The following is a 263,958-nucleotide window of genomic DNA, read 5'->3' on the forward strand; positions in this document are numbered from 1 at the left end:
TCCCACCACCCAAACATGACTTGACAATGTTAAAATGGGTACACTATGGTGTGCATTGTAGGACAAAAGAGGTCATGTCATGGAAAACACAATACAAAAACCTCCCTTGCGAGAGAGGAGACCGAACAAGCACAGGTGGACCTTTGCTCGCTTACCCAGCCCTCCTCCAAATTTAGGCTTTCCCCCCCCCAAAAAAACCAGCAGAGAGTAAATGCCACGCTCCGAAAATAGCTTCCGCTGATCCTTGCAGACAGTTAACATTTCCACCTGGGCAAAAAACTATGAAACAAACACGATTTCCTCTCAGATAGATAATAGCCCCGTTGTTAACACGTTTGCTGTGTTGTTGGCGGTTGGAGGAGCACGGCGTCAGCTGCATTGTGTGAGTCATTTTTTTTAGAATCTGTCTCCGAGTCTTGAAGATGGTTAACATTTGTACCGGGGCAAATGGATTAATTAGCCAAAAAACGACTTCTCTCAGATAATAATATGGGTAATGAAGTGAAGGTCCCGTGGTGAAGTGTGAACCAGAAATCCAAAGGCCCAGAGCCAGACATGTTACCCAGGCTCGAAGAAAGCTAGCTCACATGCAGAGGCACACGTGTGTGCACACGTGCACTCCTGTGTGTGTATGTGTGTGTGTGTGTCTGTGTGCGCGTGCATGCGTATATAAATGTGTGTGTGTGAGTACTGTCTAAGGGGGGTTCAGTGGGGGATAATGTGGAATTAGCCTTGCTGCACAGCTCCTAATTGCCTCCTGTAGGATTACAGAGATAATAGCAGCAGCTGCAGCCCCGGCAGACATACAACACATCACATCTCCCTATAGGATCAACATCTGCACGGTGCACAGTCAGTCAGTCAGTCAGTCAGTCAGTCAGTCAGTCAGTCAGTCAGTGAGAGAGAGAGAGAGAGAGAGAGAGAGAGAGAGAGAGAGAGAGAGAGAGAGAGAGAGAGAGAGAGAGAGAGAGAGAGAGAGAGAGAGAGAGAGAGAGAGAGAGAGAGAGAGAAAGAAAGGTGGGGAGAAAGGGAGGGAAAGAGGGAGGGAAAGAGGGAGAGAGAGGGTGAAAGGGAGAGAGAGAGGTGAGAAACGGAGAGAGATGGAGAGAGAGAGAGAGAGAGGGAGAGAGAGAGAGAGAGGTGGGGAGAAAGGGAGGGAAAGAGGGAGGGAAAGAGGGAGAGAGAGGGTGAAAGGGAGAGAGAGAGGTGAGAAACGGAGAGAGATGGAGAGAGAGACGGGGAGATGGCGGGGGGGCAGAGGGGAGAGAGAGGAGGGAGAGAGAGAGAGAGAGGAGAGAGAGGGGACAGAGGTGGAGAGAAAGGGAGAGAGGGGTTGAAAGGGAGCGAGGGAGGGGGAGAGAGATGGAGATGTAGAGGGAGACAGAGGTTGACAGAGGGGAGAGAGATGGAGATGTAGAGGGAGACAGAGGGGGACAGAGGGGAGAGGGTTGGAGATGTAGAGGGAGACAGAGGGGGACAGAGGGGAGAGGGTTGGAGATGTAGAGGGAGACAGAGGGGAGAGGGTTGGGCAGAGACAGCAGACAGAGAAGAGGAGCACGACAACACTCATCTGACATGACAGTGTGTCTGTCCATCACCTTCCTGCTCTGACAGTATGGCCGCATCCCAAGTGCCACCCTATTCCCTATAGTGCACTACCTTTGACCAGAGGGCTCTGGAAAAGGAAAGGAAGGGGGGTAGTGCACTATAAAGGGAATCGGGTACCATTGAGACGCAGCATGTCCACACATCAGACATGGAAGTCATTGATAATCTCAATACCTTAGCTATAGTATAAACATTTCAACCCAAGATGACTTTCTGAGAAAAGTGTGAAATGTGAGAAAAGAGAAAAGAGATCTGTAAGAAAAAACATGAACCTATGAAAACTATTGACAAAAAAACTCTAGATTAGAAAAAACGCTCCTTAACGACACCTGGAGACAAGGAAACGCCACCGTGAACTTCTCCCTGTCAACAGACAGACGGGCGCTCAGCATCCAGAGAAGCATGTTTATATAATAACTGGGGAGAGGTACGTACTATGGGTGTTTTCTCCGTCTTCCACAAGAAAAACGTCTCAGGTGAAACACCGTCTTCAGCAAAAAAGAGACAAACAGACAAAAGAGAAGGAAAACGCAGACAGAGAAAGGAGAGGACTCACCACATTTTGCGAGGCATCTTTGCACGGTGCGAGTTACCCGACCTCCACTCCTCCTTTCAACCCTCTGTCTGTCCTCACTATCCCCTCACAAACACACACAAACACACACACACACACACACACGCAGCCCTGATTATGGCGCTATTAATGAGGTGGTGTGCTTTGGGTGCAATTGAATGCAGAGAGCTCTCTTTGTAGTGGCAGGGGAACGAGGAGGCGAGAAAGGAGGGAGAGAGGGGGGAGGGAGAGAGGGGGGAGGGAGTTGTTGACAGCCTCTCATAACCGCAGGAGCATCGCCCGCTTGGTCCATCAGCAAATCCACACTGACCTGCAAGTAAGCCAACACACACACACACACACACACACACACACACACACACACACACACACACACACACACACACACACACACACACACACACACACACACACACACACACACACACACACACACACACACACACACACACACACAGGGCTCTAATGAGAGCTGTGAGCGAGGGGGAAGGACGGCGAGCGCGACAGCCCTACAGCAGCCGGTGAACAACAGACACACACCTGCAGCCAGCTGCGTTGAAGTTCCCCCTCTCCCTCCACCACAGCCCCCTGTTCTCTCACCAACATGCCCGGGTACGTGACCTCGCTTGGGGGGCACACAGTGGGGAGCTCCAGGGAGCTACAGTGGCAGCAGGAACCTGGCCCTCCGCTGCTCCCTGCTCAGCCTTCGACAGACAGACACACACAGACACGCAACCCAGCAGCCCAACAACCCAGCCAGCCAGTTGACCAGCACTAGTCAGTACGGTTACAGCAGGAGCATGGCCCACACTCAGTCACGACTACCTCATTCATATTCAGGCCCACTCCAAACAGCATTATACAAACAGACAGGCAACAGGCCAACCTTATTTAACATATCCTGTGTGGGGCGGCATGTTAAAATACACCTTGTGTGCCTCCCGAATGGCACCCTATTCCCTACATAGTGCACTACTTATAGTGCACTACCAAAAGTAGTCCACTACGTAGGGAATACGGTGCCATTTGGGAGGCAGCCTTGATTTGGAGGGTCTCCAACGGATCACAGAGTAGGGTGCACTCCTCCTGATTCTACTCAACACCAAGGGGACAGAGATAGTGGAAAGGGTAGATGTATAACTGAGAGGATGAGAAGCGAAGGAAGCGAAAGAGAAGAGAAGAAGAAAAGATCATTGATGAGTGTGTGTATTTGTGCGTGGCAGTGAACTTGGTCATCCCATGGGTGGCTATGAATAGCTGTGGGGTTGTGAAGCAGAATCCGGATCAATGTGCATGTCCAACGGGAGATTAACACAGACTACTACATCTCTAGCTGTACCGCAAAATGCTCCTCTCATCGCTACGGCAACGTCTATTACAGGGGTGGGCAAAGTTTTTGGCTCGAGGGCCACATCGGGATTTCGGACAGGCTGTCATGTGCCTTTTACTGAGGAGCGGCTTCTATCTGGCCACTCTACCATAAAGGCCTGATTGGTGGAGTGCTGCAGAGATGGTTGTCGTTCTCCCATCGCCACAGAGGAACTCTGGAGTTCTGTCAGAGTGACCATTGGGTTCTTGGTCACCTCCCTGACCAAGGCCCTTCTCCCCCGATTGCTCAGTTTGGCCGGGCGGCCAGCTCCAGGTAGAGTATTGGTGGTTCCAAACTTCTTCCATTTAAGAATGATGGAGGCTACTGTGTTCTTGGGGACCGTCAATGCAGCAGACATTTTTTGCTACCCTTCCCCAGATCTGTGCCTCGACACAATCCTGTCTCTGAGCTCTAAGAACAATCCCTTCGACCTCATGGCTTGTTTTTTGCTCTGACATGCACTGTCAACTGTGGGACCTTATATAGACAGGTATGCCTCTCCAAATCATGTCCAATCAATTGAATTTACTACAGGTGGAGTCCAATTAAGTTGTAGAAACATCTCAAGGATGATCAATGGAAACAGGATGCACCTGAACTCAATTTCGGGGTCTCATAGAAAAGGGTCTGTATACTTATGTAAATAAGGTATTTCTGTTCTAAAAACCAGTTTTCGATTTGTCATTATGGGCTATTGTGTGTAGATTGATGAGAGAAAAAAATATTACATCAATTTTAGAATAAGGCTGTAACGTAACCAAAGCATGCTCAAGTCGATTTCCGCGCTTATAAACCCAGGGTCGTTACAATATTGTTACCTTTATTTAATCAGTCACCATTGAGACCAGTGTTTCTTTTACAAGGGAGCCCTGAAAATACAATTACATAAAATACAAGATATATATATATATTTCTTTTTTAAATTGTATTTATTATAATTATTCTTTTTTACTCAAACCTCCCGCAGTCTGGATTGAATGGGCTCGAGTTTCCCCACCCATGCCCTATTAGCAAGACTCCTTGAGGCGGTCTTCCTCCACTCAGGTAGACACAATCACGCAAACACCTACGCACACAGCGGCTCAGTTTGTGTGTGTCTGGCTGCCTGCCATGCTCATCATAACAGGAGAGGCAGTCAGCCAGCCAGTCAGCCCCATCCCCTCAGCTCTGAGGGGTCAATTCCAGTATGTGTAGCCAACCATGGAGGAGATTGGAAAGGCTAAGAGAGGAACTTCATACAATCCTGAACTCTAATGCTGGGAAAGCATGACAGTCACTAATCATGCATGGAGTGTGCCAGCGTTTCTCAGCCAACCCACACATTTTTAAGCAAGTATGTGCCATTTTGCCCAAGGCTCTCCTTCCCCCTTCTTACATTTGAGTCATTTAGCAGACGCTCTTATGGTAGTAAGTGCATACATTTTCATACTTTTTTCATACAGGCACCCCATGGGAATCGAAATCACGACCCTGGTGTTGCAAGCGCCATGCTCTACTGGTGTTGCAACACCAGGGTCGTGATTTCGATTCCCATGGGGTGCCTGTATGAAAAAAGTATGAAAATGTATGCACTTACTACCATAAGAGCGTCTGCTAAATGACTCAAATGTAAGAGGGGGGAAGGAGACCCTTGGGCTCTGGTGTTGCAAGCACCATGCTCTACTGGTGTTGCAAGCGCCACCCTCTACTGGTGTTGCAAGCATCATGCTCTACTGGTGTTGCAAGCACCATGCTCTACTGGTGTTGCAAGCACCATGCTCTACTGGTGTTGCAAGCACCACGCTCTACTGGTGTTGCAAGCGCCACCCTCTACTGGTGTTGCAAGCACCATGCTCTACTGGTGTTGCAAGCGCCACCCTCTACTGGTGTTGCAAGCACCACGCTCTACTGGTGTTGCAAGCACCATGCTCTACTGGTGTTGCAAGCACCATGCTCTACTGGTGTTGCAAGCACCATGCTCTACTGGTGTTGCAAGCGCCACCCTCTACTGGTGTTGCAAGCGCCACCCTCTACTGGTGTTGCAAGCATCATGCTCTACTGGTGTTGCAAGCGCCAAGCTATATTGGTGTTGCAAGCACCATGCTCTACTGGTGTTGCAAGCGCCATGCTCTACTGGTGTTGCAAGCACCACCCTCTACTGGTGTTGCAAGCACCATGCTCTACTGGTGTTGCAAGCGCCACCCTCTACTGGTGTTGCAAGCACCATGCTCTACTGGTGTTGCAAGCACCATGCTCTACTGGTGTTGCAAGCACCATGCTCTACTGGTGTTGCAAGCACCATGCTCTACTGGTGTTGCAAGTGCCATGCTCTACTGGTGTTGCAAGCGCCATGCTCTACTGGTGTTGCAAGCGCCATGCTCTACTGGTGTTGCAAGCACCATGCTCTACTGGTGTTGTAAGCGCCACACTCTACTGGTGTTGCAAGCACCACGCTCTACTGGTGTTGCAAGTGCCATGCTCTACTGGTGTTGCAAGCACCATGCTCTACTGGTGTTGCAAGCACCACCCTCTACTGGTGTTGCAAGCACCATGCTCTACTGGTGTTGCAAGCGCCACCCTCTACTGGTGTTGCAAGCACCATGCTCTACTGGTGTTGCAAGCGCCACCCTCTACTGGTGTTGCAAGTGCCATGCTCTACTGGTGTTGCAAGCGCCACACTCTACTGGTGTTGCAAGCACCATGCTCTACTGGTGTTGCAAGTGCCACGCTCTACTGGTGTTGCAAGCGCCATGCTCTACTGGTGTTGCAAGCACCATGCTCTACTGGTGTTGCAAGTGCCATGCTCTACTGGTGTTGCAAGTGCCATGCTCTACTGGTGTTGTAAGCGCCACACTCTACTGGTGTTGCAAGCACCACGCTCTACTGGTGTTGCAAGTGCCATGCTCTACTGGTGTTGCAAGCGCCACACTCTACTGGTGTTGCAAGCACCATGCTCTAATGGTGTTGCAAGTGCCACGCTCTACTGGTGTTGCAAGCACCATGCTCTACTGGTGTTGCAAGCACCATGCTCTACTGGTGTTGCAAGTGCCATGCTCTACTGGTGTTGCAAGTGCCATGCTCTACTGGTGTTGCAAGCGCCACACTCTACTGGTGTTGCAAGCACCATGCTCTAATGGTGTTGCAAGTGCCATGCTCTACTGGTGTTGCAAGCGCCACACTCTACTGGTGTTGCAAGCACCATGCTCTACTGGTGTTGCAAGTGCCATGCTCTACTGGTGTTGCAAGTGCCATGCTCTACTGGTGTTGCAAGCGCCACCCTCTACTGGTGTTGCAAGCACCATGCTCTACTGGTGTTGCAAGTGCCATGCTCTACTGGTGTTGCAAGCGCCACACTCTACTGGTGTTGCAAGCACCATGCTCTACTGGTGTTGCAAGTGCCATGCTCTACTGGTGTTGCAAGTGCCATGCTCTACTGGTGTTGCAAGCACCACCCTCTACTGGTGTTGCAAGCACCATGCTCTACTGGTGTTGCAAGTGCCATGCTCTACTGGTGTTGCAAGCACCATGCTCTAGCAACTGAGCCACACGGGACCTTCTTCTCCTTCTCCTCACACTCCCCATCTTCTCTTCCTCTCCCCGTTCCCTCCCCCTCTCCCCCACTGCTCTTCTCTCTCTCCCCCTCCTTTTAACTCTCTCTGTGAATGTGGATATTCTGCGACAGCCCCCGCATCACAGCGTGTGAACTCCCACAAGGCAGTCAGCGAAGGAGGAAAACAGTTGCAAAAAAGGAACAGTAGAATAGTACATGACTGTGGATAAATAAATGGTGTATAGTTCAGTGGATGCGGACCGGAGATGAAATCACAGAGGGGACGGGGCCTTCGGCTCCTCTCAACTCAGTTTCAATGGAACACTTACCGGCCTTTCAGAGCTGCGATTGTGGACTTGTCAATCCTAGAGAGAGAGAAAGAGGTTACTGGTCATGAAACAAAACATTATGTATATGTTATCACTTAATTATGTAGCGCTAGCAGGATGTTACATGGTTGGCCCTTCCAATGTAATGGTTTAAATAACTAGTGTTGTATCGAGACATTTTAGATGCACTGAGATGCATGGAGTTCAAACACAAACACATTTACAGGCCAGTCATCAAGAATGAACTCTGAGCGGATTTCAATGACAGACATACATAAACCATCGACAACATTTAAACCTACATTAGAAAGCTTTAAAAACAGCCATTCACCCCCTACTGCTCACACAGTGACTATGGCTCTAGTTGTTTGACCTTTTTAAGAGCAGTTGTTATCCTACTTCGTTCACTTCAGTCCCAGACTCCGCTGGTTAGAATAGAAATCCACAAAGAAAAGAGGAAGCAATAGACATTTCCACATGTTCTACAAGGAAACAGCAAAAAAAACAAATTAATTCATGATTTAAGGCTTTTAATGACGGTTAATGATTTAAAACCACTGCCTGTTACTTTGGTAATTCTAAAGGCTGAAAATCAGTCTGGTTTAACATTTTAAAAACAAATAAGATAAAACATATATTTGGTAGTGATGTTGGTGGGTGTTGTGTTTTGTCTGTGTGTGGTGAACCCTGCATAATGCCATCATAGACATGAGTGGACACCTCTCATAACCATGAATGACCTTCATGACAACTGGCCTGAAAATGTCAAGACACATGTAGTACAGTAGACCTATCCTCCCTAACTAAATCCATATGTCACTTAGCCTAGTAGTATCTATGACTGCATCCCAAAATCTACCCTTTTCCATACATTGTGCACTACTTTTTACCAGGGCCCTTTTGACCATAGCCCTTTGGGCCTTGGTCAAAAAGGTGCAGTATATGGGATTAAGGTGCCATTTGATGTCTATTCCAGCTTCCTTGTCAGCTCAGACATAAACAAATATGTTTTGAATGTTGTCCAGTGCTTTGAATATCATCATCACAATCTTTCTGGATGCTTCTATGAATGGCCTCTCTGTAATAATCATCATCCCTGGTCAACAACAACCATAAAGTGACCCCCCAGTCAGCCTCTCCACCCTCCTCTGCTGTCTCCACCCTGCCAGCCTGCCAGCCGTACCATGACTCTGAGGGACAATGGGCTGGAATATGGCCAAAGGCTTTATAGGGCTGGAATATGGCCTTGCCCTAGCCTGACCACAAAGCTGATGCATACACCAACTCAAGAACATTGTCTGATAGTAAGCCTGCACACACCCTGTGACTACATCTCTCCATCTATATGGAGTGTGTGTGTGTGTGTGTGTGTGTGTGTGTGTGTGTGTGTGTGTGTGTGTGTGTGTGTGTGTGTGTGTGTGTGTGTGTGTGTGTGTGTGTGTGTGTGTGTGTGTGTGTGTGTGTGTGTGTGTGTGTGTGTGTGTGTGTGTGTGTGTGCCTTTACTATAAATACACAGAGATGCAATGGAGAGTGGAGGCACTCCTCCATCAAAAACAACATTGTGTCTCAGCATCACAGGTGGCTTGGCTTATTAATGATCTACCACCTCTCCTTATGCTACCTCTTCTTCTCCTCCTCCCTCATTACTTTATATATCTCCTTCTCCATCTGTGGGCCTGACACCTCCCTCTCTCTTTCTCTCTCTCTCTCTCTCTCTCTCTAATGTCCGGCCTGACCTTCAGAAATACCACCTAAGCAGCAGACTGGCATAGCTGGCATACACCTGGCAGGCCACAGATAACGGTGTTCCCAGCTCTAGAGCAACAGTAGCTGTAGCTTAGCAAAAATCCTAACAGTGATTACTTCAGCGTGGACGCAGTAATTAATTTCAGCACCTTTTAACCTCTGCTGGTTGTACTATAGTGAACACCGTGCCTGTTTGGCAGCAGACAGCCTGTTTCAGCATGAGGAAGTGGTTTGTGTATTAACATATTGCCTCCATGGTGGGTTGACAGCATCGATGCAGTTAAACATTGAGTTGAGTTGAGTTGAGAGAGGGTAGTTCCCCAGCTATCTTCCTACACTGTCTCATGGTCTCTCTACAGCAGTGTTTCCCAACCCTGGTCCTCCAGTACCTCCCAACAGTACACATTTCCATTGTAGCCCTGGAAAAACACACCTCATTCAGCTCATTGAGGGATTGATGGTTCGTTGACAAGTTGAATCAGGTGTGATTATCCAGAGTTACAATAAACATGTATAATGTTGGGGGTACTGGAGGACCAGGGTTGGGAAACACTGCTGTACAGCAACAGTAACACACACATAAACACAAAATGTGGGTGTGTGTGTGTGTGCACCTGAACTGAAGTGTGTGAAGGTGTGATGACAAGCTCCATTCACCACACTTTGTCAACATTTCTTTCTTCTGACGCGATTGACGCCTGTTCAGTTCTCACAGAGAGCCACTGAAATATCCATACAACAGCTCTTGAACTCTCACACATGAACATCTCATATTGGCCATGCAAACTGAGATCATACATAAATTCATGAGCCGACATAAGTAGTGTAAGAAATGCACTTAAAAGGGTCAATCTGGTATTGGTACATATAAATGAATATAGCTGTTGATTCGTGAAGAATATAACTTATAAATGCCTCATGAGCTTAGTTCAACTGTCTTGCCCAAAATATGAGTTTGTTTTACTCCATAAACAATATAATTATAAACAAAAACTGTTTAGCTTAAAAACAGTCTTTTATTTGGATCTCATGGATGGTCCCATTCCTCAGCTGTTTACCAAACAAGTGGCAGGGTGTCTGCCTTGTTGTTGTTTGAATCCCAGATGACCTCTTTAGTAACCATGGAGGTGGAGGAGTCAACGTCACTGTCTGGACTGAACACACAATGTTCTCTTCTAGCCATACCTAACAATAATTCTAAACAGATAGATGTGTCATTCAACAAACTTAAAAGAAAAACACAAAAAGCTCTCACATTGTCTGCATTCCAGAGGTAAATATCTAGATTAAAAACACCACTAGAGAAACACAGAGTCCTACAGATGAGAGGACAATAACACAAGGCAACTAATTGACAACCATCTGTGATCCATCGCCCTGGTAGAGACCGCACAGAGACAGAACAGCAGCCTGTCAAACTGTTGCAGAAGTGTCGCACACACATGCACGCACACACACACACACACACACACACACACACACACACAGTGGAACAGATAAAGCCCTCCACCCATCCTTCCTTTCCAAACACATTCAGCTCTAGTCTGAACAGCGGCAGCCTGCTGAATTCACACCCACGTTCAGGCCACACCGCCAGCCACCAGCCACCAGCCCTACGAGAGTTAAGGTAACGTACCAGCCGAATCCCCCAAAGGATACACTCCTCTTTCTTCTCAGCATTCTGACAGGGGCACACGTCTCTGGGACTGACACTCTCACTTTCTTTTGTCTCACTACCTCTCTTTCGGTCTTTGAAGAAGTGTATGCAGTGCTGCTCTGTTTCCTCCTCCCTCACCTGTCCTGCCTCTGCACACAGTTTGGCACTTGAGCCCCTCTCAGCACACAACTCAGATCCACACACATGGGGAGGAGAGAGCCTGTGGCTGGGAGGGGCCAGACTCTCTCTCTCTCTCTCTCTCTCTCTCTCTCTCTCTCTCTCTCTCTCTCTCTCTCTCTCTCTCTCTCTCTCTCTCTCTCTCTCTCTCTCTCTCTCTCTCTCTCTCTCTCTCTCTCTCTCTCTCTCTCTCTCTCTCTCTCTCTCTCTCTCTCTCTCTCTCTCTCTCTCTCTCTCTCTCTCTCTATATATATATATATATATATATATATTACCCACACTGGACTCCACCCACACACTCACACATCCATACTGACTCCAAACTCTCTCACACTCACTGTGTATTTATTCGTTGTCTAACTAGTAGTCTTTTTTTTGTATCTTTAACTGCACTGTTGGAAAAAGACCCGTAAGTACGCATTTCATCATTAGTCTACACCTGTTGTCAACGAAGCTGTGAGAGAGAACTGAAATCTCCAACACACCTACATCCCACACCCTCCCCCACTCTCAACCTGCCCACAAGAAGGAAGGACATGTTGCCACAGCCAGTGTCACTTCCTCTGTCATGCACTTACCACAGCTGTATTCATGAGGGCACTACTTGATTTATGTATTTCCATCAATGTGGTCCTTGCCAATGCAATCACATACAATGATAGACAACGTGAATACGTAGCGTACAGCACATGTTCCGTACATTCAGATGTACAGTACATTCACTGTTTTAGACATGTCTGAATTATGGATGTACTGTCGATTTCCCTTGTGCCACTCCTGCCAGGAAAAAGCCTCATATGCTGTATATACACTGAGCAAAAATATAAACGCAACATGTAAAGTGTTGGTCCCATGTTTAATCTTCCAATAGGGCACCCTATTTTCTATATAGTGCACTACTGTATATAGGGAATAAGGTGCCATTTGGAACACAGCTGCAATGTGACTGTGAACAAAGGATGGCCCTTCCTGCTCTGCTACATTCTTAGGATTAAAATAAACAGCTATGACTATTACTAGTATTCTCTGTATTGAAATACAGGGTTTTTCCTATATTCGACACAAGAAACAGCCAGTAGCCTTATCCACACTGTCTAGTATCTGGAATCACCATAAACGCCAAGTCATTTTTTGTTGATCTCAAAGTCAATGAAAAGTCTTTATTACTTCAAATGTTTACGTGGTACTCACTCAAAACTAAACGAGAAGTCATATCAACTATGTTTTTTAAAATGTTACGACACAAACAATAACTTTTTAAGAAAGTACAACTTTATTACAGCAAGTTTAAACAACTTGAAGTTGAAACTACTGTTGACATAATAATTTGTTGTATTGTTGATTGAGCATTAACCTATTAAGTATTTCTACCTCAAAATGTGTCAGGACAACTAGGTACTCTTTTTTAGGTAATATCACATAAAAAAATTGGTTTAAGCAGAGGTTAGTCAAGTAATTGTTGACATTAATTAAAGTGCAACTAACTATCATATTTCCCAGCATGCTCTACTGCAGATAGATCTTTGTTTTTATTTTTAGACATTGAAGAGTGGCCTGGAGTATCTTTTTAACCCATAATAATCCCCCCCCCCCCACAAAAAAAGTGTATACAGTGCATTCGGAAAGTATTCAGACCCCTTGACTTTTTCCACATTTTGTTACGTTACAGCCTTTGGTTGTTGTTTGACATCTATACTATTCTAAACTGTATAGGAGTTGGTGAGGGATACAGCAGAGGTAGCCTGTACATAAGGGGGATATACTGTACATTGATTGATAGATTCATCTTATGCTACACAAAGACAAATAACATTCAACTAATTCAATCAGATTTTTTTGCACCTGTTACTGAAACAGTTATTCCAGTTTAAATGGTTTAGGTAGTCTCCTCACAAGTATCCTAACCCTGGCAGTCATTATAAATGCAGGTTGAGGCTGAATAAAAATAAATAAAAACTCTGGCTTTACCAGGTTTTCCAGAAATACCGGTTAGACGATTCCTGAAAACAGGAGGAAATAAGCAGGAAATCTTTCAACCAGGATTTTGGGAAAATCTGAGAATTTTGGGAAAGTTACTGGAGTTTTGCCAACCTACTTGCAGGCCTGATGTGGCCTGTAAAACTAGGCCTCAAAATAAGGCCTTATAAGATATGTAATTTATTGTCATATAAAGAGTTTACAAAAGAGTTACAAAATGTCTGTATTCTAAGTTCAATCAACTTTGTCACACCCTGATCTGTTTTACTTGTCTTTGTGCTTGTCTCCACCCCCCACCAGGTGTCTCCCATCTCCCCTCATTATCCCCTGTGTATTTATACCTTTGTTCTCTGTTTGTCTGTTGCCAGTTTGTTTTGTTCGTCAAGCGTACCAGCGGTTTTCCCCTTGCTCCTGTTTGTTTCTAGTTCCAGTTTTCCTGGTTTTGACCATTCTGCCTGCCCTGACACTGAGCCCGCCTGCCGTCCTGTACCTTGTCCCACCACACTGGATTATTGACCTCTGCCTGCTCTGACCCTGAGACTGCCTGCCATTCTGTACTTTTGGACTCTGATCTGGATTATTGACCTCTGCCTGCTCTGACCCTGAGACTGCCTGCCATTCTGTACTTTTGGACTCTGATCTGGATTACTGACCTCTGCCTGCCCTTGACCTGTCGTTTTGCCTGCCCCCTGTTCTAGTAATACACTTTTGTTACTTCGACACTGTCTGCATCTGGGTCTTCCCTAAAACGTGATAAACTTCATATAAAAAATGTCTTAACACATCTGTTTAGAGTTCAAACCACTAACTTTTGTATTTAATTAATAATGAGCTTAAAGTTCAATGTACTTACAACCTTTTTGATTTACGCAAACATTTCAAGCGGATACAACTCAAATCTGGACGCCCTATATGGTCACATTGACTCTATCGGTTTGAGTATTGACTACAAAATCACATCAAGTAACTGTACTCTGAAACAACCATTCCCTCAACGTCAACAAGACAAAGAAGCTGATCGTGTACTACAGGAAACAGAGGGCCGAGCACGCCCCTATCCACATCGACGGAGCTGTAGTGGAGCAGGTCGATAGCTTCATATTCCTCTGTGTCCACATCACTAAGGAATTGACATGGCTCACACATACCAACACAGTCATGAAGAAGGCACGACAATGCCTCTTCCCCCTTAGCAGGCTGAAATGATTTGGCATCAGCTCCTCAAAGTTCTACAGATGCACCATTGGCTGCATCACCGCTTGGTATGGCAACTGCTGGGCATCTGACCACAAGGCGCTACAGAGGGTAGTGCCTACAGCCCAGTACATCCCTGGGGCTGAGCTCCCTGCCATCCAGCACCTCTATACCAGGCGGTGTCAAAGAAAGGCCCTAAAAATTGTCAAAGACTCCAGCCACCCAAGTCATAGACGGTTCTCTTTGCTTCCGCATGGCAAGCGGTGCCTTAAGTAAGCATTTCACTGTTAGTCTATACCTGTTAGTCTATACCTATAACTGTGGCAAAACATGTGACAAATAACATTTAACTTGATTAATTTTGATATATTAAATAATTAAGTGAAATCAGTTTCCTCAAATGTTGAGGCTTACAGTGTAATGAAGCTTCAGAATGAGAGAACATCAATTCAATGAGATGAGCATCACTTGAACTCCAATGTGCAGCGCTCCCAGTGAAGCAGCACTCTGTCTGTCTGTGTTTTAGATGAGCCAGATTGGGTGCCCGGCGCCATTCACATTATGACATGAGTCACTATCTCCATCATGAAAACATCGCTCATTGAAACCCAATGCTCAAGTACATTGTTATTGTCTAGTGGATGGCCACTAGCTGTGCTCTATCTGCGTCTGTCTGCTTCTAGAGAAGAGACCCAACAATTGTGTCAAAATAAATTATGCAGATACACTCATCAAATCTGTTGTGTCACAACTATTGTGTCAAATGTGTTGTGTGTCAGTTGTACAATCCGAGGCCGGGTTTCAATCCGTAATGTAATTTCCGCTTGAGTCGACATATTATGCAGTGTTTACCGTGAGTGCCATCTCCGCAAATGCAGGAACATTGCCATAGGCGCATTATCGGTTGTACATTATAACAGGCCTTGCATTGAATCCCGGCCTTAGACACCTCAGTAAACCTTCACATTAAGGAGAACAGGCAAGCGCTGACCTGATGACACATATTAGTGTGTATACTTCAACACAGGCACAATGTACTGTTGTACTGTACAATACTGACAGGCAGCAGCTCTTAATCACAAGCTCCTCTACATAATAACTTCCCTACACACTTGAGCATATTTACAGAAGAATGGCCTTTTCAGTTCCTTGACACACATGCTTTAGATATATGATCAGAAAGCCCCTGAGGTTACAATTTAACCGGCAACACCATCAGTCCTTTCACTAAACTGACCCAATGTATGTTTTCTAACTGTAGATTTTGTTAGTGGCCTTATGTCCCAATGGGAATGAGGAAATATTTGGTGCTTTCTTTTCCCCCAGTGGAAATACATTATTTGATGTGAAAGAATAGGACAAGATGAATTGAATGACAGCGGCTGCATCCAAAATGGCACCCTATTCTCTTTATTGTGCTGGTCAAAACTAGTGCACTATGAAGGAAACAGGGTGCCATTTGGGACACACAGTATAAGCGGGTACAGTACACTACGTCGATGTTTATGTAATCCTCACACAGAAGGTACAAAGAGGCAGAAGTACATTTAAGTCCTGAATCATTCAGTTGCAGTAATGGATCAACATTAGAGTTCTTGATATCTCCCCAGTCTTAGCGATAGCCCCCTTTTTTTCAATTTTCGCCTAAAATGACATACCCAAATTTAACTGCCTGTAGCTTAGGCCCTGAAGCAAGGATATGCATATTCTTGGTACCATTTGAAAGGAAACACTTTGAAGTTTGTGGAAATGTGAATTGAATGTAGGAGAATATAACACAATAGATCTGGTGGAAGAAAATACAAAGAAAAAAAACAACCTTTAAAAAAAAAAAATGTAACCACCATCTTTGAAATGCAACAGAAAGGTCCCACATCTAGCCATCACTCCGATGGTGTCCACAAGATGGCAGCAGTGTATGTGTAACGTTTCAGATGGACAACTTGAAGTATGAGTGAACTACAAGACATTTAGTGTGAAGTCACCCAGGTACATTTGGGCAAATCGTGAAGGAGACATTTACATTCACATTACATTTTTCTGCAAGAATATCGTCAAATCTGTATACTTGGACTTTGATTTAGCTTTTCCAGTATTAGTAGCCATATTATAAGTTCAACATTTGCAAAACCCCCAGTTTTCATAACTTCATAACTTTCCATATTCTTAGAATTTTTGTCCAAAAGGAAAAGGCTTGCTGTCTCACAAGGTTAGCAGCTACATTTTGCGACAGATACTACCAGAAAGCCCAGCTCATTGGCTATCTAGCTAGCTTTGTTTGACAAAGTTACAGTCGATCAAGTGAAGACCGCCCGCTTCATCGGCGTGCCATGAAGGCGTCGCTCTCTGACCAAATTTGATGTCCTATAGGATATACTACACCCCTAATGATATAGTGAAGTCTGGTTACATTCTAGGATGTCTGAGGAATAAATACGAACGCTGGTTGAAACAACGTTTAGGGGTCGATTTTCACAGATTCCTTTCTTTGAAAATTGAACGAGTGGAAATACAAAATCGATCGTGCATGCTATATGGACCTTTTTACGATATGAAAAAGGATTTTATCTAACAAAACGACACTTCATGTTATCTATGGGACCCTTTGGTTGATAAATCAAAGCAATATTTCAGAATGTACGTACACACTTCATCTTCAGAGGTGAATTTATCAAACCTATCGCTGTGAAAAAAGTGTTTTGTCGTTAGGAGCTCTCCTCAAACAACAGCATGGCATTTTTTGGCAGTAATAGCTACTGTAAATTGGAAAGTGCAGTTATATTAACAAGAACTTAAGCTTTCATCCGATATAAGACACTTATATGTACCGACATTTGTTGTTTCTCTAAAATCTGTGATCGTGACACAAGGCGCTGCATGATTTACAACTGTCCTGTTGACGGGACGCCTATCCCTACGAAGATTATCTCCCCAGTGGTGTGTGTCCTCACACATTACTAAAGAATATAAAGACATGTAGTAACGGGATCGAATACAATGATCAAGACAATATGAAAGTGCTTTTGCACTCCATTGTTGTCTCATTATTTGAGCCTAGAGTTTTTCCCGAGCACATGACCTGACCAGAAACAAATACACTTTACAAATCCAAATAGCCAACGCCAGAATTCCCTGACACCTGACAGAGACAGCCATCAATAAACCTTCGTTCCAATGTCAATGCCATCAGACACTCAGCCTGATGCCTGCCTATTCTGTAGGAGTGAGTGACAGTGACAATGCTCAGTACTGATGTTTCGGACTGTCTGGTGTCTGCGTAAGCAGATTTATCAAGGCTCTTTCTATCAGTCCCTCAGTTTTACCCCACCTCCTGCCACTAGAGATTTAAGAGTCATGGGGAGAAAGCAATACAGAGCAGGGGGGAGAGAAGAGGGAGGATGAGAGAGAGAGAGAGAGAGAGAGAGAGAGAGAGAGAGAGAGAGAGAGAGAGAGAGAGAGAGAGAGAGAGAGAGAGAGAAATAGAGAGAGAGAAATAGAGAGAGAGAAATAGATAGAAAACCAATAGATTGAGAGATAGAGAGAGAGAAATAGATAGAAAACCAATAGATAGAGAGAGAATTAGACAAGGGCCAGGCGGAAACGTTGCAATGCACTCAAAGTGAATCATAAAGTAAAAAAAGGGAGTGGGTGAAGGGAGGAAGAGGGGGAGAGGGGGACAGACGGAGGAGTGCAGGAGATTAGACTTTAAATCAGGCAGATACAGTATGTTACATGAGAGAGCAGTGAAACACTCATTGACACACATGGGACAAACCGTTAAATATATAGTGAAACCAACTGTAACATGTTCATAATGACGTTGCACCTGGATATATCCACAACTAAACATTTCCAGACTCGAGCATTCAATAGTCATCATTCTATAAAACCACTTCGACTGTATGTATGGTTATGCCAATATGCTTGGAGATAAATGGACAGCCGTCTTGCAGAGCTGAATAGGGTGTTGTGTTGATGTCTGACAGATTGACGGCCTTGCCTTTTCTTTCTCTCTCCCCTCTCTCTTGTTTCTCGCTCTCTCTCTCTCATCCTCCTCCCTCCCTCCCTCCCCCTCTCTCACACACACACACACACACACACACACACACACACACACACACACACACACACACACACACACACACACACACACACACACACACACACACACACACACACACACTCCCTCCCTCTCTTTTTTTCATTATCTCTCCCTCTCTCTCTCTCTCTCTCTCCATCTCCTTCCCTCTCTCTCTCACTGACTAAATAGTGGAGGATGACTCCCAGTCACGGCCCAGATGCTGTGGCTCTTTATCTCCCCTGTCTGAGCTGCTGTCCTTATCTCCATCCATCTATCTCTAGTAACGCTACTCCCAATACTGGTCCCTCAATATTGGACCTTCAATACTGGACCCCCAATACTGGTCCCTCAATACTGGACCCTAAATACTGGACCCCCAATACTGGTCCCTCAATACTGGACCCTCAATTGTGGACCCTCAATACTGGTCCCTCAATACTAAATCCCCAATACTGGTCCCTCAATACTGGACCCTCAATACTGGACCCTCAATACTGGACCCTCAATACTGGACCCCCAATACTGGTCCCTCAATACTGGACCCTCAATACTGGACCCTCAATTATGGTCCCTCAATACTGGACCCTCAATACTGGACCCCCAATACTGGACCCTCAATACTGGACCCCCAATACTGGACCCTCAATACTGGACCCCCAATACTGGTCCCTCAATACTGGACCCTCAATACTGGACCCTCAATACTGGACCCTCAATACTGGACCCCCAATACTGGTCCCTCAATACTGGACCCTCAATACTGGACCCTCAATTATGGTCCCTCAATACTGGACCCCCAATACTGGACCCCCAATTCTGGTCCCTCAATACTGGTCCCTCAATACTGGACCCTCAATACTGGACCCCCAATACTGGTCCCCCCATCCCACCTCTCTTTTTTCCTGCCACCTCATCTCCCTTTTCACCACCTCATCCTCACCCTTTCATTGTCATCGCTCTTTTCCCTTTATTTCATGCTAATCTACATCTCTTTATTTTATACCCCCCCAACCTAATACTGCACCCTTAGAAAGAAGGGCTCACAACGAGTTATTTGTGGAGGGGATAGGATTTTACATGGAACCTTTTTAGTAGAACCTTTTTAGTTCTAGGTTGCACCTATTTTTCCTAAGAATGTTGTCCACCAACTTTCCTCTTTTCTCCCTCAATCTGGCCTCACCTCCCTTCTTATCTCCATCCATCTATCTCTAGTAACGCTACTCCCAATACTGGTCCCTCAATATTGGACCCTCAATACTGGACCCCCAATACTGGTCCCTCAATACTGGACCCTAAATACTGGACCCCCAATACTGGTCCCTCAATACTGGACCCTCAATACTGGACCCCCAATACTGGACCCTCAATACTGGACCCCCAATACTGGACCCTACTGGTGAAGGAGGGAGAAGAGGAGAAAAGAAGGAGCCATTCAGGGTGAAATTAAGATAAAGGACAGGGAGAGGTGAAAGGAAAGAGATAGAGTGAAAGAGAGACAGAGCGACAAGAGAGTCAGAGAGAGAGAGAGAGAGAGAGAGAGAGTCAGAGAGAGAGAGTCAGAGAGAGAGAATTGAACGAGGGAAAAGGGAAATGAGAGATCATGAGATTGAATGGAGGCCAATCAATTAGAGTGAATGACAAGGAGGGCGTGAGGTAGACAATGAAGCTAGCGGATGAAGAGAAGTTAGAGAGGTTAGAGAGGAAGAGAGACACAGAGAGAGAGAGAAAGAGAGAGAGATGACGATGACAGATGGAATGAATGAAAATAAGAGAAGTTTACACGTAGAAGAGAACGAGTGCACTCCAAATTGACCAATAGACACCCAGGTACAGTGGCTTGCGAAAGTATTCACCCCCCCATTTTGTTGCCTTGCAACCTGGAATTAAAATAGATTTTTGGGGGGTTTGTATCGTTTGATTTACACAACATGCCTACCACTTTGAAGATGCAAAATATTTTTTATTGTGAAACAAACAAGAAATAAGACAACAAAACTGCTAACTTGATTGTGCATAACTATTCACCCCCCCAAAGTCAATATTTTGTAGAGTCACCTTTTGCAGCAATTACAGCTGCAAGTCTCTTAGGGTATGTCTCTATAAGCTTGGCACATCTAGCCACTGGGATTGTTGTCCATTCTTCAAGGCAAAACTGCTCCAGCTACTCCAAGTTGGATGGGTTCCGCAGGTGTACAGCAATCTTTTACTCATATCACAAATTCTCAATTGGATTGAGGTCTGGGCAATTCCAAGACATTTAAATGTTTCCCCTTTAACCACTCGAGTGTTGCTTTAGCAGTATGCTTAAGGTCATTTTCCTGCTGGAAGGTGAACCTCCGTCCCAGTTTCAAATCTCTGGAAGACTGAAACAGGTTTCCCTCAAGAATTTCCCTGTATTTAGCGTCACCCAGTCCTGCCGATGAAAAACATCCCCACAGCATGATGCTGTCACCACCATGCTTCACTGTGGGGATGGTGTTCTCGGGGTGATGAGAGGTGTTGGGTTTGCGTCAGACATAGTGTTTTCCTTGATGGCCAAAAAGCTACATTTTAGTCTCATCTGACCAGAGTACCTTCTTCCATATGTTTGGGAAGTCTCTCACATGCCTTTTGGCAAACACCAAACGTGTTTGCTGAATTTTCTTCTTTAAGCAATGTTATTTTTCTGGCCCCTCTTCCGTAAAGCCCAGCTCTGTGGAGTGTAAGGCTTAAAGTGTTCCTTTGCAGCTCCTTCAGGGTTATCTGGGGTCTATTTGTTGCCTCTGATTAATGCCCACCTTGCCTGGTTCATTAGTTTTGGTGGGCGGTCCTCTCCTGGCAGGTTTGTTGTGGTGCCATATTCTTTCCATTTTTTAATAAGGGATTTAATGGTGCGCTGTGGGATGTTCAAAGTTTCTGATATTTTTTTATAACCGAACCTTGATCTATACTTCTCTACAACTTTGTCCGTGACCTGTTTGGAGAGCTCCTTAGTCTTCATGGTGCCGCTTGCTTGGTGGTGCCCCTTGCTTAGTGGTGTTGCAGACTCTGGGGCCTTTCAGAACAGGTGCATATATACTGAGATCATGTGACAGATAATGTGACACTTAGATTGCACACAGGTGGACTTTATTTGACTAATTATGTGACTTCTGAAGGTAATTGGTTGCAATAGATCTTATTTAGGGGGTTCATAGTAAAGGGGGTGAATACATACAGTTCAAGTCGGAAGTTTACATACACTTACGTTGAAGTCATTAAAACTCGTTTTTCAACCACTCCACAAATTTCTTGTTAACAAACTATAGTTTTGGCAAGTCGGTTAGGACATCTACTTTGTGCATGACACAAATAATTTTTCCAACAATTGTTTACAGACAGATTATTTCCCTTATAATTCACTGTATCAATATTCCAGTGGGTCAGAAGTTTACATACACTAAGTTGACTGTGCCTTTAAACAGCTTGGAAAAATCCATGTCATGGCTTTAGAAGCTTCTGATAGGCTAATTGACATCATTTGAGTCAATTGGAGGTGTACCTGTGGATGTATTTCAAGGCCTACCTTCAAACTCAGTGCCTCGTTGCTTGACATAATGGGAAAACCAAAAGAAATCAGGCCAGACCTCAGAAAAAATTGGGGACCTCCACATGTCTGGTTCATCCTTGGGAGCATTTTCCAAACGCCTGAAGGTACCACGTTCATCTGTACAAACCATCGTACGCAAGTATAAACACCATGGGACCACGCAGCAGTCATACCGCTCAGGAAGGAGAAGCATTCTGTCACCTAGAGATGAACGTACTTTGGTGAGAAAAGTGCAAATCAATCCCAGAACAACAGCAAAGGACCTTGTGAAGATGCTGGAGGAAACAGTACAAAAGTATCTATATCCACAGTAAAACAAGTCCTATATCGACATAACCTGAAAGGCCGCTCAGCAAGGAAGAAGCCACTGCTCCAAAACCGCCATAAAAAAGCCAGACTACGGTTTGCAACTGCACATGGGGACAAAGATTGTACTTTTTGGAGAAATGTCCTCTGGTCTGATGATACAAAAATAGAACTGTTTGGCCATAATGACCATCGTTATGTTTGGAGGGAAAAGGGGAAGGCTTGCAAGCCGAAGAACACCATCCCAACCGTGAAGCACGCGGGTGGCAGCATCATGTTGTGGGGGTGCCTTGCTGCAGGAGGGACTGGTGCACATCACAAAATAGATGGCATCATGAGGCAGGAAATTATGTGGATATATTGAAGCAACATCTCAAGACATCAGTCAGGGAGTTAAAGCTTGGTCGCAAATGGGTCTTCCAAATGGACAATGACCCCAAGCATACTTCCAAAGTTGTGGCAAAATGGCTTAAGGTCAGCAAAGTCAAGGTATTGGAGTGGCCATCACAAAGTCCTGACCTCAATCCTATAGAAAAGTTGTGGGCAGAACGGTAAAAGCGTGTGCGAGCAAGGAGGTCTACAAACCTGATTCAGTTACATCAGCTCTGTCAGGAGTAATGGGCCAAAATTCACCCAACTTATTGTGGGAAGCTTGTGGAAGGCTACCCGAAACGTTTGACCCAAGTTAAACAATTTAAAGGCAATGCTACCAAATACTAATTGAGTGTATGTAAACTTCTGACCCACTGGGAATGTGATGAAAGAAATAAAAGCTGAAATAAATCATTCTCTCTACTATTATTCTGACATTTCACTTTCTTAAAATAAAGTGGTGATCCTAACTGACCTAAGACAGGGAATTTTTACTAGGATTAAAATGTCAAGAATTGTGAAAAACTGATTTTAAATGTATTTGGCTAAGGTGTATGTAAACTTCCGACTTCAATTGTATGCACGGACCACTTTTCCGTTTTTTTTTTTTTAATAATTTTTTTAAACAAGCTATTTTTTAAATTTCACTACACCAATTTGGACTATTTTGTGTACGTCCATTACATGAAATCCAAATAAAAATAAATTTAAATTGCAGGTTGTAATGCAACAAAATAGGAAAAACGCCAAGGGGGATGAATACTTTTGCAAGGCACTGTATATATGAAAGAGGGAGAATGGCTTTATATATAGCCTTGTCCCAAATCTGTTTGTGCTACCTTGTCAACTCAAAGACCATAGGAGTTGGCAAGGCAGCACAGACAGATCTGAGACCAGGCTAGGCTGTAAAGGCCAACATCATGTTTCAAAGATTCATCTGCTGTCATTCATCTGCTCAGAAACAGCCAACACTTTACCAAACATCTAAATGAATCTGTGGAGCGTAGTCCTTATCTACGTCAGTGGAGGCTGGTGGGATGAGCTATAGGAGGACGGGCTATTTTCTAAAGGCTGAAATGGAATAGGTGGAACAGTATCAAACACATCAAACATATGGAAACCACATGTTTGACACCCATCCATTAATTCCAATCCAGCCATTACAATGAACACATCTTCCTATAGCTCCTGCCACCAGCCTCCACTGATCTACATATCACCTCCTGTAGCTGGAGCCCGGCTGGCAGAGATCTGAGAGGCAGCAGTACACCTGAGAAGATCCCATTATAGGTCTATTTCCAGCTGTCACTAAGAGGATGGCGAGAAAGAAACCAAGATGCGGCAGAACATTACAGCGGGAGATGTGCATCTATCACACACTTCCTCTCTTTAGCTGCATGACTGGGTGTATATATTAGACAGGGGGAGCTCAATCTGTTCCATCTTGCACTTGATGTTCCGGAATGTGGCTCGTGTTGTTCATTTCCATTTCCAGAGATGAAGCGGTGTAAATTGAACCGTCAATCAGCCACTTCATTCATATGGGCCGGCTTTCAGAAGATACCAACACTCTGAGTGTGTGATTCCATGCACGCACTTGTGTGTGTGTCTTGGTGAACACACTCCCTCAAAAGCTTCCATTGACACAGAGGGAATAATCTTTCAGACTGATGAACACACACACTCACATCTGCATAATGTAACATCCGCAAAATGCCTTTACCCACGCACTCACAAAAACAAACACACACACACACAGAAGTAAATACTTCTGCACAGGCAGCGCCTGAGATATGACTGGCAGCTAAGCAGACCCACATTCTATCTCTCTCTCTCTCACAGCAGCCAGGCTGCAGCTAGCGGTGCTCTCTCACTTCCAAACACACAGCAACAGTTTAACACGGTCTCTCACACGCACTCAAGCCACCTCCCACTGTCTTCTTGTCACAGCAGTCAATGAAAACAAAACAGGAATATAGTGTGTATGACACGACCTCTATAGTACGGTCCTCCTCAAGGTTCATGTCAAAGCCTACCTTGACTCGCCCACGGATCCCTTGCATGCTGTAGAGAACATGTCTTAGCGAGTGGCTGGTCCAACATTAGCGAGTGGAATGGCAGAGCATGAGAGAACAGGAAAGATTGACCGAGTGTGTGAGTGAGAGAGAGAGAGAGAGAGAGAGAGAGAGAGAGAGAGTGCGAGAGAGAGAGTGTGTGAGAGAGAGAGAGTGGGAGTGAGAGAGAGAGAGAGAGAGAGAGAGAGAGAGAGAGAGAGAGAGAGAGAGAGAGAGAGAGAGAGAGAGAGAGAGAGAGAGTGCAAATAGGGGGAGGGTGTAGTAAGAAAGTGGATTGGGGTAATGGAGAAGATGAGATTAGAGAGAACGAGATAGAGAGAGACACACACACACAAGAGGAGCATGTGTGTCAGAATGCAGGATGCGTGGGAAGATGTTGTTGCCATGGTGAGGGATACGCCTAAGCTCTTCCCTGGTTGGGTGATGACCTAGAGGAGAGAAGAAAGGAAGGGTTAAAGTCAATAGTGTGACACTGGTTGAGGTCAGACACTCACACACCCCCAGGCACGTATGCACGCACAGCCCACGCTCACAGCCAAATGAGACTACACAACAAAGGCGGGGGGGGGGGGGGGGGGGGGGGGGAGATGGGCAGCATTGATGTCAGTGACAACAACAACAACAAAAAACACACACTGTTATATCCACACCCTTCCACATACACACGCAAGCACATACACAGACACACACATCCAGGAACAAATATATACGCAAGTACATGAGCACACGTGCACTCAGGCACGTTTGGAGCACACACAAACGGGGGACCAATGAAAATCAGCTATTTCAAAAAAGCTACCTCCTGCCTGCCTCAGTACATGTATGCCCAAAGAGCAGACCAGCCACAGCAGTATCCCATCAATACTCAGAGTTCACACGTATCAGCCACTCTAAACTATTTGCTATTGATTTTCCCTGTGGCGTTCTAAGAGCTCTCTGGTAATAACAGAGCATGAACCCTGATAAAGTGTGTGTGTGTGTGTGTGTGTGTGTGTGTGTGTGTGTGTGTGTGTGTGTGTGTGTGTGTGTGTGTGTGTGTGTGTGTGTGTGTGTGTGTGTGTGTGTGTGTGTGTGTGTGTGTGTGTGTGTGTGTGTGTGTGTGTGTGTGACAGTGAGCGGAGCAAAGCCTACGGGACATGCTCAAATCAAATCTTCTCCCCAAACACACGTCTCACACCCACACAGTCAGTCCATTTGTCTGTTTGTTTAATGCTGTGTTTTTTCGGTTGGTCTTCCTTCCTCTCTAATCTCCAGGCAGTTTAGTGTTGGGGAGAGCCTTTGTGAGTTCTAATTGGTGCGGGTTCTGGGGTTGCCTTGGAAACCTTTTTGAGAGGGTTCTCCGGCGGCCCACCAAAGGTTTGGTTATTGTATAACACAACGCCCAAACAGAAGCAAACAACACAAACATCATGTACAACATTACGCTCACGGTTTCAAAGTGGAGAGACATTTCAATGAAGCAAGCTTTCAAACGGACGATCGAGAGCACCACTGCTTTGTCACAGCCATGATGATGTAACTAAGGGCCAGTAGTGTGCAACGGTTTTGGTTCGTGGTAGGTTTGGAATGCAACACGAGTCTATCCATCCAAATGAGAGATACTATGGTCGGTACAACAACCTCAACTACATGACTGGCTAGAGCTGATTTGAAATGACTACAATTCAAATGATGTGACTGGACTAATGATTTGTTGTTGAAAACTTTCCAGAATACTGAAGTATTATGCCATTGTCTATCAGCAATGAAGGAGCGAAACGATATACAGCACAGCTGCCTATAGGCTATATCATAAATGTAAGTACAAGTAAAATTACATTCATCAAGGTTGAACTCTGTGCTTTTAAGGTTATGTCAATTATTGTAGAATCATACAAGAGCTGCTGTGTGCACAGTCCTGGCTGTAATATAGAGAGGTCCATCCCATCCTGTTCTTTAACCTTTACAAAGGGTCATATTTTACTAGTGAAGATGAGAGGGAGATCAGAGATGGCTGTAAGACAGGAATACTGCTGTCTATAAAACAGGCACATTGAATTGGAAAGCGGGTAGAGGACATGAATTCACCAGAAAATATGATCACTCATTCTTGAAGAGACAATCAATCCCCTTCCGGATAAAGATCCCTGCTGCCTTAATTTGTTTCGTGTGTCAAGTTGTTTTAGTTTTTTTGTTGTTGAAAGAAATAGCGCCCCATGTGTGCACTGCCTCTAATACCGTATACCTCAGTTTGTAACAGGAACGGTATGAAGGTATGAAAATATGGATACCGTCCTACCCTAGAGTAGAGTCCTGTCCTTTTTTTAGTGACTGTGAGGGTAGAGTAGAGTCCTGTCCTTTTTTTAGTGACTGTGAGGGTAGAGTAGAGTCCTGTCCTTTCTCTGTGACTGTGAGGGTAGAGTAGAGCCCGACCCTTTCTCTGTGACTGTGAGGGTAGAGTAGAGCCCGACCCTTTCTCTGTGACTGTGAGGGTAGAGTAGAGCCCGACCCTTTCTCTGTGACTGTGAGGGTAGAGTAGAGCCCGACCCTTTCTCTGTGACTGTGAGAGTAGAGTAGAGTAGAGCCCCACCCTTTCTCTGTGACTGTGAGGGTAAAGTAGAGCCCTACCCTTTCTCTGTGACTGTGAGGGTAGAGTAGAGTGGAGCCCTGCCCTTTCTCTGTGACTGTGAGGGTAGAGTAGAGCCCGACCCTTTCTCTGTGACTGTGAGGGTAGAGTAGAGTGGAGCCCTGCCCTTTCTCTGTGACTGTGAGGGTAAAGTAGAGCCCTACCCTTTCTCTGTGACTGTGAGGGTAAAGTAGAGCCCGACCCTTTCTCTGTGACTGTGAGGGTAGAGTAGAGTGGAGCCCTGCCCTTTCTCTGTGACTGTGAGGGTAGAGTAGAGTGGAGCCCTGTCCTTTCTCTGTGACTGTGAGGGTAAAGTAGAGCCCTACCCTTTCTCTGTGACTGTGAGGGTAGAGTAGAGTGGAGCCCTGCCCTTTCTCTGTGACTGTGAGGGTAGAGTAGAGCCCGACCCTTTCTCTGTGACTGTGAGAGTAGAGTAGAGTAGAGCCCCACCCTTTCTCTGTGACTGTGAGGGTAAAGTAGAGCCCTACCCTTTCTCTGTGACTGTGAGGGTAAAGTAGAGCCCTACCCTTTCTCTGTGACTGTGAGAGTAGAGTAGAGTAGAGCCCCACCCTTTCTCTGTGACTGTGAGAGTAGAGTAGAGTAGAGCCCCACCCTTTCTCTGTGACTGTGAGAGTAGAGTAGAGTAGAGCCCCACCCTTTCTCTGTGACTGTGAGGGTAGAGTAGAGCTCTAGCCTGTATCCTGATCACTGACTTCAGCCAACAGTTGATTACTGAGGCTGAACTAGGAAATGAACCAGCCAGCCACACATTGATTCACCTATGGCATCTGTCTAAAATGTCAAATGTAAAAAATATAAAATGTAAACGTCTGAAGAATATAAATAAGAAAACTAATAGCATAATCAGCATTACCCTGGGCTGACACATGACACACTCAGCTGCATCCCAAATGGCACCCTATTCCCTATATAGTCCACTACTGTTGACCAGGACACAGAGGGCTCCGTTCGGAAGTAGTGCACTATAAAGGGAATAGGTTGCCATTTGGGACGCAGGCTCCCTCTCTATTTCTGTTGGGAGATATTCTGAGACGTACTGTCAGTTCACAGGCTCTCCATCTCACTGACATGTGCACTGCTCTGTCTGGGGTCAATCACCCTCATAACATAACCACGTTTACTAGACAAGTAAGCGCAAATGGGGGCATGGACATCAATACTGTCATAGTGTCATACATCAGTGGAATACTGAACAGCTCTCACACACACACACACACATACACACACACACACCAATAGTCTTGGGAATCCCTGCCCTATATTGTTAACATTGTGGGAGCCAAACCGTCTGCCTAGGGAGGCACCAATGCACGCACGCACGCACGCACGCACGCACGCACGCACGCACGCACGCACGCACGCACGCACGCACGCACGCACACACACACACACACACACACACACACACACACACACACACACACACACACACACACACACACACACACACACAGACACAGACACAGACAGGCACACACACATCTGCTTTCACACACGCAGGTACACACGTGTGTACACACTTAAAGGTCCCGAACAGTGAAAATAATTTTCATCAAATTGGATGATATCCCTGAATTCCATCCCTAAGCCCCCTACACTGAGTCTGAGTACTGCCAGCACGAAGGAACATTGTCCACAAAAGGTGTTGCGGTGTGTATAGTATTTGTAATTTACCCCTGAAAATCATATTTTGCCATTCCAGTGTGTGGGTTGTTGTCTTACAGTTGATATGGTGTGTGTCATTGGAGCTAAACACTTTCCCTCTAATTTTGTTTTTATCATCAAGCAGAGACATCTACTCTTTCTGCACAGCTTCCCAGGCAACCACCACAGCTTCCCAGGCAACCACCACAGCTTCCCAGGCAACCACCACAGCTTCCCAGGCAACCACCACAGCTTCCCAGGCAACCACCACAGCAGGAAAATCTGCTTTCCTAAAGGCAAAGAAAGGGGGGTAATGATGTGACGCCTGTAAAGACAGACCCAGCATACTGTAAGTCATAGATATGCATTTCAAATCTGCATCAATTGAGCATTTAAGGCACACAAACTTATCCAAATAAAGACAGAGAAAAGTTTAACAAAAAAAAAGCGCACAACCAAATACTTCATATTTCAAATTGAGCACTACAAAAATATCAGAGAACACATTGTAGAATGAGTAGATCGCTACATCAATGAATTGATAGCATCCCCAGTAAATAAAAGGTAATTTAATTCACTACCCACTTAAACATTTCCCTTTTCAAAAACACTACAGGCTGCGTAGAAAGGCTTCTGGATCTCCTCTTCAACGAGGTCACCCTTGATCCAGGACTGTATGTGGGGAAGCTGTGTGAGCTGTCCATCCCAGGACCCCTGTCTGCCCAGTGTGAGAGGACCCCTGTCTGCCCAGTGTGAGAGGACCCCTGTCTGCCCAGTGTGAGAGGACCCCTGTCTGCCCAGTGTGAGAGGACCCCTGTCTGCCCAGTGTGAGAGGACCCCTGTCTACCCAGTGTGAGAGGCCTGACAAGGAGGAGGCCATAGCTGGATTTGTCTCCCGCTTCAATCTTTGGGGATGACCAAAGTGGTTGACTGAAGCCTGCTTGATTGAAGCAGGTCCACCTCTTCTCCCGCTTCCCTCCTTATCAATCTCTGTAGTTGGTTGATTTTCCTAAAGCCTAACGCCTCAATCACACTGATAGCTTCATTGCGCACAATGGTACTCAGCATCATCTGGATATGTGTGCAACAAAAGTTCAACATTCACCTTCTGTACCATTTCTGTCAAGCCGTCTATGCAGACAGTTTGGAGCATAAGTTAGATAAATCCAACATATACATCACACCGAACGCACTGCAACTGCCTCTGCAACGCAGCGCTGCAAGGCAAACGCAGCCATTTCCATTAGAAATGAATGGACTTCTGGTGTGTCAAAACGCAATGACGCTGTCAGGTGATCAAGGCGCAAGTAATTAACTTCTACGGGATATGATATCACATTTCGTTACTTTGTATTGTTTTTTTCAAGCATTCGGACGGGAGATGCCCTACACTGTAGGGTGGCTGGATGCCTATATTAGGCTTATGACGCTGGTCATTTTATTTAAAATGTAAAATGATGTCTCACCATTATTTATCACCTTTATTTCTCATGAGTGTTCACGTTGATCAATATTTCGGCTATGGTGTAAATTATCAAATAAAAGTCTGATCAAAACATTCAATGCTGAACATATTGTAATTTATAATGCTAACGCAGAGGCACCAATACATTGTGCAGTACACTTATTGTATGCTCTTTTCATGTATACTGAACAAAAATATAAACGCAACATGCAACAATTTCTGCGATATTACTGAGTTACAGTTCATATGAACTGGCCTGTGGAATGTTGTCCCACTCCTCTTAATGGCTGTGCGAAGTTGCTGAATATTGGACGGGAACTGAAACACGCTGTCGAACACGTCGATCCAGAGCATCCCAAACATGCTCAATGGGTGACATGTCTGGTGAGTATGCAGGCCATGGAAGAACTGGGACAGCTTCCAGGAATTGTGTACAGATTCTTGTGAAATGGGGCCATGCATTATCATGCTGAAACATGAGGTAATGGTGGCGGAATAATGGCACGACAGTGGGCCTCAGGATCTCATCATGGTATCTCTGTGCATTCAAATTGCCATCGATAAAATGCAATTATGTCCATTGTCCGTAGCTTATGCCTGCCCATACCATAACCCCACCATGGGGCACTTTGTTCACAATGTTGACATCAGCAAATCGCCCACATGACGCCATACACTTGGTCTGCGGTTGTGAGGCCGGTTGGACGTACTGACAAATTCTCTAGAATTATCATTCATGGAGTCAGTATGCCAATTGTACGCTTCCTCAAAACTTGAGACATATGTGGCATTGTGTTGTGTGACAAAACTGCACATTTTAGAGTGACTTTTTAGTGTCCCCAGCACAAGGTGCACCTGTGTAATGATTGTGCTGTTTAATCAGCTTCTTGATATGCTACACCTGTCAGGTGGATGTATTATCTTGGCAAAGGAGAAATGCTCACTAACTGGGATGTAAACAAATTTGTTCACAAAGTTGGAGAGAAATAAGCTTTTTGTGCTTATGGAACATTTCTGGGATCTTTTATTTCGGCTCATGAAACATGGGACCAACACTTTACATGTTGCGTTTATATTTTTGTTCAGTGTAGTTACAAAACAATAGAAATTAAATTGTGTATTGCTGCTGTTTGTCTGATATCCAACACATGATCAGCTCTGTTGACCATGAGAGCCTTTTGCATGTGGTCAACTGTTTACCTTTTTACCTGGCAATGACCACAAGTTTCAAAGAGCTGTCAGTCAAGGCGAGCTTGTTATGTTTAAAAAAATAAAAATAAACACTTGTTATACAAAATCCAAACTGGTTCTCTAGAAAATTAGTAAGAATGTCTCACCGTATGTTCAAGAAAGGCCTTTTTCCCTTTATTCAGATTATAACCTCTCCCTTTATTCAGATTACAACCTCTCACTTTATTTAGATTACAACCTCTCCCTTTATTCAGATTACAATCTCTCCCTTTATTCAGATTACAACCTCTCCCTTTATTCAGATTACAACCTCTCACTTTATTCAGATTACAACCTCTCCCTTTATTCAGATTACAACCGCTCCCTTTATTCAGATTACAACCTCTCACTTTATTTAGATTACAACCTCTCCCTTTATTCAGATTACAATCTCTCCCTTTATTCAGATTACAACCTCTCCCTTTATTCAGATTACAACCTCTCACTTTATTTAGATTACAACCTCTCCCTTTATTCAGATTACAACCTCTCACTTTATTCAGATTACAACCTCTCACTTTGTTCAGATTACAACCTCTCACTTTGTTCAGATTACAACCTCTCACTTTATTCAGATTACAACCTCTCACTTTATTCAGATTACAACCTCTCACTTTATTCAGATTACAACCTCTCACTTTGTTCAGATTACAACCTCTCACTTTATTCAGATTATAATCTCTCCCTTCATTCAGATTACAACCTCTCACTTTATTCAGATTATAATCTCTCACTTTCAGTTATTTGAAAAGGAAATCATCTCCCAAATATCGTTATTTTTAAAACAAGACACAGAAAGTTGGTTGTAATTTCAATTTAATCCACGAGAAAAGACAGAACAAATAATACAACAAATATTGTGGTTAAACTCAAATATACTAATTGAGTTAAAAAAACATAAAAAAAAAAAAAAAAAGTATAATCTTCGTAAATTATATCATAAATACCACTGGTGGAGTCATGATGTCATACATGCAGCTAACTAAAATATATGGAAATGTCTACACTACCCAAAATTAGTGATGCAGACAATTACATTGATGGAAGCTACAATCTGCAATATTAAAGCTGATCTACCACATAAAAAAAAGGAAAATTAAAAGGAAAAAAAGTTAACAAAAAAATAAACAATAAACACTTGTTCTCAGTTGAGGCTGACGTTTATCTCAATGAAAAAACATATAAACAAAATAGAATGTCCAATCGATGATACAAATCCTGGATGTTATATTAGACAATCAGTGATGAACACAACATCCCCCCTCTTTTAAACTAGGCATGAAAGGAATTGATAAAGTCTTGAAGGTGAGCAGGTCGAGAGCGCACCCTTACAGGCCTGCAGAACGGGTGCTGCAGTGTCAGCATCAGGTGCTGTGGGGCTGGCACTTGTACTTCTAATGGTTAGAGCATTGGGCCAGTAAACAAAAGGTTGCTGGATCGAATCCCCGAGCTGACAAGGTCGTTCTGCCCCTGAGCAAGGCAGTTAGCCCACTGTTCCCCAGCGCCGAAGACGTGGATGTCAATTAAGGCAGCACCCCGCATCTCTCTGATTCAGAGGGGTTAAATGCAGAAGACACATTTCAGTTGAAGGCATTCAGTTGTACAACTGACTAGGTATCCCCCTTTCAGGTGAGGCCAAGGGAGTGTGTGCAACCGGTAGTGAACCACTCAAAGTGGCATCAATGGCAGAGTGAGGACATGCAGGAGGTGGCACCTTCCTCAGTCGGCTGGCATGCCAGCGAGAGCCGTCAACCAGTTGAAATGTTGCTGGGCCCAGCTGATGTTTTTACCGCTTTTTCTCCCCAATTTCGTGATATCCAATTGGTAGTTACAGTGTTGTCTCCTTGCTGCAACTCCCGTATGGACTCGGGAGAGGCAAAGGTCGAGAGCTGTGCGTCCTCCGAAACACGACCCCGCCAAGCCACACTGTTTCTTGACACAAGGCTTGCTTAACCCGGAAGCCAGCCGCACCAATGTGTCGGAGAAAACACTGTACACCTGGCGACCGTGTCAGCGTGCATTGTGCCCGGCCCTCCACAGGAGTCTCCAGAGCGGACAAGGACAACCCGGCTAGCCAAACCCTCCCCTAACTCGGACGACGTTGGGCCAATTGTGCGCCGCCTCATGGGTCTCCCGGTCATGGCTGGCTGCGACACAGCCTCGGATCGAACCAGGATCTGTAGTGACGCAGCTAGACCTCTGCGCCACTCGGGAGGCCCAGCTGGAAGCCGTGCTCTCTTTCTTTGGTTGTAGCGCTCCTGACTTTTACTCTGTTGGCTTTGCACTGCTGCATTGCCTGTCGAGGCTGTCGGGTTGCCAATAGAGACGGAGTCTGTGTAGGGGCAGCTCTAGTTCACGTACTAACATCAGCTTGGCAGGAGAGACTCTGGTGGTGGTGGTGAGCAGCTCTGTAGTGCAGCAGAGTTTGTAATAAGGATGCAGTGAAGGAGCTACCCTGAGCTAGGTGAGCTCTCAGTCCATTTTTCAGGGTTTGACTGAACCCCCCCACCCCCCCCCCCCACCCCCCCCGTTGGCATGGGCGTAGTAGTAGGCTGTTCTGATGTGCTTGATCCCCTTGCTTTGGATGTAAGAGCGTTCATTGCAGATGTCTAGTTGGATATGTTCCCACGGACGGGAGGGCCAGGCCAGTGACTGCACTGGTGGTGGCGGAGTTGGGCCTGTCTTTCCACCTACAAGACATGGAGCACCGTCACGTACTAGCCCTTCGATATCATGATCAATGACCGGCCACCACACCAGGTCCCGGCAGCGCTGCTTCAGCTTCACAATGCCAAGGTGGCCCTCATGAGCCAGGGCCAACACTCATCCTCTGAGGATGCTTGGTATGACAATGCCGTTTCCGCGAGCCAGCCATGTGTCATTCCAGCATGACAGCTCATGTTCGAACCTTGCATATGGTTGGAGTTCCGACGGGACCTGTGCCGGCCAGCCATTGGCTACGTATTCCCGCAAGGTCGTGAAGATGGGGTCGTTGGCTGATTCTTGGGTCAGCTCCTTGAGCGACACTGTGTCTTGGAGAGGTGAGTGTAGGAGCTGGATGAGGTCCTCCTCGGAGTCAACCTGGGCACAAGTGGAGTCTAGGGGAACTGAGCGCGAAAGGAGGTCGGCCACCACATTGTACCTGCCCGGCGTAAATTGCAGCTTAAAGTTATACTGCTGGAGGCCATCTACTCAGCGGTACATGCGGAGGGGCTTGGTACCCGGTGGTAGACCTCAAGGCTGTGAGGGCTTGGTGGTTGGTGCGTAGGGTGAAAGAACGTCCGCAGAGGTAAATGTTACACCGCTCGCAGACCCAGACGCATTCTAATGCCTCCCTCTCTCCAACGGAGTACTTCTGTCCGGTGGGGCTCAATGTGGGAGATGTGAAAGCCACTGGCTTCTCAACATCATCCTGAAGTTGAGAGAGGACCACTCCCGCTGCTGTGGCTGATGCGTCACAGGTGACCAGAGTTGGGCTGGTGAGGTTAAAGTTGGCCAGGACAGGTGAAGTGGTCAGCAGTTCTTTGAGAGAGTGGACAACCTGTGCATAGTTGGGTGTCCAGGCCCAGTACACCTCGTTCTTCAACAGCCAACGCAGAGTGGAGGTGATGGCCGAGTGCTGGGGCAGGAAGTGCACTGATAATCAGTTAGCATGTAGGGCCTGGCTATCCCTAAAAAGGGCCATGCATGCACAGTAAAACAACACAGCCTCGCATTTCAAATTATACCTGGTTTGGATGCACTTGAACATAAGTAGAAAAATTGTTAATTTCCATGTAATTGTGTTGTCATGTGTTGCTGCCTTGCTATGTTGTTGTCTTAGGTCTCTCTGTATGTTGTGTTGTCTCTCTTGTCTTGATGTGTGTTTTGTCCTATATTTATATATATATATATATATATTTTAATAGCCCCATATCCGCATTAGGCGGTCATTGTAAATAAGAATTTGTTCTTAACTGACTTGCCTATTTAAATAAAGGTTAAATAAAATAAATACAAATAAAGTGATGATGTAGGCTAGCACCGCAATGGCACCCCTAAATTAGGTTATTACCGTAATTCAGTCGCAACACGGTCACCAATGACGGGTTATTATAGGCCATTTGGTGGCGCGCCTCTCACAGCTGCGGAAAAATGGAGAGAGGGAGTCATTGAGTCGATGCTTTCGGTTTCTATTTATGATGAACAGACAAGTGAAACTCCGAGCATGTTCGTTCACAACCTGTCTTTCTCATAGCTCCGTGAAATAAGCGACATTAAGCGATATTAACGGGTCCAAATCGCGCAAAAAAGCTTCAAAATAAAAATCCTCCGTTTACTTGAACACAATGTCACAAATTGTAGTTAGTAGACTAACATTTTGCCTGTTTAGAGATGCGATCTGTTTTTCTGATCCTACCCTCCACTTTTCATGCTATTTAGGAAGTATTGAGGCTAATTGTTGAGTTCTAGTGGTTGTGTGTAAATAGGTACTCTGCCAAGGTGGGTAAATGAAATAAATGATGCAATCAGTGCATGTTCAAAAACGTAATTAGGGACATAAATCACATCTAATGAAATACATAAGTTGTAGGACTCACTCTGTGTGCAATACTAGTGTTATCATCTCTGTACCCCACACTTCTCTGCAAAGTCCCTCAGTCAAGCAGGGCATTTCAAACACAGATTCAATCACAAAGACTAGGGAGGTTTCCCAATATTTCGCAGGGAAGGGCTCCTATTGGTAATTTAAAATGTTAAAATGCAGACATTGAATATTCCTTTGAGCTTGGTGAAGTTATTAATTACATTTTGTATGGTGTATCAATACACCCAGTCACTACAAAGATACAGGAATCCTTCCTAACTCAGTTGCCAGATTGGAAGGGAAACGCTCAGGGAATTCACCATGAGGCCAGTGGTGACAAAAACAGATACAGAGTTTAATGGGTGTTATAGGAGAAAATTCAGGATGGATCAGCAACATTGTAGTTACTCCACAACACTAGTCTAATTGGCAGAGTGAAAGGAAGGAAGCCTGTACAGAATAAAACATATTCCAAAACATGCTTCCTGTTTTCAACAAGGCACTAAAGTAATCCTGCAAAAAATGGGGCAAAGCAATTCACTTTTTGTCCTGAATACAAAATGTTATGTTTGGGGCAAATCCAATGCAACACTACTGAGTAACTACCACTCTCCATATTTTCAAGCGTAGTGGTGGCTGCATCATGTTATGGGTAAGCTTGTAATCGTTAAGGACCGGGGAGTTTTTCAGGATAAAAAAAGAGACGGAATGGAGCTAAACACAGGCAAAATCCTAGAGGAAAACCTGGTTCAGTCTGCTATCACTAGACACTGGGAGATGAATTCACCTTTCAGCAGAACAATAACCTAAAACACAAGGCAAAATCTACACTGCAGTTGCTTACCAAGAAGACAGTGAATGTTCCTGAGTGGCCGAGTTACAGTTTTGACTTAAATCTGCTTGAAAATCTATGGCAAGACCTGAAAATGGTTGTCCAGCAATGATCAACAACCAATTTGACAGAGCTTGAATCATTTTTAAAAGAATAATGGGCAAATGTTGCACAATCCAGATGTGCAAAGCTCTTAGAGACTTACCCAGAAAGACTCACAGCTGTAATCACTGCCAAAGGTGATTCTAACATGTATTGACTCAGGGGGTTGAATACTTATCTAATCAAGAAATATTAATGTTTTATTTTTACAAATGTTATAATTTTTCTTCCACTTTGACATTGCAGAGTATTTTGTGCAGATCGTTGCTAAAAAATGGCAGATTCATTTTAATCCCACTTTCTAACACAACAAAATGTGGAGAAAGTCAAGGGGTGTGAATACTTTCTGAAAGCACTGTAAATGGATCCTATCCTCCCTCGCATAGGCTTCTTTCTGTCCCTAACACTAAAACTAAAACAACAATCATATTCAAACAAAACAGATTTTTAAACGAAATAAAAACGCGTAAATTGGATCTGAAGACTAACTGAAATGTAAACTGAATTCCAAATCAAAATCGTCAAAATAATAGAAAAAAAAACAAATCCAAAAACACAAAACTATAATAACGGACGGGCCTTGAGAGGAAAGACAGTGTAAGGAGTAGTGAATGTTGAAACAGCATGTTCCAGTATGTTTGTGAGCAGTGAATGTCAGTGGACATCGTGAGTATCTCTGTGCTGTGAATGTGTGTTTCAGACGATGGGCTCCAGCAGCTTGTCGCTAGGCACGTCCATCCAGGTCAATTCTATGGACGGCAAGCACGGGGTCAGAAAGTAATCCACCGTCAATTGACTGTTGGTACAGGATGGCCCTCTCACCTATAGTACCATCACAAGCAAAAACAAAACGATCATAAATCTCCTCAAAAGTAGAGATAAAGAATCACCTTAAGTGTGGTATGCAAGAGTCGACTGCAATAGACTTACTATATCATGTGTATAAATGACCTTTTTGAAGTGTGTGGCTGACTGCACTTTCCTGACAGGCTGCATGAGGGCATCTCGTACAATGATGCTAATGTCGGCCCCAGAGTAGCCTTCTGTCTTCTTGGCGAGCGTACGCAGTTCTGCATCACTCAGGCTGGGGGTGGTGTTGCCCAGGTGGAGCCGGAACATCTGACACCTAGCGGGCTCCTCTGGGAGAGAGATGTTCTGTAGATACGTTTCTCAAACCTGACGGTGACATAATGCACTGATGAGAATGGTTGATAATGGCTTTATTGTATCAGTTCGTTTTTGTTTTGTTTTTGCTTGAACAGTACAACACAAAACATTTCCCATTTAATATCTATTGTTCTACAAGCATTTCAAGAAAAATGTAGCAGTTAGTCCTGACAAACTTCAAATCTAACGGTCTGGTTAGTTTTATAAAGATGAATGACAAACCACACACAAACACACACACACACCCTGACCCCTGTGTTTAGTTCTGAGCTGCACGCCGTCGTGGCTGAAGAGGCGGACGGGTGTCGGCTGCGGTGGCCATCTGCACACAGGTAGCTCTGCCCCACACGGGAGACTTCACGTGGAGGGGGAAGGAGCAGCTCTCACTGCTCTGGTAGCAGACACTGAACACATCTAGAGAGAGAGAGGAAGGGGTTAACCCTCAACACTTCTCAGCCCAAAATGCTGCAGCACATAATTATCTGTAGTATGCATTATCCTGTTACTTTTCTTTAGCAAAGATAAAGGCTAACCTACCTTTGGCCAGTTTATCAAACTCCTTCATGGAAAGCCTGGTCTCTGTCTCAAACTTTTGACAGCACCATCAGGATCTTACAGCCTGCCAGACCACTAAGGACAGACTCTCCTGCCTGGGAGAGAGAGGAGGAGGGCGAGAGAGACAGACAGAGCGACTGAAGAGAGACCGAGAGAGAGAGGGGAGAGTGAGGCAGAGATGGGGGAGTGAGAGAGAGAGAGTGAGAGAGAGAGAGAAATCAATCATTTAGGCTCTTGAATCGCATCACGGTTAGATGTGCATCACGGTTAGATGAGGATAAAGCACCTAAACACTTATTGAGACAGGATTTTGAGTGAGCATGTTGTTTATCATTCCGACCATCTCCCAGAAGTAGATGGCCATCTCGCTGAGGTTCTGCAGCACAGCCCAGATGAACTGGGAGTCCCGGGGAAAGAGACAGCACTGCCTCCTGTACAGACACTCCCCTAGAAACAACTTATTCACCTGGGAGGCAGGGAAAGAGGGGGAAGAGGGAGAGAGAGTTGGATATACAGAGCACAGGAGGTTGGTGGCACCTTAGTTGGGGAGGACGGGCTCGTGGTAATGGCTGGAGCGGAATCAGCGGAATGGTATCAAACACATCAAACACATGGTTTCCAGGTGTTTGATGCCATTCCATTTGCTTCGTTCTAGCCATTATTATGAGCCGTTCTCCCCTCAGCAGCCTCCTGTGATAGAGAGGGGAAGAGGGAGAGAGTGAATACAGTTTGGTTAGCATAGCAGTCACAGTTACATTCTATGGCCAGTAATGCAGTGGTCTCACCATAGCAGCATTGTTAATTAGATTATATTATAACTATTTTGGTGGAGTTTACTCTCACCGGACTTTGTCATTGATAACAGATGCATTTGTAATGTACAACAGTGCTGTGAGGGGACACTCCTACAAACACTGGCTGCATCCTATTCCCTATATAGTATAGTATAGTGTTTTATTCTGAACTGGTTAGTGTGTGTGTGGTGTTTCTTGCCTTAATGACAACATGTCATGTGGATGTCATTGAAAAAGTATGTGTCCCACAATACAAAACATTATCTTATCTGTTGTAACAATGACATATCTGAACAAGACTATAAACTTGAAATATAATTCTACCATGGGTGTGTCCGTCTTTCTGTTTGATTGAGCAGTTGTGTTGTGTAATTTGTCATCCTCCGTATCTCCAGCAAAGAGGTCAATTCCTCATGCAGCTTTAGAATAGAATAGAATTTAATTGAATAAATATAATAATATACTCTATCCTATCATCATCATTTGTCTCCAACAAAGAGGTCGATTCCTCCAGCAGCTTTGATCTTCTCCTAGAAGGAATCACACTCCTCTATGAGGTTGGCAGCGTTATCATCCTGAATATGGGTGGATCCAGATTTGATGTCAATGTGCTTAAAGAAGTTATTCCAGATGAAGGAATGGTAGCTCTCTGGGTGATTCCTAGGAATACCTGCAAAGTTTGTTGAGAATGTACATTTTTGTCAGCGGTGATGGTAGATTTTGGCCGTAGATCTCTATGGTATTAACCTGGATGTTATTAGGAGAGGTTCAGAGGATACTAAAGTAACCCCCTTGTATGGTGACAACTTGTATAGTTTAAATGGTACAGTATAAATTAGATGTGAAGACCTTTAATGGAGAAAAAAAAATGCTACCAAGTGACAGTAGATTTCTGCTGAAAAATGTTTCTTATGTGGTCAATCTCTATGGTTTTAACCTGGATGTTATTAGGAGAGGTTCTGAGGATACTAAAACACCCCCTTTGTAATGGTGACAAAGGACTTTATTACAGGGAAACACTCCTCTGTTTCATCAGCTGTCTGGGTGGCTGGTCTCAGACAATTCCGCAGGTGAAGTAGCAGGATGTGGAGGTTCTGGGCTGGTGTGGTTATACGTGGTCTGCGGATGTGAGGCCGGTTGGACATACTGCCAAATTCTCTAAAATGACATTGGAGGTGGCTTATGGTAGAGAAATGAACATTCAATTCTCTGGCAACAGCTCTTGTGGACATTCCTGCAGTCAGCATGTCAATTGCACGCTCCTTCAAAACTTGAGACATCTGTGGCATTGTGTTATGTGACAAAACTTCACATTTTAGAGTGGCCTTTTATTGTCACCGGCACAAGGTGCACTTGTGTAATGATAATGCCGTTTAATCAGCTTCTTGATATGCCACACCTGTCAGGTGGATGGATTATCTTGGCAAATGAGAAATGCTAACTAACAGGGATGTAAACAAATTTGTGCACAAAATTAGAGTAATAATCTTTTCGTGCCTATTTGAACATTTCCGGGATATTTTATTTCAGTTCATGAAAGATGGGACCAACACTTAACATGTTGCGTTTATATTTTTGTTCAGTATATATACTGAAAAAAATCTATTTTCAATAAATTTATATTTACGTAACTTTAAACAATATTTGCTGTGTGATTTTAAATCTGAAAAACGTAATGTAACAGCCAAGTAACATTTCTTCAGGTTGACTTTTATTTAGAAAATTAGCCGAATGATCACATGACCTCAATGTCGCTAGGTTCACAATGCTATTTCCTACGTCTCCTGAGACGGGACGCACCAGTTGGGCGTAAAACAATTGGTTTTATACGCTTGGTCGGGCGTAGCTACTGGTTTTGGGATCAGAATTTACAGCTTTTCCGCGATGGCAGACAAGGAAGAGGACACAACCCGTGTCTGTGACCAGTGGTGAGATCATTAAAACATTTTAATATTTAAAACGTTCAAAAGAAAGCATCAAAGTAACAGTGGATATTCTTCAGCATGAATTGGTAGAATATATGCATCGTCTACTTATTTTATGGAATCCTTATGGAATCCTAGTCTAGAATCTTTGAAAGGGAAAGTGCAAGTTGTCGAAAATATAAATAATCAAGTAAAGTACAGATACCCCAAAAAACGACTTAAGTACTACTTTCAAGTATTTTTACTTAAGTACTTTAAACCACTGCCCACTCAGGTCAGTGGTCTTGTCGTGCGTCTAACACTTCTCCTGTGCTCGTGTTCAACTGTCAGTCACAAGGAGGTGGCTGTGTCCAACTTTGCCTTGCATGAGTCCCACTGCCAGCGGTTCCTATGCCTGTGTCCAGACTGTGATGAGCCGGTTCCCAGAGAGCTATTGGAGCAGCATCATCAGGAACAGCACACCCAGGTAAACCACTCTGCTGTAATGAAACCAGGATCACTTCCAAATACTTGAGTAGATGTTGATAGATAAAGGGCCCAATTGTTTATTTCCGATATATTGTCGTTTCGTCACTCCCACAGGTGAAATGCACCAAGTGCAACAAAAAGGTGGAGCGTTGCCAGCTACTGGACCATGAGGTGAGACTGCTCAACGGTCACCCGCATTGCCACACACACACACACACACCATGACGATGCCGTTTCAGTGAATGGATTGGAATGAGTTCCTCTGCATGATCGTCATAATCAAACTGTAATTGATACAGGTGTATAATAACGATTGTTATACAGAATGAATCACCCCCTCCCCCCTCTTTCAGTCGGACGAGTGTAAGGAAAGGCTGCACTGCTGTGAGTTCTGCCAGCTGGAGCTGCCGCTGTCGGCCTTGGCGGAGCACAGCGTGGCGTGTGGCAGTCGCACCGAGCGCTGCTCCGACTGCGGACGCTACGTCACTCTGAGGGACCAGCCGGAGCATGCCCAGATCTGCCCTGACCTCTATGTTCCCGATAACCCCTCCCCGCCATCCTCCAACAGTGAGGCTAACCCCCACACTTCAGTTTAAGTTGATATGCCATATGTAATATTCAACACATTGGAAAATGGAAATCATAATCACTATCCAGTCAGATGAGTTTGATATAATGGTGTTCAATGTTATGTTATATTCAAACTAATGTGGTGTTTTCTGTATGCAGGCAGGCGAACAGCAGTGGTTTGCAGGAGCTGTATGAGGTCTTTCCCATTGGAGGAGATGGCGGAACATCAGGTATGTTCTTATTCAACAGCATGAATAAAGTCATCATCATCAGATCATTCCTCCTTGTTTTGCCCACTTCCGGTACCTATATTAACCCTACTTCTGGACAAACAAGTATTCTCAATGCAGATTCTCCATGGAAAGAGCTTTGTGTTTAAATGACTTGTTCAAATCTCTTCCCCAACTGCTAGCTGGAGTGTGACCACACATCAGAGGAGGCTAAACAGGAGCAGCCCAGTCGTCGTTTGACCAATTCTATGAAGTCTGCATCGTTCTCAGCCCAAGGCAGGAGGCAAGAGGGGAGAGAGGGGGATGTTGACCAGATCAGCACCTGTCCCCACTGTCACCTGGCTCTCCCCGTAGTCACACTACGATGGCATGAGGTACAGCGCTGTCCCAAAAACACAGTAGCCTTCTGGGTAGGGTCAATTCCATTTCAATTCAGTCTCCAACCCTGGAATTGACCCAAACCCTGGTCCCCTTTTTAATCATTTGGAGTGATGAAAAAGAGACAAACTAACTGGATGTTTTGTTTCTTCTTTCAGGCTAAATGTCAAATCCATGTCAACTTGAAATGAGCAACGTGCTCAGAACTTCTGAAGGAATACTCCATGGTGAATTGGCGTAGTGGTTGACAAATTATTAATAACACAATGAACAAGGTTAGTCGGGATTTATTTGAGAAACTCGCAAGTTATTTTTTGCCGAAAATCTGTATTTCAGAGGCAGTTGAGTTATTTCTGGTGATTGGACGGTTTGGGTAATAGTAAGAGATTAGGACTTATTATATTAGTCAGGATTCTTCTCTACAAGAGGACAAGAGTCCTATGTTATGATTGTTGTATAATACATTGTTTACAACTGAAATGCAGTATGTTCTGAAAATGGGAATGTTTTCTCCATCATTGAACTCATCAAAAGTTTTACATTTTAATATTTGTTTACTAATGTACATAACTGATTTAAAATCAAACGTTTTGCTGTACGCACACTTAAGGTATATTATATTTTTGTTAATAATGGATCCAAATACTGTGAGCCGTCCAGTTTTATCTTCTCCTATTGTGATGTCACAAGGTGTCTCTTTGGTTTCATGGTGACAACAATAAAAACTGTGACGGTTCCAGAGCTTCAGTTTTGGTGTCTAGTCATTTCCAGGTGATAACTGGGACACATTGATGGCCACCCAACAGACATGTGTCAATGTGTCCTCTGCTTCTCTGTAGTCCAAGTTAACCCCAGAGTCACATAGAATACATTTCAGACTACAGGGAGAACTATTTCTTTACATTTGGTGGATGAATACTGAGAGACGTTAGTGGTTTGGCAAAACTTCTTCCTTGTAAATGAATTACCCCGAGGATCCAGAGGAACAGCTCTCGGAGGATGAAAACGAAGAAGAGGAGGGGGAGGATGAAGGAATAGAGATAATGGATGAGGAGGAGGAGGAAGAAGGTGAGGCGGAGGAAGATAAGGAGCGTAAACTGGGCTGGGCTAATCTCCCGGACGTGTGTCTGCGGCAGGTGTTCTGGTGGCTGCGTGACCGCGACCGTGTCAAGGCGGCCCTGGTGTGTCTCCACTGGCACCACGTCATGCGCTCGCCCTCTCTCTGGAGGGTTCGAACCTTCAACTTCTCCGGCCGCATCTCCAGGACCCGCCGCTCGGAGCTGGAGACGGCCGTGTGTTACGCCAAGACCTACGGCGCTTACCTGGAGGACCTGGAGATCCGCTTCTCCCAGCCCCTCAACTCTCTGGTGTCCCGGCGCTTCCAGCAGACGCTGAGGACCTTCCTCGCCGCGCTGCGTAAAACCAGAGGCGGACTCCGCCGCCTAACTGTCAACCACATGGAGCTGGACCGCGCCGCCTGGTGCCGCAGCGTGCGCAAGGCGCTGGTGCGCAGCCTCACCTTCTACCTGCGCCGCGAGAGCTCCCGCCTGGGCTACTTGAGCCTGCGAGGGGCCCGCCTCAACCTGCCCCAGGGCCTGGAGGTGCTGGAGGCCGTGGCTGCATCTCAGCAGCACATCCACCTGGGCCGCCGGCCCGGCATCACCCACCTCAACCTGGAGGACTTCTTCTCACAGCCGCTGGCCGTCTTCATCAGCCCTGCCTTCCCCCAGGTAATGAACCGCTTCCAGGGCCTCTGCACTCTTACCCTCAACTACAGCTGCCTGTCGGATGAGCTGCTGGCGGCCCTGTCCGCGGCGTGTAGGAGCCTGGGTGGGGGAGGGTCCCTGCAGACGTTCACCATACGATGCCATATCCACGAGCCCCACATCCAGGTGATCTGGGGGGATGCCTGGTCCCATCTGGCCCAGCGTTGTCCCGACCTCCGTGTGCATATCACAGTGGAGCGGATCCTCGACATGGACGAGCTGGGGAGGATTCTGCTCAGAGAGATCCCGCTGCGCTCGCTCAGTCTCACCAGTTGCTACTTCAGTGAACAAGACTGGAGTGCCAAGCCGGCCCTTACCAACCTAGTGCCCTGCTACAGGAGCTGTTTACAGGTGAGGATTGGTTTCTCTACCCGTCAATACACAGTAGCAGTCAGCTATGAAGCGATGATGGCACCACTTAGGCTACTGGTTGGTGTGGCGATAAAGTCTGCTCGGTATGTTCAGTGTATCAAGTGTTTTTTCATGTACCTGCATTTTCTTTTTATATCCATGCAGTTCAGACAGATTAAGCCTAGTCCTGGACTAAGAGAATCTCCATTGAGAATGTGTTTTAGTCCAGGACTAGGCTTAATCTGTCAGGGAAACCGACGGGAAACCGTCATGTCCAAGAGACATGACTCTTAAGGACTGCATTCAATCTGTATTGCAGAAGTATCGCGGAAAATGTAAATTTTAAAGCTAATGTTGCCGCGTTCGTGGAGACTGCATTCACAGTAAACGCTGCATACGTCAGCTCAATCGGAAACGCCCTTTACATTGTTACGCAGATCTTCCGCGATACGGAATGAATCCACAGAACGAATGGTCAATAGGAAGTCAGTGGCGCTCCTACTTTAACAAGAAACATGAATCCATCTTGAAGTGTCGTGAATCTCTCTCCACCCCATTCCGTGGTTTAGAAACTGACCCTGGACCTGAACAACAGCCACGAGTCTGTGGACGAGGAGCTGCTGGATGTGGTGCTGCTATGCAGCCAGCTGGTCTACATGAAGGTCTGGGCATTCCTGGACATCAGCTTCCTGGACCGGCTGCTGCAGAAACGCCTGGAAAATAAGATCATCCTAAGGACCATCAAGGTGAGCCAGAGCTCTGGGAGCTAGGCCAAGGGCGACCTGCGTACCAATCTATGTCCTGGCATTGAAGCGATTTACTAACACAAGCTCCACACACTAGCCTGCTGTGTTCTCCTGCCCAGTGAACAGGGATATTGCAGGCATTTTAAAGTTTGTTTGGGTCATAAATGAAACAGCCTTCAGCTGGGCAGTCATCTTTGTCAGTACTTAAAGGGGCAGGTCCCATTTTCCTTCCTCTACTACTGATAACACTTCATGTGCTGTACCTAGCTATAGCAACGTGCATTACTGTATTATGTGAGCAATATACTGTCTGGTTTATAAGCTGCTTGTGTTTGTGTCCCAGGTGCGGATCTACATCAACAAATATGAGACTCAGGACGAGGATGAGCAGCTGGAGGAGGTGTACTCTCGCTACAGACAACTCATCAACTCAGAGCTCCACTACTTCGCCATCTCCTACCCCATGCTCTGACTCCTGCCTGACAGACACGTGGGCCCATAAAGACAGCATTTTTTGTTATATTAGCACCAGTTAAAGGAAGAGGAGGAAGGAACTACAATTTGATACACAATCATGATGGGTCACACACACCGCCATCGCTGTAAATAAACACACGCTCCACAACTCTGATCCTGCTTTTCTTCAAACCCAAATATTGTATTAAAATTGCTGCAAACAATACAAGCACTCCAACTTTCCATCACAATGTATACCTCATATTTTATTTATCAGTAAAATGTAAAATGCTAGCCTGGGTATGTCAGCATAAGCTAAAGAGCCCCACTGTGGCCATGGTCTAGGCTTGTCCCAGATCTGTTGATGCAAGACAGCACAAACAGATCAGGGACCAGGCTTGTCATGGTGGGAGTGGTATTCAGAAGCTGTGGATGGAGATGGGCTGGCGGAGCTGGGTGCAGATGACCTCGTCGATGTAGAGGGAGTGGGACTTGACCTGGATCTCCTCTTCCAGGATCAGCTGGGAGCGGGTCAGGGCCAGCAGCTCCATCTCCGACTGGGCCTGGGCCTCTCGCAGTCTGGTTGACACAGGACAATGGGAGACTACTACAACTCATGGCAAATAGGCGAAACATTCAATATGTCATTCACATAATACATTCGGAAAAGTCTCTTAACCAGAGATACTGTAGCTGTATCTACTAAACAAAAAGACTTGAAATGAAAGCTGTGATATCCTGTTTGTATAACAAAACCATGAGTATAGGGAATCACTGATCACTGGGTTGTGTCAGGATAACTAATCTTATACTTCGTACAGAGCTAAAACATGACTGTAAAGTACTACAAAATAGCTTGACTTGTAGTTGAAGTGAAAATAGTGGCCAGAGATCCTAGATAGGTTAGAAGAGATAAGTAGGAAGAGTTAGGTACAGTAGACAGGAAAGTGGAGTGCATCGTCACCTCTTGATGTGTGCAGTGAGCTCCTGGACCTCGGAGAGCAGGCGGACCTGGGCCGGGTCATGGCAGAGCTCGATGCTGGGTCTCTGGCTGCGGGCGGACAGCCGCGTCTGGGCCACCTTCAGGGGACCTGCTTTGTCTTCGATGGCCACGCGCAGGGCCTCCAGGTTGCACTCCTGGCTGGCCACCTCTGACAGAACCTTTTAAGGGGGAAAGGAGGGGAATCATTCCAGTAACTAATCATGGGGGATATATTCCAGTAACGAATCATAGGGGAATCATTCCAGTAACTAATCATAGGGGGAATCATTCCAGTAACTAATCATAGGGGGAATCATTCCAGTAACTAATCATAGGGGGAATCATTCCAGTAACTAATCATAGGGGGAATCATTCCAGTAACTAATCATAGGGGGAATCATTCCAGTAACTAATCATAGGGGGAATCATTCCAGTAACTAATCATAGGGGGAATCATTCCAGTAACTAATCATAGGGGGAATCATTCCAGTAACTAATCATAGGGGAATCATTCCAGTAACTAATCATAGGGGGAATCATTCCAGTAACTAATCATAGGGGGAATCATTCCAGTAACTAATCATAGGGGGAATCATTCCAGTAACTAATCATAGGGGGAATCATTCCAGTAACTAATCATAGGGGGAATCATTCCAGTAACTAATCCCAGGGTGACATGTAACTGAGTGGTTAAGAGCGTTTGGCCAGTAAATCCTTGAGCTGACTAGGTGACAAAATCTGCCGACGTGCCCTTGAGGAAGACGTGTAACCCTAATTGCGCCTGTACGTCGTTCAGGATAAGACCGTCTGCTAAATGACTGTAATTTAAAATGTGGGGGAATTGCTTCAGTAACTAATCATAGGTGGGGAATGGCTTAGGTTAAGCATATAAAGTACGCTTTTTCACATTTCTGCTTACCTTTACCAAGTGGTCCTCTAGTTGTCCTTTGGCTGTCTTGGTCTCCTGGACCTGCAGCCGGAGGGCAGTGCCCGTAGCGTTGTGCTGCCTGCGCATGTCAGCAGCTGTCTGCTCCAGGAGGCTGTCCACCAGAGCCCTCAGCGACAGGGAGTTGTTCTTCTCACGCTCTGCTTTGAGGATGTTGATGTTGGAGAAGGTCTCCCACTCCTCTGGTGTCACAGTGGCACTAGGATTGGAGGGATTAAATGTTGTATGTTTTTTGTTCAGCGTGTCATGAAAGGACGGCAGGTTAACCAGGCTGTACCTCAACCGGCCGTGATTGGGAGTCCCATAGGGTGGCGCACAATTGGCCCAGCGTCGTTAGGGTTTGGCCGGGGTAGGCCGTCATTGTAAATAAGAATTTGTTCTTAACTGACTTGCCTAGTTAAATAAAAGTTAAATAAAAAATAAAAACCGGTAGAAAAGGTTTAGATAAGTAGGGTGGTTATAGGAGGTATTACACTGACCTCTGCTGGCTGAAGGGAATAATGCTTCTAATGTACCTACTGTATGCAGAATGCCCCAACTATCCATTACAAAGAACTGTGACAGGCCTTCTATTTCTATCTGTAGAATTAGAACTTTTGCTGCAGGTGAGACTGCATTCCTGGTGAAGAGAAGGGATGATATTTTGTTTCATTGTATTTCCTACTGCCCCACATTGCACAAACACAAAGCGTCATCGTTTTACCCTGGTACTGCGAGTGATGTCTGACTAGTCACGTTGTCAATATTCGGGGAGGCGCTTGTGAGGATGGAGCAGAAACCATCAATCTGCTCTGCTTGGAACTTGTCCCGTAGGTCCTTCTCTAGGTAGTACTTTGCAGAGCGGTTCAGTCTGGAGCCAGAACAGAAAAATAATGAGATAATGAGACTTGATCGTGTGTGTGTGTGTGACGAACCACTTCCTCCCCTCACCCACCTGATCTGTTCAATGGTCTGCTCCAGGGTGCGGTTCAGCAGTGATGCCACTCCCTCGATCACCTCCCTCTCCTTCATCAGTTCCCGCTCCACGTCGTCATGTACCAGGTCAATGGAAACACGCCTCTGCCTGAAACACACATGGAGACAGATGGTTACTTAAGGCAAAAATCAAAAGTAGGGTATAACGCGAACGTCTAGGGAAAGGGGGATACCTAGTCAGTTGTACAACTGAATGCATTGAACTGAAATGTGTCTTCCACATATAACCCAACCCCTCTGAATTAGAGGGGGACTGCCTTAATCAACATCCATGTCATAGGCGCCTGGGGAACAGTGGGTTAACTGCCTTGCTCAGGGGCAGAAAGACAGGTTTTTACCTTGTCAGCTCGGGGATTTGATCCAGCAACCTTTCGGTTACTGTCCCAACACTCCTACCCACCAAGCTACCGAAAGTTTGTGAATTCAAATCTCATCATGGATAACTTTAGCATTTGCGCTAATAATCAACTTTTCAACTACTTACAACTTGTTAGCTACTTTGCAACTACTTAGCATGTTAGCTAACCCTTTCCCTAACCATAACCTATCTCCTAAATTTAACCCCAACCCCTAGCCTAAACCTAAAGTTAGCCACCTAGGCAGAATTTGTAACATATCATACATTTAAAAAATGTGTAACACTGTACGTTTTGCAAATTCATAACATATTGTACATTTTACAAATTGGTAACATATAATATGAATTGTAATTCGTAACATATCAAACAAATGAATACATACCATATGAAACGTAACATATCATACTAAATGGAATCCCTAGAATTTACATACAGCATAATACGAAATGCTCTGATACCAGGTTGCACTACTACTGAAGGATCTCCTTCTTATCTGTTGGTCTTAGTCTGGTGACTCCTTCCCACCTAATTGTGTATCACTGCATTTTCCAACTGACTGATTGGGAGTTTACTCCTCACCGTTCAGTCAGGCACTGCAGGGCGACTCTGAGGGGCTCGGCACAGCTCTCCAAGGCTCTCTCCACGCGGCTTTTAAAGGATATCAGCACCTCAATCTCCTGGACAATCTCCTCCAACTTCTGGTCCAGCTCTGTCCTCCAGAACTTGATGTCATGGATTCTCTGATCTGAACACAGAGATAGGATGGTAAGAATGGTGTGTGGTTGGGTATTATCAGAGGTTGTCATGTAATGTATGTGTCGTTACAAAGTGGAACAGACAAACCATTCGTTTTTGCAGTGATGGATAAACTACTACTTTGACAGAAACAGATTCTGTTATCATCTCTTCTAATTGATGTCATCTTACCCAGTCTCTTGTTGGCATCCTGTTGCATGCGTTTGGCTGCCATGCCACTCTCCTCTATCAGCCTCTTACTCTCAGCCGTGAGTCGCTCAGAGCGCGAACGCTCAGCCTCCGCATTCCCATAATGTATTTGGTTTGCAAGCCTCCATTCTGGTGGCAGGAACTTGGGCGGAGGGTCCATCAACCTAGACATTTCTCCACTGCAATTATTTCAGTCTGGAAGCGGGAAAAAAACAATAAACTTTCCTTTCAATAAAGAAATAACATCACAAATGTCACACAATAAGTCCGATTAGTTTTACCAAAACTAGTAAATAGCCTAGCAAAGTACCAACTAAATAGCAATTAGCTACAGTAGCTAACTAGGATGGACATTTTTTGGGGGGGACTAGCTACAGTAATGTTAGCAAGCTAGCTAGCTAGCTAGTTGTCATAAACTTGAGCAAACTAGCTAACAAACATGGCATGCAAGATGTCAGTAAAATATAAGTAGTGAGCTAAATCTCTCTTCTTACTATACCTTTACTGTGCGGTGTGAAACACTGGTTCGTGTTAAAAGCTTGTCTGCAATGAATAAACTCAAGTACAGGTTGTAAACAAACGGTTGCTAGATCAACGCAAGACATCGTAATCTGGGCGGAGCTATCAACCGCGGGAAATTTTAAAGGCCAGCGGAGGGATCAGATTTGGATTCTAACAACAACATCTGTGTGAGGCAATTTGCTAGCTACGGTTAGCTATCTTAGCAACGATGTCATCCAGCAACAAAAACAAGGACAACTTCGTCGACAAGATAGGTGGAAGGCTGTGTTGCTCTAAAAATGATATGGAGATCAGTAAACTCAGAAAGGAGAACGCATATCTCAGGAAGTCATTGGATGAGCTGTGTCCTCAGAAAGGAGAACGATCAGATTCTGGAAATAACAAGCTTTTATTAGAGAAAATCCTGTCACTGGAGACTCTACGGGAGAAGAACGCTCAGCAGCTGCTGGCCAGAGACCAGGAAATCTGCTCTCTTTGGCAGCAGGCCCATGCGGCAGGGGGTGAGACAGCGGCCGGTCTGCAGGCCCAGATAGACCACTATGTCAGGGAGGCCGACCAGAGAAAAAAACTCTTCCAGTCACTCCAAGCCGAGACAGAGGACGTTAAGAACAAGCTGGTGTCCGTGTCTGCTAAGTGCCAGGAGCTGGATAGTAGACCTGGCGCTGATGGACAGGTACTCACCACCAGTACTGCGAAGAGCCACGAACACCTCAGAGATGCCCTGGAAAAGAACCAGCAGTGGTTGGCCTACGACCAGCAGAGAGAGGCGTACGTGAAGGTGGTGTTGGCCCGGGTGTTTGGGCTGGAACAGCAGCTGAACCAGGCCAAGCAGGCCCTCGCACAGCAGCATAAAGACACCCATTCAGAGGAGAGGTCAGTGCAGATACAGAAGCACTATGAGAAATTGTTACTGAAGAGCAAGAGGGAGCTGGAAACTCAGAGAGAGCAGGTCAATACAGCCCAGAGACAACTGTCTGAGCTGCAGTGTAGGTATGACGAGAAGCAGAGAGAGGTCGGAGAGGTGAGGCAGCAGTTCCAGGCGGAGAGGCTGAGTATCCGGCAGAGTGTCCAGAAGGAGAAGCGTCGCTCTGGGGACAGAGAGGGCCATCTGTGGGGTGACATGGAAGAGCTCCAGGTTAGACTAGAGGAAAAGGAGACCAGGTCTGCTGAGCTCCTGGTACAGGTGAATCTACTGCAGAAATCCCTACTGAGCCTGCACGAGGAGCAGAAACGCGTCACAATTCTGGAACAGCAGATCCAGGTGTCTGCCAAAGACCTGGAGGATGAGAAGCGAGACTGTCAGTATTTACAACAACAGCTCCACAAGGTGTTGAAGGAGTTACGCAAGGCAAAGGACCACGTCGCCAAACTCGAGTCAGAGAAGGGGCAGAGGGAGTTGTCCCGCCTGTACGAGGCCAGCGCTCACTGCAGACCCCCAGCACCCCTGAAGCCATCCAAAGAGAGCATCACCTCCCACTCTCAGGTCCCCAAGATGCTAGACGAGAGCTTCTTAGAGTGCCCCAGCTGCCGAGCCCAGTACCCCACCAGCCACCACCGAGAGCTGCTGGCCCACCTCGAGCACTGTCTGTAAACACTGTCTGGGCTGTACAGGGCTGGAAGCATAGAAGTAGGCCTAGATCTATCCAATCGATTTAGAATCTAGTCCTATTTTTATGGCTGGGAGTACCCACCCCAATAAGGACAAGTCTGGAATAGGCTAGGGGTGACATTTTACCATTCTAAAATGCACTAAACTTCCCTTTTCAAAATGTTATAGCTGGTGCAAACGCCAGCTGCAATGCCATGGTTACTTGGTGCACTGCGTCTGTGTGTTTAGAAGAGTCAAATGTGTTTCCTCTATGTCTACTGTGTGTACCTTGGTCCTGGATCGCTACTGGATCGGAGATCAAACTGGAAATAGCGCTTACTGTATACTGTAAGGAACGTTGCTTCAAGCCAATGAGTTGATCAATCAATTAATGTATTTTATAAAGCCCTTTATAACTGTTTAACTTTTTTACTCACTCAACCTTTGCATTTTTGGACATGTTTTTCTCTCTTTGACTAAAATGTAAATCAGTTGCCTGGTTTAAAATACTTTAGATCGTTTGATGTTCAGAGACTGTTGGGAATTGTTGTTCCTAATGTCCATTATTATTATCCTTGCATAAATCTTCTAAATACCCGTCAATTAAAATAAAGCTTTCTTGTTCTATAAATGTATAGTTCTTGTTTCCAACTAAGATGATAGTTTGTAAATTAAGCAAAATCGTATTACAATAGAATAAAAAGAGTAGGCTACATTGTATCAAAGGTCTAGAAATGACTTCTCTTCAAATGATTTCTATTCCAGACTAGTGATAAATGACAGGCATCATCATTTAGATTTTTTACTGTATTTAAGCCTACAGTATAACATTTGCATTCATTCATTTACCACTTGTTACAGAGAAAATAGAGCACTCCTAATTTTCAATATACTGTAAATACTGAATGAAGTGGCTTGAGTAATCTTTACAAGTCAATGTACAGGCGTTTAAAGACATTAATAAAGACATTTGAACAGGTCTCGCTTATGCTGAAATTGGTGGCAGAAAAGTACAAGACGTTCTACAGATGAGATGTTGATGCGTACAGTACAAGCAAGACAAGACCTGCATATGTTTTAAGAAGAAGAACACTAATTATTCATAATTTTCAAATGTAGCAATACATAATCAAATAGGAATATGACATAGTTTTGTACCAAAGTATCTGTTGAACAGTTATCTACAGGTTGTTAACATTGAGGCACTTGTTGATTCCACTTTCTCTTAAATAACTTTTCATCCCCAATCACACTTACTAGAACCAAACTGACTTTAATAATATACATAAACCAGTAACATTTACTCACCTCTATAAAAAGGGCATGGTCATGAATATGAACAAGATCAAATTGTGCAATATACAGTGAACACCATAAATCATTGGACAGTGTACTTTTTGGTTCTGTACTCTAGCACTTTCAGTTTGAAAGGATACCATGACAACGAGGCTGAAGTGCAGACTGTCAGCTTTCATTTGAGGGTATTTTCATACATATCGGATGAACCGTTAAGAAATTATAGAAGCTTTAATACAGTCCCCCCCCCCCCCCCCTTTTCAAAAAACATTGGACAGTTTAACATAATGTAGAATAAAGCAATCATTGTTAATATTTGGTCGCATATCCTTTGCGATACATCGACATCACCAGAGGCTGGGTATCTTCCCTGGTGATGCTCTGCCAGGCCTGTACTGCAGCCATCTTCAGTTCCTGCTTGTTTCGGGGACTTATTGCCTTCAGTCTCCTCTTCAGCATGTAAAATGCATGTTTAATTGGATTCAGATCCGGTGATTGACTCATCCAGTCAGGGATTTTCCACTTTTTGGCCATCAAAAACCCCTTCGTTGCTCTAGCAGTATGTTTAGGGTCATTGTCTTGTTGCATGATGAAGTGCCGTCCAATGAGTTTGGAGGCATTTGGTTTTATCTGAGCAGATAAAATATTTCTGTAGACTTCCGAATTCATTGTTCTACTTCTGTCTGCAGTCACATCATCGATGAAGACAAGTGAGCCTGTTCCACTGGCAGCCATACAGGCCCAAGCCATAACAACCCCTCCACCATGTTTCACAGATGAGGTGGTATGCTTTGGATCATGGGCATGTCTTTTTTTTCTCCACACTTTCCATCACTCTGGTACATAATCTTTGTCTCATCTGTCCACAATACTTTTTTCCAGAACTCTTGGGGCTCTTTTAGGTGCTTTTTAGCAAACTGTAATCTCACCTTTCTGTTCAGGCTTATCAGTGGTTTGCATCTTGTAGTGTACCCTCTGTAGTCCTGCTGGTGTAGTCTTCTACGTATGGTAGACTGACACATCTACACCTGCATCCAGGAGAGTGTTTTTGATCTGTTGGGCTGTTGTCAGGGGGGTTTTCTTCACCATAGAGAGTATTCTCCGGTCTTCCACTACAGTGGTCTTCCTCAGTCTACCGGGTCTTTTGACATAATTGAGTTCAACGGTTGTTTTTTTCTTGTTAATGATAAACCAAACTGTTGACTTGGGCATGCCCAGGTTTTTTTTTTTAAATTTAGCCCCTTTTCTCCCCAATTTTCGTGGTATCCAATCGCTAGTAATTACTATCTTGTCTCATCGCTACAACTCCCGTACGGGCTCGGGAGAGACGAAGGTCGAAAGCCATGCGTCCTCCGAAGCACAACCCAACCAAGCCGCACTGCTTCTTTAACACAGCGCGCCTCCAACCCGGAAGCCAGCCGCACCAATGTGTCGGAGGAAACACCGTGCACCTGGCCCCCTTGGTTAGCACGCACTGCGCCCGGCCCGCCACAGGAGTCGCTGGAGCGCGATGAGACAAGGATATCCCTACCGGCCAAACCCACCCTAACCCGGACGACGCTAGCCCAATTGTGCGTCGCCCCACGGACCTCCCGGTCGCGGCCGGCTGCGACAGAGCCTGGGCGCGAACCCAGAGACTCTGGTGGCGCAGTTAGCACTGCGATGCAGTGCCCTAGACCACTGCGCCACCGGGAGGCCCTTGCCCAGGGTTTTTGCAATGTTCCTGATTGATTGATTTTAATTTCTGAGCCTTATGACGGCCAGCTTCATTTGCATCGACACGGCTGTCTTCCTCATGTTGTCACACCCCAACAACAACCTCCAAAGGCAATAGCAAAGTCTAGAATCAATACTCTTCATCAACAGCTCTCTTGCATTCACTAACGACACAAATGAATACACCTGCCTAACGACACACATCTGTGAAGCCAATTCAACAAATACTTGTAGTACCTTAAAATGGGGGGACCATGTACAAAAGGTGCTGTCATTTCTAAACGGTTCATCCGATAGGTATGAAAATACCCTCAAATTAAAGCTGACAGTCTGCACTTCACCCTGATTGTCATTGTATCCTTTCAAACTCAAAGTGCTAGAGTACAGAACCAAAATAACAACAAATGAATTATGGCGCTCACTGTATTTCTCAAACATATCCTCTATTAGAAATTGCATTGAAATGGAATAGCATAGCACAAAGGGTTTTGTTAACAGACGACTAAGTTTGCAAGGGGAAAATAAAAATATATGAAGCATTATTTTTAAAATAATTATGAGATAATCATGCATTAATGATATCATTAGATGATTGGTCAAATGTTCAAGTGAAACAGCCACGACTTTGATGTCAATGATCAACTTTTGTACAAGCTACCTGGAACATCTGACAATGTCCAATGTGTTATGTATGAATCCAAAGAGACAAACACCAAAAACAAAAAAATACACTGAACAAAACTAACACTGAACCTTTCTTAAAGCGATACTGCCAATATCTCTCTGCGACTGATTTTAAAAGCGGGATAAACCTCTGAACAAACAGAAATAAACACACAGGTTACTGTTGCCACCACAACTGGCAGTGGCGAACAAGAAAGCTAAACAGTACGATTAATTCAATTCAAAGTGCACTGGCCTATCATTTTTAAGTAACATTCCATGATTCCAGCAGCACCGCAGCTTACAGACAGGCAACCAAAGGTCAAAAGGGCAGATGTGTAACAGCATAGACGGACAGACAGTGTTCGAGGGCATGTCTGGTCCACTCACAGGTCCTAACTGGCTGTGGCCTTGTCAAGGCCGTTGATGTTCTCCGGTGCTAGACCTTCCTCAACGGCCACTTTGGACTCTTGTACCTAAAACCAGACGGAGACATTTATAAATCCAAACTTCAATGGAGAATCTCCAATCTTTTTAGTCCAGGACATGGCTGAACCTGTATCCTGAAAACGGTCCCAAAATGTATGTGAATGTATAAGAGCATGTATGTGTATTCTCCATGTCTGGACTGTCCTTGGTGGCTTACAGTAAACCGGCACTTACCTTAAAGGGTGAGCTAATACCCACAATGCATTGGAGCGTACTGCAGTAGTAACAGAGCACACACTCCCCTCCCAGCACCGGAATCTCATCCTTGCTCACATAGACCTGGGTGTAAAATAGAAACATAGTCGAGCATCACCGTGTCATAAAACACAAAAGACACGCGCGGGCGTAGTCATATTACCTGGGTGAGCTCGTCATTAAACGAGACCTCGTCATCCTTCACCCAGGTGTAGGTAATGTAGTCCGAAACACTCCGGAACCCCACCTGTAACACACAAATACACATCGGTAAAAAGTGCACGCCGATGATACAGTACGACTATGATTGAAAAGAACATCAGAGGGTTAAGTAAACTCTGACCTTGTAGAGGCCTATCCAGTCCCAGGCGCTAGAAGGGAAGGGCTGGAGGGGGCTGTAGATCACCATGGCGTCAAAGTCGGCGCTCCATTCACCCTCGGCACACACGCGCACCAACGGCGTCTCGTACATCTTCCTCAACTACAGTGTGGGGATAGACAGGAGGGAACGGCAGAACAAACGGAGGGAAGAGGTAGTCAGGATTGGCTAGAGGATGAAGGAGTATAAAGCAGTATATTTGCATCACACGGTTTCACTATCAAGAGTCACATTGGAAAAGCAGTCCAGAGCCTCTATTCAAAAAGAGCCTCAGAGTAGGAGTGCTGATCTTGGGTCAGTAAGTGTTGCCTCTTAGATCATAATGAATAACATTATATGGACAGGAAGGAACTGGTTTTAGATCAGCACTGCTACTCTTAAGACTGTTCATACGGTCTCAGATGCGGGAATTGGAAATGCCGCTGTCTCAGCCACCTCCAAGGTAAAGATGCCGATGACGGGCTTGTGGTCGCTGACGCCGTACTCCATGTTGCTGGTGTACGAATCCTGCCTGAGTTTCAGAGGGAACTCTTCCTCCTCCTCCTGCTGCTTGGTGTTTTTCTCATCCAGACCAGAGTCCCTGTCCTCGTCCTTCTCCTCCTCTGGGGGTGGCTCTTTAGGCTTCACCCTCCACAGGATCCGGTCTGTCCAGGCCGGCTTACGCATCTTACCACTGGGCAGACAGACAGACGGGCGGACGAGAGAAGAGACAGGGATTTAAGTGAGAGAATTGGAAAGAGAGAAAGATTGTCAGAATGGGAGAGAAACAGGCAAACGGACAAGCGACGAGATTTAGTGAGAGACGATCAAGGAGGCAGATGTAGAGAAACAGAAAGTAAATCAGTAGATCACTTAGAATGCATGCTCAATACATTTATTCATTCTAGTAGTATGCTAGTGTGGACATCTGAACAAAGCCTGTGTATGAGAGAATGACATGAGAGAGCGTGTTAGAGATGGAGAGAGTATGACAAGTAATCTCATAAGCTAGCTGGATTTCTGTAGCGTTTTATCCATCTCAGTGTTACTTCCGTCTGCTCGACATGATGGATCAGATTCCACAGTGCTTGGTTTCCTTTCACATCCCTCATTAGTCGTCTCTCACAACTGTATTGGTTTGCCACCCCGTCTCACTGGGTGACTCATGCAGTGAGTGCCCTCTCAGTTGTACGGATTAGTGCACAGTGGTTGAGACCCTATGTCATGACGCTGACACACACAAACACCCGCGTACGCACCCACCCCCCACACAAACACATGCGCACACATGAATACATACAGCGACGGTGCATTCAGAAAGTATTCAGACCCTTATCACTTTTCACACATTTTCTTACGTTACAGCCTTATTCTAAATCGGATTAAATAATTTTAATTTGCTATGACACTCCAAATTGAGCTCAGGTGCATCCTGTTTCCATTGATCATCCTTGAGATGTTTCTACAACTTGATTACCTGTGGTAAATTCAATTGATTGGACATGATTTAAAAGGCACACACCTGTCTACATAAGGTCCCACAGTTGACAGTGCATGTCAGAGCAAAAACCAAGCTACGAGGTCGAAGGAATTTCCCGTAGAGCTCAGAGACAGGATTGTGTCAAGGCACAGATCTGTGGAAGGGTAGCAAAAAATGTCTGCTGCATTGAAAGTCCCCAAGAACACAGTGGCCTCCATCATTCTTAAATGGAAGAAGTTTGGAACCACCAAGACTCTACCTGGAGCTGGCCGCCTGGCCAAACTGAGCAATCGGGGGAAAGGGGCCTTGGTCAGGGAGGTGACCAAGAACCCGATGGTGACTCTGACAGAGTTCCTCTGTGGAGATGGGAGAACCTTCCAGAAGGAAACCCATCTCTGCAGCATTGCACCAATCAGGCCTTTATGGTAGAGTGGCCAGACAGAAGCCACTCCTCAGTAAAAGCCACATGACAGCCTGCTTGGAGTTTTCCAAAAGTCACCTAAGGACTCTCAGACCATGAGAAACAAGATTCTCTGGCCTGAATGCCAAGCGTCACGTCTGGAGGAAACCAGACACCGCTCATCACCTGGACAATACCATCCCTACAGTGAAGCATGGTGGCGGCAGCAGCATCATGCTGTGGGGATGTTTTTCAGCTGCAGGGACTGGGAGACTAGTCAGGATCGAAGGAAAGATGAACGGAACAAAGTACAGAGAGATCCTTGATGAAAACCTGCTCCAAAGCACTCAGGACCTCAGACTGCAGCGAAGGTTCACCTTCCAACAGGACAATGACCCTAAGCACACAGCCAAGACAACGCATGAGTGGCTTCGGGACAAGTCTCAATGTCCTTGAGTGGCCCAGCCAGAGCCCGGACTTGAACCCGATCGAAACATCTCTGGAGAGACCTGGAAATAGCTGTGCAGCGACGCTCCCCGTCCAACCTGACAGAGCTTGAGAGAATCTGCAGAGAAGACTGGGAGAAACTCCCCAAATACAGGTGTGCCAAGCTTGTAGCGTCATACCCAAGAAGACTCAAGACTGTAATCGCTGCCAAAGGTGCTTCAACAAAGTACTGAGTAAAGTGTCTGAATACTTATGTAAAATGTGATATTTCCGTTATTACATTTTTTTTATACATCTGCAACAAATTCTAAAAACCTGTTTTTGCTCCGTCATTATGCAGTATTGTCTGTAGATTTGGGGGGGGGGGGGGACGGACGTGTCATCAATTATAGAGTAAGGCTGTAACGTAATGTGGAAAGTGAATACTTTCCGAACACACTGTATATAGCGATTCATTAGAAGTCCATAGTGAACAATCCAAGCAGCAGGAAAGGAGGTTGTGCTGTATATAGCTAGTAACCATGCTTGTTAGAACCTGACAGCTGCTTACGCCCACACAGAGGCAATGGTACAGTCGGCTAGCAAAGCTCCTCTCTCTCTCTGTATGAGAGAGATGGTATTGTGGTGGTTAAATTAATTAGCCTTAACAAATCCAGAATACTGTGTCCTGCATGGCAGCCGTGGCGCTGATACGTTTCAGTGGCATTTTCAAACGGCTTCATATGAAGATAAAAGCGACTTTGATGTACAGCAGGTACTGTTAGAGGAAACGGTGTTAGCTGCAGACAACATAGCATTCACATCAGCAGAAAAGCACTATTTTTTTTGTGGGAGAGAGAGGCATTTAGACTTTCCATAGCATAAATCTATCCGTCACCGTCTTACAACCGTTCTAGTGGGCTTATTGTGCAGGAGCAGAATAGTGCTTAAGGTGGACTAGGGGGGGCATTAAGAGACGGGTGTTTTGAGCAGCTTACTGAAAACCAAACCATGTCCGGTAGGACCTGTGAAGTCAAAAGAGAGCAGAGGGTGTGCATTTGAATAATAGTGTGTTGCGGGGAGTCGGCTCAGTAAGAGCAGGCAGAAAAGACGACGCAAAAGAGGGAAATCTGAAAGAAAACGACGGTGAATGCTTTATGGAGGCAAAGAGTTACCTGCTGTCATAGCGGTCAGAGAACCTGTCGAATTTGTACGTCGGTTGAAAGTCCAGAGGTCCCTCGTCAAATTCCTGCAGGAAAGCCTCCTTCTTCTTCATCATGGTCAGCTGATACAACCACACGGAATGGCAAGACAAGCATTACATTTCACATCCTCAGGAGATACGACGGCAGTATCCCAAATTGCACCCATTCCCATAAGAGTGCACTTCATTCGGATCAGAGCCCGGTCAAAAGTAGTGCACTTATAAAGTGAACAAACAGGTTGCCGTCTGGGACACATCCTATGTCTTACATGCATGAAAACAAAGACAACCGTACACGTGTTAAATGAAAAGCCACTGTCCGTTTTCCACTCCAGTCAAATCTAGGTATAGTATTCTCCAAGACAGAGCAAAACAAATGCATCCCTCATGAGTCTGACCTGGTCTTTGCTCCACAGCAAGTTGAACTTGTGGCTGGTGATGCAGTTGCGCAAAAAATGCATGCCGTGATCTTGGATGCGGAAGTTCAAATCCCCAAACCAAAAGACCAGCCTGAGAGAGAGGGAATGAGAGAGAGGCCACTGTGAACGTTGAACACAGAGAGAGCACAGTAGTACTTAAAATCATATCACAAGCAGATGCCAAGCTCCTCCATTAATAAACACTGAGGCAGCAACAGTGTGAATACAGAAAAATGCCCACTCAATTGACAGCGTGCGTTTAATGTATACCGACTTGTGGTCGAGGATGTGCGGGGTCTTTTTGGGGCCGAAGGTCTGTGTGTCCAGGATGTACTCGAACTCGTCGACGCGCTGCGAGGCGTACTGCATGTGTGCTGCCAGGTGACAGTTGAGGAAGCAGAGCATGTGGCCGTAGAAAGACAGGCGGATGGACACCCCACCTTTATTCCCCTGTTGGGCGCAAGGTCAATCAATCAAACGTACGAATAACACCCTTTTTCTGCGAGGCTCACACACATAATGCCTTGTAATACACTTACAGTGCATTGTAACACTTGCTATAAGGTGCCATAATAAGTAATAACATCCACTGAGCCTGATCTTACCCAGTAGCCGAAGATGCCTGTGCGCGTGTAGGTGTCCTGGATGTCTCTAATGAATGGAACGTGGGCCAGTTTGGAGAAGAACAGCAGCAGGAGGCCCTGCATGCGGATGGAGGACACCTGCAAACACAACAAGACACCCTAAGACTGTGTCATCTAAACCTGGGCAAGTTTTCAGGGTCTTTATGTAACCGGGAAAAAGACAAATGGCAGACTCAAAAGGGTGGAAGTGGAGAGACACATAAGATGCAAATTATATCGCTTTGAAAGACAAAGAAAATAAACTGAGGACAAATTATGTTGAGAGCACATTTTTCTGTTACTTCAGACTAAGGCTGGTGGCATAAAACTAGTTCAAACCGGTCTATGGTGCTGGAGTGGTATTGTTAGTGTTATGAAGCCATATTGTCCTACTGTTGTACCTTCAGGTAGCCTCGTGGTGCCAGGCTGGACATGAAGAGATGGCTCCAGGAGTCCTCAACGGCCATGTCTATGATGAACTTGTGAGGAGCAGCGTACACCTCCTGGAGACTACAAAACACACACACACAGTTTATAACTATTGTTGCCAGTAACATTAGTATCATACAAATAAACCTACTGAAGCATTTTCTCCATGCCACTCTGAATAAACTTTGTAGACTTTACACAGGAAAAAACAGATGTTCCTGTCATGCCAGTGTACTGTCTGTCTCAATCAATGTCCAATCAGCATGCCGTAGCTCCGCAACCCACCCAATCACATAGAGGTCTGGGGTCTTTGGGGAGTTCAGGTGAAGCAAGGAGCTGATGTCATCTGGAGGATCAGCTGTAGCGACATTCCACGTGACCATGTGAAGCCTGGTGGGAGCGAGAGCGAGAAAGAGGGAGTGAGAGAGTAAAGAGGGGGCGATGGAAAGCAAGAGAGAGGTAGAGAAAGAGAGGAGAGAGAGAGCGAGCGGGAGAAAGAGAGAACAGCAGATCATGATTCACTTGCACAGCAGTTCTCCCAAACTCATTAGCGCAAAAGCCTGACAAATTGGACTGCAACTTTCAGAAGCTTATTTAGTTACACAACAACATAATGTTTAGCCAGTCTTGAATATAGAGTGGTGATTGATAAAGCCTATTCACATCTCTCTAAGCATAGTCTACATCAATTCAAAAACTGAAAGAAGAACACTTCTCAACAAAGAACTAAGCCCATCAATTTTCATGTCCTAAGCACAGAACTAAACAGAACACAGAACATTGACTTACGATCTCTATGGTCCTAACATCATTAGCCTTTCAGTTCTGTTAACAAAAGGACATTTTGGGTTATCAAATCAAAAGATAAGCATGCCAGAGATTACGATCCAGAACGGAAGAGACAGCACACACTGCCTGCTCTGAGCTCAAGAGGGTGATCAACCAAAGGTCCAAGGCCTAAAATAAAGACATGAAAATATCTCTATCAACTTAGACCCTCTGTATTCAGATAAAGACAGACAACATTGGAATAAAATGGAGAAGTCATTGCTGGGCATTTTAGTCAAGAAGAATCATTAGTATCCAATCTTACAGTACTTTGTATTCATCAACTAAACCCTAGCAATGAAGAACCATGTGCAATGCATTTTGATTTAAAACAACTCTGATGTTAAACAAACAGAGAAAGAGGAAGTCAAGTCGAAATAAGGCCAAAGAGTCAGAAAAGAGGAACTTGGCAAAGCCTATAAATGTCCACCTGAAGTTGTCTTTCTTGGTCCGGTTGGCCCTTTTACCACAGACGAGGAAGGCGTTGTCCAAGCTGCGTACCATCTGCTCTTGGAGCTGGGACGAGGGGTCCAGGTCATCCACGCAGGTCATGAGCTGGGCGAGGCGCTGGCGCAGCAGCAAGCGGCTGCCCGAGGACTGGGTGGCAGAGCTGGCTATGCTGTCCGAGCGGACGCGCCCTATGGGCGAACCGAACACCCGGCGGATCTCATCCATTGTGGGTGAGCTTCTGGAAGGAATCTCAGTGTCGGGAAGAGAGGAGGAAAATATGGAGGAGGTCACTGATGCGATGATGAGTTCAGAAAGGCAGGTGGTTCTTCCTTGTTCACAAGGGGAACGTTTCAGTGGAGATCAATAGTTTTTCCTTTAATGGAGATTTGGATACTTGAATATTTGTAGAGATCATAGGCAGCGTCTTCTATAGTGGTCCAACTGCAGGTTTATGTCCTTGGCAATTCTTTCTTGTTCCAAGATCCATCAATGGGAGAGCCTCATCATTGCACTTTCCCTTGGCATCCTGTGTGAGTCTGAATTCGATATGAAAGACCATACAGAAGTCCTGATGTCGCAAAAGCACATAAATGGCTACAGTATAACGGTTGGAAGAAAAGTAGGATAGACCAGTTAAGATATATTTGACGACTAATGTATACTTTTGGAGCAGCAATGATCCCTTTCATAAAATCCAGCCTCTGGAAGTGAATGAGGGACCTGAGAATATTTGTGGAGTGTCTGAAGTAGACTGAGAAGGATTATGGGTTAAGCAGGATCAAGAAGGGGCCACGTGAGACCCACTATGTGAAAACGACCCCTTAATGCTAGAAAATGCAACTTAGTCTGTAATCATTTGCTCAACACCAGTTCACAATGAGGAAACTTCTAGCAAGGCTTAGAAGAGAAACACAAAGTGCCAGTGGTGGTAGTAGACCTTGGGCCCAATCATCTGCTTAACTGAACTTTCCTTCGATTTGGAAAGAGTGGCATGGATTATTTCTCTAATATGTGTGGGAATGCAATGCATTGGGAAACCTAATCAGAATAATACTCCAATATTATGCTCTCAGCTTTGTATTGGGTGCTGGCACTGGTAGACAATGTGAGGTCGCACTGCGTTCTGTCTGGGGGAATACAGACCTAATAAGGAAATAGTATGCCTGTGTGCATGCACTCCAATTACATTTTTTAATAGCCTGCATAGATATGATGTAACCAACAATCCAACCATGTGCAGATCTTTGTCAGTTCAAATGCTATGCAGCCTGCACCACCACCACCGCATTGCTGAAAAGGATACTGGGTGGGTAGTGTCCATTGACCGTAAACAAATTAAATGTGCAGTGTCTCCTTATGCACAAAACATCTTCTCTAATAACAGTTGTTAGCTAGAGCTCCTATGACCACAAGGAGATATTCAAACCTGAAAGTGTCCTCGTTGCAGCAGTTCTTCTCCATGCTGACTGAGTTCTTGACTTGTGACTGGGTGTCTTCTTTGGTGCCATCATCATTCTCCATAATCTCACCAGCTGCAAAATCATGGAATCATGATAACGGTACAAACACTAACTTAAACGCATGATATGAACACACAGCAATATGTTGTTTGAATTTTTTTCTAAGTATTGAATGTCAAGACAGGAATGTTAGGAATGTTTTTACACATTAGATGAGAAGTTAGCTATGCCAGTAGTTAGTTAGCAATTAGCTTCGTTCCTTTAAATTAGCTAGCTAACGTTAGCTAGCTATTTGATGTGTTAATGATTACCACAGATTAAAATATAGTACAGATAAAACTAAATAGTACAATATAGTACACATAATAAATGTACAATGTTCTTACTACCTGGCAATGCCTGTTGTTTTGTTGTAGCCTACTCTATTTCGGATTACAGAAATTCTCCACGAAAAATGACAATTGGGTGTGAGATTACCCAAAACACTTTGTTTACGTTTTGCACATGCGCTTCCTCAAAGAAGATCGCCAATTGACCGCGCTTCTTCTTCTACGGTATTATGGCAGTCCACAAACAAGCATTAGAGGTGAATACCGCCACCTACTGTATGGTTGGTAAAAAATATAAAAAAACATAAATTATAGGCCGGTGAAAAAACCGACATCATACAAAATAAAATAAAAACATCCCACTCCTTCAATTACATTCATATTTGAGTCACATCCCTACACAGGCTCAGGGGCCTGTGAGGGCGGAACATCCTTTGACACCCAAAAAACATTCTGCTGCACTCACAATAATTCAAATTTTCTCTGATTTCATCTTTGTTTGTGCTGTGTAGTTTATGACCATTGCAATAAATGCTATGAAGCGAGCTTCTTCTATTCTGTGGACACACAGGAAATCTGAATAAGACCAGCTCTTGTGACTCTCACCAATGCCACCTCACCCTATGCATCCACGATACTCCTCGTGACTTCAAACGGATCCCCCAGGTAACATTGATCCAAAACTCCTACGATAAACAAATCTAGGGATATCTTTGTTTCCATCACAACTTTACTTATTTTCTTTCCTTTCTTTTTCACGACTGTAGCCCACTCCTTCTCACTCATCTTTACCTGACCCGCCATCAGTTTCGAATAGAGCATCCATCTCCGTCATCTTCCCTACAATATATATACTCAATGAGTGAAGATAAGTGAGGCAGGTCAGTGCGACCATTCTAGCCAATGAGAGAGCACAACAGGCACAATAAAGTTTTTCACTGTTGTTTTTTATTTCTTTACATAACTATTGTTCCCCTAATACCTATTTTTTACTTAAAAATTGCACTGTTGGTTCGGGCCTGTAAGTAAGCATTTCACTGTTGTATTCGGTGCACGTGACAAATAAACTGGATTTGATTTGAATGCCACATGCAACCACTTATCTCAGTCAATTTTAACAGCCTAAACATTGAAACTTCTATTCGTTCAAATAAGCCTCACGTAATTCAACACTCTCTCATAGACCTCCATCCAAAAAAAGAGATTAACTCAGACAGATTTAGGGCGGAGTAAATCCTCTCGCTTCGCCTCTTCCTCTGACTTCCTCAACTCGGTCAGTGCTCTCATTACTCTCTGTCACAAGTTACTATAAAATAAATCACTCCACTCTCCATCTTTCAATTTTAAAAAAACTACAAATTTGAATGTTATCAACATAGGTATATTTTCCCCCTTCAACCTTCTATAGTTGTCCTTGACTTACACAGGATGACAGGATTGAGCCTTCTCATCTGGCAGCCTGCTTCTGTTCAGTCAGTCTAACTGCGGTCTAAATGAATGTCTCTGCTTCTGTTCAGTCAGTCTAACTGCGGTCTAAATTAATGTCTCTACTTCTGTTCAGTCAGTCTAACTGCGGTCTAAATGAATGTCTCTGCTTCTGTTCAGTCAGTCTAACTGCGGTCTAAATGAATGTCTCTGCTTCTGTTCAGTCAGTCTAACTGCGGTCTAAATGAATGTCTCTGCTTCTGTTCAGTCAGTCTAACTGCGGTCTAAATGAATGTCTCTGCTTCTGTTCAGTCAGTCTAACTGCGGTCTAAATTAATGTCTCTGCTTCTGTTCAGTCAGTCTAACTGCAGTCTAAATGAATGTCTCTGCTTCTGTTCAGTCAGTCTAACTGCGGTCTAAATGAATGTCTCTGCTTCTGTTCAGTCAGTCTAACTGCGGTCTAAATGAATGTCTCTGCTTCTGTTCAGTCAGTCTAACTGCGGTCTAAATGAATGTCTCTGCTTCTGTTCAGTCAGTCTAACTGCAGTCTAAATTAATGTCTCTACTTCTGTTCAGTCAGTCTAACTGCAGTCTAAATTAATGTCTCTGCTTCTGTTCAGTCAGTCTAACTGCGGTCTAAATGAATGTCTCTGCTTCTGTTCAGTCAGTCTAACTGCAGTCTAAACTAGTGTCTGTAGATCTACATAAACCTTGTGGGAAAATAAGTGGGATAAAAATGTGTTAGGAAACTGCTGATGTAAGTTCCATTTTGAAAAACCATATGAACAATGAGTTAAGAGATTTACTTATCTTGATCTTTTAAACCATTTCTGTGAAATATGGTGAAATTCTTTGACTTAAAGGATGTGAAGAAAATCAAGCATGTCATAAAAAATGGGAACACAGCTCTTGCACCAATTAAATGAATACAAATCACAGAATGCAAAGAGTATAAATATATTGTTTTTAATATTGAATAATATAGGTCGTATAGAACAACTACATGTCGCTCAATCCGCTAAAGCACAAAAGTGTTACGCAATCCAACAGAGAAAATGACCTGTGAATAAATACAGAAAAATACAGTACAGGATATGTTTTTTAACTCAGATCTCTATTCAAAGAGAGACCAGGTACATTGTTCCATATTTCTTGCCCCAAAAAGCCCAAAGCCATAACACTACAACAGGATTTCAGCCTGCTGATGCAGGTTGTCCGGTTGGCCTCGGGTAAGAAACATTTACTGTAACCAAGAGGGGAATACAGAGACGAGAGACAACGTGTTTTGAAAGATAGGAGGAGTAACCAACAAATTCAGCTTTGTCCACAAAACACATGGAGGACTTAAGACAATAGAAAATACTATCATTACAACTAAAACAAAATTCCCATAAAAAAAAAACTTGACAAATGACCTAATTAGTTAGGAATGTGATGGCCCTCTGGGGTTGCTGGGGCCTGTGGACCTCTGGGCTGCTGGGGCCACTCCATGGCTTTCCTGGACAGTATAGGAGGACCTTAGAGGACTGGGACAGAGATGAAGAGAGCCTTGGGTCAAGTCTGCATACAGCCATATAATTCCAAAGGACTGGGGCAGGGCAGAGATGCTGGTGTCTCAGTAACAGATCTGAAAAAGTGGAAGGAGAGAAAGATTTGTCAGACTTGATTATAGTCTTCTATCAAATGCAAATCTGTAAGATGGACACGTCTTGTTTCCTTGCGCACAATTATAAGAGGACATATTGCTTGAGGGTATAGAGCAGGGATCATTGACTAGATTCAGGCGCGGGCCAATTTTTTTCTTGAGCGGGTGGGTCAGGGGGCAGAAAGAAAAAATAACTGTGTCACAAGCCTGCCGAGAGGCGCCAGCGGTCTAAGGCACTGCAGTGCTTGAAGCGTCACTACAGATCCGGGTTTGATCCCGGGCTGTGTCGCAGCCAGCCAGGACCGGGAGACCCATGAGGCGACGCACAATTGGCCTAGCGTCGTCCGGGTAAGGGGAGGGTTAGGCCGGCCGGGATTTCCTTTTCCCATCGCACTCTAGCTACTCCTGTGGCGGGCCGGGCGCATGCACGCTGACACGGTCGCCAGTTGTACTCCCGTTTCCTCCGACACATTTGTGCGGCCGGCTTCCGGGTTAAGCAAGCAGTGTTTCAAGAAGCAGTGCTGCTTGGCAGGGTCGTGTTTCGGAGGATGCATGGCTCTCGACCTTTGCCTCTTCAGAGTCCATATGGGAGTTACAGTGATGGGACAGGACTGTAACTACCAATTGGATATCATGAAACTGGGGAGAAAAAGGGGTAAAAAGTAACAACAAAAAAAACAACTGCACCGCAAGAAACGCAAAAATAATATATTTGACTAAAACATAATCATTTCAAACCTTGCATACATTTGTATACAATCACAGAAAGTATACCTCTCTATTATGTGTGGGAATACTTTGGAACACATTTCCAAAATTAAAATCACTTGGAGCTGATTTGCTGTTGTTTTTACAGTCTTTTATGTAGAACAATAAAATAAAACATAAAACATTTGAAAACTTTTTTTCTTGCTCAGAAAACTTGGGGGGGCCAAATAAAATCAAACGCGGGCCAAATTTGGGGAACCCTGATATAGAGTATGAGATGGGAGCGATTAGCTGAGTCATGTGGGGTAAGGTGCAGGCTCCTCGTTTCATGGGTCTTGTTCAATAGGTACCAAGCGGAAGAAAATGAACTTATACAGGGAGGGACTACATGGACTTGTCCAATAAGAAACGCTCATTATTGTTTAGGTTGCAAATGGCTTTAAAGCGACCCTGAACACGGCCACTGATGAGCAGACAGAGCGGTACTCACGGGTGACAGCTGCACAGCCTCAGTCCTCTGAAGCAGAACTCCCTTTGACTGGATCCTTCACCCTCATCTGAAAGACACACGAACACACACACAAAGACACAAACACGTCAATAAGTAGGATATCTAGGACAACAACAAAGCATTTAGCAAATTTCCGTAAGCTAATGACAAAACTGATAAGACAGTAGTACATCTCATTTGGAGTTAATTAATGCCAAAGACCAAACAAATGTACAGCACATTACCTCATCCAGCTCTTTTTGGGTCTCCTCTTCGATACGTCGAATATCCGCCATTGTCAGTCCGATCCATTTATCAATCAAACAGAACAGCTGTCTGTGAAACTTTGTAAACAATCGCTTCTCTTGCTGGAAATGAAAGAGGGGAAGACATTTTTAAAAATAATTACAAGGAACAAATACTATTAATATCAGCATTTCTGATGTGCAACTTAGAGTAACATTTCTATGGCAAATCACTGTCTGGCCACTAGAGGACAGAAAACACTTTGTCTTTACTGTAAACTAGTCTTTAGTCACACCCATAGAGACCGCACAGCTTCGGATATCTTACTTCTCAGCCAAACGCGTCTACTAGTTTCTTCTTCACGGTTTCAGGGCAGAGTCATTTTTTGCATGTACAGTGGGTGATATGAAGGCACCATAACAGAATATGATGCAAATACTGGAATAATTGACAAGTCTTTTTCTCTTACTGCACCTTCTGAATGAAGTTCTCAATTTTGTTCTGGACCCCCCACCATTTGAAGTTGACTGTGACTAACTTATAGGCACACATGTGAGGAGAGTTTGTGTTGCTGGGAAGCTCTTTCTGCAGAGGTAAAGACAAAGTTATTACACCCTCAGGCAGAGGCAGAATAGTTCATAACACACATAACAATGGAGCTTCAGAACCAGAATGGATAAAGCCAGAGCCATACAGTATATTAAGAGTGCCACGGACAGATTTTAGAACAGACGCCATGTTGGCGCCTTTATTTTCGAAATTTGGGTGATATAACAATACGAGAGCACCTCCGACAATTCCCTATGAAATGACCCGCTGTAAACAAACAAAACAGATCAGGGAATTTTACTGACGTTTTTTACAGATTAGCATTCGGGACAATGTGTATCCAAGTTGGTACTGTGTTGTGGAGTCAACAAATTGTATATCTGCTTTCACTGGACATCTTCATAGGTTTGGAAAACTATCAGAAATAAACAGCACAATGCGGAAGCATCAATTAACACTTAGCAACTACTTTGGAGGTGAAATTGGCTCTCTCGGAATGACAAACACCGCACTGGCCCAACTCGCTAAATATACTGTATGACTCTTGATACAGCTCCTTGTGAAATTAGCTGATGTGAAAAATATGACAACAATGTTGCAATATTGGTTTGGGTAGTACCTTCCAGTTAGGCCCCAGGGGGCCCCTGCCTGTTTTCTCTGACTTGAATATGGCAGGATCTTCTTCTGTCTTATAGTCCTGTGTGGAGCAGAGTGAGCAGATGCGTAAGATGCAAAGATGACAGTGTTTTATTTAATTCTGTTCAGGTAACTGGGTCATATTCATTAGGGCACACCGTTGCAAAACGTAGTAGAACATTTTGTAAATAAAATCAATTGTTAAGCCTTATTACTACAACAACAAAAATTGTGGCAAAGTTCAAACTTGCCACAAAATGTTGCCAGAAGTTTGCAAATGTTTGCCACTAGTGCGGAATCAGCGGGAAACCTTTGTCAACAATAATATTTATTGCAAATAGTGGCAAACAGTTCGCCAGAGGTTTTTTCTGGCAAACAATTAGCTCAAGATTGTATTTGAATCTGTGGCAAACCCATAGACATTAAGAGAAAACCTGTGGCAACAATTTCTGTTAAACATTGAGTTCCAAGACCAGTAACCGTTGATGACGACCAGTCAGAGGGAGAAGACATTTTTTGGGGGAAAATGGATACCAAGCTATCTAGCTACCTACCAAAGTTGTCTGGTGAGTGTCTTAACTTATTAAACTTGCTAATAAACTCTTAAATAGTTTAAACTAATTGATGCCTGGTAAGCAATGTCATGTTTTATGGGATAGAGTGAAACACATTTTGTTGCTAGCTAGCTAGATCAGATTCAATCTGTCAGCATCACTGACTGGCTGGCTAGCGATCAATTTTTCACAATTGATGTGATAGCTAGCTAACTTACATTTTTAGGTGAATACGTTTCTGTCTTTTTTAGCTAATACCAATAATATGCATGTCAACATGCTAGTTTCACTGTTCAGTAGCATGTTAGCTACCACAACAGCTAAGGTAGCAACATGAGCTGACTTGACATCAAAGCAAAACTTCACTTTTAGAGATGGATTACTTTAATCTGCTTGAAAATCTATGGCAAGACCTGAAAATGGTTGTCCAGCAATGATAAACAACCAAATTTGGCAGAGCTTGAATCATTTTGAAAATAATAAAAGATGGGAAAATGTTGCACAATCCAGGTGTGGAAAGCTCTTTGAGACTTACCCAGAAAGACACAGCTGTAATCGCAGCCAAATGTGATTCTAACATGTATTGAATACTTTTCTAATCAAGATATACAATATTAGGGCTGAATTTTTCATTATTATTATTATATATATATTTTTTTATACAAATGTTAGAATTCTTTTCCCACTTTGACATTACAGAGTATTTTGTGTAGATCGTTGACAATAATGACAAATCCACTTTGTAACAACAAAATGTGGAAAAAGTCAAGCGGTGTGAAAACTTTCTGAAGGCACATTTAGTATGTTTAGTTCTCTGTGAGAAGCAAGTTCATTTTAATGTGTATGTGATTTGGTTTATGTAGATACAACATTTCAATGTTGTTAATACACAAAGTAATCAAAAACCTAATCTAATTTCCATATTCATAATCAGTTTGAAGCAAATTTGCAGCAAATAGTAGAAAGTTCACAACAAGTTTCCCAGAATTGTTTGCCAGAAGTTCACAAGTCGCCTCAAAATTTGTCGCAACAGTTGGCCACAAAACTCATTTCATTTGAAAATATGAGCTGGCCGCAAATTTGCTGTTAGCCAGAACCCTGCTTTCTCGGTAAGGGAATTTCTATTGGACTAGTTCAGGTAGTCCCTCCCTGTTTCAGTCGCTTTTTTTCTCTCCATTTACTGCCTTAAGAGTACAACCCTGAATCGTCTGGGTTTAGAAAAATAAGAGAGTTTAAAGCATGCTTATTACTAATAATAAGTTAGTAACCACTGCTCTCACCTTGGCATCCACTTGGGTTTTGTCAGCGATGTCAATGTAGACTACTTCAGTCTTCTTCCATTGGTCTGGGTCTAGTCCATGTACCTATGCAGAGAATCATTTATAGTAAGTTACCAACTTCAAGAGCTAAGAATCCCTCACTAATAGTCACTACATAGACCAGGTATAACATGCAGGGTTGTGGCCAATTTAAATCCACTCGTTTCAGGAAATAAACTGAAATTGCAATTCTAAATCCAATTTCAAGGGAAATTGAATTGAAATAGAATTGACCTCAACCCTGATAACATAGCACTTTGATACATTGTGTAAATATTGATTCAGTGTCATACCCAACAAAGCAGGTCTGAGAACGAGAAAAAAAATGCACACGAGAATGGTTTCTGTATCCTTTCACAAAGTGAGTGGATGGACACAAATGACGTCAGTGGAATTAAGTGTCTGACATGACGTCAATGGAACAGTCAGACAGATACAGTAAAAGGGGAAACGGTCAAATTAAAGGACTAGTGATGTCTGCTAACTGAATCAGATGTGCTGGAGGTCCATGGCTGACATGGTATACATTCAAACTCATGACATTAGCTGCTCACTCACATTCTCCTGAACCCCCATGTCAGGCTTGTGCCACGTCTCAATTTTAATCAGAAAATTGTCCTTCATGTATTCATTCTGTGGGAGGAAGGAAGAGCAATAAATAAGAACACGATTAGTCTCAAGTGACCAACACATACTGGGTTCAAACACTATTTGAAAGTGTTTAATCAATCAATAGAATAGTCCCTAACCTGTAAGCCCCACCCATCTGGTAATCTATGTAGGCTAAAGCAAACGTTCAAAAGATTTAAAACCCAGGTCTAAAACTGAGTCTGTAATATATGGACTGTTAGTGATTACAACTTAAGGGATACATTAGCTAAGAGCAGTGGTACAAGTAACAACAGCTGAAAGAGTCACATAAGCACACGCATGTGCACACACATCAGTGGTGGAAAAAGTACCCAATTGTCATACTTGACTAAAAGTAAAGATACATTAATAGAAAATGACTCAAGTAAAAGTAAAAGTCACCCAGTAAAATACTACTTGAGTAAAAGTCTAAAAGTATTTGGTTTTAAATATACTTAAGTGTCAAAAGTAAATGTAATTACTAAAATATACTATAAATTATTTCAAATTCCTTATCTTAAGCAAACCAGACGGTACCATTTTCTTATTTTATTAATTTACTGATAGCCAGGGGCACACTCCAACATTCAGACATCATTTACAAATGAAGCATTTGTGTTTAATGAGTCCACCAGATCAGAGGTAATAGGGATGACCAGTTATCTTGATAAGTGCATGAATTGGACCATTTTCCTGTCCTGCTAAGCATTCAAAATGTAACGAGTACTTTTGGGTGTCAAAAATGTATGGAGTAAAAAGTACATTATTTTATTTAGGAATGTAGTGAAGTAAAAGTTGTCAAAAATATAAATAGTAAAGTACAGACACCCCAAAAAACGACTAAAGTAGTACTTAAAAGTATTTTTACTTAAGTACTTAACACCACTGACACACACGGACGCTGGCGAAACCAGTGTCAGTCTTTCTTTTCTTTAATTATTTAACTAGGCAAGTCAGTTCAGAACAAATTCTTATTTACAATGACGGCCTACACCACCCAAACCTGGACGACGCTGGGCCAATTGTGCGCCGCCCTATGGGACTCCCAATCAAGGCCGGTTGTGATACAGCCTGGATTTGAACCGGGGTGTCTGTAGTGACGCCTCAAGCACTGAGATGCAGTGCCTTAGACCGCTGCGCCACTCGGGAGCCCCAGGTGTTAAGTCAGCCCCATCCGCTTCTCTTCTTTCCTTTTGACAGGCAAGGTTACCAGCTCCTCTTTCACCATGTTTACAGCTGAATAGTGTGCAAGTAAACAGCAACATACTGTATGTGTAAATGTATAGAAGAAAACAATACTTACTGTAATAACTGCAATAGGGGAAGAGATGGACATGAAGAGACAGAGAGTAAACAATGTTTAGGCAAACAGATGTTTTCAAAATAATATCTCAATAGTTGCACATTTGTTTGAAATTGGCTAACTCCTTGCCAACCGAACTGATAAGATGTATGTATGTATATATATATACATATATGTATATACACACACACACACACACACACACATATATATACATACACACACGCACACACACAGTGCCTTCAGAAAGTATTCAGACCCCTTGACTTTTTCCACATTTTGTTACGTTACAGCCTTCATCTAAAATTGATTGAATTGTTTTTTCCCCCCCTCAATCTACACACAATACCCCATTATGGCAAAGCAAAAACAGATTTTTATACATTTTTACAAATTAATAACATTTAAAATGGAAATATCACATTTTACATAAGTATTCAGACACTTTACTCAGTACTTTGTTGAAGCACCTTAGGCAGCAATTACAGCCTCGAGTCTTCTTGGGTATGACGCTATAAGCTTGGCACATCTGTAATTGGGGAGTTTCTCCCATTCTTCTCTGCAGATCCTCTCAAGTTCTGTCAGGTTGGATGGGGAGCGTTGCTGCACAGCTATTTTCAAGTCTCTCCAGAGATGTTAGATTGGGTTCAAGTCTGGGCTCTGGCTGGGCCACTCAAGGACATTTTGAGACGTGTCCCGAAGCCACTCCTGCATTGTTTTGGCTGTGTGCTTAGGGTTGTTGTCCTGTTGGAAGGTGACCCTTCGCCCCAGTCTGTGGTCCTAAGCCCTCTGGAGCAGGTTCTCATCAAGTATCTCTCTGTACTTTGCTCCATTCATCTTTTCCTCGATCCTTACTAGTCTCCCAGTCCCTGCCGCTGAAAAACATCCCCACAGCATGATGCTGCCACCACGCTTTACCGTAGGGATAGTGCCAGGTTTACTCTAGACGTGACGCTTGGCATTCAGGCCAAAAAGTTAAATCTTGGTCTCATCAGACCAGAGAATCTTGTATCTCATGGTCTGAGGGTCATTTAGGTGCCTTTTGGCGAACTCCCAAGTGAGCTGTCATGTGGCTTTTACTGAGGAGTGGCTTCTGTCTGGCCACTCTACCATAACAGGCCTAATTGGTGGAGTACTGCAGAGATGGTTGTCCTTCTGGAAGGTTCTCCCATCTCCACAGAGGAACTCTAGAGCTCTGTCAGAGTGACCATTGGGTTCTTGCTCACCTCCCTGACCAAGGCCCTTTTCCCCCAATTGCTCAGGTTGGCCGGGCGGCCAGCTCTAGGAAGAGTCTTGATGTTTCCAAACAACTTCCATTTAAGAAGGCCACTGTATTCTTGGGGACCTTCAAACGCTGCAGAATTTGTTTTTGTACCCTTCCCCAGATCTGTGCTTCGACACAATTCTGTCTCGGAGCTCCACGGACAATTCCTTCAACCTCATAGCTTGGTTTTTGCTCTGACATGCACTGTCAACTGTGAGACCTTATGTGTGTGACAGGTGTGTGCCTTTCCAAATCATGTCTTATCAATTGAATTTACCACAGGTGGACTCCAATCAAGTTGTAGAAACATCTCAAGGATGATCAATGGAAACAGGATGCACCTGAGCTTCATTTCAGCTCTCATAGCAAAAGGTCTGAATACTGATGTAAATAAAGTTTTTATTTTTTATTTTATACATTTGCTAAAATGTCTAAAAACCTGTTTTTGTTTTGTGATTATAGGGTACTGTGTGTAAGTTGATGAGGAAAAAAATTGAATTTAATCAATTATAGAGTAAGGCTGTAACATAACAAAATGTGGAAAAAGTCAAGGGTATGAATACTTTCCGAAGGCACTGTACACTATTAATACCCTGGCTATTAATGTCTGGCTATAGGTTCAGACATGACAAAGATTCCAATAGCATGTCCTCACAGTGCTGGCTGCTAGCATGTATGCCCGAGTTAATTATTCAACATCTTCTGTCTCTACAGAAGGGGTAGGTAACAAAGGGCAGGGGACTCACCCGTCCGACAGTAGGGGTAAGCATTCCAGGCCTTCTCGTGGATGTTAAGAGCTGTTGATGGTGCCAGAATGCGCACATAGTTTGGCACTTTACTGCAGAGAGAAAGGAAGATATTATTATGGGGTCGATCCATATGAATTCAACCACTTTTTGACCACATCCACCGCACCCAAATGAACACACCCATTTGAACAAAACTCTCCACATGCTTGCCCATGGTAGAAGTGGTGAGAAAGTGATTTTTTTGGCCCTAAATGCCAAAACATTCAGGAGATAGAGGTGCTCAAAGTTCACCCTATTTGTCTAGCCCACCCTACCATGAGAGATCTGTATCTTCAGCACTGAAAAAGATAAACAGTTGAATTTGATGTACACTGAACAAAAATATAAAACGCAACATGTAAGGTGTTGGTCCCAGAAATGTTCCATAAGCTCAGAAATCTTATTTCTCTGAAAATGTGTTAATCTCCCTGTTAGCGAGCATTTCTCCTTTGCCAAGATTTAAAAAATATATATATATATTTAACCTTTATGTAACTAGGCAAGTCAGTTAAGAACAAATTCTTATTTACAATGATGGCCTACCGGCGAACAGTGGGTTAACTGCCTTGTTCAGGGGCAGAATGACAGATTTTTACCTTGTCCGCTCGGGGATTCGATCCAGCAACCTTTCGGTTACTGGCCCAACGCTCTAACCACTAGGCTCCATCCACCTGACAGGTGTGGCATATCAAGAAGCTGATTAAACAGCATGATCATTACACAGGTGCACCTTGTGCTGGGGACAATAAAAGGCCACTTTAAAATGTGCAGTTTTGTCACACAACACAATGCCGACAGATGTCAAGTTTTGAGGGATCATGCAATTGACACGCTGACTGCAGGAATATCCGCCAGAGCTGTTGCCAGCTAATTAACTATTAATTTCTCTACCATAAGCTACCTCCAACATCGTTTTAGAGAATTTGGCAGTACGTCCAACAGGCCACACAACCGCAGACCATATGTAACCACAGCAGCCCAGGACCTCCACATCCGGCTTCTTCACCTGTGGGATCATCTGAGGGTAGGTGGGGGAAACTCATTTTGATTGGCTGGGCCTGGTTCCGCAGTGGGAGCCCATGGCTGCACCCCTGCCCAGGCATGTGAAATCCATAGATTAGGGCCTAATGAATTAATTTAAATTTACACATTTCCTTATATGAACTATAACTCAGTAAAATCTTTGAAATTGTTGCATGTTGCATTTATATTTTTGTTCAGTATAATTTGAAAGCTTTTTTTGTTTTTTAAAGATGTTTTTTATGTACTGTATAAAGGGGCAATCTGCAATTGAAATAAAATGACCACCCCACCAATTTTTCAGGAAACAACTGAGGGATGGAGCTGGAGAGATGTAACCACTCTCAAATTCATAGTTTTAACCATGTGGGTGGTGTGGGTGGGTGGTTGGGAGTAGGTGGGTAGATGGATGAATGGATGGACCAATCGTACCTGTGCAGGTGATATATCTTGTGGGTGTACTGGCCCTTCTCTCCGTCCTTCTCATAGGGTTCATTCTTCAGCACCTCCACCCCTTCTCCTCCACCCGTCTCATTCTTACTGGTCTCAGCCACAGAGTACAGCTGCCCCACTTGGTACTGTGGAGAGGAAGACAGAGGAGTGAGCTACAGTTACACAGATTAAATAATCCCCATTGTTCACCAGTTGCATTAACAGACAGCTGCAACCACTTCAGTGGGCACAAATGTGAGGGAAATGAATTCAGGAACAAGGGGGATTATATTAACTCAGTTTCCCACATTCACATTCCTGACAATTCACTTCTCAGAGCACCTGGACAGGGACAGTTTTCTGTTTCCACCGCCGGATGTTCGTTGAGCATTTAGCCCAGACAGACACTGACTTCAGCATAACATTTTAACAGCATAATAGGACTATCAGCAAGCATAAGGAACATCCTGTAATAGCCTTCTGTGGCAGGTTGTTTTTTCAGATGACAGTCCCTCTGCCAACAATTCCCTCATTGGCTGCTCGCCAGTGATGTGAGGATGTTGAGCTCTGTCGAAGACATTTGGCAGGTAGATTACAGTCTCCAACTCCGCTGTCCTAGCCTAGGCAGCACACCCCATCCATCCACCAGCACAGGCCTTGAGTCACTCAGCAGCAGTCGATGACGTGGAATGAGACCATTGGTTGCTGTGTGCAGCGTGACTACAATAAAGTTGTGCTGGAACGTGGCCACTGTGTGTCAGGGAGCTAGTGACTCACAGGGAACTGGTGACTCACTTGGTACACGTTAACACTACTCAGCAACCAACAGCAAACTGACAATTAAATCACAGACTAGCCTTCCAATTACAGGGCATTAGTGCGCCCGTGGTGGCGTTTTAAGTGCAGTGTGTATGGTTTGTAGCTCGTACCGGGCTGATTTGATGAGATGCTTTCAACAGGTGAAACAGCTCTGTTTGGAGGAAGGGGAGGGGGGTAAAATCACATCCTCTACCAAATACAGTTATTTTGGTGGCTCCATCTCATGCGCGAGTGGGTGGTTAGGAATGTGACAACACGTGTAAAACCAGTGTTTCATCTATTGTCCCCCTAAGTGTGTGTGACTCATCTGGCCATCTTCCTCAGGCTGGCCGAGGAAGTTTTAAAGGTATGGCCTATTTTATACAGAGAAATTGGCATAGTAGGCAATGTAACCAATCACAGCCCTCCTTTTACTTGTATCATTGCACATCCTGCAAATCATCAGCAGAGTCCAACCATTTTGAATCCATTTTTATAGGTAAAAGTAGCAGAGACCCCACTCTGGAACTTTGATATGCATCTAGAATATATTGAAATATATTTAAAAAATGTGCCAAATCCATAAAGGTTTATTTTCAATAATCATGTTTAGATTCTTCAATATTCCTACTTAATATTCCTACATTTATGTAAGAAATCTGTTATTTAAATCAAAATACTATTCATATTACAAAGCAAGCGGTAAAGCTTCATATGACACCAACTTTTGTTTTGTAGCACCTACAGATGAAACATTATGGAGTCTTAAAGGAGGCCTGGGTAAGGCCAAAATATCACAAATATTCCAACTTCAATGAATTATGCATAAAGATACAATTGTCAAATATATCTCAACAATCCTTCCTCCAAAAGGACCCTTCTATGGATAAAATTGTGAAAATCTAATTTCATGAGGAATCACCCGTATGTAAGGTTATGAATGGAATATAGAGTTATGATCCTTAATACGTGATCTTAAATGGGGGAAAATTCACGAAGAAACTCGTGAAGAAACTGTATCCCCTCTTGATTGTACATTCTTCTGTCTCTTACGTAGCGGGGGTAAAACAAACAGACTGGACAAGTAGCCGTGCAATGGATTACGGTCATTGCAGTTAATTATCACGTTTTCTGTAGAACATTGGTCTTTTAGAAACTACAACTCCCTATTACGTCGCACAGTTCGGGCATGATCTGATTTATCTCCAGAGAAACTGCAGCGCTCTGTGCGCATTGAGCTCACAGAAAAAAAACAGAATGAAATGGAATTCAAATAATTGAACTGACGTCAGTCAATTAGTTGTTTAAAAACCAAAAAAGAACCAACATTTCAGTTAATCTAAAGTTTAGTATTCCTTGCTGTCATACCTGCTTACAGGGTTAAGGAAATCAAAGTCATTTTGTAATTTGGGTGAACTATCCCTTTAACAAGTTCGTCAAACTTTTTTCACCTAATAGCAGGAACAGCACCATCTAGTGGTAGGATGGGCCATAAACCTAACAACTTAAATGACACATTTCTCTGAACAGGGGGGAAAAAAACATCAACAAATTCACTGAGAATAGATTACATAGGATGAAGAAACATTACTCAGAGCTGCAGCTCCATACTACTTGTCAGACATTGAGAACTGATACTGGGTTGGGATTGGTGTGGGTTCTGTGGGTGGCTGTTAACCATTTCTCTGGATTCCTCATGGTTTGCTCATTGTTAGAAAAACGTTTGGCCCAAATCGGATGTCAGGTACTATATTTATTGAATATTATATAAATCCTATAAATTAAATTGGCCAATTTGCGGGCAATCAATTCGCTTCATTTCTCAGAGATTATACAATATTTCAACAAAATAATGTTGCAGGACTGCTAATCCTATCTGTTTCTAATTACAGAAATGATTTCAGAACAATCGGAGATGGTGGGTGTTCTGGCTTGCTGAAATGACATGGAACGACCCACAACTAATGACTTCAATTGCAAAGCTTCAATCAGAATACGGTGCTCTGTTATAATTAACATGGCTAATAGTTTCTGACAATGTCTGACCTGAATGTGTGTGGCTGGCTAACCACTGCAACCAATATGCTGCCAATGGAAACATAATGGAAACCATGCCAACTGCCTGCACACACACGCCACACACACACACGCCCCACACACACACACGCCCCACACACACACACGCCCCACACACACATCATCATAAAAAGGTGTATACAAACAACAACTTCAAGGATAGAGGAACTTAATGCAGACAAACTGCTTGACATACAGACTGCCCTGATTCGTCAAGAGCATAGGCATGCTAGGTAATGGGTTAGCCCCATGAATGTTCCACTGGTGTATCCGGCACATTTATAGGGCTAGCTAATGGGTGAGCTCAATTTGACGGTCGCATCAGAAAACGAGAATGTAGCTTAACCAGCTTGATTTGTGACATGAAGCAGGAGTTTAAGACACAAAGGAATGACACTCAGTCAGTACTTACTTCTTCCACAGATATGGGGAGGACGACTCGACTAGAAGAGAGAGAGAGCGCAACATCACTTTACAACACAACACATTTAAACACCAACTAAACCTGCAGCTCATGACTAATGTTATTGCTCATTTAACTTATCACTTGATTTATTAGTTTGACCGACAATTCTCTGATATTAACTTCTAATAGTAGGCTAATCAAAACACGTTTAGCCTAATAGAGCTGGGACGATAAACCAAAAATGAATCGACACCGACCATACATATCACTTATCGCAGGCATTTTGCTGATATCATTCATTACAATAAGTAGCCTGTACTAGAGAACTGTGAAGTTTGAAATGAAATAAGTTTGCTAATATCAGTGACTGTTAATGGGACAATAGATGGCTACAACCATCAAACTAGTAGCAGTACTTTAAAGGATCATAAAATGTGGTGCACATTAATGTTCTATTTTTCATTATTGCATCAAGACAGGCAATTTATGGCGTTATGGATTTTTGACCATATTGGCCAGCTCTACCTACCAACTATGAACATTGCAACATGCTACAGATGCTAGCTGTAATATTGTCATGGAGGAAATTGAAGCCAGGTGTAGATCTCTACTGTCAGAAAACAATTAGGTTTCTACCTATCCTCTGGCAGTATACAATGGGCAATAATCACCACTTGTTCCCAGTCTAAGAACCCCTGAATATTTCATTATAACATATCTGGGTGTAATGGGAGCCCAGACAGGCACCATACTAATTATACAGTATTGTTACAGGCAGGTTTGGGGCATCAGGATGACATGTTGACATGGCAGTTGTTGACTCTAGTAACCAATGAGTTAGATGGCATGGCATGCAAGTGTATACTTGGCATACGAGTGTATAAAGGCACACCCTTGTATGTGTTTTAGTAGGCCTGATGATGCACGGGATGATTATAATTCAAGTTATAGTTACAATGTTAAAGTGGCACTTTGTCAGATAAGATCATTAAATAATGTTGGTAAAATGACAATACATTTCCATTTCGGCCAATGTGTTAATGATTATTTTACTTGATGCATTCATTCAATAAGTATGTCCATACAGAAAGGACACATGCAACAAGCAGTCAATAGCCCTCTCCATTGACAAACTTGACAATTTACGCAATGATAAAACAGATAAAACCAGCTTGTACATGTGTTTTTCGAATTCCCAAATAGTAAGTAGGCAATACTAGACTAACAGAGGAAAACACTGTAAACGATTAGAGCAGGATAATTGTCACGCAAAGAATTTTGCCAATGTTTGCCTGTGTATGACAGCGCATCCATCGTTCTCCTGCTTAACACGTTGACTAAACATCATATATTTCCAAAGATTTGTACTTACAATTCTTTAATGAGCATTTTTGCAGTGTTGTCCGTGTATATGCAGCCTTCAGATTCCTAGTTTACTGGTATAAACTCAAAATCGGCCCCTGTATGTTTGACCCGCTGCGCCCCACGGTCTCCGCGGTTTTGCGCTCCTATTTTTCTTTAATTCACTTCCTGACAGACGCCGAAAGGGGCGCGGCGTCCTGGTGGCGACCACACCTCCAGTCGGTATCCCAGTAACCATCCTTATTCTAAACAAAACATACAAACCTGATACATACACACTATTTGTTGTCCATTGTTTGCGCTGATCACACACACATTCTTATTTCTAATGACAGAGGTGAGATTATTTTTTCTTATGCCTGGCCTGTACCACATGCCACAGAGAGGCATGTACTGTAGATAGCCTACTTATGAAAAACGGAATGCTCTTCAACTGAAATCTACCTAGGTCAAATGTTGTTGTTTTTTAAAAGTAAAGTGCATTGGTTTGTAAGTTGTTTCACCTGTCACAGTGGTTCAGTTTCACTGAGATCCAATGTTATTCCAGTTCTCCTGGTTTCACTCCTCATTCAGGCTTATTGGCTGTGACAGTTGGTGCAGGGTGAACCCAGTAACACCCTGTGTTTTCTTGTGTTGGTCTGTTGGAACAGGTTAGTAGCAAACCCAGCAAGTCAAACTAGTGGCTCAGCCTTCAATAAGCTTGAGCAAGACTAGAGCAACACAAAGAATCCATCCATTCCAGACCTACCTCATTCCACTATCAAGGTCAGGTCAGGAGAAACATGAAACTGTGGATGCTACTATTGTCAACCACCTATGCTAACTTCATCTCGCTGTAAGTCAGAGGGGGCTGGTGGGAGGAGCTATAGGAGGACGGGCTCATTGTAATGACTGGGATGGAATTAAACACATCAAACATATGGAAACCTAATTTGACTCCATTTGACTCCATTCCATTTATCCCTTTTCAACAATTCCAATGAGCCTGTCTTCCTATAGCTCCTCCCACCAGTCTTCACTGCTGTACTTGTGTAAAACACTCCCATTACCGTCATGATTTTAGGTGAGAGTTGAAAACATGCATTGTTACAGAATTATGCTTTTCACGTGAATGTTAATGTTTACTTGAATTACCCCACAGCAATTAACCCCCAGGGATCAAGCAATTATCAAAAATGCCTAAATGTTTTTTGGGGATCGCGTTGTTCTTGTTTTAGGTATCACTTCAAGTGTTCTGCACCAGAAACATCCCGTTCTCACTCCAACTCTCTTAGTAGGTGGGTTAACGGCACCCACGACTAAATCCTTTGAATTGGGCAACTGAGATCGGGTGTAGTATTAAACTGTAATATCCTGTCCTCTGGTGGAGATTTAGCAGCATTACTTTATAATGAAACACCTCCTTTATCAGTAAAGGCCCTTTTTCTTTTTGGAAAGTTGCCAGCCCTTACGGACATGATTAATGTAATGTTGCCAGCCATTAGAGACATGATTAATGTAACTCATCCTAGAATCACAAACTTTTGCAGAGGCACAATCGAGAGCATCCTGTCGGGCTGTATCACCGCCTGGTGCGGCAACTGTTCCGCCCACAACCGCGAGGCTCTCCAGAGGGTAGTGAGGTCTACACAACGCATCACCGGGAGCAAACTACCTGCCCTCCAGGACACCTACAGCACCCGATGTCACAGGAAGGCCAAAAAGATCATCAAGGACAACAACCACCCGAGCCACTGCCTGTTCACCCCGCTATCATCCAGAAGGCGAGGTCAGTACAGGTGCATCAAAGCTGGAACAGAGAGACTGAAAAACAGCTTCTATCTCAAGGCCATCAGACTGTTAAACAGCAATCACTAACAGGGTGGCTGCTGCCAAAATACAGACTCAAATCTCTGGCCACTTTAATAAATGGATTTAATAAAGGAATCACTAGTCACTTTAAATGGCGCCACTTTAATAATGTCTACATATCCTATATTACTCATCTCATATGTATATACTATATTCTATACCATCTACTGCATCTTGCCTATGCCGCACGGCCATCGCTAATCCATATATTGATATGTACATATTCTTATTCACCCCTTTACATTTGTGTGTATTAGGTCGTCGTTGTGAATTTGTTAGATATTACTTGTTAGATATTGCTGCACTGTCGGAACTAGAAGCACAAGCATTTCGCTGGACTTGCATTAACATCTGCTAACCATGTGTATTTGACCAATAACATTTGATTTGATGATTTGATTTGATCCTGACCACAAAACTGTGTCTAAAATGAAACCCACAATAGCCTAACCCTGAGAAGTGGGATTTCCCCCAGTGTGGTTGGATTTAGGAGAGGTGGCATCTGCAGGCCATCCGTGTTTTATTCTGTTTATATGTCATTCATAATATAGGTTATTTAACACATTTTGCATTAATAGTGATTGACAATCCACCACACTTTGAGGAAACGTGCAAAAACGTCAAACAAGGTCAAATAATTACAAAACGGACACTTTATTTTACAAATTAATCTGTTTCTGTTTATTTTTTTCATATATTGATTTTTTTCTCATTTAGACAATGACTCAAAATGTCAATAACAATGGCTATAATGTGATAGAAGACAACAAAAAATGAGATCCAATATACAGCATATAGACATTAAATACATATTGAAACAAACACCAAAAAGGAGAATGTAAAACAACAAAATAAACATTTGAGTAAAAAAATAAGGTACAAGTCAGGGAAAAGCATTGGTGTTTCAGCTGAAGTTCCCGCTCAATGTCTAAAAGTGACACACAATCATTAAAACCTTCTATCCAAAAATCATTGCTCGTCTTTCGTCATCAGAGAATAGCCAGTCAATCAATCACACTTTACATCCAAGGGAAGGGGATAGTAGTAAAAGTATGTCACGTCTAGAAAAGAACTACGGTGACGGCATTCTGAGTAGAATGACAGTTTAAGGTATGGCAGTGTAAAAAGTGCTGATTCTCCCATACTGAGGGAATGAAGATCATCCCAACCCCACATTCATTGTGCTGGAGTACAGTATAGCATCATTATCAGAATCCACCTGCAATCTCTAGTCATATGTTCAAGACACAAGAACCAGTCTATCCAGGGCTATACATGAATTCTCCACAAGTCTTTCCTCCTTTCGCAAAATAAATTCATGTAAACGACAAGTAGAGTGATGTTCAATGTAAGGATGTTGAGGATGCCTAGACCTGTTTCTCTATCAGTGTGTGTGTGTGTGTGTGTGTGTGTGTGTAGATCCTTGAAACCAAGAGACCCAAACAGACAGGCCCAAAGAGCAGTCAGTAGCAATGAGCCATTCTACATTGCGGGACAGGGACCTACTGGACAGGGCTTACAAGAGGAGAGACGAAGACCACCCAAGGTAAGTAACTTTGACTGAATATAAAAATAACCGATTCTTGCAGTTCCAATGTCATTCTTCTATGAATAAAAAAAACCGACTGGGAATACATTCTATGCTAACATGCAGAACTAGCAAGTGGTGCACTGTCTATGTTATATTTCAGTGCAGGCCATTCAGAATAATAGCATTGAGATCCTGATAAGAGGACTAAGGTGCATATGTGCCATTCAGTTCTCACTTATTTCATTGATGAAGCTTTTGGGGATTCTAGCATTGTCTCTCAGTTCCATCGCCAGTATGTGAAGGATCTCTTGGGTGGGTGGTTGTGTTTGGGTGAGACTGCAGTGGAGAAACAGGTCTGTCAGTGCAACAGTTCAGGACAGTGGTTTGAACATGGATGGATCAACGTGACGGGTCATGATGAGAGAGGGTGGGGCACCAACTTGCCGTATCCACGTCTCAAATCATCTGCACATAGAGAGGCAAACTGCTGGTTACATGGCTGTCTTTGGACGTGCTTCTGTGAGTGACTGAGGGAAAAGCAGGTGTCCCGTCCAGTCTAAATACTGCATCGGCGGACATAGAGCTACATCAATCAAGTTGTCACGCTCTCTCTCTCCGATGTATGTTAACTGCAACAGATCATTCAAGAACATAGCGTCCTATCATGACCTGCCTGCCCGCCCACCTGGGTCCCACGATCACACCGTTCACAACAGCTGCAAGAATGTGGATTTAGAAACAGATATCATATTCAAGCATCTCGGTCTCCCTTTCTGATTCGAAAAGTGAATCAAGGTTCAAGTTGGAATTCAATAATTCAAGTAATTTGTCGCTACAAAGTGAGTCTTTGTAGGTGAGACCATAGCTAGATTGATAGATAGATGAACTAGTCTATGTTCCTGTCATTGAGAAGCACCTTTGTAATAAACATTGCATTATATCAATCCACATTCTTGCATTTTGTGTGTGTGTGTGTGTATGTATGTGGTTGGACAACAGTGTTTGTTCATAGGGTTATGTGTTGCCGGAAAAAGTAGATGACTGCTCAGCAACTCAGAGAAGTACTTATTGCTACAGCGAATCAGAATTGAAATGCATCAATGTAATTCAGGTAGTGTAGAACAGTACCGGGTATAAGCCCATAGTAACCACAGTTCACCTTAAACTACACATCTCCTCTCTATCTAAAACCGTATCTCGTCAAAACATTTGTACTAAATCACATTTGTCTTGAAGCAGAACAAAAGCTTGAAGGGTATGTCAGTATCATATTGCAGGTAAAATACAGTTGATAAAACTATTACTTTTTGAAAAACAGATCTGACACCAATAAAAAGAAAACACAAAGTCAATAAGAAATTAATTCTGCACTACAAAGAGGACTGCCAATACAAGACCAGTCAGTGTATCCGGTGAGAGTGATATAGGCCCATGCATTGGAGCTTGATAACCAAGCCTACACTCTTAGAAAACAGATTATTATCATTCTAGAACCGAAAAGGGTTATTCGGCTGTCCAAAAGGGTTCTACCTGGAACAAAAAAAGGTTCTACCTGGAACCAAAAAGGGTTCTCTTATGGGGACAGCCGAAGAAGCCTTTTGGAACCCTTTTTTCTAAGAGTGTAGCTGTGCTGTACCCTATGTTGTTGTGGCATATTATAACTGGTAAGAGGTTTGTTTCAACCTGTGCCATGCTTTTGTTTGAAGCACAGTCACTAGCACAGTCACATAGTATTCCCTAGAAGTAAAACGCTGGCCTGCATACTGCACACTGGAAACCCATTGGCCTAATCACTTACTCAAATGGGCTCAAAGCACAGCTATCGACGCAGGCTTTTATCTAGAGTGCTGATGTTACAAAAACAACAAGCCTTTGCTTTCTTGTCTCCCTAGAGCTGTTGGAACAGTCTTGAAACGACAGCTTCTCTGTGGCTTTAACCCTCCACGCCTCTGTTGTCTTCAACAACAAAACTAGAAGACTGAGTCACAAGGTTTGGTCTTTGAGACACTGGAAGGAACACTCGCTAGATGAGAAGATTACGTCGACTAGCTTCTGAAGGTTGCATGAGGTTCCATTCTTACCAATTCATTTACAATGATGACTATCCCCAACATTACGGGCAACGTTACAGAACCTAATGGGAACGTTATGGCGGTATGAACTCTTAGCACCATTTAGAGTACTGAAACGTCTATACAACCTGTTTTCGCTTATACTTCAAGTTCAAACCACTTGCGACGATAGAGAGGCATTGACGTGTAACAACCACGGAGAAAAATACAGACCTATCGCCAATAACGCTCCAACAACGCTCCAATAACGCTCCAATAACATCCTAATCATAAAACCAATTCTCAGGGTGTGAAGTAGAGGACCTCCAGGGCAGTATGAGACTAACTTGGATCAGAATTAGAAAGTGAGGCGATGTCGTTACTGGCATCATTGAAAACACATGTAAAAACACTGGTAGTGGGGTATTATAATTGTGAGGAGCACGTCATCTTATCTGGTTCAAGTCACCACATCCAGCACTGGAGGACTTTGACATGGCGTTGAACGCTTGCTTCCTCTCTGGTTCTTTTTGCTGGGCGACACGGAGAACCAGTGTCCTCTTTTTGCACTGACAGGCAGGCAAGAGTGAGCATGGCATCGTTGACAAAAATGAAATAAAAAAAAACAACAGAGAACTGAAACAAAGAGGAGACTGGAAGGGAGGAGAACGCCGTGGAGATCCTCCTCCCTCTTCTCTCCTTTCGCCTCAGTTCACAGACCAGCGGCTGTCCTTTCCCATTCCAGTTGTGAGAAGATGAACAATGTCCGTTTAGTGGTGTGTCCCTGGAAAAGGAACCGTGCGTGTGTGTGTTGAAGAGGTTTCACAACACGTGTGTTGTTGCGTTTCTTTCACAGTGTACATAGTCGATGATGTGTTGGGGAGTGTAAAAGTGTGTGTGTGTGTGTGTGTGTGTTTATCATAGTAGTTCTCTGAGATTTGTGATCATATACTGTATGTGTGTGTATATGTGTATGTGTCGAGTGCTTGTGTGTATGTATTCGTATGTGTGTCTGTGTGTGTGTGTGTGTGTGTGTGTGTGTGTGTGTGTGTGTGTGTGTGTGTGTGTGTGTGTGTGTGTGTGTGTGTGTGTGTGTGTGTGTGTGTGTGAGAGAGAGTATCGTCTGAGTGCAAGTGCAGACGGTTAGAGGGACCGGAGTTGGTGGGTGAGATTGCGATTCATCATACAGTTCAGTCACACCTGTGACCTCTCCCCTCCTCACTCTGTTCCTCCTTCTCTTTGTTGAAAAAAAAAAATCCCCGTCCGTCAGTCTGTCTCTCTAGACGAAGGCCTCGTGCGTGCTGCCGTTCTTGATCTGGACGTAGATTTTGGGGTCCTCCTCGCGCTCCTGCTTCTGGCGTTGGAGCTGGCGACTGTAGCAGAGCAGGTAGAGAGGCAGGCAGAAGCCCAGCACCGTCAGCCCCAGCAGGCCCACGTTGACCTGCGCACAACAAACACAGGAAGTGACATCAGTCAGAAGAAAGGAGCGAACGGCTCTGCTGTTTTCACATCGGGGCAGCAGTGTGTGCTATGACATGTACTCTGGGCAGATTACTTTAGAACAAGGTGGCTGCTACACATCACTCGTATACAGTAGCCTTTGCAGCATTATGCTCATAGCACATAAGTGTACTTGGGTCTTCAGCATTAGTGAGCAATAGGTGTCCTGTAGTTTGTGTAAGCTCTGGGAAGGGTGAAAGGTCGTTGCTCTCTTACCCATAGGGGGTCTCCCTTCAGGGGGCCCATCATGGCCATGAAGAGGGGCTGCTGCAGCAGGGCAAACAGGGCGCTGATGAGGGACTGCATGCCTGTCAGACTGCCAAACTGAGACGACGGGTACCTAAGGAGGACAAACAGCATGAGGCGCTTGTGTGGAGGGGACTGTGCACACGCACGCACGTACGCACGTACGCACACACACACACACACGCCGGAGACACTTACACAGCAGCATACAACCCTCCAACCGCAGAGTGGATGAATCCTCTCACAATGGTGTGCAGAATAAACGATAGAATCTGAGGACAGAGAAGAAAAGAGAAATAGTTCAACATGATGTGTTCTAGAATCTACAGGCCCAGGGCATGCATGTTGCCCTGTCCCTCCATCCTAAAATGGAGTCCATGTTTAATAAATAATGACTGGACAGAAATGTTCCCAGAACTGGGTTGGAAATAACTTGCATAACTTGTAATGACACTTCTGTCCGCCAGGGGACACTGTTGCATTAAATAACGGCTCAGCTGCAATAACATGTGAGTCACTCGCCCTCTTTCTTTCTCTGCACCAAGATCACTCCCTTTGGGTCTAGGTGAGCTTTACAAAACACTGGGATACACGCAGTGAAATGTGCGCTTCTCCACCGCACCTAGAGGAGAGAGAGAGAGAGAGAGACGGAGGAGAGGAAACAGAGGGACGAGTTACCTGGAGAGGGAGGCTGGGGACGAGGCAGGTGACCCCAAAGCCTATCAGTAGCAGGTTGGTGAAGATGAAGGCCCGGGTGGCGTTGGTAATCTTCTGGATCTGTCTGTCCCGACGCTTGGGCTGGGTGAGATCTCTATCAGAGGGGACATCACATGTTACACACAGACTTATACTCTCTGGTTATACAGATTACAGTCTTGTGGATACGGTCTTGTGGATGCTAGGGGCGTATGTGGGAGGCAGGGGAATGCTCTTTTGGAGTGTGTGTGCATGAGTGAGCGTGTGCGTGCGAGCTTGGGCGCGTTCGAGCGTGCGAAACTCACCTTGTGCCCGGCTTCGCGTTCTCATCCTCGCACTCTTTGAGCTTCCAGTCCATGATGTACCCGATCACCGGCGCGGTCATCAGACACAGCAGCTGCAGCACTCCGAAAATGGAGGTGTACACACTCACTGTGAACGGCAGCAGAGACAGAGACATGTTATTCCCCAGGACTACTGCCTCCAAAGCTTACACGCCATCAAAATAGCATGGTGTTCACAGCAAAATGGACAGAGTTGCAGTTTAGGTTATGATTCATGAGGTAGGCCAGAGTCTTGAGTCAAAGTGAATCAGTGTCAGAGGCAGAGAGGGGAATAGATGGGCTGTGCTCATCTAATCTAGCCTGAAGTCTTACCTACTTCCATCTTCTCCTCTGCAGAGGCAGTAAGAAGTCAGTGTGACAGGAAGAAGAAGAGGAAGAGGAAGAGAGACAGACCAAGAAGAATTAGCCGAAGCAATTCAGAGACTGAAATAAGGGCAGTGTGAAACAACTCCAGGGTGAGCGAGATTACAAAGGAGGTTACAAGATTGCAAGAATGACAAAATAGCAATTATGTGACGAGTCGTGAAGTAAACTACTAGATTAACACTACAAAGGATTGATAGCTTTTCATGTCCGTGTTCCAGGCACATTTTCAAGGCGCACACACACCTGTGCTGAAGTCTCTGTCGGACAGCGACTCCAGGATGTTGTTCATGGCTCCCATGTAGAAGATAAGTCTCAGCTGGGTGACACACATGGTGATCAGGCTGAGCATAAAGATAGGACTCAGGACACTCTTCATGAAGGACTGGGCTGTGGACACACAGGAGGAGAGACAGATCAACAACAGAACACGGAGGGTGACACACAGGATTCTAATATTTCGCATCAGATTGGAGTGAGGTTTCACTGTGTGTACTGTACAGGATGGGCCTTCTTTTCATTTGCTGAACATGCTGTGACGGAAAACTACCAGGGCAAGCTACTTCACCTCAGAATCAACATGGAGGTAGGGAAATAGGGAAGCTCGAAGTCTAAATAGTCCACGGGTCCCTGGGTGGCAAGGTAACATGTGGGGGCCCGCGCTGTAAGCAAAGGGGCCTGGGGCCATGGTCCGTTAATCATCTACTGATCTCAAAGCTGTAAGAGCTGCGGCAGGGCAGTGGAAAAGTCTTAATGGTCACGCCACAGATGTGTCCAGCGTTTATTACCCAGTGCTGCAGGTATCTCTCTGGAGACTGGACCATAGTTGACATACCGGCTGGACAAGGGGCTTAGAGGCTGGTACATGAGAGCAGGTGGTTCTAACAGTCTGTCTCTGTCTATAACACTGGGTCTCCCCTGTGTCCTGGACCCATAATATGTACTATTCACAAAGTGTCTCAGAGTAGGATCTGGGATCAGTTTGGTCTTGCAGATCGTAATGAATAAGAGGGGGGGATCTGATCCTACATTCTTGACTGGCACACTACAGTATGTGACCACAGCAGGATCAACAGTCGTCATGACACAAAACAGTCTCGTAACGGGTTGGTTGGTATAAGAACCAATCCACAAAAAGAAGTCCCATCCTTTCAACCAAATAGATCACCACCATCACATACATCAGAATGATGAGTGGGCAAACAGAGACAGACAGACAGACAAAGAGAGGGAGAGCGACAGAGAGACAGTGAGAGAGAGAGAGAGAAAGGGAGAGAGAGGGAGAGGGGCCCCTTGAAAACCTCCTGATACATGGAACTTGTCCAGCAGGGTTACAGAACCGCGGGCATCCATCCTGTGTGTATAATGACCCCCCCCCCCAGAACCCTTACTGACTGCTACCTGCCCTCTGGCCCCTCTGGCCCGCCCCACCACCGCCACTTGAGCAGCACTTCTTGGAATGCGGTCCGAAACGATTGCACGGTCCGTTTGGTACCAAAGAGAGCCTGCAGAGAACCACAGGGCGCCCCGCTGGGAGTTTGTGACCCGAGAGCCGAGCCCGAGGGGGCGCGGAGGGGGCACAACAAGGGCGTGGAGGGGGCACGTGGCTGATTTGAGGGTGTTTTGGAGGTTTGTGGCTGATTGCGGTGTACAAATCTGGGTTAAGGCAAAGTTCACAGCCAGTTGCGCATTTGCAGGATTTCATTTGGGAGAGGGAGGATGGCCTTGGTGACCTCAGAGCCAATGACAGCGCTCCCTCAGACAAGCTGGCAGCTGGGACCTAAACACTGGCTGGTGGGCGAGCCCACTCTGAAACCTCAACATTGCACCGTTGTAGTTAGAGCCCGTATTTACAAAGAGTTATAGAGTATGGAATAGAATCCATCATAGAGGAACAGTCGACCATATTCTACATCTAAACCTGTGTCTAGGATCAGTTTAGCCTATTATATCATAAAAAATATGATTATATGAAAAAGTGGGGCATCTGACCCAAGATCAATACAAGCTACAGGCCCAGATCTAGCATATGGTTGACTGTTTATCTCTGTTTACCCATAAAGCAGGGCTACAATGATCCATTGTATTGTTGTGTTGGATCTATTTTACTCCTATCTAAATTCTACACCATGGCTGGAGCAGGATGTTGTGTTGGACAGTTTTTGTGGGTCTTTTAACATCAGACAGGTTTCTGGCAGACATGTCCTTTGTTGTGTCCAAATGATGTGTAACAATGAAACTGGCAAGCTGGCTTTTGGCTTCATGGAGTATGGATTTGTGGAGGTACAGAGCTTGAAACCCATGATGGCAAATCCATTTTGAGAATGAACCCCATCACACTCACAATGTGCACAGAAAATGCACAGTCATTATTTATTTTCCTACTCTCCATCTGAAAGACATCAAATGCATCATGTTCTCTGGTCTGGGATGGACAGATGTGGCCTGGCCAGACACTTACATTCCTCCTGGGACTTGCACTGGACCTCCAGGTCAACGGTGGAGAGACACAGCTTGTTGCCCTCCTGTTGGGCCAGCTCCGTGGGGTTTTGCTTCATGCTGTTCCCCACGCTGAGTCGTCTCCCCACCGTGGTCACCTGGCGGTAGAACTGCTTTCCAGTGATCTTATGGTCAAAGCCCAGCCAGCTGAACTTGATCTTCACACTGAGGGATGGAGGGAGACAGAGAGACAGAGAGACAGACAGACAGAGAGGGAGAAAGGGAGAAAGGGAGCAGGGGAAGAGGCCAAAACAGAGGAAAGGATGAGACTAAATCCAGCTGTATGAGAGCAAAGCCAGTTGAGCTCCTCACCTCATTAGCTTTCCTGTACACAGGGCCTCAAGCCTTCGCCATGCTGCAGAGGAAAGTGTGCTGGGGGAAGTAGTGTACTGAGCTCCAAGGAGAATGGAGACTCTATGGAAGGCCTTAATATTCCAACTCCAGCTTAAGTAGATGAACCTCAAGTCCTAGTATTATCCCCTAAACCTGTTATTGTTGGCTAATATTAGGTTAGAACTAATGCTATACTGTAACTAATAATATAAGTTATATCACATAATTGGTGATATAAGTAGCAAATACTAGTAATACTGAACTAACATTAGGTTACAGGAATGTCTGGCTATTTTTAGGTTACCAGGAATGAAAATATGCTGTAAAACTAATAATAACTAAGAAAGCGAACTCATTTTATGTTAAGGAGTGTGATGTTTAGGAGTGTGATGTTGAGGAGTGTGATGTTGAGGAGTGTGATGTTGAGGAGTGTGATGTTGAGGAGTGTGATGTTTAGGAGTGTGATGTTTAGGAGTGTGATGTTTAGGAGTGTCTTACGTGTAGTCCATATCCTCAGGTCCAGGGAAGGGCTCCAGGGGCCAGTTGAAGAAGCAGTTGATGAAGACGAGGCCAGCGCAGGCAGCCCACACCAGCAGGATGGTGATGAAGGTGGCTCCTAGGTCATAGATCACCTGACGAGAGAGGAAGCAGGGACCAACAACCACAACATTAGCCTCTGTGTCCGACCTTCACACTGCCGTGAGGGAATAGGAAAGTAGAGTCAAACAGGTAGCCCTGATAGTAGAAAGCATAGTTAGCCTTGATAGCTAACCTCCATAATGGTGTGCATGCATAATGATGTGCATGAGTGCGTAGACTAGCTAAGTAGATGTGTGTGTAAGTTACCTTGATCCCAGGGAAGGTGACAGCGGAGGATGCATACGATCCAATCATGAGAGCGATGAAGGTGGAACGAAGGTCACCAAACATATTGGGAAGCTGAGGAGAGAACACAAGAAAGAGACAGGACATAAGATTAGGCCACACTTGAATCAGACCAATGCAGTCACGTGCATAAAGACTCTTGTGTAAAAACACGTGCATAAAGACTCTTGTGTAAAAACGCATGAATAGCCATAGAGACGCTCAGTCACCGTTTTTCCAAAAATGGAAGGCATGACATCATATTAGGAAATTGTAAATATGTTTTTGGGAGGTTGTTGACAGAGAATGAGTGATGTGGGTGGAGTCTTGGTGATGCTTTCCCCACACTATTTATGACAGAGTGAGAGAAAGTCCAGAGCAGCTTGCATATGTAGCCCTCTTCTTGAGCTTAAAGCACAGGCTGTTCCCGACTCAACTCCTAACTGTAAACAACTGTCCTTGAGAGGAGAAGGAGGGAGAGAGGGGGAGGGGAGGAAAGGAAGGAGGGAAGGAGGTAGAGGGAGAGAGAGTAAGAAAAATACAATTTGAAATAACAACATATCTCCACTGTGTGTGCACTTGAATCTCCCATGACAGAGTCGGGGAAGGGAAAGGGAGGAGAACAAAAACACCACTGATAGAAACACCAGCACAACAACTCCTGAACAGAGCTGTTTCATGGCATATTTGTTGAACTGGGTCATAGTTCAACAGTTCTCCAAGAACTCCCCCGAAACAAATCTCTCCATCCATCCATCCACCCTCACCACAGGTTCCCTGCTTGTCCGAGCCATGGAGGAAATCTCTCACCTCGTGCCGTGGCCTCCCCAGACGGCATTACCCTTGACCACTAATTTGAACAAAGGTTAACGGCAGAATCAAAACGGCCCACATGACAGCTACACTAATAATCACATTCCAGTACTCCTGGAGAAGTGAAATGAGCTGGGACCATCTCTATTATGACACTTACAGTAGGAGTGAGTAAAGCTCTACTGCAACTCAGCACTGGTGCCTCGTTGTCAGGACAAGAAGAGGTGTGTGTGTGTGTGTGTGTGTGTGTGTGTGTGTGTGTGTGTGTGTGTGTGTGTGTGTGTGTGTGTGTGTGTGTGTGTGTGTGTGTGTGTGTGTGTGTGTTTTGTTTCACTATCCTTGTGGGGACCAGAAGTGGGGACATTTCTCCAGTCCCCACAAGGAAGAAGGGTATTTTAGGCTTATGTGTTAGGGTTACAATTAGGGTTAGGGGTTAGGTTTAGGGGTTAAGGTTAGGTTAAGGGTAAGGTTTAGGGGTTAGGGAAAATAGGATTTTGAATGGGAATCAATTGTTTGGTCTACACAAGGTTAGTAAAACAAACGTGTGTGTGTGTGTGTGTGTGTCAGGCTGGCAGATAGAAGAGAGAAACACTGGTCTTATGCAAGGCTACCTCTCCACCATCACTCCTAGCACTCTACCAACCTCCCACTTAGCACAGCTTCAATCAGCAGTGTTGGCTGTGGCATTGCCCTGGAATAAACTCATATGGAATATGCTGAATAATGTGCTTGAGCATCATCAGGGATGTGATTTCCATTGCTCTGCTCTCCTCAGTTCCCCTATCTGTCACCACCAGACCGTCAGTGTGTCATCAGACTATCACATGACTTTCAATGACCTCACTGAGTCAGTTACAGACAGACAGACAGACAGACAGACAGACAGACAGACAGACAGACAGACAGACAGACAGACAGAGCCAGCCCAAAACAGTTACTAACCTATGTCCCAGTCACCCTTTGTCTGTCTGTTCTGCTAATATTTTTGTGTACCAGGTTTGGATGTATTGGAACGAGTTCACCTGCCTTTGATCAAATTAAGGACATGCGGGGGAAAGGGGAAAATAATGAATTGTCAACAGACGGTAGAGCCTAAAACATCAACAGCATCTGAAGGTCCAAACCAGCTCCCAGCTTAAATGCTGCACTTACTGTAGGTGCCTCATTAGTTTTAGTGGTCTGAAGTCAGTTTGACTTAGAGTTACTGTGGTGGTTCCCAAAACAAACCACCACGGGCAAGTTTCTCGTTCACGTGCAGAAATTAAACCACATAATTATGTTGTTTAACTATGACATAATAAGAAGGATATCCAACTGTCAATGTAATGAAGGAGGTAGATTTACAGCTTGTGAGAACAGGCAAGTTCAGGTTGGGAAACAGGATCTGTGTCACTTAGTTCAAGTCCAGGGGCGCTACATTGTAGAACATTCAGATATAAATACTTTCTAGGATGTAGAATAAGGAAATCACGTCAGCACTAATAATGACATCTCTCTCTGCAACGTTGAACAATGTTGATAGCGGTGCAGACCCTGATAGCGGTGCAGCCATGAGTTTCCTAATCTACCTGGCCACAGTACCAGTGCTCCAATTTCGGGAACACTTCCTGAATTCTACTCCATCAGGCATGACTAAATACAGTGTTCAGAGGCAGAAACGACAACCCAGGGCTGGTTAATGATTGGCCAACTCTTTTCTCTCTAGGCCAATCTCAGTTAACCTGAGACATTACCTGTTCCTGTTTCATGAGTACTGTCTCTGGCTGCATGCCAAATGGTACCTTGTTCCCTACATAGTGTACTACTTTTGACCAAGTCCCTATGGACCCTGGTCAAAAGTAGTGCACAGTATAGGGAATGGGGTGCCATTTGGGGCACAGACCCATCTCTGTTAGCTATGCTAGAGCCAGGAGGAAAAGGCAGGGTCAATACAAATGGTGGACTGTCTGCATTCACCTACCAATCTCTATTTGGCTCCATTTTGGGATCTGAACAGTCATGGAGATAAGTCTGTTTGTAGAGTGTTGGACTATGAACAATGTCTAACTCTATAGGATGTACTGGAAGCTAAACAAGGTTGCTCTGTAATTCCATTCCTTTACTTTTAGATGTGTGTATTGTTGTCAATTGTTAGATATTGCTGCACTGTTGGAGCTAGGAACACAAGCATTTCGCTACACCCGCAATAACATCTGCTAAACATGTGTATGTGACCAATAACATTTGATTTGTTGTGGGGGATCAACAACATGATGGGCAATCCAGTAGTCTTTAACCGATACAGGCTGATAACTGTGGCTCTATACACTGCGGTCAGTGCCGTGTTTGTGCCCTGAGCAGATAACAAAATGTCTGCAATGCACTTTCAGACACTCACAGCGGTGAAACTCGGCTACGTGCTAGTAGATATCACTTGAGAAAATTGAGAAAATCCCTATCTGAAATGCTGAGGGACGTTTGCAGACAGTAAAGAATGCCTGTGGTAAGCAGTTTTCTAAAGCCATTTAAGGACGCAGTCCTATCCTAATCTAAGTAAATACTACACATTCTACACTTTGCATTTCAAAATGTTGCTTACAAGGAGAGGTGCATGCGTGTCTCAAATATGTGCACTGCAGTTCTACTTGGAAAACAAACCCTAGCCAGAAAACAACCCATTGCGTCTGGGTTCATCTGATTATTTTGTGTGACGGCAGCAATGATTGTTATCTTTAGTGCAGCAGACGGAGAAAAAAGTGGGAGAGAAAAGAGGAGAGTGGAAGAGTGGAATAACTAAAAGCCTTTGAGGCACAAAGGCCAGAGAGAACAGACAAGGAGGAAATGGACGGAAGGGGGGAAACAGAGAAGTGAAAGAGAGAAGAGGGACTGCTGTTGCGTAAAAGCTGTAGTGCTTACTGGGCTGGTTCTCAGCAGCCAAAGGGAACCAGTACAAACCGGTCCAATCCTGACAGGACAGAACTCCATCATAAAATGAGTCAACATGCTGTGTCCCTGACGACCACACGCAGGCAACACCGGCCTGAATATCTCCATCTCTGTGCCATCACTCTACCACTCTCTCTCGCCCTCTTTCTCTCTTTCTCCCTCTGTCGTCAACACTTTGTTTTGCAGTACTGGCCTTGTGAATCCCTATCCACTCCTACAGGACATTAAACCTACAGCCGAGTGTACAGTGAAAGCAAAAACAACAGCATGTGCAGCAGTTGACTGCCTCTACGACCCATCCATGTCCTTTAATAAGGAAATCAACATGACCCTGCGATCAGTCCTCCACAGTCGAATAGTGTCATCAAGCACCAGTTAGCAAGTCAACATCTGATGCTAGGACATTTTACAGGCAGGGGGGTGTCGGTGTTCGTGGTGGCGACCCTGTCTGAGTAGAGAAGAGCTATTGTTAGTCTAGCATGGTCCAAGATCTGTTTGTGCTTTCCTGGCAAGAGAACGACATATGCAAATGTGGGACTAGCACAAACAGATCTGGGCCCGGGCTATCATTAGTCCACCTCAGCATTCATCTCTCTACCCCTTCCATCGTTCTCTTTCCAAGTGCCAGGAAGCAGTAAATAAACATCTAGGTTTATCGAGCCAGACTGAAACTTAATTCCCCCCAAAGACCTAATGACACAAATCCCGGAGAGGGATTGGGCCCAATGAAGAAGTCCTAAAATAGAAAGGATTAGTGTTTCATGCAAAACATGACTCAGAGATAATAGAATCATCTTAACACGTGCCGCAATGTACAAGAGGAGGAGCGCTGCGTGTGTATGCATGTGCGTGTGTGCGTGGGAAGAGTGCAGAGAGAGGGGCTGGGGGGAAGGTCTGGTTGAGAGAGAGAGATGGATAGAGGAAGGTTAGGAGAGATATCTGCAGTGGTGATTACTAATACTATGGCTGACTGAGGGAGAGACTGAGTTCAAAGCTATTAAAGAGAAGAGGGGAGGGAAGGAGAAGAGAGAGGGAGAGACAGACAGCCTGCTACTGGTAACCGGAGAAGGGCAGCGGGCAGACAGTGATTGGCTAGGCACTTTACTGATAGAAAACAGAGGTGTGTAGAGGAGAGCTCTCTTTTGCAGCCTTGGGTTCTCTTCCACTTGTTTACTGCAGCTGTACTGCCTGGGACACAGAGTGCTGAGTGTGCAATCATAGGAAGAGAGAGTGAGGGAGGGAAGGAGGGAGGGAGGGGGTAAGCTGCTAAACCACCCCCTTCAGCAAATTAGAAGAGCCAGGAAGAAGAGAACACATTGAAACAAAGAAAAAAGGTGATGGAGTAGGGGTATCGCGGCGCATAGCTTTCCTTTCGTGTAAACCTACAATCCAGATGACTTTGAAACACAGAATAAACCTAAACATAATCATATCAACTGTCTGTGGGGGACAAACTCAATGACTTCAGACTGATTGAATGAGATACAATGTATCCATTTCGTCTTTTGTGGGGGAAAAAAGGGTACATTTGAATAAAAAAAAGTTTACAAAATCTTCTGTGAAAACCTTTGACCCCCATACCCGGGAGGAGAAGAAGAACGTTCAGAAGAAAAAAGGTCCCGCTGTACAAGAACAACATGAACCCAGACCAGCAGTGTAAAACACACTGTTAGTCAGAGCAAGGAATTACCGCAGTGAGGTTACTGCAACAGAACAGCTGAAACAACGCCAGAGGCCAGTTCTTTGGCACTCACACAAGCACAAACACACACACACATGTGAGGGAACTAAACAGCCATAGCAGGACAGGCTGAGACATGCTGGCGTGGGGAATGAATGAAACCAGAGAAAATGAATACAACACCTACAGTATGGGAGTGGGAGTGGGGGGGCAGAAGAAATCGGCTGGGCAGCTTCTGGGTGTAGTGGTAGTGTGTGAGTGTGCCAGCCAGACAGACAAACAGACCCCTGCAGTGGGGGGTGGTGGGGAGGCCAGGGGCAGGAAACTGCCAGGGAGGGGTTGAACGAACCCCAGCAGCGCTAAGTGTGACTGCCTTCCTACTTCCTGTTTGTCAGCTCAGTATACCATGTCTCTTTTCTCTCAAAATTATTGTGCGTGTGTCATTGTCTGTGTTTTATCTACGCAGATAAACAATGAAACAAGGAAATCACGTTATCTGTAAACACCATTGTGTCAGTGAAAACCCGGCCGGTCCTAAGGCAAGATCAATCAGAACATTTAGTCTAGCTGCCTGTGAACCCTGGCGGTCTGGGCCACCCAATCAAAGGGCTGCGTCCCTGTCAGGATCATGAATAAGTAATGAGGAGGTGTCTTTTTTAGGCTCTCAGCTGGACCAGAGCACGGTTGAATAATTGATTTCTAAGGCAGGGTCTGTCTCTCTCCTTTTCCTTCTGCACGTGGCCTCCCTGTGATGCAGCACTTTCTCCATGCTGATGACACCCCCATGGGAGGGTTTACGACATGTCCCGCCCGCCCACCCCTCTCTCTTCGCTCCCCTCTCCACGTCTCTCTCCTCACTCCTCTCTCTGCTCCCCTGTCCCCCTACTCCACCCTGCACCCTAGCACTCTCCCCTCTCCCCTCCGCCACTGTCCCCATCCCCACCTCTCTCTGCTCACTCCCCTCTCTCCCCTCCCCAGCCTCTCCCTGCAGTACTGGTGAAGACACCACTTACCGTGAGGGAAGTAAAGGTCATGCACATTCCTCCGAACCCGTTCAGTGCCAGAGCAAAGAATATGAGGATGGACAGATCTGTACAGGGAAAACACATGTGTTAAGTAGACGGGGTGGAACAGACATACATACTGTACTAGAATAGAACGTTGAGTAAATAAAGAAAGAATGAAGAAATATACATACTCTTGGGGTCGCTCGATCCATAAGCGATCAGGACACATGAGAAGGCAAAGCAGGTACTGAAATAACAGAACAGGTTGAATATGAGGAAGGCTTTTCATACAAAGACAGACCCAAGTCAGAAATAGAACATAAAAACATATGCAGCAGGAAGTTACGGCCACTAAAAGTATTAAACCCTGTACCGAGGTTTTTGTGACAATCTCAATAAAACTTTAGAGTGCCGTGTTTGCATGTGCATTGCGGCAATTATTCTGCCAATACCGCCACCCCACTTCTGACACCAATATAGCGAATTTGGGGTCCAGCCCCTGCCGGGACTCAAACCTGGGTACAGAGACTGTCACCCCAACACCTTAGCTTAAATTATAGTGGCCGCAACTGTACATACCACCAACTGTACATACCACCTTGTCTCTGTTCTCTTACCTGCCGAGCAGCCGGAGCTTGCGGGGGCCATACTTGTCCATGACAATGCCCAGGGGCAGGGTGATGGCACTGAGGAGGAAGGAGCCCACAGTGAAGGCCAAGTTCAGCATCTCATCCTGGTCCTTACAGATGGGCCAGCCGTTCATCTGGAGGTACTCCTCCTCCACCACGGGGCTCTGGGTGATCCCCTCTTCATCCCCAACCAGGACTGGCTCAGACTGGTTTTGACTCGTGCTGTTACCTGGAGGCACAAGAGAACTTTATGGAACCTTCAACTTCATGATCCCAGAGGGAAAAAAAGATTTAGCATCATACATAGACGATATCAAAACATACATTAAAAAGAGATTCCTGGTGTTTTGGTAGAGAAATGAATCATGATCAGACTATCAACACGGGATTGGAAAAGACAGTCATGCTAATTTGATCAGAAGACCCACAGACGAAACAATCACTCTAAAGTTCCTTCCAAAACTTCACATTCTAGCTTGATTAGATAGAATGTGCCTATTGGGAGAATGTTATGGACCATCTGAATGATGAAAACATTCTGAGAGTGCAGATTGAATATACGTTTGTTTGGGGTTGGATTTCAACATTTCTTTGGTAAGTGTTCTGAGAAACATCCACCCTCACTTGAGGCCATTGATTTCAGAGGAAACATCTTGAAAAGTCATCCATCCACCTCAAAGGCACGCCTATATTTGTGTTTCATTTGTGTCTCGTGTGTCTCTTCCTGAGACAGTGAGAGCCATGGACAGGCCAGGAAGACAGAAAAAGCTCAGTGAAAGATACTGTAAGAAACTGCTGGGATCAACAAGCTGCAAAAAATAGCTGGAAGACACTGGGTCTACTCTGAACCCCCATGCAAGGCAGCTCCATGGCAACCCAACCACCTTAGCACCCCCAAACGTTCCCAAAGTGAATCCCCAAGAGGATAGAGACAGAGCGCTCCAATCATCAGTCGTTTATGTTCATCTTTCATACTTCATAGCACTGTTTGTTAAAAAGGACTGGAGACCAGTGACTTGGTTATGAGGCTTGTTACTGTTGTTGAGGAGAGAGAGAGAACTGTAGACAATACCCTAGTCTCCATGAGTTTAACTCAGACAAAACAGATAAAACTAAAGACTATGATGACAGCCTTGACAGTGACAAGTCTCGTAAAAAAATATGTTTAGTGGCCTCGGGGAGCTAGTAAGGCATTGAGTAAGGGCCTGGGGGAGGATAGGACGCAAGACAAACTGTTATTTTTTCAGTGTTTTTTTTCAGGTGATGTGACTTTGGACAACCTCTCCAAAAACCTTTGGTAACAAGATGTTTTTCATGCAGTCTTGAAAAGCAGGTTGTTGTTTTCTTGAGGGTGAGGCTGTGAGTAGACATGGCTGTATTATATAATATGTAGGTTAAAGGTCATGGTAGTTAACACATAGGTTAGCAGAAGGCCAACGGAAGCTGGGCCTGCCTGGCTGGGGGGCTCTTACTGCTGAATAATCCAGACAATGTAAGCCTGTGCTGCTGCTGAGTCAATAAGGGAAGCGCCCTGAGCGATGCAGAGCACAAACACTATGTTAGCGCAACAAAGACCTCATAACGCCTTCAAACAAAACACTGTTCCCTTCTCTGTTCTGAGGGTTTACATCGTGATTCTAATGACTCGCAAAACATCCAGTTTCATTGAAATCACATGACACAAAAACGATTGTGACGTTATTGCTCTGATACTACAGTTCACCTAGCCTAAAATATTTGAATAAAACTTTTTCCGCATTTACCTAGCTAGGGCCTGCAGCTATCTTCCTTGTAATTTAGTCTAAATTAGAACATTCAGACTCTAAGGCCATGCTCTAACAAGATTATTACATCGCCAACATAATAAGAACATAATGTGATATTTGTCATGTTTAACCTGATCATCCATCAGGGGGAAATGGATGTGTTTCTTACTCATGTCAAAAAACAAACATTGCTTTGTGTAATAATCAACTAATCAATCTTCAACGAATCTATCATTCGATCTGCCCATAGATGCTGTGTCAATCTCAATGCGTCTGACCCGATCACTTATCAGTGATACATGTAAATGACTGACAGAATCAAGCGGAAAGATGAATGTCTGCATTTCCTCACATTGACTCATCGGAGGAAGCCAGAGATAACCAACTGACAGTATTTTCCATCATCATCATCATCGGCATTTAAAGCTCTATCTATTTCAAAGCAGTGAGCAGACAGAAGATTCATCAACTCCAGATAATGTCCTCTCTGTCCTCCCAAACACCGCAAACATCCCACTGTTACTGAGCGCTAATAACACTGAGACAACACTGATTCAAATAGTTGGCTAATAAGAGCTGGAAGGAAGCTAGCCTGGTGCCAGATTTAAAAAAGGAAACAAATATGTTTTAATGTCACACACACCGGATAGGTGCAGTGAAATGTGTTGTTTTACAGGGTCAGCCATAGTAGCACGGCACCCCTGGAGCAAATTAGGGTTAAGTACCTTGTTCAAGGTCTGTTTTTGCTGTCTTGGCAACTCCTATGGTCAAGCCCAAACAAAAGTTGTCAAGACAGCACAAACAGATCTGTGACCAGGCTAGTTTAAGGAAGCCGGTAAGGCTGAGTTCTGTCAGGTAAGTGCTTTGGGTCACAAGGTGGGTGAGGTGAGGGGTAAGCGGGGAGTCCTCTCTACTCTCTCAAGTCTGCTGAAATAAGTCTCATTCCACACTTCCACTCATTCCACACTGGCCCTGACACAGAGACTCCAGCTATGTGCCCCTGCCATAGACTTGACCTTAAAGCAGAGGAGGGGGGGGGGGGGGGGGGTCAAAGACAGGGACACCATTTTCTAAATATTTTTTTTATTTCACCTTTATTTAACCAGGTAGGCTAGTTGAGAACAAGTTCTCATTTACAACTGCGACCTGGCCAAGATAAAGCAGAGCAGTGCGACACAAACAACAACAGTTACACATGCAATAAACAAACATACAGTCAATAACACAATAGAAAAAAAGTATATATACAGTGTGTGCAAATGAGGTAAGATAAGGGAGGTAAGGAAATAAATAGGCTATAGTGGTGAAATAATTACAATTTAGCAATTAAACACTGGAGTGATAGATGTGCAGAAGATGAATGTGCAAGTAAAGATACTGGGTGCAAAGGAGCAAAAAAAATAATAATAACAGTATGGGGATGAGGTAGTTGGATGGGCTATTTACAGATGGGCTATGTACAGGTGCAGTGATCTGTGAGCTGCTCTGACAGCTGGTGCATAAAGTTAGTGAGTGAGATATGAGTCTCCAGCTTCAGTAATTTTTGCAATTCGTTCCAGTCATTGGCAGCAGAGAACTGGAAGAAAAGGCGGCCAAAGGAAGAATTGGCTTTGGGGGTGACCAGTGAAATATACCTGCTGGAGCGCGTGCTACGGGTGGGTGCTGCTATGGTGACCAGTGAGCTGAAATAAAGCGGGGCTTTACCTAGCAAAGACTTATAGATGACCTGGAGCCAGTGGGTTTGGCGACGAATATGAAGCGAGGGCCAGCCAACGAGAGCATACAGGTCGCAGTAGTGGGTAGTATATGGGGCTTTGGTGACAAAACAGATGGCACTGTGATAGCAAATTAGATGCAGTCTGAGTATAGTGTTGGAGGCTATTTTGTAAATGACATCGCCGAAGTCAAGGATCGGTAGGATAGTCAGTTTTACGAGGGTATGTTTGGCAGCATGAGTGAAGGATGCTTTTTTGCGAAATAGGAAGCCGATTCTAGATTTAATTTTGGATTGGAGATGCTTAATGTGAGTCTGGAAGGAGAGTTTACAGTCTAACCAGACACCTAGGTATTTGTAGATGTCCACATATTCTAAGTCAGAACCGTCCAGAGTAGTGATGCTGGACGGGCAGGCAGGTGCTGGTAGCAATCGGTTGAAGAGCATGCTTTTAGTTTTACTTACATTTAAGAGAAGTTGGAGGCCACGGAAGGAGAGTTGCATGGCATTGAAGCTCATCTGGAGGTTAGTTAACACAGTGTCCAAAGAAGGGCCAAAAGTATACAGAATGGTGTCGTCTGCGTAGAGGTGGATCAGAGAATCACCAGCAGCAAGAGTGACATCATTGATGTATACAGAGAAAAGAGTTGACCCGAGAATTGAACCCTGTGGCACCCCCATAGAGACCGCCAGAGGTCTGGACAACAGGCTCTCCGATTTGACACACTGAACTCTATCTGAGAAGTAGTTGGTGAACCAGGCGAGGCAGTCATTTGAGAAACCAAGGCTGTTGAGTCTGCCGATAAAAATGTGGTGATTGACAGAGTCGAAAGCCTTGGCCAGGTCTATGAATACAGCTGCACAGTATTCTCTCTTATCGATGGAGGTTATGATATCGTTTAGGACCTTGACCATACATCACAAGGAAAGAGTTATGAAAAATGTGCTTTTCCAAGTTCCATTACAGAAAAATAAAGTTGTTCTATTCTATTGTATCAACTGGTATGCTTATTGGTACACTTAAAACCTAATGGGGTATTTGGTGGTAGTTGTATTATTACTGACACTGGATGCTTCATACGAAGAATAAAAACAAGAGGCTTGATATTTCCTGGGCAATATGTTCTGTCCACGTTGTCAGTGAACCATTCCTTAGCTAAACTGAGTGTAAACCGAACTAAGTTAACAGTACACACCTTACAGTGTTAAACTAACAAACTCTACCAAGATAAATGCAATGGGGGCATGGTGACAGGCTAGTTTATGTGACGAAACACAAGAGCTGCCAGAGAGAGAGAGGTGAAGGGACTGAGAGTCAACAGTGTTGCATGCAGGAGGAATGCGAGCCTCACACTTCACAGTGTCGGGCCTAACCACACACTTTTCCGTTAGCAGACCAAAACAGAAGCAGCCCATTGTCCAATCTCAAATCCTTTAAATGGAACCAACGATATGGGGACTAAGGTCACCATGACACCAAACACATAAAGGACTCTCAGCAATCTGTTTAACAGATGCCCTTTGAACACATTCATATTTTAAAACATACGAGAAGAAAAGGATGAAAGAGCGTCGAGACTGACCTGATTTGCATAAATGAAAGGGCCTATTCACATGTTAAATGCTGCCTGGCAAATAGAAAGCACTGTGGCAGATGATCAGAGGACTCTTGAGTCGATCACAGGCCATGATCTGTCAATATTATCATGTCATCTAGTCCATCACAGGCCATGTTTTAATGACATTAGGTTACGACCTACCTAATGATGATGTGCTTTATTTGTCCTGTCATCTCAAGGTCTCAGTGATGACACATATTTCTCTCTCTCCCTATCTCTCCCTCCCTCTCCCTCATGCCCACTGCCTCCCTAAGTGTCTGTGTGTTTGAAAGATGAAAGGAGGACAGATGAGTCATAGACTATGAGAACAGAGGAGAGAGAGAGAGAGAGAGAGAGAGAGAGAAAAAGAGAGAGAAAAAGAGAGAGAGAGAGAGAGACAAAAAAGAGAGAGAGAGAGACAAAAAGAGAGAGAGAGAGAGAGAGGAGAAAGATCCAAGTCACCGGTTCGCTGTAGCATTTGGATGCAAATAAACCAACAAAACAAAGGATACCCTTATGAGCACACAGAAATGTACCTGGTACTTTCACCCCAGATCCCGCGCCCACCACCCCCTGGTTTCATCCATCAGGCTTGTTAAAGAGGCTGACTATTGACGTGTTCTTTTTTCTCAAAGCTCAACTTTGGCGGGGATGAAAACGCAATAGTCTTGGCCAATGATCTAGTAAAACCCCCTCACACACTTTCAACACTAGCCAGGCTGTATAGGTGCGTTTTTTTTTAAAGGCCATTCACTCTCCTTTATGGCAACATCATCAAGAAAACTGTACAACAACCCCAATTCAGGTAATCATCTGCAGAAGTTGTTCTGGGCCTGTACTCATAAAGCATTTCAGAGTAGAAGTGCTGATCTAGGATCAGCCCCCCCCCCCCCCTGTCTATGTAAACTTATTAACGATCTAAAAAGAGAAACTGATCCTATACGAAATCCAACTTTATTTTTCACATGCTCCGAATACAACAAGTGTAGACTTTACTGTGAAATGCTTACTTACAAGCCCTTAACCAACAGTGCAGTTCAAGAAGAAGAAAATATTCACCAAGTAGACTAAAATAAAAAGTAATAATAAAAGTAACAAAATAAGAATAACAATAACGAGGCTATATACAGGGGGCACCGGTACCGAGTCAGTGTGCGGGGGTACAGGCTAGTTGAGGTAATCTGTACATGTAGGTGGGGGCGAAGTGACTATGCATAGGTAACAAACAGACAGCGAGTGTACAAAAGGCGGGGGGGGGGGGTCAATGTAAATTGTCCGGTGGCGATTTTATGAATTGTTCAGCAGTCTTATGGCTTGGGGGTAGAAGATGTGAGGAGCCTAGACTTGGCGCTCCGGTACCGCTTGCTGTGCGGTAGCAGAGAAAACAGTCTATAACTTGGGTGACTGGAGTCTCTGACAATTTTATGGGCTTTCCTCTGACATCGCCTATTATATAGGTCCTGGGTGGCAGGAAGCTTGGCCCCAGTGATGTACTGGGCCGTTCGCACTACCTTCTGTAGCGCCTTACGGTCAGATGCCGAGCAGTCACCATACCAGGCGGTGATGCAACCAGTCAGGATACTCTCGATGGTGCAGCTGTAGAACCTTTTGTGGATCTGGGGACCCATGCCAAATCTTTTCAGTCTCCTGAGGGGGAAAAGGTTTTGTCGGGCCCTCTTCACGAATGTCTTGGTATGTTTGGACCATGATAGTTCATTGGTGATGTGGACACCAAGAAACTCTCGACCCGCTCCACTACAGCCCCGCCGATGTTAATGGGTTAATAGGCCCGCCTTTTCTTTTCAGCACTCCTACTCTGTGACTCTTTGTGAATGTGGCCTTGATTTCGTTTGCATTGACCCTCATGGGGGAACTGATCGTGTCAAATGTAAGTGGAAACTCGTACAATTCGTCTGCTCAATGTGATTGGATTAGCAACCCCCATCACTTCATCCCACCCTCGCCCACAGAATATCCATTTGCTCTGAACATTCTATCACACCATTCTATTGTAACCCCCAATGAAAGAACTTATGGTATTGTTCTAAAGAGCACTATTGAAGTGTTGGACCGGTCCAACCAACGTGATTGAATTAAAACTACACAGACACATAAAGTCATCTTTGTCTCGCAGTAGTGAAATAGAAACACCTTTTGTTGCTGAATTAAATTAGTATAATAAATAGGATTGCTTAAAACACACTTAATATTTGTCAGACCTTCCAAGCCCAAGTGATATCCATTCACGTGTCTCACTTGCTGAGTGAGACAGCAATAGTTGATATAGAAAAAATATGTCATAAAGACAAATGTTGCTAAATGTCACAATGAAACAAGCATTTAAAGCAACATAAACCAAGCATTCACTGAAGCAAAAAAAAACTACCATAATTTTCATATGTACAATACTTGTGTAATAACACATATAATAATGGTATCCCTTTTTGGGGTTTCTTATTCATTGTAATAAAAACAGTCCACAACATACATTTTTTGTTTATAGTGCATCATGCTACACAGCCTTACCAGGTTCTCTGCAGAGGTAGGAGTAGAAGCCTTCAGATTTGAGCATGATGAGCAGGGAGCCCCAGCCCAGCAGCACAGCAGAAAACAGCAGGTTCTCTATGACCGCAGTCACAGCCATCCACCAGCGCCTGGAGAAGGCTGTGGCCAGGGAGGGTGCCATCTTCACGGGTAGAAGAGGGGCACAACGGGGCACGTAGAACAAAGGAGGGCTGGTGGCCTGGAAGATAAGGTTGATACATGGTAAGGGCCAGGCTTAAGAGTGTGAAGAGACACATTTGGTAGTTGTTTGACATTAGTACAATACTAAACTGTGTATGAGTTGTTGAGGGATACTTCAGAGATAGCCTATACATAAGGGGATGTACCTACACAAGGATGCAAAACATGAATTTCCATTGCAAATAACAATACATTATGCTAATTATGGTATGTGTACAGTAGAAGACGAAGCTATCCGTCTTTAAGTCACTGGGCATCCCTTGTCTTTGTCCTCATAGGATAATCATTTTTCACTATTACAAAACAGCTGAGCTCTTACAGGAGCGTGACTGGACCACAAAACCCCTCCTACTAATGTACCAAAATCCCGCCATAGCTCCCTCTGATTGGCAGATAGTTTTCTGGACCTCTACCATTGGCTGCATATTAACAACGCTACCAAGAATGACTCCACGTGAGGGCAAGTTCCAGCCGGTTCGAACCAGTGCGGCGCGAGATTCTCAGCAACGACATCTCCTTTTTGTTCCCATCGCCATCTTCACCCGACGTAAATACATGCAAATGGCCTAATAATGTAACGTTATATATAATGAGGATAATTTGCCTCCACTATGCCTATGTATCACGAAATGTAACCTAAAAAGTGTTTCTATTTTTTCAAATTCATTCACAAATAATTGTATGACCAGCGATGAACAACAAACCTTTTATTAAATAAAACAAACCCACGCTGGCCAATTAACTATTAGACATGCATGGCATTTTATATTAGTCTGAGGTATTCTTTTCTCCTGATTTCACTGTAATTTTATTTTCACTACATATTTGCTTATATATATGTTAGTTATTTTATCGATATGTGTGAAGGTCAGGTCCTCAGTACTATGGACAAGGTGTATTAAGCCTATATTTTCATTAGCCTTGTCCTTATGAGATTCTTAAACAATAACAGTATGGTGCGGAAATGAGCAGCTCTGTAAACTGGTCTGAACTGGACTGAAATCATCAGCGGTCTCAATGCGCCTCAGCCTCCTCCTGCACCACCACCCAATCTCGTTCGCATGAAGCTCAGCTGTTCAGTATCGTAAACACAGCACGCCGCGCATAGGAATAGTCTCACCATACGCACCAAAGCTGCAATTAGCCTACAGCTTCCATGCAGTTCCAAAAAATCTCAATGTCCTTTATTGGTGCTGTTTTGGTAGCAACGACATTTAATGGTTTCACTATTAACATGCAGAACAAGTCCACGCAATGTTAATGTTATTACTAAAAAGAGGAATACATGGACGCACAAGTAAGACAGTATTACCTAATATGGCTGTACTTCGTTGCAAAGCGCACATTTCTCTATGGAAATATATATGTTTTACTATTATATTATATTATTCCATTCTAAACTCTTAAACTCAATCTGCAGAGAAGCAAATAAAATGATAACGTGACACTGTGAAAAAGTCGACATTTAAAATACATTTTATAAGTCCACTGCATGCTGTTATTTCCCTATAATAATTGTAACATTTCGAGACGGTATATAGTCTACGCAAGCAAAACACCATAAACAAAAACATAATTGGGATGATCACCCCCTCTAAAATCATGTTGACTACACATCATGTAACAGTAAAGTTGCTATAGGGAAAACTAACACCACTGCAATCAACAATAAACACATCATGCGACAACATCAAATTAATTGTGTAATTGACTCATACTTTCCTTGATAGCCTATACACACACTGTCATCTTAAGATAAGTTTCCATTGAAACATTGTTGCATGTTTTGTCTAGGATAATCAATCTACATAATTTCAGGGTCGGCTACGAAGATATGACAGAATAAAAACAATGTTGCTTTTCTACACACTCAGTGTAACATAGCTTATTTCTTTTTTTTCAGTGATCAATTTTCAATCAAATCAAAGTAGAGAGTTTACAGATTCCTCCCCGTAGAATAAGAGTAGCGCATCCCTGAAGTGCAGTACCATACCTGAGTGTCTGGAACCACGAACAAGGTCGCCTGCCTCTCCACTGACTGAACTCTGTCTTTGTCTTAAAATCTGTAGTTGTTATTCTCAAAAAACAAATACCATCTATATACTGTAGACGTTAGACTAGACTCAATCTTTTGTTTCTTTGCATCAACATCTCTTCAACGCAGATTTCTGCTTTTATTTTCGCACCGAAAGCTGCACAAACAAGCCCGGGTCTCCATTGGCCAGGTCCTGAGCTAGAGACGAGCGCAAACCAATCAGAGAGCGCTTAAATGATTAAATTAAATAATTAATTGGTGACAACAGCCAGCGACTGTTTTGACACAAAAGACAGGGTGGGGTGGGGTGGGGGGTTATCGTAAATACGATTAATTTAAATAGGGGGGGTTATGACAAATACGATTAACTTAAATAAGGACCGGTGCACTCATTGTTTTATTTTCAATCAGGTTTGTACATTGCCTAGTCTATTTATAGATCAAACAAAAACAGTAGACTTGATTAATGGTTTATTTTTTTTATTTTTTACAAACTTTTTCCAAAGTGCATAACAATGGTAATATGAGTTTCTAACTTCACAGGTGAGAAAATCTAGAAAATTAGATGTGTAGTAATAGTAGCATTGTCCCTCATGAAATAAAATCAAAGAGTGGGCATCAGAAAAACCTTATTGACGTTATTAGTCAGGTAACGTGACATATTGGGAAACAAAGGATAATGCCATGTCCCCATGGACCAGACTAGGAAGGATGCAAACAAAAACATTGCAGAAAAGTGTATATTGAGGGGGACATCTTGTGGTAGAATAAAGAAATACTCTCAATTTCGTTTTTTCACCCTCAACTTCATACATTTCAACATTCATTTTAGGTAGTGAAATTTAGTTGTGTACCAACAAATTATTGTTAACCATTAATGCCCAACTTTGTTAGAGAGGAACCATGATCATCTCATTTGCACATAGTAGACTATGACCCTGGCCTTCCAGTAGGTCATGTGTATATGCAGGTATATTGCTCTCTGCTAGCCATCCATGGAAGTGTTGTTTAAACGTTTAAGCTCTTTACTTGGAGGTGTTTCTGACACATAAGAATGCAAACTATTGAAAAAGCGTGTAAACCTATTGCAGACAATTTCATTGACCTATGGCTACATTCATTGACCTACTAAAACCAGACAACGAAATGTAAACTCTTAGTTGATTGAACAAAAATAAGAATGAAATACTAATAACATCTTTCATACCATGTATATGTGCAAAAGTACCATACGACACAGATTATAAACAACTACACCATCCACCAATGATAAAGTACTTAGAGTCTATCATCAGCCACAGGAAAGGCAGATGAAATCAGATGCACACTTTGATGTCCAGATGAGATGTGCTCTTGGCGAACTCCTTCAGCTTCCTGACTCCCTCTTTCGACAACTTGTTGTCAAACATCCTGAGCAAAGAGACAAAGTCACAATGAAATGTCAACATATGTAAAAGACTATCTTGTTCAAATAGCAGGGAATTGAGCAGATAACAGTATCAATGCTGAGTAAACTAAATTACAAATGTTAAGGTTGCAGACGCATACCTCCAGATTAGAATTGGAATGCCTCAATGTTTTATAAGAAATGTATTAATTACAGCATATACAGTACATGGTGTGTCACTGTGTGTGTGTGTGTGTGGTGTGTGTGTGTACTGCTCACCAGAGCTGTTCCAGAGTGGTATTCTCAGTCAGTGCTTCCAGGAGGAGTAATGCTCCCTTATCAGTAATCTGATTGTCACGGAGCCTGAGGAACACAAAAACAAGTCTGTTACTAATATTGTTTTACTTGACCAAAAGCCTATGGCCGAGGGTCAATCCAAGACAGATTAACAACCTTGGTACAGCAATAGTGCACATCTGCGTTTGTTTGAACCAAGGCCTTATTCTTGTAATTACCTAGTGTGAACTGACATGAGAATATGAGAGAACTTGACCACAGATGTGTAAATAGGCTGTTTTTAACTGCAAAGTATGATATCTTTCATAGCGGTGCTTTCTCATCTTCACCTGATATCTTTAAGTGTATGATTGGTCCGCAGTAGATCCGCCAGACAGCCTGCTCCCACATCGCCAATGTGATTGATGGCCATCCTTAAACCATGGAATGATGGTAGACAATGATTGGTGAGAGACTGCTTTATAATGAGTTTTATTGACTACCTGTAGCCTATCAGAGCATTGATATCCTGTGTTACCTGAGGTCGACCACTGTGTGGTTGTCTTTCAGTCCTTCTGTAAGCACCTTGAGTCCCTTACAACCCAGTCCTGTTCCCACCACCCTGGAACCAGAACAATTACACAGGGTGATGTTCATTAGGGCATGCCATGGAAAACGTTTTAAACCGCTTTGCAACAGAAAAGGAAAATTAGCGTTTTTTTATTGTACCATGTAGTCCATGTAGTCCTTCCAAGGTGGTGATGTCATTTATCCCATCCAACTATTCTCTCTGCATCAATTAGCCCTTATACTGTACTCACCACAGTCTCTCGACACGGCAGTCTGGGCTCTGCATGGCACAGGCTAACACAACTGCCCCCTCTGGACCCAGTGGATTCTGCGCTAGCCTTTATTAGGAACGAATACAGGAGATAAATTCACAGGGTTTTCATTCTCATGTATCAAGAAACAAATACAGTTGGAGAAAAAATAAACATAACTTCCTTTTTGTGTTTGGAATAAGCCTGATTTAAGGTGTTACACATGACTTAGCCCACCTGAGGGTGCTGAAGAGAGGGAGTACAGGCAGCAGTCTGCGCAGGCCCTCTGCGTCCAGCCCCTGGGCCTCCAGATTCAGATCCTGCAGGTCTGGGGTCAGCTGCAGCAGGAAGGCCAGCTCGCTCCAGTCCCTCTTGGCTGGGCCAGACTGGTCTGACACCTGTTGTTGGGCCAGGACCTGCAGCCAGCCTTGTAGACGCTGGGCCAGGCCTGGGTCCTGGGCCTCGTACAGGCAGTGGCACACGTTGACCTGCCTCTCTGGACTCAGTCTGCCACATTGGAGCTGGGAGTGGAGCAGGCTCAGAAGAAAGGGAGGGGTGGGAGGAGGAGAGGGCACGGGCAGAGAGGAGGAGGGAGATGGGAGTATTTGTGATCTGCCTCGGAATAGTCCATCCAGGATGACACGGGTTTGAGGTACCAATAAGCCAGATACAAATCTACCCAAGGAGATGAATCCAAAATAATGTACAATTAATGGAGGGAGAAAAATAAGTTAACAAAGAGACATTTTCTGAATGTTAATATGGGATGAAGTGAATGAGAAAACACAACACTACTTTTGCCTATATATTTGTATGTACACATTATTTGACCTACCTGCAGAAGAGGTCCATGTGACCAGACTGATGGTGTCCACCCCAGGAGAAAGCCTTCTTGACATATCTGCGCAGGAGCCGTCTGGGCCTCAGCAGCTTATCAGCAGTGGAGGTTAACACTTTGTGCAGGGCGACTGGAAACAGGGCTACACCAACGGCTGACTTGAGCCCTGAGAACGGGTCTGAGCCGGAGAGGGCCTGCAGGACGTAGTACAGAGCAGCCAGGAACTCCTGTACACTAGTGTGGATGAAGTGGAAGCTCCTCTGGCAGGTGAGCGAGGCCCGGTCCTCTCGGAGGATCTCCACCAGGAAGGTCTTGGACAGCCCACTGCAGTCCAGGGAGAAAGAGCTCAGATCAGCCTGGTCGAAGAGGAAGCGTCGCTCCAGCAAGCCCTTGAAGGCAAGGGCTCCCAGGTCTCTCAGCATGGGTCGCATCTCCTGTAGGACCCGCGGGGCCTCCTGGAGACACTGCGGGCTGCAGCCTTCCTGACTGTGGCCCTCTCCGTGGAACACCAGGATGGACTTGAGAAAGCAACAGTAGATCTCTGTGATGGTGATGGGCTTGACATGGCCGCTCATTAACATCACCCTGGGAACAGTGGAGGAGAAAGTGGAAGGGGTTGGAGTGGCTTCTTCAGCCCTGTTGTTGGAGGTGGAGGTATCACTGGAGCCTGCTGGCATTGTCCTAACTGTATTGGGCAGAGTGGTGGTGGTGACTTGGCTAAGGCAGCAGGGGGCTCTATCACGCAGGGCAGTGGAGACGATCCAGCAGAAGGCTGGTATACGACACATGAGCTGGAGGGGCTGGTAGGAGGAAACGTAGCCCCACATGGCAGAGGCCACCAGGGGAGAGTTGCAGCTCTGCTCAAAGTAGTGCCTCTGCTGGTCTTTAGAGAAGCCCAGGATGCTGTAGAGCTGGGTCACCAGCAGGGGAGGGACCTTGGAGACGGCGTGGGGCCGCGATGTGACCAGGATGGAGATACCGGGGAGGAGGTGACCCTTGATCAAGTTCACCACCATCTCCCCCATGCCCAGCTTCCGCTCTGGGTCCGAGCACTTGGGGCTCCGCTCAAATTCAAGGGGGAAGCGGAACTCATCGAGCCCGTCCAAGATGAGTAGGATCCGGCCAGGTTGGGAGTCAATGACCCAGGGAAGGACAGGTTTGAGGTGGCTGTAGTGCACCAGGAGAAGCTCCTGCAGGCTCTGAGGCTCACTGAGCAGATTGAGCTCTCTGAAGGATAGGGACAGGACTATCTTCTGGGATCCAGAGTCCTTTGCCCATTCATGAACCAGCCGTCTCACCACCGTGGTCTTCCCACTGCCGGCCACCCCGGAGAGCAGACTCACGTCCTCTCCTGGAACAGACAGCAGACTCTGGCAGACATCTTGAAAGGTACAGACCTGGTCCTGGCTCCGGAAGGCATCACCCACCATGGCTACCTCGTGCTGGTGGTACTGCAGGGGAACAGTGTAGCCCACGCACCTGGACAATGTGATATCTGTAAAGGAACAAGACTCATCACTACTCTCTGAACTACTACACCTAATAGTCTTGATACTAAGGTAATCAACAGGACTGTGCTGCCTGCCTAATATGTCCTTGTGCTTCCTCAAGTGCTCCTGCATGTTGGTTGGACCAGAGCCACTGCTGCTGGGTCCAGAGCCCTCAGGTGGGATAGCAGTTAGCATAGACTCAGACTCCTTGTTGGCTCTCTGTGACTGTAGAACATGAAAGAATGCTCGACAGGCTTCCTCTCCACGCCCGTGTAACACATCCAGCAGATTCCTCATGGAGTCCCTCACCCCCAGGTGACCTCCTCCTCTCACCAGGCTGAGGTCCTCCTCAGTAAGAGCCCCTACCTGGTAAAGAAGCTCCTGGAGGTGGGTGACATTTTGGCTCCAGCTCTCCACCAGTTGCACACGATGCTCCTGTAGGGATATACTGCATGGCCCCACCGCCATTGTGGGGACTGGGGAGACTCACTCTTGGCGTGACTGGTTTAACAGAAAATATTTGTCTATTGTCCACTTATTCAATAACACACAAGACTCACAAGTGAAGTGGTTTGAATATGGAAGTGGTTTTAATAAGTGGGTGAAGCTCTTCTTTCCCTTTCCCTTTCATAAATTGAGGAATTGTTTTCAGCATAAAAAGGCACAATACAGATCCACATGGCCTAAAACAGGAAATATCATTAAGAATTTCAAATATTATGACTTCAAAACTTGATGTAAGCCTAAAAAGAATCATGTGACATTGTAGCTTAGGCTATAAAACAAACTTGTCAACTATAAATGTTGCTGTATGTTATTGAATTGTATGTTATTCTATTCTAATTATTAAGTCAACATAAGTAGAAAATAAATAGCATAAATATATTTGTTTATGATGTGATATTGGGCTTCCCAAAACACAGCAAAATTCCATAATAACCTACGACGCCACTAAGATCACAAGATAACATATAACATGTGTAATTACATGATTATTACAAAAAAAGGCATGGCATCAGTGACATTAAGGTGGCACAAAGTGTAAAACGAATGTAAAAATATGTAATGTAAAATATACAAATAGAGAGTCCAAATATTAATATAGAACAATTACTAAAAAGCAACTTACCCCTCCCTTTTGAAAGTGAAACTAACAAGGAAAGACTTGAAAACTTCCCCAAATGATGAACCACTGATATGAACCACTGATATAGCTAGCCTATAAGTGAACATTGATTGACTGCCGATGCCACATTTATAAATAACAGTTCAAAAATATTATTAAAGCCTGGTGTGTTGGTTTTTATACACCGATAGAGCAGAGAGACTATTCAAACTCAAGACTAGAAATTATGTCAAGTTCCTCATCACATCAGAGGATTGCATCACTTCGTACAGTCCCTTGAGATCAAAATCCCATTTCAACATGTTGCAAGATGGTACGTTTCAGCTGCTCTGGCTTGGGACTATAAAGACTGCACAGTAAAAATCAGAGTAGGCCTAACTTTACTTGCATAATCTAGTTAGGGTACATTTCTGATGTGCCAGAAAAGTCTGCATATGCTGTCCAGAGTTTGGATTTAATCAAAACATTGAACTCCTGATTAAGTTTCTATCAAATACACTTAAAGGGATAGTTCACCCAAATTAGAAAATTACATTAGTTTCCTTACCCTGTAAGCAGTCTCAGGACAACGTATGACAGCAAGCCATGCTTTGGTTGTGTACCTGGTCACTGTTTAAAAAAATTGAACTTAGCATTTGAGGCACAATCCAATGCAAGTAACTGGTACCCATATTAGCAAAACTAACTCATGGATTGCTGTTATACCTTGTCCATTGACTGCTTACATGGTAAGGAAACCAATATGTCATTTGGATGAACTATCCCATTTAAAATGCACCAAATTATCAAGGAAGTAAGTTTGTAATGAAGGACCCAGACAGAATCAATAAGTTTATTTTGACATTTTAGTATTTTATCTTTAGTGTGTTGGTCTAATTCTACATGTTTGTGCATACAGTAATTCAGGACTGAACTTGTGTATTGTAAGTTATTAAACATAGGGAGACAGGCTTTACAGAGAATCTTCTATGACATTTTAAAGGAGGAATCAGATTTTTGGGTGTATATATACTTTTTTTTACTCTGGAATAAGTGACATTGTCAAGGAGGTATTTGTCACTGAATTTCATACAAAATTGGCTGTATTTCTATTAAACTCAAGGCACATTAGCAACAAAGTTTTTGAACAAGACAAAATGCATGTTACACTTTTACAAATCCTCACTTGGCTCAAATGTCTTATTAGTGCACAGAACACAATAGTCTGGTCCCAGATCTGTTTGTGCTGTCTGGCATTGGAATTGGCAAGCGAGCACAAACAGATCTGGGACCAGGCTAACCAAACACATCTCCAACCAGGAAAATAACACTTTAATTGACATATAATCATTCAACAGACAATTAACAGACATTGCATCCACTACTGCTTCTTTGTCTAATGTCAGTGCTGTAGCAGACCTTTATTTAGGCATATGCACCTGTCTTACCGATCATTCATTTGGGTTGTCATCTGTACACAATTCAGAGGCTGGGTCACAGAGGGAGAAGGATGGGAGGGGCACTCAAGAGGCTATGCGAAGAAGAAGCAGCACAGAAATGTGAAGAGCGAAACGTAGCTCAGAAAGTCCCAGCTGGGGAGAGGTGCGTAGATTCAATCTATGCACTGTAGTGTCACACCTGTGGGTCATACCAACAGATCTCTGGTTTGTTACGAAGATTGATAAGTGTTCCTAAGGATGTTACCGTTGATCCATGTGCTTTCTGTGAAGAACACCCTTGGCTATGAGTATATCCTATGATGTAGGTATTAAACACCAGGAAAATACTTAACTGCACTTGAATGCTGTGCATAGGGCCTCATCGCTCTTGAAGACCTGGGTTTGGAAGTGCCAATCAAAACAATAACCGCATGTTGAGAGGGCTAGGCTGTATGTTGTCGAGACGCCAGTATCCGCTTGGCTGTATTATAGCCTAACACTGTGAAAATGCTATATCAATCTTTAGTGCATTCGTCTTTAGCATTGTCCCCGTCACAAAGCTAGCACCCAAATCCTCATCAGGAAAGGAAATGGTAAATGTGGTAAAATAAGTCATGCACGTTGTTCTGACTACTACTATATCCTGATGAGCTGCTACACATAACCAGAGTATGGAAATGGCAGCCTGGGAACTTGACACAATGGAAAGCAAATGGATCATAACATGTTTCCAAAAACCTTTTACTCTACAGGTTTAACTTGGGAGTGAAATGTGTGTGTGTGTGTGTGTACACAGCATGCTTTTGTCTTTCTCTGAAGTATTTTTCATAGGCCATCCTGAGCGTATACGAGACATATCTGTCTCTAACAACAGTGGACTCAACATCATCCCCAAAGTGTCATTGTTTAATTGGTGTATCGACATAAATAATCCATTAACAATAACTTAGTAAAGGAGAAAGGCACCATTGTTGGGAACAAACAAGCGATAAATGGAAAGACAAAACGGTTTTCTATTCTCCCCCCTATTTTCATTCTCACGCCTTTTTCATAATTTCTTTCTCACTTTCTTTATCTCTTATATATTGTAAAGACTATTCACTATGGTGTTTCCATTATAAATCTATTATAAAATCTAATTTCAACATTCTGCTCACCAAAATGCTTTGGTTTACACTTTCATTTGGGCTACATGGCATCTACATCAAAGAACGATTTAGTGATCTATGGCACAGACCAAATTCTGACCACATTCTGGACAGTATGCTCTGGGTCAAAGGTCACACACCCACATGCCTTCTCTGTTGATATCTTTCGGTTTCAAAAACCTCAAGAGTATTGTGTCCGAGTCGAAACAAGTTTGAAAAAAATAACTATTCTTATGAACTTCTCTACCAAACTCCCTGCTCCTCGATAGTTTATAACAAACCTAGCCTACATACCATCAGCCATGTACTGCATCTCAACGTTAACAAAAGCTTCTTCCCCAAACAGTTAACAGAGTAGTATCAGAGAGGGTGTGAAGTCTACACTGCTGAACAGAGAAAATATTGTGAAAAAAGAATGACAGAAAGAAAAAGCAAAGGAGACCCAATACACCCTCATTGATTGCTTGGTTATGTTCCCAAATGAAGCAAGACAGGCATAAGTAGTGCAGGAAAAAATGCACCAAAACATTGTTATTCCTTGGCTTCATATATAAAATCATGATATTCAAATAACAAGTATTAATCCCAAAAATATATAAAACATAAATATCAATTAGTTTCGCTGGACTTTTTCTCAATTGGAAGCACATGCCGTTTGTGTAGCGAGAGCTGGCATTTGATTGGCTTAGGCAGAGCCTGGTCTGCGGTTGTGATTGGTGAATAGGAGCGTATTCCAGGAAGGACTTCCTTGGCGTGGTCAGATGATCAGTCATTGCTATCATCTTGAGTTCAGTCGAGGGGCAGTCTAAAACAGTTCAGGGAAGACAGAGGTAACCATTACAAAGAAGTTATCTTAAACAATCAATCAGTGATTGATTCAAGTTATCTTAACAATGTAAACATGCAGAACAAATGGTCTCTACCTGAGATAAACGGTACATTGATTTTCATTGTAGGTGTAACAGGGGGCGTTAACAAAACAATCATGTCATACACTACGTTGTATACTTCACACAACAACAACCAGCTTAAAAAGTCAAGTACAGTTGGCTTATATACATACTAGTGCAGGACTCCAATAATGAATCAATCAACACCGACTCCAATCATGCAGTATTGATGTTCCAACCTACTGTATTAGTCCTGTAGGGGAGGACTGATGCTTTATATCCCTCCGTTATTCCGACTCACCACTGAGAGGTGGCCATTCTTCGCCTTGGCAACCAGCAGCTCAGAGCCAGAGGTGAAGTCTATGATCCCTTCTTTACCTTGGCCCATCGTGAAAGTTATGCTTGGAGAGAGAAAGACAGAGATGAGGTGCAGTTCATCTACAGCCCCCCCCCATATGAAATGAAACTGATCAGACTGCAGATGGTGATGTATCACTAGTGTCTATGAATTCAGGTCCTGACACCTGATGGTAGTATTCCATGTGAGCCCCTTTAACCCCTTGACGAACCCGTGCGTCAAGAGCGTGTTCTATATTTATATTAATCAAATCTGAACTGTAAATGTTAGGAACGTACAGCTATTTTGAAATGAAAGCTGACGTTCCGCTGATTAACACGGTATATGGCTTATCTAGTTCCCGGGTATCTGTGTCAGGGCAACAACTCACCTTCCCTGGTTGATGTTGATGCTGTTGACCTTGTCAGCACAGATGGCCACTTTGGTCAGGGTCTCGATGATGTGGTCACTCTGTAGCACCACATCTCCCTACAGACCAGAGGAGACGAGTTACAGAGCTACATCGTCACTACTAGCCGGTCCCAGGTCGATTTGTGTTTGGCGTGACAATGTCAATATGTGTTGGAAAGACAGCACAAACAGATCTGGGATCAGGCTACTTCACCTAACAGGCATCGGTTAAGTATGGAATAACCAGTGTGTAATGGGGTTATGACCATGTTATGACTATGTAAGATAGAGCTGAGGTCAGCCTCACCTTCTGTTTTTTGTCTTCAGTGGGCACATGCAGTACGAAGACGCCATCACTGAGAGAGCTGACTGAAATGCCTGAGGACAAGACAGACAGACAGGGAAGAGAAATGGTCAATGGGAGAACTATGAGCATCACTCAGACCAATTCAGTATGGCCTCTGTAAGGACCCCAGAAAACAACTTCATTCAATTTAATGCTATTGACCCCCAACCCATCCTCTCCTCCGATCTCCGAACCCTGTGACCGCTGACCTTTGAGGGCGGCGTAGTCGATGCGCTGCTTGAGCTTGGCCTCCTCTACGATGACGGCACTGTTGGAGGTGAGAAGCAGCTGCCTTGGTCGCGCCTTGTAGCCATTCCTGTCGTACTTGGTCACTGGGACTGCATACTGAGGAGTGGGAAGGGGACATGATTAGTGGGGGTTGTAATATATCTTGAAGGATTTTGTATTTTATTGGACAGAGGAAAGACACACAGAAGGTGTGTCAAAGGCAGTGGGCTGGATTCAAACATGTGAGCTGTAGGCAGCAACACTAAATAGGCTAGACCAGCCATGATCAGAGTTAAGAATCAATAACACATTAATATACTGTATTGACTATATATTAAGACATATCCAACCTTACATAAATCCCAAGTAGAGAATTGAATGGCCACATTAACACTCTAGTACTGTACTAACCTTCATCTTCTCACTGCCAAGTGACTGCAACACCTTGGGGTTAATCTCCTCTCCATCTGAGAAGAGAGAGAGGCACAGGAAGAACGTTAGGTGTGTGTGTGTGTATAATGTGTGTGCACGCGAGTGCATGCATGCGCATGTGTGTCTGTGTTAATCGAGGCACTTACTGAGTCTTGTGCCCACAAAGAGCTTTGGGACACTTTGGGGGTAGTTGTCCTTCTTGTTTTTGAAGATCTCACTGGCCACCATTTTCTGCTCCAACTTCATTGACAGACAGAGAGAGAACGGACAAACACAGTTTGGAGAAAAGTTATATTGGTGAAGTAGGTGAAGACCACTCCACATTGACAGTCTTTAAAGTTCTGAACTCTGCAGATTGATGAAGAGCTATGAATACATTTGAAAGATATCAAATGTACTACTATACTATCGTATCCTGTTTACCTGGTGTTTCCACTCTGGGTTGATCCTCTTGCAGTAGCCCCACACCATGTTCTGCATGTACAGTTTACGTAGCCGTTCCGACGCCTATTGGACGGAGAATGACTTGTCACGTACCATTTTAACTACTCAAACATGTCATCAAGAAAAATGCCTTAATTCAGACAATTTCAATGTAGCCTACATCAGTGGTTCCCAAACTGTTGGGCGCGAGGGGTCGGCGGGGGGGGCTACCCCCCCAAAAGAAAATATGTATATTAGTCCTGCTTTAAACTTACTCTTGAAAGTTGTAAGGTGCAATTTAGAAATTGGGTAGTGCACCATCAGTTTTCCTCTTGTCATGTCAGTCATTGCAGACATTGGAGAGCTATTTATAACTTGTAAGAAATATCCAGATCAACTAGTCCATGTCAGCTAGCGTTTTTTAGCTAAGTTTTCTTAGCCCATGGATTTTGTTGTAATGTTTGAGTCAGTCAAATATCACATGAATATACATTAGACATGGCAAAATGTATAGAATGGCAAGAAATAACCATTAAACCTGCTAAATGTTCTCTCCACCAACAAGAGGGGTGTGAACAGTTTGTGTCATGAAGATTGCTTGTCCCCAGAGAAAGACGTGGTACACGCAAGGGGGACGCGGGATGTTCCCCAAAGCAGGAAGTTGTGTAAAGTTGCGTTACCTCGATGAGGGCGGTTGGTGGCGTGGGCCAGCTCTTGTCCAGGACTGTCTTGGGGAGGTTCCTGCGCAGCTTCATTAGGAAGGAGTAGCGCACATAATCCAGGAAGTACTCATTCTCAGGACAACGCTCATTATGGCGGTAGATGAAGCCCTTGATGAACCTGAGCGACAGACAGACAGAGACAGACAGACAGACAGACACATGAATCAACAAATTGATAAGAACTTCTATACATCCACGCAAATACCATAGGTGTCCAAAACATGTGTGGATATTGTCTAGGTAAATGCTTTCCACAAGTTTCTCCATATGAATAGAACCTGTATAACTTCAGTAAACCAAGGGAGCCCATTGAGCCGAAAGCAGTGTCACAATAGGCAGTGGTGGATAAAGTACCCAATTGTCATACCGGAGTAAAAGTAAAAGATACCTTAATAGAAAATGACTCAAGTAAAAGTAAAAGTCACCCAGTAAAATACTACTTGAGTAAAAGTCAAAAAGTATTTGGTTTTAAAATGTACTTAAATATCAAAAGTAAAAGTATAAATAACTTAAAATGTCTTATATTAAGCAAACCACACGACACGATTTTTAAAATGTACGGATAGCCAGGGTCACAGTTCAAACTCAGACATAATTTACAAACGAAGCATGTGGGTTTAGTGAGTCTACCAGATCAGAGGCAGTAGGGATGACCAGGGTCAATTTTCCTGTCCTGCTAAGCATTCAAAATTTAACGAGTACTTTTGGGTGTCAGGGAAAATGTAAGGAGTAAAAAGTACATTATTTTCTTTAGGAATGTAGAAGTGAAAAAAAAAAGTGAAAGTTGTCAAAAATATAAATAGTCAAGTAGACTACAGACACCCCAAAAAACAACTTTAGTACTTAAAAGTATTTTTACTTAAGTACTTTACACCACTGACAATAGGGCAATCTAATGAATATTCATGAACCTTCTTTCAACATTCCGAGTTAAATAAATCTCGTGTCCAGAAGAGCCCCACCTGCGGATGGTGTTGGCGGCCTCCCTTCTACGTCGTGCCCTCCTACAGGCCAGGATGCCCTTCCACCACGCTTGGACCACCACCGCTGGAAAGGGACGCACAATTTATGAATCTACTTATTATTTAACAAAGTTCATTGAGATCCATTGAAGAGAGCATCGAGACCTAGGCCCGTATGTATCAAGCGTCTCAGACAAGCAGTGCAGATTTAGGATCAGGTCCCTTCTGTCAAAACAATCTTATTCGTTGCGATCGAAAAAAACACCCGCAAAACTGATAGGAAGTCAGCACTCCTACTCTGAGACGCTTAACACAACATCCATCGTCCAACTGAACAAGACAAGCGTAATCGAATAGACATGCACGGTGAATATAGAGGAACTAAATGCTTGATGACACATGGGTCTATAGACGTAGGGGAGAAGAGAAGAGAAGCCCTCCTACCTGATGATCTGAGTTTGCGGTATTTGGTCTTCTGGCTGTAGCCCTTCCAGGATGCCTGCAGTTTGCTGGCTGAAGAGAGAGAGAGAGAGAGAGAGACAAAAGATGTTCAGAGTGTTCAGATACTCTACTTACTGTATCTTCGAGGAGAGACTACAGTCCAGACAGACAGCAGGGGATGAGCGTCAAGTAAGACCATGTGATACGTGACTCTCTCTCACCAAGGCTGTGTTTCCTCGTTTCTAGCGCGTCCTCCGTGGCGAACAGAGTCTTTGGAAAACGGATGAAGATTTTGGATCTGGAAAGCAAACGGAGCTCCACTAAGCTGGCAGTGTGCCTTTGTACAACACACAGGGGCAGTCAGAGCGTGTTCAGCACCGGGGGGGATTTAGTTCAGCCCTGACAAAATAATTGACTTTGGTCACTTAAGCCTTTCCCAGAGAGTAGACACAGTTATGGGATTAGATCAACACTAAGTGGGCACTGAACTCGTTAGGGAGATGGGATGTAGATAAACAAATGGGAGATACATGTACTGTAGTTAACTAGAATTAACACGTGTGTGTGCGTGCGTGTGTGTCTGCATCTGTGTGTTTGCGTGCCGCCTTGACTGTTGTCACTGGATAAGGGTCTCACCTGCCCAGCTTGTACTCCTCAGGTTTGTAACCCAGGTGTTTGACCAGTGTGGAGACTCCGTCAGCCAGCTTGCCCTGCCAGCTAGGCCAGGTCTCCGGGCACAGGGACTTATACCTGCCAGGGACGGACAAAACAATACACACAGACACTGGTATATTATATGAAAAATATTTAATTTAGGTTATATCACTAACTTTGAACAGTTGTGGTGATTGACTAATCACTTGCAGGTGTACTGATTTTCTAACATAATTCATGAATTTGCCATTGAATAAACCTATAATGTCAGGGAACGACATTCAAGCCTGATAGAGGCAGGACTAGCTCCGAGCCAGGCAGGACTAGCTCCGAGCCAGGCAGGACTAGCTCCGAGCCAGGCAGGACTAGCTCCGAGCCAGGCAGGACTAGCTCCGAGCCAGGCAGGACTAGCTCCGAGCCAGGCAGGACTAGCTCCGAGCCAGGCAGGACTAGCTCCGAGCCATAGTCACCTCTGGAGGAAGGTCTCATAGTGGCGGCGGTAGGCAAAGCCAGCTCTCCTCACGCGCAGGTTCTCCATCAGACCCAGGTACTTCACCTGATGCCTGATGAGAACCTCGTCGAACCGTCCTGAGAGAGAGAGAAGCCACAGCCTGTTAGTACATAACTGGTGAGATTGCAATACATTGTTATTGACGTTTTCCGTTTGTTGAATGGTTTGTTGTTACAGTTGTTAGCATACTGGAGCAGTAACGCGTGATGCTTATGCAAATAAAAAGCACACAATTGATCCGACTTATTCCCAGAAAAGTAGACAATGGACAATAAGGAAGGTAGGAGTGAGGAGAAAAAACAGCAACAGTAGGAAAGACAGAAGGCCATCTATTGACAAAGGGCAGCTCAATATACTGAGAAACACAGTGTGAAGTACAGTGCTGCCATTGATGTTACTGAACGCAATCAAAACGCATGGTCAGATTTAAGAATCGTAGACACAAGACAGACAATATGTTAGAAAAAATGATATAGAACCGGCACAGAAAAACTGAGTGTGATAGCAGAGTTAACGACTAAGAGACCATTTCACAGTTTTAAAGCTAATTTCCTGCAATTCTACACATTTTGTCATTGGACAGAGAAAATTTGCAGTTTCAAAGCTAAATTTCCTGCAATGGCTTTTTCTGTGTTCTTATGCTATCTGAATTACAGTTGAAGTTGGAAGTTTACATACACTTAGGTGGAAGTCATTAAAATTAGTTTTCAACCACTCCACAAATTTCTTGTTAACAAACTATAGTTTTGGCAAGTCGGTTAGGACATCTACTTTGTGCATGACAAGTAATTTTTCTAACAATTGTTTACAGACAGATTATTTAACTTAATCACAATTCCAGCGAGTCAGAAGTTTACATACACCAAGTTGACCCTGCCTTTAAACAGCTTGGAAAATTCCAGATATTGATGTCATGGCTTTAGAAGCTTCTGATAGGCTAATTGACATCATTTCAGTCAATTGGAGGTGTACCCGTGGATGTATTTCAAGGCCTACCTTCAAACTCAGTGCCTCTTTGCTTGGCATCATGGGAAAATCAACAGGAAATCAGCCAAGACCTCAGAAAAAACATTGTAGACCTCCACAAATCTGGTTCATCCTTGGGAGCAATTTCCAAATGCTTGAAGGTACCACGTTCATCTGTACAAACAATAGTACACAAGTATAAACACCATGGGACCACGCAGCCGTCATACCGCTTAGGAAGGAGACGCATTGTCTCCTAGAGATGAACGTACTTTGGTGCGAAAAGTGCAAATCAATCCCAGAACAGCAGCAAAGGACCGTCTGAAGATGCTGGAGGAAACAGGTACAAAAGTATCTATATCCACAGTAAAACGAGTCCTATATCGACATAACCTGAAATGCCGCTCAGCAAGGAAGAAGCCACTGCTCCAAAACCGCCATAAAAAAGCCAGACTACGGTTTGCAACAGCACATGGGGACAAAGATCATACTTTTTGGAGAAATGTCCTCTGGTCTGATGAAACAAAAATAGAACTGTTTGGCCATAATGACCATCCTTATGTTTGGAGGAAAAAGGAGGAGGCTTGCAAGCCAAAGAACACCATCCCAACCGTGAAGCATGGGGGTGGCAGCATCATGTTGTGGGGGTGCTTTGCTGCAGGAGGGACTGGTGCACTTCACAAAATAGATGGCATCATGAGGAGGAAAATTATGTGGATATATTGAAGCAACATCTCAAGACATCAGTCAGGAAGTCAAAGCTTGGTCGCAAATGGGTCTTCCAAATGGACAATGACCCCAAGCATACTTCCAAAGTTGTGGCAAAATGGCTTAAGGACAACAAAGTCAAGGTATTGGAGCTGCCATCACAAAGCCCTGACCTCAATCCTATAGAAAATTTGTGGGCAGAACAGAAAAAGCGTGTGCGAGCAAGGAGGCCTACAAACCTGACTCAGTTACACCAGCTCAGTCACCCAACTTATTGTGGTAAGCTTGTGGAAGGCTACCTGAAACATTTGACCACAATTTAAAGGCAATGCTACCAAATACTCATTGGTTGTATGTAAACTTCTGACCCATTGGGAATGTGATGAAAGAAATAAAATATGAAAGAAATCATTCTCTCTACTATTATTCTGACAATTCACATTCTTGAAATAAAGTGGTGATCCTAACTGACCGAAGACAGGGAATTGAAAAACTGAGTTTAAATGTAGTGGGCTAAGGTGTATGTAAACTTCCGACTTCAACTGTACTTAAACATAACACCATGCCATTTTTAGAATTTTTGATTCGCCGACTGTCTAGTTTCTATTTTGATGATTGTTAGTTCTCAGAGATTATCTTATTTAAAAAATATATTGCTACATTATATTTTCTACATACTTTATATCTGGTTTTAGTTGTTTAAGCATTTTACATCCCGAAAAAGGGAAAAAATCATTATATTAAATGTTTCAATACGTTGTTCGACAGCAAACGAAAAGGAGCTTTTCTGATTGGTTGTGGTAGACCCTCCTTGCTTCAGTACCTTTGCTTCCGTTTGGTGCCTAATGAATACAGTGTTTCCCCTATATGTATTTAGCAGAGGCGCACCGCTGCTGCTAAATCGTTGAAAAAAATTATATATATATACTGTGTTCATTAGGCACCAAACGGAAGCAAAGGTACTGAAGCAAGGAGGGTCTACCACAACCAATCAGAAAAGCTCATTTTAGTTTGCTGTCGAACAACGTATTGAAACATTTTGCTCCGGTTGTGCCCTAATGAATACAACCCCGTTGACAGCACGGTATGAGCAAGGCATCGGTTCCTTCCTACCTGCTTGCTTGGCATCGTTGGGCTTGATGCAGCGCACGTACGACGGCTCCTTGGACATCAGGATCTCCATTAACTTCGCCAGGCTGGTCTTGAACTGGGTCGCTGCCTGGAGGCAGAGACAGAAGGAAAGAAGAAAGAGTGAGCACCGAGCGAGGGATGTAGAGGAGCAGAAAGAGGAGAGGAGCAGGGAGCACGGCTGCTGGCCAGACTGAGGCTGAGACCGGACAGAACACAGGTCCCAGTGTGCAGCTCACATTGCCCAGGCAGTGACAGGGTTGGGGGCAGGGCCGGCGAGAGAGAGAGAGAATGCGTCGTCAACAATGCACACAAACAGTCAACGGAGTCGACACCAGCGACCCACGCACCCTCGACCACCGTGTGTGTGGAGGGCAACCGAGTGTCAGGGCATTCCTGAGTGTGTGAGCGGGGAAGCAGAGATTCCCCTGTGACTCACTCGACCCCACAGTGTGGAGCAAGGAAGATCCAAAGAGCATAAACAAGTGACTGTTTGTAAGTGTGTATGAGACAGGACATGTATATATGGGTCTGTGATTGTGTACCGGTATACACGTTGGGATACATTGTATGACCTTTCCCCTCTGAGTGGCTGTTCTCACCGTCTCAGGTCTCTTGCTGTCCTTCAGCTCCGCCCGGTCAAAGCACTGGGTCAGAATCTTATTATCAGACATACACATGACCTGTGGATGGACAACACATAGAGAATGAGTACAACTCACTATGACTAGAACTACCACACTGCTCTTCAAACTCACACATTGCCCACACACACACGGAGAGAGACCGAGAGACAGAGTCTACCACAGTGACACAACATAATCTTAGAGTCTAGTCTAGTTTCCAATGATATCATCCATCTCCTATCTAAATCATTTCCCCATTGTCCTGAACTCTCTCTCTCACCTCTTTCAAGTTCCTGAAGAGGAGGTCATTGTTCTTGTCCAGAAAGCCTAGAGGGGGAAGAGAGAGAGTAAGAGAACATGCACTCCCAATATGGTTTTCGGATGAAAATGATTACACACACAGTAAAACAGACCACTACAAGAAGTACAGGAACATCCAAGGACAAACGTAAAGACCTGAGCACAGAACATCCTTCCTCTCCCTCTGGTCATCTCACTCTCGCTTCCCCCTAACAATTGATCCTGCTGCTCCATGCACACACACACACACACACACACACACCGTTGACGTTGTAGTTGACCTCGCCAGCGTAGTGCAGCAGTCTGAACTCCTCTCGGCCCATCACCTTCCGGGTCTTTCCATCGGCCAGCTTGTGACTACGAGGATCACACAAACATTAAGTGACAAATTATTAGGGCACACCATAGCAAAACATTATGCAATGGAAAACCAAAACAAGCTTTTCTTATTCAACACGTTCAGGTAATCCCTCCCTGTTTCAGTCTGTTTTCTTCCATTTGGTACCTAATGAACACAACATAAACTCAGCAAAAAAAGAAACATACCTTTTTCAGGACCCTGTCTCTCAAAGATAATTCGTCAAAATCCAAATAACTTCACAGATCTTCATTGTAAAGGGTTTAAACACTGTTTCCCATGCTTGTTCAATGAACCATAAACATCTAATGAACATGCACCTGTGGAACGGTCATTAAGACAGTAACAGCTTACAGACGGTAGGCAATTAAGGTCACAGTTATGAAAACTTAGGACACTAGAGAGGCCTTTCTACTGACTCTGAAAAACACCAAAAGAAAGATGCCCAGGGTCCCTGCTCATCTGCGTGAACGTGCCTTAGGCATGCTGCAAGGAGGCATGAGGACTGCAGCTGTGGCCAGGGCAATAAATTGCAATGTCCGTACTGTGAGACGCCTAAGACAGCGCTACAGGGAGACAGGATGGACAGCTGATCGTCCTCGCAGTGGCAGACCACGTGTAACAGCACCTGTACAGGATTGGTACATCCGAACATCACACCTGCGGGACAGAATGGCAACAACAACTGCCCGAGTTACACCAGGAACGCACAATCCCTCCATCAGTGCTCAGACTGTCTGGCATAGGCTGAGAGAGGCTGGACTGAGAGCTTGTAGGCCTGTTGTAAGGCAGGTCCTCACCAGACATCACCGGCAACAACGTCACCTATGGGCACAAACCCACCCTCGCTGGACCAGACAGGACTGTAAAAAGTGCTCTTCACTGACGAGTCGTAGTTTTGTCTCACCAGGGGTGATGGTCGGATTCGTTATCATTGAAGGAATGAGCATTACACCGAGGCCTGTACTCTGGAGCGAGATCGATTTGGAGGTGGAAGGTCCATCATGGTATGGGGCGGTGTGTCACAGCATCATCGGACTGAGCTTGTTGTCATTGCAGGCAATCTCAACGCTGTGTGTTACAGGGAAGACATCTTCCTCCCTCATGTGGTACCCTTCCTGCAGGCTCATCCTGACATGACCCTCCAGCATGACAATGCCACCAGCCATACTGCTCGTTCTGTGTGCGATTTCCTGCCAGATAGGAATGTCAGTGTTCTGCCATGGCCAGCGAAGAGCCCAGATCTCAATCCCATTGAGCACGTCTGGGACCTGTCGGATCGGAGGGTGATGGCTAGGGCCATTCCCCCCAGAAATGTCCAGGAACTTGCAGGTGCCTTGGTGGAAGAGTGGGGTAAGAACTGGCAAATCTGGTGCAGTCCATGAGGAGGAGATGCACTGCAGTACTTAATGCAGCTGGTGCCACAGCAGATACTGACTGTTACTTTTGACCCCTCTCCCCCTTTGTTCAGGGACACATTATTCAATTTCTGTTAGTCACATGTCTGTGGAACTTGTTCATGTCTCAGTTTATGTCTCAGTTGTTGAGTCTTGTTATGTTCATACAAATATTTACACATGTTAAGTTTGCTGAAATAAACGCAGTTGACAGTGAGAGGACGTTTCTTTTTTTGCTGAGTTTATGTTTACATATTTTCTGTTGTGTACAGCTTAAAAGAAAACTCCACCCAAAAACTATTAGTCAATTGTTGACATAAGCAGAACATTTTGGGACAGTCCCCAATCAAGTTTTCAAGATATGTAACATTCAACAGAGAAATCATCCCCTTATGATGCAGGGATGATTTCTGTATTTTGAAAGTTGGGTGGAGCTTTCCATGAATTCGTATGCATTTTGTTCCAAGAGCATCTTTTTACAGCTAGCTCTCACGACAACTTCTGTTGCTAGGTTAGCAGAGGGAGGTTTGGGCGTATGCGTTTGTATGTGCGTAGACTCACGTTGTCAAGTGGGCGTGGCCTCCCACAGTATTCTCCAGCTTCTCCAGGAAGGTGATGTCACTGGCGTCACCTGGCCTCAGGCACTCCTCATCCTGACAGAGACAGAGAGACAGCCACAGAGAGACAGAGAGACAGCCACAGAGACACAGACAGAGAGACAGCCACAGAGAGACAGCCACAGAGAGACAGCCACAGAGAGACAGCCACAGAGAGACAGCCACAGAGAGACAGCCACAGAGAGACAGCCACAGAGAGACAGAAAGACAGCCACAGAGAGAGAGAGAGACACAGAGAGACAGAGAGACAGCCACAGAGAGACACAGAGACAGCCACAGAGAGAGACACAGAGACAGCCACAGAGAGAGACACAGAGACAGCCACAGAGAGAGACACAGAGACAGCCACAGAGAGAGACACAGAGACAGCCACAGAGAGAGACACAGAGACAGCCACAGAGAGAGACAGAGACAGCCACAGAGAGAGACAGAGACAGCCACAGAGAGAGACAGAGACAGACACAGAGAGAGAGAGAGACACAGAGAGACACAGCCACAGAGAGACAGCCACAGAGAGACAGCCACAGAGAGACAGCCACAGAGAGACAGAGAGAGAGAGAGAGAGAGAGACACAGAGACAGGGGGAGAGCGAGAAAGAATGAAAGAGAGAAATACATTAGATGGACAGTTGACTGTGACAGTAGGATATACCAGATGCAGAGGGGCCAAGAGAGAGAAAGGTGAAAGGTCAACTTGAAAAGCTCAGGGTTACATTAAAGACTGACACGGATTCTCACCAGAATGGAGATGACGCCTTTGAACTTCTCCTCCACCAGATCACAGATGATCTTGTTGTTGAAGTACTGCACAGGCTCCCACTGCGAGACAGCAAGGAACGCAGCGGCATCTTTTAAATCGCTTGTTTAGAAAACGGAACTGTTCTACATGTTAACGGTTGTAAAAGAAAACATTCACAGAATGCTGAGAATCCAGGACAAGGACATTCTGAACCCACACTTTATGCACACTGTCAATCAAACCTTTATTGACGTTTGCTGCCTCACACACATACACGTTTACCGCCACATTATTATCACAAACACCACAGAACACGGCCCACGTTGTACAACAATGTCCCCTTTGACGGGTGTCTAACTGGACACGAATCTCTCTCCCACGGCCCTCTGCACTCAGCTCCCTATGGGCCCGTATTCACCAGGCGGCTCAGAGTAAGAGTGCTGACGTATGATCAGGTTCACCCTTTTCATATAATCTCAGTCATTATGATCTACAAGCCAAAACTGATCCTAGATCAGCAGCACTCCTGTTCTGAGATTCTTTGCCAATATGGGCTCTGAATCGTAGTGGAGTGGGCCACCAATCACTGTGTAGACAGTCAAGCAGAGCCGATGGGGAGAAGGTAGAAGGATAGGACCGGACAGAGAAGAAAGAGAGAGGTGGAAGAGGACTGTAAAAAGAGAGAGGGGGAGAATGAAAAGAGGGAGAAGTGGGAAGAGAGAGCGAGAAAAAAGCTAGAGAAATGGAGGAGAGCAGTAGAGGGAGGGTAAGGTCCCTCCAAGACGGATAGAAGCATCGAGGCAGAGGGGAGGCAGAGTGAGGAGGGGATGGAGAAGGAGAAGATGGACTGACAAAACAAAGAGAGAGAGTAGTCTCACCGTGATTCCCTCTGCTTCGTACTCATCCTGCTCGGACTTGAGGGTGAGCTCGATGAAGAGCTGCTGCAGCTTCTCGTTACAGTAGTTAATGCAGAACTGCTCAAAACTGCAACACACACACAATTACAGATGATCTTTTCACGTGACAATGATATTCAACGCAAACTTGACATTAAAATACGCCGAATCGTAATGACAGTAAATGGTAAACGCTGTCAAAAACACACAGGATTATGGGAAAATGAGTTCTATATATATTACTCTGGTACCTGTTGTGCTGGAAGACTTCAAACCCATAGATATCCAGGAGACCAATGACAGAAGCATTCTTATAAGTCTCGTCCTAGAAGAAAAAGATGGTTAACTCTTCATACTCTTCATAACTCTTCAGTTCATTATTTGTTAACATGTACACCTAACGAAGCACGATAAGCACCGTCTAACGAACTCACAACAGACATGGACCAGACGCATTACGGCTACACTATCTCACAGCTCAAACATGCAATAACCTAACCCCTATCAGACAATAGTCTACACAGAAATGCATTGTTGTAGAACGAACAATACTCCTCTGTCAAACATGTAGTATTACAACATATCCACAAGGGGGAGTCCTACTACCGCTGTCTAGAAACGGCCGGCTAAGAGGTCAAAAGCGCAGGCTGACAGGAGGGGCAGAAGAATGGGGTAGATATAGGGATATCATGCCAACGAGGAGGGGGATCATCGGTAAGAGGGGAGTTAATGGGGTGTTAGTTAGTTAGGGGCGTGTGGTGTTACCCTGTAAGCCAGGGAGACGTTGATCTTGTTGACGAGCCAGGTGAAGGTACGGCCGTACACGGCCTTGGACAGGGCGTCCCGCGCCGACGCTGCCTGCTCCAGGTTCAGAGGGCTCTTCAGCTGGGAGGACAGACACACACAGATCAGATACAGACGCGCGCACACACAGAGAGAGAAGAATGGAAACAGTTATTCTACAATTCCTCACTTGCCGTGGTACCGAGGAGCCATTACATGTCGAATATAGAATGTGGAAACGTTCTCATAGAGTTCATTATAAAGAGCATTGACTTAGAGAAGGTTCCAGCCTACCTCTTCCCCTTTGGCGATGATCTTTTTGTGTGTTAGCGCTTCTTTCAGGACCAAACCGTCCACACCTAGTAACTGCACCGTCAACAATAAAGACTTTAACACACCTCCAAACTAATTCATTCAACACCAGTATCAATGTTATTTATCCTATTGAGCAAATGAACAGTGATACTATCGAGTTATGAAGAGAGTAATGTGTTATGAGTATCGACAGGGTACATGAGTATCGACAGGGTACATGAGTATCGACAGGGTACATGATTGCCTGGGTGCAGTATGAGTAGTGTCCCCATAGGTACACTGTAGTCAGGAGGTAGAGGTCATACCCTCGCCAGGTATTTGATCTGTGTGTCTGTAGTGATGTAGGCATTGCCGCTGTCCTCTCCTCCATACTGAATGTTCCCCAAGTGAAGAACGCTGGCAATAATGTTTAACAGCTCCTACACACAGAGAACGAGTGAGAGAGAGAGACAGTGAGAGGGAGAGAGAGAGCGAGACACAGTGAGAGAGAGAAAAAAAGCCATGTGAACATTAGACATGATAAGATTATACACATTTTATTGTGATCTTCTGAAGACAACGTTATCTTGATGACTGCAAGTATTAGATTAGGCTATCTTGGACTTGAAGAGTTATAAAATATAATTCAACTGACCATCCTCCCCCCCACATGCATGCATATACAACATATAGTGAATATGGCCTCTTTTTGTGTGTGTGTGTCAGTGGTGTAAAGTACTTAAGTAAAATACTTTGAAGTACTACTCAAGTAGATGTTGGTGGTATCTGTAATTTACAATTGATATTTTTGACAACTTTTACTTCACTACATTCCTAAAGAAAATAATGTACTTTTTACTCCATACATTTCCCCTGACATCCAAAAGTACTCGTTATATTTCAAATGCTTAGAAGGACAGGAAAATGGTCCCATTCCCACACTTATCAAGAGAACATCCCTGGTCATCCGTACTGCCTCTGATCTGGCAGACTCACTAAACACAAATGCTTCGCTTGTAAATTATATCTGAGTGTTGGAATGTGCCCCTGGCGATCCGTAAAAAAAGAAAAGAAAATCGTGCCGTTTAGTTTGCATAATATAAGGAATGTGAAATGATTTATACTTTAACTTTTGATATTTAAGTATATTTTAGCAATTACATTTATTTTTGATACTTACATATATTGAAAACCAAATACTTTTAGACTTTTACTACAGTAGTATTTTACTGGGTGACTTTTACTTGAGTCATTTTCTATTAAAAAAGGTTTCTTTACTTGTACTCAAGTATGACAATGTGGTACTTTTCCCCACCACTGAGTACTGTATACTATATATAACCACCTGCTCTCTCCCGCTTCCCTCACTGAACTGAGAAATACTGAGCTCTGGCCCAAAGCCCAGACTACAGTCATGAAAATGCAAAAAACATCCACACAAAGCACAAATCAGCCCTCTCATCACACACACAAACACACCCTCTCTTCACCCACTGTCCCAACACACTCACATAAGATAAGACCACTTTATTGGTCAATATAGACAGTCACACAACACACAACCTGACTATATACACAAGACTCCAGCAAAGGGGCATACAGCATGTTACTGTACAACTACAATAACAAAACAGATGGTGGCACCCAAAGCATAGACAGGATGATTAGACATGATTGGTCAGACAGTCAAAATGGAATAAGTATTCAGTAGTAGTATTTAAGGTAATCAACAAAACACTACCTAAGTGGCTAACATTATGTCTGTGTGTCTGTGTTGTAATAACAGGTTCTTACCTCCACCTCGTCCTCGCTGAAGCCGATGACAGACAGGGCTTTCCTCACCACCTTCCAGTCGCTGCGGTCGTTGATGGAGCTCACCTTGGGACAGTTCCCCTGAGAGACCCACACAGACAAAACTGTTGAAGCCAAAACACCATAATTCTACATTGCAAGTAAAATCGTTCCTCAACAAAGCAGCCAACATCTAAATCAGTGTTAGTAAGAAGTAAAACAGTAAGGTGTTAGTTAAAAACGTCTACCAAGCTGCTCTATGAAAACATGTTCAGACGTCTTTGAAAGATCGGCAGGTTCATGTTTTACATGCTTTATCTCTACAGGCCGTATGCGTACTAATTGTAGATCCAGCAAACACAGACACTTGCACTCATTTACGGCGCGTGTGCACGTCGCATACTGAACACCCACACATTCATTGGCTGACTAAATAAGTGTTTGTGCGCGTGTTTGCAGAAATATTGTAGGTCTCAGTGGGGGAGTGAGTAGGGATAGACAACTCCTTCACCTGAGAGCATCTCTATAGCAGCACTAATAACACACTGGGTCCATTAAGCCGGCCTCCCACTGGGCCAGAGCCAGCACACACTAGAGAGAACATCAGTGAGTGAGAAAGTGAGAGAGAGAGAGCAGACACACACCTCTTCCTGCTGTAAAAGCAAAAAGGAGAGACTTGGGGATACATCTCAAAGCACACATGATTGCATAACTTTTGACCTGAGCCCCAAACAGCTAGACACATGCTCTGGTCAGAAGTTGGAGACTAGGGAAGTGTCCCATTCCAGACCTAACCATAGAGTGAAACTCTGCTGCGTCCCACCTTGACGAGGTACTGGTACTGTTGGGGGTTCCTCTCCAGGCCCAGGCGCCGCAGCAGGTCCTCCTCACCCCCCTCAATCAGCTGGTAGAAGATGTGGAAGTTCCTCTCGCCGTGGTTCTGGTGCACCACCCGTGACTTCTCCAGCAGGTAGTTGAGGATGTGGCCCCCCACCGGTGCACCCTGCCGGCGGGAGAGAGGGAACCGGGGAAAGGGGGTGGAGGAGCAGAGGGTGGTGATGCAGGGATACTGAGACAGACACAGAGCCACATGCAGGTGTACACGCCCCCAGGACAGTACAGTAACGTAGGAGTGGAAAAATAAACATATTGTACAAGTTAATATGGAAGGACTGGCAGTGTTTATGTACTGGTTTCCCCCTTACAGGAACATACTCGGTCATTGGTGTGTGTGTGTGTGTGTGTGTGTGTGTGTGTGTGTGTGTGTGTGTGTGTGTGTGTGTGTGACCACTCACCTTGAAGTCAAACTGGATGTCCATGTATTTACCGAAGCGGCTGGAGTTGTCGTTGCGTAACGTTTTGGCATTTCCAAAAGCCTGGGGTCACACATTGGGACGAAGAGGTAGACAGAGAGGAGGGAGAGACAGGAGGGAGACAGAAGAGGAGAGAAAAGGGAGGTAAACAGGAGAGAGGACGGAGAGTGGGGAGGGTAGACAGGTGTGTTAAAGTGGTGTCAGAGGGTCAGGAGATGTGCTGGGCTGTGACATGGGGCTAGATTACAGGGCAGTCGGTCGGTCTGTCTGGACCGCTCTGCTCTGGTCCTAACACATCTGCTCCCCAGCTGTCTGGACTCCACTAGTCTACAGCCCATCCAGCCAAACACACCACAGCTCAATATAGTACACTAAATGAGTAGAGAGCCTGCTCACACTCCAGGACAGGCCGTACACACACACAAATATGATGTCTTGTTTTAGACTGGACCAAGCCAGACACATGCAGTGGATGACATGGTATCCCCCCCCAGTGCTGACCTCTAGGACAGGGTTGGACTGCAGCAGGCGGTCCTTGACCGTCTCCACCTGGTCGCTGGCGGGACAGGTCACGGCGTAGTACTGCAGGATCTTTTTTGAGGCCTCCGTCTTGCCGGCACCGCTCTCCCCCGAGATGAGGATGCACTGGTCCTTACGCTCCGTCCGCATGGACCGGTAGGAGTTGTCAGACACCGCGTAGCTGGAAGGAGGAGGGAGAGAGAGAGACAGAGAGACAGAGAGAAATAAAGAGCACGAGTCAGTGAAGTACTGTAGTGGAGTGGGACAGCTAGCAAACAGAGGCACTTTGTGTCATCGCATCCTCATGAACCTTCAATCTGGAGTGGAGAGGATCTAGTAGAGTGGAGGGGATACAGTGGAGTGGAGGGGATACAGTGGAGTAGATGGGATACAGAGGATACAGGAGTAGAGAGGATACAGTGGAGTGGATGGGATATTACTACACATTTCCACACAAATCCTCAACTGTTCATAATATAATTTCTTATTTTGTGTAGTTCTGTTTTGACTATGTTGTATATGGACTATTCCACACAAAAATATATGCACAAGGACTACTTTTAACAATTTCCACTGCAAATTTGATACCACAAATTTGATACCAATTTGATACCACCTAGTACCACCCCTCCACCATCGCCCATTTGTCTCTCTGTCCCTCCTCCATATTCCCTCCATTCCAAAACACATTTAAAAAATAATAATAATTTAACCTGTCAAGTCAGATATGAACAAATTCTTAGTTTACAATGACGGCCAAACCCTCCCCTAACCCGGATGACGCTGGGCCAATTGTGCGCCGCCCTATGGGACTCCCAATCATGGCTGGTTGTGATACAGCCTGGAATTGAACCTGGGTCTGTAGTGATGCCTCTAGCACCTAGATGCAGTGCCTTAGACCGCTGCGCCACTCGGGAGCCCCACGTCCCTATTTTCCCCCTCAGACAGACAGAAAACATTTGGCTTCATGGTCGAGTAGAATGGGAGAAAAAACACAGAGTCCAGGAGCAGCGAAGCAGGGAATGTCGAGCGCATGGCGGAATCTCCATAATACAGTCCATTGTTCGTCCGTGGTCAGAGAGTCAGAGGAACCGGCCAGGAATTCCCTCTTCGCCTAGCAACTCAAAACAAACAGGCCCGACGTAATGTATGCCGAGCAGACACTCAGAAACCCCCCCCCCGTTACATAACTGTTAGTCCATGACTCAGTCAACTGGGATGGGAGAGGTGGAGAGATGGTGGGTTGGGATACCCGGGTTCAGGTTACTCACATGTGGGGAGAGACCTCGTAGAAGTTGACGCCTCGGTAGCGCTCCATGTGGTTCTTGGTGTAGATCTCCAGATCCTTGTAGGGGTTCACCGACACCAGGACTGAGCCGATGTACGTCTGAGAGAGAGACAGAGACCATAAACTCTCTCTCTAAGGTGACAACACAGTGGGGGATGCATCTACACACACACTGTATTTGTATCTTCAGCAGGCACAAATTCACGAGAGCAGCAACATGTTACGCAACGGAATACAAAAACAAGCGTTGTTTATTGGACAAGTTCAGGTAGTCCTCCCCCTTTTGCGTTCGTTTGCTACCTAATGAATATGACCCAGGAGGTGAGTGTAATTGGGGTAGGCGTCTTACATAGATGAGGTTCTCCTTGAAGCGCTTGCGGAGGTTCTCGATGAAGGCTGCTTCACTGGTGTGGTTCTCCAGCAGGACAAAGTCCTGCACACCCACCCGGTCCCTGGCCGTCAGGGCACTCTCCATTGTGATCCGCACCCCGTCACTCCCCAACGTCTGGAGGGAGAAGAGGAGCAGAGGGAGGTCAGCAATAGGAACAATGTATATACAAAATCGGTACAAAATTAAGGCAGGAGAGAGGAGCAAAAAAATACCAAAGACAGAAGAGACATTCTAAGCAGACGCTAGTTAAGTTGAATCACCGTTGCGTGTGAATCTCTCTCAAAGTGTTCATTTATGCCTGACAAGTAAGCGCTCATAAGGGCCCCAGAATCTAGCTACAGTACCCCGGAATTTAGCTACAGTACGTACTTCAACACACACGATGACACAACGCTTCACAAAAAAGGTACCCATTTCCATCAAAAACCATGACAAAGAATAGTTAGCACAAGAGCCCTCTCTCCCACATTCAATAACATACACAGACAGAAAGTGATTGTAGAAACTGGAGCTTTGCAGTGTTACACACCAAAGAGCTCTCTTTAGAAAACAACTCACTTTGTAATCTTGTGCAAGCTAGAACTAGAAGCGGAGGAACACCCAACCCGAGAGAAATAAAGTTAGCACTTCGACCAAAGTCTCACAGGCTCCAACCAAGCTAGAATCCCCAATCTAAAAAATAATACGTGCATTCAACCACTTAACTTACATCCTTCAGCTCGTCAATGCGTTTGCCCAGGAACCTGTTTTCTACGATGGAGGCTTGAGTTTTACGCACCAGACCGCAAATGTTACCCAGATCCATGGCTCACTATACAGTAGTCACTATCACTACACAGAACCACACAGATCTGTCACCGCGCTCTGGACGCATCAACAAGGCAGGGACGCACAGCTGATTATGCCAGCACACACACGGCTCCACACACATATACGCACTGACTGCACGCACGTTTATTGTTCATTGTCCATGTTCATTACCACACACACACTGTACAGAGCAGCTGCATATGTTATTGTTGTGTTATTGACACAGTAGGGCCCAGCCCAGGGGAAAGAGAGAGGTGCTCCTCCTCCTAATTAAGGGCTGCAGTAGGTGAGGCAGCTGTTGACAATGCGGCTTGTATCACAGAGAAAAACAGAGAGAGAGAGGAGGGATGAAGCAGACAGAACGTGTGAGTGTAGCTGAGGAGGAGAGGAACGTGTGAGTGTAGCGGAGGAGGAGAGGAGGCCGGAGAGGAACGTGTGAGTGTAGCTGAGGAGGAGAGGAGGCCGGAGAGGAACGTGTGAGTGTAGCTGAGGAGGAGAGGAGGCCGGAGAGGAACGTGTGAGTGTAGCTGAGGAGGAGAGGAGGCCGGAGAGGAACGTGTGAGTGTAGCTGAGGAGGAGAGGAGGCCGGAGAGGAACGTGTGAGTGTAGCTGAGGAGGAGAGGAGGCCGGAGAGGAACGTGTGAGTGTAGCTGAGGAGGAGAGGAGGCCGGAGAGGAACGTGTGAGTGTAGCTGAGGAGGAGAGGAGGCCGGAGAGGAACGTGTGAGTGTAGCTGAGGAGGAGAGGAGGCCGGAGAGGAACGTGTGAGTGTAGCTGAGGAGGAGAGGAGACCGGAGAGGAACGTGTGAGTGTAGCTGAGGAGGAGAGGAGACCGGAGAGGAACGTGTGAGTGTAGCTGAGGAGGGGAGGAGACCGGAGAGGAACGTGTGAGTGTAGCTGAGGAGGAGAGGAGGCCGGAGAGGAACGTGTGAGTGTAGCTGAGGAGGAGAGGAGACCGGAGAGGAACGTGTGAGTGTAGCGGAGGAGGAGAGGAGACCGGAGAGGAACGTGTGAGTGTAGCTGAGGAGGAGAGGAGACCGGGGAGGAACGTGTGAGTGTAGCTGATGAGGAGAGGAGACCGGAGAGGAACGTGTGCCAGTGTGTGTGTTGCCAGGAAGTGATTCCATTCCTTATCCAGCATCATCACTGTACTCAACGTTCCAAAAACAACTCCCTGCTTCACACAGTACCCTACCCTGCTACCTCTCTCCCTCCCTCCCTCCCTCAAGCAACAGTGAGTTATAACGAGAGATGGCAGGAGAGATAGTGAAGTAGTCGCAACAGTTATGTCCCAAATGGTACCCTACTCCCTATATAGTGCCCCTATATAGTGCACTAATTTTGACCAGGTCCCTTAGGGCTCTGGTTAAAAGTAGTGCACTATGTAGGGAATAGGGTGCCAATTGTGACGGCCCCTGGTTGTTAAGAGCTCTACACAGTCTACGCAATCGAGGTCGACGGAGGTTCCAAAAATTCAGCCGTACAAACGTACGTAAACTACGAAGAGAGTGACAGAAACTGACCTTCGCCGGCTCCGTTTGCGAAGAGCCCTTTAGACTTTAAACCTAATGAATTGCCTCTGCTTGAGGAGTCTCCACACACCAACACCTAATAGCACCATTTAATGTACTTCAGCGGTATGACTTAATGGCGGGCGAGTTGTTCCAGCTTAATGATTCCTACAGATGTAGGATCTTACTGTGATCACCCTGTTGTATGAGAACCTTCCTGAAATGCAGTATATTTGAGGTTTAAAAAGGCTTCTGAAGTTTGGAAATTCCACTTTGAAATTTCAAGCCTTAGATTTTTTTTAATTAATTATAATCCACATTACCTGTTGCTGCAAGTTTATTTTCATGCTGTAGCAAACTGGCTCAAATGAAGATTCATGGGGTGATGACTCAAGCTTTCACTCCAGCCTTTTTAACTCACTTCATTCACACTGTATCCCTCCGAGGGTCTTTAGGTAGCTTAAGGTCACCAGCACCCCTCCATCTCCTTTCTCTCCTCCACCATCCCCCCTTCAAGTCGCAGGCCCGTATTCACAGTCTCAGAGTAGGAGGGCTGATCTAGAATACTTTCTGCCTTTTCAGATCATAATGAAATACGATGATATGGAGAGGGGTGACCTGATTCTAGATCAGCACTTCGACTCCGAAAGGCTTTTGGAATACGGGCCCTGAGCCTTGGTGAGCTATCGTTTCACATGGCCCGGGGGAAAACAAAGAGCCTGCAGTTCCTGAGGAAAAAGTGATCCGTCTCGGGCTGGTGCTGCGCTGAGAAAAGTTCTCTCCCAGGGTTCGTTGGGCTTGTTAGTGAGAAGCCTGTTATCTGGGCATCTAATTGCGCCAACATCCAGGGGAAAGCCATAGAAATATAATTACTAGAATGGACATCCCCATCTAAGTTAATGATGCCATGTGTGGAACATTCTACTGATTATATTTCTATGGGGAAACATTTCAAGAAATGATGGAACAGTGCCAACATTCTTCTCTTTCTTTTTAACACAGGGAGGGAGTTCTCTCTCTGACAGGAAGAGGATGAGGAACCTCCTTTCTCCCAGGGCTCGTTAGTGAGAAGCCTGTTATCTGGACATCTAATCCAGGGATGAGCAACTTTGAGGGGGTGAGGGCCACAACAAATTTGAACTCATCATGAGGGGCCATAGCTGCATATCCACATCCATGAAACTGACTAACAAAATCAATGGGGTGCACCCGACTGGTAATTCGACCAAGATAACAAGTTCAGACAGATGGCTGAATTAGCCAGCTAAAACATTTTAGCTGTCATGGGCTAATTGATTGACTATCAGTAACTGACATAAGACAGGGGAAAGTGATATAATTACTAGAATGGACATCCCCATCCAAGTTAATGACGCCACAATGGGTGGGTGGACCGTTCTATTGATTCTATTTCTATGGCGAAACCATTTCAAGAAACAATGGAACAGTGCCAACATTCTTCTCAACACAGGGAGGGAGTTCTCTCTGACAGGGAGAGGATGAGGAACCCCTTTTCTCCTGCTTTGGTTTCCCATTCTCTCAGTTTTCTCCCAACACCAACTCTCTCCATTACTTCATTGTTCCTCAATGGGGCTTTTATAGTTGTTTTCCTGCCTCCCCACACTCTGCCCCTTCTGACCACACACACACACGTCCTTGTTGAACACACCAACACTCCTGCGCTACCAACTGTACATGTCACTACTGTGACTACCAGCATGCTGTCACCTTTTCCAAATCCTGTGGAGAAAACAAAAGGACCCAGGCCTACTGCTGTGTGACTGCTCTGGCCCTCTTTTTAATCCGCTCTCCCACTCTATCAATACTTCTCTCATTCCCTCTCTCCCACCTGTGCTCTCTTTCTCCTACCCTCCGGCTCTTACCTATTCTCGCCTCCCCTCCCCCTGTCATTCACCCAGTAGATATGGGAGTTTATCAAAATTGGGTTTGTTTTCAAATTCTTTGTGTATCTGTGTAATCTGAGGGAAATATGAAAATCTAATATGGTCATATATTTGGCAGTTTCCACCTCATTTTGGGGTGGGCAGTGTGCACATAGCCGGTCCTTTCTTGAAGGCAGGTCCGCCTACGGCTGCCTTTCTCAATAGCAAGGCTATGCTCACTGAGTCTGTACATAGTCAAAGCTTTCCTTAAGTTTGGGTCAGGTATTCTGCCACGGTGTACTCTGTTTAGGGCCAAATAGCATTCTAGTTTGCTCTGTTTTTTTGTTAATTGCTTGACAATTTGGAAAGAATAATATTTTTGTTATCTCATGATTTGGTTGGGTCTAATTGTGTTGCTGTCCTGGGGCTCTGTGGGGTCTGTTTGTATTTGAGAACAGAGCCCCAGGACCAGCTTGCTTAGGGGACTCTTCTCCAGGTTAATCTCTCTGTAGGTGATGGCTTTGTTATGGAAGGTTTTGTGAATCGCTTCCTTTTAGGTGGTTGTGGAATTTAAACGGCTCTTTTCTGGAATTTGATCATTAACGGGTATTGGCCTAATTCTGCTCTGCATGCATTATTTGGTGTTTTACGTTGTACACAAGATATTTTTGCAGAATTCTGCATGGAGAGTCAATTTCACAGAGCAGTGAACAACCGAGTGTGACTAAGGGGAATGAGTGGGTCTGCTGCATAACCATAAAACAATGCTTGCCCTTTGCCTGACCTTAGTGTTGCCCTTTGGTTGCTTAAAAAGGTCTAAATTGTGATATACAAGAAGAACCAAGCAGCTGAAAAGGGTTCATTGCTATTATCAGCATCTTTAAGTCTGTGATGTATAACAGCTATGACAGACAGGAAATTTAAACATTATCCATTGCAGTTACAGTGAGTGATGTGTAAGCAGTGGCGTAAAGTAAAAACACTTGATAGTACTAAAGTTTTGGGCTATCTGTACTTTACTATTTATATATGACAACTTTTGCTGCGCTACATTCCTAAAGAAAATGTACTTGTACTCCACACGTGTACTTGTACTCCACACATTTTCCCTGACTCCCAAAAGTACTCGTAACATTTTGATCCATAATAAATACAATTGCTTTACAGGACAGGAAAATGGTCCAATTCACACACTTATCAAGAGAACATCCCTGGTCATCCCTACTGCCTCTTATCTGGTGGACTCATTAAACATGTTTTGTTTATAAATTATGTTGGAGTCTGCCCCTGGCTATCCGTTTGCTAAGGAATTTAAATGTATTTATACTTTTGATACTTAAGTAGATTTACTTTTACTCGAGTAGTATTTTACTGGGTAACTTTCACTTTAATCATTTTCTATTAAGGTATCGTTACTTTTACTCAAGTTTGACAGTTGGGTACTTTTTCCACCACTGTATGTAAGTGGTTATGTTGCTATAAGGGAATAAACTGTAAGTGGTCCATAGCCATGGTATCCTGTTATATTATTACATATTATAAACTTGGTTTGAGCCCTGAATGCTGATTGGCTGACAGCCGTGGTATATCAGACCGTTTACCACGGGTATGACAAAACAGATTTGCACTGCTCTAATTACGTTGATCACCAGTTTATAATAGCAATAAGGCACCTCTGAGTTTGTGGTATATGGCTAATATACCACGGCTAAGGGCTGTATCCAGGCACACCACATTGCATCGTCCATAAGAACAGCCCTTAGCCTGGTATATTGGCCATATACCACAGCCCCTGTGCCTTATTGTTTAATTATAAAACAGGTAGTTCTAAACCTGAAAGCTGGTTGATTAAAACCGCATTCCAGCCGGTGTCTATTCCACAAGTTACCACTGGCTAAATCTATGACTAAAATGCCTATTTACTCTGTTCAATCTGACTGCGTCATCCACTGTCTCATCAGCCCAGCCAGGCAAGTTGTAAACTTGATCTCCACTATAAAAAATATCTAGACATTCTCACATTAGACTAACATTTAGTTTTCAACAGCAGAGATTTGTATTAGCCTTGCTGCCTGTCTCTCAGACATTTGGAACATTGTTTCAATATTTAAATTCGATCTCCAGCTGTCCCATAATAATGAACGTCTAGGGGTCGGAAGTCGGGACGAGACAGACAGGCAGGCAGCGTTTCTCAACAAGTCGAAATCATGAATCAGCTGGCATCATTTTTATGGATATATACAAAGACATGTCTATTTAAAAAAGGTCAAACAAAACAAAGTGTAGTCTGTATAGCTTCAGTTTGAAGTGACTGTGTTAGCTGTGTTGTTGGCTAGCTGCTCTGAACATCAGTGTCCTGACGAGAGCACATTTTCAATGCCAGGCGAAATCGAGCCTCAACTCATTTTTAAAGATGTATTCAAGTAAATGTCACTAGAAAACAGCGTAAACAAAAAGGATATGCAGCTACTGTTGTTATTCTGTCTGCACTGTTTGACATGACAGTAAGTTAGCTGTAGATGGCTAGCTAGCAAGCAAGGGATAAGAACGTTGCCGGCCAGTATGACAATGGAACATTTAGAATGAACGACTGGGTCGCGTCTATAGATCCCGTCATTAAGTATTTTTGTTCTGGGTCACGTCTCTGGCAACCGAACCGATAGAACGACGACCAGCCGGCTTGGGTAGCAACCCTAGATTTGTTGGGACTAACGTTATATCTTGTGGAAGGATGAAGTAGTATCATTCAATTCTTCAAAATAAAGTAATGAAAATATGTAAATCATGATTTGAATATGTTGGTAACCCAATGTATAGAAGTGATAATGCCCTCGAAGCCGATGTTTGGAGGATATATTGTCACGGTTTGCCAACACCTGTGCTAATATATCCTCCAAACACCGGCTTCTCAGGCATGATCACTTAAATGTAATTTCATGTTATCCTTTTCAGAATGGAGGGGGTTGAATAGTTAATACATGAATAAAGGCTTCTTTATAAAGGTCACTAATTGATCATATTTTCTCAGGTAAATGATTAAATAGAAGAGAAAGACTAATGCTGCATTTAGACGAGGGACGCCAAAAACCGTCATTACAAGCGGCATAGCGGGACAAGAAAGCAAGATGGTAACCGTAAAAGCAAGCCATCAAGACTGTATGCGTTGCTATCGTGATTTCAGTAAACAAACTGCTACCGCAGATGGCCAAAAAAATGTTGGTTTTTTTGTACATGGGGTGGCCAAGGCTACTTCAGGGGGTTCATAGACCATGACAGAAAATGTGTGTGTAACCCGAACCTGGCATCTAAGGAGCATGAATGAATCCTATGATTGCTGATTAGAGGTAGAAGTGATAATTCACTTAACCCAGAGTTCTTCAATGTGGCAGATAGTGTGGTCCAAAAGGGTTACTTCACTAGAATTCTTTAACATACTATGAATAGTCAGTGTGTCTACCTCGGAACTGCAGCTCAATTTCTCTCACACACACACATGGGTCACTCTGTTTTCATGAATATATAATCTGGGACTATAAGTGTTAAATATCCTAAATATTATCAGAAAATAAAGCTCAAGCACCAAGGAGATAAATTGCATAGTTTATTTTCAACAACAACAAAAAACACTGCAATTTGACATACCAGGTATCAAGCAGAATTGGACTTGAAAAATAACAATTATTTTGGTGCCCATCAATATTACAAACTACAGTATCATATTTATGCTCATATATATTATGTTAACTAATAGCAAAGAAAAAAAGTTTTGGAATTGTCCTAATCAAGACCAAATTAAATATGTGTGACAAGATACCCTTTGGATTTATCATTTTTGAATGTCAGTGTACTAGCTAGTACACAGTACAGGTTTTAATCATGACCAGAGGGCCCGCCTAAATGCCAAATTATCCTAGGTAGATTTAAAAACAGCATAATTCTGCTGTTCTGGTGAGAATTACCAAAATGTTTCACACACTCATCCGTGTTGAGGGCGCGTACCCTCCTTGACTCAACCCTGAGAATTCCGAAGTGACTTAACCTGTCATCAACCACTGATTAAAACCCACCTTAGGACAACAGTTTTAAAGCTGAGAAGCTTCTTTCGCAAGAAGCACTGCTGACTGGTGTAACAATAGAAATCTTACAAAGTCGAAATAGCTCATGGAAGATCTCTTTATAACGTTCTAGAAACACAACAAAGTCAAGGAGAGTAGACGGTCTGTCCCTTCCACTTTTCTCTCTCCTATCAACAAGCCGCTTGGTTTGATGAACCTCATGTTTGAGGTCCTCTAAATCTGACTCAAAGGTCGGAGCAAAGACAAACAGAGGCTCCTCATTCAAGAACGTTGTACTCTTTGGGTTGAGAGACTGGACCCCTTGCATTGTCTCACAATTCTTTGAAAAACACCTCTGCAGCTCAGCTGTGACACTGTCAAGCACCTGATAAAAGATAGCTCATTGGAAGCTCACACCATCACTTTGGTTACTATTTTTTTCTGTCCAACAGTGCTCATCAATGAGTCGTGAAATCTTAAGCTTGTTTTAGGCTGTCTTTTACACACTATTTGTACACTTATTTTGCAGTGCTCTGCAATCTCTTCAACCTCTTTCCATAGTTCTCCAAAGTAACCCTCACTTCTGTAGTCCTGTAATGTGTCTAAGGGCACCTACTAGACCCACCGCCCTTGCTAGGTCAAGAGAGCTTGATTGGAGCATGTCAGAAAGACATTTGGCATCACCAAGCACTTTACAAAAGGTAACCAAAAGCCCTTTGAAATGTAAATCTCTCTGAGAAAGAATGCCCCTTGCCTCCACTGAACCATCACCACTATTTTCAAGTGTGATATCCTGTAGCACATCAGAACTGCTGGAAGCCTGTCCCTCAGATTATGGCATGCCATGTATCTGCATGCCCACCTTACATCCGTAAGTCTCTGTAGTTCCCTGTGCTGCTGCTGTGGATACAACTCTTTCTGAACTGCAAGCCACTTGAGACGAACGTACGAGCCAGATACAAAGTTATAAAGCTTCTGCAGGAGAGCAGAAAAGTTAACTGCCTCAGGCACTGATTTTACAGCATCGACAAGAACCAAATTCAAACCATGTGCATAACAGTGCACAAAATGCAAATCTTGCACTGTTTTTAATCTGTGCAGACACACCAGAATGCTTTCCGCTCATGACGGATGCGCCGTCATAGCCTTGCCCCACAAGATTATTTCTGTGGTCTAGACCATGATTTTCAAGGCAATCAATTATCATTTTTGTGAGACCTGCTGCAAGCTTTCAGCTGACTGAAAGTGTAAAAAGCTTTTGTGGATGGCCCCGTTGTAATAGTACCTCACAACTAAAGACATTTGTTATTTTTTCTTTAAATCTTTGGTTTCATCTACAATTACACTAAAAACGTCACTTTCTTTTACTTCTCTTATTATTTCACTTTGTACCACCTCAGCTAAGCCCTCAAGAACCTCATTCTGGATTTGGTGGCTTGTGTACTTAGCATTACCACATGCATTCATCCTTTTCTCTATGACAGGGTCATGCTTTGCTATTTCTTCTAAGATTGTCAAAAAATGACCCTTGTTGTGCGAGTCAGACTCTCTGCGCTGTATTTTTGAGAGGCAGTTAATAGGAGCACATCTGCAATTGTTTTAATGTAAGTATAGTGTTCCTCCACTTTCTTTTTCCGGTCCTCATTTATGACATCTAACATTGATGAGTTGCTGTCAATAACCCTTTTATGCTGATTCCAAGCATACATGGCATTGATATGATGCTCTGCCTTCAAATGGAGCTTAAACCCAGAATCTTTAAACAGCACCTTTTTCCAGTTACAAAAACCTGACTGATGTGAAGGCAGATTTAAGGTGTACTGGGCAGAGAAAAATGCCTACAGGTGAAACAATAAGTAGAATCTTGATTTAGAGAATATTCAAGCCATGAATTGTCCTTATACCAGGAGATGTTGAAAGCCCTTTTCCTAGTACCATGCTGAGTTCTGGGAAATGTTTTCAAACACGGCTGTACAGGACCCTCTTCTCTGGATCTTGAAACGTTTGAAATACACGTTAAATAATGTGTCATATCTCTATGGAAATGTATAATTAAGGGATCCACAAGATTAGATACTAACAGCTGCTAACTAAAATGTGTAGTTTAAAGTATAGGCCTGGCCTACCATTGTGTCCTTTTGGAACAGAAGTCTGATATCTCTCCCTTTCTTTTCATGTTAATTGACCCTATGCAAAATTAAGACAGTCTATGGTTACATCTAAGCATCCGATTACCCACATTTTAGTCCAATCTCAATTACAAATCTCCATTATCAGATTGATAGATTTTCGTACTTGAACTCAAAACGAACAGTTAACTGAGTTAATGGATTTCAAATAGCTGAATGTTAACTTGCTGAACACTGACAGCTGTAGCCTACTAGTTACCCCACATTAGCTAAACATTCGTATTACTCTAACTTATAACACTGCACTGTATATGTGTGCATTACTAGCACAGATGTAAACATAATGTTAGGCTAAATTGGGAACCGATCTCCCTTATCTGAATAACTGTCTGTTAATGGAACCAAAGGTCTAACGTTAACTTACACAGCGACTCAACATTTGTCAAAGTTGTTCAGGAAACATAAACCCAACGCTAAACCTTAAAACTTACATCAAATATGATGCTTTCACCAATCGCGAAAAGAGCTTGTGGAGCTGTTGAAATATCCTCTATTTTTCTTCTGTAGGTTCTTCTGTATCTCTCAACCAACGTTAATATTCTCTCTTCCTCGTCCTCGATTTGAAAATTGCGCTGCCGAACGTCAAAGTAAATGCTTCTTTCAACAAGAGGTGAAATGAGATGTCAATCAGCATCAAACTGCCAATAGCAAATGACATTTTGGTGTGGCACATCAGATGTCAGGGGTGTCCAGTGCCACCCCGGAGACCCCTCTGGCTCCGCCCCTGGTCCCGTCTACAGTGGCCGCCTGAACGGCATTCGCCAGCAGCCTGAACGGCATTTAGCATCGTTCTCTCATTGAAAACAATGACATCCGGTTTGCAGTCTACCTCGGCTCAGCTAAAAAGGCAGCATGAGTAAAAATAGGGAGGGATTTATGTCTGTGGGAAAGTGGAGAATATAGGCCTTTCCCCAGTTCTGTTTCAGCCAGCATAACTAAAAACAAATATGGGTTTAATCTGCTTCTACTGAGAGCACGGTTAGCCACTCAAGAGTTTTGCCCTTTTGAAAAATGTTCCACTATGAATCAGTTATCTGGCTCTCCTCTATCTTGTTATTAAAAAGGGAGTAACACAGAAGGAAAGAGGGCGAGCACAGATGGATACTTCAGGTTCACAGACATTAGGGGACCATACACGTGACTACATACTGGGACTCCACAGCACTGACAGGGGATAGCGGTCATGGGTCTCTCTCAAGGTTATAGGCTGACTGAGGCTTCTGGGTTTTCCATGGCCGCAAGTGAGGTCACACGTGGCCATTTAGGAAGGAAGCAAAATAATTAAAACAGTCAAGATATGTATCAGAGCACAACAGGGTATCCTGAGCACTTTCACTTTTAAAGAGTCATCTTTGAGAATATAGAATTTTTGAACTGCTATTTGTGTGTTTATGGTGAGTTAGAATGTATTCATAGGAAGTGTTACTGTAGAAATATTTCACATGGAAACACACTGAGAACCTACTGAAGGTGAAATCAATAAGGGTTTACGATGACAGACTTTGGAATAGCTGTTTCAAAAGAGGTCTAATGATACCACTATTTTCCATGATATGAATCAGTGGCCTACTTCAAGTTTATAGTAACGTTTTGATGGTGATTGCCTGCCATGGAGTCCCCCCTCAAGGCTTGAAAAAGAGGGACGCATGTGAAGCTCTGTCGGTCTGTGTGTGTGTGTGTGTGTGTGTGTGTACATAACCGTTCAAAAGTTCAGGGTCAGTTAGAAATTTCTTCTTTTTTTTTAAGAAAAGCAAAAAAAATTGTCCATTAAAATAACAAAATTGATTAGAAATTCAGTGAATACATTGTTAATGTTGTAAATGACTATTGTAGCTGGAAACGGAAGGTTTTTTAATGGAATATCTACATAGGCGTACAGAGGCCCATTAGCAGCAACCATCACTCCTATGTTCCAATGGCACGTTGTGTTAGCCTTTTTAAAATGATAAACTTGGATTAGCTAACTGATCATTAGAAAACCCTTTTGCAATTATGTTAGCACAGCTGAAAACTGTAGTTCTGATTAAAGAAGCAATAAAACTGACCTTCTTTAGACTAGTTGAGTATCTGGAGCATCAGCATTTGTGGGTTCAATTACTGGCTCAAAATGGCCAGAAACAAAGACCTTTCTTCTGAAACTCGCCAGTCTATTCTTGTTCTGAGAAATGAAGGCTATTCCATGCGAGAAATTGCCAAGAAACTGAAGATCTCGTACAACGCTGTGCACTACTCCCTTCACAGAACAGCGCTAACTGGCTCTAACCAGAATAGAAAGAGGAGTGGGAGGCCCCAGTGCACAACCGAACAAGTACATAGTTTGAGAAACAGATGCCTCACAAGTCCTCAACTGGCAGCTTCATTAAATAGTACCCGCAAAAAACACCAATCTCAACGTCAACAGTGAAGAGGCGACTCCGGGATGCTGGCCTTCTAGGCAGAGGTGCAAAGAAAAAGCCATATCACAGACTGGCCAATAAAAATACAATTTTAAGATGTGCAAAAGAACACAGGCACTGGTCAGAGTGTTATACTGAATGACATTTTACTAGGGTACATTCATATGAATCACAATAAAAATGAATTATTGGCTTTATTCTTGCATATAACTAATATAAGGAAATACGTGACACTCCAATGAACATAAAAAAGCCTTTTAGGGAATTGTAATTGCAGTTTTATTTTTTTGCTACTTTGAAATCATTATACGTCTTTGACCCACATACGTATATAGAGGAAAGTGGACAGACTAGTGTGACCACAATAACTCTACATTAGCAGGTCAAAACATTCTCCATCTCCCACTCATACGGGCAGCTGTGGTAAAAAAAAATATTCCCCTTCAAAAGGACAGGGTATAGGATTCACGTCCGTCCCGAAACACAGACCCAACGTAGGGTTAGAGCATTTCAAGAAGACCAGTCAACAGGTTCAAATCAATGGCTCGGTTCTCTACTTTCTTTCTGCCAAACTTTACCTTCAAGCAAACTAGTCCTTTCCTCACTACAGCAAATCAGCCAAATAAAGAGAAGAAAAGCAACCGCACGGCCAATAAGAGCCAGCGGCAACTGCACATTCAGTCTCTCAGGGGACACTCAGTGTATTCTGTAATCAGTGCGTGTCTGTGTACCAGCCCCTCACTGTAGTGTGCCACTAAAATAAACAGCATTTCCTCCCAATGAGATTCTAATCAGGAGCTACTGATGGGGAGAGAGGGAGAAAATAGTGGAGTCATCTATTGCAGGCTCAAGTATTGTATACTCATATAGTATGAGTAGCTTTGATTGCAGTCTCAGAGAGTGCTGCTTTCATTGAGAGACTAGCAGGACCCAGGAATGACAGGTCATATTGCTGTTGGTCAAAACATTGTATTCATTCCACCTAAACTAGTGTGGACAACTTCTAATGCACTCCTTACAAGATGGGAGACCCTGGGAATGGGGCACCTGGTTTTGCAACAACAACAAAAATATATTTTCTTATTGGACAAGTATAGGTAGTCCCTCCAAGTTTTCAGTCAGTTTTCTCCCATTTGGCGTCTAGTGAATACGACCCTGTTGAAAAAGGGCTAGTCCACGTCTTCCTCATTAGTGCAGTTAGCTGGAGGTCCACAGCAGCCTTGGTTCATACACACTAGCACTCCTTTTACTACGTACCGTGTCCTTGAAGTCAACAAAACACACAGGAAACTGTGCAAATCATCATAGTTGGCCTATCAAAACACTGACATACAACCAGGGGTTGAATTGGGATTTTGAATTAGGTGGTGGAAATACCACTCAAATCAATGGTTTTCCATGGGAATTCTTTCAAGTGACCACACCCCTCAGAGGGGTTTTAAAGTAGGCTGAGGACAACATGCTGGTAGGAGCCAAACATGCAGTTCCAAAGAAATATATATATTTGAAATTAAATGACTGGTATACATACGTACTGGAAAACTGGAAACTTCCTAGCCTATGCCTTCACCAATCCAATGGTTTTAAATTTGTGGGTTGTAGTGAACAAGTGCACACTTCAGGAAGAAACAGAGATTGGGACGCAGCCACAGTCGTACCTCCCAGACCCCTTCCCCCAGAGAGAGTCAGAGTCACATCCGTGTCCCCAGGCTGCGGAGGTGACAGTGACAGGAAGACATGCAGTAGGGTTGGGGAAGACTTGGAGCGCTGCCTCGGTGCTGTGACAGACTGACAGTAGCTTCATTAACATCATCCCTCTCACTCCCAGTCAGCGCCAAAGAATCCAGGCCCAGCCTCACAACACAGGCCTGCCATTACAACACTGTGGTGGCACAAACACACCAACACAAACAGATACCTCCACATAGATACCGCATAGAAGTGATAGAAGGGTGGTATTCATCATGGAACACTTGACACGGAAAAGGAGAACAAGAATTTCTTATTGGACAAGTTTGGGTGGTCCCTCTCTGTTTTTAGTCCGTTTTCTTCTGTTTTGGTGCCTAATGAATACGACCCTGGATAGGAAGGGAACTTGGGAGATGAACTCAGAGATGGATTATAGGTGGGTCAGTTTCAGCTTTGTGGTCAACCCCCCCCCCCCCCCCCCCCCCTAGAGAGCTAGATATGAAGATTAGATCATTTCATAGATGGATAACTAGGTTGGTGTCAGGTGAAACTGGTGCATCGTGGTCAAAACCCAGCTACATTTCCCTCTCTCCTGTGTCCTTGCAGTTCAAGAGCACTGACTTTCAAAGCTGTGACGCAACTAATTCACACTACGTACATTTTCTTAATAAAGTTTCTCCTAGCGAAACCTCCACCGAACAGCTCCCTCTCCCCTAGACAGGAACAGATTTTCTGCCCTCAGACGTATGTCCTTAAGCAACGACACAAGTACACAATTTGAACTGAAGGACACACACGACTCAACATGAAACTTGTACTGTTGTGTTGCTGAGTGCTGCCGTTGAGCAGAATGAGTGTGTGAGCGTGCAGTTATTTTCTTACCGTGGCTCTGTACTTCATCTCTCTCCTTCCTGTTTATTGGTCGGCTTTAACAGTTGTTTATACTACCAGAATGTGAGTCGTCCACGTCAGAGCGATCGTGCAACGTTTGTTTTTATAACTTCTCCGGAGCCATGTGTAGGAGCGACCCAGCTGCCGTCACCTCTACCTCTTACTTATCTTCTCCCTCTCAGTCACTCTCTCGCTCTACCTCCTTCTCTCTCTTTCTCCCTCCCTCTTTCTACAGAGTAAGCAGTCCCTGTGTAGTGACACTCCACACTCCTGCTCTCTCTCTCTCTCCCCATTTGATTCCCTCTCTCATTCCCTCTCTCCTCCAGCACAGGGCCCAACAAGGGATTTACAGTGGAAGGTGAAACACTAGCTTTGAACTAGTTCTAGTTTCTCTCTGCCTCCTCTGCTCTTAAACAAGGCAGATGGGGCATGAAAAAAATCCCACAAAAACATCGCCAAGCACACATCTGGACTCAACCACCCCTGGAGAGAGAAAAGAAGAAATGGAAAATGTGTCCCTCTGTACAAGGAGAGGGGGACCTGTGAGGGGCTATGGGAGAATACAGGACGACTTACACAGAAAGACAAAACGGTAGTTTACTAAAATGTTTTATGAGCTATAGATTAATCATATAGTTTCGCTTCTTCCTTCCTCTCCCTCCCTTCTTTTAGGAGATGGGGATTTAACAGAAACCAAGGCAGGCAGGGAGTGGAACAGTCCACTACTGCCATGATTAATGTTGGAGCCGAGCAGCTCCCAGTTTCTTTGCCTCCCTCACCTGAGAAGTCACTAAGTGGGACTGTTATTATGACCATGGTTGCGACCCAAACGCCATCCTATTCCATAGGTCTCTGGTCAAAAGTAGTGCACTATGTAGGGAAAAAAGGGTGCCATTTGGGACACCGTCAATAATTAGTCCAAAGCAGTCTGGCAGTCAGACTGAACACAACACCAGCCACTTGGCAGTCAGACTGAACACAACACCAGCCACTTGGCAGTCAGACTGAACACAACACCAGCCACTTGGCAGTCAGACTGAACACAACACCAGCCACTTGGCAGTCAGACTGAACACAACACCAGCCACTTGGCAGTCAGACTGAACACAACACCAGCCACTTGGCAGTCAGACTGAACACAACACCAGCCACTTGGCAGTCAGACTGAACACAACACCAGCCACTTGGCAGTCAGACTGAACACAACACCAGCCACTTGGCAGTCAGACTGAACACAACACCAGCCACTTGGCAGTCAGACTGAAGCAGTCTGGCAGTCAGACTGAACACAACACCAGCCACTTGGCAGTCAGACTGAAGCAGTCTGGCAGTCAGACTGAACACAACACCAGCCACTTGGCAGTCAGACTGAAGCAGTCTGGCAGTCAGACTGAACACAACACCAGCCACTTGGCAGTCAGACTGAAGCAGTCTGGCAGTCAGACTGAACACAACACCAGCCACTTGGCAGTCAGACTGAAGCAGTCTGGCAGTCAGACTGAACACAACACCAGCCACTTGGCAGTCAGACTGAAGCAGTCTGGCAGTCAGACTGAACACAACACCAGCCACTTGGCAGTCAGACTGAAGCAGTCTGGCAGTCAGACTGAACACAACACCAGCCACTTGGCAGTCAGACTGAAGCAGTCTGGCAGTCAGACTGAACACAACACCAGCCACTTGGCAGTCAGACTGAAGCAGTCTGGCAGTCAGACTGAACACAACACCAGCCACTTGGCAGTCAGACTGAAGCAGTCTGGCAGTCAGACTGAACACAACACCAGCCACTTGGCAGTCAGACTGAAGCAGTCTGGCAGTCAGACTGAACACAACACCAGCCACTTGGCAGTCAGACTGAAGCAGTCTGGCAGTCAGACTGAACACAACACCAGCCACTTCGCAGTCAGACTGAAGCAGTCTGGCAGTCAGACTGAACACAACACCAGCCACTTCGCTGTGAATCAAAGAAATAAGCACACAATCATTTTAGCTTGAACACATTTAAAGATGCACTATGGGGAATTCGCGCCGCCATTTCCTGGTTGGAGGGGCAGGACCGAGTTTGGGAAGCCCTGGTGTAGAGAATCATTGTATCATCTAAACCGCTGTGAAATAAAATGTTTTATAACCAAGCAAATTATATTTTCAGCTGATGTACAAAAGTAAAATACGCAAAAAACTAAACTTAAGAACGGGACGCATAGAAATAGCGAACGTAGAACTGATCTACCGCTTCTTAGACTTGCTTTCAATGAAAATGACCTATAAACACATTTCTATGTGAATTTGGTCAGGTCCCCAGAAAAAGGACACATTGCAGCTTTAAAAAGGGATAGTTCAGCAACAGTACATAGGTTTCCTTACCTAGAAAAAAAGGTTATCAGTGTGGAACAACAAGATCAGTGTGGATTGCAGTCTCTTCTTGTCCATATACTGCTTTTAAGGAAACCATCTAGATTTATAGTAAACCTTTAACAAGCTCTGATTAAACACAAAAAGGGCCAGTTGACATAAATTAAGCCTAGTCATGGACTAAAAATTATGCTCAATAGAGAATCTCCATTGAAAGAGTTTAGTCCAGTAGTAGACTTAATCTGTGTCCAGAAGTCTGGCCCAAATAGTGAAAATGAGGGCAAATAAACTGAAAACTTCAGAAATACCTAAATCATGACCGTGGTGGCGAGCTCCAGAGTTAAGGGGTATGATGGCTGTGTACCACAAAGGCCCAGGAAATCCCAACTTTATGAGAATCATTAGCAGGAGTCAGTGTTTCCTGTCTGTGGAGGTGGTGGTGCCTGGTGGCTGCAGCAGACAGTGTGAAAAGGGTACATGTGGCTTGGCTATCGCTCTGACCCGAACCAAATGGAATATCTGGCTCAGATATGTTTTCTTTTCACATTGTCCTTTTCAGCACAGTTCTAGGTGATGCGTAACCAGGCCAGCTCAGTACAGCTTGGTTTAGCTCTGTTCAGTTCGGCTCAGTAGTGTGAAAGCCAGATATTCCCTTTGTTTCAGTCCATTTTCCTCCGTTTCATGCACCCAGGTGAGGATGTTGGGGGTTGGTGGCTCTCTTTCCTGCCCCACCCTGCCCCAGGCCAGCCCCTAACACAGCTCAGGTAAAAAATCCTGGCCAGGTTTACCCTTGTCGTCTGCAGCCATCCCCCTGCTTGCTGCTCCTGCTGACAGCGCTCTACAGCCCCCTCTATTGGACAAGCCTACTGCTCAGCTGGCAGTAGTAGCATGTGACAGAGGAACGAGACAGAAACTTCAACTCACCTTCACTTTTCAAAACATACTCTATAGTTGTCTGTAATCTCCAATAAACGCTGCAGAACTACGCTCAGGGATTGTAGTTCATACCCGTTTCTATACCTCTCACCACTGCCAACATAATCAGAGCCCCCCGCCTGCAGGAATCTGAGTAATGTTTTCCAGACGGTGTGAGTTTCTCTCTCTGTCGGTCACGCTCTCTCTCGGTCGCTCTCACACACACACACACACACACTCATTCTCTCGCTCTCTTTCACTCTCTCCCTCTCTCACATGGGCACCGCTGGGCATGAGAACAAACAAACAGAGAATGAAGGAAAAAGAAACAAAGAGAAATGGACAGAGAACAAAACAAAAAAAAGAAATCAGACAGACTTGCAGTGACTTTAGCATTGGTTAAATCCATGTCAAGTGTATGTTGACAGAATGCTCAACGCTTTATTGGCATACATTGGGGCTGTACATTGTGCACAGTCATGCTGATGTAGTATATTTGTGCTGAACAGAGGGGGGGGATCTCTGACCACCAGTATGCATCGGTCCTGGTTGTTAACTCTTTCCTCTCCCACATCTCTCAGTCAGGACCTCATGAATTACTATTTGAAATTATTTCAAATACTTTAGCTGTGCTTGATTGAGCTTGTCTGGCACCAATAGAAGTCCAAACCCCAACCATCTGGCACCCCAGGCAGGTTAAAGCAAACACTCAAAACTAATTGAAAGATTTCAAATAGTATTTGAACCCAGGTCTGCTGTCTAGGACTAATTCAAATTCAGCCTTTATGGCCTGGCTGTAAATTGCACCGTTGTCAAGGGACTGTAAAGGGGATATAACCTTGGCAACGCAACAAACATAAACAACGTTATCAAGAGTCAGGAGACTATTTCTTCACATCTGTCTGATATTAAGGCTTATGTAGTATCCTCTTATCTTCCTTTCATTACACTACACCTTTTATTCTGTCATTCAATATTCCTCCCTCACACTCCTACTGGATCAAGTCTGAAATTAAAAAGAGTTGATGAATTAAAGAGATTCATTTTCAAAGATCGACTACGTGCACCAAGTGTGTCTGAAGTGATGACAACTTGGGACATTATGAAGTTTAAAACGGCAGCCAATCACTGGTTCAGTTCAACAGTGTTGTCAGAACCAGGGCTGGAGTTAATGCAGCAGAGCCGACACACACACACTGCAGGACATACTGTACAGACACACATCTGGGAGAGAGGACGACAGAAGACGCACATGGTGACTAGGATTCAACTCCTCCTTTATTGGTTCCCACTTCTTGTCCCTAACCACTGGTCACACCCCTTTAGGGAAAACACACCAAACAGAATGCTGAGGGGAAAAACACTGATAGCACACCAAACAGAATGCTGAGGGGAAAAACACTGATAGCACACCAAACAGAATGCTGAGGGGAAAAACACTGATAGCACACCAAACAGAATGCTGAGGGGAAAAAACAGAAAACACAGATTTTCTTCCCCTCCCCTATTTCTTTATCACTTCCTCTCTCTCTCTCCCCTCATCTAGACCCACTATTACTTCCTCCCTCTCTCTGTAGCACTCTTTGCTGCTACAACAGGGACACACATAAACCCACAATTCCCATCCCCTCTCCTCGTTGTAGGGGCAAACCCATATCGCTAGTACGGGAGATAGCTCATTGCGCGACACAAATCTATGACAACCCTTAACTATTGCCGGTGACTCATCAGCTTAATCAACATATTGTTGAAGGACAATATGGTGTTGTCTGGTACTGTATATACAGTAAACATGACCCCGCCCCTCCGCTGAGCTAGAGCAGCTTAGTTTACAGAGTGAGTCATAGGGAGAGAAATTGCAGCTCTGTGAGAAACACACAGGCACACGTCCTTGCTTGCTTCATCCACCCACCATGTTCTTTTCAGCTGGGCCCGGTGCCAACGCACTGCTACTGTCCACCATCCATTACCTTCACATTCACAGAGCAGCACACTACCATTTCAACCCACACTCATTTCCAACATTTTATAGCCCAGGAGACCGGCCCGAGTAGCTGCAGACAGTGGCCACGTTCCAGACCGACTAACGGCAGACGAGCTGCATGCAGCCACAAATGAAGCTCAGATATGACATCTGGCAGGCGACTGCATTGTACAGGCTGCCTGGAACGCGACCAGTGTCTTCTGTAGCCTCGGAATGAAAAACAGGAAGACAGGCCTCTTAAATGAAACATTCTAATTAGTCACATATGAAGAATTGTAACACTAAACAAACATTTACGCTCTCAAGTAGTTTCATCTCCCCATCTATCCCATTTTTATTATATCTCTCTTCTCTCAGTCGCTTCTTCCCTCTCTCCTCCTGTCCATCTTGCTGGTCACCGGGGTTCTTTAGAGTCTCTGGCTGTGTGATCAGAATAGTAGCGGCCGCTGTGTTGTTATACAGCTCTGCTACACTGAGGAGAACAAATAGACCCGGAACCATCCTGGCCAGAAACACATCGCAGCCTCTCTCTGCCATCTTTCTAGTGATCGCCACTATTCAAATCAAATGTGATTGGTCACATACACATATTTAGCAGATGTTATTGCTGGTGGAGCGAAATGCTTGTGGTCCTACCTCCAACAGTGCAGTAGTATCTCACAATTCACAACATCTAAAAGTTAAAATATGGAATTAGGAAACTAATATTAGAATGAGCAATGGCATTCACTAAAATACAGTATATAGATATTAAATTAGTAAAGCAGTATGTAAACATTAAAGTGACCAGTGATTCCATGTCAATGTACATCGTCATCGGGTGGTAGCCGGCTAGTGACAGTGACTAAGTTCAGGGCAGGGTACTGGGTGGAGGCCGGTTAGTGATGGCTATTTAACAGTCGGATGGCCTTGAGATAGCTGTGCCCCAAGCTTAATGATGAGCTTGGAGGGTACTATGGTGTTGAAGGCTGAGCTATAGTCAATGAACAGCAATCTGACATAGGTATTCTTCTTGTCCAGATGGGACATGGCAGTGTGCAGTGCGATGGCATCGTCTGCGGATCGATTGGGGCGGTAAGCAAATTGAAGTGGGTCTAGGGTGTCAGGTAAAGTAGAGGTGATATGATCCTTAACTAGCCTCTCAAAGCACTTCATGATGACAGAAGTGAGTGCTACGGGGCGATAGTCATTTAGTTCAGTTACCTTTGCTTTCTTGGGTACAGGAACAATGGTGGCCATCTTGAAGCATGTGGGGACAGCAGACGGGGGTAGGGAGAGATTGAATATGTCCATAAACACTCCAGTAAGCTGGTCTACGCATGTTTTGAGGAAGCGGTTAGGGATGTAGTCTGGGCCGGCAGCCTTTCGAGGGTTAACATTCTTAAAATGTCTTACTCACGTAGGCCACTGGAGAACAAGAGCCCAGTCCTTGGGAGCGGGCCGCGTTGGTGGCACTGTGTTATCCTCAAAGCGAGCGAAGAAGGTGTTTAGCTTGTTTGGGATCAACACGTCGGAGTCCGCAACGTGGCTGGTTTTCCCTTTCTAATCCGTGATTGTCTGTAGACCCTGCCACATACGTCTCGTGTCTAAACCGTTGAGTTGCTACTCCACTTTGTCTCTGTACTGATGTTTTGCCAGTTTGATTACCTTACGGAGGGAATAACTACACTGTTTGTATTCAACCATATTCCCAGTCACCTTGTCGTAGTTAAATGCGGTGGTTCGCGCTTTCAGTTTTGCGCGAATGTTGCCATCTGTCCACGGTTTCTGGTTTAGGTAGGTTTTAATAGTCACGGTGGGAACGACATCCCCTATACACTTCCTGATGAACTCAGTCACCGTGTTTGTGTATACATCAAAGTTATTCTCAGAGGCTACCCTGAACATATCCCAGTCCGCGTGATCCGAACAATCTTGCAGCATCGATTCCGATTGGTCAGACCAGCATTGAATAGTCATAAGCACAGGTACTTCCTGTTTGAGTTTCTGCCTATAGGAAGGGAGGAGCAGGATGGAGTCGAGATCTGATTTGCCGAAGGGAGGACGGGGGAGGGCCTTGTAGGCATCCCAGAAGAGAGAGTAACAATGGTTGAGAGTTTTTAATGCGTGAGTATCACAGGCAATATGTTGATAGAATTTCAGTAGCTTTCCCCTCCAAATTTGCTTTGTTAAAATCCCTAGCTACAATAAATGACATTGCCACTGTAGTTTCTATTTAACTAGATACACATCTAAAACGCCATGCAATTGCAAACACAGCCCTCTGCAATGCTACAATGGGATCCATTAGCTGCAGACTGCAGTAAAACTGTACTGCAGCCTGCAGCCATCTTCCCCCACGATGACAGTAACCAGACCGTCCGACTGTCAGCCTCCTATTCACTAACCTTACCCTCTCTCTTACACTCTGTCTCTGTCTTGTCTCATAGGTGTGCGAGTGTGGTATGCTTGTGTGTGATAACTTTTGCTTGTCTATCTATCAGTTGAAAGAACAGGGAAAGGTGCAGGGAGGTCTATATTATAATCTATATGATAATATATCTATAGAGGGACAGTAACCTTCAGTTTGCTAAAGAAGCCAATGTGAGGAGGCTTGACTGGGAGGGAAAGGGGGACGAAGGAGGAGAAGATGAAAGACCACTATGATGTTAGGTCAGAAGAATGTAAGCCATGTGAGCGGGAAAGAGCCAGTCAAAAAGAGAGAGAGAAAAATAAAGGGAAGAAGACAGAAAAGGAGCGAGGAGGAGAGAAAGACAGACAGGAGAGCGCAACATAAAGAGGTAAAGAAAAGAAGATGGCAAAAGACGAGAGAGAGAGAGCTGTAGCCTCAGTCACACAGCCTCAGAGTGTGGTCAAAGAGGATGCTAATGAGCTCATACTCTGCTGTAACATAACGCTGTCTCTTTGGTGACAGTTATATTGACACAGGGGGCTTCCCGAGCCATCGATGAACACACTCAAACTGACCTGTTCTCGCGCTCTCATCTGACTCCATTGCTGTGCCCCTCTTCCTCTCTGGGTTTTGTGAATCATTGTGGCAGCACCGGGTTGTGAGTGTCCTGTCGCCGTCTACTTTTCCATACACAGCTGTTTCCACAGTGAACAGGCTAGGAGGCCTGACACAGGGCTGAGGGACTATATTACAGAGCATCTGTTCCCATAATACATGCGAGTGAGTGAACTCCATTACATTCCTCCAGAATATAGAACTTCTAGGATTCAGAGGGTTTAATAGTCACACGTACAGGGTTGCAGGTGTGATTGCAGGGTGAAGTGAAAATCTAACAAGACTAAGTGAAATAAAATAATGAAAATGGTAATAATGTTTTTGGGGGGGAAATAGCACTATATACATAACTGTGGCAGTGATGAATAAATAAATGTCCATTGGGGTGGAGGCAGAGTAAAGACTGTAGAGGGTGGGGGGGAAGGCCACAGAGGAAGCACCATGACCATTGAGGGGGTGTGGGGACCAAGTGAAATAAAAACAATTGTGATTTAAAAAATAAATACAAAATAAAAGTTATAATATACATTAACAACTCAAAGACATACATTACTGCAGGTCAAGCACACACACACACACAATAGAACAGGGAGACCAGAGGAGGCTGGTGAGAGAAGATATAGGAGGACAGGCTCATTGCAATGGCTGGAATGGACTCATTGGAATGGTCCCAATCACATCCAACACATGGAAACAGCATTGACTCCATTCCATAGAGTCCATTCCACCCATTACAATGAGCCTGTCCTCCTATAGATCCCCCACACCCCCACCACCACCAGCCTCCTGAGGGCGCTCATTATGCACACGGAAAGTATTGGTTAAAGCTGAAAAAACATGGAAACAAAACACATCATTCACTGAGATCACAAGGCAGGACCCATTGTGCAATAGAACAGACACAAACATGATTATTTGTACAGCGGTGTGATGCTGCTCATCTGCAGGAAAGAATAAAGCATCCTTGTACATCTTTGCTTTTGGCATCATGTACAGCAGACCGGGTGGCATCAGCAAGTATAACCACAGTACACATTGGGTCATTTACAATCTCTGGGCCATTTACAGCCCCCAGGTGTCTATCTACAGAGGATTCTACTGCCGCCAACAGCGTCAACATTTATCTTGTCACCAAGGAGAGTTAGACAAAGCAATATTACAGCTGTTTGCTTGCAAGGGTAATGGAAGCAAACAGGCCAAAATAGAGTGCTTTCTCTCCCTTTCACACACACACACACACACACACACATCTGGTTGCCTCTCCTTCTCGCCCAGAGACACACACTGCCACACACTCCTCTTTTCTGCCTGAGCCAGCACTTTGGGCCGCGCAGGCATTTCCTAAAGTGTCTCCAGTGTTCCATAAAGACGTTATCCCAGCCAGCCAGCCAGCCCTGGCTAGCCCTCCTCTTTCTCTCCCACCATTACCCCAGCAGGAATGAGGAGGAGGAAGAGGTTTGAGCGCGCACACACACACGTTCGTATGTATGCAAGCAGAGTCTAAATCAATCAGTGGAGATTCCTCTGTGTGGGCGAGGTGAACGGGACAGTCGTCTAGCTCACAATAAGGCTACACCCTGGTCTGGGATCAGATTTTTCTTACTATTCATCATTAGAGGCTCAACTGCTAAACTGATCTTTAGGGACAAGTGATTATTCACCACCTTTCCCACACCAATCCCCCATCATCTCAGTTGAGATTAGCCTGACCCTGCCCTGCCCTCAGGGCAACTGGTCCAGTGTGAAGATGTGCGAGGGACAGGGCTGTAGGGCAATGGCAATTCCCCCAACAAAGGGAATACACACTCTCTCACACACACAGAGATAGAGAACACAAGCCTTTGGAGTCAACAGGGGCAAGTGGAGACTTGCAGTAGGAGGAACTCCAAACATTTCTCTCATTCCCACCCCCAACACCCCTTCACCCTCTCTTTCGTCCCCGTCTCAATATCTGGGAGACTGCCGTGCACACCACTGGCTGGCTCCATCCAGCTGGAACTCCTACTTGTACAGTACAAATAGGGCAGCTGGGCCTGTCCTCCCTCTCTGGTCTCCTCCCCCAGGCTAGAGGGGCCCTCTCAGGCTTATTTATACCCAACCAGCCTTATATGGGCAGCTCCCGCTGCAGGCAGCAGGCTGAGGGGTATAGAGTACAGTCTACAGAGGCTTCCCACTGAAGTCATATACTCTCCAGCTCTTATCCTCTCAGCTCCCTGTCCTCTATTGAGATAGAAGACCAATACTGGCCACACAAACTTTCCTCCCTTCCTCCGGCAACTCTGGTGAAAGGTAGTGTGCTGTCGGCCTGCGGGCGGAGTCACTTCGTTTTGTTGACGTTAATCCTTTGCTTACCATCACAGACCCAGTGTAAATGGATTGAGTCAGAAGCACTTGCATGAGTTGCCAAAATGTCGAACGCGGCCTTTCCTGTTCTCAGTATGGTTTCTGGAGTGCCGATTCGACATCAATAACAACTGCACTGCTGCCCGACACAAAGGACTAAATAATGGATTTCGCATACTGCTGCCAAAAATCCTCTATCCAACTCCCTCTAGTCCTCTCCATCTATCCGACAGCATATCAAATGATGTAAACAGTTCTCCCATCCCATATAGCTGCCATTTCTCCTCACTGCTCTGACCAAAACATTGTTACAACATACGGCATTGACTCCCAACAGCAGACAGAGTGCCGGACATGCAGCTCACCCGGCCACACCCAGGCTCCGATTATCGTTTGGGGTGCTCAGCTGCTCATAGGAACATATAGGACAGCAGTTTGTGGACAAGGGGACAGGAGCCTAACAGAGCAGGGCCCGTACTCATCTAGTGTCTCAGAGTAAGAGTGTTGACCTAGGATCAGGTCCCCTCTCATTCATTATGATTTGAAAGGAAAAACTGATCGTAGAGCAACCCTCCTACTCAGAGCTGCTTTGTGAATATGGTTCGATACTAGAGCGTCCATATTAGAGGTCGACCGATTAATCGGAATGGCCGATTAATTAGGGCCGATTTCAATCAGTAATTTTTAACACCTTTATTTAACTAGGCAAGTCAGTTAAGAACACATTCTTATTTTCAATGACGGCCTAGGAACGGTGGGTTAACTGCCTTGTTCAGGGGCAGAATGACAGATTTTTACCTTGTCAGCTCAGAGATTCAATCTTGCAACCTTACGGTTAACTAGTCCAACGCCTGTTACACAAATGCAGTAAGAAGCCAAGGTAAGTTGCTAGCTAGCATTAAACTTATCTTATAAAAAACAATCAATCAATCATAATCACTAGTTATAACTACACATGGTTGATGATATTACTAGTTTATACAGCGTGTCCTGCGTTGCATATAATCGATGCGGTGCGCATTCGCGAAAAAGGACTATTGTTGCTCCAACGTGTACCTAACCATAAACATCAATGCCTTTCTTAAAATCAATACACAGAAGTATATATTTTTAAACCTGCATATTTAGCTAAAAGAAATCCAGGTTAGCAGGCAATATTAACCAGGTGAAATTGTGTCACATCTCTTGCGTTCATTGTACGCAGAGTCAGAGTATATGCAACAGTTTGGGCCGCCTGGCTCTTTGCGAACTAATTTGCCAGAATTTTACAAAATTATGACATAACATTGAAGGTTGTGCAATGTAACAGGGACATTTAGACTTATGGATGCCACCCGTTAGATAAAATACGTAACGGTTCCGTATTTCACTGAAAGAATAAACGTTTTGTTTTCGAGATGATAGTTTCCGGATTCGACCATATTAATGACCTAAGGCTCGTATTTCCGTGTGTTATTATGTTATTATTAAGTCTATGATTTGATAGAGCAGTCTGACAGAGATGGTAGGCACCAGCAGGCTCGTAAGCAGTCATTCAAACAGCACTTTCGTGCGTTTTGCCAGCAGCTCTTCGCAATGCTTCAAGCATCGCGCTGTTTATGACTTCAAGCCTATCAACTCCCGAGATTAGGCTGGTGTAACCGAAGTGAAATGGCTAGCTAGTTAGCGGGGTGCGCGCTAATTGCGTTTCAAATGTCACTCGCTCTGAGACTTGGAGTAGTTGTTCCCCTTGCTCTGCATGGGTAACGCTGCTTCGAGGGTGGCTGTTGTCGATGTGTTCCTGGTTCAAGCCCAGGTAGCGGCGAGGAGAGGGATGGAAGCTATACTGTTACACTGGCAATACTAAAGTGCCTATAAGAACATCCAATAGTCGAAGGTATATGAAATACAAATGGTATAGAGGGAAATAGTCCTATAATTCCTATAATAACTACAACCTAAAACTTCTTACCTGGGAATATTGAAGACTCATGTTAAAAGGAACCACCAGCTTTCATATGTTCTCATGTTCTGAGCAAGGAACTTAAACATTAGCTTTCTTACATGGCACATATTGCACTTTTACTTTGTTCTCCAACACTTTGTTTTTGCATTATTTAAACCAAATTGAAGATGTTTCATTATTTATTTGAGGCTAAATAGATTTTATTGATGTATTATATTAAGTTAAAATAAGTGTTCATTCAGTATTGTTGTAATTGTCATTATTACAAATAAATAAATAAAATATATATATTTTTAAATTTAAAACATTTTTATTTATTTTTAAAATCGGCCGTTTAATCGGTATCGGCTTTTTTTGGTCCTCCAATAATCGGTATCGGCGCTGGAAAATCATAATCGGTCGACCTCTAGTCCATATTGTTCAAAGCAACGACAGACACCACACACACGTTCACCCATTGGCCGACACTAGATAAAAAAAAGACTGTGCAGGAGTGAGAATTATAATTAAACCCACCATACAATGTGAGTTTGTGCGGGGTTTGACGTTACAATAAATTCAGCAGTCTAGGAATGATGAAACTTGAGGTTTGGAACTGGGCCTAACAGAGCCCCACAGAGCACAGTGTAAGCATAAGCAAGCACAGACCTCTTTCCCAATGGAAGATCTCAACAGTCTGGGGACAAACACACTTCACAACATCTCAGGAATCTTGTTCCTAACCACCCCCAGGGCAGAGTCAGGGGTTAGGGCTGCTTAGATGGAAAACACACAGACAACAGCTGAGGCAATGACACACAGTTATTTCTCCACACACACACACACACACCAGTCTCTGTGGCAGGTCATTAGGTATTATTACTACCCACGAATGACCAGACAGCACTGTAATCATTAAAACACAATGGCACACAGACGAGCGCCCTCCCCACCCTCTCATTCTACACATCACATCCCCCTAATTACTGGATGCCAACTCACACACACACACACACACACACACCCTCCCCCACAGAGGACCTGAACACACAGGGCTTAGCTCACAGCTCTCCCAAGGGACCAGTCGGGACAGCGTTATTAGAGGATCAGATGACTGCTGACAGGAGCTTATTGAGAGATACAGGCCTATAGGCAGCAGCGTGCGGGTGGATCGCACTAAAAGGAACAGCTCCGTGCACTAAGCAGGCTATCCATCCAAGCACATAGTTGGACATAGACTTGGGTGTGGTAGGAACGTACCTCTACGTGTCCCATAGAGTGAGCTGAGACTAGTGTGTTTGCATGGGAGTTCCGTGTGGACAGAGACAGACACATAGACCATTGGGGTGAGGGATTCTTCTAAAATGACGCCAGGTGTCAACTCCATTTTGTTCCACCTCTTATCAAGCCCATCTCCTCGGCAGTGTTTGCATTCCTTCACTCGCTCAGACTTTTCCTCCCATACGGGCCAAGCTCTTATCATGCCCTGCTCCCACACATCGGTTGCAGCTGAATGAAAAGCAAAAACTACTTGAGAGTATGTGATATTACACTGGAATGGAGGTTTTGGGAAGTCTCGTTTGAACAGACAATACGGCAAGTCTAATGACATGTTTCAGAAGAGATAAAAAGGAGGTCTGTGTTGCTGACAGAGGAACTATGCAATGTCCTTGTCTAATTCAGAGCGCTACATTTAAATTTAGCCGATCAGTGGTTAACTCATTGTGAATTGTTTGGCTAATGGGTTTGCCAATCCAGAGGCTCTACTGTAATTGCATTGACATTCAGCAACGAATTAACTGACAGAGGAGACACTTCCTACTATTTTTACTACTACCTCCCTCTACACCGTCACCTGTGGGTGGGTGGCTGGGGTTCAGATTGAAATATATGACTAAGAACAAACATGCTACACTGGTGGATCGCTCGATGCCGCGGCCAGGCTGCAACCATGCCTCTCTGACATGTAGCAGATAGAATCGGGGCAGCTTAATTTGTGACCGTTATCTGCAACATTCCACAATGTTGTGTCCTGCTGAACGCAGCCCTGTTCCGATCCATCCGCCCCAAATAGTTTTTTTCCCCCTTTGACCCATACTCTCCCTCCTCCCTTCCTACCCTTCCTCTACCACGTTGAGTCATTGACAGTACAGGGTTGGGACAACACAAGGACACACCTGGTTGGGATTGCTGTCAGCTTATGGCCCAGGCAGTCATGGCGTAGACCTGGGTAAAGGTTAACGTGCAGGGCTGGCAGGTTGGCCAATCAGGAAGAGAGGGGGGGGGGGGGGGGGCTGCACAGTGCTGCTGACCAAGGTCCCAGCACTGACAACCACTGAAAGGAACAAAGTTTATATATACACACAGTCACTGTATCCAAATGTTAATGCTAACCTGGTCCCAGATCCGTCTGTGCGGTCCTGCCAAACGTGACGACACAAACAATCTGGAACCAGGCTATATCCATGCCAGGTTAACTTCTCAGGGAGGACCACGATACACACAACAGGAAGGTGAACAAGTAGGGCTCTAGCTGGTACAAAGAGTGTGTGGGAACCAACACACATAGTGGGTCACAACAGGTGGGTGTGCCAGCAGAGAGCGAGCGAATGGGCCATTTACAGACAGTCTCAGGGTATGGTTGTGGTAAAGTCACATTCAATGGGTAAAGAGGTATGGCCGGGACGATACCAGTACCGCGATACTTGTTAGTATCGTGGTAAGAAAAAAAAAAGAAAAAAAGAGTTGCCTGCATCGTGTTTCCATTTTTGCCACGGACAACAACAAAAAAAGTGAATCTGGTATCGTCACAGCCCTATAAAAGGAGGTGCAGGTCCACAGAGATAGGTCCATAAGGCTACAGGTTATCTACCACAGAAAGGGGCCATTTTTTTTGTGAGCACATACCTCGTTCATCGGAATGGAGCAGGAGGGCTGGAATACAACGAGCCACAAGTTAATGACTAGGTCGTTATAAAGTCTCATACATGCTTATAGCAAGGCATAAAGCATTGTACGCGCAGGCTTTAAAGTAAAGTGTTACTGAGAGCAGTACTGAAACTACAGGAGTCTCCAGTCTGGACAGAAGGCAATTTGTTAGAGAAGACGTGGTGGTTATCGTGATACAAGTACGCATGCACAAACCATCACTAAAATGCTTTTACTTTGTACTTCCGTCAGTGAGGTGAAAGTTACCCATGAACAAAATGTTCATTCATAAAGACTTTATAAAACACCTATATCACAATAATATCACAATTCAAAATCATGGCATCATGAATGGTATAGGCTTATTAAGTCAATGGATACCAATTCCTGTGTTCACTTTAATGGAGCAGAAAAACCACAAAGTGAAGGATTAGCGATGGAAAGAGGATCACTAAGCCCCACCCCCTTTCCTTTCCCACAGCCCTTCACTCTACCCCTGTCTGTCTGTCCTGACGGCGAAGGCCACGGGGAATGAGAGACAGAGGATTAACCAAATATCTCACACCATCAGGTTAAATCAGTGCGAGTCACAGTGTGTGTGTGTGAGGCAAAACAGGGATTGACATCTAAAACATGCAGACAGCACAGTGCCTGGGCTTAAACAGGCAAACAACGAACGAGTGACAGTAGTCTGATAACATAGACAATGTCAAGGTAGGCTAGTAGGCTAACTTTTCAGGCAACTGTGAAGGTCTTGAATTCTGAGACATCCTACCTCAACTAGTCATGGTCACTAGGCACGGAACGGAAGAAAACTGACCGAAACAGGAAGGTACTAACTGAAACCGTATTAATAACAAAAGCCCATTTTTCATTTTCTGTTCCACATCATTTTGAAAAGTTGTTACTGTGTGCCTTAAAATGAACACCACCCAGGTTTGCCTGAGTCAGATGGCTTTCCCAGTCTGATTGTAGTTTGCTCCTGATAGGAAGCAGCAACGAGGGCAGGGCTCTCTACTCGAAGGCCGGGACATTTCTGGTGGAAAAGCCACAGCTAGGAGACAAAACTCCAGATCGTCCAACCAGCTCAGTTCATGACTCACCGGTGTACATGGAGCACTCTACATTGACTCACTACCAGACACGCATTCTACCAGACACGCATACTACCAGACTGACTCACTCCATACATACACCTCTCTACCCAATGCTTGACTTGGTCTGAAATAGGTGCCGGTACTCATTTTAGGTGCCGGTACTACACGTTGCATCGTGCCTAAGAACATCCCTTAGCCGTGGTACATTGACCATATACCACACCTCCTCGGGACTTATTGCTCAAGCAGGCTATGGATCCCAGATTCCATATCCTCCTCCACTTCTACCAGGTTGTGAAACATCAGTTTGGCCTCACTATCTATCACAGTGTTTGGTATGTTATTAGGATCACAGCTAATGTCAATGTGTCTGTTACGTCAATGTGGCTGTTATCAGGGCAGCTTGTCCCAGACATGCCCTCGCTCGCTGTTGCTTGGGTTTCAAACTCTAGGCACCAAGACCATGTTCAAAATAGTCACAGTCAGGGAGTGTGACACGTCACACATGTGAAACCATAGCAACTGAGAATGTACAGTACTTTTGCAAGCGGTCCCTAGGTCCACCAATTCACAAGGCCTGGATGAACGTTGTCAAGACCATACATTATTTGACCTAGCATGTTCCTATTTCTACTAGATCATCTCCCTTGTCCTCTCAATCTTTGTTCATTAATCTATAGTACAAATCCAACCGTTCATCTGTTCCAACTAACAAGGTTATCCAACAACCTACAGTGTTGGTGACAAGTGTTTAGTGGGGGTGTCGTCAGAGGTTGACAAAATGGTTTAGAGCAGTGGTTCCCAAACGTTTTATAGTCCCGTACCCCTTCAAACATTCAACGTCCAGCTGCGTACCCCTTCTAATACCAGGGTCAAGGCACTTTTTGCCATCATTGTAACCCTGCCTCACACACTACACGATATGTTTAATAAACAGAAGAATGAGTGTGAGTTTGTCACTTCCCATGAGCCGGGTTGTGACAGAGAGCTCTTATAGAACCTCTTTATTTAACCATCTTACATACAAGACGTTATTTGTTCATCGAAATTTGTGAATAACTCACCACAGGTTAATGAGAAGGGTGTGCTTGAAAGGATGCACACAACTCTGCAATGTTGGCTTGTATTGGAGAGAGTCTCAGTCTTAAATCATTTTATATATATATATATATATATATATATATATATATATATATATATATATATATATATATACATACATACATACATACACACACACTTGAAGTTGTAAGTTTACATACACTTAGGTTGGAGTCATTAAAACTCGTTTTTCAACCACTCCACAAATTTCTTGTTAACAAAACATAGTTTTGGCAAGTCGGTTAGGACATCTACTTTGCACATGACACAAGTAACTTTTCCAACAATTGTTTACAGACAGATTATTTCACTGTCTCACAATTCCAGTGGGTCAGAAGTTTACATACACTAAGTTGACTGTGCCTTTAAACAGCTTGGAAAAATCCATGTCATGGCTTTAGAAGCTTCTGATAGGCTAATTGACATCATTTGAGTCAATTGGAGGTGTACCCTGTGGATGTATTTCAAGGCCTACCTTCAAACTCAGTGCCCCTTTGCTTGACATCATGGGAAAATCTAAAGAAATCAGCCAAGACCTCAGAAAAAAAATGGAGACCTCCACAAGTCTGGTTCATCCTTGGGAGCAATTTCCAAACGCCTGAAGATACCACATTCATCTGTACAAACAATAGTATGCAAGTATAAACACCATGGGACCACGCAGCCGTCATACCGCTTAGGAAGGAGACACGTTCTGTCTCCTAGAGATTAACGTACTTTGGTGCTAAAAGTGCAAATCAATCCCAGAACAAACAGCAAAGGACCTTGTGAAGATGCTGGAGGAAACAGGTACAAAAGTATCTATATCCACAGTAAAACAAGTCCTATATCGACATAACCTGAAAGGCCGCTCAGCAAGGAAGAAACCACTGCTCCAAAACCGCCATAAAAAAGTCAGACTACGGTTTGCAACTGCACATGGGGACAAAGATCGGACTTTTTGGAAAAATGTACTCTGGTCTGATGAAACAAAATAGAACTGTTTGGCCATAATGACCATCATTATGTTTGGAGGAGAAAGAGGATGCTTGCAAGCCGAAGAACACCATCCCAACCGTGAAGCAAGGGGGTGGCAGCATCATGTTGTGGGGGTGCTTTGCTGCAGGAGGGACTAGTGCACTTCACAAAATAGATGGCATCAAATTATGTGGATATATTGAAGCAACATCTCAAGACATCAGTCAGGAAGTTAATGCTTGGTCGCAAATGAGTCTTCCAAATGGACAATGACCCCAAGCATACTTCCAAAGTTGTGGCAAAACGGCTTAAGGACAACAAAGTCAAGGTATTGGAGTGGCCATCACAAAGCCCTGACCTCAATCCTATAGAAAATTTGTGGGCAGAACAGAAAAAGCGTGTGCGAGCAAGGAGGCCTACAAACCTGACTCAGTTACACCAGCTCTGTCAGGAGGAATGGGCCAAAATTCACCCAACTTATTGTGGGAAGCTTGTGGAAGGCTACCTGAAACATTTGACCCAAGTTAAACAATTTAAAGACAATACTACCAAATACTAATTGAGTGTATGTAAACTTCTGACCCACTGGGAATGTGATGAAAGAAATAAAAGCTGAAATAAATCATTCTCTCTACTATTATTCTGACATTGCACATTAAAATAAAAGTGGTTATATTAATCCTTTTACTCTGATTAAATGTCAGGAATTGTGAAAAACTGAGTTTAAATGTATTTGGCTAAGGTGTATGTAAACTTCCGACTTCAACTGTATATATTTTTTTAAATGTGAATCACATTTTTATTTGGCGTACCCCGACGGCATTGCGCGTACCCCTGGGGGGTAGTTTGGGAAACCTGGTTTAGAGCAATCAATCAGGCAGCCATGTTGGCCAAGTTTGAGTAGTAAGCCCTGAGTTTCCTGTCAGAGACGGAAGAGGCCGAGGCAGGTGTATCCTATTAAGTCTCCTGGGGTAAGGCTGTGCAGCATTGACAGCTGGCTCTATGACAAGAGGGCCACAACAAGACACGGTCTGCAGAGCAGCCCATGTCACCACCATTCTGGTCACACACACACACACACAGGCTGGTCACATGTAGCAGCAAATGACAAAGACGGGGGGATGGGGGCGGGGCTTTAAATAACAAACAGAATTGCCCAATGGCAAAGCGATACATGCAAAAAGGATATTATGCAAACAACTTGGTGGGGTCAAGCAGTGGGTTATATTTGGCTCTGTGAATGCCACTCTTAAGCTTTGTGAGACAGAGCTGGGAGATGCCCAACTGTAGAGTGCAGACAGCTGGGAAAAAGCTCAATCCCCAAATGATTCTGCCGTGGGCTAAAACTGGAATCCTTGTTGCGATTACTTATTGTTTTGGAGGGGGGGGGGGGGGGGGGGGGGGGAATCATAGCATCCCTCCGAGCTACTCTAATGGAAAGTCTTGGTTACAGTTAAACAGAAGACAAAAAAAATCCCCAATAACTTTTGTTGTGGGAAACCGTATTGACAATCCCATCGATTGGTTTTAGTGCTTGCCTAATTCAACAATTGATAAACAAAAACACTATTTTATTACTGTATCTACACATACAGCCACAATATGTGAGTGGAGAGCCATGACTCAACCCTATATCCAGTTGGGGTTGGACACTCACAGTCTTGTTGACATAAACACAGGTCACCCAAGACGACACACTCACACAGCTAGCTCACATAAGTCAGGGCAGGGCATAGATTGGCAGCTGTTCAGGTGGTAAAGTTGTTACATCATACATGTCATTGCTTCCCTGACTGACAGCCGCTCCTAATAGCCTCAGGATCCCATACATTGACGAATTAAAACATGTATGGTAGTAGTTACCACCAGATAAGTATCACTAAATAGGCTAACAACCTAACTGGACTAAGCTGCCTGGTGGTGTGTGAGTAAGCCTATCTATTAAAACACAGTTTTAAACCACTATTTAAATGTTAGGCTACAACAGGTGTCTTAAGTTCAATTCATTCACCTTGGTTAATCAGACATAAACTCTAAGGTTAGAGATTGTTTTCACAGACTTGTTTGCATATACGGCACGAGCACTTGACTTCAACCCAGCGTGCGACTCATCACCGACTTGCTACATTGTCACAAATATGACGCACGCAAACTTCCTCCCGCTACAAAATGACTTTGTAACAGCCTGTTTAGGAAACGGAGGAGAAACAAGGTACCTGAAGATATACCTACCTTCAATGAGTCTAAGTCAATGCGACACAGTAGGCTTCTTCGCCCTGATGTCTCGTCACCGGTAGGCTACAAAAAGACAGCAAACTGCTCTCTCTCGTTAGACCAGCACAATAGTGAAAACCCCAGATTCAACTCTGTCTCTGTTGACCAGTCCTGTTAGCGATTCCTCGTTACTGATCTCACAAGCAACTCCAATCTGGGGGCTGTAATTCTACAGTGAAGGTTTCTTCTCTCAAATACAATAGGCTAACTCTGTCCACAGCCTTTGTAGCCTAGAATATCCACCACTATTCACCTATTTTAAATTAACTATTCACCTTCTTTTTTTTTTTTTTTAAGAGTAACGATGTTTAGCAAATATACGTATACTATACAACAGTAATTTTAAGCGATAAAAAAAAACATGATTACATTATTCTGAGACACTCAGTATTTCAGTCCCCCGGTGAGTCGTGGAACAAATGTCAGTAATTTCCCCTCCCTCTTTCAAACACGCAACAGCGTTTATGCTGCGTTCATAACCAATTGGGAAGATGGTAAATACCAGTTGTGTAGTCGTAAATAAAGTTGGATGACTTCAAGTGCTTTGAACTCGTTGAGAAACGCCGATTGGCTAATGATCAACAAGGTGTATTAACCATAAACTAAAAAAACAGCTATCATGCTTGTAAAAGCAACGCGAATCCTAAATGCCCATGAAGCCTATGAATTTTTGTATAAATGTGTATACCCCTGTGTATAAAGTTTGTCTGTGTTATTTGGTATATTGTGTTATATTTGTTGTTAATTTTAAAAAATGGTTGTAAACAAATTATAGCGTTGAAAAACCATATGAATAGATAGCTTTTTATAAATATATGCGGCATTCACATGCTAGTTGGAACTCGGAAATTGTTCCGGTTATAGTTATACACGTGCCGCGTTCAACTAGGGTAGCAAGTCAAACATTTCGGAGTTTCCTAGTTCCGAATAGCACTTGACTGCGACAATAGACGAGTCCCACTTGTAATTATGAGTTGGAGGGGGGGGGTTCAAGTGGATTTTTACCAGGCGTATATTGTAAATACCACCTTCACACTTGGTTATGAACGTATCATTGATACCAGGAAGTTCTCGAGACCCATCCCACAGATTTAAAGTGGATTATCGTTTGTTGTACATCATGCTGTCACAACTTTCTTTTAAAACTGTGTTCAACAGGTGTAACACTTAATAGGCTATATGGGGGCTAGCATATGCAACGTTTGCATTTGATAGCCATGTGTGAACCTAACTTTGCACTGTGAGAGCACACTTCCTTGCTTTGATTAGCCTATTCAATGTGTGCCTATATGGAATGGATGCCTTTAGGAATATATGCCTATAGCTCCTACCCTAAGAACAACAAGGGTTGAGTGTCTGTAAATATTGTTGTACTGGTGAGAATATGCAGTTGAAAATGAACCTGAACGAGAAAAGAAAAACCGCCGACGGCATTCAACTCACTTTCCCTTCGCTGACTTCGTAGTAGTGTTCTTCTACCCTCTACTGTCAACAGACCTGTCACTACACTAGTCCCGCGTACTGCCATTCGTTGCATGGTTCTTGAAAAGGGTGTGTGGCCACTTGCGCGTTTTTCATCAGATCTATTGCAGAGAATTCAACAATTTGCTATTGCTATAAATGTCAATGTTATTCAAGTATTATACACATTCTACTGTCATAGTAGACTATAGGTCTGTGGCATGTACCGTCCACTGTCAGCATTGCCTAATTATTGTCAGCATTTCTATTGGTGCATATTACACGCCCTCTTCCTATGTGAAGGTGACCGTTGCAGTTAAATTGCCTGCCTCTATGTGTGTGATAATGGACTGCAATAGCACCGCTGCCATAGTGATCGATTCATTACTATAGCCCACCTCCCCGCTCTCTCTCTCTCTCTCTCTCAATTTTTCAATTCAATTTCAATTTGAGGGCATTCTTGGCATGGGAAACGTATGTTTACATTGCCAAAGCAAGTGAAATAGATAATAAACAAAGGTGAAATAAACAATAGAAAATGAACAGTAAACATTACACTCACAAAAGTTCCCAAAAAATAAAGACATTTCAAATGTCATATTATGTCTATATACAGTGTTGTAACAAAAAGTACAAAAAGGAAAATAAATAAACATAAATATAGGTTGTATTTACAATGGTGTTTGTTCTTCACTGGTTGCCCTTTTCTTGTGGCAACAGGTCACACATCTTGCTGCTGTGATGGCACACTGTGGTATTTCACCCAATAGATACGGGAGTTTATCAAAATGTAATTTGTTTTCGAAATCTTTGTGGGTCTGTGTAATCTGGGGGAAATATGTCTCTCTCTCTCTTTCTCTCACACACATACACCCACCCCACCACCCACACACACTCTCTCTCTGACACACACACACACACACTCTCTCTTAAAAAACACACCACCCAACTGTGCTATCTCTACTCACTCTGCTGTAACTATGCTGGGAGGAAAGGTTGTATCCTGTTAAAAAGGCCCTGGTCAATGGTAAAACAGACTGTACTCCAGGGAGTGTCTCTGTCTCTCGCCACAGAATCTGAGTGAAACTGGAAGAGGGCATTGTTCCTTTCTCGATAAGAAATGAGAAAATAGTGCATATGCCTCCTTATTAAATCGCACACTACACGTGTCTTCAGTTCACAAGTCCACATGTTCAATCGCACACTACACGTGCCTTCAGTTCACAAGTCCACATGTTCAATCGCACACTACACGTGTCTTCAGTTCACAAGTCCACATGTTCAATCGCACACTACACATGTCTTCAGTTCACATGTTCAATCGCACACTACACGTGTCTTCAGTTCACAAGTCCACATGTTCAATCGCACACTACACGTGCCTTCAGTTCACAAGTCCACATGTTCAATCGCACACTACACGTGTCTTCAGTTCACCAGTCCACATGTTCAATCGCACACTACACGTGCCTTCAGTTCACCAGTCCACATGTTCAATCGCACACTACACATGCCTTCAGTTCACAAGTACACATGTTCAATCGCACACTACACGTGCCTTCAGTTCACAAGTCCACATGTTCAATCACACACTACACGTGTCTTCAGTTCACCAGTCCACATGTTCAATCGCACACTACACGTGTCTTCAGTTCACCAGTCCACATGTTCAATCGCACACTACACGTGCCTTCAGTTCACCAGTCCACATGTTCAATCGCACACTACACGTGCCTTCAGTTCACAAGTCCACATGTTCAATCGCACACTACACGTGCCTTCAGTTCACCAGTCCACATGTTCAATCGCACACTACACGTGCCTTCAGTTCACAAGTACACATGTTCAATCGCACACTACACGTGCCTTCAGTTCACAAGTTCACATGTTCAATCGCACACTACACGTGTCTTCAGTTCACATGTTCAATCGCACACTACACGTGCCTTCAGTCCACATGTTCAATCGCACACTACACGTGCCTTCAGTTCACAAGTCCACATGTTCAATCGCACACTACACGTGTCTTCAGTTCACAAGTCCACATGTTCAATCGCACACTACACGTGCCTTCAGTTCACCAGTCCACATGTTCAATCGCACACTACACGTGTCTTCAGTTCACCAGTCCACATGTTCAATCACACACTACACGTGCCTTCAGTTCACCAGTCCACATGTTCAATCACACACTACACGTGCCTTCAGTTCACAAGTCCACATGTTCAATCGCACACTACACGTGTCTTCAGTTCACCAGTCCACATGTTCAATCGCACACTACACGTGCCTTCAGTCCACATGTTCAATCGCACACTACACGTGCCTTCAGTTCACAAGTCCACATGTTCAATCGCACACTACACGTGCCTTCAGTTCACAAGTCCACATGTTCAATCGCACACTACACGTGTCTTCAGTTCACCAGTCCACATGTTCAATCGCACACTACACGTGTCTTCAGTTCACCAGTCCACATGTTCAATCGCACACTACACGTGCCTTCAGTTCACCAGTCCACATGTTCAATCGCACACTACATGTGCCTTCAGTTCACAAGTCCACATGTTCAATCGCACACTACACGTGCCTTCAGTTCACCAGTCCACATGTTCAATCGCACACTACACGTGCCTTCAGTTCACAAGTACACATGTTCAATCGCACACTACACGTGCCTTCAGTTCACAAGTACACATGTTCAATCGCACACTACACGTGCCTTCAGTTCACAAGTCCACATGTTCAATCGCACACTACACGTGCCTTCAGTTCACAAGTCCACATGTTCAATCGCACACTACACGTGCCTTCAGTTCACAAGTCCACATGTTCAATCGCACACTACACGTGTCTTCAGTTCACAAGTCCACATGTTCAATCGCACACTACACGTGCCTTCAGTTCACCAGTCCACATGTTCAATCGCACACTACACGTGCCTTCAGTTCACAAGTCCACATGTTCAATCGCACACTACACGTGTCTTCAGTTCACAAGTCCACATGTTCAATCGCACACTACACGTGCCTTCAGTTCACAAGTCCACATGTTCAATCGCACACTACACGATCCTTCAGTTCACAAGTCCACATGTTCAATCGCACACTACACGTGCCTTCAGTTCACAAGTCCACATGTTCAATCGCACACTACACGTGCCTTCAGTTCACAAGACCACATGTTCAATCGCACACTACACGTGCCTTCAGTTCACAAGTCCACATGTTCAATCGCACACTACACGTGCCTTCAGTTCACAAGTCCACATGTTCAATCGCACACTACACGTGCCTTCAGTTCACAAGTCCACATGTTCAATCGCACACTACACGTGCCTTCAGTTCACAAGTCCACATGTTCAATCGCACACTACACGTGCCTTCAGTTCACAAGTTTACATGTTCAATCGCACACTACACGTGCCTTCAGTTCACAAGTCCACATGTTCAATCGCACACTACACGTGCCTTCAGTTCACAAGTCCACATGTTCAATCGCACACTACACGTGCCTTCAGTTCACAAGTCCACATGTTCAATCGCACACTACACATGCCTTCAGTTCACAAGTCCACATGTTCAATCGCACACTACACGTGCCTTCAGTTCACAAGTCCACATGTTCAATCGCACACTACACGTGCCTTCAGTCCACATGTTCAATCGCACACTACACGTGCCTTCAGTTCACAAGTCCACATGTTCAATCACACACTACACGTGCCTTCAGTTCACAAGTCCACATGTTCAATCGCACACTACACGTGCCTTCAGTTCACAAGTCCACATGTTCAATCGCACACTACACGTGCCTTCAGTCCACATGTTCAATCGCACACTACACGTGCCTTCAGTCCACATGTTCAATCGCACACTACACGTGCCTTCAGTTCACAAGTCCACATGTTCAATCGCACACTACACGTGCCTTCAGTTCACAAGTCCACATGTTCAATCGCACACTACACGTGCCTTCAGTTCACAAGTCCACATGTTCAATCGCACACTACACGTGCCTTCAGTTCACAAGTCCACATGTTCAATCGCACACTACACGTGCCTTCAGTCCACATGTTCAATCGCACACTACACATGCCTTCAGTTCACAAGTCCACATGTTCAATCGCACACTACACGTGTCTTCAGTTCACAAGTCCACATGTTCAATCGCACACTACACGTGCCTTCAGTTCACAAGTCCACATGTTCAATCGCACACTACACGTGCCTTCAGTTCACCAGTCCACATGTTCAATCGCACACTACACATGCCTTCAGTTCACAAGTCCACATGTTCAATCGCACACTACACGTGTCTTCAGTTCACAAGTCCACATGTTCAATCGCACACTACACGTGCCTTCAGTTCACAAGTCCACATGTTCAATCGCACACTACACGTGCCTTCAGTTCACCAGTCCACATGTTCAATCGCACACTACACGTGCCTTCAGTTCACCAGTCCACATGTTCAATCGCACACTACACGTGCCTTCAGTTCACAAGTCCACATGTTCAATCGCACACTACACGTGTCTTCAGTTCACAAGTCCACATGTTCAATCGCACACTACACGTGTCTTCAGTTCACAAGTCCACATGTTCAATCGCACACTACACGTGTCTTCAGTTCACAAGTCCACATGTTCAATCGCCCACTACACGTGTCTTCAGTTCACAAGTCCACATGTTCAATCGCACACTACACGTGTCTTCAGTTCACAAGTCCACATGTTCAATCGCACACTACACGTGTCTTCAGTTCACAAGTCCACATGTTCAATCACACACTACACGTGTCTTCAGTTCACAAGTCCACATGTTCAATCACACACTACACGTGTCTTCAGTTCACAAGTCCACATGTTCAATCGCACACTACACGTGCCTTCAGTTCACCAGTCCACATGTTCAATCACACACTACACGTGCGTTCAGTTCACAAGTCCACATGTTCAATCACACACACACAAAATCAGAGGCACGCGAGGGTGATGTGGCGGAATGTTGGGATGTATGGGAAATGCATGTGCTGTTCCGGAATTTCTCTGTCTTTTCCTCACCTACATTCCATACCGTTCCCGTCATTAGCCATTCCTGCTCACTGAATTAACATAAGGCTCAAACTAAACGTATAAAGTTAACAGCGTCTCACTGGTTGTACATTATAGATTTCTATTCATTCTTAAGATCCAAGTTGGTCAAATTTGTTTTGTGTACTCGTTCAACATTCCATTAACCTGCACTGCTTTCTATGGCACAGCATGTTATTTCACCATATGCTGTCTGATTGTAAGCCTCACACCCTGCATTCCTTAGATTGTGTGAACTGGAGAACCAGTCCCACCCACTCTCACATTCACCAGGAACTTGTGCAACAGAGATGGAAAAAATGTCTTGGCAGAGAATAATGCTCTCCCCATTCCATAGAGAAACATGTAACCCTTCTTTAAATTGATCATACGTTATGTTAATATCATTATTGAAGTGGCAATCAACCATTCAGTTGGTTTGGATTTTCTTATTGTTTATAATTAGTTTATTCAAATTACGCCCTCTATCTTGAAATGAAGACAGTGCCTCTCCACTGTTCATTTTTGTCTTGTATACTTTTCTGAATCTGCATTTACATTGGATGAACTTTTCACACCCCTTCACACACTGAAGTAGCCAGCACATTATAAGCCACGTGTAACTTTTTTCACTTGGCGCTCTGCTGAACCAGTATGCATAATCAACATCAATGGCCTAGCACTGAGTGGAAAAATTGAATGAGGATGATATTGATTGCACTCTGTCAAGCCAGCTATTTGACACAAACACATTTACCGTACATAGTCAAGCCGCTTGGAGGCTGCTGGGTGGAGGACGGCTCATAATAATGGCTGGAACGGAGCGAATGGAATGGCATCAAACCATGTGTTGGATTTATTTGATACCATTCCACCAATTTCGCTCCAGCTATTACCACGGGCCTGTCCTCCCCAATTAAGGTGCCACCAACCTCCTGTGGTCAAGCGAAAAAAACAGTGTGAGCAGCCACGGTAAACAACTTTTTTTTAAACCGTGCACAGTGAACCTCTAAAATGATACATCAGCTCTACTTCCACACAGCCAGATCCTAGCCTGGTCCCAGACATGTCTGTGCTGTCTCGCCAACGTTAGCAAAGTTAGCAAGACAGCACGAACAGATCTAGGACCAGGCTAGGGAAATCCTACTCTAGGACAGCTAGTTATTTAAAGTGTATGAGGAGTGAGCAGGTTGAATGGATGGACTCACCTTGGTGCAGCTGTGGCAGAAGCTCTCCCCATTCTTCCCAGGGGACAGGATGATCTCACCTGTAGGGACCAACTGGATCCTCAGCTCCATCATGGTCGCTTCTCTCTCTTTCCTTCTCTCTTTCCCAATCCCTTTCTCTCTGTCTCTCTCTCCGTCCTCCGCCCACTTACTCGGTCCTTCTGACGGCGTAGCAATGAATTCACCCCTCGCACGTTTGTACAAATTCCTCCCCTTAACGTCTGCGAGAGGAATAGGGCACTTTCTGTTACACTGTCAATAGAAAGAAGGAAAGGACAACTAAAGTAGAAAAACAGATATTTTACTGGCAGCACATAGTCATTTACATGTATGCTTCTTTTCTCAGTTATCTAACGAGGCCAAGACAGTCAAAGCACAAGGATGTTTCCTGCTTCTGTGCAGAGTGCTCTAGTGCAAATTTCCCCTTAGCAGGCAAAGGATATGTGTAGATAGTTAGTGTCAGGCTCTCTTTCCACAGCCGGCCCAGCAGTATAATTGATGTCCCTGCACACCAGATCGCTGTGACGCAGTGCACTCTGGGTTAGCCCGGGTATCAGGGTTTCCTCCTGGACCCATGCATCCTGTGTCGGACGTTCTCAACATTCACAGGGTAAACACCGGAGGAACCCACTCTGCTTCCCCACATTTCCCCTGGATAAACAACTGGGAGGCACGCGTACACACCACATGCCTCCCCCACCTCTCCAAAAATAAATAAGGGACTTGTGCCTCTTGTGTTTCTAGTGTCTTCGGTTTCCTCTCCCCAAGGGGTGCACTAATTAATATAGACAGGCAGAGGGGAGTAGGCCAGGGGGTATCAGACAGAGGCTGGAAGCAGCGACATTGTGACCATATCACTGTCTGCGGTGACAGAATGGTGTAAAAACACACACACAGATTGATGACCCCGTTGATCTTTGCTGTGACACTGACTGCCCTCAGTGCCCTGTGATCCCTCCCAAGGTTCCTGTTTGTTCCCTCGACCAGCATCCTCTCAGAATCACACCCTTTAAAAGCTGCCTTCCCTGGACCACGGACATCTAGGGATCTCAGCAATGCCACCACAAAATGTTAATTATCAACACTGATATGGATTGAATATCAACGATAGATCGTGTTTTGCTGAGTCTGGAGTTACAGCATGGTTTTGGGTGTATGATTGGCGAAGGAATAATGGCTCTATATTACTGTATGTTTTGGGTCATCAATATGGTCAGTCAGTGGTGGGATTTGTGGTGAGGGTGACTGAGAATAAGTATAGAAACGGATTGTGGTTGTGTTGAGTAGTGTTTTGGAGAATGTGTTTGCGCTCTAGTGGGCTGTGGGCAGTGTCTCTTCTGTAACTTCTATGTTACTGTTCCTTCTTATCCTCAATCACAGCGTTGCCTAGATGTGTGTGTTCATTACAGCCTTGTGTACGGCCTTGTGAACACGCAGCTATGTGTGTGAGAGCACGGCTGTTTGTACATGTGGTGGTAGTGGGCCATTGGTGTGTGCCTTCCTACAGTGTCTGGGGGGCTGCTGAGAGGGGAAGTGACAGTGACACACATCCTTTGACCTTTGACCCGCGCTCAAGGTATTCCTGATTGCTGGGCATCAACAGGAAACAGTGGCGTTGACGCAGCAAGTCCTCAGGCCGGGCTCAGCCTAGCAGACTGTTATGGATGAGAAGAGCGAGAGAACACACACAGACGTCCCTGAAACATACTGGGAAGAACAAGAACTGTTACAGAAGGCAACCATGAATGCCCCATAAAGCCTTTATACGTTGTAGTTTGTTTAAAGTGTGATCGTCAATAGTGTACTTTTGGGAGATGTTTTTCAAGGGTATAGTTTGTTGTTTAAGCTGATCACTGATCAGATATTATATGTTTTCAATCAAACAATCCAGAAGATGGTTATTAATTAACAGAAGACAGGTTCAAGGTCCGTTTGGCCGAAGGTCTATAAACACACTTCCTCTTTCTTTTTCTCTCAATGCTGTCCATCCATTAACACACAAGGAGAAGGAGGCCCAACTGTCTCCCTCTCTATCTTTCACTCTCTCTTTCTCTCTGCTGGTCTAAACTGTCTTTCATGTCCTATACTCTCACACTGGAAGGGTGATATGAGGTGTGTTTGTGTGTGTGTGTGTCAGAACCTGCAGCTGGTGTTACGGTAGTGTGTGTCAAGGTGAGCCAGGCGCAGTGGGAGAACTCCTACACGAGGGGCCAGTGTTCCTGAACTAGGCGCGGACACAACTTGTCACTGACAGAGAAGTCTGTAAGGAAGTAGAGGGAATTGCATCCTGTTTGTGTGAGAGAGAGTTATGGGCCAATCTGTGAGTAAAGGGCACGTGGCCATGGCAATGAGAAAGGGCAGGGAGTGGTAGGGCAGAGGTTCAAGAACATACTGTGTACTGAAGTTAACAAACTGGGATAGGCTAGTGCTATATCACAGTGTTGACTGGAAATAGCCATGTCTACTTTTAACCCTAAAAAGGAAATCCCTAATATTTCCATGCCGTTTGATCCTTCAGTCTGCTCAAAAGCAGTTATCAGCCTCCGACAACGCAGGATTCAGCAGCGCCGTTTCCACAGGAAAGCACGGGACGCCGATTAGGCTACCACTCAAACACCAGCCCAAAGAACTGTTCTCACACTACAGCGCAGACTTCGCTCTTATTTCCCCAGAAATGTTCTGATTGTACTTGTCCAAAAGATGAATCAAATATGAATTTGGATTAGATGACACTGTATTTTAGTACTCTATTTATAAAAAAAATCTTTCTTACATTTCCCCTACAGTAGGTTATATTTCCCATAAAAACTTTGAATGGGGCCAAACTCGTGCCGATTTGAGCTAATCTTTTTTTTTTTTTTATCTAGCTCTAGCAATTGCTGCCCTCTTGTGGTTTCAGATAAAAACACAGCTTTAGTCACACGAGTCTTACAATGAATGTTGGAATTAATTATGGTGTCATGGTAAATCTATTGTACACACAAATCTGAAGCCTCCACTGAAGTTAGAAGAATGAAATCCCACCCCACCAGTTGAGACCAGAACCCACCAATGTATAGCTCAAGAAGACTACAAGCAACTATAGGCCTAAGCCAAACAGTTAGTAGCTAGGTGATTAGTCTCCATACACACTAGGTAAGCAACACATTACACACAGAAGAAAAAAACAGTGTTTCTAATGAGGACTGAAGTATGAATGCTGAGAAAATCAATACAAAAACTAAAGTAACTTTTTGAAAAGGCATATTTTAGTTCTGCAGTATACCAGGTAATGATTCTATGAAAGAACAGAGTTCCTTTTTGGCCCAATGCATAAATGTTGCCAGCACTGAAGAGCCCGGTCTTTGAGTGTTCCTCTGCATCATGGAAGGCATATTGAAGAGAAGAAGTGCAAAAAGGTGAGTGAAGTACCTCTTAATCAGGCTCCATTCAAATGTCTTTTCTGTTTGCTCCATAGGACATTAGAGGAATCACTCAGGTATTGACCGCACACATCAGAGACATAGACTGAGTGTACAAAACATTAGGAACACCTTCATTATATTGAGTTGCACCCCATTTTACTCTCAGAACAGCCTCAATTCGTCAGGCATGGACTCTACAAGGTGTCGAAAGCCCATGCCGGCCCATGTTGATTCCAATGCTTCCCACAGTTGTGTCAAGTTGGCTGGATGTCCTTTGCGTGGTGGACCATTCTTGATGCACTTAAATCTTTTGTCTTGCCCATTCACCCTCTGAATGGCACACACATAATCCATGTCGCAATTGTCTCGAGGCTTAAAAATCTTTCTTTAACCTGTCTCCTTCCCTTCCCCTCATCTACACTGATTTAAGAAGTGACGTCATAATGTTTTGATAAACTCAGTGTACAACATGATTAATGATAAAATCCATCTCCTATTTTACATGTCAACTATCATCTACAGCCGTCCTAGATCTGATGGACAGATCTCCGGTGGAAGGGGGAGTGGGAAAATGAAGAGGAAAACAGAGTGTGAGGAGAAGGATTCTGCCTGTCAGTCCATCAATATTTGACCCCCAAGTAAGGTCAGACCTATTCCTAGCTTGGGATCATCATAATTAGAAAATATTTCCACAAATGTCAGCTTTTCAAAAATGTCTTACCTGTTTTCTATTTCTGACAGCGCAATATACGTACAGTCAACGGCTCAGCTTTGATCTCTTCTCTCAAATATCTAATGTAGTTTTACCTGAGTTTCAGTGGAAGCAGCCTCTGTATGTACACGTCTTGTCCTCCAGGGGGTGCTAAAGAAGTTGCTCTTGCATCACCCTGTAACCAGTGAGGCGGGAGAGCAGAGTCTGGACAGCATACTCACACAGTTGTATGAGCTGGAGAATGCTGTAAGACTGCCTTTTTATACATTGAATACTCACTGAAGAGTTGACACTGTCTTTAACAATACTGACAATCACATTCATCCAATAACAGAGAGGTAAACACCAACCAATGGAGGCAAGGGTGTGTCCATCCAAGACGATATGTCGATTTGACCTGCCAATGGACTTCAGACAGCTGGAGAGTGGGTTGGATGGATGTGCCCCAGATAATTTCAGAATGTGAGATCTGTCATTCATTCATTTGGTGGAAGTGACAAGATTTTGGAGGTCATTCTCATCTTTCTCTGTGTCCCAGCCAGGCCTCTCTCCGCAGGGCTATCTCTGCAGGTTCTGTCGAGTGTGTAAGCGAAGAAGCAACCTCTACAGGAGAGTCTTTGAGAAGTTTGATAAGGACAGAGATGGACTGCTTTCTCTCAAGGTAAATCCAAATCAAATGGCATCATGTAACGTGGCTTCCCCACCACAGCAGATGGCCTGAGAGGAACCCTCACCAGCAGGCGCCGACCCAGCAGAAACAATAGTTAGACTGACTAGTTTATGGATGAAATGTGAGAATCGAAATCCATTTAAAATGTATAATCCTGTTACAAAATACTATGTGCAAAACAGCAGCTGTGGACAAATCTATATCAAATCGCAATTTACAGACCACGTACAATGGGCTGTGTCTCTGTATTGCAGGAAATGGAACGTGGCATATGCGACCTGTACATGGCCGATGTCACCGCCGGGCAGCTCCAGCGGCTGGTGGTATTGATTGACGCAGATGCAAAATCACACTTTGACTGTGTGTCATTCTGCGCAACATGTGCCCTGTCTGAAAGATTATTTCACTCCGCGTTAATGTAAGTCAGTCTTATGATTGACACATAACCAACTGTCAAATGACAAAATAAACACACCAGGTGCATTCATATGAATGAGATGAACTCGCTCACTTTCGCATAAAGAACAATCAATCAAGAAAAGACCAGCAAATATATATATATCCGTATGTTCTTGAAAGTTACTATTAACACTGGGTTAAATCAACACTTGAAATTAACACTGGAAATACATCTGCAAGTTTTTTTTAGTAAAGACATGGAGGAAAATGGTGAAAATGACCGTTTGGAAGAGGCAGACTTCAGCTCACTGATGGGGAAGCTCTTCTACAACATTTCACCTCCAACGACTAGACTGTTGTTAATGATTTCAAGACTTAACACATGTTCAAACAAACCTAGACCAGCACCTCAAAGGGAAGTTCCAGACTTGATAGGGCTTTCTTTATAGACACTGTGGCTGTTGAGACTAGGGCCCCTGTAACCTAGTTAGGGTCACCTGTCATCGGTGTCAATTTATATAAGCGTTTAGTAGGATTATTTGAATAAACTTGTCAAAGCCAACATTCTTGTAATGTAGGCCTACTTATTTCCCTGACATACATGCGTAACTGGTATACAAGTAAAGCACTGTTTATGTATATGACAAGAGCTAGCAAATAAATGCAATCCATCATTATAATTGTTTTAACTTAATCTTCAACAAAAAACTCCCAATTAGAGATTTAGTGTAGGGGCCAACCAACCATGAGCTCTGGGGTGTTCAAAACCACCTCGTCCATCTCCAACCTACCTCCGGTGCATCTCAAATGACAGTGACTTAACATGGCCTACCGAAACTAAATGTGCATACATCCAACAGGCAAGTATCCATTTCGTGAGAAATTTCTAATCCATGTTTAAACACCCAATTCCATGGCTTTACGCCTACCATAAACAATCAGTCAAAAATCGAGTAGCACGAATTAAATCGTTTGATGAAATCAACACCAGACTTTTAGGTATGTTTAATTTAGATTGTTTAATGTTAATTCCATGCTGTGTTTCAGTAAGAACAATACAGGTGCTCTATCTGTGGCTCCAGTCAGATATCCAGTAGTACAAATTAGCTTTAAGTTACACATAATGCAGCAAAAAGAAAAGAAAAACATGAACAATGTAAAGGAGGGGAAAGAGGCAGAAAAACTATTCATTAACTCATGCAGGCTTGAAATCATCTACTTAGAACCCTGTCATTTTGCAACAGAAGCCAATCGAGAGCCGTTTCTTTACTAAACGTGACAATGCTCCCTCGGATTTTTAAAACCGCTACCAGCCACCATCTGAAAATCAGCAAGTACGCACAATACAGTATTTTAGCACAAAGTACAATCCAAAACATCACAATAGAATCACTATGGTGTAAAAGTTTAGCATTTTGCTCCACGTGGATATCACGAATTTTGCCGACTTCCTCTGAAAAACTAAGTTAAGAAGAGCACTTTGTTTAGACTTGCCCTTAGAAGGTTTAATGATTTGCATCTCTTTCACTAACACAGAAATATTACAGCTCCCACAACTAATAGACATATCAGTAATAAAAGTTAATTTCTGTAATTACATTAAGAAAAAAAATTCTCAAAATACATCCAGCAACTGATAAAATAGAGGAAAGAGCAAAAACAAAACAATAATGAAGATAAAAATCAGAAATGCTTGTACCAAGAAAAATAAAATTATCCAGGGACTCTTTGTCTTTCCAAAATTGTATGTCGTCTCAATTAAGTGGTATTTATATTTGAATTGAATTAAGGGAAGAAAAAAAGTTAAGAGAACTGATTATCTCTAAGACCCTGGGGGTCAGAGAGCCGCTGTCACTTGGGCGTGGTGGCTCCTGTTGGGACTAGGTTTTTATTTTTATTTTGGGGGAGGGGGGTCTCAAGTTGGCTGAGGTCTTACTGGGGCTCGTCCTCCACATCTTGCAGCGCCTCTTTGTTCGGTTGTTCTTCACCCGCTTGAAAACAAGAGAAAACGGACAGTGAGGGCTGGGCTTTCAGGTTATTTACAAGAGAGACAACCCTCAGTCTAGGTGATCAAAATCAGTGTCCAAACAGAGATGCTGTGGAAGTATTGCATTACTCCTGTGACAGTTTTAACCTGGTCTCCAAAGTTGCAGGTGGACAAGCCGAAGTGAGCCCAGCGGTGGTTTCATTCAGTGTGCCACATGTCACATCTTAGCACATGCAGTGAAACTTCAACCACTAACTACGACCTCGTAGAGCATATCAAAACACACTAGTGTGGTGCTTCAAATAAAAAGGACGTCTCAGAGTAACTAAAAAGCTTTCGAATGAAAAGTCCTATTTGGGCGATACTTGACGACAACCTAATAGATTACTTCAGTTTATAATTGAGAAGCAAATTTGATTTGTGAATTTCTCCTTAGCCATCTAGCTAATGCAGTAACATACAATATTTAAATCCCTCTTGATAGATCTGCCCATGATGCTATACCCAAGTATTATATACCCAACATTAGCCACTATATTGTACAGGCGTTCCGTTGCTAGTGAGACAACTGTCTATTTGTGTCATGCTACAGGACGCCAGGCAGACAGAATGACACAGCGATTATGGGACTGGATGTAGATAAATGCCACCCAGTCAAAGACAGACAGGATATCCCATACAGCCGCTCAACAACTGGTGCCATGCTGTTAGTCCTCCAGTCTCCACAATACACGGCTCATACGATCGCTACGGAGATCAGGCACCATACATGAAAAGATCAGGCAGGCAACTACAGCGCGTCAGACTCTACACACAAACCAATGTTCTAACTTGGTGAGACACCTTGTAGCCCCACAGAGAAAGATCATCACCTTGTACCCACAGAGCTGTCCTACAGAACCCAATTACCTGTCAGCTGTCCAAGACACGTGGAAATCAGAACATGATAAAGACAGTTGATCTAACTAAATGCATTACTGATACACCAGGGATTTTTTTTTTATCACTACGTAGAAGGACAATTCATAAGGCACACGGTGTGTGAACATACAACTTTCCCCATGACACAAACCGATGATGGGTGAGTGGCGTTGCAGTGAGTTAGTAGTGAAGGGGGACAGAACACAAACGAGTCAAACCAAATGCAGAAAACACTTACAAAGTACAGATTATGGGAAATAAACGGCTGTTTTGTTCCTTTAGGATTCTACACAAACGGAAGGAGAGAGGAGAGATGAGTCGGACGTTATGATGAGGGTTGAAGAAGCTACAACTCGAGGGCAGAGAGAGGGGGGAGAGGACCACTAAGCAATGCGGAAGGAACTGCAAGGTGAAAGGCACAAGGTTGGGTTAGAGACGGATGGAGAAGGGACACGTTAGGGTTAGCGTAATGATCCACGTCAGCAGCTCTGAAAAGAGCCGAATAACCAACAGCACACAACTCAACAAGATTGAGTGCTACACTCTTGTGGTAGGATAGCATCCGTTTACAAACATATTGTAATGGACTAACTTAAAAAAATGACAAAGGTTAACTGCTGTAATGTTGCAAGCATACCTCAGACTGGAAGAAATGGAGGAATTGAGCATGCTCTCAAAAAGCTATTTCCCCCCCCTTCATAATATGACCAACTTCCGCCATGCATTCTAAAAGTCCAAGTGGGGGACCTCTGACTCACGCTTACCATCTCCCTGCATGTCTGAAGTCCATAGTGTCAGGTTGTCGCGTAACAACTGCATGATTAGTGTGGAGTCCTTGTAGCTTTCCTCGCTCAGCGTGTCCAGCTCTGCAATGGCGTCATCGAACGCAGCCTTCGCCAACCTGCAGTACAAACACCGGTCTTATGTCGCACTCGTATTAAGAGAATAGGTCACCGTATCAAATCAACATAAAAAAAAATATAGATTTTAAGATAGAAGTCTGTCAAGGGAGAGCCGTGCGAGGTACTTGCCTGCAGGCGCGGTCAGGCGAGTTGAGGATTTCATAGTAAAATACGGAGAAGTTAAGAGCGAGGCCTAGGCGAATGGGGTGTGTAGGTGGCAGTTCGATCATGGCGATGTCGCTCGCAGCTTTGTAGGCGACCAAACTGTTCTCTGCAGCCTCCTTCCTGTCGTTCCCGGTGGCAAACTCAGCCAGATACCTGTGGTAATCGCCTTTCCTGAGGGAAGAGCAAGACGGAGAAGCATCAGTGAGTCACCGTGGTGTAAAAGATAAAGGCTCCCTGCAAACACTGGTCCATGTGAAAAACAACTACGTTCTTAACTCAGGGACATGAACAGGACAATTTTACAAAATCTAGGGGATAGGTCCGTTTCGATGAGCAACAAAATGGATGGAGGATAAATGTCAGAAAAGCAGGAATTCCTGATTTAGCAGGAGGAATCACAATCCCTGCTCTATGCTTTATTCTAGAGCCATTAAGAGTTTTTCAGGTGTCCTGACTGTGGTCACTAAAGATCCCACGGCACTTAAGAGTAGGGGTGTTACCCCCGGTGTCCTGGCTAAATTCCCAATCTGGCCTTCATACCATCATGGCCACCTAATCATGCCCCGGTTTACAATTGGCTCATTCATCCCCCCTCCTCTCCCCTGTAACTATTCCCTAGGTCATTGCTGTAAATGACAATGTGTTCTCAGTCAACTTACTGGGTAAAATAAGGGTTAAATAAAATAAATACAAATAGTTGTGGAATACTATTCTAACAGGGCCATAAAAAAAACACCAAGAACCATCTACCAGGCATCCATTCCCAAACAAGTGAAGAGGCTCGTACATTTTGTAGTAGAAGACCTTGGACTCTCCCGTGTTGGCAGCTGGAATAAGGTGCTTGTCCAGCACATCCAAAATGTCATTACAGATTGACTTCAGCTCGTTCTCAACCTGCAGGAGAAAATGACTCAATGAATGACCAGCCACTGGCACAATGTTAAGCACAACAAGCAACACTCAACAATACACAAATGGTATCATTCAGGTGAATTAGCCCAAATTATTTTATATCATTCACAATTTTCTCCAGTAGAAACGCTACCATATTGATTTAAGAGTGCTGCAGGTCAAATGCTTCTCCCATCGTGTCAAATCTCTCACACCAGTTCTACATGAATGCACTCAGTGACTCATACTTCTGGGCTTACTCACTGTTTGCCTGTATTCCCGGATCATTTTCAATTTGTCTTCTCCACCCTTGTTTTCTTCCCTTTGTTCAATACTGCTGATTATCCTCCATGATGCTCTCCTCGCCCCAATGACATTTTTGTAGGCCACTGATAGTAGGTTTCGCTCCTCGACTGTTAGTTCCACATCCAACCCGGCCACTCTTTTCATGGACTCCACCATTTCTGTGGGGAGCAGAGAGGAAGTCGTAAGTAATTGGGGCTGAAAGATCATAAACAAAATAAAACCACGGAACAAAGTTTGATGACTTCAGAGATTTTTTTCTTCCTTTTCCTTATGATGAAGTTACAGATTTGAATTTCTCAACCTAACAATACAATCCCAATCACAGAAAGTCCTATTTGCAAGCGTCTCTGTCCCTAAACCTGGGCCTGTATTCACAGAGTCTCAGAGTAGAGCTATGATAAATTTTGCCTAATCGATCATTATGAATATATGGATATCATAAGGTGAATGCACCAATTTGTAAGTCGCTCTGGATAAGAGCGTCTGCTAAATGACTTAAATGTAATGTAAATGTAATGAATAAGGACAGGTGAGACCGGATTCTAGATCAGTATGCCTACTCTGATGTGCCTAATAAATACAGGTTTTTGATCATGATCTTGGAAGGTAGTATCTGCTGCAACATTTAGGCTTAATTCAGTCATGCCGAGGCATTAATTCTACAAGACTACATCTATACCCAATCAACGTATACCCAGTGACAAGGTACATAACCATACCTTTCAGAAACAGATAGTTACATCAGTGTCAAGAATGAGAGCAGCATGTCTGTGAATAATCGCATTTGATTTGAGGGTGAAATAAAGCAGCTAAACTGGTTTTACTTCAGGGCAAATCAAAGCTTCATGTGGCCAGCCAGACAGACCATGCCCTGTAATAACACATCTAAAAACAGCTTCTGCTTCATGCCAATTGACAGGCACGTTAGCTAGCTTGCGAACTTAGCTACCTACGTCAAAATTGCTTATCATTGGGGTAGGTTTTGTTTCAGGTCAGTCTTCGATACGTCACACCCAGATAGCAGGCTATGGCTAGCGTTGGACCACGAGAAGTTTAGTAAACTAGGGTAGGGTATTTGGCAGGCCAACAGATTTACATATTTCGATTGGTATCTAGTACTGTAGTATATGTTTACATTGGCTGATATCATTGGTTGGGAAAAGTAATCCCCACGTAGCTAGCACATATAACGTTAGTTGGCTAACGCGTTAACTACCACCCCACTTGCTTGCTAACGTTAGCAGCCTAGCTCTCGCACCATCAATAATCCGCCATTTTGTATTCTCTTTAAATTATCCATATATTTAAACAAATCTGGTTAAGTGGCTATCGTATTGGCTAATTAATGTTAGCTACACAGCTAGCTAGTTAAACTAATGCGTTAGCTCACGTTAGCGCACTGACTTCACCGTCCTCGCTCGAGGCCCCCCGCAAGAGGGAGGAGGATGAGTGAGTGCAAGTGTTAGCTATGTTGGTAGCTACTAGCTAGCTAACTGGTGAAAAAAAATCCAGCAACGAACATGTCCCTCCATCGAATAATACAATTGTCTCTTACCGTCATATCTCTCAGCCTGTTCGGCGAGTTTTGCCTGATATACTAAATCATCCCGATCGCCCATTTTGTTCCGAGTGTCGAATAGTCTAGTTTAACTGACAAATTGCTAAAAAGGCTCGACAGTAGCTGCTACTAGGTCAATCTGTCGGCGGTTCCTGGAAAATCAACGGATAGATCAGTGGCGTTTCCACCCCACCGGTTGTACTGGAGTAAAAAAAAATGGCGAAAATCTACATCCGGGAACCTTTCACACCACACACGCATTACCTCCATTGAGGATCACCCCTTGCTCAGAAAACCCCCTCCCATTTTTGCACGGCTTGGCAACCAGTGACTCGGGATTCCAGACATTTACATTTCCACCCACCGCACCATTATCATGATGAGCATGATCACATTAACTTTTTTTTTTTTTAAGCATGATAAGGCTTTCTCATTCTTTCTTCTTAACCAGAACACGTGAAACAGGCTGGCTGTGATATCTTTAACAAATCTGGGACCAAATTTTGGTAGAAAGGCCTGCAATAATAATCAGCTGTCTGGATATTTAAATACAAATAAACACCCAAGTAGGACAACTGGCTTTTTGTTGGTCTATGTTGTTATGTATGACAAGTGAGACAAATTATGAATGAAAAAGGCATTGCAGTTTGATCTCACATTTATGACAATCCACAAGATTGATAGGGTACAGTATTTTCATTTGCCAATCCTTTGACTTTATTTACTATGTATATCTTAACACATTACATGTTACAGAAAATAAATGGTAATTTCAATTGTCTTGAAAGAATATAGTGTTATAATACAATGGCACATTTTGATATCCTCATAATTTCCATTTGCGGTTGCCAACCAAGCCCCCTTATGAAAGGTAATGACTTCCACAGGGTTACAAAAATACAATACTTTAAAATATTTATAGGCCTGATTGACAAAACAAAAACATAAAAATAAGAGCAGATTACATAAACAGGCATGCATTGAGAGAATGAATGAAAAAGCAGACATTTAACAGATGTTAATACTGGAGTAACTGATTACAAAGAAACTAACTGTAATCAGTTACATTACCAGCTAAAGTATTGTAACCAGATTAGTTACTTTTGAAAAACTAGATGATTACTTTTAAATTCAGAAAGGATGTTTGCGAAAAAATACATTGACACCTTTGTTTTCTCAATGACATTCAATTTCACATTGCAACAAGGTGCAAGTTTAAGTTTGTTACACCTGAGCGGGTCTGACCACAAGTCAGAGACCACTAAGACACCCCAAATGTGTTTGATGGCTCCTTTTCATCTTCCTTTAATGCTTATGAAGACGAAAGTAATCAGATTATGTTACTGAGTTTGGGTAATCCAAAAGCTATTACTGATTACAATTTTGGACAGGTAACTAGTAATTGATTACATTTAGAAAGTAACCTACCCAACCGTGTCCTTAAACATAGATTGTGGCATAAATTGGCTATAAAACAGTTTGTCAGTCGGTCCGAAAGCTACAATTATACAGAGAAATGGTACAAGTTTGAGGACAATGGAAAACCCCTGTTGTTTGAGGACAATCCAATTGTCGAAAGGTTATATATTCGATTCCTCTGGACTTTGCAGCATCTACTACCCAGAACCTACATCTAAGGACAGCAGATGGTGTATTTTGGATGAGGTACTACATAATTGGAGTTTAACTCGTATAACCATACTCAAGTCTTCACACCCTGACAATGCATGCATTTGGATTTTTCACAGCTGCGTCATAAATTTGGGGCTAAATTACCTTAGATTATATATTTTTTTTTAAAAAGCCAGCACAAGGTCTGCCACAGACAATGAACACACAGCAGAAAAGGCAAGAAAAGCAATTGAAAGGGAGGGGCCTGAACTGGCAAGTAATTGTAATTTTTTTGTTGATTAAAGTGCATTCTGAAAATAAAACATTTCACCTCCAGCATCCTCAACTCAGACAACTGTATTGATCAACATGGGCTAAAGCTCGGAGGCAGACCAGCACTTCGGTTCACCCAGCACCTCTCTGCCTAATGCTGTTGCAGTGCACCCTAGTGGCCAGTTCTACTGAAGACGAGGTAACCCAGTTCTCAAGTCACCTCTGCCTTAATCTATGGGAAACCACTCTAGGAGGTGACGTTATCCAAGTGAATTTCAGGGGCACATTCAGTGGGGCGCAAAGCGTAAGAATGGTCAGATACAGGTTTCATTTATAGTGGAACAGAGATACGAATCTGCAGTGCACAGTAAACGACATATCTGTAACATGTATGATGCTGTGCCAGGGAGCAAACTTAGCCAGTATCCTTCATGATAGGAATGGAAAGATCATTGTCATGTGTCAACAGGTGGACTTAACTGTGATCTCTTATCAACAGAGGACACCTATTCAAAGTTGACATCCTAAGTAATAGTGTGGTGGTTTGCGGATTTAGTTTGGTGGTTTGTGGATGCATGCAAATTAAAGGGTGTTTCGCTCGCTCCATTACACTAATGAATACAGACAGACATCAATTCTCAAAATATAGTGGATGACAGGAATCTAGAACGGAAAAGTGAGAACTCCGTGTCAATACAGTGCCTTGACCTTGTAACCAACGTGTACAGGAGAACAAGTACTACCGTAATCAGTTTAGAATCTAACAGCTTCCAAGGAGAACGCCAATTCATGTTACCATTGAGCTTATGTCATACAAAAAAAAATGTCATTTTAACAGTCTATCCTTGGCTATGGTATTATATGATACGGCAGAATGTTTCCACGACCCTGGCAGATCATACACAAAGACATCTCCAATATTTTGAACAAGTTAACAGCCGTGTGTGGGGAAAAAATGAAGTCTCAGTGATTCGGAGTAGGAGTGGAGCAGACAAAGGCTTGTCAAAGAGCACAGACAAGCAAGGCAAGACAGACACAAACAAGTAAGACAGAGAGGGTTAGCGCCTGACAATACCGCAAGCTCACAACATAGCCGACACATTTGACGAGATCTCCGCAATAGTGGTGGACTGGCAAACTTCTCAGAGAAACGAGGCAAAAAAAACGAAACAAAAAAAAGACATGATTTTAGCATGTAATGGTTCTCAACAATTTCATAACGATATGTTATTTTTTTCCCCTTACAAAAAGACTACTAGTTACTTGGTCGTGGATTTGTAGTGAGGATGATAGTTTTGTGTACAGTGTAGTGTACAGTGTAGTGTCATTCTAACGGCTCTCTTCGACAGCCAGAGAAGTGTTTCTCCATGGATCTCTGTGTGTATGATTCCAGCCCAAGAGAGCATTTCAACCACACACTCCCCCTCTTGGTATTACACAGCCGCTGTCCTCATCCCATCAGACAAGGCCTGAGTCTTTCTTCTTTAGAAGGGGAATGTGTGTGTGTGTGTGTTTTGATAGAGCTGGCCATGGTGCTGAAGTGGTATAAATAATGGTGGTGTGTGAGACGAAGACACAGCGTAATGATTATCTAACAGGGCCAACTGACGAAGAGGAAGTGGTGTGTGTGTGTGTGTCTGAGTGTGGCCATGCGGAGGCTGCTGATTGGCACAGGGGCGATGGTGGCATGTGAGGGAGTGAGTGTCTGTGTGTGTAAGGGCAGGGTGAGAGATGGGAGGAGCCCAAGGAGCCCAGTGTCCACTCTCAGCTCACGTCGTCCTCAGGGCTGTTATGGTCCAGCAGCTTAACATGGGTGAAGGGGAAGTGGCCTCGTTTGCCCTTACACTCGCCCTCCCACTGGCCGTTCACGTTGATCTTTGTCACCTTCACCATGTCACCCACCTGAAAGAGGAGAAGGACTCATCAAACAGACAGACCTGGCTCATGTTCATTAGTGCACGCTACGGAAAACATTTCAAAACACTTTAACGGAACACAAAAATGTGCGTTTCTTACTGGACAAGTCCAGGGAGACGCTCCCCGTTTCAGTCCGTTTGGTGCCCAATGAACACGGTGTTCACCCTGTAACGACCTTGTTGCAGTAGTTGCAGCTTGATAACCACTTGTGAAACTTTGTCTATGTATCGCAGCGGTTCATTTGGCCTCGCAAACACACAAATCGCAGCGCAACTAAACACAAACCAGTACTCCAGAGGTTCATTTGTTGGTTCACCCTGTAGGCCTCTTCATTACAGTTGGACCATTCTTCTAAAGAGAGTGAAGTTCTCTCATCGACTAAGATGTGACCAGGAAGTATGTGCAGGGGCTAATCATTAAACCTATATACCTCCTGAGTCATACCACTGGCAAACACCTTTATAGAGGGTAAATATCCTGTTTGTTATCATTGGAGCGCTGTGCTGACTGATTCTTGGGTGGATAGAAAATATAACTTGTCTGGGACCCCAAAGTATATAAAATTTAGGCAACATTTTCACACAAGTCTTTGACATTACTTTTCGTCCTTGTAAGCATGTAGCCTAACACTTTGGTATTCCAAAAGACAGAGGACAAACAGACTACTTCCACCCTGTAGCTGATTCCATCAAGACAGAAAGGCCAGAAAGTGAACATTGTGTATCTGTTTCAGTGTTACTGTTCCTTCTCTCCCTTCTTCCCTCTCTCCAAGCAGGTTAGAAGGAGAGAGGGGGGGGGGAAGCTGAGCCTAAGACCGCTGGCTTGTCGCCCAGAGGCCGCTCTGGCTCAGAGTAATGTCCTCATAGAAATGAAAGGAAATGTTCCTCTACACAAAGTATTTCCTTCCCACAACGACCTCCGCTTTGGAAGCCCTCTTTCCCCTTCCGGACAGTTAGTTAAGACAGTCAGGGAGGGAGCCTCTGGCAGCATTCTCTAATGAGCTTTAGAGCAGTTGGCCATTGAGTTCAGACTGACTGACCACCACCCTGTATGTACTGGGTCATATTAATTTGGGCAAAACGTTTTGCTTATAGGACAAGATCAGGAAAGTCCCTCCCCGTTTCAGTCCATTTTCTGTTTGGTGACTAATGGACATGACCCGGACTACCTTGTTTAACAATCCTAGCAGCTGGGACACAGAGGCATGCAACTGGTTAAGAAGCTGAGGAGGAAGTCACAGACAACGAGTCACAGAGGCCACATACCAACTCCTTCATTCCTTCCAGCAGTTAGCGGAAAAGTAAGACATAACTTGGAATGACCCACTGGGAAGGAACCTAGGGGGTAACTTGGAATGACCCACTGGGAAGGAACCTAGGGGTAACTTGGAATGACCCCCTGGGAAGGAACCTAGGGATAACTTGGAATGACCCCCTGGGAAGGAACCTAGGGGTAACTTGGAATGACCCCCTGGGAAGGAACCTAGGGGTAACTTGGAATGACCCCCTGGGAAGGAACCTAGGGGTAACTTTGAATGACCCACTGGGAAGGAACCTAGGGGTAACTTGGAATGACCCACTGGGAAGGAACCTAGGGGTAACTTGGAATGACCCCCTGGGAAGGAACCTAGGGGTAACTTGGAATGACCCCCTGGGAAGGAACCTAGGGATAACTTGGAATGACCCACTGGGAATGAACCTAGGGATAACTTGGAATGACCCACTGGGAATGAACCTAGGGGTAACTTGGAATGACCCACGGAAGGAACCTAGGGGTAACTTGGAATGACCCACTGGGAAGGAACCTAGGGGTAACTTGGAATGACCCACTGGGAAGGAACCTAGGGATAACTTGGAATGACCCCCTGGGAAGGAACCTAGGGATAACTTGGAATGACCCCCTGGGAAGGAACCTAGGGATAACTTGGAATGACCCCCTGGGAAGGAACCTAGGGATAACTTGGAATGACCCACTGGGAAGGAACCTAGGGATAACTTGGAATGACCCACTGGGAAGGAACCTAGGGATAACTTGGAATGACCCACTGGGAAGGAATCTAGGGATAACTTGGAATGACCCACTGGGAAGGAACCTAGGGTCTACTCCAGATTATGACTTTACAACAGATGAAACCAGTCCCAGTAGCGAGGATGACCAATTAGACACTGATATTGGCATTACAAATATAACAGTACAGACAACGATTCAGAAATGTCATTAATTCAATATCATTCTAAAATCATAGGTTTTTTTAGGGCATAAAAAAAAGAAAGTGATTTGATTCTCTGGCCTCAATCTTGACATAATGCCAAAGAAAATATACGTTGTACAAGACCAGTCATTATTAGCTTCATTGCACTGAAGACTGAGGACAAAGGAAAATTCATGACAAAATGGGGAGGATCAAAGAATATGAGAGAGGGATGTTGAATAAAGGGAAAGAGGAGATGAGAGAACGAGAGAGCACAGCTAGGTAGGTACCTCTAAGGCAAGGGCGGTCTTGTCGTAGGCATTGGGCACCCTCTTCTGGATAGCCCTGGCCAAGACGGGTCCGTTCTGCAGGTTGGGCAGAGGTGTGGGCTGGGCGTACTGGCTCGGGTATAGCAGAGGAGGGCCCTGAACACTTGAGCCGTCTACCGAGCCCACCCCACCTGGACCCCCTGTTCCAAGGCCCCCCGAGGTGGGAGAGGCCGGTCGGTACTTCTCCACGTAGGGCACAGGGATCATCCCGGCACGCCCCTCTAAATTCTTGGCGTTCCACCACTGCTCCTCAGGCTTCTCCAGGACCCGCAGGATGTCGCCCTTTCTGAAAGGCAGATCTTCATCGTCGTTGCCTGGGAAGTCGAAGAGGGCACGGACCATCTCGTCTTCCTGCCGCTGCGGCGGGCCTCCAGCACCTGCGTTGACGCTGACCAAGGGAGAGTGTTTGGCCTTGTTGATGGGCTCTATCAGAGTGGTGGTGTCCAGGTAGTGGATCTTGTAAAACTCCAGCAGGGAATGGAGGGCGTCAAACTCCTGGTCCCCTATGCGGAACCGTGGAGGCGCCTGGCCTGGGAGAGGAGAGTGTGAAAGAGGGATGGGTAGAAAAGAAGAAAAGAACAACCGAAACCATTTCACTGGCCAAAGGTATTAGGCCTTATTAACTGGCGTGTGAATTACCACATTTCTGGCCCATTAAAAGGCAGTGGACTACATATTTGACTGGTTGAACCAAATGTCACTGTTTGGTTGATTCACTTGTAGGAAGTTAATCTTAAATTATTTTCCAAATAAAGCCAAATGAACGTGGAGTGGCTTGCTGGATGAATCTTTATTGGGTTGCATGCGTTATAGTGCATCTGGTTGCATTGAAGTCATACAAGAACGTATACCCTGAAGGTTCCTTTATTCTGCAGCCCCAAACCATGTATTTCTTACCTGAGCCAGACTGCCGGTTGTTGCTGATGCTGTTGATTATGTAATGCGAGACTTTGGAATTCTCTGAAACGGACAGGACGTAGTCGCCTGGGCTTGTAATAGAGTCTCTCACCAAAAACACTCCGTGTCTCTGTCCTTGTAAAAGTGAAACTGCCTCCTGTCTACTTAATCTTCCCCAGTACCAACTTGCACGATCCTCTGCGTCAAAATTTCCGGCCATGACTCCCACTCCAAAGCCGAGGCTTCACGGGCCTTCCCTTTGAATCCCCTTATCCACAACCAGCATTCAACTCATACAAAAACTTTAGCGCGTAGAACACATTTGGAAAATAGGCGACATCCGCAACTTGCCTATGCCCATCAATTTAAAATTCAAAAGCCGGTCCTAGTACAAAACGTGTCTGATCGCCCGATTAAAATATGTCGATTATAACTTACCCACCAACCCAGTTGTAAAACAATACAATTTTGATCAAATCTTGAAACTTGTCACAAGTAACTTCAAAAAATGAAATGGCGGATCCGGGGAAACAAAACTGACCCCATTAGCCGGATATGACGTTTTTATAAATTACGTAGAAACGTGTCAGATAAGGGTGTCCATGTTGATAAGGTCAAACATGACTTTATTTATGATAGGATATGAGATAATAATAATAATAACAGTACACATTGTATATATTAATCCAACCCATGGATTATCTAAATTGTGGTCTATTTGATGGCCCGTCATTGTAAATAAGAATGTGTTCTTAACTGACTTGCCCAGTAAAATAAAGGATAAATAAGAAAAATAAAAAACGGAATGGGGGCAGCACATATAACACACAAATAGTAAAACAATATCATACAAACAACAGTCAAAATACACATAATGCACAATCAGTAAAACAGTCAGTAAAACATTCAGCAATAGGCAGCATTTAAGAGGCAGGGGGGAAACATGCAGTTATCAGTTAAAGCTGCAATGTGTAACTTTTTTGGCAACGACCAAATTCACATAGAAATGTGAGTTATAGATCTGTCATTCAAATTGAAAACAAGTCTAAGAAGCCGTATATATGTTCTATGTGGCTATTTCTATGCTTGATGTTCTTAAGTAAAAATTTTGCGTCTTTTACTTTTGATTTTGTACACCAGTTTCAAATGGCTGAAAATACAATATTTTTGGCTATGGAAAATATATTTCACAGCGGATTAGATGGTACAATGATTCTCTACAGTATACTTGGTTGTTTTGTCACATTAACTGAAATTAGGCAATCTATTAGAAGTTGTTTTTAAAAGTACCAATGGACACAAAACAGCTTAGTTTCACTTTTTAAAGGATGGTCCAGTATCTAGCAGTGGAGAATTGAAAATCAGTTTCACCAAAAATACTGAGTGTCTTGAGGATTGCCAGGTTTATGTAATTGCTGGATCTCAGGCTGCTGTTGGTGGTGGGGAGTCTTAGTAGTGAGCTGAGATAAAGGGGGGTCTTGCTGAGAAGGGATTTGTATATGAATATGAGCCTGTGGGTTTGACGCCATACGTGTAGGGATGGTCAATGGATTAGTATGTCACAGTGATGGGTTTTGTTAAAACGGCCATCCTCAGTTAGCTGTTCTAGCACATTCTACCTGTGTTTTTTTTGGCAGGCAGCTCAGCCCCCATTCAGACGGTCCTACACTTATTTGAGTTCTTATTGGTCAAGGTCACGCAAATTATTATTATGTTAGCCTATCACCAGCCTAGATTCCTGTGACATTCAGTGCAAGACCCCAGCACGGACAGGGCTAGGGTTAGGGTTACCCCTAGGTCCTAACCCTAACCCTTCCTATCCAGACGAGCACTACGTTTTCCCTCCTGCTACTCATCCTCCTGCATGAGGTCACATGCCTTTTGCTGTTCTGATGATTTATTGTTCGTGCAGCTAAACAACCATAATCTGTCAGTTTCAAGAGTGGTCAGACCTGTGTGTGTGTGGATACTTTCTGTCCATTAAAACCCCTTAAACTGGAATACCTCGTTGTTCTAACCTGACAGTTTGTAGTGGTTACTACCAGCCTAAAACCAACACCTACCTTTTTCCTACTAGGGGGAACAGCTGGAGGGTTTTCTTGAGCACTTGACACGGGATATACTGCAGTCCCCTTTAGCAACTCATCACCGGTCCAGGTCACCACCCAGGCTGACCAGCAGGCTTTTTATCGGTGGCTTATTTACTGGGTTCCCACCTCAGGCTAAGCTCAATCAGATCAGCGTAGAATCTCGAGAAAGATCACCATGATCATGATAACCAGAGAGGACTCACTGCATTTACACATCCAGAATGACAAGATTGATGAGCTAATTGAAGAAGTCAGGAAGATGGAAGGCTCCGACAGACCACCGACAACTATCGGCAGAACTTACCTGATGGACACTGCCAGTTGTCACCTGACTGTCTCAGCCAGTCCTTCAACAGCTGTCTCCTCGTACAACTGAAAGACACGAGGACCTGTGCCACCAAGCTGCCCAAGAAGTTGATGACATCATCTCAGAGATCGTCATGCAACAGATACTACAACCAGAATGAGGTGCTGTCGTGCCAGTGCGACCAGCTCTGTGGCGCCCGCCATCAGAAGATGCTTGAGACGCTACGCCCTACCACAGCTTCCCCATCAGCCCCGGTCTCGGATCTCACCCCTGCTGTGGAGTCCCTCACAGCAGTGCTACATCTTTCTCCAGAGCCAGAGGAGCTATCAGAGCTCACTCTGGGAGAGAACCCCACCACTGTGCTCCAACCGTTCAGATCCAGCCTACTCCGTCCATGGAACTCAAGTTAGTAGTGGGGCCTACTACACCAGCTCCTGCCACAGAGCCTCAGCTCGCCCCTCCCACCGCTGTGCTTCAACCAGCTCCTGCCACGGAGCCTCAGCTCTCCACTCCCACCGCTGTGCTTCAACCAGCTCCTGCCACAGAGCCTCAGCTCCCCACTCCCACCGCTGTGCTTCAATCAGCTCCTGCCACGGAGCCTCAGCTTCCCACTCCCACCGCTGTGCTTCAACCAGCTCCTGCCACGGAGCCTCAGCTCCCCACTCCCACCGCTGTGCTTCAACCAGCTCCTGCCACGGAGCCTCAGCTCCCCACTCCCACCGCTGTGCTTCAACCAGCTCCTGCCACAGAGCCTCAGCTCGCCTATCCCACCGATGTGCTTCAACCAGCTCCTGCCACGGAGCCTCAGCTCGCCACTCCCACCGCTGTGCTTCAACCAGCTCCTGCCATGGAGCCTCAGCTCCCCACTCCCACCGCTGTGCTTCAACCAGCTCCTGCCACGGAGCCTCAGCTCTCCACTCCCACCGCTGTGCTTCAACCAGCTCCTGCCACGGAGTCTCAGCTGGTCTCCACAGCGGTTTCACAGTCTTCTCCAGGAACAGAGGAGCTACCTGATCTCACCCTGTGGGAGCACCCCACTGTGTTCCAACCAGATCCTGTCGCAGTCTCATCTGATTCCCACAGTTGTGCCATCACCATGTCCAGTGAAAGATGTTCTGCCAACCCCTGTTCTCGACCCAAGATCAATCCTCTCCTCCCTGCCTGTTCGTAAGTAGGAAGACCTACATCCTTCTCCAGGGACAGAGGAGCTACCTGACCTCACCCTGGGGGTGTACCATACAACTGTGCTCCAGCTGTCTCCCGCTGTTACGTCCCTCACAGTGGTTCCAGTGCCTTCTCCAGGATCGGAAGAGCTGCCAGAGCTCACCTTGAGGGAAAAGTCTACTCCTACTCCAGCCGACACCTCAGAATGTCAGTTGGTCCATAATGCGGGAGTCGTGCCTCCAGCAGCGACAAGTCCTGCCACTCAGACCTCTCCGGTCCCTGTCTGGTGGGATCTGCCTAGTTCTCCCTGTGACATTCAGCCTGCTGCTGTCCAAAGACGTAGTTCTTCTACTAACTTCAATATCCAGCCTGCTGCTGTCCAAAGACGTAGTTCTTCTACTAACTTCAATGTCCAGCCTGCTGCTGTCCAAAGACGTCTCCCTGCTCCTCCCTGGGAGCCCCTCCAGTCCCTGCTGCAGTAGGCTCGGTCCATGTCTGCTGTCCAGGCCCTGTCAGCCCCTGCTATGTGGGACCTGCCTATCCCAAGCTTGGAGTTCATGCTAGCCCTTCTGAACGTCCCATTGGGGGACCCTCCTGACGTCCCAGTGGCGGACCCTCCTGATCGAGGTGTCCAGTGTCCAGCCGTAGGAGACATCTCACCCTGTTCCCTACTAGGTTCTCAGTCTATAGCCCCTATAGCTCCAGAAGGTCCAGCGCATCTTAGCCCTCAGTTCCCTGATCATCTGGTTGATTCACAGTATCCTGCTAAGCTAGGTCCCCAGTTTCCTAACTCAGTAGGCTCAGAGCTCTCCATCCCAATAGGTCTAACTTCCCCTAGCTCACAGTCTGTAGCCCTGTCAAGCCCCAAGTTACTACCTCTGTCAGGCCCCATATCAACTGCTCTGGGCACTCAGGTAGTTTCTCCTGGACCAACGATCCAGCTCTCTCCCATCTTTGAGTCTTCATCTCCCTCTTTTTCAGGTGTGCAGCTGTCTCCTGTCGTTGCTGTGGGGATCCAACTGATCTTATCTCCTGAACAGCGGCCCTCTTCTGTCACTGACATGGGGGCCCGGACGTCTGCTGTTCTGAGATCTTAGCCCGCCGCTGAAGTAGAGATCTAGCCAACCTCAGCTCCTGTCCCGGGGCCTCACCGTCTTCACTCCTCAGGCCCTCTTCGAGCTCTGCTGCTGCGGCCCTGCGGTCTCCAGGCCTAAGACCTTCATTGAGATAATAATATAATAATCCTAATAATCCTATAATATAATAATCCTCCGCCGTATGTCATGCTGAGACCTTCTGATCCGGGGCCTTCACCTGGTCCCTCTGCCTGGGTCCGGTCTGTCCTTCAGCTACCGCCCGTTGCTGCTTCGTGGGTCCAGCCATCAAAGTATCATGACCCAGGGACCGAGCTCTGCCACTGCGGCCCTGATGTCTCCAGTCCTGGTGTACTCATCTGACACCACTATGTATCACAGACTGTTTAAACACACACACAAACACACGGATCCACCACTGCTGGCTCCCGTCATCCAGAACAGCTTTAAAGCCTCCACTGGCCCCCACCACGTCACACACCCTGGTCTGGTGACCTCAAGTAACTTCATGACGTGGCGGCCAGGTGCACCAAGGGATAGGACTTCTGTCGGACCAGTTTCTCATCTGGTCTATGTCTCTGCCTCGCTGGATGACCACAAGTATTCATGTCATCCCTCTCAGTGACTGTCTGCCCTTGCTGCCATTTGTTGTTGATTTCAAATCGGTACAACACATTTGGGGGCGGCTGTTAAGACGGGCAGCTTCAGTCAGCTGTTCTAGCATACTCTACTGGTGTTTTTTAGTCAGGCAGCTCAGCCCCATTCAGAAGGTCCTAAACTTATTTTAGTTCCTATTGGTCAAGGTCACATATCTTTGCTGTTCTGATGATTTATTGTTCGTGCAGCTAAACAACCATAATCTGTCAGTTTCAAGAGTGGTCACACCTGTGTGTGTGTGTGGATACTTTCTGTCCATTAAAACCCCTTAAACTGGAATACCTCGTTGTTCTAACCTGACAGTTTGTAGTGGTTACTACCGGCCTAAAACCAGCACCTACGTTTTTCCTCCTATTTGAATGGTCCTTTGATTCTACAATCTACCCATATTTTTCAGGTTTGGAATGGATCACTAGTGACAAAGCGTATGGCAGAGTGATAAAGTACGTCCAGTTTAAAGGAGGTCAGACTTTGGGGCCATCCTGTAGATGACATCCCCATAATCCAGCATGGGGAGTAGTGTCAATTAAACCAGCGTGTGTTTAGCAGTGTGTGACTGAAGATTTTGTCCCGGAAGAGAAAGCCTATTCTGAATTTGAGCTTTGCTTGAGGATTATTGGTGTGAGTGGAATTACAGTGCTGTGTCCAGCCAGATACCCAGGGATTTGTATGAGCTGACAGATTCCAGGGCAGATCCATCTAGTGAGGTTAATTGGCTCTAAAACATCTCAATCACAGAGGTAATGGGCTTGTTTGAGTGGCAAGTATCAATTGGTGAGAGAGAGCCTCAAATATCACAAATTAATTTGTGCATATCCACTGTGAACATGAATGCGCAAAGCTCGTTCTTGTTTCGGTCACGTCTTTGCTCACGTCCTCGTGGGTCAAACAAAAACACGCTAATGATTGGTTGACAATAGAGCCTTCCACAAGGCAGGTGATGGCTCGGTTGGTAGAGCATGGCACTTGCAATGCCAGGGTTGTTGTGCATTTCTGCAAATGCAGAAAATTGCAGTTGACTGAAGTTGAAATTTCATGACCTTTGATCACATGGTTGTTGGAAAGTTCATGTAGGTGCAATTCTGACATCTTTTTATCCCCATAATGCATCACACTTTGAAAGGCGTTGGTCACCGACTCGACAAAAGTGATCCGCTCTAATGAGCCCATAAAGAACTGGAGACTGTGTCCAAGATGTCCAACCTTTGTTGGCATATGCCCGATTCATGGACCGTCTATATCTGTCTACTAGCACTCAGTGCACACAGGAAGCAGCGTGAGCAGCGACGACGTCATCACGTAATCCAAAAACATGGCAGACATTGGATTAATGTAAAATGTCAATGGCCGTGTTCGAGAGCATCAAAACCATGATGTATCATGGGTAAATTGTGACCAACTGATTTACAAATAATAATGAGTTGTTATTTATGATGCAAGGACATTCGTAGATCAGTCAGTTGTTGGCAGTTGCTTGCACTGTCGAAGAAGGCCTCTATCTTCGGCTGTGAGTGATGGGAAAAAAACATTGGCATAGGCAACAATTATTTGAATAATTCAATGGAAGTTTTGTGCACAAAGATGATGACTAAAGTGTCTTATTAGGAATTTTCAAATCTGACTTCTTTATGTGGCCGTCTATGGAAAATGTCTTTCTGGGCCGGGGCGTCAGTTAAACTGCAGTACCGAAGCAAGTCTGTAGGAGCAGTCGAAACCTTCTAGACCAGAACTCTGGCCCCCTTGGTCTCAATTGACTTTTCACTTAAAAGGGGGCTGAACTTCCTGATATGGCTTGGCCATTATGAAATTCAGCGGCCATGGTAAAGAAACAAGAGTTGTCTTGGGGAGGGGGTTAATGTGGATGTCTCTTTTGTGTTTGTTCGCACTTGGCAAGCAGTCTTTGGTTTGTTCATTCACTCTGCCAAAACAGTACACAGTTACAGTCACCCTTCTCGATAACTTGAAAAAGTCTAACCAGGTCTTGTGTCTTGAACTTCTTTCGCCAATTAGCTTCAACCAGCTGGTGTGCGACTGTGGCAAAGTTAGTTTGACATTGGATTGCGGGGCTAATTATGGAACGTCAATAAATTACACAATGTAAATGGGACAATATTTTCATGTTGCACATATTTTAGTTGTCTCATTAAATGCTTTCAATATTTGTATATGAATTTCTACAATTTATAGCTAGTTTAAGCTTTTTAAGTCATTGAAATGTACAGGTATTGACATTTTAAAATATTGTCCAATGTACATTGTGTAATTTACTGATAGTCTCTGTCCCCCATAGGGATATCATCAAATGTCAAACCAAATTGACCATGGGCATTACAATCAGGTCCCATGCAGAGCTAGAATAAATTAGTTTCTGACTCATATCGATGCCACATAGGTTATTTTCAAAACAAGAATGTGCTTTTTATTGGCAGTCGATCTGTTTTCAGTTTTATGGTGATTCCAAACGTGACCACCAGATGTCAATCTAATACCAGGGACACAAACGTTCCAAACATGTGTTTTCAATGTCATTTTCTGGGCATCATACCAAAGGTATCATTATCAATATCAATATAGGATCTGGCATAGTTCAGTTGGAGCAGTTTGCTTCCTAGCAACTGGCACTCACAAATTTCCCTTGAAGTACCCACTTTAAGTTAAAAAATATATTCTTCCCTCCATTAAGAAGGCATTTGGGGTTTTCCCAAATATATGTCTTGGGCATCTGGGGTTTTCCTGAATTTGTATATCTGAACTGATGGAAGGGAACTAGCTACGTTTATTGAGGCCACCTAGAGTGTGATGACCCAGATTGCCTCACAAAACCCTGACTCTGAAGCACTGTGTCACATCCTCTGGACTCTGGATGGATAGTGCAGAGAATCACAGAACAACTGGTCTGCTAGGGGGTCAGCAGAGCAGCACCTCCCAACTCTGTTGCCAACTAAAAACTGTACATCTAAGTGTTTGCTCATTGTCTGTGTGAGTGGGAAAGACAGACTGCTCTAGCTATTTATCCAAGAAATAGCACTGAAACAAAATATACGTGAAGTTATTCTGGTAAAAGTGCTTCGGGGGAAATTTGGAGCTGAAGTCCAGGGCAACATTCCTAAATATTTTCAGGCAGAGAATTAGGGATTATTTACTGCAGCTCACTGCTCAGGCATTTTCTTCATAATCGGTTACAATACAATGAGACCAAGAAGAGGGGAAAGACTGATATTATAATAAAGAAAACATGCAGAAAAGAAGGAGCAGGTATGTTTTCCAGAATACAGTATTTATTGTTTTTATTTCATGGCATTGGCCAGACAGCAAGTCACTTGATGTTCATTTCATGGCAACACACAGAACTTTGTGTGTGTGTGTGTGTGTGTTTGAGAGAGAGAGAGAGAGAGAGAGAGCAAAGAACTCAAAGTTGCATACAGACATGCTTTTAGAATCGTACAACCCTTTTCCCTTTCAGAGAGAGAGAGAGCGAGAGAGAGCGAGAGAGAGAGAATCCTTGAACTGTGGATGATCCTTATGAATACACGATATACTCAATATCATAATAGCGAAATTCAAGTACACATTAATCTAGAAATTCCAGTACACACCATTTGTTTATTTCTATTTTTTAACCATTTAGTTTGCTCCATTAACTCAGGCACATTTAGCTTATTTTGTTTTAATATTCCACTAATAATCATCCACTGGTTTGGGAGGGGAAATTGCAGTGCTGTGGGCAGTGACGAGAGAGGTGCCAGAGATGCCCAAACATTCAAGTATACATAGAAACAAACTGCATTGTCACATCTTCTCAGTATGACAGATATGGACTGAGTTCCAGCGAAACATCCTCCAGTAGAGTCTTTCCTCCCAAAACCAACCATCGAGACACAAGAGACTGCACCCAGACCGACAAAGCACTCTCACAGAGAAATCCATCAAAGACACACAGTGGGACACCGTTCAAATACAGACAGTGTACTCGTCTATTACATCTCCTATAGACCCACATACACACAACACTGTGTTCAACTGGACCGTCTCCGGACGAAGAAAGACTTGAATGAACAAGACATGTCTCAGATAGGAGTAGACCTGAGAACAGAATACACGCTTCAGGAAGTGCTTGCGAGGCAACAGTGTGCAATGGTGGATCGAGTTCTGGACATGATGAGACCCTGGAAATGGCGATTCTAATTGGTCTGTTAAGATACAGTATATCCACGGTCTTCTCATTTGAATACAGTATAACAGCCACATTATCAGGACAAACGTCTATCTTTTTTGGGGGGGGGGGGGGGATGATAATAGTGTTGAGGAATTACACTTCTGAGAACTGACGTTGAACATCTGGACCCTATTGCAATCCCCTCAGTTGACACACAACCCCATGTCACTGCCCTTAAAGGCATAAGGTACCTCATATACACAATTAACAAAGAAGATGAAGCGCATAATCCTAATTCTTAAAGCGTTTGATTAGACCGTTGTTACAAATGGGAAAACATACGCTGTGCGAGAGCTACATAGTTACTGAGAATGAGGGAATGTTCTATAGCCGTAGCCCAGAGACAGTTCCTGTAAGATGGCATTGTTGTAACCACACAACAAAATACTATTAAACGTTTTGATACGATGGTGATAAGTGATACGTTCACTCTACATGACTGGCAGGGATAAAGGGAAAAAGCGAGGCTACTAAAGATGGGTTGTTATTCAGCACTTTGCTCTGAACTACATAATATCTTGATTGAATTATTCTATTCACTACAACGGTCACCATATCTCCTGTCACCGTATCTCCTGTCATCATATCTCCTGTCACCGTATCTCCTGTCACCGTATCTCCTGTCACCGTATCTCCTGTCATCGTATCTCCTGTCACCGTATCTCCTGTCACCGTATCTCCTGTCACCGTATCTCCTGTCACCATAGCTCCTGTCACCGTATCTCCTGTCATCATATCTCCTGTCATCATATCTCCTGTCACCATATCTCCTGTTATCATAGCTCCTGTCACCATATCTCCTGTCACCATATCTCCTGTCACCATATCTCCTGTTACAGTAGCTCCTGTCACCGTATCTCCTGTCATCATATCTCCTGTCATCATATCTCCTGTCACCATATCTCCTGTCACCATATCTCCTGTCACCATATCTCCTGTTATCATAGCTCCTGTCACCATATCTCCTGTCACCGTATCTCCTGTCACCATATCTCCTGTCATCATATCTCCTGTCACCATATCTCCTGTCACCATATCTCCTGTCACTGTATCTCCTGTCACCGTATCTCCTGTCACCATATCTCCTGTTACAGTAGCTCCTGTCACCATATCTCCTGTTACAGTAGCTCTTGTCACCATATCTCCTGTTACAGTAGCTCCTGTCACCATATCTCCTGTTACAGTAGCTCTTGTCACCATATCTCCTGTTACAGTAGCTCCTGTCACCATATCTCCTGTTACAGTAGCTCCTGTCACCATATCTCCTGCTACAGTAGCTCCTGTCACCATATCTCCTGTTACCGTAGCTCCTGTCACCATATCTCCTGTCACCATGTCTCCTGTCACCATGTCTCCTGTCACCATGTCTCCTGTCACCGTAGCTCCTGTCACCGTAGCTCCTGTCACCGTAGCTCCTGTCACCGTAGCTCCTGTCACCATGTCTCCTGTCACCATGTCTCCTGTCACCGTAGCTCCTGTCACCATATCTCCTGTCACCATGTCTCCTGTCACCATGTCTCCTGTCACCATGTCTCCTGTCACCATATCTCCTGTTACCGTAGCTCCTGTCACCATATCTCCTGTCACCATGTCTCCTGTCACCGTAGCTCCTGTCACCGTAGCTCCTGTCACCGTAGCTCCTGTCACCGTAGCTCCTGTCACCGTAGCTCCGGTCACCATATCTCCTGTCACCGTAGCGTTTAAGCCATTTTCCTTAGCCTAAACACTGCTTTTCCTCGCAGCAACAGACCCCCCTCAGATGCTTTACAATCATGAGCCTTATAGTCAGCATCTTTTCCTTTCATATTCAACCTTACAACCATTCTTTTTTTGGTTTCGTCAATTCTTTCCGCCAATAGCACTTGTTTGAAGGTACTCTCAGATCACATCAAAAATCGACACACTGGAGCATGCATATGCATTAACAAAAAGAATGGGTAGGTAGGATTGGTGAAGAGATCGCTGGTCAGAGAGATACACAGACAGACATGCTGTAGTATCAGAGAGAAAGATGCAATCTGGTTCACACACCAAAGCACTCCGCGTCTACCGCTCTTCTTCTGTCTTTCTACCTACCCGTCTGTCTTTCTACCTACCCGTCTGTCTGTCTGTCTACCTACCCGTCTGTCTGTCTACCTACCCGTCTGTCTGTCTACCTACCCGTCTGTCTGTCTACCTACCCGTCTGTCTGTCTACCTACCCGTCTGTCTGTCTACCTACCCGTCTGTCTGTCTACCTACCCGTCTGTCTGTCTGTCTGTCTGTCTGTCTGTCTGTCTACCTACCCGTCTGTCTGTCTGTCTGTCTGTCTGTCTGTCTGTCTGTCTGTCTGTCTGTCTGTCTGTCTGTCTGTCTGTCTGTCTGTCTGTCTGTCTGTCTGTCTGTCTGTCTGTCTGTCTGTCTGTCTGTCTGTCTGTCTGACATACACAGTCTCTCCACAAAGAGGGGAACAAGTGACAGGCACATAGGCATTCATCCATCTATAGGACAGGATGAGCAGGGAGTAAAACCTGAATGAAACATCTCATACGTGCCAGATATGACATACCCACATGTACATTAGAAAATGTAATTTTTTTTCTACATTTGATATATAATAAATCTATTACTCTCTACTACAGAGGATTATAATCCTAATTCATAATGAAACAACAATAAGAGTTATCACAAACGTCCTCCTCTTTCAACCTGGATTGTCATCTCCCTAAACTGTACATCCGTGGACGAACAGTCCACCCAGATCAGTTGGTTTTTCCGGATCCATTCCAGCAGGTTGAGATGACAGAGTCCCTCCCCCAGATGTCCAACACAGAAAACAAGTTCCAGTTACCTATGCATTCCAATGACGCTATCTAACGTTATAGCAACGTTCACTGTTTGCTGGTACTGCTCTCCTCTCCTTCTAGACAAAACGTGGGAGGGGAAGTTACAAGCAGAGTGGACCCGGGTTCTTGCTCAGGTTAGGTGGTTTAAGTGATCAGTCCCCTCCTCTCCTTCATCCTCCTTCATCAGCTCAACCACTCCTGAGGAATGCTGCGATTGGCTGGAGCACGACAAGTGGGAGGACTCACTCTGTGTGTCTTCCTCCTCTAGCTCCGCCCTCTCCACCATCTTCCTAATTCCCTGTCCCCGTGTCTCCTCCCTCCTCTGCTCCTCCATTGTCCACATGCTGTCCTCGATCTCGTTCTCCTTCCCCTGCACCTCCAGGTCAAAGTCCAGCAACTCTTCCATCATCTCCTCAATCTCCGTCTCTCCGTCCATCTCCCCCTCCACCTCCGACCTCAGTTCATCCATGCTCACTGTCCTGTTAGTGTCATCCCTGTCATCGTCATCATCCCCCACCCTCCCCTCAGGCTCGCTGGCCTGGCTCTCACCAAACTCCAGGATGGTGGGCAGGTTGCCCTGCTTGGGGCAGCGCTTCCTCAGACTCACCAGGAAGGGCTGGGGCAGGGAGAAGATGTCCACGTTGTTGCCCAGATCGATCCACGTGACACTGGGGAAGCTGGCCGGGTCCTTCAGGCTGTCCGTCAGCTCCTTGAGGACGGCACGGGTCAGCCGGTTGCCGTTGAGGGCCAGGGTCTCCAGGCGGGGCAGGGCGGCCAGCGTGGGCAGGAGGAGGAGGAAGGCGTCATCGGTGAGCTCGGTGAAGCCCAGCTCCAGGCTGCAGATGATGGGCGCGTGGCGCTGCAGATAGGCACAAAGGCGCTCCATGTCACGCACCGTCAGGGGGATGCCCGAAAGGTCCAGCGCCCCGTTAGGGGGAGGGGTCGACAACATGACCTTGAGACTGGAGGGGGGGGGGGGGAGAAGGAGACGTAATCAGTTACATGTCAGGATGCGTGTGTTAACCAGTTATCTCCAATCCAAAATATGTATGCAAATTGTATTTTTCCCTAGCACGAAACACGGCAAAGGTCCATATATCATATAGTCAATAAAACTATAAGGGTGACGCATTGAGCTTTCAATGAGAGCCACATCCCCCCGACAGGAAGGGTATTACACAACTACACCATTATAAGAGCCTGTGATGAGACAAGGACAGCGATGACAGACAGCAGGAGCCCCAGGCGTAGCGACAGGTAGGTAGACCAATTACATTACTATCTGTAATACTGTTGTTGTCACCATTTCCTGACACTTCATGTGCTGAGGGGCAGAGAGGTGAGAAATGGGTTCACCCGCTTACATGGAAAGGTTTGCAGAGAGATAATTAGAGGAGGAGAGTTGGGGAGAGTGACAGAGAGAGAGAGATGTTTTAGTTTCTACATAATTAGCAGTCTGCCAGTCTGTGTTGCGTTTCCGTTTGCAAATCTGTCTATATGATCCACACAAACAAATGCGATGAGCGTGAACAGGGAGATTTTCTGCCGACCTCATCGAACCAAACAAGTGGATCTACCTGGCAGAGCTAGAGTGTTCAAGCGTTTTGGCATAAACTTGTGTCTTAATACTGTGGGTGACACCCAGATGTGGAGTGTCTTTGAATTTGGTCACTATGAGTCACATAATAACATAATGATTCCAGCAATGTGAATTCGGATGACTTCGGAGGAGATACACTACGGTCTTTTTGCTGTCAGTCAAAACGCAGTAAACAACTCAGCGGCCTTGTGGTTAGAGTGTTCGCTCTGAGATTGGGAGTTCGATGTCCAGCCAAGTCATACCAAAGACTGTAAAAATGGGACCTGATGCATTTTTGCTTGGCACTCAGCATTAGGGAGACAGATTGAGGGTAAGGCCCTGCAATAGACTAGCGCACTTCCCAGGGGGGTGTACTTGTACATCAAGCTGCCTCATGCTATAGAAACAGGACATAGGCTCCCACTCCTATCCACACTCCTGTTCTGGGTTTCCCAAGGCTACTTACTTTACAACAAGCAGTAAAATGCTGATTGGAAATGAGGTAATGTTGTTTGCTCAGAACAGTATCTGTGTAGTTTGGTGTGTAGGATGTGTAAAGAAACACTCTAAACCTAACAATGACCACAGAATAAAATGAGAACTAGGAATAAAGTGGGGAAAGACACAAAGAAAGAAGCGTGTCTGGATAATCCAGACCTCAGGGGGTAGAAGAAGACAAACAAATGTTCCAAAGTAGAAATGTTAGACATGCACTCACAACACATGGTGAAAAGAAGCACAGCAGGAGTCTAGTGCTTGGCAGTGAATGAACTGCACTGAATGAAGGCCTGCTCTGCATTTTATCCCAATAAAAGGAAAAGTGAGATCAGACTTGAATGCCTTCCAGGTACAAATGGAAACAATACAATGCATTTGAGGCACAATGAGGTCCGGACCCCAATTATTACTCAAGAACCCCCCAAAATGTACCGTAACAATAGTACATTTCCCTCCCAATAGCTGTGTAGTGCCAGGATGTGAGCCAAAGCAGAGACTCATTTATTAGTTGGTCCAGGCATATAATTACTCGAAGTGGACTTATCACAGAACGTTGACTTGAACGTGAATGTCCATTATAATTATAATTATATGGGTCAAGCACTCTGCTCTAATCCGTCACCAACATTGAGACATGGTGCAGTCCCACATATGCTGCTAAATCATTCCAGATTTTGTTTTGTTATTAATATTAATTACTTTTTTAAAAAAAGTTTCAGAACTTCTCTCTAGCTAATGACTTTTTATGGGAATTGGGTCAAAGCAAACAAATGGAATTACTAGAACGGGAAAATCCTTCAGACGGTGTACAATTGATAGTACAGTCACATGGCTGACGGCCCACCCAACACGGAATGTTGACTTAAATATCTGTTCTAGTAATTCTTGGTCTATGGGTCGAAGTCAATGGTCCCTGGGTTATGACCTCATGATGAATGCCTGGCTCCCTCTCAGGATTCCCCCTGTGACTTCTCCCCTGATAGTTTTAACTAACAAATCTAAAAAGCAGAGCAGAACCTAAACAAAAATAGAGGAAACGTCATACAGGACATCAATCCCACACTTTCAGATTGGCTTCCAACCAGAATCCCACGCTTTAGACTAGACAAACGCTGAGCCGAGTTCTGTCCCTCTCAGATGCAGGAGTCAGGACCTTAGGGGCATAGATACTACATACCACATGGGGACTGATCTAGAGTAGATTGACTAACAACATACATTAAAGCTAAGTTACACCCATTTGATAGGCAGTTTTATGTTAAAAGGATGTTTGGGGTGTGCAAAAGAACGACAGTACTATAGGTTTTCCTCTTCTACTGAGTGTTATGATTAGCATGCTAACTGCTACCTGTGATTAGCATGCAGAAAGCTAGCTGTGTTGGAACAGAGGCTCTTTGATGAGGCTCATTAAGGGGGACACCAGTGACTTGGCTGTGAGGTCATCATCATGCAGTACCATCGATGCGGGTGAGACAAATATCAAGTGTGTTAATGATAATAACAGAGTAAATCAAAACAGTTGTATTAAACTGTTTCCTTGCAATGAAACTGGAGACAAAGTGAAAGCTTCTAAAGAATTTAGAAGTGAACATGGCTTCAGTTTTCCCTGTATTTAATGAACGATATCCAAAATGATTACATATCTAAACAGACAAGGACACTTGAGGTTCAACAAGGTTCTTTGCCCTGGCCATCCCTTTTCTGATAGAGGCCTTAACCTTCTCACCTCCTAGTCACCTCTCCTCTCATCTAATCACTGATGTCCCTGATATATTTTCCTTCCATCCCTGTACTGTATCTATTCCTCCCTCTCATCTCTTCTTCTCTTCTTCTATTATATTCTATTCAATTCTCTCTCATCAATTATCACCAACACAGCAGGTGAGCACACAGTGGGTGACAGTAGCAATTATTTTCTCGCCTCCTCTTTCCTGTGAGAGAGGTGAGAGAGAGCAGACTCTCCCCTCTTCTCTTTCCTCATCTATGTGCTCACCGTGAAAGAGGTAAGGAGAGCAAGTTGACTTTATTTATGCATTCCGATTCTCGTACCCTTCTCCAGAAGTGTCCACTTGTTCAATCCTCTACGTGCATTTAAAAGCATTGGATTGGCGCGAGAATGGCTGACGGGAGCTTGCACCATATTCCACAAGAGTCCATTTGTGAATTCAGCCACAAGTCAGTGCAATGAGACACTGTTGAGTGCCCGGAAGGAAGAAGATCCTCTGAAAAGGAAGCTTGTTTCACTGTTTCCCCTCAAGGATAGACAATAGATTTCATCTCGTCAATAAATTAATCCGCCTTGCCCTCTCTCTAATCTTGCTTCTCTCAAGTGAAGTATGTGTGGCAGTAGAAGTCTCAGTCATAACTGAATGGTCTCTGAAATCAGTTCAATGTTAAAACAATCTTTCACAATGTTACGGGTACGGTATAGTCAAACGTCATCCAGAGCAAGAGCAATGTATCATTTTACACATCGGTTACTGAACGGTTGGGGACCGTGCCTTACATGATTGAAAATATCAGAATATAAGGTTGCTTTAGCATTGCTATCATGTCCCCCATCTACAGCATATCTCTCCTTTGCCAATCCAGTGAGTACAGATGACATATTAGATATGAAAGCATAGGTATAACGCTCCCAGTCTATCCAGAGTCTTAGGTGTGTAAAAGATAGATCTGATACTGATAGCACAAGAGCACACATGCAAATGAGAGGAGCAGACGAGCAACAGCCTCTAGGCAATGTTAGCTGGTCTGAAGAGGAAATGGGATAAATAAGGACATAGTGCCAAGCAGTTTAAGTCAGAAGGGAGAAGATTTTTAAAAAAAGAGAGAGAGCGAGAGAGAGAGAGAGAGAGAGAGAGAGAAGAGGGGGACAAAGCCACATACAAATTGAGAGAATGAATATTAATGGTGCAACCTCTTTTGCATATCATAACCATTATAATGTGACCCCGTCTTTTCGCTCGCATTGTGCATACCGGTCAAATGAGAAGAGAATAGATTGAGGGAGAAAGGGAGAAAGGCAGTGAACACGGACTAACGGATGAGGAGCGAGAGTGAAAGAAAGCCGTCTGAGACTTGGGAGACACACTGAAAGCTCCTGGTGTCAGGCTGGTTATTGATTAGTATTGTGCAGTGCTCGCAAAACGGCGGCCCGTAGGTGATTTTATTTGTCCCCCCCCACCAACGTTTTCTGAGCCCCCCCCAAGAAAAAAAATCGAAGACATAAACGTTTGTAAAAACACCAGCAAATCTGTTTCAAGTGATTTTAATTTTGGAAATCTGTTCCAAAATATTCCCAAACATAATAGAGAGATACAGCATGTGTGATTGTATACAAATGTAAGCAAGGTTTGAAATGATGATGTTCTAGTCAAATGTTATATCTGTTGGGCTTCTTGCTGTCAATTTGCAGTAAACAAATGACTTGTAATTATGTTCCGGTCCCTCAACCATCCATCCGCTCAAGAAAAGAAATGGGCCCGCGGCTGAATCTAGTTGAGGATCCCTGGTATGGTGCTCCACTCTGCAGACCCACTCTAAAATCCCCGTCAAGTGAGCTTCATACAAATCTCTGACCCTTGGTGACCTGGTGACACCATTCTTCAGTGACATAACGCAACCCTAGTGACAGCAGTGCCATTGCAATATAATGAGTGTGGTATTAGGTGTCAGCTAGTCCATTGACAGCAAAGATGATGTCACTTTTCCCCTGTTTGTTTGTGTGTGTCACCTTGTCCTGGTCATCTGTCTCTATGGGAGACGGGCAGAGCTACGATTGGCTCTCATTACTGCTCCATTCACTTCATTATCTCTGTCACCACATTCAACTCTACTTCTTAGATCATTACAGCTGCCACTCATTGTTTTCTGTAGGCTTGACGTACACACACGCGCAAACACACACACGCACTAGTCCTAATTTGACAGTTGTTTACTTGGTGGCCACCAAGCATCTGTTCTCTCTTGGCTTACAGCGGTCATCACTGTCAGTTCACACAGTCTTGCTGCAGGGACCAGCGCTGTTAATTTAGTTGGCTGTACAGTAGATCCTCACTCCAATGCATAGACTGCATAAAGCCTTTAAATTCTAAAGAACGTTATCAGACAACAGCTAGTATTTTTTCTTTTTATCATCTTTTCTTAAGGACATTATAGTCATTTAGCAGACGCTCTTATCCAGAGAGACTTACAGTAGTGAGTGCATACATTTTGTACTTATGCATACTGGTCCCCTATGGGAATCAAACACACAACCCTGGAAGTGCCATGCTCTACCAACTGAGCCTCACAGTACCTTAATCTTAAGGAACCACCCCTTTTTTCAATTTTCGGCTAAAATTACATACCCAAATCTAACTGCCTGTAGCTCAGGACCTAAGCATTCCAGGACAAATTATATTCCGTGTTTAAGGCTGAGTTAGCCACTGCCCAACTACAAAACCATCCTCAACATTCATCAAGCTTGCGGTTCAGTATCTAACTAGGGAAAGTTCACTCATTAGGTGTCCCAGTACTTTTTTAACCAAGACGCACTTGAACTGGAAATGGAGTTTGGGGGCTGGCACAACTCAGTCAAGCAGTTTCCCCTGGAAGCAGCAGTGTGTGTGTGTGTGTGTGTGTGTGTGTGTGTGTGTGTGTGTGTGTGTGTGTGTGTGTGTGTGTGTGTGTGTGTGTGTGTGTGTGTGTGTGTGTGTGTGTGTGTGTGTGTGTTTATGTGTTTATGTGTACGGTGCTTGCGTGTGTGTATTCATGTCTATACATGCATGTGGCCATATGTGTGTGTCCATCCACACATGTGTGTGTCCTTGCGTGTGCGCGGTGCGTGCTGGGGTCATGACCAATCCAGAGCTGAGGCAGAGTGGATGAGACAGCAGAGGAGGAGGAGGAGGAGGAGGAGGAGCAGGAGGAGATGAGCCCTCTCCTCCAGTGCTCCTGTCCCCCATGCTAATTAGCTAGCGGCTAATGAAACCCATGGCAAAAGGCATTAAGGGCCCCGACTCCTCCACCACAGAGACAGAGGCACGGAGACAAGATTCACGGAGATAAAGCTAAAGTGATCCACAGAACACATTATATGCAGACCTGGGTTCAAATACTATTTGCAATCATTTCAAATACTTTAGCTAGGCTTGCTCTGAGTTTGCCTTGTACAATAGAGCCAATGGAATAGTCCCAATAGTCCCAAAAGCCCACCCCCTGTCACTCTAAGCAGACTAAAGCCAACAGTTAAAGTGTTTGACAGATTTTAAATAGTATTTGAGAAAAGGTCTGATTATATGCAGAGCACTCCGTGTCTGTGAGTGTTAGTCAGTAAGATGGAGATATTGAAGAGGTTTCCTCTAGCTACCTCTGTAATTACAGATGGAATGGTGGAGTCAAGGAGGACCCGGCAGGCATTAACATGCACAGTGTTACTCTACAGTAGAACCCAGGCACTTACTTCAGACTACGTGACAAGACGGAGTTTTCATAACTAGCAAACCGTGTCCCAATAACCTTCTCAAATGACATACTGATGGGTGACACTGAACTGGCCTTAGTTGTCTACGCAGCACAGCTGTGTACCCATTCCATAACGAACGACATCAGACTCGATCTGACAAACAGCAACACTGACAAACAGAACGCATCTCTCCTGAAAGACAGACACACAGACACCGTTCTGAGGGAGGACGCCCACGAGGTTAGGTCACAGAAACAGGGTGTTGATCACATTAGCACTGTACATGGCTCTCAAAGTCCAGTGTGATTACCATAGAAGTATAATTACCAGAACAGTCATCATTTTAATTATATGGTAATCCCACTGGACTGTCAGAGACGTTTAAATATAATTATATTTCTATGGTCAGAGCCGTGTACAGAGCTAATGTGATTAGAACCCTGCTCTGTGGGCTACCGCGTAGGCGTAGTATTGTCCCTTCTAGGAATCCTATTTCTATGGTGATTACACTGTGGAACGATAGCAGGTGATGGGAGAGCTCAGAGCTGTAATGATAAGAGAGACTGGAGACAGAGAGAGAGAGCTGGGGAACATGTGGGTTGTTAATCCCTTTGCTCCCGTGTGTGTGTTGTGTGTTGTGTGTTGTGTGTTGTGTGTGTGTGCGTGTGGCCCTGCGGGAACAGGCTCAAGCTAGAGCTCTGAGGATATAAACACATCACCGCTGGGCTCCTTGTAATAACCACCTCCATGGTCAAAGGACCCATTACACGCTATATGGAAACAGTTACAACATAACACACGTTGGAAGTTGTTACACAGGAACATAACTCGCACGCACACACACCAACTCACACACACAGAAGCACGCCAGCATGCATGCAACAACTCACAAACCCACACAGACACTACTTCACCAGTTGCATGCGGTGCAGCAGCTGTGCTGTATAGTGCACAGCCCTGAGAGCTGGAGGATCTGCATCACTGGTGGGGAGCGTGCAGCACACACACCCATCTGTAGGAGCTGTCATTCACTGACTCACTTAGCTGAGTAAATATTACTCCCGTTCATCAATGTAGTCCCGGGTAGAGCAGTTAGAGCTAGGGGCAGAGTGAAGGCTGCTGGGAATAGATAATTTATGAAAAGATGAGATAAGGTCTGTGTGTACAGGCTGGGTTTCTGTATTGCACTTTGTGACATCGGCTGATGTAAAAAGGGCTTTAGAAATACATTTGACTGAATTTGATTGATACACAGAATTGTTCTAGATTACATTTATACAGAAACAAACGCAGTCACACACAGTCGGATACACATGCACGCAAAAGTAAAGGCACACACACACAAATAGGATGTCTTGTTTTAGTTGAGTTAGACTGGACTAGGCCAGACACACACACCAGATGACGTGGCATTTTCGTGACTTCCTCTGCATCGACCAATGAGGGAGGAACTGGGAAATCAGAGAGGATGCTAGGAGAAACGATGATTCAGTCTGATCCTTCGGCCCAAGATGCCACGTCAAGCCTTTTATTTGCACAAAGTAGTCACATTCACTAACGAAAAATAGGCCTGCCCCGTGCAAGTCTGCCGTTTTTGCATGTAGGCAAAAGAGTGCGTCAGTCCACTGATCCAGAATTACATTAGGAAATGAGACACTTACATTTGAGAAACTTCCGTACAATGATCATAGCTTCTTCTGTGTGTGTATGCTGCCTTTGACCAAACTTTCTCTCTAGTTCTATTGACCCCACACACACAATGTGTCCCTCACCAAGCCAGCGGCTTCCTCTTCAGTATGCCCTGCCGTCTCCACTGTGAGTGTGGGCTCAGGTGATAGGTCAACTGGCGACATACCTTCTCCATGGCACCCAGAGAATCCTCCCCCTGAGAGAGTGAGAGAGAGCGAGAGCGAGAGAGAGAGAGAGAGAGAGAGAGAGAAAGAGAGAGAGAGTAGGTTAACATTGGCTGACAGGGGACCAGCGGAGATGAGTGGCAGCAAACAAACACTTCTTCCTTTGTCTGTGGTGACAGGAGAGGACCTGAGGAACTAAACACTCTCTCCCTCTCCCTCACCCACTCCTTGCTGGGGAGGGAATGCACTTCCATATTAAAACAGACAGAGTAGGTTAACATTGGCTAACAAATTCATATTGTGAGCCAAGGTGCTACACTGTGGTCCTCTATGCACCTGTTTCCATCTTCAGAAACACTAAGTATTGACGGCAGGTTTTCACAACGACAACACCAGCAAACACATCCCCTAACATACTGTATATAGTGACATATAAAACAGCGGCTCAGAAAAGACATTTACGGAGAACACGCTGCTCTTACCATGGCCGTCAGAAGAAAAAAGTGAAGGGTGGCACGGGTCTGGAAAGATATTAATACAGTACATTATTGTCTGTGACGTCATATCGACGACCTATTGGTTAATCTGCTATTCTACACCTCGATCATCGGCCCCAGAAGGCCAGTTGGTGCTCTTGGTGGTAAGATCACTAGAAATGAAATAGAAGCCATTATATCAGGCCACTTAGGTTTGTTATTCAGGGAGAGAGATAATTAACGGTCTCTGGTTCAGACTGGTAAGCGGTTCAACGGTCTGCTCTGCTGCGCTGTTCCCAGTGTGTGTGTCTGTGTGTGTGTGTGTGTGTGTGTGTGTGTGTGTGTGTGTGTGTGTGTGTGTGTGTGTGTGTGTGTGTGTGTGTGTGTGTGTGTGTGTGTGTGTGTGTGTGTGTGTGTGTGTGTGTGTGTGTGTGTGTTGTTCCCAGCTCCCTGCCTGTGTCCTCTGGAGGTAAGACATATTACGTTATTGATACTGATGTCTCCACTTTCTCCTCCACTCATTCAGCGCGCCCTGCTGACGTGGTTACTATAACATGAAACCTGCATGTGAACTGCCAAATACGTATCTTGTGGATTGTATGAGTGTGTGTGGATGCCAATAATACAGCAACATATAGGATTTTATAGCTCTTTTCTTTAAAAAATATGCTTATTTAACTGCAATTTCCTTTGAGCAGATGTGGTCACACCAGTGCTAGCTGTAACAATATTGTTAAACATTTTCACCAAAAATGAGATATTTAAAGTAATCCGTTATTAGCCGTTCGAAGTATGAATCTATATTTAATTTGATATTAATTTGGTGTAATAAACCTGTTTATGGTGTGGAAAATGTGGAATTAAAAGCCTCTCTCTGTCTGAACAGTAGTTTGTGGGAGTAGGGGAACAGGAGGTGGGCAGGGAGGTATCGACCAGTCTGTTAGTGGTTATCAATACTCTGCACTGGCGCTAACTCTCTGCATCCCAAATGGCAACCTATTCCCTGCATAGGGCTCTGGTCAAAAGTAGTGCACTATGTAGGGAATAGGGTGCCATTTGGGATGCGTGCCCTCTCCACTGTTCTGATACAGGCAGCAGACTAGCAGCATATGCTGGGCTACTGAGGGATTCCTCTCCATGCTGTGTCCACAGGCCTACATATGTCTACAACAACCAGCAGACTCTGTCTCAGACAGCCAGACAGACACGTGTACAGGATTACACTGTACTGTGGCAAGATACTGTTCTGGTAGTAGGGTAGGGAGAGGCAGCTATACTTTTACTCAGAGCCATCTATTTACATATATATGGGGCTCTGGTTTTCCTTCAATAGTGTAGTTATTGATCAACTGTACAGCACTGTATCAAAAGGAAACATCACACGCATGCACGCACACACACACACCTTGAGATGCAATCTGCACTGTAAACCCCTCTCAAGTTCTGTTCTATTTGGCTTCCTGACCTTTACAACAAACATGACAAGGACAATGAATTCAATAGCTACCGACTCCCCCGCTGTCTCCTCTCCTAAGACCCAATCAAAACTAGCTGAAAGGAAGTGCAGTACGGTCAGTGTGATATGGCTGGCTGTGTGTAGTCACGGGTAGAGCAGAGCTAAGGGCTCAAAGAGTCTGAATACACTACACACACACACACACACACACACACACACACACAGTTCATTCGGAAAGTATTAAGACCCCTTGACTTTTTCCACATTTTGTTACGTTACAGCCTTATTCTAAAATTGATTCAATTGTTTTTGTCCCTCATCAATGTACACACAATACCCCATAATGACAAAGCAAAAACTGCTTTTTCGAATTTTTGGCAAATGAATTAAAAATGTAAAACTGAAATATTACATAAGTATTCAGACCCTTTACTCAGTACTTTGTTGAAGCAGTATTGGCAGCAATTACAGCCTTGAGTCTTCTTGGGTATGACGCTACAAGCTTGGCACATTTGTATTTGGGGAGTTTCTCCCATTCTTCTCTGCAGATACTCTCAAGCTCTGTCAGGTTGGACGGGGAGCATCGGATGGTGCCAGGGAATTTAACCCCGGTCTTTAGTGGGGAGAAGGGTGACCTGTCTAAGTCAGCTGCGTTAACGCTAGTCCACGGGCTCTGCATGACTTGCAATCATTTTTTATTAAGTATATGTTGGTTTAGATTTTTTATTTTTTATTCAATTCACCCCAGAATAATTTCTTACAATGTGGCTGTATGGTTGAGTGGGTAAAACTTAAATGAAAATTAACATCGTACTGCCTCTCCTGATTCTAATCTGTCATAAAATAATAAAGGTTAAAAAAATATTCTCCATAGGCCCTTATCATGAATCAATATTTAGGATATAAACCATTTGAATTTGTAAAACATTGATTGTATGAAAAACAACGTCTTGGTGTTTTGATGCTGCCTTTTACACGCACTGAAACCCCAAAAAGTGTGTTCACAACACTTCCTTAAAAACACCAATATTCAGGTTGAAGAGCCACTTTGGGCGTTTCAGAGTACTACATTTCTGTTTTAAAACTCTTTTTGTGTAAGGAAACACTTATATTGGGTTTACATTCAAACACACTCCAAACACCAGATGTCAGCTTACCGCCACTACATGTCATGGTTTCACTACACAATCATGGTGTTTTGAGACCTTCTATTTTTACCGTGTACACTAAGACACACTCTTTCTCCCGCCCTCCTTCTCATCTACTCCCTCTCCTTTTCCCTGCCTTCCGTGCTCGCTTGCTTTTCCTCTCTCTCCAATACATCAACACATAAATCTGTTTCTCTCATCAGCACCCAGAAACAAAATAGTCTCTCTCTTCGTGACGCAGGTTGACTAGTAGTTTACCCATGGTGTTATGCGTTGTCATGGTGTTATCAATAACATCCTTCCATCGCTCATCCTTTCGGGTTACCACAAAGCCTAACTGTGTGAAACACTCCGCACAAGCAGTTCCCTCACAGGAAAAATACAGTTATTTGAATTTAATTTAATTAAATACGCTAAATTGTTACAGGGCTGAAAATGGCAGCAGACTGGGAAAGAAAAAGAGCAGTCGAAAATAAACACCTGGGATCACAATCTGCCAAGCTATTTTTTTTAAAGTACGGGTTCAAATTGTGGCCAAGCAGAGCAGTAATAGGAGGAATGTGGGCTGAATCGGTCTCTCAGAGACGTTTCCTATAAGTTTTAAGTTTAAAGTTGTATTGTCACGTGAACAAGTACAGTGAAATACCTTTCTTGCAAATGCTTTCCCAACAATGCAGTAATCAATATCAGTAGTACTATAAAAAAAAGAAAACTACTGGTTACTACACAAATATAGATGTCTGTCTGTCTGTCTGTCTGTCTGTCTGTCTGTCTGTCTGTCTGTCTGTCTGTCTGTCTGTCTGTCTGTCTGTCTGTCTGTCTGTCTGTCTGTCTGTCTGTCTGTCTGTCTGTCTGTCTGTCTGTCTGTCTGTCTGTCTGTCTGTCTGTCTGTCTGTCTGTCTGTCTGTCTGTCTGTCTGTCTGTCTGTCTGTCTGTCTGTCTGTCTGTGTGTGTGTGTGTGTGTGTGTGTGTGTGTGTGTGTGTGTGTGTGTGGTAATATTGTGCTGGATTCGCTCCATTGAGAGCAGCAGCAGCACTGAGGCTCGTAAGGCTGCCAGTATTTTCAGAGTGTGACTCATATAGGAGAACAAGGCACTGCTGGTCTGTCTGTCTGTCGTTCCCCCTGCCGTCTGTCTGTCGTTCCCCCTGCTGGTCTGTCTGTCTGTCGTTCCCCCTGCCGTCTGTCTGTAGTTCCCCCTGCTGTCTGTCTGCCTGCCTGCCTGTTCTCCCTCCCTCCGTCTCTCCCTCCATCTCTTGCTATCCTTCTCCCTGCAAGACATGTGTCTCTCCTTCCATAATGACTAGAGAATCTCTGTCTCTCTTTCCTAGTCGCCACATCCATCTACCCACCGCTAACTCTTTTCATCATCTCACTCGGTGAGCAAGACAGAATCACGCCTGTTAGAAAAAGCAAAGGATTAGGCATGGGTGTAATCAAAAGGTCTAATCCTTCTTTATCCATCATAACTATCTCAATCTAATTATACATCTATACAACTAAAACAGATTGAAATCCTTATGAGAGTAGGTCATTTTAATCATTCTGGGCATGATGATGTTTTTCTAAAAATGCAGAGATTTTATTCATGCCGTGAGGGGTCTTAAGCCAACCTAATGAATTCTCTGACTTGGGTTGTTAATGAGTGGAAGACTCGCTGAGGAACTGGTGGATGAGAGAGAGAGCATGACCTTCCTCACATCCCTATGGGCATTAATGTGAGTGCATTTCCATTTCAACTACAGCATCTCACCAGCCGATCATCAATACCCTGTACTGTAGAGAGAATGACCTCAACCAAGAGTTCTGATAGTCATTAATGTCCTTCCCTCCACTCCCCTGGCTCAAATTGATGTTTGGATGGTATCGCTCTGTTGCTCTCTCTCTCACACACACACACACACACACACACACACACACACACACACACACACACACACACACACACACACACACACACACACACACACACACACACACACACACACACACACACACACACACACACACACACACAAACACAAGGATGTGATAAACACACACAAAGGTACACACAAATGCACTCAGCATTACATACACAAACACACTCAGAGCACATCTATAACCTAATTTCCGGCCCAAAGACAGGAGGAAAAGAGATGGTCTCATTGCACCAGCACACTGAATGAAATACGTCTGAGAGGTAATGTTGTGATGGGGGAGCGTATCTGTGAGGAGCACGTTATAATGGATTAATAGCAAATTGCGTTTACATGAGTTTTTTTTTACTAGGCCTCAACGCAATTTACATTTAACTCATCCCATCCAACAACCACAAATATCAGCCACCTGTACATGTATTTTGTGTGTGTGTGTGTGTGTGTGTGTGTGTGTGTGCATGTGCGTGTGTGCTTGCCAGTGTGAGGGTATACTGTATGCGTGTGTGTGTGCCCACGCATGTGTACGTGTGTGTCTGTGTGTGCATTTGTGTACTTGCACGTGAGTGCGTGTTAACATGTTCATATGTGCAGGGAGTGTTCGGTGTCCTACCGGGCCTGTCTTGGGGGGGCACTGGATGTATCTGGCCAGGCTGATGACGAGGTCGTGGGTGATGGGGTCCACCAGGTTCCTGAAGCTGGCGTAACGGTACAGCACGTCATCCAGAGACGTGGACTCCATCCCCAAGTCCTACACAGAGAGAGAGAGAGACAGGAGAGATGTAGAACAAGGTTACATGATTAGAGCCAGCGGTTTTCACCAACCGTGTGACCGGCCCAGGAAAAACTATAACTCGCCTTTAACTTAGGCCCTGGGTTTTCTGGGTTATACCACCTTGTCAAGACAACCTCTGGGCCCTACAGAATTCACCTCCGACCCGATATATCAATGTTACGTTAGTTTATGTGACAGTGACTGACTGACATACAGGAAACTAGCACACATCCGTATTGACTTGCACTCAGAGGTGGGATGAGCAAAAATGCAAACACTCACAAATGCCCCACTGCTAAAGCAAACTTAACACTGAAACCTGCTGATCCAGTAGCGTTGACTCAAACACTAACAGATAGTAGACTTCAGCACCAGGAAAGGGAGTGTCCTTTCCGCATGTCAGCAGCCCGACCGTCAAATTGAACACGACTTTTCCTTCAAGCGCGGGAAGTCTTTGTCAATTCATGCAAAGACCTTGGATTTGCTTACGCTCCCTAACGTAGACACCTGTGGGGAAATGGTGTTTTTATCTGAAGCTCAATCCATGGCAGACTATGGATTGTTTTTTGTTTTTGCAGCTATTTTGAGGTTAGCTACTGGGTCTGCAAACGTTCTCTCTCTCTCAGCTCCCCATTGTGCTGTGTGTCTGAATGAGAATCAGAGCCTTGACACAGGTCACGGACACCCCTCAACTGCGTTCTCCTCTCTGTGAGAGACCAACCACTACAGAAGAGGTTTAGACAACTCAAGTCGCTACTACACATGTGCTTGACTTCCAGGAATATCAACAGGTGGATCACAGCGGTTTCAATACATACACAACATGGAGTCTTTTTTTGCTTTTTACCCTAGCATTGAGGCCACATCATGAATAACGTTAGAACTGTGTGGCATGCGGCTATTTGAGGGTGTGTGTGTGTGTGCGTGTGTATGCATCCATGACAGCTGGATGAGTCACAGGACATGAGGGAGGCAATTCTCCCAGTGCCCGCCGAGCGAAGCGATAAGAAATCAAGCAGCTATGCAAATAGATAACCCCTAAATGGAAATGCATCTGCCATCTCTGTGTTATCTTCGGCACAGCACAGCAGGTTTAGGTACCTGCAGTTACAGATTGGCCACGAATTGGTGAGGGGAGAGGGGTGAGGGGTGGAGGTGGGGGGTGGGGGGGGTCTGTGGTTCTAGCCAACGTAAAAACAACACGGCAAAGGGAGAATGAGACTTTGAGGTGGAGAGAGAGAAAGGACGGAAAGAAAAAAAGGACATTTGAGCAGCAATTCCCTCTAGTAAAGAAAAGGCCATGCATTTTTTATGTCAATTGTCTGGTATTCAAAATGAACGGCTATGACAACTAAAGCCGCAAAATTATTGGAACTGTAAAGTGGTGGTGGTGGCGTGAGAGGGAGGGTTAGCGGGGGAAGTGAGGACAATAAATTGTCTTTCATTCGAGTATTCCTCCCACATCAATATTAGCCACATTCATCATCAAAGCAGTGGACTCCCTGTAAAAACCCTGCAAACGGACTGAGGAGAAATAGAAATTAAGAGTTTTTCGGTACATTAAGTGTTAACAGAGCTGCCCCTTCATTAATCAATTCCAATTTAATGGGAAATTCCATGGTATCCGGGCAACAACGGGGTGCACCTGGTTGCCAGTGAACTGAGATGCTTCTCTCAGTCTCTCCATCTTTTTCGAAGAACAGGCACTCTCTCTCTTCTCTCCCTATATAAGTCTCTCTCCCTCTACATCTCTTTCTCTTCCTCTCTCTACATCTCTTTCTCTCTTTCGGTCTTCTACCCCCAAATTAACTGGCAAGACAAACAGTAACAGCATCAGAATCAACAGTTTAGTTTCTAACCAACCTGTTGCTGTGTGGACTGAGGGCATGGTGATTATACAATATTATACAACGGGTGGGTCTAATACTGGATGCTGATTGGATAAAACCGTATTCAAGCGTGTCTATTCCACAATAAATTTGATCACTACTATAAAAAGCATCTAGAAATGATCTCCCATTTCTTTTAGATTAGCATTTGGTTTTCAACTGCAGAGATTTGTGTAACTCTTGCTGTCTGTCTCTCCGACATTTGCAACATTGTTTCAATATTCAAATTTGATCTCTAGCTGTCCCGTAGTAATGCACGTGTCGGGATTCGTGAGGAGACAGGCAGGCAGCTTTTCTCAGCCAGTCGAAATCATGAATCAGCTGTTGTTGTACATTACTATCTGTCATCTAAGTTGACTTAATATACATTTTAATGGATATATACAAAGGAATGTCAATAGAAAACAGGTCAAACTAAATGAAACGCAGCTACTTAGCAGTCTTTCCAGCCTCAGGTTTGAAGGGATTGTGCTAGCTGTGTTGTTGGTTAGCTCCTCTGGCAACAGTGTCCTGACGAGAGAGCACATTTTCTATGCCAGGTGAAATCGCGCATCATTAATTAGATCCTTGTTTTGGATGTATCCAAATAAATATCACTAGAAAACAGCTTAAACAAATGCAAATACTTTGCTGTTATTCTGTCTGCACTGTTTGACGTGACAGTAAGTTAGCTGTAGTTGGCTAGCTAGCAAGCAAGGGATAAGAACGTTGCCAGCCAGTATGGCAATGGAACATTTAGAATGAACGACTGGGTCGCGTCCATAGATACAGAACAAAAAGACTGGGTCGCGTCTCTGGCAACTGAACCGATAGAACAAACGACCATCCGGCTTGGGTAGCAACCCTAGATTTGCGTGGGGACTATATCTCGTGGAAGGATGAAATAGTATGAATACATTTATCAAAATATGTTTTTTTATTCAAATATGTCAATCATTATTTTAATATGTTGGTAACCCATTGTATAAAAGTGATAATGGCCTCGAAGCCGGTGTTTGGAGGATATATTGTCACGGTTTGCCAGACCTTGACTTCGTCTCTGGCCTACCAACACCCATGCCAATATATCCCCCAAACACCGGCTTCAGGGGCATTATCACGTAAGTGTAGCGGGTGTGTTTTGAAACTGAGGGCCACACTCTTAGAAAAAAAGGTGCTATCTAGAACCTAATTTTTTTTTTTTTGTCCTACCTGTAACTAAAAAGGGTTCTCCTATGGGGACAGTCGTTTTGGAACACTTTTCTCTAAGAGTGCAGAGCCAGAGCTAGAAGATTGATAATGACATGATAATACACTGTGTGTCCCTCCATGGCTTCATCTCAGCCTGGACCTATATTTACAAAGTGTCTCAGAGTAAGAGTGCTTATCTAGGATCAGGTCTCCCATCCTTATAATCTAATTCAGTCTTTTCGACAATACAAAACTGATCCTAAATCATCACTCCTACTACGAGACGCTTTGTAAACAGAGGCTCTGATCTCTGAACAACAACCAGCAGGGATTTTTTTTAAAATTCAAGCAGGGAGTCATGCTGAGACCACAGTGTCTTTCGCAGATGAGCCCTGCATGAACACATCAATAAACATCAATTACACTATACATATCTGTATACACATCAATTACATATAAAGCAAACACGAAAAGCAAAACACAATCATATGAAACAAGCACATTGTTCAGATTGAAACAAACACATTGTCCCTCTAACATCTGTCTGAATTGCACCAACTTTAAGGATTTCTGGGGATCATTCCACATAAGGTGTAACAAAAAAACTCAAAGCAGATTGACTCGGTGGAGATGGAAGGGAGTCCGGGTCTGGTAATTTATACGTCTGAAGGTTAACAATGAGGTAAGGTATGGTGGAAGTTTATGCAAGAGGGCTTTATAGACAAGAAGAGCGCCATGCATCAATCTACGAGACTTCAAGGAGCACACATTCTGATACATAATGAAATGATGTGTACTGAACCAAACGCCTGTAATAAAGCGCAATGCGCTATGATAAACTGCATCCAATAGAGCGGCAGATGCATTCATATAGACAATATCGCCATAATCATATAGATGACATCACCATAGTCAATAACCAGAATGAATGTTGACTGAATCATTTGTTTTCTGCTACTTAATGAAAGACCTGTTCCTAAAGAAGTAGCCTATTTTAATTTCTAACTCATCAACATGCTTTTTGAAAGAAAGCTTTTTGTCAATCCAGATGCTGAGATATTTATAAGCGGGGGAAACGATCAATGAGTGCACCAAAAATCCTTAATGGGTGAGGATTGTCTGACCTCACCACTATGATCCACAGGTTAACCCTAAAGCCTTACATTTACACAGCTGGCGCCTTCAACCTGGAACCTCCATCTTCTGAGATAGGATAACACATGGATGGATTGATTGGTACATAGCCTCTATTTCCAGGCTTCTATTTTGGCAAAGCTCGAAATGTTTACAGGGAAGGAGACAATATGACGGCTATGTGAGACTAATTTGATCGTATCAAATTATACCTAGTGTTGAAGTAATGAAAATCAATAACCCTTGAGGGTGATATCAACAAAAGGAGTGAGCCAATCGATGAAGTCCTGTCCGATATTCAATATAAAGTGTATAGGTCTGGTTGTTATCTGGTGGATATAGCTTTCATGTGGATCTTCACCACATCGCGAAGTTGGATGCATAGTGAAGTTCTCTTTCTTAATTATGTCTGGAGATAAATGTTATGAGGTAAAAGCACCTAAGTAGGAGAAGCTCTTCTACCAAATTCTCTCTATCCCTCTTTTCCTCCACTCTCCCTACTTACCTCCACTCCCTCCCTCTTTCCTGCCCTCCCCCTCGTTTCCTACTCTTTCTCTGTCCTTTCCCACATGGTCCAAACACACCAAGACGGTCGTGAAGAGGGCACGACAAAGCCTATTCCCCCTCAGAAAACTAAAAAGATTTGGTATGGGTCCTGAGATCCTCAAAAGGTTCTGCAGCTGCAACATCGAGAGCATCCTGACTGGTTGCATCACTGCCTGGTACGACAATTGCTCGGCCCTTGACCGCAAGGCACTACAGAGGGTAGTGCGTACGGCCCAGTACATTACTGGGGCTAAGCTGCCTGCCATCCAGGTCCTCTACACCAGGCGGTGTCAGAGGAAGGCCCTAAAAATTGTCAAAGACCCCAGCCATCCCAGTCATAGACTGTTCTCTCTACTACCGCATGGCAAGCGGTACCGGAGTGCCAAGTCTAGGACAAAAAGCTTCTCAATAGTTTTTACCCCCAAGCCATAAGACTCCTGAACAGGTAATCAAATGGCTACCCGGACTATCTGCATTGTGCCCAACCCCAAACCCTCTTTTACGCTGCTGCTACATATGCATAGTCACTTTAACTATACATTCATGTACATACTACCTCAATTGGCACGACCAACCAGTGCTCCCGCACATTGGCTAACCGGGCTATCTGCATTGTGTCCCGTCACCCACCAACTCCTCTTTTACGCTACTGCTACTCTCTGTTAATCATATATGCACAGTCACTTTAACCATATCTACATACTACCTCAATCATTCCAACTAACCGGTGTCTGTATATTGCCACGCTACTGTCTTTTTACTGTTGTTTTTATTTCTTTACTTACCTATTGTTCACCAAATACCTTTTTTGCACTATTGGTTAGAGCCTGTAAGTAAGCATTTCACTGTAAGGTCTACACCTGTTGTATTCAGCGCACGTAACAAATACACTTTGATTTGATTCGATTTTCTCCACTCCCTCATTTCATCCTCTCCCTCCTTTCCTACTCTCTCCCTCCCTCCTTTCCTCTACTCTCTCTCTCTCCCTACTTTCCTCCTCTCTCTCCATCCTCCCACAGGCCAATCGAGCCTGGCTGAATGGCATCACAGAGGAGCCATAAAGTGTGCCACTCCTCTAATTGCATCAGCAGCGAAGGCGAGCCGAGCCTCTGGGCATCTGTTTCAGCAACATGACACAACCCAGGATGAGTTATGCTCCTCACAAAAACCATTGACAGAGGGGCAAAGGAGGTGCAGGGCGGGAGGGACATGGGAGAGTTGCAGGATGCATCTCATCGGCTTGTTATGGTATTACTACAAGAGCAGATACTGTAGATAGTCATTTACACCAACAGCTACAGTGGGGCAAAAAAGTATTTAGTCAGCCACGAATTGTGCAAGTTCTCCCACTTAAAAAGATGAGAGGCCTGTAATTTTCATCATAGGTACACTTCAACTATGACAGACACAATGAGGAAAAAAAATCCAGAAAATCACATTGTAGGATTTTTTATGAATTTATTTGCAAATTATGGTGGAAAATAAGTATTTGGTCAATAACAAAAGTTTATCTCAATACTTTGTTATATACCCTTTGTTGGCAATGACAGAGGTCAAACGTTTTCTGTAAGTCTTCACAAGGTTTTCACACACTGTTGCTGGTATTTTGGCCCATTCCTCCATGCAGATCTCCTCTAGAGCAGTGATGTTTTGGGGCTGTTGCTGGGCAACACGGACTTTCAACTCCCTCCAAAGATTTTCTATGGGGTTGAGATCTGGAGACTGGCTAGGCCACTCCAGGACCTTGAAATGCTTCTTACGAAGCCACTCCTTCGTTGCCCGGGCGGTGTGTTTGGGATCATTGTCATGCTGAAAGACCCAGCCACGTTTCATATTCAATGCCCTTGCTGATGGAAGGAGGTTTTCACTCAAAATCTCACGATACATGGCCCCATTCATTCTTTCCTTTACACGGATCAGTTGTCCTGGTCCCTTTGCAGAAAAACTGCCCCAAAGCATGATGTTTCCACCCCCATGCTTCACAGTAAGTATGGTGTTCTTTGGATGCAACTCAGCATTCTTTGTCCTCCAAACACGACGAGTTGAGTTTTTACCAAAAAGTTATATTTTGGTTTCATCTGACCATATGACATTCTCCCAATCTTCTTCTGGATCATCCAAATGCTCTCTAGCAAACTTCAGACGGGCCTGGACATGTACTGGCTTAAGCAGGGGTACACGTCTTGCACTGCAGGATTTGAGTCCCTGGCGGCGTAGTGTGTTACTGATGGTAGGCTTTGTTACTTTGGTCCCAGCTCTCTGCAGGTCATTCACTAGGTCCCCCCGTGTGGTTCTGGGATTTTGGCTCACCGTTCTTGTGATCATTTTGACCCCACGGGGTGAGATCTTGCGTGGAGCCCCAGATCGAGGGAGATTATCAGTGGTCTTGTATGTCTTCCATTTCCTAATAATTGCTCCCACAGTTGATTTCTTCAAACCAAGCTGCTTACCTATTGCAGATTCAGTCTTCCCAGCCTGGTGCAGGTCTACAATTTTGTTTCTGGTGTCCTTTGACAGCTCTTTGGTCTTGGCCATAGTGGAGTTTGGAGTGTGACTGTTTGAGGTTGTGGACAGTGTCTTTTATACTGATAACAAGTTCAAACAGGTGCCATTAATACAGGTAACGAGTGGAGGACAGAGGAGCCTCTTAAAGAAGAAGTTACAGGTCTGTGAGAGCCAGAAATCTTGCTTGTTTGTAGGTGACCAAATACTTATTTTCCACCATAATTTGCAAATAAATTCATTAAAAATCCTACAATGTGATTTTCTGGATTTTTCTTTCTCATTTTGTCTGTCATAGTTGAAGTGTACCTATGATGAAAATTACAGGCCTCTCTCATCTTTTTAAGTGGGAGAACTTGCACAATTGGTGGCTGACTAAATACTTTTTTGCCCCACTGTATCTGTCATCTAAGTTGACCTAATATCCTTTGGTCATTTGACTGTATTCCAATGCTGGGTCATATTCATCAGGGCACACCGAAGCAAAACATTTCATAACATTGTTCAACGGAAAACGACAACAACAACCGTTTCATATTGGCCAAGTTCAGGTAGCACCTCTCCGTTTCTTCCCATTTTCTTCAGTTTCGTGCCTAGTGAACACACGACCCTGGTGTGACATAGAATGGAGGTGTAGTTTGAGTTGGTCTTCCTTAGTATCCACGTACTCACCTCACTGAGACAGACAGTCCCTCTAGTTATGTACGTCCCTTAAAGTGAGGTGTGCCCACGGTGTCAGCGTGTCCGTGGTATGGCTAATCACGACCTAACTGAGAGAAAGCACATCCAGCTTTCTAACGATCACACCTCTCTACCTGTCGCTGTATCATTCCATCTGTCTGCCCTCCTCTGTCCTCTGAAGCTCACCTCCCTCCCATCTGTGTATTCCTGGCCTAGTGAAGGACTTTAACGGAGTTGATGTAAGCTAGACTCAGACTAGGATTTGCAGTGAATTGACATGGGATTTGGGGTTATAGTAGATGAAACACACGTGTGCACGCACATGCACACACATCAATACACACACACACATGAACACACGAGCACAAAGGTGCACAAACACACAGGCGCACACACATACAAACACACACACACAGGAACACAGTCAAGAACATACCATAAACACACGTGCGCACACACTTACATATAAACACACACACACACCTGCCGGAGTGTCTGCAGCATCTCTGTGGCCTTGTCCTGTTTGCCTTGCTTGGCCATCAGCATCATCTCCTGGATCATGCCTATCCGGCGCTGGTAGGGCGGAGGGGACCCTCCACGACTCAGCCGGTCCCCTGACCTCAACATGAAGGAGGTAAAGATGTCACCCCTCTCTTTGGTAGGGGTCCGTTTCCACCCGTGCTGTGGGCTGGGCCCAGCCTCTTGGCACCCGGCACCTTTGGTCTGTTTGGTGCCCATGTTCGGATGTTAGAATCTGCTGTACGAAATGACTTGCTCCCCCAGGCAGTCATGCAAGGCTGACTTGCATAAAAATATTTGTTTTTGCACTAAACATTAACCCCCCCATAAAGGGCTTAAAGTGGATAGGACCTCTGGGTTCGTTCCCCACCTGACTCTTTGGACAACACACCTGTCCCCTCGTGAATGGTACACTGTCCAGCTGTTAGAGTGCAATACCAGTAGGGGAAACAACATCCAACACATCAATTCAGATTTGAATACAATGCCTAACTCACATAATAAGCTTGAGCGAATTGGCTGCTACGAGTGCCTACTATAAACACAAACAGAGAAACACTTAAAACCCCATAGGCCTACACTATTCAACCCGGGACACAACCCAAAACTTTTGTTCTGCAATTCACGGAACATAGTCTATAAATAATTAAATGTTTTTCACACAATTTTGTTAGGATACAAATGTCAGAGCTATGTGAAATATGATCAGCTCTCTCTGCGCAGAGTCCTTTAGCAAACGATGAAACAAATATTGCAAAAAAGCCCCGGGAATAGCCGTTTTCTAGACCACGAAATCATTTTAACGAATTCACTGTTATAACAATCGGCTGGTAAAAGCCCCTCAAGTCGGGAAGAGCTCGGAGGATGCTTCCCGCAGCATGGCCGCAAATACGGGGAGCAGCAGTCCCGCAGATCGCCAGCAAACTCCGATCGGATGCACTCGCACACAGTGCTATCCTGAAGACGACTTAATTTCTGTCTTTCACAAATAAACGGCTATCCTCTGAAGGGCCGCTCCTAAATTGATGTGACTGTCAGAGTCACGAGTGTCTCCTCTCCTCCCGTCCACATTGAAATCCTCTTCCCTTTTAATCAATAATTCCACGTATTCTGCGTCTGTGCAGAAAATGAAAAGGAAGCTAAACGAATGTGGTGGTGGCGATGGAGACAGGGCATGGTAATGTATACATCTTTATCTGCTCCGTTTGTTTATACACCTCTGCCTCTCCAAATAATTCACATGTGATGTCAACCTTTTCCTTTGCAAGAAATTGGATTCGTTGGTCCTATATTCTATGATTCGCTCTTCGAGGCATGTCCTGTTAGAACGGCCTCAGCAGTAGCCTAGGTAGAGTCCGGGACCTGGTCGAGGGTGTCTCTTGTCTGGACTGAATTAGGCTGCGCACTGTGGAAGGAGCGGACCAGAGCAGGCGCCGTGAGTACAGTGCGTGTGAGCGCTTCTCTCAAGTCCTGGCACTGAGGGATGGGTTGGGCAGGCTGCTCCCCACTACAAAGACGTCCTGCCAAGAGGATATTGCAACTATAGCTAGGCCAACATCCATGATATCTTTGCCTTTTCTTCTGAACGGTATCTGGAGATGGGGTGGGCTAATGTAGAGGTACTCTAGTGCCTACAATAACCTATAATAATTAATAACACTCAGTACAATGACATGGAAATACTTAGATAACATTATGACCGTGGCTTGTACATTAAGCACATTGCAAAGACTTCAGAGACTTTTACTCTCGTAATTGCAGACTTTCAAATGACATAAATCTGCAGCTTTGGTCTGTTTACATGAAGTGCAAATCATTGTATTGCGTTATTGACCTCTAGTGTTGGCTGCGTGGAATTACATATTTATTTTAGGGCGATAGTATTGTTTTATAGCATTATAGTGTAGTATGAAACTATAGTATAGTAGTTTATCTAAATATGTAAGTAGCCTATTTCTCAGATTTAAAATGAATAGAAATCCCTGCAGCTGATAGGCTACTACTCACTGTCATCAGTTAGATTTGAAATGGGAGTCAAAATTATATCCAGTATGCCATCAAATAACATTTCATGTTCAATAATAAAAAAAGGACCTCACAATCATATGATTTCAAGATGCGCAAGAACCAAATCACAGCTCAGAGATACAACAGGAAAGATGGGGGCATGTTTGTAGGGGTTTTGGTCTAGCAGTGTGCCCTCGGTGATCATAACTGTTCAGCATAATCTAATATTTACCATTTCTATACTCTAACCTTCCCTTGGAAGGAACGACACTTATAGCAACAGTATATGCTTTATGTCAGCTGAGCTAGTTGCCCTATTCAAATGCATTAGAAACTATTAAATTAATTTTCATAGTGTCGGCTCGTGATGGCTTCAAAAACTCAAATCTGAGTGATTGCTTGTGGTTATCATGGAACTGGTTTTCTTTCAGTTATGAGGCTTCTAGATGACCAGTAAGAGGGGGAGGGGGTGTCCTTTTATGCTGAGTGCACACAGATCCATTTCTCAGCTGCACCATCAGCCAAAATGTCCCACTCTCCTGCAAGGATAGACCATGTTTCCCAAACTCGGTCCAAGGAGTGCACGTTTTGGTTTTTGCATTCATTCTCAAAGCTTGACAATACATTGAATCAGCTGTGTAGTTCTAGGGCAAAACCAAACTCAACGTGCACCACTTGGGGTCCAGAGGACTGAGTTTGAAAAACCCTGGGGTAGACAAACACTGTCCATTTGCTAATCAATACAGTAAATACCTGACCATTTCTTTAAAATGTACATTTATTTTTCTTTACAACTTTGTCACAGAACATCATTACACACAGTCATTTCAAATCACCTATCAAAAAGGTTTGTTTCTTCCCTTAAGGCAAAAATCTAACTTTTGAGACTTCAACCCACAGAGCTGACTCAAAGGGTTGGATACTAGACTCGAGCAGCATAGCACCCAGTCAGTCTCCCAGACACCTCCCTCACCAACACACACCACGGTCAAATAACAATATGAAATGTTCAGATCTAAATACATTGTGTGGAACAGCCATGATTCTCCGTCATGTAGAATGAGGAACCATGTCTGCTCTATGCATGATATTCCTACCTGAAACAGATCACTCTCCTGAACCCGGCCCGCATATCAGACAAACCTACAGTTGGTAACATCAATGGGGATCACTACGACATCCTTAGCTCACTGACTTCTCCTGTATTCACTTTCTTGTTCCGTTCAATGGTAACATCCCAAACAGCAACCTATTCCCTATATGGTGCACTTTATAGGGAGCCATTTGAGACATAACCAAGGTTCTCTTTTCTACATGTTTCACCACGGGCCACACCAGGGAGGCTCAAAGTGACAGACAAGCCAAACAGGCACAGCAGAGTCATTTGCATAATACTATACATCAGAGAGCAACATGAGGTCTAGACTTGACTGAGGTCTCTTAAAAGAGTAGGGCTCCTATTGGACACGTTCTATTTGGCTTTAGTAAAGTCCTTCCGATGGTTTCCCACCAGGTCCGCTGATTTGAACTATTTAGAAACACCAATAAAATACACCAAGGGAGCCTGGCTTTAGACGTTTACCTCTGGGTCAAGCGACTATGGCTGAGAGAAACAATTGGAATAATTCATTCCCACTCCTCATAATAATAATAATAATAAATGCAAATACCATCAGTGCTCACCGTGGCATTCTGCCTATGCAGAACGATCTCAAGCAACAACCTCTGTGACCGATCGCTTGTCCTTCTCCTTCCCAGTAAAAAGCATAAGTTTTCATTCGCTACAAGTGTTGGGAGGCCATTTTTTGTCCCTTTTCATTGAACATCTCATTTCAATGTGCTCAAATAAATAAGTTTCTTAATCTCAACGAGGAAGAAGTAGCAGAGGAAGGGGTTGATCCGTTCCTAAGGATGGCTTGGCTGTTCGACTGCGCTGAGGGACGTGGCCCTGCTGCTGCGTTGCCTCAGAAGGTGTAGCCAGCAGGGGGAGCCTTGTCATCCTTGTTGCTCTCCAGGGAAAACGGGGGAATGCGCACATCAAAGTGGGAGCCGTCCGTCCTCTCGATGCGGAACGTTCCCCTGCACACAGAGCATCATTAGAATCTTGACCATCACACCTCTGTACTAAATGTAAGAAAGGTCGTTGACGTCATTGAGTTAAGGTCGTCGGAAAGCTTGAGTTACTCTTGCATTTACCCCTGCGTTTAAGATTGTTTACTTGCCTGTAAACCTGTGCAAGATTCACTCAAACGTCAATCAATATTTCCTGTTTCCCCAGCTTATTTTTTTACCACAAGGACCAGGTACAAATAGCAAAACTGGTTTAATAAGTCATCCATGAACCTGCATTACTGGTACAGCTTCTACCACCTACAGCAAGACGTTTACCACAGCAATACTCGTGTTTATAATGCAGTTCCTTTGTCATGTTACTGTGTGTAGTAGCCACAGGTAAGCTGTCAAGTACTTACCACATGTGTCCACTGGGTGCTTGAAGGGAAACATGGCTGCTGTACTGGAAGGCTGGCTGCTCTTTGGACAACACTGGTTCCTGGGGACAAAAACGATTGGTTATGGCCTCTACTCAGTCGTGGAGGTAACATACTGTATGAGTGGCTGTGTCATACATGCTTCCTCTGTCCTTGTTCCCCTTGAAGCTCATTGGAGGTTGCCTGAAGGGACCTTAGATCCTCTCATCCAATTGGCTTGGAGAGGAATTGAGGAAACAAGGACAGAGGAAGCAAGTATTTTGCCAGCTAGTAACGGTTTCAGACACAGCCATTGAGCGTTTGTAATTCCATTGTGTGGAGGCGGTTGTACTACCGACCCGGCCTACGACCCCCCGTCCCCGGACCGTCTCCAGGGTGCCTGATAGGCTGAAGATCCTCCAGTGTCTCTCCCTCAGTTGCACCACCTCACTGCCCATGTTCTCCAGGCGGATGCAGTACCGCCACTGTGAGACACACATTTTGGTGAATTTGGTACACATTATGTCGCCGTTCTGACGGTCTACATTTGTATCCTCGACTGGATATACGAGGCCTACATCATACATTGGTAAAAGTTCAAATTATTTGTACTTTTTCAGGGAATTGTAAAAAGTAACTTACCCAATACACATGAGAATTTTGAGCATCCTGAGAAAGAAAATACTGTATTTATTCTTTGTGCGCAGGTAGATTCAAGCTCATCATAAGAATCACACAGCAGAGTGGGAGGACTCAGGGACGAGCAGAACATTATTGAAAGAGCTCATTGTACCGTGTATACTATTTATTTGATAGGAACTGACCTAATTAAAACACTGTGGCTTTCTCTCAATGTCTTAACCTGCCCTCCCCTTCATCTGTACTGATTGAAAAAGACTCGAGGTGAAAACAATATGGTGGAAGCTACTCATTACACTGGCTTTCACCGGGTCAGTTCTTTCAGATCAGTGCAATAAAAAGAAGCGGCAATGAGAGGACCAATTTTCGGAGAAAGAGCCTCACAGCCCCAACAGCGACATCGTCCTTACCCTCATGCCCATGTAGAAGGGGATGACGGTGACCCGGATGTTCTCCGTCGTCTCTCTGTGCACGTCGGACAGCTCCAGCCAGGGATGGTTCTTCTCCTGCCATGCCTTCAGAGTGTCCCTCGCACTGAACGGGGGAGCTGGGGTGGCTGGACACACAGGACACTTGGTTTACAGTCGTATACACTTGTGAATGCTCACAAAATAACTGGATATATTGTATACTAGATATACAGTACCTGTGAATGTAAAATAAAAACATCTGAACACTTTATAGTACTACTGAATGTTTTTTGAAACTGAAAAATTGTATACTTCATAGAAGTTAATTTGTGAATATTCCCAAAAATAACTGGAAATGTACACTGAGTTTAGAAAACATGAAGGACTCCTGCTCTTTCCATGACAGACTGACCAGGTGAATCCAGATGAAAGCTATGATCCCTTCTTGATGTCACTTGTTAAATCCACTTCAAATCAGTGATGAATCAGATGAAGGGGAGGAGACGGGTTAAAGAAGGATTTTTAAGCCGAGACAATTGAGACATTGATTGTGTATGTGTGTCATTCCGAGGGAGAATGGGCAAGTCAAAAGATTTAAGTGCCTTTGATAGAGGGATGGTAGTAGGTGCCAGGCGCACCGGTGTGTGTCAAGAACTGCAATGCTGCTGGATTTTTCACACGCAACATTTTCCCATGTCTATCAAGAATGGTTGACCACCCAAAGGACATCCAGCCAACTTGACAACTGTGGGAAGCATTAGGGTCAACATGGGCCAGCATCCCTGTGGAACGCTTTCGACACCTTGTAGAGTCCCTGCCCCGACAAATAGGGACTGTTCTGAAGGCAAAGGGGGGGTGCAACTCAATATTAGGAAAGTGTTCTTAATGTTTTGTACTCTCAGTTTATACTATGCTGTACAAAGAAATGATACGTGGAAACTGGAAAACAGTGAGTGGCTGGCGCTTACTTTTGTCAGGGTTGAACATGAGGAAGCGCTCAAACAGCTCGTGCTGGATGGGGACCTGCTCTGTGGAGTTGTAGGGCAGGATGTCTTCATGACTCACATAGTCCAGACCTGAAACACACACAATGACAGCCAGGCAGAATGGCAGTCAGGAGGGAGGCTGGCAGGGACAGAAGTAGTACAACGAAGTAACTAGGGTAGTAATGCAAAATCACCTGGAAGCCAAAATTATATACACATATATATATGCCATTTGCGGATAAGAACTCAAAAAAAATCTATTATTTTAAACACTGCTAGACAATTGTTCTGCTCGAAACTAAATCAAAGCATGTAGCCATTTACTACCCAGGGAGCAGCAGATCATGTGTCATTTACCTGGGATGGCATAGAGGGCTCTGCTGTCGTCATGGTTCGCCAGGAACGTCACTGCTTCGGTCTGAGACCTCTGAGACTGTCAACACAACAGGAGAAACAACTAGAAGACTGGCAGATGTCATCATTTAGGCAGAGTCAGTATGTACAGTGCGAACATTGCATTGGTAGTGTTCAGCGGTAACGTACTATGTGAGGGCAGTCCCGCGTGTCGATGAGGACCTGGTAGTAGGTATGAGTTCTCCCCTTCACCTCCTTTGACCCATGAGAACCAGGAGGCTCTGGCTTGCTGAGGGGCAGAGCATGGGTGTTAAAAATAAGACAAATTACCCATTCAAATCAACATAGAACACACATCAACAAAATAAATAAAACTCCTGGCCCTACCGCTGAGAGATGTGATACGCACCTGTCAGACATGGGAGGAATGATATCCCGGTCATAGATACGGGCGTGCCAGGGGAACAACACGATCCCTCTGTAGCCAAACACACTATGAAGGAAGAGCTGAGGAGAGAACATAGACTTGAGGTCGGAAAGAACTTTGTGACAAGGGCAACTACAGTATACATACACCGGACCACATAAACCTAGGACTATTGTACAGGGCCACCATTCACCGAGGACCGGTTTTCCCAGACACAGATTATGAATAGTCCCAGACTAAAAAGCAAACGCAATGACAAATCTTTTTTCCCCCCAAAATTAGGAATAATCTGTGTCTGAGAATCAAGCCGGCCCCTAATGTTTTGGCCTATGACAGTGAGGCAAAAGATGATTATGAGGAGGGAAGGCCAGGACCAATAGTTCTGGTCTGGGTGGGTAAAGCTGCACGGCGCTGTCTCTTACCTGGCCCGTTTCATATTTGCCGTGCTGCTTCAGCGCCTCAAACACTCCCACCGTCTCCAGAACCTTCCCCTCCGGCCTGTTCCTGCCAAACACAGGCCACACTATGACAAACTGGAGCAAAATCACATCACACCAGGTGTTCACAGCTCCACCCGAACACCTGAGATCCGACCCAGACCCTATTTTTAAACCAGAAGAGCAACTTGGCTCTCGTCCAAATCAAGTCTGGTGTTATTGACTGTACGTCTGCTTTGCTTTATCTTGGCCAGGTCGCAGTTGTATATGAGAACTTGTTCTCAACTGGCCTACCTGGTTAAATAAAGGTGAAATAAAATAAATAAAGTTAGGGTACGGGTCTAGGTCTGGTTGTTATCGGGTCCAGTCGGGTCTGACTGTTCCCCTTGTTTTATTTAATTTAAATGATCAGGTCCAGGTCTGATTGTCCTTGGGTCCAACTTTATGGAGCCAAGTAGACCTGTACATCACACTGTATAACTACATTAGTCTCAAATAGCCAAGTGTTGCAGCAGCTTGGAAATGGAACCTAGTACACACAATACACAACATGAGCACTGAGATGACAGGAACACACGGGTCACCTCCTAGTCAACCCCCTTGGACTAAAGCTTCATCTCAATCACAAATCAGACAAGATTGAATAAAAACACATCGATTTATCAAAATTCAAACAAACATAAATACCAAGTCTAATCTCGTCATTCCCTTTGACTCTTCACTGAATTATAATCAACAAGGTACTGGGAGCAACAGCTGGCTGTGTTCAAGTCACTCATACATTTATGGATCTATTCTTCAAAACATGGGGGGGTGATATTGCATGGCTCCTCAATACATCCATATTATTATCAGAAGGTATGGAGGTGGAAGAGCTCTGCCCGAAGGCTTGTATGTTCGTCAGCGATTACTGGCAGAGGTTGTCCCTTGGATTATTATACTGGTCACTGACAAGAAAGCACGACCAGGCTGGTGAAATGCCATAACAAATACATTGTTAAAACAATGGAGGGTCAGATCGTTAACATGTTTCCTCATTTCATGGAGATTATCATAACAAAAATAAGTTCTCATTCATGGAGAAAAGGTGAGAACAGGACAGTAATCTCTTACATAAAGGGTTACATAAACTAAAGTCAGAATTACAAGCTGGTGCTGGATCGGTCTTCCAATTGCTAACCTTCTGGGCTCCATGTCAACGCAGGCCCTCCACGTTTACTCCCTTGGCATGAGGGGCGCAAAGGAAATTGGACCCATTTACTCTGTGCTGGCTCAAGCCAACCAGCTCTCTTGTATAATCGACAGCAGATAGGCCCAAAGCTCTCCACGTTCTTCCACTCAGACAAAAAGTGAACTAGCTAATATAGGCCAGATATGTTGCCAACTTTCTACTAGTGTTCCAATGTCACGTTTTCTAGATAAGTGGCTTAGTGTACATGTAGGTCTACACTCGAGGTTCTCACAGGTCCACCCAGACACCTGACACCCGAGTGGGCCTAGGTCCGAAATTCTAACTTTTCGCTCGGGTCAGGTCCTGTTTGATTGTCATCCGGTCTCTGGAACTACAGCTGATACACCCAAGTGGACCCGACCACAGCTCTGTACTCTGTCATATGTATTTTATGCTAATAAAGTGCATTTATTGACTTACAGAAGGCCTAGCCAACATATAGATCTATTCGTTTATCAGCCTGGCTGCTCTTCTGGTTAACTAAATGTTGTCACTCGGGTCTGGTCCAGCAGCTAGGGCTGACCCCAATTAGTAGACTGGTTGATTGTTTGGTCGATAGGCTGTTGGTCGACCAAGATTTCTTTAGTCGAGCAGTAGCAAAGAAAAAAGTGTGTACAAGACACCTCTGATTCGCATCTGTCTGCGTGGAATAATCCATTGTTGAGGCCGTGGGAATGGCACAGTCCATCACTAAGATGTGCCTGTGAATTTGTATATGGTTATATTACGTAAGAACAATGGTTCAAATAATATTTTATAATAAATGTGCTTTCTCCCACATTGGATAGCGGTCGCTGTCCGTGGTTCTGAAACACATTGGTGCGCTGTTGAATTGGCGCATTTTCCTAGACCATGTTGCTATGTGCATAAAATCTAAGTTACCCAGCATATTGGTGTTGAGAATAGAAGTCGACCGATTATGATTTTAACGCCAATACCGATTATTGGAGGACCAAAAATAATACATAAATAAGGCCAATTTATTTATTTATAATAATGACAATTACAACAATACTGAATGAACACTTATTTTAACTTAATATAATACATCAATAAAATCAATTTAGCCACAAATAAATAATGAAACATGTTCAATTTGGTTTAAATAATGCAAAAACAAAGTGTTGGAGAAGAAAGTAAAAGTGCAATATGTGCCATGTAAGAAAGCTAACGTTTCAGTTCCTTGCTCAGAACATGAGAACATATGAAAGCTGGTGGTTCCTGTTAACATGAGTCTTCAATATTCCCAGGTAAGAAGTTTTAGGTTGTAGTTATTATAGTATTTATAGGACTATTTCTCTCTATACCATTTGTATTTCATTAACCTTTGACTATTGGATGTTCTTATAGGCACTTTAGTATTGCAAGTGTAACAGTATAGCTTCCGTCCCTCTCCTCGCTCCTCCCTGGGCTCGAACCAGCAACACAACGACAACAGCCACCATCGAAGCAGCGTTACCCATGCAGAGCAAGGGGAACAACTACTAGAAGGCTCAGAGCGAGTGACGTTTGAAACGCTATTAGCGCGCGCTAACTAGCTAGCCATTTCACTTCGGTTACACCAGCCTCATCTCGGGAGTTGATAGGCTTGAAGTCATAAACAGCGCAATGCTTGACGCACAACGAAGAGCTGCTGGCAAAACGCACGAAAGTGCTGTTTGAATGAATGTTTACGCGCCTGCTTCTGCCTACCACCGCTCAGTCAGATACTTAGATAATTGTATGCTTGTATGCTCAGTCAGATTATATGCAACGCAGGACACGCTAGATAATATCTAGTAATATCATCAACCATGTGTAGTTAACTAGTGGTTATGATTGATTGTTTTTTATAAGATAAGTTTAATGCTAGCTAGCAACTTACCTTGGCTTACTGCATTCGCGTAACAGGCAGTCTCCTTGTGGAGTGCAACGAGAGAGAGGCAGGTCGTTATTGCGTTGGACTAGTTAACTGTATGGTTGCAAGATTGGATCCCCCGAGCTGACAAGGAGAAAATCTGTCGTTCTGCCCCTGAACGAGGCAGTTAACCCACCGTTCCTAGGCCGTCATTGAAAATAAGAATGTGTTCTTAACTGACTTGCCTAGTTAAATAAAGATATTTAAAAAAAAATATATATATATATATATATATATACACACACACACACATATATGCAATCGGAGTCCAAAAATACCGATTTCCGATTGTTATGAAAACTTGAAATGGGCCCTAATTAAATCGGCCATTCCGATTAATCGGTCGACCTCTAATTGAGAACAATATGGTGGAGGCAGCAGACGGGAAGACAGTCCTTGCCTTAATTGTCTAAGAGGAAACTCCAATTTAATTAGGTGTATAATCAATAGCCAAACTGTTAAATGTACCTGGCTTCATAAATTATCCATATACATCTACAGAAATAAGACACATCCTGTTTCTGTTGCCTGTTTAATAGCCACAAATTTGGCAGTGTCTGTCTTTGCTATGCTGTAATAAAAGCTTTACACGTTCAGCCTCTGGTATCATTTATTTAGCTTTGCTTACAAATTATAAGAAATTATATTAATAATAATAACCCTCCCTTTTCTTGATCTCCTTATTGTTATTACTATTATGATCATTATAATAACAATAAAAAATAATGTTATCATTAGTATAGCAGCCTTGTATAACCACCTTTGAGCTGTAGGCCTCAGAACACCTCCAGTTCAGTCTTAATAGCGTAACTTACTTAGGCCTCTATTTCAATACTTCTATAGACTACAGTAGTGTATCAATCAAAAATGGACTTGTTCATGTCGTTGCACAGCATACGAGTCACTCATGATTTGAAAGGCAATCAAGGATTTTAGTTTCACAATAAAATTAATTATGCGACCCTTGAATAATTAGTGTACATAAATAAACCATTCCATTTTGGAAATTGCATTCACGAATGAATGCGACTGCTTTTAGTCTTTGCTGTAATAAAGGCTTTACAAAAAAAATTGTTACAGAATCTCTGGTATGTTTATAGTTTATACAGTGTTGATTATATTGTTCAAAATGGTCAGGAAAATTATATTGTAATCTAACAGCACCCGTTTGGCATACATAATATGCACGCAGCACTTGCTACTTACCTTTTTCTTGAGCTCCAGTATTTTCCACAACTAGTCAAAATTATTCCACACATCCGACTTCCCCTTCACCTCCTGAACAACCAGTAAACATTCCCGTTTATTTGTCAAGTCCTCAGCATCCATTAAGCTGTCACGTGTTACGATGTTTTGTAGTTTGTTATAGCATATCATAATTGCATCAATAAATTGGTCATAGGTCAGGCCCTATTGGTCCTGTGCATGCAATGCATACATGTGTCATGTGAAGAGAGCAAGGGTCGAGGGAAAAGAGGATGTTTTTCCTAAACAAATGAGGGATTTCGGTGCAGTATAACAAGAGACTGGTAGCAGCAGCCGTTATGTGCGTGTATAATGTATATACAGTGAATTCGGAAAGTATTCAGACCCCTTGACTTTTCCCGCATTTTGTTATGTTACAGCCTTATTCTAAAATGGATTAAATTAATGACAAAGTGAACCGGTTTAGAAATGTTTGCTAATTTATTAAAAATAAAAAACAAAATACCTTATTTACATAAGTATTCAGACCCTTTGCTATGGGACTCGGGTGCATCCTGTTTCCATTGATCATCCTTAAGATGTTTCTACAACTTGAATGGAGTCCACCTGTGGTAAATTCAATTGATTGAACATGATTTGGAAAGGCACACACCTGTCTATATAAAGACCCACAGTTGACAGTGCATTTTCAGAGCAAAAACCAAGCCATGAGGTCGAAGGAAGTGTCCGAGACAGGATTGTGTCGAGGCACAGATCTGGGGAAGGGTACCAAAAAATGTCTGCATTGAATGTCCAAGAACACAGTGGTCTCCATCATTCTGAAATGGAAGAAGTTTGGAACCACCAAGACTCTACCTGGAGCTGGCCGCCCGGCCAAACTGAGCAATCGGGGGAGAAAGACCTTGGTCAGGGAGGTGACCAAGAATCCGATGGTCACTCTTGACAGAGCTCTAGAGTTCCGCTGTGAAGATGGAACAACAACCATCACCGTAGCATTCCACCAATCAGGCCTTTATGGTAGAGTGGCCAAATGGAAGCCATGCCTCAGTAAAATGCTCATGACAGCCCGCTTCGAGTTTGCCAAGAGGCACCTAAAGGACTCTCAGACCATGAGATAGAAGATTCTCTGGTCTGATGAAACCAAGATTGAACTCTTTGGCCTGAATGCCAAGCATCATGTCTGGAGGAAGCTCGACACAATCCCTACAGTGAAGCATGGTGGTGGCAGCATCATGCTGTGGGGACATTTTTCAGCGGCAGGGAATGGGAGACTAGTCAGGATCGAGGGAAAGATGAATGGAGCAATGTACAGAGAGATCCTTGATGAAAACCTGTTCCAGAGTGCTCAGGACCTCAGACTGGGGCAAAGGGTCACCCTCCAACAGGACAACGACCCTCAGCACACAGCCAAGAATGCAGGAGTGGCTTTGGGACAGGTCTCTGAATGTCCTTGAGTGGCCCAGCCAGAGCCCGGACTTGAACCCAATCTAATATCTGGAGAGACCTGAAAATAGCTGTGCAGCAACACTCCCCATCCAACCTGACAGAGATTGAGAGGATGTGTAGAGAAGAATGGGAGAAACTCCCCAAATTCAGGTGTACCAAGCTTGTAGCGTCATACCCAAGACTCAAGGCTGTAATCACTGCCAAATGTGCTTCAACAAAGTACTGAGTAAAGGATCTGAATACTTATGTAAATGTGATATTTCATTTCTTATATACATACATACACATTTGCAACAAACAAAAATGTTTAACTGTTTTTGCTTTGTCATTATGGGGTTGTGTCCAGATTTAGGTGGGAAAGAAACAATTAAATCAATTTTAGAATAAGGCTGTAACATAACAAAATGTGGAAAAAGGGAAGGGGTCTGAATACTTTCAGAATGCACTGTGTGTGTGTGTGTGTGTGTGTGTGTGTGTGTGTGTGTGTGTGTGTGTGTGTGTATGTATGTATATGAGTGAGTGAATGTGTGCTAAGGTGCAGAGAATGAGAGCAGGTGATCAGTCCAGTTCAAGTGTTCAGCTGTCTGATGGCTTGTAGATAGCTAGACTCCGAGACAGTTTCTATGAATACTGAAAATATGCACAGCTCTGTTTGCAAGTTAAGCTCTATAAGCTGTGTGTGTTATCAAGCGCAACAAAGTGCCAACATTTGACACTGTTTGATATGCAAGTTGGGATTTACTAAAAACAAATTGATTTGTCTGACAACAGGAACTTGTGCAATGTGACAATCATCGTTGCTCTAGGCAACATATCTGCCAATCATATATTATAGCTAGGCACTTTCCTGTAAGTTCAGTTCTGCAAGTTTCTATCCAAGCTGACTTCTTGCCAAGTGTTGCGCAATCATGGTTAACTTTATCAGAGCATTCATTTTCCTACATTAGCTAGCGCGATTACACACAACCAGTCAAAAGTTGACACCTACTCATTCAAAGATCTTTATTTTTACAATTTTCAACATTGTAGAATAGTGAAGAGATCAAACTTTGAAATAACATGTTATCATGTAGTAAGCAAAAAAATTGTGTTAACCAAATCAAAATGGGTATTTTATATTTGAGATTCTTCAAAGTAGCCACCTTTTGCCTTGATGCCAGCTTTGCACACACTTGGCATTCTCTCAACCAGCTTCATGAGTTAGTCACCTGGCATGCATTTAATTTTAAAAGTTAATTTGCATTTGAGCCAATCAGTTATGTTGTGACAAGGTAGGGGTGCTATACAGAAGCTAGCCCTATTTGGTAAAAGACTAAGTCCATATTATGGCAAGAACAGCTCAAATAAGCAAAGAGAAACGACAGTCCATCATTACTTTATGACATGAATGTCAGTTAATCTGAAAATGTAAACAACTTTGAACATTTCTTCAAGTGCAGTTACAAAAACCATCCAGTGCTTTGATGAAACTGGCTCTCATGAGGATCACCACAGGAAAGGAAGATCCAGAGTTACCTCTGCTGTAGAGGATAAGTTCATTAGAGTTACCAGCCTCAGAAATTGCAGCTCAAATAAATGCTTCAGAGTTCAAGTAACAGACATCTCAAAAGCAACTGTTCAGAGGAGACTGCATGAATCAGGCCTTCATGGTCAAATTGCTGCACACAAACCACTACTAAAAAGGACACCAATAAGAAGAAGAGACTTGCTTGGGCCAGGAAACATGAGCAATGGACATTAGACTGGTGGAAAACTGTCCTTTGATCTGATGATTCCAAATTTGAAATGTTTGGTTCCAACCACCGTGTCTTTGTGAGATGCAGAGTACGTGAACAGAATCTCTGCATATGTGGTTCCGACCCTGAAGCATGGCGGAGGAGCTGTGATGGTGATTTGCTGGTGACATTGTCTGATTTATTTAGAATTCAAGGCACACTTAACCAGCATGGCTACCACAGCATTCTGCACCAATACTGCATCCTATCTGGTTTGCGCTTAGTGGGACTATAATTTGTTTTTCAACAGAACAATGACCCAACACACCTCCAGACTGTGTAAGGGCTATTTGACCAAGAAGGAGAGTGATGGAGTGCTGCATCAGAATACCTGGCCTCCACAATCACTCCTTCAAGACTGTTGGAAAAGCATTCCAGGTGAAGCTGATTGAGATAATGCCAAGAGTGTGCAATGCTGTCATCAAGGCAAAGGGTGGCTACTTTGAAGAATCTCAAATATATTTGGATTGGTTTAACACTTTTTTTGGTTACTACATGATTCCATATGTATTATTTCATAGTTGATGTCTTCACTGTTATTCTACAATGTAGAAAATAGTAATAAAAACCCTTGAACGAGAAGGTGTCCAAACTTTTGACTGGTAACGTTACTGTATGAGAGAGAGAACTTAAGTGTATTGCTTGTAAACTCAGCCAGGTAGCTATAGCTAGCTTAACTAGCGGTCAATCTTATAGTTAGCGACGGCAGCTAAAGTAGTGGAGGCATGGCAGCATCAATGATGCAGCATTCAAGACAGTGGACAAACTTGCTAACTTACATTAGCTAGCTAGCTAGGACACGTTAGCTTAGAAGGTACCCCTTACCGTGACGACATGAACCTCATCTGCTGAATGTTGGGCAATCCACATGCTAAACATGGTAACCGGGGTCTCTTCACCTCAAGTCCACTACTGCCTTCAATAATACCCAATATTCTATGTGTGTGTTTCTTGTTGTATTTACTGACAACAGTCAGAAACCCTCGTCGTATTGCACAAGCAGCCATCTTTCCTACTTCTGCACATGAACGCCGAGGCTCACGTGTATAAAAGCGTGCGAATTTCAAAGTTGATTTAAAGGTACAATGCAGCCGTTTTTATCTCAATATCAAATAATTTCTGGGTAACAATAAAGTACCTTACAATCAAAGAGAAATTTATCAAGCAAGAATTGAACGAGGACTGTCTATGGGGTGTTCTTAGAGGGGAGTGGAAAACGTAAAACTAGCTGTTTTTGGCAAAGAGGTTTGGAAATCTCTTGTTGGTCTATTAAAGAATTTACTGCAAAACTCCATCCCACCGCAACAGCCCACCACTAAAAGGGCATTATCATAATTGTTCACAATTTCACAGTATTATGCCAACCTTATAGTGTGGAAATATGTAAATAAAACACAAGTATATCACCTTTTTGACTGCCCTGGGCCTTTAAAAAGTTTCATTTTAGCATTGGCACACGATTTGGGATGATAGTTTAGGCCGCCACATAACGTCACATAGCGATCTAATTATAATGACCAATAATCGTTCATCTTGCGTTTGCCTATTAATTTAATATTTGCATATGTACCCTCCCACTCTAGAATGAGAGAGGGGCTTTTTCTGTCAAAAACACATCTTGCCCTAAGCTACTAACGTTAGCTAGCTGTATATATATATACAAATTAAAAAGTACTTCAATGAATGTCAAATTCCGTTACCGTTCTACTGTGTGGAAATAAAAATAATGACAGATCTTTTGATTACTCATATTTTCATCATGGACAACATGCAAAGTGAAGCTTCAGCTTTCAATAATGTGTTGCCTTGAATTCACCTGGTGCCATCGACGATACAGACCTCAGTCAAGGAAGTCAGAAGAAAAGTTAATGCCGAGTGAGAATGATGGTTTAACTTACTTTGTCTTTTGCTGTGAATCATTCATTCATACACAGGTAAAAAGACTAACGTTATATTTCACTGCACCTATCCGCTGTATGTGACAATTTTTTGTTGTTGCTACATTTTTTTGTTCAACTGTATCAAGTTGTTTGCTTTGCTAGCTTTAACGAACATCGTTAGACTCCAGCCACCCAAGCCATAGACTGTTCTCTCTGCTTCCGCACGGCAAGCGGTACCTGTGTATTAAGTCTGACACCAACAGGCTCCTGAACAGCTTCTATCCCCAAGCCATAATACTGCTAAATAGCGAACAAAATGACTATTTACCCTTGTATAAAAAAATGTATATATAAAAAACACTTTCTATGCACACTCACAGGACACGCACACTGACACTCCAACACACACATAACATGCACACATTTATATTGACTCTACACTCACATACAATCTTCATTTACGCTGCTGCTACTGTTTATCATACATCATGCCTAGTCACCTTACCCCTATACATATCTACCTCTATCACTCCAGTCTCCCTGCACATTGTAAATATGGTATAGGAACTGACCCTGTATCATAGCTTATTACTTTCTCATGTTCATCTTATTTATATTTGTCGTGTTTTTGTTCTACCTTTTGTTATTTTAGTACTACGTTGATATTGAATACTGCATTGTTGGGTTTAGAACTTGCAAGAAAAACATTTCACTGTACTTGTGCACGTGACTTTAAAACTTGAAACTTTTTGTTCACCCTCGTTGATTCACATATGGAGCAGAGGCAGCTTTATAGTTAGTCAGCCATCTGCATATTATTGGTTAGTTAGCTAGCTGACAGGCAGCTGCATACTATACTGGTTTCCACTAGATGGCACAAACACAAAGTCAAAATTGGCTAGAAGAATTCATGAAAACTTAAAAGGATTTTACGGTTAGGAACAAGGTTAGGTTTAAAATCACATTTTAAGAAGAACATTTTATGGCAGGGTTTATGGCTGTGGTAACTAGTGACGACCCTGCATACTAGCTAGTTAGCCTTACGTTAGCTGGGTTAATGTTGATTGCTCATGCGTTTGCTACCATCATCTTTGTCATTATTCTCAATGTTTCATAATCAATGTGGTTCGAATGCTAATCGAAACATATACGTCAGTGGTACAAACTGGCTGTTATTATTGTAGCTATCTAAAATTGTCTACACAGTACGTATAGCTAGGTCGTTGTTTGTACATTAAACTACGTACGATACGTCGTAACACGGAACCAAGTAAAGATTGCGCCAGAAGGGGTCTGTTTTTTCGGCTTTTCTCAAATACTATTTGTCCATTGCCTTGTCAATCAAAGTTTGCTGTTAGGAGTTGGCTAATATAGCACAAACAGATCAAAGAACAAGCTGACATTTGGCTGATTGTCAGAACAGAAAGTGTGAAACTTCAGTGTACTTGAGGACGACTCTAGAAATTGTTTACTTTGTTACAGGAAAGATAGAAAGGAGAATAAGATGTGGTTTGCTTGTTTGTCACCTGAATGCGAGGGCAAGTGGTTGTGTAGGATGTTACGGTTATGATAGTAATGTAGGCTCTAACTTGCACTTTGTTTTCAGGTTTGAATGAAAATATATTTCCCTAACCTTATTCTTTCAATAAAGTTATTTTTAATTAATATTATATTACTTGTGTATGTCTGTCCTTATCATATGTAGAACACAATGCTTTCTGTCATTTGTTTTGGTGCAGATATGTGTTTTTAATATACTATCTGGATAAGAAAGTTTCTGATCATGGGACATGTCATAGAATTTTAGAAAAGTGCCATCAGTCACTAAAACAGGTGTTATTTTGTAAGGATCAGAATATAAATACCTTTTACTGTGAACGAGTTATACCTTCCAGAGCTTGAGTTCTAAAACAATAACTTTAAAAGATACCCAGCTAGCAGATTTGATTCTGTTGGTCAATTTCTTCAACAGATGATCAGGTCTATATAATTATCAAACTTATATATTGGTAGTAGAAAGGAAACACAGACTCTTTGTTAAAGTATTAAGATTCTTCTTTAGTAATACAACTGCTGGTACAGAGTACAGTATATGATGGCTCTCCCCAGGTTCTGCGAGGTGTCTAAGACATCTTGCAGCTTGTATAGGTTCATAACAAGGTGACATTTCACAACAAATAAGTCTAAGCATCTTCTGCCAGGTGGTGGTTTCCATCAGGCCTGACTTGGCCTTGTATTCTCAGAACCTCAGACAGTCACAGTGGGACCCAGACAAGAGAAGTATGAGCGTAGGCGGTTTCTGCCTTCTGATAGTGTCTGCAGGACACATCACTCAACTTGTGTTCACACACACACACACACACACACACACACACACACACACACACACACACACACACACACACACACACACACACACACACACACACACACACACACACACACACGGAGGTCTTCTAGGAGAAGACCTTACAGTTTATCATAACACAATTTATTAACCCTTTAAAAGGTATGAGGCCTTGGTTTAATGCCTTCAATTGCTTGGAAGTTGAGGGAATGTACATTTTTAATTTCCCATTGGTTCTGGGAACAAAGCCATAAGTTTCCTGACAGGTAAATATGAACGTTTTTTTAAATGTTCTGAGAACGGAAGTGAACATTTCGCCTGTTCTGGTAATGTTTATTTTTAGGTTGTAGGGAGGTTCTGAGAATGTTTTACTCTGGTTCTATTAAAGTTTTCCTGGAAGGTTTTTTTAACAGTGTTTGCATGAGAACAGAAATTATAGGTTATTTGGAGTTTTTGAATAAATTCTTAACTTACACTGAATGTTTCAATAACACTGGTTATTAGCTTATTTTGGGTTAACTTTTTTGAACTCCAAGCACATATAGAGCACATGGAAATTCGTTTCCTTAGGCGTGAATCATGCAAATACTTTTTTATTGTGACAGCATCAGTGAGATTTGAACCTGTAGTAAAGTACAGATACCCCCCAAAATGACTTAAGTAAAAAATACTCTAAAGTACTACTTAAGTGCTTTACACCACTGGGAATTAGTCCACAGCGCCACCAATATTGAGCTAGCATGCCTTGTTTCTTTACTCATACAAAGCTGTTTTAGTCTTTCCAAACAAACCTAATTTCAAAGAAAACTAGAACTTATTATTAAAAACATTTAACAAGATAGAGAACGTTTTGTTGATGCTGGGAATGTATATGTTTTTTAATAACATTTTAAGAAAGTTTTCTTAACAGTCTGAGGACAGAATGTATGTTTTTAAATAACATTCTTAGAAAGTACCACCCTGCATCCAACTGCTGGCTTGCCTCTGAAACTTAGCAGGGTTAGTCCCTGGATGGGATACCAGATGTTGTTGGAGTGCCAGTAGGAGGCCCTCTTTCCTCTGGTCTAAAATAAAAAATATTTCTCTGTGTAGAGTCCCGTCTTTCTGATGGGAGGTTAAACGGGTATCCTGACTCTCTGTGGACTCTAGGGGTGTTAACCCCGGTGTCCTGGCTAAATTCCCAATTTGGCCCTCATACCATCATGGCCACTTAATCATCCCCAGCATCCAATTGGCTCATTCATCCCCCTGTAACTATTCCCTAGGTTCTTGCTGTAAATGAGAATGTGTTCTCAGTCATCTTACCTGGTAAAATAAATCAATGCAATGTACAGTAGTATAAATAATAGAATGAGCTATGTTAAGTATACAGTTTTCAAATACGCAGTACAAAACACCATGTCAAATTGGATAGAATTGCAGGAAGTTAGCTTCCGGACCACAATCCGTAATATAAATATATACAGTGCCTTCGGAAAGTATTCAGACCCTTTGATTTTTTCCCCCACATTTTTTTAGGTTACAGCTTTATCCTAAAAATGATTTTTTTTAAATTTCCCCTCACCAATCTACACACAATACCCCATAATTACAAGGCAAAAAGTTATATTTTTTCAAATGTATAAAAAATAAAATACTGAAATATCACATTTACATAAGTATTCAGACCCTTTAGTCAGTACTTTGTTGAAGCACCATTTTCAGTGATTACAGCCTTGAGTCTTTGGTATGACGCTACAAGCTTGGCACACCTGTATTTGGGGAGTTTCTCCCATCCTTCTCTGCAGATCCTCTCAAGCTCTGTCAGGTTGGATGGGGAGTGTTGCTGCACAGCTATTTTCATGTCTCTCCAGAGATGTTCGATCGGGATCAGGCTCTGGTTGGGCCACTGCATTGTCCAATGGGCTCCCGAGTTGCACAGAGGTTTAAGGCACTGCATCTCAGTGCTAGAGGTGTCACTACAGACACCCTGGTTCAAATCCAGGCTGTATCACAACCGGCCGTGATTGGGAGTCCCATAGTGTGGCGCACATTTGACCCAGCATCGGCCGGGTTTTGCCGGTGTAGGCCGTCATTGTAAATAAGAATTTGTTCTTAACTGACTTGCCTCGTTAAATCAAGTTGTAGAAACATCACAAGGATGATCAATGGAAACAGGAAGCACCTAAGCTCAATTTCCAGTCTCATAGCAAAGGGTCTGAATACTTATGTAAATAAGGTAAAAACCTGTTTTCGCTTTGTCATTGTGGGGTATTGTGTGTAGATTGCTTACGATTTTTATTTAATGAATCCATTTTAGAATAAGGCTGTAACGTAACAAAATGTGGAAAAAGTCAAGGGGTCTGAATACTTTATGAAGGCACTGTGTGTATGTGAATGGTGAATAGAAAATGTCTGTACAGCAATAGTTATATAGGATGAGCCATGACAAGAATACAGTATATACATGTAAAGTGGGTAAAAATGTATGTACACATTATTAAAGTGACCCGTGTTCAATGACTATGTACAATTGAAGTTGTAAGTTTACATACACTTAGGTTGGAGTCATTAAAACTTGTTTTTCAACCACTCCACAAATGTCTTGTTAACAAACTATAGTTTTGGCAAGTCGGTTAGGACATCTACTTTGTGCATGACACAAGTCATTTTTCCAACAATTGTTTACAGACAGATTATTTCACTTATAATTAATTGTATCACAATTCCAGTGGGTCAGAAGTTTACATACACGAAGTTGACTGCCTTTAAACAGCTTGGAAAATTCCAGAAAATTATGTAATGGCTTTAGAAGCTTCTGATAGGCTAGTTGACATCATTTGAGTCAATTGGAGGTGTACCTGTGGATGTATTTCAAGGCCTACCTTCAAACTCAGTGCCTCTTTGCTTGGCATCATGGGAAAATCAAAAGAAATCAGCCAGGACCTCAGAAAAATTATTGTAGACCTCCACAAGTCTGGTTCATCCTTGGGAGGGAGCAATTTCCTAACGCCTGAAGGTACTACATTCATCTGTACAAACAATGGTACGCAAGTATAAACACCATGGGACCACGCAGCCGTGATACCGCTCAGGAAGGAGACGCGTTCTGTCTCCTAGAGATGAACGTACTTTGGTGCGAAAAGTACAAATCAATCCCAGAACAACAGCAAAGGACCTTGTGAAGATGCTGGAGGAAACAGGTACAAAAGTATATATCCACAGTGAAACGAGTCCTATATCGACATAACCTGAAAGGCCACTCAGGCTCCAAAACTGCTATAAAAAAGCCAGACTACGATTTGCAACTGCACATGGAGACAAAGATCGTACTTTTTGGAGAAATGTCCTCTGGTCTGATAAAACAAATATAGAACTGTTTGGCCATAATGACCATCTTTATGTTTGGAGGAAAAAGGGGGAGGCTTGCAAGCCGAAGAACACCATCCCAACCGTGAAGCACGGGGATGGCAGCATCATGTTGTGGGGGTGCTTTGCTGCAGGAGGGACTGGTGGACTTCACAAAATAGATGGCATTATGAAGTAGGAAAATTATGTAGATATATTGAGGCAACATCTCAAAACATCAGTCAGGAAGTTAAAGCTTGGTCGCAAATGGGTCTTCCAAATGGACAATGACCCCAAGCATACTTCCAAAGTTATGGCAAAATGGCTTAAGGACAACAAAGTCAAGGTATTGGAGTGGCCAAAGCCCTGACCTCAATCCTATAGAAAATTTGTGGGCAGAACTGAAAAAATGTGTGTTAGCAAGGAGGCCTACAAACCTGACTCAGTTACACCAGCTATGTCAGGAGGAATTGGCCAAAATTCACTCAACTTATTGTGGGAAGCTTGTGGAAGGCTACGTGAAACGTTTGACCCAAGTTAAACAATTTAAAGGCAATGCTACCAAATACTAATTGAGTGTATGTAAACTTCTGACCCACTGGGAATGTGATGAAAGAAATAAAAGCTGAAAGAAATCATTCTCTCTAC

The 263,958-nt window shown here is 44.2% G+C and overlaps 13 protein-coding genes across 20 annotated transcripts; 3 read left to right on the forward strand and 10 right to left on the reverse strand.

Moving 5' to 3' along the window:
- Window positions 1-41,310: 41,310 nt before the first annotated feature.
- Window positions 41,311-43,854, forward strand: LOC120018802 (XIAP-associated factor 1-like). Its single transcript, XM_038962015.1, has 7 exons — window positions 41,311-41,473; window positions 41,801-41,936; window positions 42,053-42,109; window positions 42,292-42,505; window positions 42,668-42,738; window positions 42,921-43,112; window positions 43,275-43,854. The coding sequence occupies exons 1-7, from the start codon at window positions 41,430-41,432 to the stop codon at window positions 43,305-43,307; spliced, it is 747 nt and encodes a 248-aa protein (XP_038817943.1). The 5' UTR covers window positions 41,311-41,429; the 3' UTR covers window positions 43,308-43,854.
- Window positions 43,855-44,075: 221 nt separating this feature from the next.
- Window positions 44,076-46,451, forward strand: LOC120018653 (F-box only protein 39-like). The gene is made up of 3 exons (XM_038961851.1): window positions 44,076-45,233; window positions 45,803-45,979; window positions 46,323-46,451. The coding sequence occupies exons 1-3, from the start codon at window positions 44,076-44,078 to the stop codon at window positions 46,449-46,451; spliced, it is 1,464 nt and encodes a 487-aa protein (XP_038817779.1).
- A 175-nt stretch (window positions 46,452-46,626) lies between these two features.
- Window positions 46,627-56,902, reverse strand: tekt1 (tektin 1). Of its 2 annotated transcripts, none has more exons than XM_038961498.1 (8): window positions 56,818-56,902; window positions 50,625-50,837; window positions 50,277-50,442; window positions 49,298-49,426; window positions 49,067-49,213; window positions 48,337-48,562; window positions 47,400-47,596; window positions 46,627-47,014 (listed from the first exon to the last, which is right to left on the reverse strand). In XM_038961498.1, the coding sequence occupies exons 2-8, from the start codon at window positions 50,812-50,814 to the stop codon at window positions 46,855-46,857; spliced, it is 1,215 nt and encodes a 404-aa protein (XP_038817426.1). In that variant the 5' UTR covers window positions 50,815-50,837; window positions 56,818-56,902; the 3' UTR covers window positions 46,627-46,854. The 2 variants fall into 2 exon arrangements, with proteins under 2 accessions (XP_038817426.1, XP_038817427.1); XM_038961499.1 differs by lacking the exon at window positions 56,818-56,902 and adding an exon at window positions 51,846-52,272.
- On the forward strand, window positions 51,373-52,755 carry LOC120018654 (centrosomal protein of 55 kDa-like). Its single transcript, XM_038961852.1, has one exon. The coding sequence runs from the start codon at window positions 51,373-51,375 to the stop codon at window positions 52,753-52,755; it is 1,383 nt and encodes a 460-aa protein (XP_038817780.1).
- inpp5ka (inositol polyphosphate-5-phosphatase Ka) lies at window positions 56,174-65,711 on the reverse strand. Of its 2 annotated transcripts, XM_038961496.1 has the most exons (14): window positions 65,578-65,711; window positions 65,155-65,260; window positions 62,736-62,840; window positions 62,423-62,531; window positions 62,004-62,120; window positions 61,673-61,848; window positions 61,378-61,489; window positions 60,951-61,060; window positions 60,774-60,800; window positions 57,926-58,163; window positions 57,455-57,592; window positions 57,275-57,358; window positions 57,091-57,195; window positions 56,174-56,903 (listed from the first exon to the last, which is right to left on the reverse strand). In XM_038961496.1, the coding sequence occupies exons 2-14, from the start codon at window positions 65,247-65,249 to the stop codon at window positions 56,823-56,825; spliced, it is 1,497 nt and encodes a 498-aa protein (XP_038817424.1). In that variant the 5' UTR covers window positions 65,250-65,260; window positions 65,578-65,711; the 3' UTR covers window positions 56,174-56,822. The 2 variants fall into 2 exon arrangements, with proteins under 2 accessions (XP_038817424.1, XP_038817425.1); XM_038961497.1 differs by lacking the exon at window positions 60,774-60,800.
- A 2,178-nt stretch (window positions 65,712-67,889) lies between these two features.
- Window positions 67,890-83,310, reverse strand: LOC120018352 (phosphatidylinositol transfer protein alpha isoform-like). Its single transcript, XM_038961500.1, has 12 exons — window positions 83,179-83,310; window positions 81,813-81,843; window positions 78,527-78,672; window positions 77,033-77,124; window positions 75,023-75,030; window positions 73,648-73,722; window positions 73,051-73,134; window positions 71,200-71,277; window positions 70,506-70,616; window positions 70,031-70,153; window positions 69,786-69,852; window positions 67,890-68,569 (listed from the first exon to the last, which is right to left on the reverse strand). The coding sequence occupies exons 1-11, from the start codon at window positions 83,193-83,195 to the stop codon at window positions 69,805-69,807; spliced, it is 813 nt and encodes a 270-aa protein (XP_038817428.1). The 5' UTR covers window positions 83,196-83,310; the 3' UTR covers window positions 67,890-68,569; window positions 69,786-69,804.
- A 6,347-nt stretch (window positions 83,311-89,657) lies between these two features.
- LOC120018803 (large neutral amino acids transporter small subunit 4-like) lies at window positions 89,658-112,489 on the reverse strand. The gene is made up of 14 exons (XM_038962016.1): window positions 112,318-112,489; window positions 110,106-110,322; window positions 102,490-102,730; window positions 102,064-102,119; window positions 101,879-101,955; window positions 95,429-95,521; window positions 95,081-95,214; window positions 94,212-94,414; window positions 91,997-92,140; window positions 91,349-91,475; window positions 91,026-91,158; window positions 90,546-90,619; window positions 90,318-90,441; window positions 89,658-90,042 (listed from the first exon to the last, which is right to left on the reverse strand). Exons 2-14 carry the CDS (start codon window positions 110,263-110,265, stop codon window positions 89,881-89,883), a joined length of 1,728 nt encoding a protein of 575 aa, XP_038817944.1. The 5' UTR covers window positions 110,266-110,322; window positions 112,318-112,489; the 3' UTR covers window positions 89,658-89,880.
- Window positions 112,490-112,855: 366 nt separating this feature from the next.
- Window positions 112,856-119,000, reverse strand: si:dkey-118k5.3 (protein NLRC3). Its single transcript, XM_038961507.1, has 7 exons — window positions 115,679-119,000; window positions 115,081-115,518; window positions 114,844-114,930; window positions 114,561-114,644; window positions 114,373-114,456; window positions 114,026-114,109; window positions 112,856-113,769 (listed from the first exon to the last, which is right to left on the reverse strand). Exons 1-7 carry the CDS (start codon window positions 117,637-117,639, stop codon window positions 113,676-113,678), a joined length of 2,832 nt encoding a protein of 943 aa, XP_038817435.1. The 5' UTR covers window positions 117,640-119,000; the 3' UTR covers window positions 112,856-113,675.
- Window positions 119,001-119,115: 115 nt separating this feature from the next.
- LOC120018353 (unconventional myosin-Ic-like) lies at window positions 119,116-185,867 on the reverse strand. Of its 5 annotated transcripts, none has more exons than XM_038961502.1 (32): window positions 185,382-185,867; window positions 141,292-141,447; window positions 140,926-141,041; window positions 139,637-139,835; window positions 139,118-139,198; window positions 138,646-138,825; window positions 137,826-137,924; window positions 136,358-136,471; window positions 136,032-136,103; window positions 135,720-135,839; window positions 135,206-135,279; window positions 134,937-135,042; window positions 134,058-134,138; window positions 133,265-133,356; window positions 131,211-131,305; window positions 130,929-130,975; window positions 130,625-130,705; window positions 130,008-130,113; window positions 127,180-127,297; window positions 126,692-126,805; window positions 126,277-126,353; window positions 126,059-126,127; window positions 125,615-125,699; window positions 124,611-124,770; window positions 123,931-124,014; window positions 123,654-123,747; window positions 123,487-123,542; window positions 123,057-123,192; window positions 122,809-122,879; window positions 122,482-122,579; window positions 121,997-122,154; window positions 119,116-121,668 (listed from the first exon to the last, which is right to left on the reverse strand). In XM_038961502.1, the coding sequence occupies exons 1-31, from the start codon at window positions 185,472-185,474 to the stop codon at window positions 122,028-122,030; spliced, it is 3,201 nt and encodes a 1,066-aa protein (XP_038817430.1). In that variant the 5' UTR covers window positions 185,475-185,867; the 3' UTR covers window positions 119,116-121,668; window positions 121,997-122,027. The 5 variants fall into 5 exon arrangements, with proteins under 5 accessions (XP_038817430.1, XP_038817429.1, XP_038817431.1 ...); XM_038961501.1 differs by having other exon boundaries at window positions 122,055-122,154; window positions 185,382-185,866; XM_038961503.1 differs by lacking the exon at window positions 185,382-185,867 and adding an exon at window positions 177,597-178,068 and having other exon boundaries at window positions 122,055-122,154.
- A 5,707-nt stretch (window positions 185,868-191,574) lies between these two features.
- LOC120018355 (14-3-3 protein epsilon-like) lies at window positions 191,575-197,526 on the reverse strand. Its single transcript, XM_038961508.1, has 6 exons — window positions 197,312-197,526; window positions 195,715-195,914; window positions 195,347-195,453; window positions 194,524-194,730; window positions 194,257-194,393; window positions 191,575-192,575 (listed from the first exon to the last, which is right to left on the reverse strand). The coding sequence occupies exons 1-6, from the start codon at window positions 197,373-197,375 to the stop codon at window positions 192,517-192,519; spliced, it is 774 nt and encodes a 257-aa protein (XP_038817436.1). The 5' UTR covers window positions 197,376-197,526; the 3' UTR covers window positions 191,575-192,516.
- A 428-nt stretch (window positions 197,527-197,954) lies between these two features.
- On the reverse strand, window positions 197,955-205,061 carry LOC120018356 (adapter molecule crk-like). The gene is made up of 3 exons (XM_038961509.1): window positions 204,533-205,061; window positions 203,597-204,165; window positions 197,955-201,100 (listed from the first exon to the last, which is right to left on the reverse strand). Exons 1-3 carry the CDS (start codon window positions 204,750-204,752, stop codon window positions 200,963-200,965), a joined length of 927 nt encoding a protein of 308 aa, XP_038817437.1. The 5' UTR covers window positions 204,753-205,061; the 3' UTR covers window positions 197,955-200,962.
- Window positions 205,062-217,014: 11,953 nt separating this feature from the next.
- Window positions 217,015-240,692, reverse strand: LOC120018655 (leucine-rich repeat-containing protein 75A-like). Its single transcript, XM_038961853.1, has 5 exons — window positions 240,438-240,692; window positions 231,871-232,008; window positions 226,183-226,289; window positions 217,402-217,846; window positions 217,015-217,302 (listed from the first exon to the last, which is right to left on the reverse strand). Exons 1-5 carry the CDS (start codon window positions 240,690-240,692, stop codon window positions 217,015-217,017), a joined length of 1,233 nt encoding a protein of 410 aa, XP_038817781.1.
- A 2,548-nt stretch (window positions 240,693-243,240) lies between these two features.
- On the reverse strand, window positions 243,241-256,773 carry LOC120018357 (polymerase delta-interacting protein 2-like). Of its 2 annotated transcripts, none has more exons than XM_038961511.1 (11): window positions 256,582-256,773; window positions 248,187-248,262; window positions 247,747-247,844; window positions 247,527-247,626; window positions 247,341-247,416; window positions 246,966-247,073; window positions 245,998-246,143; window positions 245,591-245,617; window positions 245,308-245,433; window positions 244,952-245,031; window positions 243,241-244,559 (listed from the first exon to the last, which is right to left on the reverse strand). In XM_038961511.1, exons 1-11 carry the CDS (start codon window positions 256,761-256,763, stop codon window positions 244,445-244,447), a joined length of 1,134 nt encoding a protein of 377 aa, XP_038817439.1. In that variant the 5' UTR covers window positions 256,764-256,773; the 3' UTR covers window positions 243,241-244,444. The 2 variants fall into 2 exon arrangements, with proteins under 2 accessions (XP_038817439.1, XP_038817438.1); XM_038961510.1 differs by having other exon boundaries at window positions 248,187-248,268.
- Between the last annotated feature and the right edge of the window lie 7,185 nt (window positions 256,774-263,958).

This window comes from Salvelinus namaycush, chromosome 23 (genome assembly GCF_016432855.1).
Source record: "Salvelinus namaycush isolate Seneca chromosome 23, SaNama_1.0, whole genome shotgun sequence".
In the NCBI taxonomy this organism is placed as follows: domain Eukaryota; kingdom Metazoa; phylum Chordata; class Actinopteri; order Salmoniformes; family Salmonidae; genus Salvelinus; species Salvelinus namaycush.

What these genes read in the sequence shown, in the direction of transcription:
- LOC120018356 (XM_038961509.1), bottom strand. Translation starts at nt 204,752, where the DNA reads ATGGCCGGAAATTTTGACGCAGAGGATCGTGCAAGTTGGTACTGGGGA. An exon ending in CAACCGGCAGTCTGGCTCAG is followed by an intron (nt 204,166 to 204,532) that starts GTAAGAAATACA and finishes CTCCTCTCCCAG; the next exon opens with GCCAGGCGCCTCCACGGTTC. An exon ending in AGACCGCCCTTGCCTTAGAG is followed by an intron (nt 201,101 to 203,596) that starts GTACCTACCTAG and finishes CTCCTCTTTCAG; the next exon opens with GTGGGTGACATGGTGAAGGT.
- LOC120018355 (XM_038961508.1), bottom strand. Translation starts at nt 197,375, where the DNA reads ATGGGCGATCGGGATGATTTAGTATATCAGGCAAAACTCGCCGAACAG. An exon ending in ACAGGCTGAGAGATATGACG is followed by an intron (nt 195,915 to 197,311) that starts GTAAGAGACAAT and finishes TGCTCCCCACAG; the next exon opens with AAATGGTGGAGTCCATGAAA. An exon ending in TTCAGACATGCAGGGAGATG is followed by an intron (nt 192,576 to 194,256) that starts GTAAGCGTGAGT and finishes CTTGTTTTCAAG; the next exon opens with CGGGTGAAGAACAACCGAAC.
- si:dkey-118k5.3 (XM_038961507.1), bottom strand. Translation starts at nt 117,639, where the DNA reads ATGGCGGTGGGGCCATGCAGTATATCCCTACAGGAGCATCGTGTGCAA. An exon ending in CACATGGACCTCTTCTGCAG is followed by an intron (nt 115,519 to 115,678) that starts GTAGGTCAAATA and finishes CTCCTTGGGTAG; the next exon opens with ATTTGTATCTGGCTTATTGG. An exon ending in TGCCGTGTCGAGAGACTGTG is followed by an intron (nt 114,645 to 114,843) that starts GTGAGTACAGTA and finishes TTCTGGTTCCAG; the next exon opens with GGTGGTGGGAACAGGACTGG.
- LOC120018353 (XM_038961502.1), bottom strand. Translation starts at nt 185,474, where the DNA reads ATGATGGAGCTGAGGATCCAGTTGGTCCCTACAGGTGAGATCATCCTG. An exon ending in TCAGCGAGGACGAGGTGGAG is followed by an intron (nt 136,472 to 137,825) that starts GTAAGAACCTGT and finishes CTCTGTGTGTAG; the next exon opens with GAGCTGTTAAACATTATTGC. An exon ending in CCGCAAACTCAGATCATCAG is followed by an intron (nt 125,700 to 126,058) that starts GTAGGAGGGCTT and finishes GTCCCTTTCCAG; the next exon opens with CGGTGGTGGTCCAAGCGTGG.
- LOC120018352 (XM_038961500.1), bottom strand. An exon ending in CCCTGGGGCCTAACTGGAAG is followed by an intron (nt 70,617 to 71,199) that starts GTACTACCCAAA and finishes TTACCTCTGCAG; the next exon opens with AAAGAGCTTCCCAGCAACAC. An exon ending in TTGAGAACTTCATTCAGAAG is followed by an intron (nt 70,154 to 70,505) that starts GTGCAGTAAGAG and finishes TTTCATTTCCAG; the next exon opens with CAAGAGAAGCGATTGTTTAC.
- LOC120018802 (XM_038962015.1), top strand. Translation starts at nt 41,430, where the DNA reads ATGGCAGACAAGGAAGAGGACACAACCCGTGTCTGTGACCAGTG. An exon ending in GCCAGCTACTGGACCATGAG is followed by an intron (nt 42,110 to 42,291) that starts GTGAGACTGCTC and finishes CCCCTCTTTCAG; the next exon opens with TCGGACGAGTGTAAGGAAAG. An exon ending in AGGAGATGGCGGAACATCAG is followed by an intron (nt 42,739 to 42,920) that starts GTATGTTCTTAT and finishes CCCAACTGCTAG; the next exon opens with CTGGAGTGTGACCACACATC.
- tekt1 (XM_038961498.1), bottom strand. Translation starts at nt 50,814, where the DNA reads ATGTCTAGGTTGATGGACCCTCCGCCCAAGTTCCTGCCACCAGAATGG. An exon ending in CAGACCATTGAACAGATCAG is followed by an intron (nt 49,214 to 49,297) that starts GTGGGTGAGGGG and finishes TTCTGGCTCCAG; the next exon opens with ACTGAACCGCTCTGCAAAGT. An exon ending in TAGAGGACCACTTGGTAAAG is followed by an intron (nt 47,597 to 48,336) that starts GTAAGCAGAAAT and finishes CCCCCTTAAAAG; the next exon opens with GTTCTGTCAGAGGTGGCCAG.
- LOC120018654 (XM_038961852.1), top strand. Translation starts at nt 51,373, where the DNA reads ATGTCATCCAGCAACAAAAACAAGGACAACTTCGTCGACAAGATAGGT.
- LOC120018803 (XM_038962016.1), bottom strand. Translation starts at nt 110,265, where the DNA reads ATGGCACCCTCCCTGGCCACAGCCTTCTCCAGGCGCTGGTGGATGGCT. An exon ending in TGGATCGAGCGACCCCAAGA is followed by an intron (nt 101,956 to 102,063) that starts GTATGTATATTT and finishes TTCCCTGTACAG; the next exon opens with ATCTGTCCATCCTCATATTC. An exon ending in TGACCTTTACTTCCCTCACG is followed by an intron (nt 95,522 to 101,878) that starts GTAAGTGGTGTC and finishes TTCTCTCCTCAG; the next exon opens with CTTCCCAATATGTTTGGTGA.
- LOC120018653 (XM_038961851.1), top strand. Translation starts at nt 44,076, where the DNA reads ATGAATTACCCCGAGGATCCAGAGGAACAGCTCTCGGAGGATGAAAAC. An exon ending in GCTACAGGAGCTGTTTACAG is followed by an intron (nt 45,234 to 45,802) that starts GTGAGGATTGGT and finishes TCCGTGGTTTAG; the next exon opens with AAACTGACCCTGGACCTGAA. An exon ending in TCATCCTAAGGACCATCAAG is followed by an intron (nt 45,980 to 46,322) that starts GTGAGCCAGAGC and finishes TTTGTGTCCCAG; the next exon opens with GTGCGGATCTACATCAACAA.
- LOC120018357 (XM_038961510.1), bottom strand. Translation starts at nt 256,763, where the DNA reads ATGGCTGCTTGTGCAATACGACGAGGGTTTCTGACTGTTGTCAGTAAA. An exon ending in ATGAGGTTCATGTCGTCACG is followed by an intron (nt 248,269 to 256,581) that starts GTAAGGGGTACC and finishes TGTGTTTGGCAG; the next exon opens with GAACAGGCCGGAGGGGAAGG. An exon ending in CCTTCTACATGGGCATGAGG is followed by an intron (nt 245,618 to 245,997) that starts GTAAGGACGATG and finishes TTTCTTTCTCAG; the next exon opens with GATGCTCAAAATTCTCATGT.
- LOC120018655 (XM_038961853.1), bottom strand. Translation starts at nt 240,692, where the DNA reads ATGGGCACCAAACAGACCAAAGGTGCCGGGTGCCAAGAGGCTGGGCCC. An exon ending in AAGAGGAAGCCGCTGGCTTG is followed by an intron (nt 217,847 to 226,182) that starts GTGAGGGACACA and finishes CCCCCCCTCCAG; the next exon opens with TCTCAAGGTCATGTTGTCGA. An exon ending in CCAGCGAGCCTGAGGGGAGG is followed by an intron (nt 217,303 to 217,401) that starts GTGGGGGATGAT and finishes GGAGAGACGGAG; the next exon opens with ATTGAGGAGATGATGGAAGA.
- inpp5ka (XM_038961496.1), bottom strand. Translation starts at nt 65,249, where the DNA reads ATGGAGAATGATGATGGCACCAAAGAAGACACCCAGTCACAAGTCAAG. An exon ending in TGCAACGAGGACACTTTCAG is followed by an intron (nt 62,841 to 65,154) that starts GTTTGAATATCT and finishes CGCTCCCACCAG; the next exon opens with GCTTCACATGGTCACGTGGA. An exon ending in ACTGGATAGGCCTCTACAAG is followed by an intron (nt 57,359 to 57,454) that starts GTCAGAGTTTAC and finishes TGTGTGTTACAG; the next exon opens with GTGGGGTTCCGGAGTGTTTC.